At 36.7% G+C, this 288,358-nt stretch overlaps 1 protein-coding gene and 1 pseudogene across 9 annotated transcripts; one reads left to right on the top strand and one right to left on the bottom strand.

The window, feature by feature from the left end:
• Positions 1–34,136: 34,136 nt before the first annotated feature.
• On the bottom strand, positions 34,137–34,527 carry LOC125688991 (mitochondrial import inner membrane translocase subunit TIM14-like; annotated as a pseudogene).
• A 37,606-nt stretch (positions 34,528–72,133) lies between these two features.
• HS3ST5 (heparan sulfate-glucosamine 3-sulfotransferase 5) lies at positions 72,134–279,456 on the top strand. Of its 9 annotated transcripts, none has more exons than XM_048935693.1 (5): positions 72,942–73,129; positions 190,237–190,444; positions 260,898–261,026; positions 273,327–273,465; positions 277,719–279,456. In XM_048935693.1, exons 4-5 carry the CDS (start codon positions 273,359–273,361, stop codon positions 278,647–278,649), a joined length of 1,038 nt encoding a protein of 345 aa, XP_048791650.1. In that variant the 5' UTR covers positions 72,942–73,129; positions 190,237–190,444; positions 260,898–261,026; positions 273,327–273,358; the 3' UTR covers positions 278,650–279,456. The 9 variants fall into 9 exon arrangements, 8 of the variants coding, with proteins under 8 accessions (XP_048791646.1, XP_048791650.1, XP_048791643.1 ...); XM_048935687.1 differs by lacking the exons at positions 72,942–73,129; positions 260,898–261,026 and adding exons at positions 173,346–173,406; positions 176,310–177,643; XM_048935689.1 differs by lacking the exons at positions 72,942–73,129; positions 260,898–261,026 and adding an exon at positions 72,134–72,240.
• The last annotated feature ends 8,902 nt before the right edge of the window (positions 279,457–288,358 follow it).

Below are 288,358 nucleotides of genomic sequence, written 5' to 3'. Positions count from 1 at the left end.
CATAAGCTCTTGTACAAAACACATTTATGGTGGTGATTATTTACATTGAATACTTTTTTCTTTATACTCCTAATAGATCTCCAGATGAAATTTAATTACAAATCAGCCAGCTTAGTACCTGACAGAATTAAAGAGATTCACACACTCTTTGGAATAGAAGTTTAACTTTTGAATGAGAGTTTTTGCTAAGTTACATACTAGTCTAATGAAAACACATATACAAGGCTAGATGTACACAACATTGATTTATTTTAATTCCCTGTCAAGACAGCGCTCCCTTTGTAAAAAGCATCGCCCACTGAAATGGAATCTAAATAATCCTTTTTTTTTTTTTTTTAATGGTTTGGTCAACTTTTCTATGAATGTGACATGATGAACTGCATCAAAATCAAAATGCCAATTCTGAGCCACTTCCCTTCCCTTCCCTTCCCTTCCCTTCCCTTCCCTTCCCTTCCCTTCCCTTCCCTTCCCTTCCCTTCCCTTCCCTTCCCTTCCCTTCCCTTCCCTTCCCTTCCCTTCCCTTCCCTTCCCTTCCCTTCCCTTCCCTTCCCTTCCCTTCCCTTCCCTTCCCTAATTCTCATCTCTTCTCTTGAATTCTCTTAAATTCTCAGTTCGAAACTGCAAGTCCTTTTTTACTGTGTGATATTCTCTTACCCTACTTAACTGACTCATCAGTGATTAGAGCTTAGATAACTCTCAGGGTTTGAGTCAAATTCTCTCGACTTACTTCTGAGGGCACCTTTATGTGATCTTAAGTGAGAGAGCCAGCCAGCTTGCTCTAAGAAAAAACCTACTGCTAGAAATTTCTGCTCAGATGAGACATTCTAACAATGTGTTTATGTTCCTTTCCTGTTGTTATGACAGGCACAGTTGGTTAGCTGAGCCCCGTTAAATCTTTCATACATAAATATGGAATTTGTAGGTGCTCCCTTGTCAGCATTCTCACTCCTGTATCAGGCAAGACCTGTGCAACCTGATCCTCAGTCTTCACATACACATATTGTGTCTGGCTCACTATGCCACCTAGCCTTCAAACACAGTATATATCTCCTTGAATAACGATCATTCATGATCTTTGCCTTTTCATCTACCAAGTATTTCAGTGCTTGGTGTTTGCTTTAAGTTGTTTCCGCTAAAGTTGGAAAAATTCATCTCTTTTCCTCAACACATAAGCGCTGACAATATCTGTTAGTTGTGGAGAGACAAGATAGATAAGCATGGCAGTTATTTTTTACCAAAGGAAAAATAAATGGGCACCAAAATGAGAGAAATTAGTTTCTGGGGGTTTTGCATGATGTTTATTTATTTATTTTTCATTACTGTTATTATTTTCCTTTTTTTTCCTTTTTTTCTTTCACACAAAAATCATGGCACAGGAAATGGCAATTTGCACTACATCAGGAACATAAATACTATTTCTCCAAGATGTGTGTATTAAAGGTACAATAAAAACTACTGTAACAGTTTGTGAGTACAATAGAATCAAGTTGTGATCTCTCTGATGCAGTCAGTGTTCTGTTTTGAACTGACTGTCATTATTTAAGGAAACCAAAAGCAAAAAATCTATACCGTTTTCCCAAAGATTTTCTTCTCCATTAAAAATTTCAGTGTTAAGTGATGAAAAAATATCCAAAAGGGTACATGTTCTAAGAAGCACTGATATTTTAGGTATTCTAAATTAACTCTAGATTAATACAACTTAGACATTAAAAATAAATGCAGTGAACCAGGAGGACTTTTTATCTATCTATCTTATACAAAGAGAGATCTACATAGAATCTGGGGATACATCTAATAATCTAGAGCTATATTTTGGCATTGTTTGCAGTAAGTATGCTAGATCTATGAAAGTCATTCCAAAAGTAATACCTCCCGTTTATTTCCGGGGAAACTACGATACAAAAGCACAATAGCACTATTTGATAGAGGAAATTCTCCACTAAAAAACACTGTTTTTCAATGTATGTTACATATTTTCTGCTGTTCAGTTATCTTCAGGGTTCATCATGTGCCTATGTTTTTATGTTAAAGGACAAGGGGATTATAACAAGCTTGTGCTAGAGGAATTTAACTCCATGTACAGTTTTAGAGAGTCTAATATGATTTGTTTGAGACAATAATCAACTCTTGACAATCATTATCTCCCTCCTTCATATCTAAGTAGAACTATTGTCCTCATGATGACTTCTTATAAAGGCATGCAGATGGGCCACTGAAATTCTCAAATTTTCTCTGAAGGTATCTCCATCTCTGTATAATTTTATTATTATCACTTGCTCAGGATTTCCTGGAATAAATTATTTGGGTTTCAATTGATTGTAGCAACTGAAACTTGAAGCTATTAGCAAGCCTTTGGCAAATAGCTACAAATTAGTATTTATTACAGACACAGATGCATGAGAGGTGCAATTAATTTTGTCTTTGTTGAATTTCAACATTAGTGAAGTGTTCATTAATTTTAGAATTTGAGAGGATTCTAGGAAACTATTAAACAAATGGGTAATTTTTGGAACTATTTTATGTCACATACGACAGTCTAGACAATAGATGTCATGCCATATGAAATAAGATCCATTTCTGCTTCATTTGGTGTACACTGTATTCCATATAATTTCTTATTAGTCTATGACAAATTGTATTCTTTTGTATTCCAGTAGGCCTCCTTCAGATACTGGAGGCCACTACAATGTCCCTGTGAAGCCTTCTATTCTTCAGGCTGAATGGCCCCATTTGTTTAAGCCTGTTCTCATGGGGGAGGTGCTCCAGCCCTCTGATTGTCTTCATGTCCCTCCTGTGGACCTGCTCCAACAATTCAAGTCCTTCCTGTGTTGGGGGCCCCAGATTCTGAAATACAGGAGTATAGGCTGTCATTAACCTAATTCTGCATTTGTTCAGATGTTAAAACATCTCTTTTCAAACATGTTACTGCCTTCACATCTTTTTCCCTTTAGCGTTGGCCCAATTATAGCACTCTTATATTTAGATTAAATGAGCATTCTTTTTTGTTTTATTTTCATTGCCCACTCCTTCACATGTAATTCTCCATGTAACTTTACTTTTCCCACAACTTTGAACAAGTTTTGAGATTTAATTAGGGATTTTAAAAGTGACATCTGCCATTTAAAAGAAAATCAATATAGAATGAAAAATCTGATTTTCCTTTTTTCCCACGTTAAAAATGGCAAATAGATACATAGGTCACTCTGAAAGTGAGACATTTCTCATTTTTTTCCACTCAAACTACAATGGATACAAGGAACACAATAACACTGTCTCATAGAGCAAATTCTCAGCTACAAAACTCTATTTTTCGACATAGTCACCACCACTAGCTATGTGTTTTCAACAGTGATGAACAAGAGCCTGCATTTCACACATGTAAATATCCTTTCCAGCAGAGGTGACCCACTGTTGCCGTTGCCACTGCTGAAACACACCACACAATGCCTCACTGTGCTCACATTCACTCTTTGGTCTCCATAAGTGTTCAGGAAACACTGCTGGATGTCAATGGCTGACATTTTTTCTACATGCAGAATTTCAGTGACACACCTTTGCTTCATCTGCACTTCCATGTCAGATACCATTGTGTCAGACTGCCCCTCTGCTGCCATCTGTCATACGGCAACAAAATGCAGTGAAGTACTGGTGGGAAGGTTCAGCTTCTACTGTCGTACCACCAACAATCTGCCTCTGAATTCACAGGCCAGCAAAATAAGAAAGGAGATATGACTTTCAGAGTCATATTTTAACATATGAAATGTTTAAACACTACCCTGCAATAGGAATCGAATTCTACAGTGTATATCTAGTCTAATACTTGTAGCAGAAATGTGTCATTTGCTATATTAAAATAAAAGCTATCACGGTGCATCTCTTCTTATTACAGTATTATGTAGCATTACCTACTGTTAAATCTGGAGTCTGAAACCCATCTTGCCAACTACACTGTTTTCTTTTCCAGTCTAAATGAAATTGTTGTAGACTCAGGTATAGACACTGCTTAGTATATAAAAATTTTCTAAGATGTTTTAGAATTGCAAGTCTCCTAAAAGGACTTCAATATTCCTCTTAAATTGGCTTCTGTCCTTTCCACTTGACTATTTCTAGTAGTTGTTGACTTTGTCTTTTGTTCCTTATAAAAGACATCAGTTTGAGGTTATTTCCATGTAAGGTTTCTGAAATAATAATCTATTGCAAAGTCAGGAGAGACCTATCATGGAGTTACTTCTGTTTTGCCTCAAAATATAACTTCAGCATTTTGGGAACTTTCACCTATGAACAAAATTTCTGTGTTACAGTCTCACAAAGCCAAAGCATATATGGAACCATCTGTGATCAATTTTTTTCTAGATTATCTGAGTACTTCATTGATTGCTTTTAGTAAGAGAGAGGAAAAATGTCTAGAAAAACAACTAGACTCTGTACTTAAAAGAGAGCTGTACTGCTCAGATCTCCTTTACATCCAGATAAGTTCCAGTGAGCTCACTCAAGGAGAAAATGAGGACTAGTTCCTGGTCATACCTAATGCTGTTGGTCCTGAAGGATGATGAGTCCTGAAGGAAGGAATGAAAATTGTTTTGCTTGAGGAAATACAATATTGAATTACACTGTGAAAAATACAAGAAATTGCCTTCAACACTTGCTACAGTTAAATATGATGCTTATCTGTACGTTTTAACAGCTGTATTACAGTTCAAGAGGGAATTTAGGTAGCCTTTTAAGCTAGAAAGGACACTGTAGTTTTGTTATTGCTATTGTGTTCTCATACAAAGTAAAATGTCAACCAATTGGACTTCAGTTTCACACCAATTTGTTGCCTGCAGGAAAATATATGATAATTCAGTATCTGAACTGGTGTAAGTCCATGTATTTCTGCTTGAGTTCTGTTGATTCACAATGGCTGAAAATTTAGGTCAAGCATTTTATTGACTTTCCATTAAAGAGAAAAAATCAACAATTCAATAAATTTTAGGACAGGCCATTAGAAAATAAGAAGGAACAGTAGTCTTCATATTCTAATTTGGAACAAATCAACCTGTGTATGCAATTAAAACTGTGTAGTTACTGTTAGAATCTATGAGTGTATGTAATGTCTCTTCACCACATACATATGAAGTGCTGGATTGCTACCCTGGTTAGGTCAGTGGACTTGACAAGCAATAGTCTCAATGGCTGCTGTGACAAATGAGTGCATAGTTTACAGTTGAAGTACTTGTTTGTGGAGAAGGGAAGAGGTCAAAAGAAGCAGAGAACATTAATTTTTGATCCTTTACTTCACCTTTACATCGTCATGCTCATGATGTATCACTCATCCCTTATTACCAACCTTCTCCCTTTGTAGATGTAAAAATCCTTCACTCTCATCCAAGATTTTTCCCTGAAGACAATACGAAAGAGTAGAATAATATTTTGTTGCCTCTTTTTACCTCTTTTTTGTCTCTTCTTTTCTTTTTTAAAATTTTTCTTCTTTTTCCCTTCTTATATCTATTTAATTTATTCTTGCTTTTGCTTTTTCCTTTTTGATTCCTACACCCCAGAGGAGATTTTGAGTGGAAAAATTGAGATTACAAAATGACTGTGGATGGACATCTTTCCACAGAAGGCAAGGAAATTTAAAAAAAAAAAAAAAAAAAAAAAAAAAAAAAAAAAGAATAAAAAGATTTTCTTTGGAGGGATAAAGTTTCTTTTTTCATTAGATTACTTCTAACAGGGGAACTCTGCCGAAGTAATACTGAAACAAACTTTCAAACTATTACCCATACAGATATGTATCAGTGAAATACTTCAGCCAGTCATTTATAGTTACAACCACAATTTTAAATTACATGGCCAGTATTAAACTGGCAGATTTGCTCGCTGTTTCTGAAGGGATTACTGAATATGTTTTGTTGTGTGATATATGTTGGACATTTGATTAATTTTCCATGTAAAAGTCAACTTCCACAGAATCACAGAGTTGTAGATGTTGGCAGCTGGCAGGGATCTCTGTGTCCATCTGGTCCAATCCCTACTCAAGCAGGGACACCAAAGCAGAATGCCCAGGACAGCGTCCAGATGGCTTTTGAAGATCTCCAAGGAGAAGACTCCACAGCTTTTCTGGGCAACCTGTGCCAGTGTTCCAAGTGTTTCACCACTCACACAGTAAAGAAGTGCTCCCTGATGTTTACATGGAACCTAATGTGTTCTAACTTGTGCCCATTTTCTCTTGTCCTGGCACTGGGCACCTCTGAAATAAGCCTGCCTCTGTCTTCTATGCACCCTCCATTCAGGTTTTTACATATCCTATGTTCATTCTAACCATGTTAATTACTTCTTCTCTACTTCCAGTATTAAAAAAAAAAAAAAAAGAAGAAGAAGAAGAAGAAAAAAAGATGAGAGATTAAAAATCATTTACCAATATTTAGAATATTGGAATATAATAATAGAATAATAGAATATTTAGAATATTTAGAAAATTTATTGGTATATATATAGTTCATGAATATCTGCATCTGTGTCATCTGAAGAGGACAATTTTGCTCAGTAAAATTTCTTACGCTGATTCTTGGAAGAGAAATGGCTATAAAAGTGTGACATAATTTGTATCCTTCGAGATTTACCTTACCAATGATTTTCTCAGTGCATTACAGGAATAGTTACAGGTGTAATACAATACAGCTATGGTCTGTGTTAAAAGGTAGAAATTTCAGCTACTCTACTCTATACCACAAACCATCTTGCAGCTAAGGATCTCCCCTGAATCTGCCTCAAACCAAAGCAAGACATATAAATTTTGTGTACCATAACACACTTCCCCCTTCTTCTGAGATTTGTCAAAAATAATTTTTTTCACCTCCTGGAGTGGAACACTGCAGCTGTTTAGCAGTGTAATAAACCATTTCAGAGAAGAAATTAAGATTATCACATTATTTAGATGAAAGGAAAGCTTTTGTAAGCCAAAAGTAAACTCAGCAGAGTTAAGATAATTTTGCTAATGCTGTATGTTTGTGAAAGGCTTTATTGCATGTTTAATGGTGGCTATTGGTTTTATGTGACTGCCCTGCAATATGCAAGACAAATTTCTCCCAGCAGAATGATAGGTAAGCTTTGAATTTCCCATGGTTACTCCTGTTTTTGCACAAATGTTACTCTGTTAAATCAATGGAAATCTAAATGTTAAAACTTATGAATAAGGGAAGCGTTAATCCAAAAAAATATCTGAACATTTACTAAAGGAAAACATATTGTCTAAGATACTGCCTGCCAAATCTTTCCTTAGATCAGATCCTCAGCTAAAGTAAAACATCTCACTAGCTTTTCCACAGGAAATCATCGACTCACCATCTTTACCACGCTTATTTTTTAAGAGTTGTTAAGGTGATCACAAACTCGAGTGTACAAGCTTCAGACCCTTCACAAATCCCATTCAGACAAATTATGTATTCCTCATATCTGACATCACTTCCATAAATATCATTTTACTAGTATTTATTATAATAGAATTATGGAATCATATAATGTCTTGGGTTGGAATCATCTACCTGGACTGATGCAAAGCATTTGACACTGTCCCACATGACATCCCAGTTGTTACTGGAGAAAAAGGGATTTGATGGATGGACCACTTGCTAGATAAGGAATTGACTGGATCATCACAATAAGAGAGTTGTGTTCAATGTCTCTGTGTCCAAGTGGAGACTAGTGATGAGTGGCATTCCTCAAGGATCAGTGTTTGGACCAGTATTAACATCTTTGTAGGCAACATGGAATGTGAGATCAAGTGCATCCTTAGCAAGCTTGCAGACAACACCAAGCTGACTTGGTGTCAACTGACCTTGAACACTTCATGGGATGAATCATCCATAGCCTTTGCAAATAGCCTGTGCCAGTGCCTCACCACCCACTCAGTGAAAAATTTTCCCCTAACATCTAACCTAAATCTTATCTCTTTTAATTTAAAGCCATTCCCCTTTGTTCTATCACTATCAGACCATGTAAAAAGTCAGTCTCCCCCCTATTAATAAACTTGCTTTAAAAACTAGAAGGACAGAATACAGTCTCCCCAAAGCCTCCTCTTTTCCAGGTTGAACAAGCATAGCTGACTCCACTTGTCTTTGTAGGAGAAATCACTGGCCCTGTTGTAATTTAGATAATAATTTGCAGAAAATTTACCTCAGAAATTCTGTAAGTTAGTTCTATGTGTGATTATTATATACAGTAGGCAGTCAGTCAAAGTAAGTGCACACATAAAAGTATTAAGGTTGTATGTGAATTCTGTAAAGAGGGTATTTATATTTCTGTGCATGAACTGACACAGCATTTTTTCACAAAATATAATGCACTACAAAAACATTTTAGAGGTAGTAACACTTCCATGATAGTATGGACAGTAAAGCTATTTTAGGCAGTTTCCTTACAACAATTTTTCCCAGTTGTTTGGGGTTTGCTGTTTCATGAAAACCTCTGAACTTATAACATGGGCTGTGTATTCTGGTAAGAATGAGAATAATTCAAAGATGATTAGGAAATAATGTACTACTCTGACAGAGACTAAATACATTCACATAGAGTTTGCATTCTCTGATGCAACAAGATAAATTACAGGGGTCTATTGCTGCCTTAATACTTTTTCATGATAAAATAAACAAAGTGCCACTGAAAATAAATAGATAGGTAGGTCCAGTTCTTACTTCAGACTGCACCCTATCCTTATTGAATTTGTTTTTCTACATTGACTATATCAGTGCAGTTCAGTGCATGTATTTTACATTTGGGATAGGAAGGTGTGTGAAAACATTTTGCTTACTGTAAATCTAGAGGAAAGTTTTAAATCTAATCTAATTTGAAACCATTTTTCTGTATATTTTTTAGGTAGAAAAAGCCTCTGTTATGTATGTTACCGTATATGTTAATATCCCTATTTTCCTATGTGTTTGGCTAGTCAGTATACTAAAGTTATAAATTTATTATTTTAGTACAATTTTTTTCTCCCATGGATCCCTCTTACATCACCTTTTCCCCCACAACACTTATAACAAATTCATAATATCAACAAATCCATTTCATTTTTGCTAGACTTTTACACCAGAACTTTAGTGCAAATAAATGAGGAAAGGAGAAGAAACAAGGTGAGTTCGAAAGATGAGTCTAAAGGTGAGAAAAATAGCTATGAACCAAGAAGAGGAGTGGCAAAAGAATAGGAGAATGAAAATGAAATGCCACTTGAAGTTGAGTGCAATTGCAGGCAGATCCAGTTGTGTCAGAGAAGCAAGGGTGTTACAGGTGCAGTCTCACTGAGAGACTGCTGTGACTTCCAGGTCCATTGCAGGAAAAAGAGATATAGGCTGGTAACCACTTTCAGTGACTTTGTTGTTTATGACTCACCTCAGAAAGGATGAGCAGCATCTGAAGGTAACCACAAAATGAACATCTAAAGTCATAGCAGTCTGGCTTATGCCATTTATCCTCTTTGTTACTGTCTGCCATGGGAATAGATTAATGTTAGATTATTTTCTACTCTTTTTGCAGCCTCTTGCTATGATAATAAAGTATGAGAGTTTGAATGTCTAGCATGTCCTTGGAGTACAGGAGCTTTTGACATTTTCCATTTTAGTACCTAGCTCTGCCATCCCCAGAAACGAGTATGGTTGTAAATGTTGATGAGTAGAATGAGTTGCCAACAAAAATTAATAATATTCTAAAGGTCAAGGTAATTTACCATTACCAGCCTTGCTATGCAATAGTCTAACCACTAAGCATCATCACAAATTATGTGTTATAAGCAAGAGAAGGACACAAGATTATTTTTCAAAACAGATAGTGGTAATAAGAACAAAAAATTGAAAAATAAGCTACGTTGCTTACAATATAATTATAGATAATAGCAACAGTCTAGAACAGTCTCTTTCTTTTTCCTTTTCCTTTCTGTTTCCCTTTCCATTTTCTTTTCTTTCCCTTTTCCTTTCCTTTTCCCATTTCCTTTTCCATTTGTCATATAATTCTACAAAATATCTTCCATTTACTTTTCATCTGAAATGTGTTTCAGGAGAACATGATTAAGATCCTTGGAAAGCAACATCATTCAAAGACTTAAGACAAATATGAAGAATAATAAACCAATATGTCTTCATGGAGCTTCACTGTAACATTGTGTGGGGTGTTTCCCCCTTATCTTTTATATGCTACGCATCAAAATGGAAAATCAGCTGTAAAATTATTCTAAAGAGAAATGGAAATATGACACTTGTCAATCTATCCCAAAGTGGCTGCAAGTTTATTTTTTCATAAAATGTAGTTGTGATATTGCCTTAATTTGACTCAAATACGAACTGTAATTCTAACAACAAAAATCTACTGTTGTTTAAAGTTTGCACAAAAATGTATTTACGTCTTTTGTTTTGATCTCATCACACTGCAGAACGCTGATAGCTAACCCTGGACGTACTATTAAACCTAATCTATTAGCACATTGGTTGCACTCCTGTCACTGCACTGAGCTTTTCAGAGAAAATAGTCCCAGAATTGTTTTGGACAGTTTTAGTTACAAGAGAAAATATTTAATGTAGTACATAGAATCATAGAATCCTTAAAGTTGGAAGGGACCTTTAAAGGTCATCTATCAGCTGCCCTGGAATGAACAGGGACGTGCACAGCTAAATCACGTTGCCCAGGGCCTGATTCCTGAAGGTAGTTCTTGTGAGCTCTTGAGTTCCAGAAAAATCTTAGATGAATACATGAGATGAATCATGCAGAAGGCTTCAGTACTGGCTTAAGAGATTCAGGAATTTGAGTAGCAACAAAATTCAAGGTAGCTTAAGTATCACTTCTTTCTCTCTACCAATTAACAAGTGTTAAGCTAGATTCTGTGACATATATGTCCTAATTTGGCCCAGTATAGAATGAATATTTTTTGTTTATGACCAGATCGGAATTGGATAGAATAAGGAAGTGGTTGTGTTTTTCTTTTCTGAAAAAGGGTTGGATCATAATGTAGAATTTTAATGTATTAATTCCTCTTATTTTCTTTTCCCCCATTCACATTCTCAAGCAACATAGAAGAAAACCAAAATACATACTTTTCTGATATTTTCCTATAGCTCTAATGTTCAAATGTGGTTGCTATTTCAAAAGTCAGTACATGTCATTTCCTGCTTGAGATGCAGAGAAGATCAGGGAGATAAACATTTATTAACAGATTTTTCTTTTCTTTTATTTGTAATCCTGATAGGTTCTTCTTTTTTTTTGACAGGTTGTTAATGGCTTTTTGGGTGCTTAAAAAAATATCCAACTCTTAATATCATCCATACTTACTGAAGGTTGTCATAATCTGCAGTTTTTCTGTCTGGAATGTGCTGTGATTATCATAATAGCACTGTGATATTTAAGAATATTATCCTTGCCAACTTGTGGATGAAACTTGCTAAAAATGATTTCTTTGTTTTGCTGACATGAAAAAGAAAGAGAAGAAATAGAGTGATGGAGTCTGGTGAGGGAGGACCAGATTAGGTAACTTACTTATCATTTTAAGATTATCTGCTTTATTACTGCAACGTGTGTCCTGGAAGAATCATAGAATCCTGGAATAGTCTGGTTTGGAAGAGACCTCAAAGTTGATCTAGTTTGAGCCCCTACTGTCACGGGCAGGATTGCCAACCACTAAGTCTTAAATTTAAGTGCATCTTCCTGTCCATAAAGACAACAGAACATAATATTTTTTGTATTCTACATCTCCTTACAAACGAAGTTACTGGTGATAGCTGTAATTTCATCTAATTAGTTGCCTGAAAGTTCCTATTTTAATCAAAGACAGTTATTACTTACTATCAGTGACTGAGAGCCTAGAGGAATGAGAAAGAAGGACCTCTGTAGTGCAATTATTCCTGTTCTCTAGGGAACAATTCAGGCCACAAAGCACAAACATCACTCTTAAAATGGAATGAATAGCTCTCCAGAGATCCCCCTCTTTCTCTTCATTGACAGTAAAGGAAGCAGTAGACACCTGCACTGCTTCTGCGTTGATAAGAGAGGTGCTGATGCCTAGGCAGATTTATGTAAAGTAAATTCAATTTGGAATTTCTTATAGCATTTATACCATCAAGAAAAGTCTATTAGTCTATTACTTTAATTTACAGTTATAGAAGAAATTTTCTCTCAAGTACTACACATAAAGGTGAGAACATTTGATGCAGAATGTAATTTTTGTATAAAATACACAAATATATACAGTGTTAACAACTACTAATACAAGAATAACATGACTTAAAGTACAATATACACTGATCATGTGTAAGATGAGAGTTAAATTCATGAGAGTTAAATTGTTTTACTACTGTTTGCCTGAGATTTCTTTGACTTACAAGGAGATATTTAGCTACCTAGATGCAGAAGTTATGAAAAAGAACAACAGAGATCATCAACCATATAGAATAGCTTACAAAGTAGAAGAGAACAAAGCAAGTAGCAATCTCCAACCTGAGGGCCAAATATAAAGGAAAATGAGATAATGACAGACATGGAAAAGTGGGAAGACTGCAATTAGACGTTGTTTCCTGTGATGAAAGGAGGAGTAGAATGAAATCCCTGGGCAAAAATCTTGAAATAGAAAGAGAGAAAACATCTTAACTACATCTTATTTGAAACTGTAATCCTCTTTGGTGTAGACCTGTCTCCACAATGGAATGTTGTGGGTGACAGAATCTTGCATAAATTCAGAAAATATTTAGACTTATAAAAATGTGTCAAAGTAGTCTGTTCTACAAGAAGTCCCTGAATAGCTAGTCAAAAGCTTTCATGGAATTTCAAGCAATATCCTACCTTATGTTTGTCTTTTGGTATGTATTTTCCTAAGAAGTTCTACAGAGAAAAGTTTCTCAGCTAATTAAACCATTACTTGGCTTGATTCAGAATACTAGTTCAGATATCCACAGGGCATTCTAGAATCTCAAATGTAATTATGTTGAGCATTGTTATAGTTACAGACTTAATCTATTTTGTTTATTTATCAAGTCTGAGGAATAATTTTAAAGATAGGTGATGTTCTATTATTGACTATGGCCCACAGTGAAGTAATGCCATTATTTTCTCTCTTTTTTTTTTTATTTTGTAAAATCCTTCTCAGAAAATTTTACAGTTTCTTTGAAATCACACAACCAAGACAACATAAACTAGAAGACAGTACCTCCTTTTTTCTGTTTTGCTAAGTGTTTGTTCCTTATTGTTTTCTTTTTAATAAATAGTGCCCAGTTCAGATGTCTGCCAACATGCTGGTAAAAACTTATTTTCGACAACTAAGTTACTATTACGATGGAAGCATGAAAACTTTGATAGACTTAGTGCTTGACTATGGTCCCATAGCAAAAATAAAAAAGACAACTCACTTCTCATTTCTCAGTATACGTATTCTCTACAGCAGAAGAAAAATACTAGGAGATAATACTGCAGTGGATGGAATATATAAAAGTCTTGTCTAGGACTTTCATAACTCTCATTGAAACCAAGTTTCCTTCAAATTAGGTATCAGTAAGTCAATACTAAGCATTTTTATGTTTCATGATGCATTGAATCCCCAGCAATAGTGACAGACCAAAGCTAATTATCATTCAAAATTTTCTTTGGGTATATGACCAATTGCTTTTATGCTACTTATTATGTTTGGGGCATCCTTCCTACTACTGTAACTGCACAGAAAAAATAATTTTCATTAAAGCAGTTCAGAACAGTTTGGTTGTTATTCTCTTGTAATTGAATGTGGTCATCATTCCTAAAACCTCCTGGCAGTTCCATAACCTCACATTTTATGTGGATGTAATCCTGAATTTTTCAAGGAAATAGCTTGACTGTAAAAAATTTATACAGAAAGAAAGAAAGAAAGAAAACTGCAGTCTCTTCCATTTTGATCCTGTTGGACTTCAGGGATTTCAACAGCTCTCAGTTTTTCATGTGGAAAAGCAATATTTTTCCTTCTCAACTACAATTTTAACTACTGGCAATTGCTGTAATATCACAGATAACACTGCAAAGCATATTAGCAATTTCAAATGTAAATATCTTCTTTATTGACATCTGCAGTTTTTTCTGAAGTAATCACTCCAGACTCTCTTTAAAGCTGCAGAAGAGTAGTCATGTCAGAGCTTGATTCACAGGCATCCAAGTAATTCAGATGTTTTGACTTTATTCTCCCTTTTTTTTTTTTTTTTTTTTTTTTTTTTTTCCAGAGAGTATCAGTTGGATTTTTTTTATTATTTATTTATTTTTTTTTTTGTGGTTACTTAAATTAAGGTGACATAAATCTTATAATAGTAATTACTTGAAACGCAACAGCTAAATGAAAATAAACAAACATCCTCATCTCAGTTGCTATTTGTACTTACAGGTATTTTTTTATTTGCAACAGTGCAACTATGAGTGCAACTTCAGTTTGAGTACAAGTTATTAGATATGTAATGCACAACAAATCTTTTGTTTGCAGTACTAAAAAATCTCCTTTTTTCTAACCTGGATATTTCCCAAATCTTGGGAAATCTTTACTCAGACTACATCCATTTCTGAAATAATGTCTTGTTTGTGTAATTTGCAGCTAACATGGTAGTCATTGATGAGAGATGTTTTTAATGGATGAAAAGTTGATTTTCATCCATTTTGCCTTGTACAAATCTGCCCAGTCCTTCCAAAAATATTGAAATGTGGGAAGAAATCAGTGTATCTCATATATTTTACTTATTTAGGTAACTATACTCAGGATCACATTGATTGCTTCTGTAGACTGAAAACTAACCTCACAGGTATTTGTGAACTTTTGTCTTCCTCTTTTTTAACATGGTTATAATCAGAACAAATTAGTTTTGTTTCTCAGATTGCTAAAATCCTCCCAACACTTTCTTCAGCACCAGTGCTGAATAAATCATTGTAATGTTCCCCTGAAGTGAATTGAAAATTAATTTACACAGCTAAGATGATCCTCCTAATAACAGGGTACATGGAACAGGGAAATTGGAAATCATTACCCAGCAAACATTATCTGCATTATTTTTGTAGCTGTTTTAGATTGCATTGTAATAAAAATTAGGAGACTGGCTGTGAAGAAGTTTAAGAGGGTCCCCTGAAGAGCTTCTGCTTTAAAATTGATTCTTTAAGAAAGCATTAAAAAGCTATTGGAATTGATTGCCTGCTAATATAAAGGAAATACTCTTTGCCACCATTTGTGTTAAAAAAGAGCATCTTCATTCATGCATGTTATTAAAACTACTGGCCTGAAAGCCCCTGTAGAAAGATAAAGGATATGGATGGGATATTAAAACAGCAATCTTTACTTTATGTGGGATTTAAAGTTAATATGTCTCTTTTATTAATTTAGCAAAAGCCATTAGTCAGCTTGTCAAATATGGGATTTACAATTAAAATGCTGTAGAATAAAGGTGTCTTAAGAAAACAGTGAATGAATAATTCTTCAATAATCTTCCAAGCATGAGGTATACACCTACAAAGCATAAATCCTGAACTTGCAGTTTTCTTTTTTGAATGGTTTGCTATGCAGTAAAATTCTGAGCTCACGACATCTCTGATTAGCTCCAACAACTTCCAATGATATGGGGTCATACTGAATTAGTTCTTAATCAGAAACCAGATGGGATCCACTATACTGCCTTGTTTACAAAGACTGAATTGAATGGCTTTTGAAAGATGTTACATTATGTAACAGGTTTGTAACATTTAGAAATTACATAAAATAGAATTTCCTTCCCTGATTCTGAAATGTTAAAAACTTTTCATGGCTTTCTGGTTTCTAACACATTTGAACAAATCTTCCTTTTCTCTCAATTTGGTGTATCATGAAACGTTAAAAGGCACAGAACATTGAAGAGAAAATAGTTAATACTGGTCCATTAGAAATGCATGAGCCTTAATGCAATAATTTACATAGGTGCATTCTCCAATTTTCCTTTTTTCTGAAGTGAAATACTGTGCATGAGGGAACACCATTGTGGGAACTTTGCCCAACACAACAATCAAGGTAAAAACTTTTTAGATGAAATTGCAAGGAAATGCAAGTTGTTGAAACTTTGTTTTAATTACAGATTCAGAGAGAAAAGGGACTGAAACAGTAGTGTGACAGGTTACATTACAAGCCAGTATGGAAACTAAAGAAATAGCCATGTCAGGACAGTAAAAATCCAGACACAACAGAAGGGCACTTAGTTGATAATAGAAGCCGATGTTATTTATTTTAGATTTTAAATGTCAAACATCAGGAAAAGAGTTTCAGAAAATGAAAAAAATGTTGGCAGAAAACAGGAGTTAATTGGCTTAAATGAAAGAGAAAGATATGAATAATTAATAAGGATCAAAAGGACAGTAAATCTTTTTCCAACATTTTATACTTTTATGACTGGGAAAAAGACTTTTCTGAAACTCAGTATATGAACCTACTCTAATTTTGGGCTGAACTGAGCTGAAGAAGAAAATGGAAGGCTGCAAACAATTAAAAGACTGAAGTTTCTCTACTGCAAGAAAACATTCCCGGGAATTCCTGGTTCAACCTGTATGCATATAAGTTCTGGAGCCCAAGTAATAATATGTAATGCAAATCTACAAGCACTGTAACATATGCCACAGCATTCAATAGATCATTTAGTTTTAAGGTAAACACTAAGAACTGTCCCCAGAAAATACTCAAATATTGGTCTTTGGCTTTGGTGATCTGTCTAGAAACTCCTCAGATCTTTGCATGAGATAGTAGATTCTGAATTGTTTAATTTATTTAGTAAAGAATCATTGAAGTGATGAGTTCAATATGGTAATTTTACATGTCACAATGAATTGACTTTGATGAAATGAAAAACTATTATCAAAACAGACAAAAAAATCATAAGCTTTGTGAATAATTTTAATTTTTTCACACCAAGATTTCCTAGCAGAAACCACAGCTATACCAATAAATGCTCCACCACTTCCAATAATTATAACATATTTTTGTCTATGTAAATTTTTAAGGAAAACATATAATTTAAAAACTCTTTCTGTTAGGAAAAATAAATGTTTTTAAAAAACAGAAGTACATCAAATCTTGGAAGAAAGCACTTGAAACATGAAAAAAATATATTTATGAGGTAGAAACTTTGTTTCCCGTGTACTGGAATTTTATTAGCAAAAACAAAGTATATGAATGAGATCAAAAAGGAATACATGCAGCTCTGAACATACTTAGAATAACACTTCTAAGCAATCTCCTTTCAAGTATTTATTGTAACTGTTGTGGCTGTCAGTGACTGAAGGATTTAACTGCCAGTACCTACTTTAATAGCCTGACTTTCACTGATAAGCAAACACACATTACCTGCAGGCTTCCCCTTGAGATGTATCTACCATCCAGTAGATTGAAGGAGGACAAAGATCACAAAGAAAAGCACTAGAATTCTTCTGAGAGCAAAGAAAGAGGAAAAGTCAGTTAGAAATTTCTTGTATGGACATTAATGAATGAGAGATTTAATACATATTCTTTCCTTAAAACAAACAAACAAAAAACCTTTGCATTTTGTGTTTTAGCATGCTTTATATATTTGATAATTCCAGAGTTCTACCTTATCTACGTGTGCTGACTATAGCTGAGTTCACAAAATCCTCATACGTGCAAACAACTACGTGAACATCTTGTCACATTGTAAGCTGGGATGTAGATTTATAGCATTTTTGCTTTATGTCTGAGTGCTTGTTCTCACTCTGCAGTAAAAATGAGACATCTTAGCCCTGATTGAAGAAGAAAACTAGCTATATTTGCCATGGCATAAGAACTGCCAGTTATTACAGAGCAGTCAGAATCATAAATTCAGGCTATAACTTACACCTCATTAACCTGTTCAAAGACTGTGAGTCCTGCACGGTGAGCACTGTACAAACACACAGGGATAAATATTCCCCCTCAGAAAGAATAAAGAAAACAAAGAATGATTTTAGAAACAATGACCTGAGTGGTAGAAATTAGATGGCTTGCTTTGAGGACATAATTAAAACCTGAAGTTAAAGATCTGGGACTTGAATACTTGTCCTTGAAACTGCAGGCATAAGACCACCAGATGTACAAAACTTCTTCTACAAGCAGAATATGTGTTTATAATTTACTTGTGTTCTTTCTCTGTGGACACTGCTATGATTCACTAAAGTCACGTCCCTACCTAAACTTGAATAAAGAAATCTTGGATAAGAACAGTTTCAGCATGATCACTGAGGCATCACTGCAGCAGGCATGAGGGATCTTATCTAATTTCAGGCACGTATTGGACATTCAACAATTTTGCACTGTAATTATAAAGTAAATCACTACCCACTTGTAATTAAAATCATAATATAGCACTGCCTCTTGCCAGTTCTTGAAGCCTATTTCTGCTCATTTTTTCCCTTCAGTTACCACAGTGTTTGACAGCTGTGGTCATGTATACAATACACCTGCCAGCTCCAAAGGTCCAGATGCCAAGCTTATATTTCCCCTATTGGCACTCATTTATGAATTTAGCTTTTATCTGATTTTGCCTAGAGAAAATATTCAAAATGACAATGGCAAGAGATTGGAAATGCTTAGCAGAAATAATTAATTTTCTGTTTGAAATTTATTTTCAGTGGCCACAGGTATCATAATTAAAAGGGCAATTGAATTACGGGACTGAAGGAATCTTTGCCCACTTATAATTCATTAACAAAGTTTTCAATTTTGTTGAACATTTAAATAAATGTTCCAACTGAGTTTTTGCATACATTCCTTGGCAAGTAGAAAGACCCCTGATTCTACCTGCAGTGGTGGTTAATAGAAAGGAGAGAGTTAAAAGGTAGTAAGGTTTGATTTTCTTGAGCACTCAATTCCATCTAAACTTGTCAGCAATTACTCTCATGACATCTGCACTGTATAATTTTCCCCCAATTTGCTGCAAAGTGAATTGTGGATCCAAGAGGTTAAAATTCTTGTGTATGGATACATACTAAGCCTGCACCATAGCCAGTAATAAATAAAAACTTCCTCACTCACAACCTGTGTTTTACCACAGGACCATTCATCACTTGGTAAACAACAGACTTGTAACTCAACCATGGTGGAAATAAGGCAGTAAAGTGTTGGTTTTTTTCCTCATCTCACACCATGAGCAAGGAAGCTCTTGAGCCAAAGAAATGGCAATGTTTGATAAGAAAGGGATGTAAATGTTAAATGCTTTGGAAATTTTTCAGCTCTAGTACTGTTCATTTACATATCATATAAAATTATATATACTGAATGGTTAAGGAATTGAAGAATTCATAAATTCTGAAGTTAGAGTCAATTTTAATTAGGTTGGCAGTCAAAACCATTGCCTGAATTATTGTAAAACTGAATAATTAGGTCCAATAATATTATATTATATATATTATTATATATAATAATTATATAATTATATATATTATATAGTGCCCTTTCTCTTTCTTTTTTCTGTTCTACCTATACCTGCTACTTTCTTTCAAAAAAATCATAAGTTTTGGTTTAATTTATTCCCTTAATCAAATTATATAAGATGCCATCTGTAAACTATGATTTGCATCCCTCTTATCAGGATAGAAAGGCCATACATAATATCTTACATAAATGGGAATGTTTTAAAAAATATCCCATCTAAAACAACATCAAGTTGTAAATTTACACAGTATTTACACAGCATGTTCCAGATTTTCCAACATGCAAGAAAATCAAACCTTGTCTTAGTCCTTCTTTTATTTAGAAAGTAAACATTTTTGTGGAAAACTGATTCTGACAAATGTATTTCACAATTTCTTTTTATCTCCCCATTAATTGCTTGTACTGAATCATAATGAAAACTAAGTGAAGCCTAATTCTGTACTGCATTGCAGAGATTTTTGGGTTAAATATAATAGCAGAACATGGGAAAGTCAGCAGGAAAGAGTGTGTTAAGAGCAGGTACTACTGGTTGTAAGTATACAAAGAGAATTTACTGATTTTATGCTAAGAAAGGTAATGGGGTTTTGAACATTCCAGTGAGCCTTTTAAAAGTGAAACATTACTATAAGAAAAAATTTTACATTAAAACCTGAAAACTGCTGATAGCAATAGTTCACAAACTGAGAATCTAGCCTGGACATATATTCCAGATATACTGTTTCACTTATTTGAAATTTAAGGCATGGAAAAAATACAAACTCAAAAAGTAGAGCTGAGAGGAAGTATTATTTGAGCAAATACTGGCCTACTCATTGTATCTTGATAACAAGAAAGTTTTCAGAATGGGATGAAAGGCTTTCATATAAAAATAAATCTAATGGCAGGGGGAAAGAATTAAAGGCATAAAATGTCATTAAATGCAGCAGAACCTTGCAGAATATATGATGATAAATTATTCGGGTAATTTTCTTTGAAAATATAAGGGATTCCATAGAATAATAGAGTCATAGAATGCTTTGAGTTGGAAGGGACCCTTAAGATCATCTGGTTTCACTGCTAGAGGCAGGGACACTTTCCACTAGACCAGGTTGCTCAAAGCCCCATCCAACCTAGCCTTGAATACTACCAGGGAGAGGACATTCTCAGCTTATGTGGGCAACTTGTTCCAATGTCTCACCACATTCACTGTAAAGAATTTCTTCCTAATATCCAGTCTAAATCTACCCTTTTCCAGTTTAATGCCATTTCCCCTCGTTCTGTCACTATGTGCTCTTATAAAAATTCCCTCCCCAGCTTTCCTGTACAGTCCCTTTAAGGAAGGCTGCTATAAGGCCCCCTTGAAGCCTTCTCTTCTCCAGGCTCAAGAGCCCCAGCTCTCTCAGCCTGTCCTCTTGAGGGAAGTGCTCCAGCCCTCTGATCATCTTCATGGCCCTCCTCCAGACCTGCTCCAACAGCTTGATGTCTTTCTTGTGCTGGGGGGCTCCAGAACTGGACTCAGTACTCCAGGTGGGGTCTTACAAGTGTAGAGGGGCAGAATCACCTCTCTTAACCTGCTGGTCATGCTTCTCTTGGTGCAACCCAGGATATGGTTGGCCTTCTTGCTGCAAGCACACCTTGCTGGCTCATGTTGGATCTTTCATCAACTGACACTCCCAAATCCTTCTCCTCAGGACTGCTCTCAAGCCATTATCTACCCAACCTGTATCTGTGTTTGTGATTGCCCAGGCCTGGATGCAGGACCTTGCACTTGGCCTTCTTGAACTTGATGAGGTTGGCATGGGCCCGCTTCAAAAGCCTATCTAGGTCCCTCTGGGTGGCATCCCTTCCCTCTAGCATGTCAACTGCACCACTCAGCTTGGTGTCATCTGTAAACTTGCTGAGGGTGCACTCAATCCCTCTGCCCATGTCACCTACAAGGATGTTAAATAACACTGGTCCCAGGACCCATCTCTGAGGAACACCACTCGTTAAACCGTTCTCCACTTGGACATTGTACAACACTCTCTGGGTACAACCATCCAGACAATTCCTTATCCAGAGAGTGGCCCATCCATCAAATAAATTTTTCTCCCATTTGGCAACCAGGATGTCATGTGTGACAATGTCAAATGCTTTGCAAATGTCCAGGAAGACAACATCAGTTACTATTCCTTTATCCATTGCCATTGTAACTTCAACATAAAAGGCCATCAAATTTGTCAGGCATAACTTGCCTTTTGTGAAAGCAGTGTTGATTACCACCAATCACCTCATCTTTATTTTTCATATGTTTTGGTAGGATCTTCAGGGTGATCTGCTCCATTATCTTGACAAGCACAGAGATGAGACTGACAGGCCTGTAGCTCCCTGGATCTTCTTTTTTTCCTTTCCTGAAAACGGCAGTTAAGTTTCCCCTTTTCCAATCAGCGGAAACTTCACCAGACTGCCATGACTTTTCAAATATAACGGATATCAGGTTAGCAATTTCATCTGCCAGTTACCTCAGAACCTGGATCTCATCCTGTCCAATGGACTTAAGCATCTTCAGCACCACTTTTAGAGAGCTGTAGGTTTAAGACCTATCAGCAAAGAATAGGTAAAGAAAAAGCTTCTTGAGGTGATCAGAGGATAATGAGTTCTAGAAGAGGAGTAAAACTGAATTTGTTTAGTGTAATCTAATAAAAACAGAGGGTAAAACAGTATTGAATTATGGTCCATAAATACACAGATAAGGAAACACCAGGGCAAGAAAGGATCTATGTAAACTAAAGGACTGCCCTGACAGAGTAACAAACATTTAGAAACTGGTCACAGTTTTTTCTAGTGTAAAAATTGGAAGGATGTTCATAGTCATTACAAGAAAGATATCCTTTAATATCTTTCAGGTAGGCTACTCACCTCCCACAGTCAAAAAGCTTCTGAAAGCAATCATGAAGAATGACCATTTGCAGCAGATGAGACCCAGGAGCTTCCAATCTAGGTTAAGTGCCCATTCCTATCTTACCAAGTAAAGAAAACCAGCTGCAGCTGGATTTTGTGACATGTTGTGACATGTTATGCCATAAAACATGGGAAGACAATTCCCTATATTTGCAGGTTAATGGGTCAAACTGTGTACGGGATGGATTAATTAGAAATCAAATGCTTTGTAAAACAAAAGCAACTAACTCCAAGTGATTTAATGAAACTACCTCCTAATGAAAAAACATTACATGGAAGGGCAAATCCTATTGTCAAATCTTTGGAAAAATAAAATCAGGTTGCATGACGCTCCTGTTTCCTTTAATATTTACTGGGGTGTTGTGCCGGGAAAGGACACTTCCAAAACATCCTATTTTTCATTTATTTATACTCATATATACGCCAAAGCAAGGCAGAAAAAAAAAGCTAAAAATCTTACTCTAATGAAGTTTGGTGTTTGATTACCAGTTTAAACAATGTGAACTAAAAATGCCTTTAGGCACTATGCCTAGGGCATCTGGCTTTTATACAACAAATTATCAGCACTACCACTGACCTTGGCAGCTCTGCAGGGGACATACTGTATTTTCATTTAGCTGAGATGATTTTTAAAAATCTCTTCACTATGAGCATCCATGTCAGGAAGCTCAGCTGATCTCCATCATTGTGTCAAAGAGTCTCATCTGAACTTCATCATGCTTTCAACAAAGCACGTTTGTAAAGGTGTGAAATCAGCTGGCAGGTGTATTTAAAAGCACTCTCTTCCAAAACTGTCATGGGCTTACATGTTTTGGTAGCCCCTTGGGTTGAAAACACACAATAGTGAAACCTTGTTTTAATATGTGCTCAAGTGTTGTCCAGATAAGAAAATGTAAACATTAAGGTTCAAACTTTCCCTAAGCTCTTCTGCAGTTGTGGGGGATAGCTACTACACACAAGAATCTTTCTAGCTACTTTCATATACTGTGTAAAAATTTTCTACTATTTCAAATAATTTAAAAAGTAGGTTGCAGCCATCAGACTTTTTGTTACTGGATGGTAATAAAAAGCCATCTCACACGAAGAGTTCAGGGGAGCACATGTTGCACCCAGAAGGAAACTGAGAATCTGCTCACTCTCTTTGTTCGCCATCCCACTCCATAATCAGAAACTAAATCTCCAAAAATTTCCAGTAAACTCTGGACCATCTATTCAAGTACAGAAATCTTTAAAACTGTTTTTTATGAAGTTATGCTATTAATAGCTACCACAATATTCCATGTCCCAATTTTTTTCTCCTGTGAAGTTTCATTTATAAGAAGACTCCAGATAATGCAAAAATGAAAAAAAAATTAATAAAAGGCAAACATGACAATGTGTATTTCTGACAATCTCTTTTATGTTTTTATTTCACAGAATCACAGAATCACAGAATCACAGAATCACCTGGGTTGGAAGGGACCCCAAGGATCATGTAGTTCCAACCCCCCTGCCTAGCAGGGCCACCAACATACATATTCAGATCAGGTTGCCCAGGACCCCGTCCAACCTGGCCTTAAACACGTCCAAGGACGGGGCATCCACAACCTCCCTGGGCAGCCCGTTCCAGGGCCTAACCACTCTCCTAGTAAAGAACTTCCCCCTAACATCTAACCTAAATCTTCCCTCCTTCAACTTAAAACCATTTCCCCTAGTCCTGCTGTTGTCAGCCCTTTTGAAGAGTTTACTCCCCTCCTGGGTGTAGGTTCCCTTCAGGTATTGATAGGCTGCAATGAGGTCACCCCGCAGCCTTCTCTTCTCCAGGCTGAACAAGCCCAACTCCCTCAGCCTGTCCTCATAGGGGAGGTGCTCCAGCCCCCTGATCATCTTAGTCGCCCTCCTCTGGACCCTTTCCAAAATCTCAATGTCTTTCTTGTACTGAGGGCTCCACACCTGGACACAGTACTCCAGGTGGGGCCTCACAAGAGCCGAGTAGAGAGGGACAATCACCTCCCTGTCCCTGCTGGCCACCCCTCTCCTGATGGAGCCCAGGATCCCATTTGCCTTTCGAGCTGCCAGAGCGCACTGCTGGCTCATATTCAGTCTCTCGTCCATCAGGACCCCCAGGTCCTTCTCTGCCGAGCTGCTCTCAAGGACCGCTCCTCCCAGCCTGTACAGGTGCCTGGGGTTCTTCCGGCCCAAATGCAAAACCCTGCACTTTGCCGTGTTGAACCTCATCAGGTTCACCCGAGCCCAGCCCTCCAGCCTGTCGAGGTCCCTCTGAATGGCATCCCTTCCTTCCACCGTATCAACCGCACCACTCAGCTTGGTGTCGTCAGCAAACTTGCTGAGGGTGCACTCAATTCCCTCATCGATGTCATTAATAAAGATGTTAAAGAGCACTGGTCCCAAGACAGACCCTTGGGGGACACCGCTTGTTACCGGCCTCCACCTGGACATAGAGCCATTGACCACCACCCTCTGTCTGCGGCCTTTCAACCAATTGCTTATCCATCGGGTCGTCCACCCATCAAATCCACTTCCCTCCAATTTGGAGATGAGGATGTGGTGGGGGACCATGTCAAAGGCCTTGCTCAGGTCCAGGTAAATGACATCGGTCGCCTTCCCTTCGTCCACCAATGCCGTCACTCCATCATAGAAGGCCACAAGATTAGTTAGGCATGACCTTCCTTTGGTGAAGCCGTGCTGGCTGTCTCGGATCACATGCTCATTCTTTATGTGACCGAGCATGTTGTCCAGGAGGATCTGTTCCATGATCTTCCCAGGCACGGAGGTGAGACTCACCGGCCTGTAGTTCCCCGGGTCCTCCCTGCTCCCCTTCTTGTATATGGGAGTGACGTGACCCTTCCTCCAGTCGTCCGGGACCTCACCTGACAGCCACGACTTCTCAAATATGATGGAGAGCGGCTCGGCAACCACCTCGGCCAGCTCCTTCAGGACCCTGGGATGCACGCCATCCGGCCCCATAGACTTGTATTCATTCAGTCTAAGGAGGCACTCTCGGACTTGCTCTGCCCTTACAGTGGGGAGGGATTTACCTCCTTGGTCCCCACATAGAGGTTTGGGGATGCAGGGTTCAGGGACGTGAAAAAGACTAGAATCCTGGCCACCAGTGAAGACCGAGGTGAAGAACTCATTCAGCACCTCGGCTTTCTCTTCATCTGTTGAAGCCAGTTCTCCTTTTAAATTTACCAAAGTAGGTACGCCCGTTTTGGCCTGTCTCTTCTGGGCAATGTACCTGTAGAAGGTTTTCTTATTGTTTTTCACGTCCCTTGCCAAGTTCAGTTCTGCCTGCGCCTTGGCTTCCCTGATCCCACGTCTGCAAGTCCGGACGGCATTCCTGTACTCTTCCCAGGTGACACAGCCTTGTTTCCAGAGCTTGTACACCCCTTTCTTCGCCCTCAGTTCTCTCAGCAGGTCCTTGCTGAGCCATGCCGGTTTCCTACCTCGCCTGCCCACTTTCTTATTCAGCGGAATGGAGACCTCTTGTGCTTCCAGGAGGGCATCTTTGAAGAGCCGCCAGCTCTCCTCAACATCCATGTCTTTGAGGGCAGCGCGCCAGGGGATCTTGGCCAGCAATCCATTGAGTAGCTTGAAGTCTGCTCTTCTGAAGTTCAGTGTCCTGGTCCTGCTCTTTGCCAGGCCCACATTGCTTGAGATCACAAACTCAACCAGGGCGTGGTCGCTGGAGCCCAGGCAGCCTCCAACCTTGACGCCTTTGATGATCTCCTCAGCGTTGGTGAGCAGCAGGTCCAGCAACGCTTCACCTCTGGTCGGTCTGTCCAATACCTGAACCAGAAAGCTATCATCAATGGATTCCAAGAGCCTTCTGGAGCTCTTGCAGCTCGCCGTGTGGTTTTCCCAGCAGATGTCCGGATGGTTGAAGTCCCCCACCAGGACAAGAGCCCGTGAGCCAGACATCTCACGCATCTGGAGCAAGAAAGCCTCGTCGACAGCCTCCCCTTGATCAGGTGGTCTGTAGTATACCCCTAACACCAGCTGACCTATATTTGTCCCATCTCTAATCCTAACCCACAGGCTCTCAACCTGTTCCTGACTGCTTCTCGTAGGGAGCTCCTCACAGTTTATCCAATCTCCATTTCCATCACAGTATTCATTAAAACTGAAATTTAGTGTATGCTTAGAATCCAAATTCTTTTTGTTTTTTTTTTCTTCCATGAAATATAAGAACACAGACAATGAATACTGTGTGAAATAAGAATTAATCTGATTTTAGCCAATATATAATTTCATACATGTAGATGATTGTGTGTATGAATGTGGCATTTACCATTTTAAATATAGATCTGGTAAATGTACATACTGAGTGTCTGAAGAGCTTTATTTCATGAACCTACAGAACTGAAGAATCTTTTCTTTCATTAAGGAAAGAGCATGTTAAGTCAGATATGTTTGTCTGAAATGTGTTGTAAAAATTAATTTAAGAGAGTATATACTTGAAGATGTAAAATATAACAGTTTGCTGAAAATTGAATACCAAATTAAGATTTCTTTTCCTAATTGTTCACAGATTTTATTTTTTTTTCAGAAGCAGAAATAACTAAAATCAACACAGCAGAACTTTGTCCTTGTGGTAAAAAAGAAAAAACAAACTAACCCTTTCACCAAGTCTCAGCAAAGCTATTAAGAAAATAATCAGAGGATGTTGGGCTTGCATTTATAACATCATTTTCAGGAGCCAAAAGCATTGATCAAAATATTCTCTAAACCTAATTAACTAACTGTAATCGATAACAGTTTCAGTATTTCACTCACTTAAGCAGGTTTTGTTCATTTGACATGTTTAATTTTGGCTGCCAAGCACAGAATGAACTTTCTAGTCATTTAATTACCTGAAATTATGAGTATCTTCCTGATAGAGAATGCCATGGTCACAATTAGATAGTCAGGGCAGAACTCTTGGCTGTTTTTTCCAGTCTTTATTTTGCTGACAGGGCACAAAGCTGACCTACTTGCTTCAGCTCCCAGTCCTCGGCCTTTCTTGAAAAGTGTGTTTGAGTGAAGAGACGTATAGATGGCATAGAAAATATGAAATAGCTTATGTAGAGTTTGATCAGATTCCTGGCTATGAGTAGCATGTTCAAGATCAAAATTTAGGGTATCCTAAATATACTATTATATTTTTGGGCAGATTTCCTTGACTGAAGAACCGTGAAAGCATAGGGAAATAGCTGAGAGACACCCTCTGCCTAGACATTTTTTCAGGTACTGTGAAAAGATGAATTCTCTGCTGATGTCAATGTAAGCACCCAAAAAAAAAAAAAAAAAAATTGCAATGTATCAAAAAACATGAGAAAAATGAATGCCATTTGTTTTCTGGAACTTTTTACTATTTAATGGCAAGAATCAGAGCTATTGGAAGCAAAAGTGTAATACAGCTCTTTCTTGTGAGCAATATTTCTACTAAATTAAGAGGTCAAATGGTCTTCTATTTCTTTTCTTAAAACAGCTCTCTTATGCTTTTTGACATGAAAGAATTAGAGACTGTGGGGGCAGGGTGACTTGTCAAATATAACAATGGCAATTAGCATGGATATTACCTTTTAAGGAGTATTATGTTCCTGCATAAGAAATTAAACATAGTTTGCTGTGTTGGCATTATTTCTGTGTTGCAACAACTCCTTCAGGTCACATAGCAATGCAGTACCTCATATAAAATGCAAGAAGAAACAAGTAGGCATTGTTCACATCTATCTTGTTGTTTCATATATGATCTTAGTTTTTGGAAGTAAATGTATACAGTTTCATTTCTCTCTCCAACATGTGAAATTTGGAGAGATGCCAATTTATTTTTCATACATATTTTTGAGTGTATTTGTGCTGAACGCTGGTTTTCATATTTTTGCAAGCTCAGAATGCTTGTCTCATGCAACTTGGGATACAATTAATCACACAGGAGTGGGACTGTACATTTAATACTTTACCTGTTTTGAGAAAATCAAACTCTCCAGAGGCTGTTCTGTTTTCAATTTAGGAATGTTTATAAGGAATATTCCATATTCCATATGATACCTATCTTCAGCTCTCATTGTTTTCAGAACACACAAGAAAAACCTTTAGACCAGAAAAAGTGAATGAATTATTTTGCTGAAATCTCCTAATGATTAACTAATATTTTAATTGAGTATGAAGGAATTAAATTCAGATACATTATATATACTCATAGCGAGGACATAAAAGAAACACTAAAGAATATTAGGAAAAAAAATTAGGCAGTGAAACATTAGGATTACTTTTTCTACTGTAGAAAATCCAGGCATTAGATATTGCTCAGAGGAAGTCCTGTAGCAAATCAGGGGTAAAATATCCTTCATTGTTCTGCTGTGTCAGGTACTCTGCACAGGATTCATCTGACCTAAAGTAGATTTTTACATCTAAGTCTGATTTCCTTTATAGTCTCCATAAAGAAACAAGCATCTATACGCTGAGATTGCTCTTATCTTGCTCACACAGGAACAATGTATGCAAGTCTGTTGGAATCTATTGAAGGAAAACAAGGCTGAAGGTGATTGTTTCCTGGATTACATCACTACTGGTGATGAGATGTGCTGACAACACTACAATCTGGAAGCAAAATGGCAGTCCATGTAGTGTCAACAGGTTAATTCCCCATTGAATAAAAAGTTCAAGATGCAGCCCTCAGCAAATAAAGTATTGTGCATGGTCTTTTGAGGTAGGAAAGTGATGATCCTTCTGGATTTCCTGAAACACAGACAAACCATCAACTCTGACCAGTACACCACAACACTGGCTGAAGTTCTAATTTCCAGAGTCAGTCCAGAGAAAAAGACAACCTTTCTCTTGCATCACCATAACTCCAGGCCCCATACCAGTTTGAAAACCATGGAGTACATTGCTAATCTTGGCTGCACTGTCCCACACTATTCACTCTATAGTCTGGATTTGATGGTTTCTGGCTTCCATCACTTCAGGACAACAAAAGATAGACTGTGTGGCTGTATCAACAATTTTTTCCCAGTGGTGATGTTGTCATAGCAGGTGTGAAACGGTTGGTCACCTCCAGTGTTGCAGACTTTAATGACACAGCATGAAGGCTCTTGTTCATTGCTGGTGAAAATGTACAGCTAATGCTGGTGAATGTTGAAAAAGAGTGTTCTGAAGCTGAAAAGTTGCTCTATCAAATAGTGATAATATTCTGTCTGTATCAGTTGTTGTTTCCATGGAAATAAAAAGGAGGCATTACTTTCAGAGCAACCTATGTAGAATAAGGAAAATGACATGCATGTTAAGAGCATAAGAAATAACAGATTAAAACTGAATAAAAAGTATAAACTAATGTCTAAAAAATGAATGAAGATGTGCTTCAGCTATGTTCATAATAAATATCAAAAACTGTAAATAAATTTAATGATAGTTGCAAACCACAGTCCAGCTTTGTACTCTGGTCAGAAATCATCATAAGCTGAACCATACAGTGCTCCCAACTATTTTTCTAAAGACATTAAGTAACTTTCTATATTCTTCTTATAACTCCATAGTCAAGTCAATCACCCTTGGCCTTTTATATTTTATTTATTATTTTTTTACACGCTTCACTCACATCTCAGAAACTGATATTCTCTCAATCCTGAACCAACCTAACTCAATTCTCTTACTAAAATGTAAGTGATTCCTGATAGCACTAATGCAGTACTCTGTCTTCTCTCCTGTTTTCAGTTTCACCTGTTCTGTGGACACAGAGGAAAGTGAGAAGAAAGAGCACAGCTGTTCTTTGCAACACAGGATGTGTAATAGCTTAGCCTCCTAAAGGAGAGTCACTCCTTCAATCTGTTTCAATCTCTATTCCTTTATTCAAATTAAAAATTAAAAAAAAAGGAAGAAAAAGAAAGAAAGTAAAAGAAAGAAAAAGAAAAAAAAGAAAGACAGTGAAGAAATATAAGAGCACAAGTAGAAAAATGCTAAATTCCTCAAGAGAAAACACATTCTTTCATAAATGCCATCCAGTAATTACTCTGGGAGGTGGCTTTCTTCATAAAAGTTGCTGGGAAGAAAAATATGTATCAACAGTTGCTAGTAGTTTATATGACTAGAAAAAACAGTTGAAGTGAATCAAAACCTAGCATGAGTGTTGGAGCAAGTATATTCTGGAAAGTATCCCAGGTTGGTAAAGTCCAGGAGAAAACAGAACAGAAGGTCCTCCAGGCCAGTATGCTGTCTCCATCTTTGACTCAATCCAGAAAATAAGAGAAAAGTAAGAACCGATAAACATTGTCTCACTTTAAAATTTCCCTAGCCTTCAGCATTTTTCATCTGGACGTATTTCCTGAACAAGAGAGTGTCCTTCAATGATCCTCAATGGATGTTTCTTCTAACGATTTGTTTAGTCTCCCTTGAACCACTCATCCACATTGTCCTTTGCTGAGCAATTCCATGGGTCTGCTATCTGAAAACTGAGTAATTCTACATGTACCCTTACAGGATAGTATCAGACAGAATAGTAAGACCAGACAAAACTAAGATAGATCTATATTTAATTATTATTGTATATACCTAGAACAGCTACTGAGGATACTCACAAACTTGTTGCATCTTCAGATATAATTATCTGTTTATAAATTATTTATACTACAACAGAATTAGGTTACTCGAAATTTCCTGCTTCTCTCCAAATGGCATCTTCACATTAAAACTCTTGGCCATTCTGCAAAGTTAGTCTGCTAAAGAGTCTATAGAGTCTGTACAGGAGCGACTCATAGCACATTAGAGTAAATGTCATTTGTTGATTAATTTAGAAAGCTATCATTTGCATGACCCTTCTTGGTTCGCTTCTGCTTTGTTTGTTTTGTAGTTACCAGAACACCATAGTTGGAGGTTTCATTTTTGCAGAGTCATTTCAGAAAATTACTTCTCCGATCATGTATGCAGACCCCTGAATTGAGAGATTTCCCTCTTTGAAGAGAAATCACTTGTATTCTAACGAGTTGTAAACTGCATGAAGGAATCTACCAAATCTGAGATCTGAACTTGACCCTTTTAGGTTGGCTTTGTATTTTGCTGTGATCCTTTTTCATTTTGAATTCTTTTACTTGTAAGAGAGTATATGGCCTATAAATCACTCTTCAGAAACGTACACAGACGTACAAGAGAGCAGTGAGTTTTAAAAGGAAACATTTTCAGATGGATTTTACAGGAGTTAGGAGACAGAATGACAAATCACTGCAAAATCTTTTTTTCAAAAAGAATATCTTTTTAAAGATTTTTTTGAAGAGTAAAGACAGAATGCTCTGATTTCCTAAAACAAGTTGTAAATTATTATCAGCTTCTGCCTTAATGAATATTATTTTCCTCTAGTGAGGATTTTTAAGTCTCAGATGAGTTTTCAAGGACTAACTATATAGATAGTGTGAGGAAGAACACAGACAATGTCTCTGCATCATAATTATAGCAACCCTTTTCTTTCCAGTATCAACCAAGCTATAGTCAGAGTGAGTATTGGGAGATAAATGTGGGAGCTGTAAGCTTGACGTCTAATATCTGCTACTGAAGATTTGGAATTTGATTTAGTGCCTCTATTGGATGGTTTGAAAAAATAGGTCTTCCATCTTCTTTTAATAAATTCATTTTCAGACCTGCAATTTACCTTTTTGGCAGTTTTACGATTCAAAACAATAGGCCTTTTTTAGTTGTGTAATTTTTTTGACTGTCTTCTTTTTCTTTCTCATTTATAAATGGAAAGTAGTTTTCAGTAATTTGTAGAATAGGTAAACAGGAGCCATTCATAGCTCCCTACTTGGAAAATTTTCAACATGATTGCAGTAAATACTGGGGGATTATTTTATATTTTTTTATAGTAACACACTGATTCTTACACATTACAAGGCCATATTATGTTAAATCCATATACATTTGCTATTCTATAAATTCTGAAAAGCAACAAGTTCTGAAGTGATGCATTACAATTAGCTCTCAGAAGAAGGAACATTTTCTGCAAGAGGGATAGAATCCCAGAATAGTGCGACTTCCCCTGCAATTTAAAAATAAAAAGACATCAACGTGGGAGAGGGAGCAGGAGAAGTTTAAAAGAACAGGGCTTGGCACTGAAGGCTAGTGATCCTAATGATTCTGAGACTTGATAAATTCAGGACGCCAGCAGCTGAACAGATTTTTACAAGGGCACAAATAATTGCAACGATGGTTGTATGTCTCAGCACACATTGAAGGAGGTGGTAGCTGCTATGGGCAAAGACAATAACATTACATATTGACCGTCTCTTGGGGAACTTTTTGAACTTGTACTTAGAGGCCACAGGCATTCGAGTGTTTCTGAGTCATTAATTTAGTTGCCTTCATAGTTATTGCTCCCATCATGTAACTATGAGTTGACCATGTGAACTATGTGAAGAAACAAGTAAATGCACAGTGCAAACATTTATCTGACATTAATAACAGGTAGATTATTTAGGCAATCAAGACTTTACAAACAGAAGTTGTTCTAATGTTCTGCCTCTCCTGGCTTAAGAACTTGTCAACAAGGGAGGCAACAAGAAGAGGCATCACTCTTATGCATACATATACTGCATTCTGCCTGACAGTGTTCTTGAGAAACACGTTCACTGTTATTGTATTTTCTTAAAGAAATGCACAGTCCACTTCAGAAAACTAACTCTTGGGTCAAAAACTACTCTCTATTGCATCATCCATTAGCTAAACAGAATGTCTTGGGTACGTTTCAACTAGTTTTGACATAAATTTTAATTACCTTTAAATAAACTGTAAAGGAGAAATAAAACATTCTTGATCCAACATAGATAAAGACAACATCATGGAACCCTGTCTGTCAACTACAACAAAAAAGATCTATTGATATTTATTCAGTGGTATTGTGTCCCCTTAAAATTGAAATAACATTATAGTAAATTAGTTCTTTTATATCTACAGGAAATAGGAGATCTCCCTGGATCCTGATTCCATTTCTTTGCTTACAAGCAGCTGTTGTGAATGTTTCTTGCTCAGAAACAGCCAACAGCCTCATAATTCCCTCATGTCTTGTTAGCACATAAACCCAGACAGGATCCGAGGGTATGACTGTTCCATGTCCACAAACTTGTGCTTGCTTTAGAATCATAGAATCATAGAAGCATCAAGATTGGAAAAGATCTCTATTATCATCTAGCCCAACTGTCCACCTACCACCAGTATTTCCCTACTAAACCATGTCCCTTAGTACAACTTCTAAACGTTTCTTGAACACTACTTTTTTTTTTTTTGTTGTTAATAACTACAGGTTTGTAATTTATTGCTATAAAATTCTTAATAGTAAGAATCAAAAGCTATTAGAAAATCTAAGACATTCATATCCATCGGTAGCAGTTAAGAAGGTCAACAAATCTTGTTTTTCACAAGGTTGGTCAACTGTGTGTTCAGTGTCTTATACTTTCTTTAACCAGAAATGAACACTTGTCTATTTCTTCATGTTAAGTAATTTCTGTTTATTTTCTAACCCCTCCTCAGACTCTTTCATTATGCTAACTGTGGCACAAGAGAGAACAGCAGCATAAAATTTAAATGTAACTAATTTGACAAAAATTAGGAACATCTGGTAACATGCAGGAAGATTTACTACTCTTTGACACTGAAAATTCTGACTGGCAGCTCTTACCACTTACTAAAGAACAGATCTGAAGAGCCTTTAAGCTTCACTTCCTCGCACTTTTCCCCAGATGTGACTAAGTACCAAGCATAGAGAGAAGTATTTCTACTTATTCACTTTTCAAGCCTCATTTGTGTCAAGTCAGTGATGGACATAAATACTTACTTTAAGCTGTTTATAAAAAACAATCATTTATACAAGCAAAAATTCTGATTTTATCTCCAATTCATTTTTCAGCATAATCTTCAGTAAATGTTTAGCTTTGTTGATTTTGGTTGCTACTTACGGAGAACCTCCTTTATCTGGATGATTCAGAACCATAATCCATCCTTCTAAGCTTCTCTAATTTTACTTCTAGTGGCTGTAGGGCTCACTCCTACTATTAGGGCTACTTCTTGTTTTGTCATTTTGTGTTCAAATCCACCTCTGTAACAGCTACTAAAGCCCAGTTTGGGCAGGATCTGCAGCACTTGTTTCACTTGCTTCAATGGTCCACTTTGCTTCAAGGCTCTCAGTGCATAATGACTTGCGAACCCAACCACTGTAGTCAGGTCAGCCTGACTGCAATCATGGTCCCAGCCATGCACACTGACAATTGCTAGGCAGAGAGGTCAGAGGCTACAGCACACTGTATCACTTTAGTATCCCTTGTCATTAGTAGTATGAATAGGACAGTTTGGAATTACATCTGAACAACATTTGTAATTGGTATTTATACGAGTGTTTTTATAGGGAAAACATTTTCTGTACAACAGATCAGTAATAGAAAAAAATATTGTGGTACTGTCATGGTTTTACGATTTTTGGTCATCAGTATTCCACACCATAACATCATGTAATGCACTGGGGGTGGGGTTTGATATCTGCCGAATGTTCGTCCGTCGGAGAAGAACTACATTTCCCCAGGAGACTTTGCGGTCAGCAAGGGGATATAACTCCAAGCAAGGTCACCTGATCCTTCTTCTTCGCCTGCTCTTCACTGTCTGCGCTTCGCTATCTGCGCTTCGCCGCCTGCGCTTCGCCGTCTGTACTTCAGTCACTCAACTGGACTGCACTTCTCACCCCTGCATTGTGGTGAGGTCTATACAATTCAAACAGACTCTCTCTCTCTCTCTCTCTCATTGTATTTTACTAATACTATATTTAGTAAAATCATTTGTTCCACCTCAGATCAGTGCTGTTGTTTTCAAGTATTTTGGGGTCCCCTGCTTCCCCTTTCCCAGAGGTGCGGATCCGCAGATCCCTCCGCCCTGCTGGTCACGGAACTGGGCCGGACCAGCCCATAAACCGTTGACAGGTACTTATTCAGGTTGCTCAGAGATCCATGTACAGAATGTGTTAGCTATAAAACAGATTTTTTTTTTATTTAGATCCTTCTAGATGTTAATAGGAATCCTGGAATGATGTGCTTATCATTTATCTAAAAAAAATTAAATTGCAACTTTATTCATGTGTCAAGATATCTTAGCTTTCTTAAGATTTGCAGAACAATTTATTACATTATTAAAAAGGCAGCACAATTGTTTTTGTATGTAGAAATCTGTTAATCAACTGAATTAGAGAGTCAGGGTTATACTCTGGTTCTTTTGATTCTTACAGTCAGCATCCCTTTCAGTAAACGAATGCCTCATAAGGCAGCTTTTCTCTTCCTAAATATTTACATATTTGTCTAAGTCCAGTAAGAATGGAAGACACATAGAGCCTTATAAACAAACAAAAACAAAACAAAACAAAAAAAACTAACCACCCTATATTACAAATTATATAATTAGATAAGTTAATGATCTAATCTTCACTCAGCACTCATACATATCTGTGATTAACATTACTGTGAAATACAAACTACTGAAGAATAGAACCCTTCACTCAGAAGAGAGACATGCTCTTCCATTTGAATGTGTCTTTTTTTATAACCGTTAAGTTTATCTCACTACAAATATTTTCTGATTTACTGCACAGTTGAAAGAATTTTGGCATGAAACAGTGTCAGGAAAATAAAATCTTGTTATACTTTTCCCCATAGAAATTGAACTACATGTTAAAATAACCATTTTATATTAATTGCAAGGTACATGTCAATAAATTCTGCATTGCCCAAGTGGACCATCTCACAGATGGCAAGGGGGCTATACAGATGTAAGAGGGAGCAGAGACCAATTTGTGCTACTTAATGTAACAGTGCACATGAATATTTTTGGTGAGACGAAAAGGAAGAGGGAATTTGAACTATTGCATCCCCTTGTTTTCTTAAATATTATTATCACTAACAATCCACATAGTTGATATTCTGCAGTAACAATAACAGAAATGAAAATATCTATATACAGATATGAATTCCAGTAAAGAAACTCTCAGATAATTACAGAATCTTACCTCTGTTCCAGTTTTTCACATTGCAGAGTGGAGGAAACCTATCTTAGCAAGTCATTTACTGAAACTGTTTCAAAACCTACTTCATTAACTCTTGTTCTTCAAATCAGTTGACAAGGAAAGTATTCAAGGTTTTGCCTTCTCAGCTCTTTCAATTGACAAAATATTAAACCATCCTCAAAAATATGCTATTATGCAGGGCTGCTTTCAAAGCAGTTTGCACAAGAAATACTGGACTGACAATTAAATTCAATCACTCTGTTTTGCTAAGACATCCTGAACAAAAATATATCTTTTTTTCCTAGTAGAATACAGATGTATTTCTTACTTACTGCATATGCTTGAAGGCCATCAGGTCACTTCTACTTATATATTCTGAAGGTGGAACATTGATTGGATCTCAGACACAGTAATTCACTTGAGCATATACAGTTCTGTATCTCTTATACTCTTGTGTGAAATCTGTTATCTCAACAATAAAATATAGATGTGTTTAGTCCTGATAGCATGTGATCGTTCTGAAAAGTTTGCTGAGAAATGGAAGTAATTAAATAATCGGTGTGTAATGTAAGAAGGCTTATGTTCTTAGTTATCTTCACAGAAAAAAATATATTGAGGTCAACTGAGTCTCTGAGTTGGCTTTACAGGCTTTTACAGCTAAAAGGAATAATTAAATCTTCCATTCCAAACTCATTCATATTAAGTTTCATCTAATTAGTGAGTTCACTAACTTGGTTTTTGCTAAAGCATACCTTACAAAAAGGCATCCAACCTTCATTTTAGAACCTTAAATGGCCACTTCCATACATGTCATTCTGCAGGTTAAAATCAGTGACAAATTAACATTTACGAACTTGTGCTTTTCCATCATTTGAATTAGCTTAATTTCAACTTCTAGAAGTTGGCTGTTGTCCTTCCTATTATTGAGAAATGTTAGACTTTTACCACCCTTCTCAGAAACTCACTCATTGAAATCAAATAATTTCTGTTTCCTTTTAACAAACCACAGATAAGTGTGACTTAATAAAGATTTGTCTAGTTCTAGATAATTAGAAGTTACCTCGAATGAGATAATTAATTTCTCTAGTTTAAAATCTTCTGTCTGTAGCAAAAGGAATATCTTCTCATTCTTGTTCTTCTATAGTTTACAGCAAATACGTTTAAACAAGAATACAAGAGTGGTTTCCAGCTAACATTTTTTTGCAAACGTAGAGCTACCTAAAAATTTCCTAAACACAAGTAATTTCTTTGTTTATTATCTTAAAATTGGTTTTGACCTTTTATTATAGCATTGTGTATTGTCTGGTTTGATAAATGAAGGGAGAATAGTGAATGTTGTCTACCTTGACTTCAACAAGGCACTGTCTCCCATAACATCTTTGTAGGTAAAGTTAGAAAGTGTGGGATAGACAGGTGGACAGTGAGATAGATTGAGAACTGTCTGAACAGCAGAGCTCAGAGAGTTGTGATCAGTTGTACAGAGTCTAGTTGGAGGCCTAAAGTTAGTGGTGATTCCCAGGAGTTGGTACTGGCTCTGATGTTGTTTATCAACTTCATCAATTACCTGGATAAAATGACAGAATGCCCTCAACCCTCAACAAGTTTGCTGATGATAGAAAGCTGAGAGAAGTGGTGTACACACCAGAAGGCTGTGCTGCCATTCAGCGAGACCCTGACAGTCTGAAGAGTTGGGTAGAGAGGAACATGATGAGGTTCAACAAGGGCAAGTGTAGAGTAGTACATTTGAGGAGGAATAACTGCATGTATCAGTATGGGTTAGAGGCTGTACTGCTGGAAAGGAGCTCTGCAGAGAATGACCAGGGTTTCCTGGTGGACGATAGGTTGGACATGAGCCAGTAGTATGCCCCTGTGGCCAAGACAGCCAATGGGAACTTGGGCTATGTTAAAAAGTATGTGGCCAGAGATGATCCTTGCTATCTATTCTGTCCTGGCCAGGCCACATTTGGAGTACTGTGTACAGTTCTGAGCTCCCTAGTTCAAGAAAGGCAGGAAATTACTGGAGAGCATCGTGTGGAGGACCATAAAGACAATTAGTGACCTGGAGCATCTCCCACGTGAAGAAAATCTGAGAAACCTGGGGCTGCTCAGCCTGGAGAAAACTAAAAGAGGATCTTAACAACACATGTATGTTTAAAGGTCAGGTGCCATGAAGGCAGGGCCAGGTTCTTTGTGATAATGCCTATCAAAAGAACAAGGTGCAACAGGCACAAACTAGAAGATGACAAGTTCCATCTGAACATGAGAAAAAAAATTTTTACTTTCAGGATGACAAAGCATTGGAACATGTTATGCAAAGATGTTGTGGAGGCTCTTTCTCTGGAGGTATTCAAAACCCACCTGGATACTGTACCTGTAACCTACTGTAGGGAACTTGCTTTGTGCAGGGTTTTAGACCACATGCTCTCCAGAGGTCTCTTCCAACCCCAGCAATCCTGTGACCATCCTGGAAAGTTTCTTGTGTGCCATAATCACTTTGTCATTGATTTCTAGAATTGCAGTCCTCCATTCCGTAATAACAATCATGTTAACAATTCCTCAGTTTTAGATGTATAATCCAGATCTCTGCAAATATATTTCTGATTTATACTACTGCTATTCCCTTCACACATCTGCTACTGATCTTCAGCTACCCTTAACCTACATTGAATAATGAATTTCTGTACAGGATGCTGACTCTGCACTATTACCTAATTCTAGTTCCTTTAATCTCTTCCCAGTTATATAGATACTAAGGGCTAGAAACAGGCACTGCTGAGTTTCAAGCTAGTACTTTTGAGTGAAAGGAGTAGGAAGTGCAGCAATAGAAGATATACTGCATCATTCTCAAATGTGACTGTGCCAACAGAAGCAGCTGGGAAGAGTATGGGGTTCTAATTACAGATTGCATCAATCTCTGTGAACAGAAGCAAATCTTCTTCCTAGGTTTCAGGCTTACATCTTGTTTGGAGAGGCATAATGAGTTAGGATTGAATGTTCAGTTACAAAAGGATGGCATTATAGGTTGTAAGCAGATGTTGCATGTTAGAGTTCTAATGATATATATTTCAGTACACCAAAACTTTGAACTTCTAAATTAAGTTTTTATTAACCTAATTGTAAGCATAAGGATTCCTGGTTTTATTTTAGGATGTAGAATCAGTGATTAGAAGGGTGTTCTCTTGCATGTTAAATGAGACTATAAAGCAGCTAGAATAATCTTGAAAGAAATATAGAGTGGAATATTCCACACAAGAACAAAACAGTGAATATTGAAAATGAATAGAAACTGTGAAATTACAGTAGTATAAGTCAGAATTTATCAGATAATATTAGCAGCATGATACATCATATTACCACATAATTTCTCCCATCAAAATAAGAAGACCCAAATATCCCAAATTAAGATAACATTTTTCTGAGTGTCTTCATACCATGTCCTCACCATCATATGACCTGGAGATGGCAAACAGATCAGGGAGGTGATAGTTGCAGATGCTATCAACAGCCCAGAGAAGATGAGACGGTGAGTCTGGTCCAAGGTTGCACCAACACAGAAAATTCAACCAACATGCAATGAGGACAAGGCAAAGAAACACAGCTCAGCAGCAACTGCAGGCAGAGGTGAAATGAGGTGCCCAGGCCCAAGGGCAGGGTGTGTATGAGGGGCAATAAGGCATGTGGGTAACGACAGGGTATTGACAGAGATATATTCTTTTTTCCCCTCTTTTTTCCCCTATTCCTGTGTTCTTCTAGTACTTCAAGTTTTTGTTGATTTATTCATTTGAATAAGAGCAACATGTAATAGCTGTTGATAAGTAAATGTAACACTGGGTGAAATTAGTTCAGTGACAGTGGCTTTTGTGTTTGAGAGCATCTTATGCATAATTAGCCAGAAAATATGAAGAATAATTCCCTTAGTGGTATCCCATGATCTATTTGTGGAAGCAGATGAATACATCTAGTCACCCATTGCTGCAAAAATGACTGAACTCTTGAGCCACTTAATCTCCAGGGTACACAAAAAGTCCAGTGTTCTCTGAGGACTCCTAACCCCTTGCTTACTATTTGTATGCACACACCTGCTTGCAGCAGCATGGCTCCAGCCCTGCAAGCAATTCCCAAGCACAGTGTGTTATTTTCATTGCTATGGCATGGAGAGCTTGAATTTAACACTGAGATTACTTTTATTTAAACACTGCACAACTCAAGCAGCAAGAGGTTGTCTTTGACTGCAGACTAGAGCCTCAGGCTTTGAAAATAGAAGCCAAACTTTGTTCTCTACAGCTGCAACCCACATTCTTACTGAAAAATAGCAACTGTTCCATACAGAGCCTGTGCAGAAGTTGTGCAGCTTCACAAGGATAGATTTTTATTGGGAACAGTCCCAGCATAGTGAAAATCTTACAATTATCGAAGCACTAAATAAACACAGTGACACAGAGCAAGGACAATTAGCTAAATTTAGAATACATATTCAAATCCCTTCACCTTATATTGCTGATTATATCTATTTTTGGAGTATAGCTGCCAACAGAGAAAGACATTTCCACATGTAAATTAGAACACTGGTGGTCTGAAGGTGCTATTTTTTCTACTGTCCATACATAAATCTAAGTGACTTCCCTGATTTAAGAGTTCTCTGCCTGGTGATTTGCATCTGAGCCTGGAATAGTAACTGGCAGAAATATCTCTTCTGCAAATCTTTTTCTTTTCCACCAATATGTCCTTTAGCTTTGTATAAGAGGATCCATTTTTATCAAATGAATGAGACTACAACTATTCTTTCCCTTATGTAGGCTGCTCAGGATTTGTCTTCTGACCCACACAAGATTCTATATGCCTGGAAGCAGCACCGGGAGAAGAGATGCCTGGTGGTATAGGGACAGTTTTGTTACACTAGCCCTTCCATGGATCTGAAAGTTATGAAAAATATGAATGCAATTAGATTTATTCTGTGATTTTTGTTGCCAAGAGATTATAAAAATAAATAATATTGCCAGATATAATTATTTGTTATTATCATTGTTGTTCTAGATATCTAGATATGTTGTTTATCCAACAAGGACGACTCTTGGTTTTCTCCTTGTTGTGGACTAACTCCAGTAAGCAGCTAAGCACTACACATTTATTCACTCACTCTCCATGCTCAGTGCAAAGGGAAAAGAAAAAAAAAGAGTATAAGCAAGAAAAGTTAATCAAGATTTAAAAAGTAATGTCTAATATAAGAAGGAGAAATGAAAGAAGAAACAGAATAATCTTTAAAACTAAGCTATGCAAAGGCAGTATGTCACCACTCCAGCAGGTGGATGGATGCCCAGCCAGTTTCCAAGGAAAAGAATATCCTCCACAAACCCCCTCCTCTGCCTTTTCATTGCATGACATTATGTTATATCTCTGTGGTTACTCTGGGACATCAGCTTAGTCACGTCCTCTCACAACTTCTTGCATTCTCCCAACTTGCTAGCTAGTAAGGCAGAGTGAGAAACAGAGAAGTCTTTGACATCTTTGTGTTATCAGCAGAGTTTTGGTGACAGACCTCCACCTCAGAAAGAGGCAGTGCACTCTCCTAATCACTTTTTTCCTAGTTTCATAGCTTTATCAACATTCCTTTGGCATCTCTTCTGGGTCCACTCTTGAAGAGCCCTTTTCCTCTGCCATCTATACATTTATTCTTATGCTTTTATCTTCTCTCAGAAGCAAGGACATGCCCCTTTTCTTATTCTCCACAGTACAGAACATATTCTCTGTTTGGTTTTGCATGCTTTGTTTTGTTTTGTTTTTGTCTTTTTTTCAGATTAATAGCTAAATTGTATTTCTCTCTCTGGGTGTCCTTCAGGATTTTGTTGGCACAGAGAAAGCAAAAGTATTATTACACTGCTTTTTCTTAATGTTACTTGTGTAGCATTCTAATTTCAGACCAGTGCCTTTTTAAACCAGTTAATCCAGATCCCCTCAAGTCAAGGAGGCTCGCTGTTCTCCTAAAGTGCTGATTCTATCACAGAGTCAATATTATAATTGCACTGTTGGTTTGCTCAGTCAACATCTTCATGACAAATCCTATTCTTCCAACTCAACCATTTCAAATCATAATTGTGCCATAAGCTGGCCTAAAAGTACTGACCCATTTACATTGTTTTGTTCATGTCTGAAAAGGAAAACAATAAATAAAGAAAGAAGGACTTTTTAGAGAGCTCTTGCTATTCTGAATCCAAGTAAAAGCCTGTCATGGTAAGACAAAAGCTATTACCTGCCCTGACTCCCTTTCCCATTCCAAGGCAATATTGCTGCACTTAACAAGTGCTGTACTGATACTTTATCTTTAATTTAGTCTTCCCTAGAATTTGTCAGCTTAAGCCAGAGACTTAACACTATTTTTATGCAGCTTTTTTTTGTACTTAACAGCAGACAATTCATTCTGCTGCAGAGCAGTAAACAAGCTCACTGCAAGATGCCAATTGGGAATCACAATGGGAAATAACTGATCTCCTGTGTGATATTAGCTAAAATGGTGTGTCCTACAGCCAACCTTGAGATCTGGTACATTATTTTGTGAGATAGAAACTCACACTTAATACAAACTACAGCAAGACCCACGAATTATCAGATAATACAGAGAGTTAAAATAAAAAATAATAATAATAAAAAAAAGCTTATTGAGAGGTGATTAAAGCTAGCGATCATGTACATCTTTCAAGATGTGCCTGTGTACTTATAGTTCATGTGTGCATGTACACCTTTAAGAATGAAGTTAAAGGCAACTTTAAATTTGACTTCGGCTATTTTGTTGCAACTGATACTGGCACAGTACTGAGGTATTGCTGATAAATTTAAAGATACAAAAAAAACTTTACCTATATGGACAGGTGGCTATGAGTTGCTGTAGTCCATGCCAACATAAAAGAATTATAAATGTAAAATGACTGGCAAAGTGGATTTGGATTTCTAACTATTTTGACTTAGGAAAATAGTACTTAAACAGTGCTAGTGAAGCTGGTGAGAGATCTTACTAAGACATTTCTATTGCAAATTAGTATGATGGAAAGAAAGAAAATTGAGAAGGGTCCATGTATTCATAACAATGAAATACTTTCTACCTCTCCAAAAAAAAACGAGATTATAAAAAAGTCAGACCACAGTTTAACCAGGGCGCCTGTTTTGTTTGGGAATGAAAGAGTGTAAGGAGAATTCACATGAAACTTAACTGCTAACGTAGTAAGGATGATACATCATCTTTGAGCTATTTTGGGGTTATTTAGGCCATGGATAAGGTGAAAAAAAAAATGTGACAAAGGGAAAATGGTATAAAAAGAGAAGATGACTCAGGATGACTGTTTTCATGTGAACAGGCTAGTTGCAGCTACATTATTCACAATCCAATGATTGTTCTTTTGCACATAGGCAAGAAAAAGTGTTATTCTCAGCTTCTTCATCTGAAAGCAATTATGAATGCTGCTGCACAAAGCATGGCTATATTGAGATTGAAAGGATACTGTAAGAAAAATCAAGGAATTCCAATTGGTCAAACAAGAACTTGTGGCAATAGTCATCCCACTGTCCTATTTCATACAATCAGGTTGCTGTAATTGGAGTCAGATCAGCATACACAAGTCAGCATTATTCCATTTTCTCTTGCCACCCGCTGGCTGAGAATATCTCTTTTACTATCCAAGTTGCTCTGCCACCTGTCAGTGTTATCCTGATAAGTACCTTGCTTTTTCCAGTTAAAATGTATATTAAGTCATGCATATGAAAAGCATTTCTATTTCTTGTACATGATCAGAGAAGACATTATATCCTGGGGATATGAAAAAGCCCCTTTGAATATGTCCAGCTGTTCCCCCTCTCAGGTGATGCTTAAAGTTGCACAGTATGGGCTTCAGGTATTGCTGCTATTAAATGCTTTTCTTCGACCAGGAAATTTTTATCAGAGGAAGCCATTATCTTCTTTGCCCCCTGGAAAACACCATAAATCTGAAGATTTTTCACTGCTTCTTGCTACATTTAAGTTATCCATGCTTCCTTTTGTGTATTTGGCTACATATATAGATTACATTTTTCCTTCTGAAAATGGAAAATTAACAATTGCAATGATTTTCATTACTTGCTTAATTACTCTGAAAGATGCAGTGTTCTTTTTAAACAGCACATAAACAAAATGTGCTTCTTGAGAACTGTTAACTTATGTTCCCCAAATATACTTTTTTTCAAGGGGGAAATGGTAACTGAAGTGAATATTTTCCTATGGCAAATTCATGTTCAGTATTGTATCATAGAGCAGACCAGAAACTTGACTCTGTAATCCCCTTGCCTTAGAGGCTACTTGCTGTATCGTTTTCAGTAGGATGGAAACATCAGTACAAAGGCAGTATTATTTCCACATCCCTAGAGAAGGAAATGGACTCAGCATAATCAGGAAGGTCAGAATGGAGTGGAGAGACTTTCTTGTCATTTGGGGTGATGCTGAAGCCATGGAGAACCAGAACACGCTGCTGCAAATGACTTTGTATCTCGGATCTCTAGAGTGTTTCCAGGAGAGCTTAAATTGCAGAATAAGTAGTGAAAGGCTTATATTTTGCTTGCTTAGTGGTAGACATAATTCTGCCTTCATTTAACATGGATTAAATGCATAACCACAATGATATTTCTGGCAAAATGCAATATTGTCAAGCAGTACATGTAGACTAATGGGAGTAAAGCAGAAGAGTTTGCTTCAAGGCTCATCTCTTGGAAAGGTCAGAATCCAAACTTTTTACATAAGAGTACATTATCATATAGATAAGAAACATGCAAGGAGCATTGATTTAGGTATATTGCAGAGGGAGTCAAAACTTTTATCCTGGATCTCTTGGATCATTTTATGCTATTATCTTCATGGCAAGACCTCAGCCAGACACAAACTACCAGCTGTTCAAACTGCTGTCTGAGTAAAACTACATAGACTACTAGGCTAGATCCTATTACTAAAACAAATATACAAACAAAAAAAAGTCAATCACAGAACATTCTTATTTTTTCATTTGTAGCATGTTTGTAAAGGAACAACATTGGAAACTTCTTCATTTTCATTACCTCAGTTCATCTACTGGGAAGAGTGAATCCATAAGCATCTCCTTCATTTACTATACTTTTAACAAGTGTGCTTCAGAAGAATCAGCCTAAAGATTTTACATTCCTACTTTCTTTGAATGTTAACAGTGAAGTCTGAAACAACTTGGCTCACACTATAAATTTGTTTATAGCCAATCCAGGGCCCAGAAGGGATGCTGAAACAGGAAATTCTTGGCCAAAAATGCAAACATTTACATGGTTCAAGTCAAGCAATATAGCAAAGTAAGGTCAAAAGATATAAACCATGCTATTGACCTTCTTGTGGTTTCTCTGTGTAAAAACCACAATGTAGTATATCTAACATGTTTTGTGAATACTGTACAGCCTTCCAATATCAATATCATTTTCTTTTTCTGTCAAATAAATATAGAATCAGCATGTAAAAGCCATATCCACCTTACATTTTAACTTATTCGTGGTTACCTACAGTTACATAAGTTACAAGCCTGGTAACACTGTGCTAGGTTGGATTTTGTTTGGTTGGCTTTTTTGTTTTTCCTCATTGAATTCTAGACACGTTACATTAAAGACCTGACTAAGTTCAGTCTGTTACCCAAATACTCAGTACTTCATCACTGTTATCTGATTCAAAGAATTACCTAACTTGCATTGCCTTAGCACTGGGCTCCCTCAGGTGCTAAAACCTGCAATTTTTCTGGTCTATTGGGTGTGTATACAAAATACTTTGTACTTGTTTCTCCTCATTATCAGTCTGGCTGATTTCTCTTGAACTAATCAATAGAATGACACTTAAAGATAGTGGCAAGACCACATTTGTTGAATTTGGCAGCAAGAGGTGTTATTCCTTAGTAGGGGCCTGCTTTGCAGAGGGGTGAACTCAATGATCTCTAGAGGTCTCATGAAGGAAAAAATAGATATATTGATAAGAACAACAGAAGTCCTGGTACACTTAGAATCATCAAATGTGGTTCATTGGAATCACAAAATATTGGATGAGCAAATATTTTGCCGTTACAAAAACCCAGGATGATTGATACAGGGCACATGAAATAGTATGTTTGCCTTCTGCTTTAATGGTGCCTTGTTTGTTGCACTGCGTAGGTTTGGACACCTCTCACTTTTCACCTCTCACCATTTTCTAAGTGTGGGTAACTATAGCTATCCTACTTCACAAAGGTGGTATTAGGAATAATTTAACTGATGCCTGTGTAGTACTTTAAGAAACTTGGGTGGGTAGATCAATGCTAAATTAGAGCAGGCAATTATATTCCGCCTGAGGGAGAGAAATCAATATCCATATGGCAAGGCAGGAGAAATTCTTTCAGAGGCCCAATTTAAATTGCCCTTATACCACTCTCACATCCCTGTATTTTGTGTACTTCCATTGGAATGACTTCTGGATAGCACCAGGAAGATGAAAGCACAGTCAGATCCAATAAGTTCATGTCTGAGGAACAATGACAAAAATGCTCTCTGTGGGGCTGAAAGAGAAAGCAAAGAGCAAAATTCATTATAGTTGGAGCTGTTCTAAACAGTGAAGAACATTTTGATTTCTCCATTGTTACATAAGCTGTGAATCTTAACTTTTAATTTTTAGAGAAATGATTTTTACTACCTTCCTAGAAGAAAACTGAAGAAGGTGGCACTAAAGTTTTTTGCATTTTATGGCAAAAACTTTTAATTTTCTTTCCTTTAAAATAACGACTGAAACTTTTGCTTATTATCTCCATAAAATTCATTCTTAAATGGAGAAATCTGTGACCCGAACCATCAAAATCAATTATTTGATTTTATCTTTAAAAAAACCACCATTTCTAAATATTACATTTTTTTCTTAAACATGTAATTCATTTAACAAGTTTCAAATTACTAGGTCAATCATAGATCAACACTAAAACATGAAATCTTTCATGTATTATATATTCTAGAATATTTTTCTCAGTGCAACACAGGGAAAAAATCCTTTCAAATTTGGTGGAAAAGCACACTTTGCAAAGAGAAAATGCTTTACAAATAAACTTAAATTAAGGTTGTTTTCATTCACAGGACCAAGAACTTAATTTGCTTTTGTGATCTCTATACCACTCCAAAGAGTACAGAAAGCTGTTGTATCTGTAAGACGTGGATTGTTGTGGCGAGTGGTGAGTTACAGTATCTGCAGTGATCTGCAGTGACAGTTATTAGAACAATTCCTTTGGTACAAAGGAAGGGGCTAGCTCTGAAGTTTGAGATTGCTTCCATTTCTCAGATTCCGTGCCACAGTTAACAAGTAACTCATATATGGGCCTGGAGATTATACTGCATTAATGCTGACAGATGTCTTCCTGCAGATGAATATGCACAGGTATAATGGTATGTTGCACTTTGTGTTCCTGGAAAACAGGAGAAAGCCTTTCAAGTCAAGTTTGGATTAGATATGATCATGGGACTTTCTTATTCGTTCTTACAAAAAAAGTAAAATAAAATTAAATTAAATTAAAAAATCTGTCTTTTGTTAATTTGGTGCATAGCACATTGAATTTCCATAAGCTAAAAGACCACCTCCTTTTATGAAAAATGTTCTTCCAATGTAGAGTAGATCTACATAAAATGTTTCTCTCTGTGTTACTGATGATACTGTTGCTGGTTATTGGGAATTGCAATTAAAATTGAAATTAAAGTTTTTGTTTATTTTGCAGTAAAAATCTTAAATATTTATGAAGGGCCTTAACTCTAACTTGTCTTGAGGAAATATAGAGAAATTAATAATTTATGTGGTTGTTTTGCAGAAAATTAAAGCTTGGGAACAAGTGTTTAAAAATTAAATCATCCACAGTCTATGATAGCAGATGTTATTTTGTTAAAATCTTGAAAAAGATGAAGTACAATGAGGTGTTATCTTCTTGGTCCAACTATAATCTTAACAATTCATTGCAATTGAGCAGATTCTAAAGCCTGAGGCTAACTAATGCCAGAATAACGAAGAAGAACTTCAATTATGTAGTCTACTTTTTTATATTTGTTTTTATTTTGTTTTATTGCCTGCAGTGAGAAAGACTTTCTATCTGTAGATTGCATAATGATTTGTGAGACATTACATTTCCACAAAAATCACTGTATATTTCAGTAGTAATCCTACAGCGGAATCCCCTGCAGTTAAAATGTGCATACATTTATCTGTGCATTTTTCAAAAGCAAAATAATAATAATAACAATAATAACATGATTTCAGATGGAAGAGAAATTTTGAAACTACATAGCTTAATAACTTAGGAATTCTTGCTCTTTTTTTCTTTTCCCCCCATCATCTATCTATATTTATTTAATTATTTATCTACCAGTGACAGTTGTGTCCAACTCTCACTTAATCTAGGTATCAGAGTTATCCAATTTCTGGTTAACATCATTAAGCCAGTAGGCTAGGCAAGATAACTTTCTAATGAGGTCTATAATGGGTTTCCTTCTAGCCCATAATGAGCTGGCAGAATTCCAAATTCTGCTTTTGTATACATAAATGTTTTTCATTATTAAATCCATATTGAGGAGTCAACAAATTATCTTGCTGGAACTAAGGTCAGGCATGCAAGTAATCTGCTGTAATTATCTTTTGGAGACAAAACTCTACTTACAACTGTAGTATCTATGGCCTGATGGTTAGTCCTTCTAGATCTCTTTCCAGCACAAGTTTCTATTAAAAATAGGGTTTCTATGGGGAACCCTTAAAAAAAAAAAAAAAAAGTAAAAAAGAAAAAGTGCTAGAATTTGGGCAGAGATCCATTTTATCAGTACAAAGTATGTAGATCTGTGGGTGCAGAACTTTATACCAGAATCTAGAGGCTATATGCGAATTTCTCCTCTCATTTTTTACCTCCTTCGCTCTTCTTTCAGCTGCATGTGTAAAACATGGAAATTTTGGCAGTTTTAAGGCATCAGAATATTTTTCTGAAATCACCACCAAAAATATAATAAAGATTCTGTACTCTTCAAATGAAAGATATATACAGTAGCATGAATGAGAGAATTTCGTGCTTAGGTTCCGTCTAATAAGAACACAAAGGACTTCATCACTTTTAAAAATGTAAGTTAAGCAGAGACATCTTCTATTTAAATAAAAAGTTTTTCTAGGAAAAAATACAGTCATAAGGGGGTGCCCTTTTAAGATACCATGTGAGAATTCTGCATTGTGATTCCCAAGATGCCAATATAGGCAGAAGGGATAAAAACTTGTTCATTGCTTGACAGTATGACTCAGCTCAGCCATTTGGCATTTTCTGTTCAGAGGAAGCCAAGTATTAGCAATTCGTCTACACTGATGTTAAATCGTAGTTGGTATAGAAATATGAGATTGTAATTGCAAAGTAATAATAAATGATAAACTTTAGCAAAAACTACATTCATAACAGTTCATAGACTCAGTCTGTTCAGTTTTCTTTCCAAATATTTAACTTCAATCAGCACTGGAAAATCAATCATCTTATTATTTTTTTTCCCCTCTTCCAAATGTAAGGTGTTGTTTTTGAGACTGACTGCTCTTAGTGACTTCTAACAAAGTTTTGCCTAACACATGTATCTTAATAAAATGGCAGTATTCTGAATAAACTGGAGTAATTTAATGTAGAAAGACTTTTCTAAATATTAAGAGACAGCATGTGCTGATTGATTTAGTAAAATTAGAAGATTACATCTCCTGGCTTTCTCTAGATGTGCATTTCCATATATGTAAGCATTTCTTTCATCAACATTCTTTTTACTGAGAAAATTAATCTCACATTTCCACTTCTGGAGTTATTTTCATCATTTATTCTGTCTGTGCTATTTAACATAGACAAAACATAAACATAATGCCTGAATTTTAAAGATCCATTATGAGATGCCAACCATTTTGTTCTCACTTTCCAGACATAAAATGCAATTTATGAGTGTGATATAATTCTAGAGGTTTCATGCAAGATGAAGGGATGTCTGTGACAGCTACTAAGTCTGCAGAGACAAAATACTAGTGATATTCAGATTTTGAAACACCTGGTTTGATTTGCTACAAGATATGGTTGAAAATCAAAGTTATAGCACACAAAAACCTAAAATCATCTGAATTTTGTTCTTGTTTACTAGTAGTTGAGAGAATAAAGAAGAGTAATGCCTTTTGAAATTGGTCAGGGGACAGAAGAGAGAACCTGGCATGCCTCAAAATATTCTCTGGTTAGAGACTCACTGGTTAGAGACCAGACCATATACCTTGAAGTTCAAAGCTCAAGATGCCCACAAGGCTGTAGGTATCCAGTGTGTCCAGTGTGTCCAGTGTGTCCAGTTCTGGAGCCCCCAAGAGAAGAAGGACATGCAGTTGTTGGCACAGCTCTAGAGGAAAGCCTCGATGATCAGAGGGCTGAAAGACTGCCCCTACGAGGACAGGCTGATAGAGCTGGGGCTCTTCAGCTTGGAGAAGAGTAAGCTCTGACGAAACATTGCTACAACTTTCCAGTACTTGAAGGGGACCTATAGAAAAGCAGGAGAGGGACTTTTCATGAGGGTAGGTAGCAACAGGATGAGGAGAAATGACTTTACACTGCAAGAGGGTAGATTTAGACGAAATACTAGAAAGAACTTCTTTATTGTGAGGGTTGTGAGAGACTGAAACAGGTTGTTCAGTGAAGTTGTGAATGCCCTCTCCCTGAAAGCACTCAAGGTCAGTCTGGATGAGGCTTGGAACAACCTGGTCTAGTGGGAGGTGTCTCTGCCTATAGCAAGGGGGTTGGAACTAGATTATCTAGAGTCCCTTCCAATCCAAACCATTTTACTCCCTATCTCAGGGGCTGCCAACGTATGAAAGATGTGGAACTGGTTTGAGTAAGCTTAGAGGAGGCCATGAGAATGCTCAGAGGGGTGGCGAACCTCTCCTGTGGAGAAAGGCTGAGAGTTGGGGTTGTTCAGCCTGGAGAAGGGAAGACTCTGGGGAGACTTGATAGCAGCCTCCCAGTACTTAAAGAGGACCAATATGAAGGATGGTGAAGAATTCTTTATCAGGGAGTATAATGACAGGACAAAAGATAACAGTTTTAACCTAAAATTGTGTAGACTTAGAGTACATATGCAGAAGAAATTCTTCCCTATAAAAATGGGAGGCACTGGAAAATGCTGCCCAGAGAAGTTGTGGATGCCCCAACCCTCAGAGTACTCACAGCTAGGCTTTAGGGGTCTGTGAGACATCTAGACTTGTGTAAGATATCTCTGCCCATGCCTGGAGGGTTGAAAGTAGACAATCTTTAAGGTCTCTTCCAAAACAAACTTTACTTTGAACAGATCAAAATATTCAAAAATCAGAATCTCTTTCCTGATAATATTTATATGAAAACAGAAATATTTTAGTTGCAATGAATCATCATCTCATAATAAGGAAACTACTTTTGGATCAGTGTCATTAACTGCTACATGAAGTTTAATACATTTGCTTCATTACAGAATAGTTGCACCTCTGTAAAATAGATTGCATTTAAAATTGTTTATATGCCTGATGCTCTGTTGACTTCAATAAAACAAAAACTCATTTAATTCAATTGAATTTCTGGCCCAAATAATCTAAGTAAAACTGTCAAGCATTAAATGAAAATAGCTTGTGATTTCTAAAAAATCCTTCTTTTTATCTAGAAACTGGAAGTGAGATACTGAATGTTTTGAGAAATTGATAGCATATTTGACACTTCTTCCAATTTCCAAATGATCTTGAATATACAGACAGCTGGTTTGCATAATATCTACAAGTATTTCAGATTAGATGCAAGCTACTCCTTTCATCAGGTCTAACCAATCTGAATGTGCTTTCCCCTTTATAATTTTAGAAGCCATGTCTCATTACACAGCTAATGTTCTATTACTCTGTCTAATGTAACATGACTTGGCTGGTAACATCTGAGGAAGAAGACAATTTTTCATATTAGAAACCCACTCTTCCTTTCTCTTAACTGTTACTGCATTCCATTTTGAAAGGACCAAACTGTAATCTTATCCAAATGATCTATATGGGAGAGCTAGCTAATGTAGCAGCTATCTTACTACCAAAAGGAAGAAAAGCAAGCTTGAACAACTTGGCATGTCACCGAAGGGAAAAAAAAAAAGAAAAAAAGCATGACATACGATGTTTGATTCTTTGAAATTGCTTTGAAAGCCTGTTATGGCTAAACACAAGATTTTTATATTTATATAATTTACTACCCACACATACAATATATAATCAGTTTGTACTTTTTTAATTAAGAAAATCCTCATATAGATATTAAAGAAATATCTTAGTTCTGCACAAGTGACAGGTATATAGTCCTTAGACAAATGCAATTCCTGTTAACTTTGTCAAATGATCTGTTTCAATAAAGATTTTCAGCTATAACAAAGAATTAATTTGTTGCCCTATCTGTCTGGAGCATGAGAAGGTCTATGTTCTGATCTGAATGATGACCATAGCAGAACCTACAAGTGAGTTAGTTTGATTTTACCTGTTGTTTTTTAGCACTGCTAAGACTGATATTACTTCAATCTCAAAACTAATATTCCTTCTATCTTAAGACTGGGGACCACAGATTCCTTTTTCATGATGCTGGCTGACGATATCAGAGGCAAATGGTGGTGGTATGGCAGTTAAGACTGAATTTTCCTACCAGTATTCCATTATATTTTGTTGCCATGCAACAGGTGGACAGCAGAAGGACAATCAGGCAAAATAGCATCTGACATGGAATTGAGTGTGAAGCAAAGGGGTGTCATTGAATTCCTTCACACAGAAAAAGATTGCACCCACTGACACTCATCAACGCTCACTGATTGCTTATGGAGACCCAACAGTGGATGTGATCACAGTGTCGCAGTGGGTGGTGCATTTCAGCAGTGGTGACAATGACGGTGGGTCACCTGCACCAGTGCTGATTTATACGAGCGCAGCATGGAGGCACCTGTTCTTGCTGATGAAAATGCATAGCTAATGGTGACTATGCTGAAAAAGAATGTATTGTAGTCGAGAATTCACTCTATGAAACAGTGCTATTGTGCTCTTTGTATCAGTTATATTTTTCATGGAAATAAATATGAGATACTACTCTCAGAGCAACATACATTTAACTGGTGACTTCAATAAAGCATTGTCATGAATTTCAGAGAATTTTCCATCCACACTTACATATTTAAGTATATGCAGTCTGGCATAAAATGTTATTACAAAAATATATTTTCAGTTTAGAAGAATCATATAATGAAATACATGAGTGAGTTCTACTTTCCCCTCCCCCCCATTCTCACCTTCATCCCACTGGGATAAGAAGTAACTGAGCAAAAGGCTTTGTGATGCTGAGTTGTCAACCTGTAACAGCAAAAGTCTTACGAAACCAGCTCTCTCCAAATTTGGGGCAATCATATGTTTGTCCAGATGTTGGTAAATCTAGCACCAGTAGCACCAAGTTATTGTTGGAAACAATAACAATCAATTAAGATTGTTTAACAAAGTCCTACTGCATAAAATAATTGGCCCTCACCAAAACAAATTTCTCCTCTATTCTGAATAAAGCACTATTTTCTTTCTCTACTTTTCTGTACCGGACACTCAGTGTCTTTGGAGACAAACTCAGTGCCATGCAGGAAGACGTAGTAAGTATTAGTTGGGTGACAATATATTTTTTAAATTAAACTCAGTGTAGCTCACCTGTTGAGGGAAGTGACTGTCCCACTCTGCTCTGCTCTGATGCAGTCATATCTCATGAACTGGGTGCAGATTTGGGCAACACAATGTAAGACGGATATAAAACTATTAGATAGCATCTAAAGGAGGACTATGAAGATGGTGACGGGTCAAGAGGTAGGAAGAGAGGCTGAAGTCCCTTGGTTTGTTCAGCTCAGAGCAGAGGAGGCTGTGGCGAGGCTTCATGGCTCCTCACAAGGAGCGGAGGGGCAGCACTGAGCTCTGCTCTCTGGTGACAGTGCCAGGGCCTGAGGGAACGGCATGGAACTACATTAGGGTGGAGTCAGGTCGGGAATTAGGAAGAGAGTGTTCTCAGAAGGTGGTTGTGCACTGGCACAGGCTTCCCAGGGCAATGTGCATGGCTTCAGGGTGCCAGAGTTCAGGAAACACTAGGACAGCAATCTAAAACACAAGGTTTGATCTTTGACTAGAGCCATGTGTTAGATTTGATGATCCTCCTAGGTAATTTCCAACTATTATTTTAATATTCTACTATTTTATGTCGTATAAGTCGGTTGGTTTTTGATGCATCAAAGCATCACACTCATGAAGGAGGGTCATAACAGTTGTTTCTTTTGAAATCTACTGAATGCTGTAAGAGGAAAAATAACAAAATTAATCCACTTCATGACTGTCTACACACTTAATATCTTTGACAGTTTATAACAGCCTTTTCTTAATTTAAATATACATGTACTATACACAGCATCTATAAACCCTGCAACAGTAAATCATTAGAAATATTTCAATTATTTTTAATCAAATTTCTAAGAAGTGTTACAATACTGATCATTCTAAATACGCAGCACTGTAATAAACAAAAGATTGCATACTTTCATAAACTGCAAAGTTAAATATGCTTTGCTTTAGCAAAGTTTTTATTAGTTTATATTCCACTGAGGTAATAAAAACAGTAAGTGGTTTAAGCTGAAAATAAATCTCTGTTGTGTATTTTTTTAAGTTGAAGCCAATATAAAGAATAGTGACTGACTGGATTTTAACTAAGTTTTCTTGCAAATTTTTAACTCAATAAAAATAGATAATTATTCTATCCATGTTTTTCCTACTTAAAGGATAAGATAAATGGTAAGAGAAAGATGAGACAGAAGTCTGCAATTTTTGTTAGTAACACAATAAAGCAAAGCAAAGCAAGGAAAAAAAAAAAGATTAGAGCGCTATATTTTAAATATCTAATCAAGGAATGAATAAAAATTTCTTTACAAGGCCACTAAAGCTTGCTCAATTCTTTTCATATTTCTGAAAACTGTTGACTACAAATCAACAAACATATTTTGGCACTTTAGCTGTTTTTTTTTTTTCCTGACTGAAAGATTTTTTAGTTCCCAAAGCTTTCTGTATATATATTTTTTATTTAGCTCTCCAATTTTTAAAAATCAAGTGTGAAAATTGTTTGAATGTCAGATCCCAGTCACTTGAATGTTTTATGTTCACTTTATCTCAGTCTCACTCAATCCACACTCAGAACATAGTATTTACTGTGCAGTACTGTGAAAGCAGCCAATAAATCTGTAGACAGATCTTTAAGACATTCATTTCTGGGGCAAGAAACTCGTTGCAAAGGCCTCTCATAAACAAGGATGGTAAAAAATGAAGTGTTTCAGATGAAAGCTTTCAGGTATTTTTGCTTACCAGCAAGAACCCATGAAGAAAAAAAAAATGAGGAAAAGGGAAAGGAAAAGAGAAAGGGAAAGAGAAATGGGAAGGAAAAAGAAAACAGGAAAGGGGAAAAGTAAAAGGTTGGAAGAGTCAAAATGTCTTTTAGCTTAACTGTTTCCCAAAGCTCAATTAACTATGTCTACAAAGTTTCTTAGTATCATTTATCTACACTGCATTCCAAAAATTCCAAAGAAAACATTTCTCTAATATCCACAAAAAAGCTACGTCTATACTGGACTTGTGCAGAGCATTTGACACTGTCCTGGGCAACATCCTGCTCACCAAACGGGAGAAAAAATGCACTTCATTGATGGACCACTCACTGGACTAGGAATTGGCTGGGTAGTCACTCTCAAGAGAGTTGTGGTCAATGGCTCAGTGTCGAAAAGGAGACCAGTGACAAGTGATGTTTCTCAGGGATCAGTTCAGGGACCAGTGCTTTGTAGGCAATGTGGACAGTGGGACTGAGTGCACCTTCAGTGAGCTTGCAAATGACACCAAGCTGAGTGGTGCAGATGACATGCTAGGGGGAAGGGATGCCACCCAGAGGGACCTGGTTGGACTTGCAAATTGGGCCCATGCTGACCTCATCAAGTTCAAGAAGGCCAAGTGCAAGGTCCTGCATCCAGGTCTGGGCAATCCCAATCACAGATACAGGTTGGGCAGATAATGGCTTGAAAGCAGCCCTGAGAAGGATTTGGGAGTGTCAGTTGATGAAAGATCCAACATGAGTCAGCAAGGTGTGCTTGCAGCAAGAAGGCCAACCATATCCTGGGTTGCACCAAGAGAAGCATGACCAGCAGGTTAAGAGAGGTGATTCTGCCCCTCTACTCTTGTAAGACCCCACCTGGAGTACTGAGTCCAGTTCTGGAGCCCCCTGCACAAGAAAGACATAAAGCTGTTGGAGCAGGTCTGAAGGAGGACTACAAGGATGGAGAACCTCTTGTATGAGTACAGGCTGGGAGAAAGCTGTAAGGGAGGGACTTTATATACGGGCATGTAGTGACAAGACAAGGGGAAATGGTGTTATACTGGAAGAGGGTAAATTTAGATTAGACATTATGAAGAACTTCTTTACTGTGAGGGTGGTGAGACACTGGAACAGGTTGCCCGCATTTCCAAGTTGACAATATCCCCTCCCTGGAAGCATTTCAGGCTCGGCTGGATAGGGTTTTGAGCAACCTGGTCTAGTGAGAGGTGTCCCTGCCTACTCCCTGGGGTTTGGAGCTAGATGATCTTAGGGGTCACTTCAAACTCATTTCATTCTATGATTTTATGACTTAACCATGAGAATTACACTTTTGATTTCAGGAACTGTAAGACTTACAATAGGATAACGCCTTGCAAGATAGGAAAAGAAAATTTGTCTTTTGTAAAATTGTGCTTAGGAGACTGAAAGCAATAGCCCAAACTGCTATGTGCTGGAAACTGTATTTTCCTCTGATAGGCAGTTGTTTACTCTTCTGAAATGACCGTTGTTCATTCCTCTAGTAACATTTTTTCAAAAATAGTTCATATTTTCAATAGTCATATTTTTTCATAAGTCCTAGATTTACTTTCTTCCTAGTTGCCCGTACCTGCATATGTATGTATGTATGTGTATATATTTATATAGACATATACATGCTTTTATATGTCTACATGGTTACACAAAACCATATTTACACATTCCAATCCAATGCATATTTTAAATGCAGGAAAGAATATACCCTTGCTATGCTGTCTGTGTGCCAGCTGAATTGATATCTTTTTTTCTTTCTAGCCAGAACTATTACAATGAAATTGTCTCCACTTGTGAACTCATATTATAAAGAAACCTGAAGCTCTGACAACTGAAGGCATTATGATATACTCCTCTCACACTGTTAAAGTACACATGGAGAGCAGGGTTCTCTATAGAGCGTAAGTGAAGATTTATAGACCTGATGAAAGAACTCTTCCCTGCTGCCTTCTTAAAATAATTATGACTTTCCATGAATCTCTTTCTAAATCAAGTGCAGAATGACAAAAGCATAAGGAAACAAGCTGCGAAAATACCATTTGCAATAATCTGCAGTAGACTTATTCCAGTGTCATATTACATTCTCCCCTGAATTCTGAATATTATTATTTCAAGAAGACATCTATGTCTAAATATGAAAAACAAGTATTTATTATGTCTGCCACTGTGTTTCAAAAATTTACTTTCTGCCATGATTTTTGTATTCCTTACACCTTACTATTATATTACTAAACACTGAAGGAGTGAACAGGTATGAAGTAGGAGAGACACGAAAATGTATTCTGTGACATAAAGTGTATATAATAGATCATCCCTTTTAACAATCATGAAGAAATGTTTACAGAACAAAGTTAGCACTCCTGAAATGAAAGAAGCTGATAATTGTAAGAGACTGTTGCTGATCACTGTTCAGGCCGCAAGAGATAACTCTCTGATTTGTCCAATTTCTCAGTAGTGGTTCATATGCTTACCAATACCCATGTTTAAGTAGTTGCTGGGTATTCAAGGCTGTCAACAGCTTTCTGGAATTTCTACCTAAGCCTAATATATATTACTTTAGTGGTATATGCCACTGAGTGAAAACTTTTCATTATTTATTTTATTTACACAAAATAAAGCCATTTGTGATTAGTTGTTAGCTTGTTGAAAAACAGTGGGGATAAACCCACCCTTTTGTTATGCAGATCTAAGTGCAAAATTTATCTTAGGTGTTCTCCAAAGGCATTTCCCAGCTGAACAGTGCCTTGGTGAGCTGTAAAACAAACCCGGCTGCTATGATGCTTCAGTTCAGCCATTCAGCTCCTGAACCTGTTAACAAGTGATCCTCTAAGCCTCACAAACCTCTGGGCATCACACTCCTGATAATGAAATGATTATTTCACTTAGTGAAGGCTAGTGAGATGTCATCAAGAGCTTCTTTTATGAGTAAACTTTATTCAGTAACCCTTAGTTGACTACTTATCCTCCTAAGTGTTGTCTCCTGGCTGCTGAAGGTAGGTTGGATCATCCCATTCTCTGTTTTTGTAACTCTGACTTCTCTGACCTTCAGACACTAGCATGTCTTCAAAGGCTCTCTGTGGCTTTTTGGCATGAACTTGATCCTTGAATTAGAGAAAGAGTCCTAAATCCATTCAGATAGACTCCCGCCATTAAGCAGTAGTACAAATACTTAATGTACTTAGATCCAGAAAACAAACAAACAATCAAACAAACAGAGAAACAACAACAACAAAATACGCTGAATGTAGGCACTGATGACTTCTAAGAAAACTACTTCTTAAATCCTACAAAGAACTATAAAGGGCCAGCACTTGAAATAGAGCCTTGTAGAAGGCTGTTGTGATCTAACTCAGCAGGCAGCTGAGCACCACACAGCTGCTTGCTCAGTGCACCTTGAGAGGGATGAGGGAGAGAACTGGAAACAAAATAGAACTCCTGCATTGAGATAAAAACTATCTGCTATGAAAGGAAAGCAGAAACAGAAATGCGATTGTAATTATATGTATACACATATCCACATATCCACAATGCAATGTCTCATCCACTCTGACTGACATCCAACCTATCCAGCAGCCAGACCCTGGCCAACTGTCCCACAGCTTTGTAGATTTCTGCATGATGTCATTGATATGGAATAACCCAGGCAGATATGCACTTTAAATAAAGGACTCTGAACAACATAATAAAAAAACAATAATTATTGGGAAAAAAATAATGACTGTAGTCCCACTATATTTGGGCTTTTGTGTTTTTTTTCTCTCTTTTTTTTTTCTTTAAGCAGAATATTCCACACTGATAAACATCTATGCCATCTGATATAGATGGATAGAAAGCTTTCCAACAGCTTGGCTCATAAAGATAAGGCTCATTTATTATTTAAAATAAATCATTTCCAATGTTTGTGCATTTGGAAATCCTGTTCCCAAGTAGTTAAAATTAACTGCACTCCTGTATATACAAGGAATAAAAGTTTTTAACTTGATTTACAGTAGAAAATGCCAGAGTAGCAGACTTCAGATACAATGACCTGCAACTAAATACTGACAACACACCAGAGAAAAGGAATGCATTCCTTGAAAGACTTGAGATGTGGGCCGTGAAGTCCATGAAGTTCATCAAGTCCAAGTGCAACATTCTGTACCTGGATCAGAGCAATCAAAATAGGTACAATCTGAGTGGAGAATGGGTTGTGAGCTGCTGCAGGCCTGTGGAAAAGGACTTGGGAGTGTTGGTTGATGAGAAGCTTGACATGACCTGGCAGTATATCCTTGCAGCCCCAAATGCCAACCATATCCTGTCTCCAAAAGACACATGACTAAGAGTTGAAGGAAATGATTCTCTCCCTTTCCTCTGTTGGAGCAAGATTAAATATCAGGGAGATATTCTTCAATATTAGCCTGATGAGACACTGGAACAGGTTACGCAGAGAAACTGTGAATGCCCCCATCTCTTTAAGCATTCAAGGCCAGGCTGGATAAGACTTTCAGAAACCTGATCTAGTGGAAGGTGTCTCTCCCTGCCCATGGCAGCAGAGTTGGTACAACGTCATTTTTTAGATCCCTTCCAGTTCAAACCATTCTATAATTCTAAGAATGGAAATAGTGTGGAAGTTGTGCTCATATATTTTTTCTTTTTTTTGTGTGTGTCATTGCAGTGCAGCTTTTTTCTTTCTTCATGAGGAAACAAAAGGTAACAAACAGCTAATTGCAATATTAAAGAGTAAAAAAATTTGGGTAAAAATAATAAGTAAGCAATGGTCCTTACCTTCTGGCAAAATTTCTTTCTTCGAAGTAACTTACAAAAGTGAATCTTAGATTCAATTTATCAATCTACTAGGGCTTGGTTTTTTGTGGCTTTTTTTTTTTTTTTTTTTTTGATACTACATACATTTAAAAGTTCTGAGTGCTAGTTTTGTTTCATTATATATGCTAATTTCTTCTTCCTTTTTGATTGATCTATACTATAAAAATTGTGTAATGATCAAGAAAACAAAACTGAAAAATTCTTAATTTTACCACACTGTGTTTTTTTTGCATGCATTTTCAAATCTGTTTCTATTGGGCTTGTGGAGAAAATATAGGTGTTAAACAGTTGTGGCTGCATACACTATTAAAAAAAAAGCTTTTTTTGGCCGTAATTTATTAGCATGTAACCGTTTTTACTGTTCTTACCGAGTCAGTAATGCACGTGACCATCACTTTCTTTTAGACAGATTTGATTGTAAATTCTGAAGTTTTATTGTTTATCAAAATGAACAAGGTCAAATTCACGTCCATTTTACTTTCACTGAATAAAGTGTAGATTTGAATTATGTATGAAAATATTATACTATTTATTTACTAATATGTCTGTATTTTATATGTATATACAGAAAACAATAAATAACCTATATAAATTATAAGAAGAATATATACGACGATATATCTACTGTAAGCAGAGCGTATATCATGATACACTATTGTTATATTGTTGTTAGGTATGGATATTTCAGTGTACTAATTTTTTATTCGTAATGGCAGCAACAAGTTTAATCCTACATGACAGAACAAAAGAGAAGGTCAGTGCAATATTTTCCACCTACCATTACCTTTAAAATACGTACACATATATATGTACACTTATATGTATGTTTTTTACTTTTCTTTCAATGAGCATATGCTCATTCTTAAAGTGTAGACCTCTAATTCCCCTTCAACATTTTACTCATCAACTTTCAACATCAACTCATTTTACAAATATGCAGTTTGACTGTTGTTTTCTTTTGTGGTTTATATTACATTCACAATACAAGATGTGTAATATTTGTGTAATTAAATATGTTACTCCTGACAGTCAAACAGAAAACATTCACATTTTAATGAGAAGAGTTTTGTGGATAAAATAACAAAAAAGACCTATTTGTCATCCTTCATTATGTCAATTCACTATAATAAATTAACAGGGATGGAATATTCTCCATATTTCTACTGTGCCTCCTATTGCTCTTTCACTGACATGAAAGTATGTTTAGAGACCAGTCTTTTCAGGAAAATAATACTTAACAGCACTTTGTAGTCTGAAGTCTGAACTACATTCTTGTAAATTCTGTTTGGCATTGGCTTAATATCTTATTTTTCTCTGAAAAGAATAAGCAAGATTTATACTTAAAATGCTTATCTGGGATTAATATAAGAACAGTTGTTTGTGAAAAATGTGTATATCAAGCTATAAAAGGTCTGAGGTATGGAAAAAATTAAAAAGCCAATTTCAACACTTGGTAACACTGGTATTCCATGGTGCTGTGTACATAACAAATTACACAGCTTATATGAATATTTTAATAATCTTTTTCAAACTCTATGTGATATACATATGATCAGACACAAAATAAATACAGATGTGTGAATTATATTGGCAGAAAACATAGTGAAAAGAAGATAACATATCTCTACATTCTATGGAAAAAAAAAAGTTCTGAGATGAATAATTATTTGGAAAAAGATTTTGTAGGAATGTTGTGTAGTCACTGCTTGCCATAGCAGTTTTGCCTACAAGGCTTAGAGAATATTCACAAATTATTGTATATTGTAGATGATTCTCTAATAACCTACTTATATGACATATTTATTCCTTATATCACAGCTGCTACAGAGCTCTTAAAAACACACACACACACACACACACAAAAAAAAAAAAAAAAAAAAAAAAAACAGAAAAAAGTGTAAACTGAGCTTGCTGTTAAACAGCTGCAGAAATTTATATTTTTTCCTGAGTCTTCTCCACTGTGACAAAAGATCTGGCCTGGCCATTTTTTTGAAAAGTTAAACGTATTGCTTATGACTTATTTCATCCAGTTAATCTCTATTTCACAGAAATCAGTAAGAGTCACCCATAATATTTGGTGGAAGAATTTGACTTCAAATAAGTCATTAAAAATTTCAGCTCAAAAGATAATTTTTTTTCTGACAGCTACTCTTATTGAGATAAAGAACTAGATAGGATGAACTTGATTTCGTAAAATCCTCACATCTCACAGACTATATTTATCTGTTCTAGCGTCAAAATTATAACTTGTGTTTTGCTTGAATATGTAAGCAGCCACAAATATTTTTTTTAATGCAACTGTGAAAACATTCCATTATAATAAGAACAATGAGAAAACTTTTTTCCTTGAGAACTCTCATGAGATTTTTCCTTATTCAGATTGTTCTTTGACAACTATTTTTATACTAAACAGTGTCATAGATTTTTCTATCTGGGCATCAGACAGATATATTTGATGTAGTAGTAATTGGCAAACTACTGGTAAATCTGGGGGCAAAATGGTAGAATTAATTGAGAAATTCCAAAATAGGCGAATATATTTTTATAAATATCAACATACAAGTTTTTCAGAAAGCAGTATCAAGATAGAAGGTGATTCCTAGTAAAGGTCCTCAAAATATGATCTAGATCATATTAAAATAAATATTAAAAATTTATAAATAAATTAATATGATCTAGATCATATTAAAATATGATCTTGATCATCTTGTCTATGGTTACTGATCTGACACTTCTTAAGATGTATAGTTATAAAGTTTGCTGGTTCTGTGAAGTGGAAGTTAGAAGGGAAGAGATTAGAAAAGAATATCAGAATATAGAGATTAATAGAAATAAAGCTAGATTTAAGTACAAGGTTATGCAGTGGAGCTAATAAGAAAAGATCCTCCAATATGCTGGAGGTATATAACCTGGAAATGTTTTGTAGGAATGGGATATGATAGTCTCTGAATGAATGAGCTGCAACTACGATACAGAATAAAAGTGACAAATGCAAACTGAAAGTGTATTGCAAAAAATAATCCATGGGAGATGGACAAGCACTAGCATAATTATGCTTGGATCTGGTTAACCCTTGCCTACAACAACAATATGGAGTTTTCTGGTCAGGAAAGGTAACCTTGTCTGAGAACAAGTGCAGAGAGGGCTATAGAAGAAATCAAGAGCAGAGGCTCAATTTTCAAGATGAGCGTAAAACAGTTTTCTTGGTGGAAATATGTGTAGAAGAGCAGAGTAGAGCAAAAGGTGATTGGAGTCCATAAATTCTTCAGTGGATAGATGAAATAAAGAAAAGCCTCACTAAGCATCAATGCTGAAACAGAAGAATACACTAGAAAGACATAAAGATATTTGGGTGGAAATAAAAAAAGTCTGTTAGCCATCACACAAGTAAATTTTATTGCAGTTTTACAGTTAGATTACGTAGAAGTAAAGTTGCTAAAAGAGATCCTGGTAGATCTAATCCAATTATGAATATGATTGTTTGAAATGAGCCTGAGCCAGAAGAGAAATGGAATGCATTACACTATTTCCTTTCCCTCTCACACGTAGATTCCAGGGGCATCATGTTTCTAAATTACTCTAGAAGAGTAATATGTAGTTCTGAAATAAATAAATGCATTGAAATTCAGTGATGTGTCTCTCTTAAAAGAAAGTTGAGCAATATCAAATATTAAATTCTCCTAACTGAACTTGAAAGATAAAAATTAACTTGTACACTGTCTGCAAAATACAGTGAAGCAACCAGAAGGATGATGTGCAGCACCATGCAGGTGCCACTTAGTTCTTTCTGTTTCTGCCATCTACGTGTATCATAAAATACAAACTTAACTATGTATGTGATGCCAAATGTTTGAATTTGTTAAAAAAATGTCTGTTAAATATGGAGATAAATGTAAACAATTCAAACCATCACATTAACAAGCAGCTCTTGAAATACATTATTCAATATGTACTTGTAGTTATTTTCTTTCTTTTTTTTTTCTTTTTCATAAGCTTAAAGCATGAGTTAAAGAAATTCAGTTACTTCTATTATCCAGAACTTGTTATGGATTGACAATTCAAGGAGGGAAATACATCAGCAAAACTAATGTACTTAGAGTGCATAACAAATTTTCTGATTTCCATAGAGGAGAACAGAGAGTTTATCTCTACAATATCTCTCCATTATGATCAGGGTTTGTACATTCAAATACACATGTGGATCAGACAAAGTGTAGAGAAGCAGTTTAGAGAAGCACTGGCAGCACGGTTGTAGCGGAACTGGTAAAATTAGCATAAAGGAGAGTGATGGTGGTTACAGAAATGATGAAGAAAAAGAGTGCGAAGTGACTCCTTAGCATGTCTGATCTTAACCAGGCTGTTATGGGAGTATTACAGATTAGTCAGTCTTGGCCAAGCAGAGGTACTCTGATCATCAATATGTTAACCAAAAAGAGAATAGTACAGCAGAAATATTCAATTGGGGATTCTTAGAAAGGTTCCACCAATTTTTTATCCTCTGTTGTTGATTTTATCAGAGCATATATCTTATATATAAATCAGTCATTGTTAATCTTCAGGTTTTTGATGTTCAGGTTCAGTGGAAAATGAATTTGAAAATATCGTGTCCTGCTGAAATTCTCTGAAGGCATATTTTAGCAAAGAAATTTTTTTGTAAGGTCACTAAAGGAATAATTGTCCCAATTCACTGTTTCTTCGGTGTTTTCAACCAGAAAACTAGAAAGGTTATTTTGGCATCCATATTGTTAGAAAAGTTGGAGAAAGAAGCAAAGGTTGCAGGCCCATAGCAATTTGAAGCAATTTCAATCTCCCCTAGATCTGCTTGGATCTTTTCTCCTCCTGTAAGTACAATATTTTAAATGTTCAAAATAATACGATGTCAGCAAAAGTGAAATGAGCTGTCAAGTTCAAATCTGGAAAATTTCCAGGTGCTTCTAGACAGTAGCTCCAGTTTAGCTCCAAAATAAATGTTCAACAAATTTTGAGTAGCAGATTATTCTGGGAGGTAGGTTTTACTGATGGTGGAAAAACTAATACTTAGTTATAATCTAAGTTTAAAGTATAAGTCATTTCCAATGTAGCTAAGACACAAATTATGAAGGTGCATTTTGATGAGAACCTTTCCTCACCAGTGCAGATAGCTCATCTCTAAGGATAAACTGAGTTGTATTGTAAACAATGTTGTCATTAATTTTATCTTTGCTTTTATTTTCATGGTGAATTTCAGTGAATGTTTCATTGCTAAGCTGTTTGAATAATGATATGAAAGTTAGGATACTGTGCCCTTGTATTTCTCAATGCTGGAAAACTCACAAAAAAATTAATTATTCATGTATTTCCTGCAAATTATGAGTATTATCTTTCTGAGTGTAATATTTAAAAGTGTGGATCTTTTTTGTTGAAGTGCTCACCTCTCCTCACCTCTCACAATAATCTTTTAGTGAGTAAAATGACAAATTCTAGGTATTTTACGCTCAAAATCTACAGATTCTACTGCTCTAACTTGCTACGTCTCAGTTCCCATCTCTGCAACTGGAATAACAGCAATGTTGTTGTAACAAGATAATATTATTTTGTGAGGCATATAGAGGGCATATTGTCTGGCATCAGAAAAATTCCTCAAAAGATGCAACTAATACCTTTTTCTTAGCACTGCTTGAACAATTTGATTGAAAGTATCTCATTTGCCCAAAAGGCAATTGAAAATAAAAGAAAATATTGCACCGCTGCTTAGTGGAGCAGGACTCATCTTTTGCGGTCATAGATTTCCAAAGTTGATGGGGAGAAAAAATAGTACATAATCACATGACTAAAGATTCTGTTACATTGTATATCTACAAGTAGGGAATTGAGAAAATGTATAGTGCTAGAAAAGACAACTTCAATTTTAATGCTGCCTAATACATGACAGCCAAAATTTAGTGTCATAAAGGATCCCTTTCTTTTCTTTCTTTTCTTTCTCTCGGTTTTCTATTTTTTTCCTTTTTTCCATTCTTCATCACTTATCTGTTCTTTGAGGAAGAACAAAAAAAGTTCCAAAAAATTGCCTGATTCCAACAAATTAATTCCCTGTAGTAAGAAAGCTACACCTACAGGTTATATTTCTGCCATTAGATATGTCAGGATTGACAACAGTAAAAGATGCTTGTCCCTTGTGTAGAGCAGAACCAGAGGAGAGTAAGGAATGTATTTTTCCAACAAGTTTCAAAGAAATTTGTTGATAAAAGAGAAATGCACAGCTTTTGATGGTTGATGGTGATGGTTGGTACATTTCCAAGTTTTGTATGACAGTGTGCTCTAGTATTATGGACTCTCTTGTTTCTTTTACTGCCTTCATGTCTTATTCCAGTTCTTTCACTCTGTTTTCCCCATTCTGGGAACTTCATTCTCATCTTCTTCACAGGCTTGTTTTCATGTGACTCTTTTCAATTAGTCAACCATGGACCTCATTGTTAAGATTTCTTCTTTTTCCATGTCCCATATCCAAATTTACAAAATCCGCACACAATTTTCCCATCTGACAGCCACATAGCCATATTTGTTATCTCTTCTCATGCTACCTTCATGTACTGAGATTGTTCCATGAAATAAAAATAACAAATAAGTAAATCAAAACAGAACAAACAAAATATATGTGGAATCTATTGTAATATAGCTGAGTTATTCCTTTCTGCATCTTAGGATATGTTTATATTTGCATCTATTTTGTCTGTGCTTATTTGAATGGAAAATGGGTCAGTAGAACAAACACATTAGTTTAGACTAAACAGAGCAGTAAAAGCATCATAAACTTGTGAAAATGATAACTAGCATGGGTGGCCAATGACCAAGTAACTCCGGATGCATTAATCCATTGATCTTCTATTAAAATTGATGTTCAGTCTTTGTATATCAGATTTTTCCTCCTAAAAGATGTCATGTATGAACATCTGAAGTCTGAACTTGATTCTAAGCATACTATTTTGGGATGTTTTTTCCCCAACATGAAAGTCAATTTTTAATATGCTAGTCACACTTTACTATGGTTTTAAATAATCTGGCTCTCAACCTACTATGGTTTAGCATGTTTTCCTGTATATTTATAAAGAGTTGTCATAACTCTCAGGTATTGCAGATAAGCTGGCAAAGCAGAGCTTCAACAAAATAAAGAAGGAAGTGGTATAAATTCTGAAATGTGTCAAGATTAGATTACCTTTGTTGCTTTGTATATCTAAGATTTGAATTGATTTTTTCTGGTATAAAAACAATGGGGGAAGGGAATTCTGATATAATGGTTTGCAGAAACCAGAAATGCCAATAATATGCAGACAGCTCAAAAAATACAGTATTTACTGACTCAATGAAGCATATTTTTTAGTGGATTATGATGGCAAGTTCCAACCTGACAGAAGAATACTGGTTAGGTTTCTGAAAAATTGTATTTATTCTTGTAATATATTAAATTGTATAATCCCCTAAGATACTCAAGCATACTACTTTTTATAAAGTTTTTAATGGGCACAATTCTTCTTTTTTTTTTTCATCAAATAAAGTCATAAATTTTCAGCAACTTCCTGTATATTAATAAAAGATTGATTCATGAGATACAACAAATGTAACAGAATACCAGTTTTAAATACTGGGATATCACTACCTAAAACATACCTTTGTGATAGATCAGATATTTAACAAGTAAAACCTGTCTATATTCTAATTACCAGAATTATTATTAGAAATTGAATATAAAACTGAAAATGCAGGCAGCATGTATTCCTATTACCATTTGCTATATTATTTTTTAACAATTTAAAGAATATATCTACATATGAGAAAACAGCGTGAATTTTGATGATCAAATATTGAATTGCAATTTAATTTTATGTTTTGTTAGAACACCAGTATTTCAGCTTCAACCTTGGCTCTTTTCTGTTGTATATAGGAGCCATCACATACCAGTCAGTATAATTTTCTCCATATTTTTTCACTTGGAAAACAATCTTTTGGAGTGTCAAAATCTCACTTGTTTTAAAGGGGTCAATGAGATCAAAGATGTTGCAGTCATACAGCATCTCCAAGAAAAGCAAAGATTTTAAGTTTTACCAGCCTTATCTATGATAATTGGGGCTGAAACTGGTACAGATGGAGAGAGAGCTTTTACAACAGCATATAGCGATAGAACAAAGGGTAATTGCTTTAAAATAAGACAGGTAAATTTAATTAGATATAAGGAAGAAATACTTCATGAAGAGGGTGGTGAGGCATTGGTACAGGCTGACGAGAGGAGCTGCGGATGCCCCATCTGTGGAGATATCCAAGGTCAGGTTGGATTTTGAGTAACCTGATCTCATGAGAGGTCTGGGCCCATGGTGGTGAGGATGGGTCCCTTCCAACCCAATGATTCTCTGTGTGATTCTCTTATTCTCAGATTCTATGATCTACTGCTGCTGTTTTTGCATTTTCCCAGACAGTGTCAAGTTCTTTCTTTTATTATGTGCTAAAGTTTTTATTGCCATTTTTGTAACAAGTGGTGTGTAGTCCTTCAAGTTATGGTAGTGAAAATAAACACAATGCCTCTAGTAGGAAAAAAAAAATACGAAGAAGGAGAGAAGTAGAAAAGCCTTTAGAATAAAAAATGAATACATGAAAATTATAATAAATAACAGAGAGCTCAATTGTTATTGAGTTAAAGTAATGGCTCCTTAAAATAATGGCTACCAAAGACCATTATGAATCTGAATCAGCTAGTCCCACACAACATATACAATCTGATGCCCTTTACATCTCCTATATCACAATGGGCCACTCAAGGAAAAAAGACACTTTCAGACTCAGTGAAAAAACCACAGTGAAAAGCAAACAGCTAAACTATCTCTCACTCTGATTTTTAATAGACTATCTTCAGGAGTGATAACATTTCATTAATTTTTGATCTATTAATGACTACACTTGCTCCAACAGATTGAAATATAGCCTAAATTTAACACTTTTTTTACAGCATAGATTTACATCTCTCTCCCGTCCCAAACATCTGCTCTTGAAGCCAGGGATTCTGCTGCAGTCAAAACATTCTGCTGGTGTATCAGTCATTTCTTGATTTTGTTGCTGATATTAATGAAAATGGGATCAAGACTTCTCATATTAAATCATGCAGTAGGCAGCCAAGAGTCTCTGACCCTTTTCTTTCTTCAGGCTAAGGCAGCTGACCACGTCTGAGGCATTGATCTGTGTGTCAAACAAGCAAACAAACAAACAAAACAAAACAAATACACAAACAAAAACAACACTCAAATACCCTAAAATCCCTAAAATCTTCCTGCTCAGGAAACACTTAGATCCTCTAAGCAAGTGAATTCCCCAGATTAGAAATTTTAGAATTTCCCAGTTTCAGGCCTGTTTTGGGAGGACTTTTTCTATGCCATAGGTAGCGATTTAGAAATAATGTATAGAGGTTTCTGAGAGGATGTAGGTGCTACCTTACAATCCTCACCCACTAATGAGCAATGGGAAGTGTTTTACAGAACAACCCATCCGCAAAAAAAAAGCACGTACATCTTTCTTGCTGTCACCTTCTCCAAATGATGTGGTATTTTATTTCCAGACCTAGTTTCCCCTGTAATACACCAGCTTCTTCTATTCATTGTCTTCACCCTAGCCTTATTCTCCAGCACCTTTCCCATCTTTCAGTGCCAGATCCTCATGGGATCAGACTCCTTTTTGCATATATTATCTTCCATTCCCAGACTAGACAGCTCCATTAATTAAGGACAGATTTAACTTCTCTAAATGCACACTTTCCGAAACAAATATTTTTGCACATGGCAATTACAACCACAGCTTAATGTCAGAATGCCTTTAAAAGAAGGAAGGAAGGAAGGAAGGAAGGAAGGAAGGAAGGAAGGAAGGAAGGAAGGAAGGAAGGAAGGAAGGAAGGAAGGAAGGAAGGAAGGAAGGAAGGAAGGAAGGAAGGAAGGAAGGAAGGAAGGAAGGAAGGAAGGAAGGAAGGAAGGAAGGAAGGAAGGAAGGAAGGAAGGAAGGAAGGAAGGAACTTCAATTTTCTTTCCCACAAATGTAGCTGTGTTAACCAAGTTTCTTGTGTAAAGAATGAAGTGCAAGGTATAACTTTCATACTGTTTCTGTATCAGTGATTCTATGACTTCTCCACTTTTTTTTATATCTCTCAGCAGGTAGTTGAGAGCTCTGTTTTTAGCTCTGCTTCTTTTATATACTTATTTTCTATACATTTTTTTTAACCTGATTCTGAAGTTCATTATTTTATAATGGTATATGTACACATAATATGTACATGTGTACACACCTTTATGTATAAATATATAACCCCAGAAAATGTATTTGGACAAAAAAAGCATACATATCTATATACTTTTATGTATTTCAGATATATAGAATAAGGAAAACAAGAGCCCTATACATCCAATTTTTCATATTCTAGTTGTGATTTGCTGGGCTTTACTTGGTCTCCTTCCATAAAAGAACTGGAACCAAAATTTTAAATCACTCAGTCTAAAGAAGTACGTAATTAAATGAAGAAAAAATTCAGAAGACTTCCTACAAAGTATGACATCTTCGTCATATACACAAAGTATCTCCCTTTGTGTATATTACCTTGAGTGTGGGCGGATGTTTTTAATCCAGAAAACAAGCATGGAGTAGCAGAAAAACAGCGTATTTCATTCTTACATATTTCGCTATTGAAAGGCCCTTCTTTAATTGCAGCAGGAGTTTACTGTGAAAACCAAATGACTTGCCTTTAGGATACAAGAATCTGATCGGGTTGTATTGTTGCTGCCAACAATGAGCTAAGGAGGTTAATGGATCACAGGTCTGGCAGGCAGCCACACTACCTCTGGCTCAATACATTAAGCTGCATGATCTGGGCTGAGGTTTGGCAATAGTTGTGCTTTTTTTGTTTTGTTTTGTTTTGTTTGTTTGTTTGTTTAAATCAGGGCGTGAGTAAATAAAAGTTAGATTTTCTCCAGTCTTTTCCCGAAAACACCATCACTTCTCACAGCTGGGAGAGCGAGGGAAGGCAGCAGCGGCCTCCCGCGCTCGGAGGGGCCCTGAGCAGCCGGACACGGGCAAGGAGGGCGCTGCGCTCCGCGGTTTGCTGCGCTCCGCGGCAGCGCAGACTGCAGCCTGCAGGGGACAGAGGCTGCGCGGCCTCGACGGGCATCCCAAGCTATAGGTCGAGTGTCCGCACCCCACCAGATTTCGCTTGCCAACTCAGAAACCACCACCCGGATTCACCTCTCCAGCAGGGCATGGAGCAGGCGGTGTGGGAGATTGGGGAACATTTTGTCCCCCAGCAAACATTGTTTGTTTGTTATTTGAGACAGAGAGAGACTGAGGGAGAGAAACGAAAGGCACATCAAAAGTATATAGCTCCCCCTCTCCCATCTTGCATGCTTCTTGGGCGCGCTGAAGGAAGCGGCAAGCAGCAGCGGCAGCGCTACGATGCAAATCACAAAGCGAGCAACTTTCACTGCCGCTGTGGCTATTTTTGATTTTTATCCTGAGAACGGGCTTTTTTTGGTGCGTGATGCCTTCTCCCCAACCCCTTCCATACGACTGTTTGAAATCTGCCCTCCCTCCCTTCTCCCCGGCTCTCCGCCTTCCCCCCAAGAAGCGATAACGCCGCACCATCCTCGCTCCGTTCCCAGCAGCTCACCGCGCTCCGCCAGGAGGTGAGCCGAGCAGGGGAAGGAACGTTTGCAGGCGTGAGCAGGGAGCACCGCACAGCTGCCCAGCTGAGGCGGGCCCTTGCCGCCGCTTACTCGTATCGCCGCAGTTGCGGAATGGGGAACGGGGCCCGCGGCAGCTCCCACCCGCAAGCCGCGGCGCAGCGGCGGCAGCGTCCCCAGCGTCCCCGGCCGCTGCCTGCAGAGCGCGGAGGGCCCTGCCCTGCACCTGCCTCAGAGGGCTGTGAGGGAGGAGGAAAAGAGGGAGGGAGGGAAGGAGGGAGGGAGGAATGGAAAGAGGGAGGGAGGCTCCTCCGCGCGCGGGGAGAGGCTCCGGCGCTCAGCTGGGCGCTACCGGCAGCTGCTGCCGTGCTGCACCGCGGGCGGTGGCGGCTCCCGGAACCGCAGCTTTGGAGCTCGGAGCTCAGCCAGGAAGTAGAGCAGAGTTTCGCTGCTCGCTCTTTTCTTTCTGGTTTTTCTTTTTTTTTTCTTGGTGACTGACCTTTTTTATTATCATTCTTTTTAATCCCTTCCCCGGCTCCTCCCGACTGCGGTGCGTGTGCCACCCGAGGAGGATGCGCGCTTCCCCCAGCCCCTTACCCGGCAGCTCCCTCCGCGGCGGCGGGGCGCGGGGGGCCGCGGGGGGCCGCGGGGCTGGGGGCGCCCTGGGCCGCACCTGTCCGCGCCGCGCTGCGCCCCCCGCGCTCCGCCGCCTCTCCCCGCCGCCCCTCGGTGCCTGAGCGTCCGGTACAGCACCGCACCGCACACGCGCCCGGAGGCACTCACGCACTGACTCGCAGCACTCTGCCCAGGCTGCCGAGCAGCGCCGCCAACAGCCCCCTCCCTCCTTCCCACCTCCTCCCTCGCTCCCGCCCGCTGCTCCGGAGGATGCCCGGTAAGTTGCGGCGAAGACCAGCACCTCCGCCGGTGCGTGATCTCACGGGTTAGGGACCGCTTTATAATGCTGCTGCCCGCCGGTGGAGGGCGGGTGGGGGGGAAACAGGGGGTGGCGAGGGGAGGGGAGATGACAGCGATCCGAGGCGGGAGGCGGCGGGGCCGGCCGGGTGTTCCTCAGAAGGACTTCGAGCTGCGCGGCCGGGGCTTGGATGTGGGTGCCGAGGGACGGGGTCCGGGCACCCCAGAGGGCACTTGGGGGGGGGGGGGGGCTCCTCTCCTTCGTTGCCGGGTGCAGCCTGCGGCACAGCGGTGAGTACGGGGCTCCGCGCCTCGCAGGGTCCCCCGGGGATGGGCAGGAGGCGGAGGGTGCGCGCCCATGCTGGGGCTCCTCGGGGGCGGCTCCGCTCTGCGCTGCGCCGCTGCACACAAGGGACGGTTCTCTGCTCTTCCCCCTCGGGTTTAGGAGTGCCCCGGGGACTGCCGGGGTTCGGAGAGGCAGATCGGAGAGGGGGCTTTACCGGGCGCTCACCTGAGTAGTGGAGCGGCCAGGTGCCCGCTTCCCGTCCTGGATGCGCCCTCCCGTGCGCTTCCCTGGGCTCCGGAGGCAGAATGCTCGTCCCTAAGGGAAGGGTCGATGCTTGCAAAATATTTGCTGTCGGATTAGCGCGTGGCTGTGCTAACTCCTTGCAGGCTGGGGCTCAACTCCTCTGCCGAGTGCTGGAGGCACCGGGGCGCGGGGCTTTGTGTTCTCCTGCGCTGCCGGGAGTGAGTTGTGGGAAACACGGAAAAGCTGGTTAGTGCCAGAGGTTTTACAGTGGAATTGCCAAACCGTGTAAATGTTTCTCATACTTTCAACTATGACAATTATATATTTTTTTCTCACTGTGTATTGCAACCTGGATATGATATTTGTCCCATTCAAGTCAATAGTAAAACTCCCTTTGACTTCAGAGGAAGAGGTTTTTGCCAATGCAGAATACATTTCAAAGGTAAAGGGACTGGGCAGAAAGATGTGAGACAGCAAAGTGAGAGAGATGTAATAAAGAAACTTCATTTCAGAAAGACAGGCTTTTAACCAAGGAAATTTAGCTTCAATCTGTCAAAAACATTTAGGATTTTCATTCCTACTTTGCAGTGAACAGGTATCAGACTGATTTCTCGACATGTTTGTCACAAAGGTGGACCAAAGTCCATTGTTTTACCCACATACATTACAGAATATTACCTGATTCATATTTTACACCTTTCTGGCGTTATGCAATTTTTTTTTTACTAAGAAGTTGGAAGTGAGAGAGACTGGACCCAAAGCCCTGCTGGGGCTGTTGAATGGACTCCTATTGACTTTAAAGGCCCACAAATCAGGCCCAGAAAGATTTGACAGGGGAGTAGTGGGAGAGATGTAGTGCAGTTTGTAAGGCAAGGTGTTGCATAAGCATTTAACTCATGAATAGCCAGAAAAGAGAAAAATCTAAATGTACATGAATTTCTATTCAGTTTTCAAGAACTCTTTCACAACACAGATACAAATAATAGAAAGAAATAATACTTCTGATCAATAATTAAAATGCCCATATTCATATTGACTACAAAGAACATTTTATGAGAAAAAGTCTACTAGGAAATGGAAGTTCTAGCTCACAGAACACCCTGTGTTCACTGCAGCATTTAGATTGGGAGCAGTCAGAGGTATAACACCAAATAAAAATATTGATATTCAAATGGCAAAGCTGTCATTATTCCTGTAACCTGAGTAGCCACTTCCAGTTGGTTGGAATGTCTTTCAAAAGAAGTTTCAAAAGACACATTTTTCATTTTTTTTTATCAAATCTGAGCGATGAAAGTACCCCAAAAATGTTGCATGTCTCCAACTGTCAAGGTTCAGAATCATGCCCATACCTCATGAAGACTGCGACTAGTACGTTATGAAAAACAAGTGTTTGATAAGGAAAAAAAATCCCTTTCTTAGTCGAGGTCCAATGATATTTCTCTTCTAAGCACAGGTGTGTGTTAATAGGCAAAGATAGAAAGAAGTCTGAGGTGCTGCATCTCTCCTTCAGTTTTGTTAGCTGGATATCTGGAAGAATTTTCATTGAATTGAAGCTAACATGCCAAAATGTGAACAGATTAAGATGTTCATTTTTACAAAGGAAATAAAGAACAACAAAAACACCTCTAAAATGGACAAGTGCTTCATGGTTATTTCTTTCTCTTTCTGGAATTATGTAGCAAGGAAGAAACTTCTTTTCTAAATGCCATGCTATTGATTCCTTCCTGATTTCTCTGAATTCAAATGCGTCTTTTATCACATATGAAGGTGAAGTGTACATGTTTTACAGAACATTATGTGGAGAAAAATTTTACTTTATTTTTTTAACCTCCTGTCTCTATCTGCTATTTACTAACACACTGTAATGTCACAATCTATTTTTTTTTCTGATAATAATTCAAATTCAAATCAAATGTGAAGAATATGATTATTTCCATAGTGAGAGTTTTGGACTGTTTGTTTAAGACCCAAAGCTATGCTTAATCTCGTTTACATATTTGGATAAGGAGAGGTCAGTAGTTCACAAAATGAGGATAAATATTTGAATAAATCTTCAGTTTTGTCTTGAGACCCATTGGTGTGAAGTTCCACATTCTTTTCATTTTGATTTTTCAGTTCTTCCTCTTCATATGTGCATGTGGGAACACAGCCCAGTGTTCTCGTGGGCATCGTTTCCAAAATTGCACATTGGGCTTTTTAGTCTTACCTGTAATTGAACAGCACACAAAATTTGAGTGTATATAATAGGGTTAAAACAAATCAGAGAACCTCCTGGAGATAATTCTGGTCTCCGTTACTCATCTTTATAAACATCATTCTGTTTTGAGAAATAAGTGCTGTTTATGTTAATTCAGGTATTTCTCTTTTTAGGCTGCTGCAAATTCGCTGTCCCTTCCCTGACTCTGACACATGTTTATGGCATTGTACTACCACTTTATTACATGAATGTTCACAAGTGTCTACAGCTCTCATGGAAACAATCTTAGTGAGATTACTGAAAGCTGCTCTTGTGATTATTACGCCCTTGAAAAACTTTTCAAAATAAATTTCACTGTTTCTTAGTGCTAGAAGACATTCTCCAGACAGTTTATTTAGGACTATACTCTTCTACAATTAAGAACAAAAGCCTCCTCTGTAGCACAAATCAATCAAAATATTGGTTTTAGGTTATACATTGTACATATGGAACCTGGCATGTAAAGCAGATGGTATGTAAAATTATGCACAGCATGTCTGGAAAGCCATACAATATCTAAATGCGGTGCAGCAGAACAAGGAAATAGTGTCACACGTAACTTAAAATAACAGATACTGGCCTATGTCTAGTCTCAACTGCACTTCATTTGTGTGTGTGTGTGTGCGTGTGCGTGCCCACTTGTTTGATGTTCTCTTACTTCATTCAGGACCTTTACTCCATAATATGATCTTCCCGAGAAAAACATTCAGGCTGAAATGATATGCTTCTGGCTAAATGAATAAAGATGAAAACAGAAGGAAAACTAATTTGGTTTGGTTTTGGTTCAGAACAATACTGCATGCAAATTTAAGAAGTCATCAAAAACAGAAGGAAAATAACAAAAATAGCCAAACAGTGTTTGCTACCGGGGTGGTGTTCTTCTGTATTTATGCATCTGATTTGCCCAATCCAGTAACAGTATGTAATAGTACTTCTGGCTTGTTGCAGAAACACCACATCTTCCCCCTTTCAAGTATTATAAGACTGTTTACAGGTTTCTTCCTGAGCACCGTGTGTACTGTGCATTTGTAAACATAATAAAATGAAATTATCATTGTGAAAGGATTTATATCAAGAAAGCAGTGAAATAAATATTAGTCTTGAAGCATGTGCTGACCTCAGAGGGACCGAATCACACATGGAAAGAGTTTTGTTGGACACAGATACTTTCCTGATCAATGACCATGAAAAGTAATAGTTCTTCAAAGCTTATAGAAGTATTTAAGTGCGTGCCTATAAAATATAGTGAGTTGTGCAGCTGTCTTTTTTAGCTTGCAGGGGAAAAGCTTGACAAATATCTCCTTTTTTAAAATTTTGTTTTGCATTTGGTATGGGTGCTACAAGCCACTAAATGTTTTAAAATAGATGTACAGCAATACTCTTTGACGATGTTTCTAATCCAAATGATCTTCTATAAACTGGATGTGAAGCATGAAGTTCATAGTGAAAGACTGCCATGAAGTGAACTCTAAATATAATAACCCAGTATTACATCAGAGCTACTTTACTAGCCAATTTTATAAGATCTACCCATTTTTCAAGAAGGCGTGTTGAAAGAATGCCCCACATTTAAGCTGTTCATTTTTAAAAACATTTTAAAAAAACATTTTAAAAAACATTGAAAAAAACATGTTTAATGTTTTTAAGCCACCCATGTTGGCATAGAATGTCTCATACTACAAACAACAACAACAACAACAATAACAACAACCAAACCCTGCAAATCCTGCTACTTTTCATGCTCTGGCACCTTTAGTTCTTGTGCATCTTGCTTGTAGCAATGTTGCATGAGAAAATACAGCTCTCTGTCTGGAAGATTAAAGTAACACTTTTGCACTGATATATCACAGAACAGTGTCTATCATCTGATTTTACTTTTGCAGATGAAAAAACATTTATCCATTTAAATCATTCTTCTTGTATTAGAATGGCTTGAAATATCTTGACTGCACACAGTTGCTCAAGTCTCCAATGGACTATCACAAATAAAACCATTAGATGGTATTGTAGCAGACAGAGATTCAGTCTACCAGGAGATGACAGGAACCTAGAATAAAGCACAAATTGCTCAAAAATGTCTGTGGATATCAAAAGTGATTGATGGAAGGGCATCGTGTGCCAATTTATAATCAATATATAAATGCAATTTTTTGTTAATTGTACAAAGAAAATATTAATATTAGTGGATTAATCATATATAAAATCAAGTGTAAACTGAGCCAACGAATATGGGATTTGTCCTTTGCAGTAGTTACTTTATCTTGCTCAGCAGCACGTTAACTTTCTACACGAGCTGACTTTCAACTTACATCAAAACCTCCCTTTGCAACTTGGCATTGCTACTATGATGACAGCATTTGAAAACTGGCATCCCATGGGAAGCGAGTCATTTTACATCAGTGGAAACAGATTTACTCTGCAACCTGGATTATGTGCGGACAGGTTTGATTTCCTTAGCAGATATTATTACAGAATGTATGGTTTTTGCCAGAAATGCAGATAAAACTGAGTTTGGTAAAGATCTAGTTGAACATAGAAACAAAGTTGGAATTAGTGGAGACATTGCAAATTGAAGTTAAAAAAAACATAAGCATGTGGGATTTATGTTTATTTGTCTCTGTTTATTTAGTTTTGTTTTTGTTTTTGTATTTGTTTTTGTTTTTAAAAATGGAAAAATATATTCTTTCATGAAAAATCCATTAGGTAGAAGTAAAAGATAAACAAAATATCAAACCAAGGTTAAAAATATGATTACAAAAGTAAAGCTACATAGCATGTTCCTTCCACTGGAAAAGTAACTAACAAAGGTAGGATGGGAGTTTCAAAAGAAGACAAAAGCCAGAAAATAACCTTTTCTCATTTTGGAAATCCAGGTGGCCCCAGCAGATTTTACATGGCTCTTCATACACCTTTGTCTGAGTACAAACATTCATACTTTCCTCTTTTTTCCTTTTAAAATCAAAATAGATATAATTCTCTGCTTTGTTACAGTCTGGTTTCACCATCTTTAGCAGGGATTTGCTGATTGTTCTTCCTTTCTGACCATGAAGGTAAGAAGGAAGATGTGACAGCACAATAAATAGCTGAGAGTGGTTAAACTGTTTCCTGAAGGTAAAACAGCAGGGTCCAATGGTTCTCCTGCAGAATGTTTTAAACCCTTGGCTATAAATAATATCTGGCACTGCCAAAAAAAAAAAAAAAAAGTAACTGAATCCTGAAAAAGGAGAAAACAAAATGAATCAATGAATCTTCGGTGTCAGAACTCAGTGTTGCACTAAACCCTAAACACCATAAAATGGAAAGATTGTTTGCCAGCTATGGCCTAGTGTCATGTAAAATCATGGTCAATTTCTTCTTGTTAAGACTTTAAAAAATGACTGTAATCCTATGCTCAAGAACAAGTAAGTATTATCACTGCACATAGAGCAGAGGAGTATTGAAACCAGTATTCTATTTAGTACAGGAAATAGAGATACCAATTTTAATATCAATTTATAATTCTGAGAAAAGAATTGACCAATTGAACGGAGCTCACTTTGGCATGATGTAAATGGTAAGATTTGAGGAAAATTATTTACCATAATTTGCTGCTGCATATTTTCACCCTTGCAAATGCTGTATAAAGTCTTCATGCAGAGGTGGCAGCAAATCTGCAGAGGTGGCAGCAAATCTCTACTATTTGATAGCAGATTAATCAGATTAATCTCCAATGTAAATGAAATAGATGTATATGTTCAATAACAGGTCTATTGTTCTAGAACCAAACAAAATGCCTTTGTTTGTATTGTGGTGGAACATTATATTCCTGAATGATGTAAGATCTACATCCACCTCACTGTGCTCACATCTACTCTTTGATCCCCATAAACATTCAGCATCACTGAATGTCAATGAGTGCCATTTTTTTCTGCATGGAGGAATTCATTGACACAGCTTTGCTCCATATGCACCTCCATGTCAAATGCCGTTTTGTCAGACTGCATCTCTACTGCCATCTGTCACATGGCAACAACATGTAATGAAGTATTGTGGGAAGGTTCCTTGAGATATAGTCAACCTATTAGGGCTTTGGAAGGTGAACTGTATTGCAAAAAATGAAATGCAACTGAGATCTGCCTAAGCTCTTGCAGCCACTGCTTCCTTCCCATGGTTGCTTCCCAGCAGCTCCTTCATGACTGCTAGGGAGATACCTCCCAGGTAAAAATGAATTAGCAACAATTTCCTTTCTTATGTATCAGACCTATGGTGCTGTAACTGCATTGGCTCATCTCCCAGAAAAGCTATTTACAGTGCAGATGCTTGGAGAAACATTTTCAAACACCTCTGCTTTGTACAACTTAACAGCAGGAAACAACAAAGGGTAAATGTGATGACACAAGTCTTGCTTACCAGCATTATTGTTATACATAAATTATTTTAAGATAAACAAATTTTAAAAGATTTTTCTCTTGTTCAGATTTCTTAGCTTTCTTCTTTGACAACAAAGCTTTCTAGGTACTTTTGTGTTTTGTTTGTTTCAGAACCAAAGAAGTCTATGTATAACCTCAAGACATGTCTATCATTTTCCCCTTTTCTTCTGCTTTTCTTAGTGGAGAGATAGGAAAGAATTTCAGTGAGAAATAATTTTAAAAAAGAATATAAAATTTTAAAGCTTCCAAACAATTTCTTCTTTTACATATAGTAAAAATGTCTTCTTAGTCTTGCTTTATTCTATAATTGCTTTGAAACTAATTTTTTAGTATTCAATTAAAAAATATTCCACTTCAGATTAGTTTTTCTTTTTTTGCAAAAATCTTGAAAATATTTTAGCTGTCAAAATTTCTTTATAATCTTTTTTCAAGCATAAATTCCTTGAAATCAAAGCTGTCTGTAGAAAATGTGAGTTTTTGTATGTTTTCTGTGTGCTGCAACAATAAATTAATAGAAAGGTGTTTTTTTTTTCCAGCTGTACACTTATTTTTTATAAAAATAAGAAAAAAAAAACTTGAAAAAATATCCACATACAAACGAAATAATAACAGACTCTTGATTTGTTCCTAATCAAAACCTTTTTTCTGCTTCTTTTTATAACTTCTGAGAAGAATTTCCAAGACTCTAAATAGTTTTTCTGGTGAGCAGAATATTTCTTATCCAGATGTAGAGAATAGTGTTGAGTAGACCATATTTTTTTGTCTAATGGATCATGTGGAAGAGCTTAAAAAATAACCAGATGCTTTCTTAGATCAGTGCTAGGTCATGTATTGAGGAAGACTTGATGTGATAACTGAAAGAATGAAGCAAGAAATTGTGTGGTTAGGCTGCTGTTGTTTTTTTAATTATTTGTTTGTCTTGATTTTATTTATTTATTTATTTCCATAAATTAAAAAAAGGCATGAGGGGGAAATAAGTTGTGACTTTTTAGGAACTTTAAGAGGCGAATGTCCTCTGACCAGACTGTATTTATGCTTGAGATGTAGATGTTAAAATATGTTTAGTGGCCAGTTGGAAAGAAATTCAATTTTCCTTGCCTACTGCTTCAAGAGTTTCAGTTTAATATATGTTGCTTATGTGAGTTGACATCTTATCAGTTAGTCCTGCTCATGAACAAGACAGTTTGCCTCTGGACTGGGATGTATATCAGCACCAGTGTGCTGGATCAATATGGAATGCACAGCATGGAGACACAGCACAATCCCCAGCACAGTGGTAAGCAGAAGCTGGCCACTCATTTCTGTTTATCCCTCAGGGATACAAGAGAGCAGACTGGTCGGGGTTTGTCTCTTTTACTCCAGTAATAATGAGTCCTTAATTGGCAAAGTTAGCCTCTGTACACTGCTTATTAGAAGTGCAATTTTTGGTGGTGATGGTTTTTTTTTCCTATTGCATTTGAATTTCTGCTCTTTGCCTATGTTTTTATGAGCTAACTGAATAATGAAAAACATCACTCTAGCCTTGATGCCAGCTGAGGATGGCCACTTCCATATGGTTAGCTCTCATAGCCTTCAGAGCACAGGCTACAGTTAACCTGCCCCTAGGGAGCCATCCTGGGGCTGTACTCATGCCCTGGCCATGACCTGGAAGCCCTTGAAAAGTGGCTGGTCAAGCAGGCAAGATCAAATGAGTGCCAGGGACTGCTCTGAAAATTTTATATTTTTGAAAAAGGTAGTTTCAGGGCATGGACTTATGCCCTAGCAGTATTTAATTCTCTTGCATAGTTGTACCCTTGATAGTCTTTAGGTCAGTACTATGGCTCCATTTACATGCACACTGTTTATTCACTTTTCTTTTTTGGAATGAGCTCTAGTGGTTTAAATAATACTACATCACAGCATGAAGTTCTCATAAATTGCATTAAACAAGCGTAGCATTTGTTTGCAAACAGATATCAACTATGGTATACACAAAAGGTCTCTGAAAGTACCAGAAAATTTAAATGCTCTAAAAAGATTTAAGAAGTGATAACTAGTTTTCTACATGGTTTCTGTTTACATTTATGTTTTTTCATTAAGGGCTGAGGTCAGTTTATACAGAAATCACTGCTAAAGGAAAGCTATTGTCCATTTACAGCACACTTGTTTTCAAGTTTGTAATGCATAGAAAATCTGTTTTAGATAATTAGAAGTACAAGCAAAGTTTTCTCAAAGATTCGTTTCTAACTTTTACCAGAGACAGAAGCAGAACACAAATATCCTAGCTTTGTAGAATATTCAGTATTCTTTGTGACAGAAAAAATTGCAACAGATATTTCAGTGTAGAGTTTCAGAAATCTGATTCTTTCAAGCTTTAAAATACAAACTCCCTCAGTTAACAGTGAAAATTAGGCTTACATGAAGCACTTGGATAAACCTGTAATAAGAAAATGCATGACAGTGAATTAATTGAATAACAAAAATAATGCTTTAGTTAATTTTGGAGGAAAAACATGTGGACTTACACTAGTTCCTATCACAGGTTTTAATTTCTTGGTATTTAATATCATTTTTGAATGTTTTGAAGCACCTATAGGTAATCTCAACTTCTTCATATTTTATTGTTGAGCTTTGGCAAAGTTTTATGACTGTTTCACAGATGCAGGATTGCACAACCTCAAAAATAGTGAAATCTATCAGGTTTTAGGTAAATCAGAATGTTATACATGGAGCCCAGGAGACATTCTGCTTCTCACTGTTAATCTTTCAGTACCATCTTTGTGGTACATGTATTACATATATAAATTACAGTGCTCTTGGGGAAAAGTTCCCTAATAGAGGCCTCCAACCACTATGATCCCAGGTGTGTACTAATACAGAATCTCAGGGTCAAGGTCATGAGATCCCAGTGCCTTCTCTGTTAGGGCTCCTGGAATTGCATTGATTTAATACCTTTGGTTATTTGGACTTGGGAAAAGGAATGAACTTAAAACATTTAGTCATTTCTTTCTCTAAGTAATGCTTTTAGTACTTTGTCTCTCTGGAGAGTTTCGAGGAGTCTTTACTCACCTCTATGTTGGCACATATATAAAGAATCTGATGACATCAGCCTACAGAAATCTGGATCTGAATTTAACAGACAATAGTAAAATATCAACTGTAGTTTTCAATAGAAGCTATTTGGCTTGACACAAAAAGAAGTGACGATTTTTGTGAGAAAATTTTAAACTTAATGAAGCATATTAAGATTTTAATCTGAGCCTTGGTTTAGAAGCCAGCATGATATATAAATCACTTACTTTTGCTTCCTACTGTAATCAGTGACTTCCCTAAAATCTTTTCTACTTGAAAAATCATGTGTAATACAATTCCACATACATATTTAAAAATTAAAGCATAGTGATAAGATACTGTAAGATTCCTTGCAAAGGTCTAAGAAAGATACTGCATGATTATGTATGAGGTACCTGTAGTTAATGAGTTTTAGTTTATTTTTAAATTCATATTTTACACACACTCCAAAACATAAATGCATTTCATCAGTAAGTGTGGGATCTAATGATTGAGAAAAAAAATGAGTGTATTCTAAAAAGATTAACTTGTTTATCAGTGATACTTTAAAATGAATAGTCAAATAAATAGCTGCCTGCAGCTTTGTCGATGTGTATCTGAGGCCTGTCTCTGTCTAGTAATTCATGTTCTAAAGAGAATCACACCCCTGAGATCTTGCCATAAGGCCCCTGGTATCCTGGTTTTTCTCTTTTCTCCCATCAAGTGGGATCTATGAGGGAGGATCATCATCTCCCAGCTGATGACTGCAGGTCATGCAATGCAGGGTAAGAGGATCTCATAATCTCAAACTAGGGGCAGACCCAGACTTTACCACATTTAGATTTTTTCTAGGTATATGTTTCAAAGATGGGGCAGGCCTTTTTATCCAGCTCACTGTTTGTAAAGAGCTGCTAAATTATATCGTAGCACTGCAAATCTCTCTGCAAACTGAACTGATCTTAAAACATTGTCAGTTGTGGCATTAGTGTGTGTATTAAATGTTTCAGTCTACATTATGAAGGTATTTTGGACAGATGTTGGGTTTAGACATCCAGGGAGAAAGATCATGACACACGTGTTGGCAATGTGGTACTGATGCCAACATCTTACCACAAGCTATCAGGCAGTGCATGTTCCTTCTGAAAAAGCAGCTGTCACTTTGGCCAAAACAGTTCCTTCCTCTCAGCTGCTCTCTGTGTGCAGTAGGCCTGGCTTTGACCCTTGCAAACTAACCTTGAAGCTACTGTAAATGTAATGGAGACCTGCCTCTTAGCCTCGTTCTGCAATTATTTGGCATCCTCTCACAAAATGATCCTAACCCAGCTGTGTCAGCGGCCACCTCAGAAGTGATTTTGTCTGCTTGTAACTCAAAATGTAACTCTGCCACACATGCACTTAGTGCAGTATTTTTCTTAAAAGGCACTTTAATCGGCTGGCATTTAAGTCTGTAGGCCTCTGGGGTCAGGTTGAAAAATTACACTAAAGCTGGACTTACTCTGATATTCTGGGCAGCCTTCTGAATTTTAAATAACTATCCTCAGAAGGCCACGCTTTTCAAAAATTATCTTTAAGTCTGCACACAGAATTTTGAGCTCTGTTCAGTTAATAGCACATTGATATGCAGGCTAAAATTTATAAAATTGTAGGGTCAGAATCTCTGAATTTGTAGATAAGAGCAGCTATTTCAGTTTTCATTATCTAAGTATCTGGCCTGTAGACTGCTAACTATTTGACTCCTATTTTACCATAATTCTAATATTTGAATCTGAGTTAACTGTTTCACGTTTTTGGTTTTGTTGCCTTCTCAAAAGCAGAATTATTCTGAATTACATGAGGAAAATGATCCTGTTATAATGCGAAATGAGGAAAAGTGAAAGATATAACTCCATTTTTTCCATTTTTTCTGATTTCTGTAAGTATTTTAAATACAGTTTCTCCAGTGCTTTTTCATTCTCCTGTGCTCTACTTTGTCCTGTTACTGATTCTTATCATATAGTGATCCTCACACAATCCAGTTTGTGCTTTGCAGACGCTTCTTTTGCTATCACCTCTTCTACTGAAGAACTATCATTGAACTATTGCTGCCCATTCCCTTCAACCCATTGATCTCAAACTCTGGTCCTCTCCCTCCTCCTCCTGTCTGAACCTTCCCTTGCCCTCAGACTCTTTCCAAACCACAGATTGCAGTGGGCATCTAGCCATGGAATGGGACCAGCTTTGGGGCACAAAATAAACCCTACTGCAGGGACTGCAACCCGTTAGCCATCTGTTCTGCCAGATCGTTAGGGATAAAGGCTACCCAGAGGCAGTTTTTAGCAAGGCCTTGAGCAACTGTACCTTTCTGGTTTCTCTGAAATCTCTCTTGTTGATAGCCTTAGATGCATGATAGACCGAATCTTCTCTAAGCTGACATCACATTTCGAAAAGCTGAAAACACTTCCCAGCTCATAGCACATCTTACTCAGTTTGACTGGAGTGGTTTTCCTCTGGGAGGGGGTTTTTCGAGCCAGAGGGAGAGGAAGGATGAGCTCAATATATTCCTTGTTCTACCAGCTGCCACAAAATGTATTTATCTTCCCTCCAAGGAACCATGAGTCCAGATCCATTCATGCTGCACACTCTGATGAGACAGAGTGACAACTTCCATCATAGGTGATGAGGCTGTAGTTTCAGTCTCTCTTTCTTTATCACATTTAATGAAGAATGCCAAAACAGATGTGTTTCACTGTTGTGATTTCAAGAGTAGAATAAAGGAAAAGCTTAGGATGGCTGCTGCAATGAAATCCAGTAGCATGCTGTGTACCTGGACTGTAAGGAAAAGAGATTCTCTGGCTTCTCAAATAAAATCACAGGTTTTGTTGGAGTGCTCCCTCAAGCTCTGGGGTGAAGGTCCAATAACTGTTCATCTACTCTGCATTGGAAAAATGTCTTAGAAATTTTGAAATGTGTCCAGCCCTTTACCAGTTAGCAAAGTGTTTCTAGAATGCTTCTTTGGTTCCTTCTAAGGTTGTGTGTCTTATTTTTAGATTGACAGCAAACTGTGCCAGGCAGTGACATCTGCAAGCTATTCTTTTTTGTGACTGAATGGTAGCTTTTATGCTAGATGTGTGATGCATAATACACTAGTTCTGCTCTTTGACTAGAATGAGGGCAAGACTTGATTCAGAGGGTTTTTTTAATCTTTGTCCTGGTCAAAAATCATTGACTCCTTAGGAACTGGGTTTTTTTGATTTGTATATGAGATAGATAACAGCCCTGATTCTTTGCAGGGTCATTTGGTGAAAGTGGGCTCCAAATATTAAAAATATGAATGTAATAATAAAATTTATAAATCAACAAAACAGAACAGGGAAAAAGAAGGTTGTACAACTATAAATAATCCCTTATTTAAAAATGTGTATGCAAAATGTGATGTTAATACCTAGAAGCATGCAGTTGAAGATGCAACGTTTTATCTAGAAAACTCCATGTCTTTTGGTATTTAGACAGCCTTTTTGAGTTATGGTCCTCTGTGATACCCTATAAGGATAGAGTTCTCCTGTCAGAATATTCTTATGGATTAGATGTCCATTTCCTCATTTGAGGATATCTTTGCTGAAGGAATGTCATTTCATTGCCTTTCTCTCCATCTTGGGAATTACACGTACAGCTTTCGTGAACTGCAAATGTGAAAGTTATCCAACAGATTCAGATGTTGAATAATGAAATAATGTGTTACTTCCTTTCATCATGTTAAGTGATCTATCTCAATTCTTCACTTAGATGAAGAATGACCTATGTTTCTTATCCTTTCCTCCCTCCCAGAGTTTGACATTAAATTCAATGTCATAGGAAGAAAAGAATATTATAGCAATGCAAAAATAATCTGCTTTATCATATCTCATTCTCAGAAGCATCCTATTTTCATCTTTTTCAAAATTAGATGATGGATTAATAAATTGGAGTTTGTTCCAATAATAACAAAAAATATGACTACTTAACATACTCATGCCCTCCCTGTAATTGAAATTTGCAAATATTCATCAGATTCTACCACTGTTCTGCCAATAACTATTATCAACTTAGTTTATTTATGCTGAAGTCTTGGGAATTTTTCAGAAAGGTTTTGCATTTTTTCTCTAAAAATATCATTAAAATTTGAACACACATTGACTGCCTTTTTTTAATTAACTGCACTTCTCTCAAAATTTATATGACATGTCATGTCACTGGGTATAAAGTATAGAGCTCTTGCACAAGTGCGCAGACAGGGAGAATATATGTTGACATGAGTGCTTCTTACGAAGAGTTACAACTATCTGGAGTCTCACATCTGCTTCTTTAGATGAATAGAAGAGAATCACAGGTAATCCCGATCTATTTCATGTGTAGCTTGCTCCTGTGTGAATATATGTCTGTCCTAAGCAGAGGTCAAAAACCACCCAGTTCTGTCTCTGGAACACACAGTCCAAAGATCCTGCCTGTTTCTTACGCTGCAGCTTTTCAATAGAAAGTGCATCCACTGTTAATAAAGTCCTTACCTGCACAAACAGAACTGACGGAAAAAAACATTGCCTCCTTTACAGAGAACCTTGCATAACCTAAACTAAATATTCTATTAGAACAAATGGAAAGCCTAGATAGAACAGAGCCATTCAGCGGCACCTGCCATATAATACAAATTTGGAGGTGGCTCTCACCAACTCAGTTGTGTTTGAGGAGTCTAAGCTTGATTTTGAATATTTTGTCATATTCTGAAAATGTTCCTTAGCTGAAATTTCCAAGTTAGACCTATTGCTCTACATATCTGGAAAGTTCATGGAAAAGTGTTTCTTTTTTCACTTACAAGGAAAGTTCAAGTCACAAAAATCATTAAAAACAAACAAACAAAAAAAAAAAAAAAAACACAGAAGACTTGGATATTTTTAATGCCTGCAAATAATGATATTTCTAGGGCTGAAAAGCTGAAAAGAACAAATCCAAAGCTAGTTCCCAAATAAAATTTTTATACAATAGATTTAGTTATTCTGTAGGCATTTGGCTGAGATAGAGCTTTTCACAAAGTATGTACTGCAAGATTTTTTCTAAACCTATTTATAAATGTAGTTCTGTTTAGTAGTTTTGTACCATACGTTTTTGAAATATACAGAACATGCAAAGGACTGAGAGGGATCTCTTGTCCTCTATATTCAGCATGAAGGATGCCTAATGCGCATTTTCAGCTTTTCTTTGAAGAATGCTATCCTATGGATAGCCTACAGAAAATGGGGTAGTCCATATCTGAAACAGGCAGCTAAGTGACAGAGTCAGCATATTTTAAAATGAGAAATCTTTTCTTTTTCATTTTTTACCTTCCTCTAACATTTTCCTTCAGAACAATGTTGCCTGATAACCTTTGAAAAATCCTACTGAAAGTCCATTCAGTGTGAGAAAATTACAGCTGTCTCCATGAAAAAAAAGTAAACTTAGTTAAAATAACTTTTATTTCAAGTATTGTCTCCTGATTTTCTGTACCCTATCTTTTGGGAAGGCCAGGCTAGATGATTATATTATTTCCTACTGATCTTAGAATCTGTGTCAGCACATTTTATTTTTTATTTAAACCTGGCAATTGCTTTTCTCCAGTGCTTCTCTCTCTTTCCTTTTGGAAAAACAAATGACAAATAAAAGTAAAAAAAAAGGTTGTTTTTTGTTTTTGTTTTTGTTTTTAAAAAAGGAGTTAACATTGCGTCTTTTTTTTTTTTTTTTCCAGAGACAGTGAGTGGCACTTGGACTTTACTACTCTACATAGTCTAATTTCAGGTCTGAATAGTCATTCCAAAGTTCTTTGTGTCTGCATTGGGCCTGAATCTGCCTTTGTAATGTGTGAGAATTCTGCTTCCATTTCTAGAAGCCTGTACCCTATGTTGCATTGCTTCCTACAACAATCCTACTACGGAAATAAGGCATTCCAGATTTTTTTTCCCAACTAATTACAAAAGAACTTCTGTGTTATAGGAGACTTTCTGAAGAAATACGGAATAAAGATAATTCAAATAAGCAGAGATTCAGAAGATAATCAGTATTCCATTGCTCAAATAATCTTCTAAGATATAGGAATTCATAAATCTTGGCATGAATTCCAGAATAATTTTTACTTGCTTTCAGATCTAGGATATTCCTCTAGCATATTCACTGAATTTTCAGAAGCTAGGTTATATGACTAAATAGTATTTGAGTTATTCCTAAAACATTATTATTTTGATTTTTTTTTTATTTCAGATAAAGACAAAAGGAATAAATTCATAAAATACTTTAAAAATGGTCGCAGAATCCATTTGAGTTGATTTTCCCTTCTTCTTTTTTTTGTATTATTGTTTTGATTTTAATGTAAATATTCCACAGTTCATATATTATATATCATACAGTTCTACTATCTACTATATATTATACAGTTATATATGTATACAGATAGATAGATATAGATATATACTATATATTATACAATTCTACAGATCAAGGAAAAAGGTGAGATTCTTTCCAGATAGCACCTGCACAATGTGCAAGTCACTGTGAGTTTATAAAAAAAAGTTTCTCTTTGTTTTTAGTTTATCATATATTCAGAAAATATTTACATCTCTGTTTTTCATAGAGAATAGGCCTTGCCAACCATCAGCATTCTTACATGACATTAAATTCTCAGCCATATTTCTTGGTGTCTTTACATACACAAATTAATTAATACTCAGGGAAATATTACATTTCAATATGGAGTGAGTTTTGGGAAGCTGTTCAACTATTGCTACTTTAATATTTTATGCTAATTTTAAAGAAATGTTCTCTGTAAGTGCTTCCAGCGTATAAATTGGAATAAAATCTTTAGACTTTTCTATTATTATTAAATCCCATTGCCTTGCAGATTTCTACAGAATGTACACTTTAACAAATTAGGTTTTTATCTAGCTGAGTTATTCAAATTTTTTTCATCCCTTTTATATATATGTACGTTTTCTTTTTCCAAAATGTGCTATTGAAATTATTTATAGGGAGACATAAGATACCTAATGGCTCTGAAAGTGTTCAAATACACTCCATAAATAAAAAGCCACTATTTCTAACTAGTAGGAGGTAAATGGCTGTGCTAGGACTGATCACTGTGGGGAGAATAGGAGATAAGATACAACCTCAATAATGAGGCTGATAATGTTGCAGCTGATAGAGTTTACACCCCAAATACACCCAAAAGTGTGTCTGCTGGTACCATCGTGCTGAGCCAGTTGTTACTTTTATTAATGATGAACAAGACCAAACATACTTAGGGGTACTTAGTGGTAAGGCTGGCCTGTGTTCACCGACACTGAGGATGAAAACAGAAAAATTCTATCCATCTGCAGACAGACATTTTTCAACAGCACTCCTTAAACAAAACTTTTCTAACTCCTTGCTGCTCCTGAAGGAGGACAATCAGCACAATCATTGTCTGATTAGGAAGACCCACAGTGGACACCTTTCACTGTCACTTATGTGGGAACATATGTGCTTGAATAAAAGAATGGAAATGCTCTGAGGATGGCAGAAGGAGCTAGCAGAAGAGCATCAACTCATAGGCACATGCAGTGAGCCTTTTGGTTCAAAATTAGCACGTGTGCCCACGTGGCCCAGTACTACTGAGTGGCTAACTAATTTTCCAGGAACTGTTTGAGGCTAGATTAAAAGAAAAGTGTAAGAACAGGGATCATACTTGCAATCTCCTAGCGTTAGCTGTAGGTTTTTCATCACTACCTCAGAAGAAACTGTAGCAAAGAGGGAAGTAGCATTGATGTATAACCAGCAGGAAACCCAGTTGAAAACTGGTACCTCCACATACCGGTAATTATACCTTCCTTTGAAAACATGACTCCCTCTGCATGTTCCACCCAGTGCCTGTGATCTGAGACAAATCTCATGTTGTCTGGGACCATGGGAACAGAACATGCTCTCTGTGGTAGTGGCTCTCCCATATGTGAACTGGTGTGATGCTAGCTGTGCTCCCAGCATGACTGCAGTGCAGACTTCCCTTTGAGATTCCCAAGTAGGACAGTCTTCAGCAATTGCCTCAGGAGCTAATTAGCTCCATCCATTCTTTCATATGCGGTTCAGTCACTAGATGATGAAAAGTCTTATTTACATATTTTCTGCCTGTGGTCTGTTTTTCTATCAGCCTACGATTTCTGAAAATATAATATAGTGCCAAGCTTTCCCAAAGTGATGCAGTGTTTAAACTGGTACTACTTAAAGGACTGCATTTTATACTACTATGACCAAAAGTGGGTCACCTCCAAATTTTTTATTTTTTTAACTGTGTTAAGTTGTCACCTTGCTTTTTCTTGAGTCTTCCAGAAGGAAATGAGGGTAGCCTAGTGCACTGGAAGAAGAAATAAAAGCATATCAGCATGATGGAAGTGACTTTTTATTTCTACTGACATTGAATATGAAGAGGAGCTCTTCTATATTACTTTGTTCTTTGTTTTTATTTTTTAAAAAGAAGAGGGGGATGAAGATTAAAGGATTTGGAAAGTTAATATGTGTCTCATTCTCTTGATGACATTTATACTATGCTTCTACGAAATTTTCTGAGGTCTTAAATTCAGAAGATGGCCATGACAGTCAAGAGGTCATCTGAGTATTTCCTTGCTTTGCAAAACTTTTGACTTCAATTCCATTTGCATATTTATAACTCTTTTACAATTGCACACACGCAAATTATATTCCTGCTAAATGCTGGCAGTGTATAGATTTGCATAGTATGTTGGCACTTGAATTTGCAAAGGTGAAAGTAAAAAGAAGTAGGAAAATACAGGAAACTGCTTTTGTGAGGTTGAAAGCGTTCTATAATGATCCAAAAGCAAACAGTTACCTCAATGGCAGTGTTTCTCATAGTCATTTACATACTATGGAATTCCCACATGACAGCGAAATGCCATTTCCCTCAGAAGTTTAAATTTCCATGCATTTGAAAAAAATAAAAATAGAAAAGCTAAAAATATCCTCTTTCATTTACTGATCGTCCTCACTTGGTAGAATAACTACCTCAGTGTCTTGCCTCCTGTGCTATGTCAGCAAACAGTGCTTATAGTTATGTCACTGGGAAGGAATTAAATCCTGACTTGTCCCTACAGATGGATGCTGTTTCTCTTCAGCATTTTGTACTTTTCCTGCACAGCTCATAGTGTCATATGCCATTGCCCCTGTCTGTCTGAAAAGTGACTGTTACAGTTTTGTTGTTGACTTATTCAGCCTTTCTGGTATACAAAGTGCATACTTTCTGCATTTGAACTAGGGGATCTGATAATTTTTCTGGCTGAGAAGCTGGAAGTGAAAATATTATCTGTGCCAGAATTTGAGGGCAGATCTAAATGCAGATGCATGTCGCTTATCTCTGTGACCACCAGCAGCACAATGTTTGCAACTAACTAAACAGCATAAACTCATCTGTTGTGGGTCTAGAGCTGGTCAGGGTAGGACATTTCTGTACAGCTCTTAGCTATGTCTTCTGGACTGGAATGGCCTTGTTGTCATGTCTACTCTAGACAGTAATAGAAATATCTGGTTGTGAAGTTCTTCCTGGTTATCACATGCCTTCAAACCAACAGTATAATGGGACACAAGTGGTTTTGCACCACAACATGGAAGCAAGTTTGACTGCACCATGTGTGAAACCTGTGAATGGGGGACATTCTATGCCTCAGTGCCACTGAGAATGTACAAACTGAGACAGATTAGGGACACAATTAGCCTGAGAATTCCTTCTGTCTTCCAAGTTAATGGTTGAGATTGTCCCACATGAATGACTAATTTCTCAGCAACTAATTTTTATCTTTTAAAATGTCTATTGTAGAGCACAGTTCCTCATGAAACCCATTAGTTGATTTTAAATATCTAAACAGATTTTTTATTAAATTCATTTTTCTATAGATTCTCTTAGACATAGGCATAAACATTTCTCTACTAATATACACTATTAAGTTTTTAATTCATGTATAACTTTCCATAATCATGAAAATATACATTCTAATTAACAGTGTACAAATTAAATTATTCTGTTAATCCGTGACATACCATTAAATCTGATATTTTCACTATGATAAACTATAATTAGATGAAATATAATTACATAAAAATACTGTCCGGAACACTTAGTATGAAGGAGAAAAATATATGGCTGCTTATGCATGCACCATTATCATAAATTTATTACAAAAGAATATAAACTTGTGATTCTAGGCTGGTTTAGCAATCTTGCTCAGAACAAGGCAGGAGTAATCTAAAAGGAGTTCTCTATCAGTTTTATCTGCTTTATACATAATGAAGCTGTCAAATTGAATCATTACTATACTAATTTTGGCTCAATAATTCTTTTTGTATTTTGTTATCTAATCAATTTTTTTTTAAATGATGGGGAATGTATATAATTGTCAGTTGCACTAACAGCTTGTCTGTATAAAAGATTTCAAAAATAACCACTGCTTTCAGTTGTGAAGTTTGAAAAATCTTCTTCAGTTATCCAAACCAGAAAAAAATAAGATGAGAGATCATGATGTCGAATTAGTAACTTGTCTTTTAACCAAGCTACAAACAAGAAAGCAACCATATAACAAAGGGCAAATACTTTGTTTTCAGCCTCTTATGTAGACGCATTATGATTGAGACTTCAATTACATGAGCACATAGTACTTTTTCAGAAGGAATTTTGACTCATTTGGCAAAATCATTAGAACAAAATATAAATAATAACATTTAAATATACCTTTGTTTTTTTATTGTTTTCTGAGTACACTCATGCTTCCTTTACTTCATGCTGTCAGAGCCTTATTTTGAAGGCAGAAATTCCGATTAGCTCTTTCCAATGTCCACTGTTATAACTTGCTAAAAATTATTCATTTAGTTATTAATTCTCGTAGACCTTAGAAGAGGAAACAGGTTATCATTACACTATTTTCACCATTCAGAAACTCAACTGGATGCCAACTTACTGTTCAGCTTGAAATTCTGCAATATAGCTATAAAGAACTCAAAGGGAAAAAGACAAGAGGCGAAGACAACTAAATTCTTCTCTCTCTTTAAAAAAAAAAAAAAAAAAAGCTCCTGAAAGGGCAGTCTAGGTGTTCAAGTATTCAGTTCTAGAACATGAGTCATTCTAGCAAATTTCACATGTTTAAAATCAGTGTCAGAGAGAGAGCTCTGCATTTTGGAATATGGATTTCTGGCAGTCTGCTTATGTTGCTACACTGCAACAGTACCTCTAACCAATGAAACAGTAAATAACTCTGAAAACTCACGAGTAGATGAGGATATAATTTGGTAATATACTGGAATATTAAGATAGTAGTCTATTTTTTAAAATATGGGTCAACTCATTTTTGAAATTACATGTTGCACTGAACTCCATAGAAGTCCTTGCCAAGAACTGTAATAATATCTCTCAGAGATGTAGATAACTATCTAAATTCTATATTGATGATCTACTACCTTTTCAAAATATTTTATTTTAAATCACAAGCTTTTTTCTTCATATTGAAAGGTGTATTTCATTAATATACTAAATGCATATAATACAAATTTTCATTTATTATTTTTCATAATTACTTCTACATATATTTTATCAGAAATTCATACTATACACAACTTTTCCACCATCAGTAGTTGACTGGAAAGAAGGCCTTTATTTTATGAATTGCATTATTGATTTTCAGTTATTATTCAATTTTGATGCAATTAGAGAACTGAAAAAATCCAAGATCTTTTGATCAATTTTTTTCTAGTTGTATATCTTTGTAGATTTTTTGTGTGTGTCTTTTTTGTTGTTATTCTTGTTGCTTTCTTTGATTATTTGTTTGCTGTCTTATAAGGAACTAATGAAGCAAGGCTCTAGTGCGTGATTTCATTCTGTTTTTATTTGACATTATTATTCAAGGTCCTCAGCCTCTCATATCACAGGAAAAATATGCTATGGTACTTTATTATGAGGGCAAGCATGTTTCATATTGATTAATTTATAGTCTGCATAGAGTTCCTCCAAAATTTTAAATGAGATTCTTTACTTAGACTACTAGAAAATATACTATGGATGTACACTGCCATCCAGAAAGGACTGCACTTCTTACTGCAGTTTAATTTTTTAAAGCCTTTTCAACATTGAGCAACAGTAATTGTAGAAATACTAGTATGTCACAAGAAATTAAGGTTGATCGTTCAGAATAACATTTGCCTGTTGCAGGATATCAGACATTTCATGGTAAATTCAACTTTATGTAAAAGATCAAGATCTAAACGAGATGAGTGGAAGATATGGTACACTGATATGGCAATGTTACCATAGAAAGACAAACTATAATGTATTTTGTGACCTTACTGACCGCTACGAGGACAGGAGCAATCAGAGACTTTGAGCACAGATGTGCCCAAGTATGTTAAGTGGTGCTCTTGACTCAGAGGGACACAGAGTGTTGTGGTCTCTCCTTTCTATTGAAGAGCACAGCTGGCCTGCGCAGATCAGAGCATCTGCTGCTTCCACTGAAATTCTGCTGCTGCAAGCCCTTTACCACAAAGGCTCTGTGTTCTGCTGGATTTCCACACCTGCCACTTGGATATTATAACTGAGAATTACCCCAGAGCAACATAGAAACTGCATGATGCAATCTAAAACATCACATTCTCAGTTTAAAAATCCAACAAGATGGTTTTATGAGTATAGCTGTTAAAAATAGTTATACAGATATGTTTTTTCTTGTGTTACAGAAAACAACAAAGGGTACGTATGTCCCCAGTGAATTTATTCTCTGTCTCTTATCTTATGAAATATAAATACTCAGCAATCAAATGTAAACGATGATTAAGGTCGGTATCCTTATTTTCAAAGTTAATGGGTCTTTTTTCCAGTACCTAATGAGGTGCTGGAACAGGCTGCCCAGAGAGGTTGTGGATGCCCTGTCCTTGGAGGTGTTCAAGGCCAGGTTGGATGGGGCCCTGGGCAGCCTGGTTTAGCACTGGACGTGGAGGTTGGTGACCTTGCCTGTGGCAGGGGAGTTGGAGATTCATGATCCTTGAGGTCCCTTCCAACCCTGGCCATTCTGTGATTCTGTGATTTTTCTGTGATATGAGTAGTTAGAAGGAATTTGTGGAATGATCTGGGAGTCAAGAACAGATGGATTCAGTTGGGTTTGGTTCTGGTGATTTGGTTTTGACAGAAGGTGCTTCTGATATGTACTCAGGACTGTAAAATACCAGCCATGCTCACCTGTGAATATACTGCATATCTGTGAATTATATAGTTATGCGAATCACATAACTAGAGAGCCTATGGAAATAGAGGCTGAACTCTTGACTTCTTCCATGTTCTGTGAGGGTTTTGCCAGGAGCTTTCAGCTGGTCTCTGCAGGAGATCTGTTTTGTACATCCTGCCATGTTACCATGCTATAGTTAGCCAGGCTGCTGTAGTCTTCCTGGTCAAACAGAAGCCAGAAGGATCAATTATCATGAAGAGATCTGAAAAATGTTCCTGCAGACTAAGGCTGCCAACCCATTGGTGCCTGAACATTCAGAATTACTAACACACACATTTTATGTGAGTCAGCCTCTAAGTGCTGAGTGTTGGTGTGAAATCAGCATTGCATAATCCTGGGGAATCTCAGTGCCGCATCTGCTTTAGCATAGACAGGGAAAGTTTAGTCCTCATTTGTTGCTTCTTCTTCATAGAGGGCTCTGAAGAGGTAGTGATTTGACACCAGCTTTTCACTGAGAAAAAGGGTTTGAAGGAAGTCTTGTTATAAGAGGAAGTGGCTAAGATAAGAAGGATAGGAGGCCATTACATGGTGGAGCAGCTAAGTCACTACTGGAAAATTGCTTTGCTCTTTGGAGACTGAAAGCAAGAAGGTAATGTCATGAAGAAATATAACATTGCAACTTCTGGGCTGGACAGGGTTTTTTACCCCTCTAGGAGGGCAAAAATGGCTGGATGAAAAATGAATCATGCCTCATCATGCCTCAGCCTGCTCCAGTCCTATCTACAGCAAAGCAGAATTATCTGTGGGCTGGGGGGTTGTAGGGGAAAGAGAGATCCCTGCCCCTGTGTGCTTGTCTGAAAGTTTTTATGGTGTCATGCTTTCTGCTGACATATCAACTTTCTTCTTTTTTTTTTTTAAACTATCAAGAATTTAAGAAACTCAAATGTTATATGTCATTACTACTCATAACCTTTAGGTGCTAACTGAAAGCTCCCAAAGCAGTCCTCAGACTCAGAATAGCCAAAAAAAAAAATGCTTGCTACTGTACATTGTCCTTCAGAAGGATCATCCATTCACTGCCAGTGTAACAGAACTTTATCTTACTCTAACCTCACACTTAGGATAGCAACATAGGGAACAATATATTCCTTCAATGTAAACTTAAGAACTGTATGCCATCAACCTCTGAAGATGTAGCTGAGTCTGCTAAAAATTCCAGCCTCAGAGCATCAATAATTACTGCAAAGGGTTCGGTCCAGAGCTGTTGAGGTTATGCACAACTGTCTTGCAGAACACTGTGTAGCATCTCACTGGAGAGCTCACAGTTTGGCAGTTTGGTGGCCACAAGAGACCTCTCATTCAGGTCACAGAGTCTGCATGACTGACACGAGAAGTAATCTGTCAGAGCATGACTACCACTGGAAGCCAACTCTGGCAGAGTCTCTGATGGGTCTCAAGCCAGCTGTACAATTTGGGGAGGCCTGTCACAATGTATAATTTTCAAAAGGATCACTTCCAGATCTAACCCACCCTCTATTTTTGGAGACAATGTAATTATTTGGATCATATGTTACCACTGTATATCAGAAATTGACTGAGAAAGTTAGATTTTTCCTATATATCCATATATACAAACAATATATATATATATGAATATTATATATATATATATATAGTGTTTGAATCTATTTGGGTTTTTGACCATTTCTTCTTCCCTTTCTGGTACATCATGTCTGATTAGAGAGATTATAGTAAGTGAATAACTGTAAAAGACCAGATAGTCTTTTTCAGACTGGAACAAAAAAGGATAGGCAGTCAATATTTTTCAGGTGGCAAAAGTATTTGCTGATATCACTGTAATGCCAAGTCATGGAAAATAATCCTTTTTAAACTTGACAGTAACAGAAATATCTGTACATAAGCACTGAAGAACATCTCTCTTTTGAACTTCATTTACTAGCTTCAGTCTTGTGCCATCAAAAAAATTGTCCCAGTTCCTAAAATCCCTATAGGTATATAACTGTTCATTAGGAAAAAAGAAGAACTTATTCATTAAAAATGAGGTAAATGATCTTAAACTGGAAAAGCATCAGATTTTCATACCTCAAGTCCCTACGTTAAATGTCTTTGTTATCATGAAGAAAACAAAAAGAATGTTAATGTCTTAAGAAGAGTAAAACAAAATTTGACTGCAGCTTTGAAAGTTGCATGAAAGTAATTCACTTTTATTTTATTTGTTTTTTTTTTTTTTTTTGAATGATGCCAATTCTAAGACTTTCGCAGGCTGCTTTAATAAAAACTGTGTTCATTGTATCACATTATGTATTCAGTAACAGTAGTGTAATGTAGTGTATTAGAATGAATAACTGAAAGCTGGAAGAGACATTTATGCAGCTCACAGATGTGTTCTGAAAGTACTTAATCTGAAACAAACACAATTGTATATGCTCTTATTATGTACCTTTTCAGATTTAGCTTTGACAGAGTATCCTAGGGATCATTCTAAGATATTGGACCAAATTGAGTACATCGCCTCATTTCATCCACATTTCACGTAGGTATGCCTTATTTTTTTTTAAGAAAATTTTTCCCAGTGAATGCAGAAACTGTCATGAGGTACTCCATGCTACCACTTCTTTTAGGTTGCATCCTGAATGGCAATTTATTTTTTCCCTCTGAGTTTGCTTAATGATGTTATTCACAGAGAGATAATTTGTTGCAGTGTGAGGCTACTTGCTACTAAAGAACTCAGCAGGGGCTGGAAGCTGCTGCCTCTCTCAGGTCACTCTGCTGTGAAGCAACAGATTGTAAGCCTGTAGAAACGCATTTACACCCACCCTCTCCCTTAAGAAATACCACCCCTCTGTTCCCTTCGTCATATTTTCTTTTTCAGTAATGGGCAGCATCTCATAAAATCCCTAGAGAAATAATAAAAATACTTCCATGCAGTGATGTCTCCACCCAAACATGGATTTGGTAAGTGGATGCATAAATGCAATTCCTGAATGCATAAAGTCATTCTTTGACACGTGAATCTATATCCATCAACAGGTACAATAAATGTTAAGAAAGAGGACATTTTAGTGACCAAAGTGAAAGCCTAAAAGTTAAAAGTGATTATTTCTGTTATCAAACTAAGAAAGTTTCATCTTGTCCATAAAATCTAAAATAAAAATAAACAAGCAAACAAACAAACAAACAAATAAACAAACAAATAAATAAATAAATAGTTTTCAGCATCTTTCCTGTTGGGTGTCTTTCATATCTAGAGGTAGTGACTGTGCAAATATGTGGCTCTGTAATGATAATTTCTGACATCACAATTACTTGTAGTGGCATGGTCATACACCTCTCTTTTGCCTACCTATATTTTCACTTAAATTCTCAAATTCCTCTGATTATTAACCAGAAAATTATTAAAGGATTAGATGAATGTTTCCTCCACCATTGTAGAATAAACTGAACTTGACTCAGTGGTTCATTTTATAAAATGGATGCTATAAAATGGATGTTCATTTAATATTACCTAATGATTTTAGAGAAAACACAAGCACAATACTGCATTAGGAAGAGCTACAGTAAGGTGTGAAATGCAAAACTGAAGAGTCCAGTTAGGAGAAACAAAAACAACTCTCAATCTCTTCTGCTTTGTGCAGTCAAATGGAATTGAACAAATCTGTGTAATCCTCCACCTTTTTCACTTTCTTTAATTAGCACCTCATGTATTTACTGAAGTCCTCAGCAACAAACTATTGCTAAAGTGTAAAGAACTGCAACTGGTTTAGCAACTGGTTATAAAATTTTGCTTTTTAAAATTACGTCAGTGACACTGCACCATTATATTTCTTTAAAAATGCTTATTTGGTAGAAAATGACCTAGACTTTCATGGAAGGAGAGGTACCAGAGGATTAGAGGCTTGCCAATGTGACTCCCATCTACAAGAAGGGCCATAAGGAAGATCCAGGGAACTACAGGCCTGTCAGCCTAACTTTGGTACCAGGGGAAGTTACGGAGAAATCATCTTGGGTGAGAACTCAGGGTAAGTGAGTGGCATCCAGGGGATCAGGCCCAACCAGCATGGGTTCACGAAAGTCAGAGGAGACCTCATTGCACTCTACAACTTCCTCAAGGGAGGCTGTGATGAGGAGGGGTTTGGCCTCTTCTCCCAGGAAACAAACAGGACCTGAGGAAATGGCCACAAGTTGTAGGTTAGACATAAGGAAAAATATTTTCTCTCAGAGAGTGGTCAGGTACTGGAGTGGTCTGTGCAGGGAGGTGGTGGAGTCACCATCCCTGGCAGTGTTCAAGAGGCATCTGGATGAGGAGCTATGAGATATGATTTGGTAGCATGTGGTAGTGGGAAGATGGTTGGACTAGATAATCTTGTCAGTCCTTTCCAACCTTGTGTAGATTGCAGTCCTAATCTAAAGAGAGTGGGATTGCACAGCATTATTTAGGGTTTTATTTTGTCTACAGAATCTTTATTACTGGTGATGATGAGTGAAAAGGAAAGAGCACAGCTTGATTTTCAGCAGCCAGGGTTTTTGTTTGATTGATACATAGGAACAAAACCAAAACAAACAATGCCTTTGTGAACTAGTAACAGATGAGCTGGACGTCCCTTAAAAATAATAAATAAGAGCATCTATTCAGAAAATGATTTTCAGAATGTATCATCAGTTAAACACCAAGTGATGCAGAGTTTGTGTTAGTGATTATAAAATACTTAAATGGGTAGATTAGATTAAACAATGCTTAATGCACCTGCCATTACCCTTTCTTTACTGGACTTAGTGGTAAGACCTGAATAGATAATTAGATACACAATGAGTAACTTTTGATGATCATTTTTTCTAAAAAGAGATTAATTCATTTTCCTGTGGAAGTTGCCAACTCTTACACCAAAGCTGAAGCTGAACTCTACTGAGTTTGAATTACCATATTTTTCTTAATGTGCTTAATTGGACCAACAACTAAGAAATGCCCCTGTCTGCTCAGAGGACACTGCAATCGATTAATAATAGGTGGGATTTTGTTGGACTTTAATAATCTTCTTCAGACAAACAAAAGACTCCTGAGTACAAATTGCCCCATTGCTTGCATAGTCACCAGACTTCTGAAAAAAAAATATATATATATATTGCCTAACTGCATTGTGCTCATTAAAGTTGGCAAAGATGTACATGATAAAATGAATTCTTGAATCCCTCTAACAACTTACAATAAGTATATCCTCTGGAAGCTCTGAGCCAAGACGGAAAACAAACTTCTCCAACTCTACTAATTTGTAAAGTATTTCCACCAGCAACTCCTGTCCCTAAGCAGTAGGAATTCTGTTTACTGACCACCCTTCTCTTTTCTTGCAGTCCACTCATCATCTCTCCCCATAGATCCTGTTTGCATTTTGCTTTTCACTAATTTGAATACCAGGTCTCTACTTTCTATAGTTTGATGTGATTCACTATGCTCTGTTCCCCGTTTTCCTCCTAATTCCTTTTTCCCTGTATTTATATTCACTTCCACTCTTTAACCAGCGCATCTGTGCTGTCCCCTTTCCTCATGCTGAGGTTCATCTTTACACTTCTCACACACCTAGAGCTTTGGTCCCCAATGCCAACCATGCTGGGTCTCTTGTTGTTTCTGTTTTCTGGAATGTACTATTTCTACATGTGTTCAAATGTTCTCTTTTCTGTGGATCTGGCAGGTCGTTTCCACCCTCCTTTGCAATTTTATTTTCTCCTCATTCAGAGTGTCAGTCTGTGAAAATCTATTGGGAAGATGGATAGAGCCGAGGCAGGAGCATTGTTTTGCTGCAAAATGTTAATTTATATTATCAATATTGTTCTTTGATCTGCACATAACTATAAAGGTGTTTGTAGCTTTTTAGGTAAGTAGAAGGCAAGAGTTAAATGTGTGATATATTTTTTTCTTCTTTTAATTTCCTCTTCCCCTGAAAAATTGATGTACTTCTGCCATTTTAATACTATCCAGAATTTAGAATGTTGATTGCATGAGATATACTAAACTGTTATGAAATGTCTCAATGAATCAAAGGCCTTATAAGCATGGTCAGTCAGTGCACAAAGGTAAAACTTGCTGTTCTGAATTCCTTCTGAAATACTGAGTTCATGGGTGGGCAGTAGCAAGTATTTTGAATTTAAAAAAAAAAAAAAAAAAGGAAAAAAATTTCTCAGTTCTCATAGGTAATTATGGTTATCCACTGAAGTTTACTTCTCATAGGTTTTGAGGTGTGGAAGCTGTGCATATCTGGAGCATGGTTTGACTTTGACACTATTGCTACTGCAGAAATGCACCACCCATTTCTTAACACACAAACGTGCACTGTTTGATCTCCATAAACATTCAATAAGCATCAATGAATGTCAATGGGTGCTGTTATTCCAAGTGAGACTGCCTCTCTGCTGCCACCTGTCACATGGCAACAACCTGTAATAGAATTTTGGCAGGTAGGTTCAATCTCTACTGCCATACCACTAACATTTGTGCCTGACATCTAGAGCCAACATAATAACATAGGAGGCATTTCTTTCAGAGAAACTCTCATAGTAGATTTGAGATTTATCTCACCTAGCTTTCAACATCTATAGTGTCACAGTCAGGTAGCCTTTTTAGGCATTTTTTATGTATGATTCATGTGACCTGTTTCTAATGTCTACTTTAGGAATAGATGAAACATGGCAAACAAGTAACTATTTCTCTCCATTAATTACAGAGAAAGCCTAGAGGAACTAGATCAAATATACACTTAACTGTGTTTGTATTTATTCAAATCAAGAATCTCAATTTAGTGATTCAAATTAATTTGCACTTCCTTGCAAAGCAGGCATACAAGTCATATTTATCATCTAATCCTTAACTTGAGAATAAATTTTTTTCTCATACGATATTGATCATTGCAGTTTGTATATTTCCCCACAAATAATCAGTATCTTCTGAGGTAGCATAATGTTGTGGAAAGATTGAGGAAAAGAATGACAGGATAGGACAGATGAAGAATTATGGTAAGAATTGCTTGAAATTGAAGTTGAAATATTATAAACAAAATTTAATACAACAAAGCTGAAATAATTTCCAGTGACTCTTACTGAAACAAGCAATCCTCCAAATATAACAAAAAAAAATAGAAAAACTCTCTGACAACTTATTTTCTTTAACCAGGTTTGCCCTTAAAACAATTTGCTGACATCGCTGGGCTGAGAAAGGGTGAGATATTTTCACCATCATGACTGACATAAATATGATAGCAGCTCTCTGGATGTATAAATGCTTGTAAAATAGAGAAAAGAAAAAAGGAAAAAAAAAAAAAAGTCATTTTGCAAATATAGCGTATTCTTTTCCAGGAATGAAACACCTATCTCCATTGTGAAGATTTACCAGCGTAACAGTAGCATACAGCTTTATCAGCAAACCCCTGTAAATCTATTGAAGATCTTTCTGGCCTTTAGAGGAATCTTACCTTATATTCTTGATTTTTATGAACCTCATAAACTACCCTCAATGAACAACCTTTTTCTTAAGTGACCATTTGAGAAATATCACCATGTTATCTACAGAGCAAGTTCATTTTACCTTTTTTTTGAAGACTTTTTTTCTATACAGCCAATTTACACTAGTCTCTTGGGTGGTCACTTATCAGATATGTATATTCATTCAGAAAGATGTACTGAATAAGTGCCAAACTTTTCTGATTTCCTTTTCTCATTCATGCTGAACAGTATGAACCCACTTTTTGGCATATTGTGTTTTGTCATTGCATGTGACCTGAAAGTATCCAGGTCATGTGTCCGGGTATCTATACAGAGCTTTTGTCTTTCTCCCATCCACTAAAAAGGAATAGATAATTGAATATCAGGCAAACGCAATGGTTAATTCTTGAGGATATTTAGTTCAAGAGTATGGTAGATTTGCGTATTTGAGAAATTTATTTTATACTTCCTGGGCAATACATGGCTTTGTAAGCTTTGGTAAAGTTTTCAGAAGTTCTTCATGGCATATAGAGAGGAAGATACATGGTACTATGTACCCCGGACAAGGGGTGGCTCAGTATCCCTCACAGCACACTTCTTACACTAAGCATATCTGCTTTTAATACAGTCACAGTGCAATGGGATGGTTTGGCATTATTTTCTTGTCAGCTTAGGGATAATACAACAATATAAGTATGGATGGGGTTTAAAATGGCAAGTGTATTGCTGTAAGTCCACCAATTTGTAAAATCTCTCATTTTTATAATTTTGCCAAACTAAACCATTCTTACTCCATTATGAGAGCATTCATATGAGGGGTTATCCCAGTGATAAACATATTGTAAATAAGAAGGATGATGCTTCAAAGCATAGACAGGTCCTTAGAGATGACCATTTTATAGCTTAACAAGTCTTTCCTGCTTTTCTGAATATGGCAAAACCCTGCTCTGCTTAGGGGGATCCTGATTTTTACCCCTACTCAGTTTATCCCTCTACTTAAATATGGTTATGCTGGGATTTTCACACATTACTTTGTCCTGATGACTACCTTTCATCTGTCTGTACAACAAATAGCTCTGCTGTGCTAGATCTATAGAAATTATAGAAGCTGTAACCAGAGCAAGAGCCATGGTTCTGTGAGATAGAAGAGTGATACTCTTCCAGCTGACCTGAGATTTCTGTAGAATCTATGTTTCAGTCTGTAGCAAAAATGCTAAGTCATGGCTTGAGAACAATGATTGAGCACCCGATGGGTCAACAGGGCCAACCCAGGTGTGCTCAGATGCATTGCATGGAAGGGGTGGAGGTGTGCTCAGCTGCACTGGAAGGGGTGTGGCTAGGATTCATCCCTTCCTGGACCTCATTTAAGGGTTGGCAGTGGAAGTAGGGGTTTCTTGCTACAGATCACTGTGTGCATGAGGCCTTTTGACTGTAAGTATATATTTTTCTTTGTTTCTGTGCTGTTGCTTTTGAGCAAGTTCCTCCTTGCTGTAGCCTGGGACTTAGCTACTCTGCTGTCATTGCTGTGATTTCCATTGCATTAAGTGTTATATAGTAATATTGCCAAATTGCTTTGGGGGTTTCTAACATGTAACCAAGATAACATAACATAGCTTATCCTGGAGATTCCTAAAACCTTGCTGCTCCCTATGGTTTCACCTTATGGTTCTTCTGAGTCTACTCTTCCACATGTAGTAGCATACCAGAAGGAATTTATTAGGCTCTTATCTTAGTTTAGAAGAAACTGTCAAATGCTATGTCAGATAGTTACTGTAACTATTGCTACTGCAAACCAGGATCTAAAGAGGTTGGAACAAGCTTGTGTGTGTATAGATTTCTTTCAGTAATAAAAGTGGAAGAGACTAGAGATTTGCCATGCTTCTTACACTGATTCAACTGAGAGGTTTAATCATCCCTGATGTTGCTATATTGTAGAACAGCAATGTGAAGAGGTATCTGTTGTGTTGCTGTTAGCTAGAAAAGCTAAGGAACTAACCAAAACAAGTTATTGCAAACAGTGTTTATCTGGTACTTGAGGCTCTTTGATTACCCAGGACACCAGTGAGAACAAATTACAAGGTACAGTTTTCTGATTTTTCTTTTTGCTTCTTTCTTAGTAAGAATGGGGTGAATAACAGATGGCAAGAGGTAAAATTCAGATAGCAGCTCAGGATTTTTCCTTAAAGTATACATACAAACTTTAGACCACAGAGAAATAAAAGAACAGCCACATTCTTCTTGCAGCAGTGGATACTTCAGTGTTTGCTGCTCCATGCTTTTCAATGAGAGAAATCTCTAGCCAGCTTCCAAAGCAGAGTGATGTAGGCTATTGAAAAAGCTTGCACTGCTAGTCCAATTTAAGCTGATTTCACCAGCAGTGGATGAGGAAGCAGTTATATGAATCTAGCTCTGCAACAGGAGCAGAATCTTTGGCCAAAGATAGATAAAAAGGAAGAGAGTGTCCAAGTAACTCCACAGGTGACTTCTTATCCAGTGCACTTCATGGCTGAACTTCTGTTTCCTTTGTCTAGCACTCTGTAAATGTGACACATCCAAAATACATGTGTGGAGAATCCATCCTACTTATGATTTAGGGAATTGCTTTAAAAAGGCTAGTCTTAGCAAACGAGTAAGTTGGTCTATGGTCATTGGAAGTGGGAGAGCAGTCATCTGGTATGAATTACTGCCTTAGTTAATCACTTAGCTAGGATTTCTGGGGAATCAGATACCCATTCATATTGTTCTGTTTCTGAGAGAGAAGATTATAGAAGGTGCTGAATTATCTTATCAGCACCAATCAGACACTGCTTACACTGGGTTTAAGACTATACTCGTGCTGTCCTTGTTTCTGTTATAGTAATTGCTCTTCTATTTGATGGCAATCAAATGTCCACAGTGACATTAAAGTGTTTGCTATGAGATTACTCAGAAATAGCTCAGTTCTTTTTTGAAAAGACCCTTATATATCACAAAATGAGTGCCTCATTCACCTTCTGCTGAAATAATTGGTGAAATCAGCAGTGTATTTCTCTTCTATTTCATCCTTTTTATACCCCAGTGAAGTTGTAGGGGGAAGAAAGGCCAATTTGCTTTCAACTTCTAGATTTATTTCATACTTAGGCAGCAATTTAAGTTACCCAGAATACTATGTAATTACATTGGAACTATACTTTTCAGTCACTACCCCCACTACAAATTATATGAAATGCAAACTAGAGCTATCAGGGCAAGCCCAACAGTGAGTGGGGAAATCTACAAGTACTTTAGCTGTGTATCCATGGAATACATCCTAGCCATACAGATTGGGTAAAATAGTGCTGTTAAGATAATTTCCTTCCTATTATAGTATATCTGTGACTGTACAGAACATCTTTCTGCCTGAGGCAGCATGACTTCAAAATCTCTTTATGTAATTTTCATCCTTTGGACTGGATTCTGGTGTCACTGGCCAGGAAGCTTTCCTGTTCAGCTTTTCTTGCAGGTCCAGTGGCTTCAGACTTTGCTTACTCCGTTAGAATGGCGAGAGAAGAAAACATTACATCCCCACATTGTGCTTGATCAAAAAATAAATCCTCTGTGGAAAATATGAGATTATATAGAATTGCTTTTTTTGGGCAAGTTTTATTTGTGTTTTGAGAATTATTTGACCCAAGGTGATTATACATAGTTTCCTTTTACATTTCTGGACTTGAATTGGATGAGGAAGGTGGCTTAACTGTTGTATAAGGACAAGATATGTTCAACCAGAAGCTGAATTCAATAATCCTCGTGATTCCCTTCCAGCTCATGGTATTCTATGAATCTACGATTCTGTGATTCAGATCAATTCCACGGGCAAATTATTTAACTAGCTTTTTACAGCACATCACTCATCTAAAATATGGGTATTTGATAGCCTGAAACCCCATAAGAAGCATTTCTTTACTTCAGAAATACATTAGTACCATTGTTCAGACTTGTAAGTTTGTTTCAGGTTTCAGAAATTTAAAGGCAAGCAATATTTACTTATTCTAATATTTATTTAGGATTTAATTAGATAGTATTTGTTCCTTATGTAAAATTCCTCCTTTATCTTCTCTTACTGATTCAGACAAAGTTTTCCATTTTTGGATAGGATACTAGTTATTCACTGCTTGAGGTTTGCACTCAGTTTTGACAGTGCAAAACAATGAATAAAATTAACTTAATTGATTTTGATTGTAGTAAGCATTTATCTGTATGATAAGACTATCACAGACCAGGCATAATTTGCAGTACCTGTTCCCAAGGTAGCAGTTGTTGAAGCACTAAGGTGTTGATAGAACCATTTTATGCTTTTTGGCCTTCGTAAGGAAAAATAGTGCTTTGCCTACTTTGTTATTCCCACATCTAGCTAGTGAGTTTTTAGGAGATCCAAGAATGTCTTAAATCTCCAAAGGCAGTCAGGAGTCTAGCTTTTTCCAGTTCCAACTGGAAATGTACAGTTGAGGAAACAAACTCCTGCCTTGCTGTTTCTTTTTAAGGCAATAGAGAACTGTCAGACAATCCAGATTTTATCTGTACTATCTAAGTTATTTTCTTTAATGAGGATATTCTTGCAGATTCCTATAGATTCTTTGTTCTTATGATCATGTTTACCTGCAATATTTTACAACTTCTGTGAAATGTCTAATAGAGCTGTCAAGAAACTAAGTTTATTTCATCAGCCTCTCTATTTTAACATTTCTAAAACTCTAATTAAAATTTTAAGCACTTGCTCATATTAAGTGAATCCTGACTACTTGAAGGTATGCAAACTTGAAAACACCTCAAGTTGGCAACAAATTGAAGTAGTTTACCTCTTAGCAGTGAGTCAGCAGTGTATGTATTGATTCCAAGCAGCATAAGCTTTGGAGCCATATGATGACCCAGTTTTAAAATGTATATTGTTGATTAGAATGGTCATTGCAATTCTGTGGCAGAATGAACAATACTGGACCATATCCAGACCCTTAAAACTGTTAATAGCTGTCCTCCTCCAACAGATGGCCACTGTGTTCATTTTATGGGGGAGTTTGATTCCATGCAGCTGACTGCATTGCTTCTAGAGGTGCTACAGTTGGAAGAGCCATTTCCACAAGCAGATGACATGATGGTGTAATTTATACAAATAGTTATCACTAAGCAGCCAAACCACTGTAATGAAAGAATTAGTTTCTAGAAACTTGAAGAAAGAGTTGAAGTCCAGGAGCAAGGGGGAGGGAGTTATCAGTTGCTCTTTCACTGATGGCCTAATTTCTTTTGTATTATAATATATTGGTAATTGTTAATAGAAAAACATACACACATACATATTTCCATTTATCTTAATGATACTAGTGTTGGATTGCAGTGTGAATGAATAGCTGGTGTGTTTCAAAGCCTTGGCAGCTCTCAGTGACCTTCAGAAGAAATGAAATGCTCTGTTGGCTAGAGAAACAATTGAGCTGAAATCAGTCAGGCGCAGTAAACTCGGAGATAGTCTTTCCAAATTAAAAGCTGTTAGTAGCAGTTAAAAACAAGGAAAAAAACAATAATATATGATCTTGCTGCAAGTTGATTTTATGTGCACATTAGAACAGGGGAGGGGGGAGGGGAAGGAAAGTTCATATCAAAATAAATTCCCATTAACTTGGAAAACTGAAATATTTGAGCATTAGCATCTAAAGGTAACTTAGACTGTAGAAACCATAACCTGTTGAAAAGCACTGAGGTAAATTTAAACTACTGACTTTTTAGCACATTAGGAAATGAAATAAATCATTGGCTACAAGTAGCAAAACTGCTACAATCAAAGTGCTTTCCAAGTACTTCCGGGTATAGAATTTTTCAGTCAAGAGCACTACTCATCTGGAATAACCTTTTAATTTTTCAATTATTCCTGAACACTGTGGATCCAATCCTGCACTGTTGCATATCAAAAATTCCTGTTAATGTCAATGGGTATTTCAGAGGGTAAGGAAGAAAATGTCAGGCTTTAAATAGGCCAGCAATGTCATCATATATTAGTGGTTATTTACAAACTGATGAAGAGCCCAGATTAATTGATAACTTCCTCATATTTCAACTGGGATGCACATGTTGATTAGTGTTAAGATGTACAAAAACTTTATTTCCTCATCACGTGAACCAGACGCTTTGAGGTGGCCAGTACACGTATGGGAGCCAAATACTGCTGCAAGATTCAGCCTATATTTTGAAATTCTGCTGGCTTAATCATTCCAAAATGTATCTGAAAAAATCTTACCTTTAGTGAATTCAAATGGCTAGCAGGGACTCAACGCAGTTATACAAGGGAGGTGTCCTTTTGAATAGCTTAAAGTTTCAGAAATAGATATTGTAGCTCTGTTTGTTTTGCCTTGCTGACAGAGGAAATACTGTTTTCATCTGTTTCATACTGTTTTTTTTTTTTTTCCTAGCAGCACAGCTGCAGCAAGAATTTAATACAAGGCAGACAATGCTTTGGTTCTCTTTCTGCCCACTACAGGTTATTTTTTTTCTATGTGTGATACAAGTTCTTCTGCAGTTTTAAAAGAAAAGAGTATAGATCAAGTGAATTGGGGGAAGGAATTTCATCTTCTATCCTTGTGTATTTTTCCGGCTATAATATCATTTTTATAAGTTTGTCTTTGTGGAAGAAATAATATAACCCATACAGCATCATTCATCTGTAAACATCAAATCACATTCCAAGGGTGACAAAGGGTCCCCCTTAAAATTGGGACAGCATGTACACCATAAAATGGATTTTTCCAGAAATTCTTGGGAACTTTTGTTCTCTTCTGATCTTTTGAGATCAGATTTGAGAAGAGAGCTGTCTCACTGTAGCATGAGATAAAGCTGATTTTAACAGTGCTAGGCTTGGTTGCATTCTTGCTGTTAAAGGAACTGGAAAAACACTATGGAAGGGAACATAACCACTGCTAGCTGAAGCTCCCTTGCTTTACCAGATCAGCATAATTTCATAACCATAGCAATCCAACCCTGGCCTTCTGCTTGGATGAAGCAGTGGATGATCTCTTCTTCATCCAGCTCTTTTACAGATTTTTAGATGGTAGATGATCACTTTTAAACAATCCTGGCAAACCCAGAAGGCTGGAATTGGCAGCTTCCCTTCAATTCTGAGGTTACAGTAACATTTGAAGTGAAAATTAGAGGTCACACTCCATAAACACAGGTTGTTTAAAAAAAAAATAGGTAACTAGGAAATAAAGTTCAGGGAGTTGAAATAACTCTTCTAATTGCCTGTAACTAAGCTTAATGACACTAAGGATAATAGTAACAACTGCTTGTGTCCCAAAATCTTTTCTGGCTGTCCAGTTGCGCTTAAAATTAAGGTGCCATCCCAAGCTGGGCCTATTGCCTTCCAGCATGGCCTTCTTAAATTTGCACTAAGATGACATTCAAAGAAGGATTTCTATTCTACAGCATTAATTGGGGGGGGGGGGGGGGGAAGGGGTGAGGGAGGGAGGAAGAGGGGGGGAGGGGGAGGGAGGGGGAGGGGAGTAAAAGAAAATAGGGGAATGGGAGAAGCATTTGTTTCTTAGTACTTTTAAATGATTACTAACCTCTTACCGGCAACTCCTTTTACTTTACAAAATTACAATGTGTTTGGTCTTGCTTTGGAGTTCGACTTACAGGATGCTCACAGGAAACTTGACTATAAAACTATTATGCATTTGCACTCTCAACATACTGCTAGAGTTCAGAGTTCTATCCAACTTACTTGGCTCTCTGCATAATTCCTTGTTTGGCAAAGATAATGAGATAGTGTGTTCTAGTTATACAGAGTGTTCTGAGAGTTCAGTGAAGGACCAAATGGGAGTATTTGGAAGGCTGCTGTGATAGTAATTGACCTTGCACACAGCAATGAAAGTCGTAAATAAGTTGCAAGAGGTACACAGAAAATAAAACAGAAAAATGTAGGAGACTTAAAATAGGAAGTGCAATAGAAAGTAAAAAAAAACTTAGCATCTTTTGCATTGAAAACAATTGCACTGCATTTCCTTCCTTTGAAGCTAATTTTCACAGGGATCAAAGAAGAGATTTTCCTAACCTTACCTTCTATTGTTGCTTTCTGTCTGTTGCATTCTTATCTCTTTTTTTTTTTTTTTTCCACCTTCCTACTCTTCAGTTATCAGGGATATTTTTGAGGCTGTGCATAACATGATACTCTCATCTCTGCCTGTCATACTTGATAGCCTCTATTAAATTTTAGATTTCCGAGTATTGCTTTGGGTAGACAAATAATTACAGAGAAAGCAAGTGTTTTATCTGTAAATGTTCAGAGCGAAAGAAGTGGTTGTCTGCCAAGGGTCGTGTGTCAAATTTACTGGAGAAAATATTCACAGGTGTAATGACTTCACAAACAGTAAGCTTAGTAGTTAATATATTTTCTGTTGCATCGTCAAATCACTACTAAGTTCACAGGATTTGCAATAGAGAAAAGAGGTAACACTGACCATGTTATTTAATTCCTCTTAGGCATATAGGCAAATATTCTGCTCTGGAGGACAGGGTACTGACTAAAAGAGGGCTACATATACATATGTCAATACAAAGTAAAACTTCACTAACTATTCAAAAGAATATTTGTCTAAATGCGCGTGTTAAGTATTCACAATTTTTTTTCCTCACACTCAGAATGCTGAAACTAGTGGTAGAAGATGACAAAAGCTTTATGGAAAAACAACATGTAAATAAGAACTCAATGCCTTCTGCATGTCAGGCTTAAAATATCCATTTAAGTCTCAATTTTTATCAAGTCCTAAACACAGACCTGCTAGAATCAATTCTGTCAATTAGTGCAGAGAAGTTCAGGTACATAAACTGCTTTAGTTTGAAAATCTGAATATGGATGAAAATTGCTGAATTTTATTATGAGAAAGAGAATGCATTTTCTGCTTTGTTGGAATATGTTACCTAAGTGTTTCATGGAGTTCTAACTTGTGGTCAAAAGCTGAAATTTAGCCCAGGCCTTTAACATCCTTGAAAAGTAGACGATTTTGTAATGTTGAGTATACTATAATCTTCAGTAACTTTCTACGGAAATCACCACTATCATTAATGCTGACACTGTCTTTTTTCTTGCACATGTACAGTAAGTGAAGTACTGAGTACATGAGACATACAGCTCATGCTCCAACAGGACTTCTAATTCATGTACTATGCATTTAAAAAATACTTGCTTTATGAATTTATTTATTGATGTAATTGCCTTATCTTTATAATGATGTTTATTAATTTAGGGTGAAATCCTCCCATGTGTGCATTGCAAGTGTCTTTTTGGAATCCCAGCAGAAGCTGTTGCACATTTTATTATTTAAAACTGTTCTACTTCTTGAAGCTCTCTGCTGTCCTTTATGAATTAATGTCCTGTTTACTGCAGTCATTTCTTTTCCTGGAGGAAAAAAGGGCCATGTGCTCTTTCTGATCTGGAAATGAGAACTCTCTTGTAGGGTAATTAAGAAGCTCAATTAAAATCAAATTTCTTAGCTTTGATGTGTTGCAAACTATAAGTTATTTACTTTGGAAAGTAATGTGTGATGGTGCTCATTCAGCACTGAAGAAAAAAATGCTGTTAAGACACAAGCCAGGGAATTAGGATGAAACTCTTGGTAGAATTTAGCCTAAAAAAACTGAAGGAGCAGAAAAGCTACACTTCCTTTATCAATGTTAGACAAAGAGTAGGAATCCAAGCAAAACACAGCCATATCAATCGAGACCAGCCCTTCAATTTAGAGAGAGAACAAGATGACATTGTCTTCTCTTCTGTCATCCAGAAACTTTCCTGAAAGCTTCCTGAGTCTTAGAGTCACTCCTGTCTATTGCTTATTCTCCCACTAAGCCTTCTTTTCCATATTGATGTTCCTTCCAAGCACTTTTTGCAGCTCAGATGTGACTCTTTCAGCTCTGGCTCATGATAGTACAGAACTAATTTTATTTATTTTTCATTTCCAGTTACTTAATTTCTGTTTCTGTTTTATACTGTTTATACTGTTTTATGCAGTAGTTAAAAGCTTAAATTTTCCTGAATCCAAAATGAGCAGTGGGCAGCATCTGAAAGCATTCTAAATACAAAAAGAAAATTGAATTCAACATTTAACAGCACTAATTAATTTTTTTTCAGCGCCTTTGTTGTTTATTTTAATATCAATATTTTATTAGGCATTGAGGAGGAAAAAAAATGCAGTTCTAAGTAAAATGCAAATTCACTTTTGTTGCTTTAAATAAAAATGCAAATTCCTTCTTCCCACTTATCTGCTCAAAAAGAGAACACTGCTATAAGAAAGGAAAAAAATTTCTACCACCTGCACTTTTTCTAGCCATGGCTGCACACTGAATTTGAATAGATATAAAAAGATGAATTAAATTGACCTTTCTAAACAGGTGAAAATCTGCCTGTGGACACCGTTTTTATTTTAATAGTATATCTTATAGGTCATCTGGGACCAGGTTTATGAATGAGATCGCCTTGCACTGACACAAAGTCATGGACATATGGACACAGGGACAGAGGTCAAGGCATAAACCAAATTGCAGTAACTTTATGCGAAGGAAGAATTCTTATTATCCCTCCTTTGGAACAGTATGGATATCTACCACTTGAAAAACCTGCTTCATGACTCTAAGGAGCTTAAACATCTTTAGAATGAGAATATCTTTTGTCAAAAAATGAAGTATTCACATGCTTGAAGGTGAAAGGCTATGTTTGTCTTGCAGCTACTGAGGCAATTTTAGTTTAACTTAAAATCATAGAATCATAGAATGGCCTGGGTTGAAAAGGACCATAATGATCACTTAGTTTGGCTATGTGCACGGTCACCAGTTGCTAGACCAGGCTTCCCAGAGCCATACCCAGCCTGGCCTTGAATGCTTGCAGGGATGGGGCATCCGTAATCTCCTTGGACAATCTGTTGTAGTCCATCACCATCCTCAGGGGGAGAAACTTCCTCTTAGTATCTAACCTAAACTTCCCATGTCTTAGTTTAAAACACGAAGACACCGATCTAGGCTTCTATTATATAGAACACTGCTAAATTGTATTGATTCTTGCAACATGAAACTTGCATTACACCAACATACTCTACTTATAGAAAATACTTAGATATACTGTTTTTTTTTTTTGTCTATGCAAGTGTCTATCACAGTATAACTATCAGCAAGTGACCAGGTAATAATATATTAAAGGCATCAAAGATGCCATGATAACTGCACATTATTCATGCTTCATTTCTTCATGATAAAAGTGAAGTATTTGATTCAGGTTATCCTTCAATAAGGAAGGTAATCTTCTTGACATGTACAGAGGATGCTACAGAGTAAGATTATATGTAAGATACCAAAGCAGCTGATTAACAGAACTACATTTTCATTAAAGCTTTATGCTATATTGAAATCCAATATAAGTGAAATACTGCGATTTCCTCCAGCAGGGAGGACGTCAAGATTAGCACACTAGTACACAATGAAAAGTCTACTACTGAGATCTATGATTTAAACACTTGCCTAGTGTAAGTAAACATATATTAGATCAATCCTGTATGGAAAGGGGATAAGTTACTTCAGTTTCAGGACAAATTTACATTAGGCGTTTTACTAGTGAGCTATATAAGCCAGAAGGCTGATGCATGCTCTGATTATGCAACTATAGCAGTAAAAGCACATGAAAAATCAATTAAGCCAAGAATATCAAGGTTCTGCTAGCCGCAGTCTACATTCAAAGATATTACAGTCCTGATCAGTCTAGATTTAGTACCCCTAAGTGAAACAGTGTGAAGGCAGAAACACTAGTTCAAAACTCAGGAGAAAAATATTTTGATGGTATTTGTTATTCTGTAAAAAGAACTGGCTTAATCTTTACCTGCAAAGAAAGTTATTTCATCCAAACAGTCTATTACTGTACTACAAAGGAGTGGCTGGTGTAATTCTATCAGTGCAGCCTTTATCACCAAGGCTGTTAAGTGCAGCCAGGCTCTCAAGATAACTTGTTGTAGTAGGAGCAAAGGTGTTCTGGAGTAAAGTATACTGTCTGGAGTACAGTTTCTCTAATTTAAGATGTCTTCTCAAGAGGAGTGTTTTGATTGTATTTCAGAACAAAGTAGTTCTATAGTAGTCCTAAACTTAGAAAAAAATATATATATATTGTTTAAGTGGTCTTATTAGGACTTATACCAACTGTATGCTTAAAATATAACTAAAAGTTCAAGCACTAATTACAGCACTTATGCAAAATTCTATTTGAAAAGTCTCTGTAGAACAAATATTTTTTTCCATGCAAATTGTGACTGAGTTTTGTTATAGTCACACTACACTCCTCTGTTCTGTTCTAGTTGGTCTACCCATCTGTGTAACATAGTCTGTTTGTAACCTGGTATTTACTGGAATAAGATCTTATCTTGATGAGACATGAGAAAGGACTTGGAGCTTCTGATTTCTGCTGTGTTTTCTTTTCTGGAGGTCATACTCATGAATATCATTTTAAGAAATCCAAATTGCTGTCAAAACTCTGTACAAGGCAGATTTTGCATGTGTACATGTGTGTGTATGTACGTGGATGGGGAAGATACAGAGAAAATCATGAAAGGAGGAACTTTAGTTTATTCTTTGCAAGGAGTAATTTCATTTAACTGCTGCAGAGTATGTTCAAACCAAACTTATCAGATACATGTTTTAAATTTAGAGTTTTGGCAAGAACTTTCACTTCTCTTCATTTCTTCCTCATTTCTACCCAGTATTTATCATGTGCAGTTTTCATGCATATTTCTTCTCAGGACTCCTGACCTTCACTTATTTTTCCTGGACTAAGAGTGTCAGAGTAAGCAAACAAAATTATTAGTGTGAGTGGCTTTTAATCAGTTTTCTTGGAAGATCAGCTACCTTCTATCAATTCTCAAGTTTATTCAGTTCTAAGTAGAAATATCTTCCCTCTTAAGTGGTATAAACAACCAGGGCCTTGTATTTGTTCTGTGTCTTTGAAAACTGTCATTAATACAATTTCCAGATCTTTAAATTTCTAATTTTACCTGAAATGTATTAATAATTGACTGTATAACACCGAGTTACTTGGGGAAGCCTACACTCCTGTAAACATACTGGCATTTATAGTGATGCTTACATTAAAAAAAAAAAAAAAAAAACACAACTGCATGCCATCAGAAGTTCAGCTGGGGATTTTTGAGAAATAAGTATTACCCAGTTGTAGTAGTCATCTTGTTCTTTCAGTGCAGATGCTTTAAAATACTGCGCTTGACAACTACTATTTCTTGAATCTTTGGTCAGTAATAATGGATTACTGTATTTCACATGATGCTGGTAAGATTACATCAAGTGAAAATTTAACACTTTGAAAAGCACAAACTATTTGTACTTTAATATTCTTGAGTACTATTCATAGTTTTCAATTATTAAAAAACAAAAACAAAAGCATTCACTTGACTCTTGTGTTGAGTAAGTAGCATCTTCTCCAGTAAGTAAGTGTGGAGAATGTGAAAAAATGAGTGCATTGTCAACAGTGGATACAATATTCAAGTAATTTTAGCCACTATTATGATTAAAATATTGCTGTGGAAGGTCTTAGTTTTTTGGTGGTGGTTTTTTTTTTTTTTTTTTTTATTTTTATTTTGCTCTTGACTCCTTTGTTTGTGCTTCTTATAGAAAATACACATTGGATAATGAATCTCAACATCTCACCCAGTGGGAATTTGCATGCTAAACTGGAGCAATCTTGCTAAAAGAGAAGCCTAAATGTGCAGACCAGAAGCTTTAATTATGTCTGTTCTACTGATTCGTTGGTAGTGACTTCAAGGCTCTAGTTTTAAAACAAAAATATTATATGCCTAATCGTTTCAAACTTAGCAATAATTAGAATAATATTAATAGCTTAAGTACTTTCCCTGAGATTCATTATGGCATCATTCATGGTTTTCCTCTCTGAAGTTACTTGTTCTGTGCACAAATACATGGTTCAGTTAACGTTTTTACTAATTCTGTTTTACTAATTCTGTACATGTTTTACCTTATTCTGCATGAAATGGAATATTTCCCTAGTGAAAAGTTGGCCAATGTATGTTTGAAATGATTTTACAATTTTTCTTGAGGTTTTAGAAACAGTTAGCATGCTATTTACAGCCTATTATGGATGAGGAAATGGAATAAAGAACACTTTTCTATGATAAGTCTTGTTCACATACCTATCCTAACACTTCTCATGGAATTGAGAAGGAAAGTTTACCCAACGGAAGTCAGTACATATTTTCACGTGCATATTGGATGTGAGGTATGAGTCCTGTCTCAGAATTAGCCAGGCATATCATGCTTTTTTCCACTTAATCTCAGCTATTGCTAGGATTCTAAATAACTGTGATACCTTAGTTTCTTGCATTTCCCATAACAGATTTATCACTTACAGATCAAAACAATTTAATCAAGTCAAAACATTAGAGTATAGATTGACAAATGGATGGCATTTAATGAGCTGTGATATTCCAGACATAAGACTAGTTGATCAAATGCTCTTTCTGGTTTCAAATTGTTTGAAATCAATGGCACGTGAGGAAGCAGTGGTGGTAAAGTTGAACATACTTTCCATAAAACACCACAGAATTTTCATGATCTTTTCAGAATCTTTCTATTCAAGAAGAAAATACAGGCTTCTTAAGAACTTATGTGAGAATTAAATGGTATGACTTTTTAATTCAAGTTACATAGAATTTAAATGCAGTGTATTTTATGTGAGCACAGTTACAGGTGAAATATAACCCTTAATCTCCTCAGAATGTGTTAAACAGTTCAGAGAGCTTAATGGTATATTTTTCCCTCAGCTATTTTGGCTCAACCAAATGCTGAACATGGTTTTTGATCATACAAGTCAATTTTACACTAATGACAGTGTGGAGAGACAAATGCCCTTTAATTATAGGGCATTGTGACATTAATCTTGTGAAAAGCCAAGATGCTACTAATAGCAAGAATTTTGGCAGGCTACATTTGCATGGGGGAAAAACAAACCTGAACATACTGCCTATAATATCAGCCTTTGGAGTCCTTTTAAGCCAATGTCTTCCAGTTATGACTGAAAGTGAATGTGTGAAAATATAGTGGCAATAAAACCTGTTCAAAACAGTGACAGGCTTTTCGTGAATTGCAAAACAGAAGATACTGCATATAGACTGGAGGACTAGAGAACTAGAGGTTTAGCAAGTCTTACATGCATATTACAGTCATTTTTATGGTATGTTTAATTGAAACAAAATGCTTTCTCTGATTTATAGAGAGACCTAACTATTTAGAGATGCAAAATGTTTAAACAACTTGTGAATATCAAATTGTTTCTGAGACAGTAGGTAGTTATAACCTACCTCCCTACTCTACTGCAAAGTTTATATTTTTCAGTCAATTCAAGTAGGGCCCAGGGAAATAAACTGGATATTTAACAGGTTAAAGATAGTGCTTCCTTGTAAGTACTGTTTCTCAACTGTATGAAGAAGAAAAATTAACCAGCAGATGAGCTGGTCAAACTCAATGTTCTCGTAGTTTGAGCCTTAGCAAGCTTCATTGTTTCTTTCTGTAACAACAGAACCTGAACAACAGGTCTCCCTGGAGCCTTCTCTTCTCCAAGATAAGCAAGCCCAGTTCCCTCAACCTTTCCTCCTCATAGGAGAGGTACTCCAGCCCTTTGATCATCTTAGTGGCCCTTTTCAGAACCTACTCCAAGAGCTCCACGTCCTTCCTGTACTGGGGGCCTTAGGCCTGGGTGTAGTACTTTAGAGGGGCTTCACAAGGGCTGGGTAGAGGGGGACAATCACCTCCCTCTCCCTGCTGGCCACCTTTTTTTTTTTTTAATGCAGCCCAGAACAGAGTTGGCCTTCTGGGCTGCAAGCGCTATCAACATCAGCACTGATGTAAGTATACATAAATATGTTCAAAATGTTCTAGATTCTTTTGGTCTTAAGATGAAGTGTGGGTAACTTTATGGCATTCGCATCCTCTTGCTGAAATGAATCTTCATGGAGATACAGGACCAATAAAATGGTACTCTAGAGAATATTTTTGCTAATTCAGATAATTCTATAAAATATTGATTTAATTTGAAAACACAGAAGTAATCAAATACTGGAAATATTTCAGTATGCTTTATGACTGCTAGTAAACAAGGTTATAACACCCCAATTTCCAAGCTCAGGTAAGCTATACATGTTCTGACAGGCTTATGTCTAACCTAGTCTTCAAAACTTTGAGTGAAGAAGTCTTCACAGCCCCCTAAGCTGTCTGTTCTGCTGCCTGTCTATACTTTTCACACGTCTAAACTGTTGCCTGAATTAAGCCTACAGTTTCCTCATGCTCCTATTCTGTCAGTAGCATATCACATGTAAGATGTACCCCTACTCTCCACAAGTTGCCATGCATTTCTGACTTCCTCTGAGACATGATAGTTACTTACACAAGTTCAGCAGTTCTTTGCCTTGACTATAAATCAGATTGGTAAATGCTTTTTCAGTTAAAGGCAAGATTTTCCCCCCTAGCCCTCGCCAGGAATTTATTTCATAAGTCCAACTGGGTGCACAGCCACATAGAGCATCATAACTGAGGGGAATGGAATCTCCAGGGGAGTGTTGAAACTGGTGTCTAAAAACAGGGAAAGTGAATAGGATTGTCTGTTATAAATGGCATGGTTAATGTCAAACCACAGTACGCAGGATCTTCATTACTATTCAGCCTGCCACTTGCTTCTCAGTTCCCAGTGAATTCCTGATCAGAAGCTAAATTACAGACCTTTCAAACAGAAAGTATTTAGAAAGTCATAATGTGATGCAGGCAGGTGATGGAGCTGAATTACTGTAACTGCATAGCTATCATTGAGGTGGTGGTTCCCAAACCCTCTGACTGTTCTGTTCCTCCATCCTGCCTCATTGTCAGCTTCTCCTTTTCTTATCATCTCTTCTGTACAGACTCTGGTGCACCTCCAGCAGTCTCATTCAGCTCACTAATCTGGCAGAAAATCACTTGCACTTCTTGCAGGACTAATGAGCTGCGCTAATTCAGAAAACCATCAGAGGAGCAGAAGCCAGTGAGTCAGCAGTGGGATTTGAAAGCTATACTCTAGCTGCATGTAGCTGCCCTATCAGCTTGAACATCCTTATACCAGCAGCAATGCCAAGATATGATTGATTCCCTGTAATAAGTAAGCCTCTGTCAGTGGTGCTATTGTACCTGTAGGGACTTTACCAACAAAACCTGAAGAACTGCAAAGCTATGATTGCTGGGGTTGTTATAGAGTTCAGTCACATCTCATTCTCGTTTTTGTGACTAGACCCATTGACTTCAAATAACTCAACATAGCTAGTAAGTACTCACATAGGAAAAAAGAAAAAGTTAAATTAATAAAATGAATTAATTAATATAATTAATAAAATGTTAGCTTTAAGGAAAATGAAGCGCAAAACTCAGACAAAAAAGAAAATAAAAAGGAATGAAAGAGGAAATATAAAGCATGAACAGCACTGTTCAAAGCAAAATATTGAGCAAAACCTGTCTCATTTCTCTCTGAAGAAAAGAGTTTGAGCTCAAGACTCTCCTTAGGACATAGGTCAATATCACCTGATGATTCATTTTGGATCTAGGTAGGTGTCCTCATCCTCTTATAGCAATTCACCTGTGAGGAAAGTACAAGTCACTGGGGGAAGAACAGGCACCAAGAAGCTATGACCCAGAGCATCTGCCTTAAGAATGCCTCAACAAGATACTATTAGACTCTGATGCTGGAGCTTTTATGCTGTCTACTGAATTGTAAACAGAAATAGTACTGTAGAGACCAGTTGAAATCCTTCTCCCTCAGCTCCCATCTTCTTTTCTTCAATTTTTATCTTATTTTTTAATTCCTTTTGTATGTGTTTTTTTTTTTTTTTTAAGTATATTTCTACATTCCTGAATATCTAGAAGCATAATCTTTGTCCTAGTGCTTATATTGAGTTAATTTAGTCAATGTTCAGCAAATGTAAATGTCAGAAGATGTGTAACTTCCTATCAGGTATGGCCTTGCATGATTGATTAGTGAAGTGATATTTTTTTCTTATTGTTTGGCTTCAAGGTGCTGATAATCTCAACAGCTGAAGGTTATGAATATTATTTATATAGCTGATACTTTGCATTTGTCCCTAATTCTGTTTTGCTTGGGCAAAGTAGATTGTACATATGAAAAGTAACGCTTAGCTATTGTCACTGACTTACTATTTCTGTTCTTTGAAGTTTTTGCAAAAAGTAGCTTGTATGTTGAGCTAGAAGTAATACCAGAGTTGCTGCCTTCTCTAAGACTGATCATTCCATCAAGATTTGGCAATATCTAGCTTGTTGAAATCTTGAGGCTATCAATGTTTTTGCTGAACTGACAGAAAACTGACACTGTTTTTCTATTGCAATATTATGTTGTGTAATAAGAAAATAAAAAGGGAAATAGTAAATAAGCAGCTTCAAGTCCAGATATAAGTTCTCATAGTTTATAAGGAACCAAAAAAAAGTTTCTGTAATATATGAGTAATTCATTTAGTATCCGTCAGTTTATAGCTTTCTGAATCAAACTTCAGTCCTGCTTAGGATTGTCATACAACTCTGACTGAATTCAAAGATTGAATTTTATCATTAAAATGGCCTACTTATAGAGCAATTAATTGTTCCATTGGTTTAATTACATTTAAATGAGCTATATATGAAGGTTCCTACTAGAAATAACTTTGTTTTCATTAATAATGGCTGTGTATATTTTCGAGGTTTACTCTTTGATACAAGTGTATATCACTGTTACTTCTTCAACTGCTTTTGAAGAGATGCTTCTTTCACAGGTTCAGGGTATCGACAAGAACTCTTTCTTCCTGGTTGTTCCTACAGGGCTGCTAAAAGAAAGTACAGAAGTAAACTGTAATCATTCTAATTACTTAGAAAAGTGAATTCCTACTAAAACTACAGACATAGAACACTGGCATTTTCAACTAAAATCTAGTGTAGTATCTTGGGTAATACATACCATATGAACATATGATCATTTTTAAAATACTGAGCTGATATACAGCCTTTGATAAGCAGGTTTCCTGAAGGCTGTCTATCAGTACATAAAAGGTTGGTTAAAACATTTTTCTTTACTTTGATGTCTTATCTGATTAGATTCTTCTAAAATAATGCGGCTCCTGTTTTATGTAAAGTTCAAGGCAAAAAGTGTAATTTTTAGAAAATATTTAGTCATTCACTCATCCTAAAATGATGTTTTCAGAATTGTATCTGGAAAAAAACCTTGAATACTCTGTAAATCTAATCAAGTGATAATTATCTTGAGACTACAAATAGAACAATAGCCTAACATATTTGTCATTTTAAGCCTGCAGAATGATATATAGTGTTCATTGTTTTTTGGTACAGTGAACACTTTTTAAAGCTGATCTGTGTAGTGTTTAAAGCATCTGTCCAGGCTGCTTTGTGAATATAAATTAATTTGAATCTGAAAATGTAATAGCTACTACAGTGCAGGATTGGTATATAACTTATCTCATCACGTTGATTTTGTGCCCATGTATGAAAAAGAGAAGAGAGGTTAAAGGGAAGGACCTTTCATAATTACCTACTGGATTTTCTTAACAAATAAGAGAACTGAAAATTTGCTCTGCTGCAGAGATTTTCAAGGACTCTATCATTTATCTTTTTAATGGAAGTTGATTCTTGTTCCTTCAAAGTAAAAACCAAGTTCAGTTCTGAATAGAAAAAAATAAAACCAGATGTAGATAAAAGTTGAAAGGTTGAAAAGGGGTTGAAAGCTGGAGAAAATATTTGTAGATTCATTTGTAGCCCATTTTAACCTTGTATTCAGTGTAACACACCCTTGTTGCTGCTTAGACAGAAATTAATTCTACTAACCTGATGAAGTTTCCTGCCATACTCCTATACTTGTTGAGGGAAGAACGCCTTTGGGACAGTAAGTGTTTATCTTTAAGACAGTCTTGCTCTCTTTTTTCTGTATTCAAATTGTACAGATCATCTTTTGAAATAATTATCCTTGCAGTGCGCATGAGAAAGTTGTTCAAGCAGGCAGAACACAGACAGCTGCTCACTTTGCTCAAGCAGCACAGACCAAGGAGAGAGGGGACAAATTCCTGTGTCGCTGTGACAGAGGACAGAGCTGCTTTTGGTCTGGGTGACTTCAAGCACATGCCTGAATTGTTCCTCCCCAGCTGCAGTACTCTGCACTTCTCCCTACTGAATTTCATGAGATTCTTTTCAGCCCATTTCTCCAGTCTGTCAAGGTCCTTCTGGATGGCTGTATACTTTTGAGTCTCCAACTCCCTGTAGTTCATGTCATAGTGCGTGCACTCTACTCCATCATCCAGAAAAAGTTACCTAATCCAAAGACTCACAGTAACTTCAAATTTAATTTTCAGTTCTGGCTTATCCTAAAATTTTAGTTGATAGAACTGTCTCACAGGTGACAATTTTGCATCTCTCCTTAAAAATAAGATTTTACAATTTATCTATACCTTTTCAAAAAATGTCATCTTTAGGACACCAATTGTAGCTACTACCTTTTTAGGTTGTGGATAAAACACACAAGTCACCACAAATCTCTACTTTTTTTTTCTGAGAATTCTCATCATAACTTACAGTGACTATCTTGAACCTGTCAGATTGAAAATATAAAAAAAAGTAGGTCACTCTGGAAGTAATGCCTCTTATTTCCATGGAAACCACAATGGATACAAACAGCACAATAACAGTAATAGAGCAAATCCTCAGCTACAAAACACTGTTTTTCAACAGTCACCATCATTAGCTGTACATTTTCACCAGTAATGAACAGGAGCCTTGTAAGAATCTGCACAAGAGGTGACCCGCAGTTGCCACTGCTGAAACACACCATTCACCAACTCATTATGCTCACATCCACTGTCTCATATCCATATGTCAATGGCTGCAGTTTTTTCCACATGGAAAAATTCAATGGCGTACCTTTGCTTCTTCTGCACTTCCATGTCACATGCCATTTTGTCAGAGTTCCCCTCTGCTGCCATCTGTCACAAGACAGCAAAATGTAATGGAATGTTGGTATCAGTCATTCAGCATTCAGCAGTATTCAGTATCTACTGCTGTACAGCTGACATCTGCTGCTGATCTTGTTGGCCAACATGATAAAATAGGAGGTATTATTTTCAGAACAACTTCATAGTACTTCAGTACTAAGTACTTCAATACTAAGTAGCACTGTTTTATCATCTTAATGATATAACTACTCAGTTGAATTTGGATCTTCTGATTAAATAAATTGTAGTGAGGGTGCTACTAGGAGGAAATTAGTTTGCGTGATTTGCGATTTAATTCCTTGAGAAGAGGGTTGGTTATGGAAAAGAAGACAAAAACATTTAAAAGGTAGTGAAAAGAATTTTAAAATTAAAGGACTGAGAGGTCTGAGGATCAAAAACACAAAGGTAAATGGTAGCCACGTGCAAAAAAAGAAGCACAAAGAATTAATGAGGAAAAATGCTCCTGGTAGGAACCTGAAGGATGTTAATGGGTCAGCCCACTGAGAAATTGAGATGCGTTATTTTTATGCTCCCTAATTTAATGTTAAAAAAACAACAACAACTAAAAAAATCAGAAAAAGAAAAAGAATGGAGTTGAACAAACAAAATTAAAACTGCCACCATTTTATGATCAAATTCTAAATGTAAAAATAAATCTACTGATTTACAAATGCCAGGCTGATATGAGAAAGACAGGAAGAGTTCAGTAAAAATTTATAAAGGCTCTTCTAATCAGCTCATAAACTACAGAAAATGTCATCTCAGCAAGAGGGAAATTGTGGCAAAGTTTGTGACATGATCTCCTGTGATGGTATAAACAAATGAGACTTTTTTCCTATAAAGACATTATAAATTTTTATGAAACACATCTAGCTATTTCAATTTGAATTTTTTTTGAAAATGTGAAATAAATACTTTACAAGCACATTATTAAAAAAGGAATTCATTCCAGATTTATAACTGAAATATACAGGTGAAAATGGTATAGCTAGATTAAAATAATTTATTCAGCTAAATATTTTTATATATATATATTATATTATATATTATATATATATATATTATATATATATAATATTATAAAAATATTTATTCAGATTGTAGAAGTTATTCAATTTAAACTGAGGATTTTTTTTTATTTTTTATTTTTTTATTTTTTTTAAACCATGCATCCATCCATGGCCTCTCACAACTATGTAGCCGAATTTGATTGTCTTCCAAAGTACCCTGCACTGATCATTTGGAAATCTCTATTCTTTACAACCTAGCTGTTCCCATCAGTCAAGCTAAACAAGTTTTGCAGTTAATTTATCAGAATTAAATTTTCTATTGTTTGTGTGTACTTCCTCTATGGGATATGCTGACATGCTTGATGTAACTGAAGTGAAAGACAAAATAATAACTTGGTTACAGAAGAATATTTCTTGTATAAGTTGAAAGATAACTCTTCTTGGAATGATTCATTAGAGGTACATTTTCCTCTCTTCTCATCTTCCTTCCTCTCTTTTTTCCTCTTGTATTTAAGTCTGTGGTCCTTGGGGAAAAAGGAGGAAAAAAAAAAAAAAAAAAACCACAAAACAAGCAATTAAAAAAAATAGTGCATGCTTTTTTTTATGTCTTTGTCACTTGGGTACTCTTGGACAAACAAAATTTACTCCAATGCTACTCACTCATTATACTCTTAGTAAATACTGAGATGAATTACAGTATATGTGAAAGGCAGACTGTTCCACGTTGTACATACATCAGCAGGAACAACAGGAAAAAAACTGGGACAGAAAAGTAAGATAAAACTAATGAAAATGTTTTACTTCCTTGTTCATCTTACTGCAAGATATTTAATTTGGTATACGTAAATGAGACTTTAATTACATTACCTGTAGCCTAAAACAGTGAGCATTTATTTTAATTTCTTAGAGGGTAAACTATATTTTCCTGTCTGCTTAGTCTGTTATCTAATTTTTTGCAAATATTGATAGAAAGAATGTTGTCTTCTTTCTTCCTCAGTGTTCATCTCCTCTAACATGAATATACATAAAAGAATGTTAATCTTTTAATCTGGTTTTCTAAATCTAGTATAGTCAAGATCTAGTCTACAACTGAGATTTCAGTTTTCTAAGAAAAAAAATAAGTAATAATTTTTTGACAATTTAGTTTCTGTAAAGTAGCAAAAATTATACAAAACAAGGGTTATTTTTCAACTGTAAGTATTCCAGTTTTATAGTAAAAAAAAAAAAAAAGATTTGTGCCTATTTTACTTCATTTTTGAATAAGAAACAAGTAGTTAGTATCAAGAAATCAGTAATTCTGTATCAAATCACATATTTCCTCCAGTGAAGGAGAATTGAGCCAGTGGAGCATTGCAGAGGATGTTTCTACATTCTTGGTTTCTACAGAGACTCTGAACTGCAATTGGTGATAACAGGTGATCACAATACAGAACAAAGATATGAATCATAGAATCGTAGAATGGCTTAGGTTGGAAGGGTCCTCAAGGATCATCAAGCTCCAACCCCCCTGTCACAAACAGGGCTGCCAACCTCCACATTTAATACTAGATCAGGCTGCCCAGGGCCCCATCCAACCAGACCTTGAACACCTCCAGGGATGGGGCACCCTCTTTGGGCAGCCTGTTCCAGCATGTCATATGAAGCTGTCATGACATTTAAACCACACACTTGAAATAGGGAAGAGTAGAGGCCTCATATTCTACAGCAATTTAAGAAATATTATAATTCTGTGTGTTGTTTGATTCAGGCACTCCAAATGTGACCAAAATGTTGCTATGAATTTAGTAGATGACTAGAAGTAGGCCTTTATCCAACAGAATTATAGAACAATACTTGCAACTTCCAGCACGTGGATAAGACCTTAGAAGCAACTGAACAGTTCATCAAATTCCACAAACCACTGTATTGCTAGTTCAATCCAGTTGAGACTAGTAATCATATTCCTCTCATTCTTAAATAGTCTTACTGTTCTTACAGTTACAGATCTTTCTTTACCCTGATGTATTTAGTGTTGAGATTGTAAGAGGAAAGAGAATTGTTTTCTTAGGAAGGTCATTGTTATAGTTATCTAGAAGTATTGTATAAACTATTATCTTGGAAAATATTGGCTTTATGCCTGCGATATCTGATAGTCTTTTGATCTTTTTTTCTTCTTTTTTCTTAATCATTGAAAAAGCGGAAATCAAATGTGTTTTCAAGTCTTCCATTTTGGTACAGTTGCATAGTTGTTAAAATTTCCTTAGAAAACAAGCCACTTGTCTTCCACAAGGCACAGGAGGTCTTTTGCCCTCTTGATATTTAAACAAAATGCAATGAGATTATTCAGCTACATTAGGAGAAAAATAACCTCCCAAGTTTTCTGCATTAAATAATCAGCAGATTCCAGCTAAATCTGGCTGCTACATTCTGCATAAATTCTGTAAAATCCTACATTCCAAACACATTATTTTCTAGTGTGTTTGTTTTCTAGATAGATGGAATCTGTATGTGCTGGAATATTTGTTGAAAGTGCAAAAAATTTCACAGCTCTAAATGCTTCGAAGACAGAGAAAATTGCCAAAGACAAGAACCCTAGTTTAAGGGATTAGACAACAAATTAAGTGAAATAATACTTGTGTTGGCCTATTTCTCCGTTTGTAACAGGAGAAAGAATGATTTTTATTTCACTTAAAACCACACTTGAAGTAGCTTGGAAAAAAGTAAAAAGAACAGTTCTGTATTTTTGGATTTGAGCTAGCCTATGATTAGAGCATATGTTTTAAAAAATTCCAAAGCTACAAAAATTAATTAGAAAATGAAAAAAACCCAAAAAGCCCTTCATCCTCCGCTAAGGAATCTGGTTGTCCACACATTTTACAAATGGTAAAAGATCCCAAACGTTGTTAAGTCTAGAATAACACAGATAATATGTTCAGTCTAGTATTGTTCTCATCAGCTCCTGTCTTCATAACTCACTCTTCTGATATCAAAGAGAACACTACACATGTAGTGTTAAACAGCAATACTAATGATTTGAAGTTAAAGAGAAGACCATCCCCATGTGCTTTGACCAAAACTCAGTGCATCTCAAAATTATCACAGGAAGCCATGCCCTACTCTAGAGATAACATATTATTATTACATCTGAGACAATCTTCAACAGTGTTTCAGAGTTAGGAAACTATACAGTGAATCAAATTTGTTTGTACTCTCCCTCGGATCAATGACAAATCAACAGTTGCTTGTTTCCATTGATAAACAGTCTGTCTGCTTCTGCAAAAATAGTTTGAATTCTTGTGATTCCATTCAGGCAAGAGAGTTGGGTGGATGATTGGGTTTACAGATTGTAAACCAGGTGTTTTTTTGTCAGCTAAACTGAAGGGATAATGTCAGTGCTTAACTTCTATGCTTGCATAAATCAGAAGTCACATAGTGGAGGGAAAAAAAGAAAAAAGGGAAGGGAAGGAAAAATTTACAATGTAGGTTGATCTATTCAAAATTATCTACATAATATAGAAACATGCTTTGGAGATCAGAAAGTTTCTAAGATTGTATTGCTTTATGGAAACAACTGCAGTATCTGAATTCTGTGTGATTTTTCTACAACATGATTTTATGTAAGAAGCTGCTAAGTCACCTGTCCAGGTAAAGACTAAGGTATTAAAAATTTCCACTGATGTTAATAATGAAATTCATTGATATCTCTTGTTTCTTCTTTGGGGAGTGAAACAATGGGAACTTCCAGAAATGCAGTTGTATTCTTCCAATTCTCAAGAACTAGCTTCAGTTTTATTAATTCATAGAAGTGTAAAAAGTTGCCTCTTGGAGTCAGAGTGCTTTCCTTTCCTTGCTTTTTCACATCCTCTGAACACCTGCCTGCTGAGAGCTGTCAGAAGGGGTCCATGATTCTACAGCAACAGTGACCTTTCTTCACAGGGAACCAAAAGTGAACATAGTAACACTGTATGCTCCAAGAAAACAATTTTGTAGATCTAATTCAGTGGGCTTGGATGTGTTTAATAAAAGAAAACATAAAAAGTACATTTCTTAAATATTGTATTTCTTTTTACGAGTAATTCTTTGCAAAGTTTGGAGTTTGACTTCTTGGCTTTTTTTTTTTTTTTTTTTTTTTTTTTTTTTTTTTTTTTTTAAACCCAAGTATCGTCTTTTAAAGGGGTATTACAAAGCCCATTGAACTGTATGACTGGATATTCAGAATAAGTTCAATGAGCTTTCAGTCAGGTTATGAAAATCACACTGCTGATTTTACTAGGCAAATGTTACCATGATTTAACTTTTGTATATTTGTTCTTTAAATAGAAATTCTTAAGGAAATCTGAGATCCCTTTGTCTGGCTCCAATTTATAGGAGGGAGATGAGGTTCTTTTAACATCTGTATACCCGGCGTGAGATTAAGAAACAACGGTTCATTTGTTGTTCCATCCAGTTTATTACCAAACCTAATCAGGGAGATGGGGAAGGAGGGCGATAGAAAAGATGGAAAAGAAGCAGGAGTTGCGTAGAGCGGGGAGAGTCACCAGCAGGATCCAGCAGCGGTCTTGTTGCACGGCGTTTGAAGGTCCCAGGCAGACGCAGTGGGGGGCGAGGGGCGGCAGCGTAGCCGGGCTTGGACAGCAAGCAGGTAGACGAGGAAGTCGAGGAGCCAATCCTTGAAGCTGCAGCAGCGCTCAGGCAGCAGGCACGGGAGAGTTCGACAGCATGCATCGGAATGCATCAGATCAGAGGAATCTGATCGTCAGGAATCCCTCTTCTTCTTCATGAGGAATCTGTTGCCAGAAACCTATCCTCATGGTTTTCAGCTCCTCTTTTATCCTTCTTGTTCTCCTGCCTACTTGACAAGGATGGGCCTTGAGCAAGAGTCATTGAGTACCCCCTGAGATGGCCATCATCCTGAGATAGGTCCACACAAAGGAGCACTTCACAGCTATTTAGCTGCAGCTCATCTCGCTCTCGTTGCCCCTGGCCTTGCCCATCTGCATCCCCCAGACAAAGGGTCTCACAACCTTTGCCCAGGACTTGCCTGGACTTGTTCATCTGTGTCCTTCAGACAAAGGATTTCACAATCCTTGCTCGGGACTTGAACAAGTCCATCTGTGTCCCCAGCAAGCTATGAGACAAAGACGTTAACAGAATAATATCTTACACCCTTTAACAAAGTATTTTCTGAGATTCAAGACTCAAAAAACCAGTTGTCTTGAAAATACTGTTCAAGAATTTGCTCTTTATTCAAAGCTGTTTCTAAAACCTGAATCACACTAAAGAAATTGTATTTAATTTACGTTCAGCAGAAATGTGGAAGTCTGTGAAACAGTTCCAAAGAATACACAAAAGCCAACAGAGAAAAATATTGGTTATTGATAGTATATCTGCATAGAGCTGCATGTTGAAGAGTGTATACACTTCACTAATACACAAGATAGAGAACTGATAGAGTTGCATGAGACAAGATTCTGAGGATATCTCTAAAAAAAAAAAAAAGAACATTATATACCTCTAAATGTCTACATGCTCATAAAAGCAAATATTTTCAAGTTGCTTAATATGTATTTTTGACTAAATGCACCACCTGAGCAGAAATGTAGTTTTAAAAATTTTGTATCTGTGTCAAAATAGTGCTTTCCCCATGATATTCAGGAAACTTTCTTCAGCTTCCAAATGATCACACGCATACATGATTTCACACAGGCTATATTTTGTCAGCTTTGTCTCAAGATGATTGAGGCTCCGATAACTGAACCAGAGTTCCTGTCTGAAAGTCCCTATCCAAAGGATATATTTTTATCTCACAATACAAAGGTGGAGGAGTTCACTGTTACATATTTGCTATGAGAACACTTGAGAGAAATAAAAAATCTGAAAAACTGTACCCATTTTAAATCTGCATGACTTTATGAAGACATACAGATATGGTGTAATCTGCAAATCCAACTTTTTTGTTTCAGGTATTGATATCAGCTGCCATCCAAGTTCCAATGTTGGTGCCTTGTATAATGAATACATCCTCTATTTTCTATCCTACAGAGAAATCTCATGCCCCATAAAATGAATAAAAAAGCAATTTGTTGTAGAATTAATAATCTGTTTATCTTAAAGTTTAACCACCTCTGTTAAGGCATAGCTACATCTTAAAGGTCTTTGAACACAAATCCTTTTCTTCTGCATATCTTAGAAGGGTCCTAAAAGAAGGCAAAGGAGATCTTAGAGATATCTTCAACTGGCACATGAGAGAATACAGAGAAGACTGCCTCTTCTCAAAGTTTAAAACAAAAGGACACAATCTATAATGAGTGGTATTCTGGTTATGTATTGGGAAAAACATTTTTTATTCTCTCAAAGTAAAGGTGTTCCATCATCACAGGTTTCTCAGGAAAGGTATGATATATCTCTTTGGAGATATTCACAACTTGATTGTATATGACCCTCAGTAACCAGATCTAACTTCAAATCCTAGATCTATCTTTAAAGGTGTCTTTACTTTGAACAGGGAATTGAACCAGACAACTTCCACAGTTCCTTCATTCCTGAGGTATTTTGTATTTCTGTGATATAAAGTTACATCCTTCTCAGTTGAATATCATTTATAATCTAACTCTGCCAGAAGCCCCAAATGCCTCTTCTCTGTAAACTTACAAAATATCTCTGTTTCCTACCTCAATATCTCACAACAATCAAAAGTTTTACATCTTAAAAAAAAAAAATCCCCCAAATGCTTTCTTTACTACCTACAGATTTATTAAAATATATATTAAAAAATTGAAATTTTCAGGCATCTTTTCCTGTCTATGAAAATGCCTACAAGCTATAATCAGTTTGTTTCCCAGTAAGATCCCAGATTCCAGACAAGTCATCTATCCAGGCCACCTTTGACCTAATTATCTGCTTTAATGTCCTGAGTACATCTTTTTCTAAAGTGCATTTGGTGGGGTATGGATTTGCTACCTTCACACACAAAAGAGGAAAAAATCAATGTGAACAAAACTTATTGACCTCCTAATAGCTGATAATAAAAAAAAGTCAAAGTAGTGACTGTGCATTCATAATTACTGTCCAAAACATGGTCAGTGCACAGTGGAAGAGCAGTGGTGGAGGATGGAAAGTTGTTTTTATGAATTTTTGTGGCAAATAATTTACTACTATGTATTATGAAAGCACCTTTGAAGAGCTATGAAAAATTACAATAGCTACAAACCTGTCCTATCTAAGACTTAATTTTCTGTATTTTAGTCAGATTTTGAATCAAAGAACTTAACAGTATTCTTTTGAGATTAATCGAAGGTCAGTGAAAATGTTCCCAGAAAAGACAAGGAGCTTTTGATCAGAGCTATTACATTCAAGTTACTTGCATTACAGTTCTTACCTCAATTATGTTGAAATAACTATTTGGGGGGAAAAAAATCAAAAAACCAAAAAACCCCAATATTTAGTAGCTCTGGGGTATACATAGGAATGATTTTAATAGATAATAATGAAATAAATGAATGTCAAGATAAATTCAAAGGAAGTTTTAATTGCCACATTTTTTCAGTGTTGTTATCAGCAAAAAAAAAGATATATTTATGCCTGAGAGGTAGTTCAGCATCTTGAACTGTCTTACAGAGGCAAAAAATAAAGTTATGTCAGAAAAGCCATCATGTTCCAGATATGGATAATGAAAGAAATGCAATATTAAAAGCCTATATTTTTCTTCTGTTACAGGGAGTTGTCCTAAAAACCTTTCTATCATCTCATTTATTTCTTTTTTTAATGTATGAGTCAAATTTGCATGTCTCCCTAGGTAGCCATTAGGGAAGGAAAAATGGAGTAGAGGGAATATTTCGGTTTTCTTTTTTCAATATCAATCACCCTTCTGATCATAATATTTTTAAATGATAAATGATAAAACTACCATATGCAAGCTGAATATGATGTCACAAAGAAGCTTTCTCAGGCAGTTTTATTTTTCACTATATTATAAGCATTTGACATTAATTTCACGCAAAATTTTTGGGTCACGAACGAAATAGAATTGACATTTGTGCACAGCTGGCACTGTAGTATAACTTAGTAGTATAACTACTAAGAAAATGATAGATATGTAAAACAACATAAAAGGAAAATGGACATTTATTTAGAAAATATTTTTTTCTGCATCATTATTCATATTATTAGAAAAAAAAAGTATAAGTTAAGGCACATTTTTAAATTTCCAAAAAAGCTTTTCAACTCCCTTCACTGTTAGAAGAACCTTCACATGGGAGCACCACCAGCTTAGATATTAGAGTGTCTTTGAAGTTGTTTGCTGTTTTGTTGTTGTTTTTTCTTTTCCCCTAAAATATGACCTCTTTAAATATAATGAAAAAGAACATTTGAAACTTTTTAATTTCAGTGAGGCTACCTCAAGCACTAATGTTTGCAGCGTTGAGGTGACAGTTTACTAGCCTCTGATGCAGGATTGTGAAATAAGTCTCTTGGCTGTTAGACCTTTTGTTGCTAGTACAAATTCTCTATAATAGATAATGGATATTGTAGAATCATAGAAGTGTTTGATTTGGAAGGGCCTTAAAGGTCATCTGCTCCAACTCTGCTGAACAAGGCCACCTATGGCTAGATTAGGTTATTTAGGGCCCCATCCATCCTGACCTTGAATATCTCCAAAGATGGAGCTTCCACCACCTCTCAGGACAACTTATTCCAATGCCTCATCACACTGATTATAAAAAAAAAAAGGACTTCTTCATTATATCCAATCTAATCCTGCCTTCATTTAGTTTGAAACCATTTCCCCTTGTTCTGTCACAACAGACCCTGCTAAAGAGTCTGTCCCCTTCTTTCCTATAACCCCCCTCTCTAGATATTGAAAGGCCACTATCAAGTCTCCCTGGAGCCTTCTCTTCTCCAGGCTGAACAGCCCCAGCTCTCTCAGCCTGTCCCCATAGGAGAGGTGTTCCATCCTTTGGATCATTTTTGTGGCCCTCCTCTGGACACACTCCAACAGGTCTACGTCTCTTCTGTACTGAGGACTCCACATCTGGACACTGTACTCCAGGTGAGGCCTCACCAGCACACAGTAGAGGGGAAGGATCACCTCCCTCAATCTGTGGACCATGCTTCTTTTGATGCATCAATCACATTTATTACCACAAATATGAGTTCAGAGTATCTGGAACAAATAAGCAAGTAACAAATTTTTTATTATTTTGTTTTGAAAATATACTTAAAACTTTTAAGATAACTTACAAATTCTTCACATATTTCAGCTGTATTTTCTTTATGGGAAGCCTTGAGGTGAAGGTTTATCCAGTCTGCTGTTCAGTACTCTCTATGGAAGACCAGGTTCAGTTTAGCTGGCTTACTCTTTTTGATATATGAATTCAAATAAGTTGCAAGTAAGAGGTACGTTTTTAATTATTTCCTTTTTCAACAAATGAGGACAGATCATTTAATTTTGAAGAGACTTATATTCAGTTTTCTGTTCTAGATAGACAATGAATATTAGAAGATGACGCTGATTAACTGGTATTACTGTGTATAATATTTTAGGTTGAAATGCAAACTGATAAGATAAAACCCTGGTTCTCCAGCTGTGACAAAGTCTGCCTAATGCAGAGCATAGTGGCCACCAGAGTTACCGATTTGATTTGTACACATTGATCCAGGGAAAGATTTGAGTCTGTCTATTGAATCTAATGCCAGCTGTCTGCAGAACCCCTGGGAAAAATATGCCAGATGGAGGTTGCCAGAACAGTATAACCATGTCCCTTCACTGCCAATATGTTCTTTTATGCCAGTGGGACTTGAGGAAAGCACTTGAGCTAACCCTGTCACAGGGGAACTCCTCAGCTGGGTCTTTCCTCTTTCTTTATCAAGAAGGTGTAATAGAAAGAAAGGAATATTCATATGTATATATGAAGTCAGTCAATACATCACTGCATGTTCCTGCAATGTATAGACATAATGTTTAGATTATCAAAACTGTGGTACAGTGGAATTGCAAATACTGCAAAACTGCAAACAAATTTCTCCTTTGTTCTAATTTTGGCATTTTCCTTAGCATTTTATCATAGTTTCAATCTTTTTTTCTCTATATAGTATGTTTCGCAAAAAATAAGAATCTCAGTAGCATATCCTATGATTTGATTGAGAGATCTGTCAACAAAGCCAGACCTAGGTCAGTGGTTAAAATGCTTCACATGGGCTTAATTGTCTTCTGCCTTTCTAAGATCTTGGCTTTCCTTTCTTCTTGAAGGAGTTTTATGTGTTTGCATCTTTTGGAAAACATGGATGTTATTTCTTGATGTCCCTGGCATGGGTCCATGGGAAAATGTAATCTAATAGCAAGTTATCTTGTTGTGTATTTTCCTGTTTGTTATCAGAGGCAAAATGAGAGTCTGATATTCACCTGTGTAAAAGCGTTTTTATTTTGTCATCTTTCCTTCATTACATACAGTGAAAGAGAAGGATAGATGCAGTTCTTTACTGCTGTCAAAATAGACGTGTTATGCTATCTTGACTGAAAAGCAGTAATTTAAACTAAAAAAAAATAAAAGCTTATTAATAGTTGTCTGGCCTGCAGCTGCATCATAGATGGGATAGTTCTGTGCATTTCATATTTGTTGTCTGCAGTCAAGCATGTTGTTTTCTTACTTTTTAATTACATATTCTTATAATTCCTTTGTACAATGTTATCCATCTTTTTGCATTGTCTGGGCCCCTTCATTATCCCAGAAGATCGTGAGCTGGCTTTCACAGTTGTGTGCTTAAAGCAGTAAGAGGCTTTTTCATCAGTTCTAGAGGAAGTGAGAAAAGCAAACAAATAATTTTCAAGTGAGCCAACACACACATTTACATTTTACACCATATTACTGAAAGAAGGGGAGAAATATTTTGCTAAGAAACATAGAATGGCCTAGGTTGAAAAGGATCAAACTGATCATCTATTTTCAACCCCCCTGATATGTGCACGGGTGCCAGCTACTAGACCAGACTGCCTGGAGCCACATCCAGACTAGATAGAAGAGTAGAAGCTTTTATGAGGAGAATGTTCTCACTGCTCCATTCACACTGGTGACAAAACAGCTAGAACATTGGTACACGGGCAAAGCTGCCTGGAGATTCACAGTTGCCTACTGACCTCCAAGTAATAAGGAATGGCCATACATGGCATTTTCATATATTTACCCGCTTCCATGCATTTTCATACACATATGAAGGACTGTGCTGAAGTTCTGAAGCCTCACAATAAGCCCTGCTGCTGTTCCAAGGCAAGATGCTGCATAACATACTTGGTCCCCGCTGCAGGATGCTTATAGCTGATTAGTCATTATTGCAAAGGTATTTAGATTGCCCTAGTGTTTCCTGCCTATCACAATGATCTTTCCTACATTGTTGTAAAGGAAAATAAGTCATTTCATTGTCAAACAGTAAAAGATATTCTGGTTACTTCAGATTTTGTATACTACTGGGTTTTTGTTTCCTCCCTGCGCTCCCCCTCCATGAGTGGTGAGCTACTGGTGAGCTATCTGGATTGTCTGGTGCTCTGCAGGCTAATTCCCGTTGCTTCACTTTTCATTTTGAAAAATATGCAAACTTCCATCTGTTTCTTGAATACAATCCTTTTGAGAGCTATATATATATGAGCTGTTTGTGCTGAAGAAGCAAGTTTCTTAGGACTGTCATTTCATGTGAATGCATTTTGACATCACTTTTCTGAATCTGCATAGTAGTACTGCCTGAATATTGTGTTTTAGGTGCCATTAAAAGTGATCATTAAACTTCTATAATGTTCATAATGCAATTGGACAGCAATGTTAAGCACAAGTGAGGGCAGAACTGATCAGCAGTAAAATCTCAGGTTTCTGTTTTTAGCCAGGATGTATGCGCCTGTCCTCTACAGCAGATGTTCCTGCCTTTGAGGAATTGTAATGCCGAGCTATTTTAAAGACAAATTATTCTACATGAACAAGTAAATTCGTAATTAATTCTACTTTCAACTTTTCAAGGTATTTTTTTATTTATTTTTTTTTTTTTTTGCATCTGAGGGAAAACGTAGCTGCCTAAAATATCATCTCTGAGAGTTTATATAATCCTCGTTCCATCAGATGGGGTTTCAGAGGCAATGGATAATGTATTCTGACCAGAGGTGGCTTTGATTCATACCTATCACTGCAAGGTTAGGATGTGAATCAGATAACTAAAGGCTGTCATTATATAACTTAAGAAATGCATGTCAGACACATCCTGTTGAAACACATTGCCTAAAACTTTTTCATTTTTCTGAGATAGGTAATGGAGACTTTTCTCTCTGCTGTGTTTATTTAGAAACTCTGATCTCGCCACATCTCAGAACTGTCTGCAAAATTCACTACAATTTCAGGGTACCATCTCTATGGTAAAAGAGGCCATCCTGCTGAGCAGAAATAAGTGATGTTGGCAGCTCTCTGTATGCACTCAGAGATTTTCTGGGGGAATATTTTTATAGAGTCTTGTGGTGTGGATACTGTGGTGACTTGTGATAGCATTTGCTATCACAAATAGCAGTTCACAATTCTGGTCTCCTAGAAGGAAAACAGAGGAAACTGTGGAACAGCAAATGTTATCAACTCTGGGGTAACTTACTGTATGTCCTTACTCTAAATTGGAAGATAGTGGATCAAATGAAATTCTGTAGATTTTAGACAGCCTTATTTGTCAGCAATTAACACAGGTATTAGTATAAACACATTTAGATCAAATTTACTATATAGTAAAAAAAAAGAAAAAGCCACCTGTGAAAGTGTGGACAGTGTTATCTGTTCAGCAAACACAACTGAGATGCACCAGTCCCAGATGTGTTCAAACATCTGTATAGCTCTGTGCAGTGATGTTATTGTTTCAGGATCACCAGAGTAACACATGGAGACACAGGGCAAATTAACTTAGGTGTCCTAATTTAGGATACCTCTGGTCCAGAAGTGTAGGTCTTAGTTCAAGCTACTGAGTGAAGTAGTACAGCATTTTATAGCTGTTCTTTGGAGTGAGGTACACTTTGCCTTCTTCTTTACCTCTTGGATAGCTGGATTTTTGTTTGTTTGCATTGTGTTGTTATTAATATGCTGGGATCATGATTTTTTTCTGTTTAAGAGTTGTTGGTGTCTACATTATAGTATTTGGAATAATGATTACATATGCATGTAAATAAAATATTTTAAAAAAAAATTACTAGAACAGAAAACACATTTAATCTGAAGAATGTAGTCTTGTGGATAAAAACAAAGCTTTTAATTGGACTAAGTAAGTTTTGGGTCATGAAACATTCTTTTTCACCACATAACCATAATCTATTGGTGGTACAAAGTGTTTTAGAGGTGATTCTCCCCATCTATTCTGCTTTGGTGAGGCCACATCTGGAGTACTGTATCTAGATCTGAGTTCCTCAGTTCAAGAAATATAGGAAACTATTGGAGAGAATCTAGCGGAGGACCACAAAGATGAGCAGGAACCTGGAGCATCTCCGTAAGGAGGAAAGATTAAGAGACTCAGGGCTGTTCAGCCAGGACAAGAAGGAGGGAGATCTTATCAATGCTTACAAATATCTAATGGGTGAGTTTTAAGTGGATGAGGACAGATTCTTTTTGATGGCTCGCAGCAAGAGGATGAGGGGCAGTGGGCACAAACTGGAACGCAGGAAGTTCTATCTGAACATGAGAAAAACTTCTTTACTCTGAGAGTGACAGAGCACTGAAACAAACTGCCAAAGAGGCTATGGAGTCTCCTTCTCTGGAGGCATTCCAGACTTGCAATGTAGGCATCATGCTTTAGCAGGAGGTTGGACTAAACAATCTCCGGAGGTCTGTTCCAATCCTTGTGCTTTTGTGAGGAGTAAAAAAAAAAAAAAAAAGAAAAATCATTGATGCTGGCAGCATGAACAATTGTTCTGCATGTCCTCATAGTTTTATATTTCTTTTTTTATTGCTCCAGTGTGTATATTTACATTTTGTTTATTCTCGTTAATTTACATTTAGGAATACAAATGCAGCTTGAGACAATATAGTAACATTTTCTGATCAAAGGGTTGCTAAAGGATAAAAGCTCCTATGGTTAATATTTTATCCTTTTACAATCTTCCAAAACTTCTCTACTCTGCAAAGTGGAGTGTTGGGGAGAAATGTTGGACTTTATAGTTCTAATCCTCTTTTATGTTAGTCAAGGGTTCTTTTTCAAATAGACACATCACTATTTTCCATAAACACTAAAAGAATATTTGTCTTAATAATAAAATAAGAATTTTAAGAATTGATTTCAGGTCTGAAGTTTGGGAACAGAAATTAATTAGGTGAATAAGGTGAAGATGAGTGATGGTGGAATAAAGAAACAAAAGTGTTTTTGGAAATCACTATGTGTGTCATTTGGCTAAAGCAGAAAGTGATAACAAACCATATTTTATAAAAAATAGATGAAAAAGAACAAACTCTTAAATGCTGTGTTCACATAAGCCTGAATGAATAACTCAGTATCTAAGAGTATTTTTCATTTCAGAAACTGTTGTCCCAAACACAGGCTAATTCCTGTAGGCAGTCATTCACCCAAATGGAATTTGTACATTCAATGAATGGCTGTAAATCCATGGTGGGAAAAAAAACCTGAAAGAATGTGGATGTACTAAATTCTTTCTTTTTTCTTCCTCTCTAAACCAAAAAAAAAGTTTTGCTTTGATTTCCTTTATTAATTTTCTGTTGAATTAAGTTCACTGTCAAAGTTCTTGTTCAGATTTCTCAAAACAGTATTTGGTCAAGTTGACAGCTCTTACAAAAGCTTTTCCTTGAGTCCAAATCATCTTTTCATTGCCGTTGAAGTGCCTCGGAACAAAGAGAACACGGAACAAAATTGAATATGGTGCATCTTATAACTATTAATGAGCCTTCTTTCTAAATCCGTAGCATATAAACTGTCAAAAATGGTGAAATATTATACAAAATCTCAGCCTATTTAATATTGCCTAACATTGCCAGATCCCATCCGTTTCCTGACATTCATTCATGTCTTGACATTTTTAATGTTGTTGAACATGATATAGGAATTTCCTAAGCTTTAACCTACTTTTTCTATTCTTGTAACTAATACAAGTGGAAGCACATTTTTTGTGTCCTTTTAATTTTTTTTTACAGAAATGTTATATTGCAGCATTTTAAATTCTATTTTACTACTTATTCAGTAATTATTTTGAAAAATGTGTAACTATGGTTCTACCTAAATAGAATCTAAATTGGCTTGTGCAAAAGGCAAACTAAATCCTAATTCTACAAAGTCTTTGAGAATGTCCTTAGTTTTAAATGCATAAGTCCTACTTAAGTCCTATTCAGTCCTGTTCTCTTCCCTGTTTAATACAGGAATTTACCTCAAGTTAATAAAAGCATTAAGTATGTGTTCAACCTTTACTGTTCTAAAATCTTGTTGTAAAAATAAAGCAAAACAAGACAACAACACTTGAAGGATTTGTTTGTTTGTTTGTTTGAATTTTTATTTTATTTTGTTTTATTTGCCTTCTGGTTTTATATACTCTCATAATATTTTCAAGTTTAATACAGATACTCAGATTAACAATTATATAATACAGATTAACTCAGATTAACAGATGCTTAGTAATTGTAACTTAGCATTTAAACAAACATAATTTCTGGAAACCAGTTCTTTAAAAAGCTCACCAGGAGACACTCAAAAAGCTACAGATGCTCTCAACATTGAGTTATCTTTAACAAACAATGCTGAATTATGGTTTATATTTTATAGCAAAACGAGTAAGCAAGTGTTTTAAACCACCTCTAGCAGACTATCTCTACCAAGCTAGCATTTTCCTCAGGCTTCTCTTCAGCTGTATGTGAATCAGCTCTGGTTCAAAACTGCATAACTATGTCTGAGTTGCTAATTTGTTTCGTGGTGTCTCAGTTACTGTCTCCCAGACTTGGGAGGCTGGTGGGTCTGCCTCTCTCTCAAATGCCATAACTGAAATTTTTCATGTTTTGCACAATTAATCTCAGAATTTTGGTTATACTTGTTTCTTTTTCATTCTTTTAAAGATGTTCTGATTCTCATCCAAGTCTGTAGTCTACGTTGAAGTTCGTGTTTTTGCAGCAGTGACTGCTTTGAATTGGCTTCATTTTCATTAGAAAAGGAGTAACAAGTCACTGTACTCAGAAGTGTTGCTAACTGTTAATGTTTTATAAATGCATGGTCATTACATGTTGTGGTATGTTACTTCAAAAATAGTTATTTTCATATGATTCCCATGGTAATTATATTATGCATCATAAATCTGCATTTAAAATGATTAAAGGCTAGGATGATGTTATGTATGGTGAATCTTCTTGGTAATTTCAGTAATGAAAATACACAAGGAAACTGAATTAAGCATTTTGCATATCACACACTTTTTTTCCAAATTTCTAAATAGTAGCTTAGTTTTTCGATATTGTTTCTTCAGATTTATTTCCCTTTCATGATGTAGTTAATTAGTTTCAATAGTGATCAAAATCTTGATAGTGATCAAAATCTTGATCTGGAAATGCTAGGCTAGAGGATTTACAAGGGCAGCTCCAAAAGTCATGCCTCTTATTTTGTTATGTTGGCCCATGACATCAGAGGTGAATATTGGTTATATGGCAGTAGAGGTTGGACCTTCCCACCAATACTCCATTACATTCTGTGGCCACGTGACAAATGGCAGCAAAGGGGCAGTCTGAAACAACAGCATCTAATGTGTAAGTGCCAATGAAGCAAAGATGTGTCATTGAATTCCTTCATGCAGAAAAAATGTCAGTCACTGACATTCATTCAGTGCTTGCTGAATTTTCATGGTGACTAAAGAGTGGATGTGAGCATAGTGACGCAGTGGGGAGTGCATTTCAGCAGTGGCAGGAGCTCCGCTGGTACAGACTGTTCTGAAGGCTTTTGTTCATTACTGGTTAAAATGCAGAGCTAATGGTGGTGCCTAAGCTGAAAAACAGTGTTTTGTAGCTGAGAATTTGTTTTATCAAATACTGTTATTGTGCTCTTCATATCTGTTGTAACATCCATAGAAATACATAGGGGACATTATTTTGGGGGCAATCTACATACTTCTCACAGTTCCGATTCTTCTGTGATTATTACTTACAAAACCTATTCCTAATACTATTCCTACAAATACTATTACTAATATCTTCTGGAGGTAAGCAGTTTCTTTCTCTTACTTCCATGCTCACTGTTGTTACTTTTGAGGAAATTCTTATTTGGTGCTGCCTGGGATCTTGCTGCTCTGCTGTCATTGGTGCCCTTTCCATCATGTTAAACATATTAATGTTTCTATAAACCTAAAAGTTCTTGTCAAATTGTGGCTTACTTTCAAATGAAGCAGAAGATGTGGGAAGTGCTGGAAAAAGTGAACATAAGAGATTAAGCTATTCTACTAGCACAGGTTATAGCCCTATTGCTACTCTTTGTTAACTTGTGAACTCAGCTGTGCACATCAGCTAAGCACTGGAAAGTCAGATGTTAGCAAAGACCTGCCAGCTCTCAATCTCAGTACTGACTCAAGGTGGGATATGTTTTACTTAACTCCAACAGTCAGAAAATTAGGTGGCTAAAAAATATCTATCATCTACTGTGGCACAAAGGAGACAGATTCATAAGTGTATAGCTGGCATCATATACTGACAGTTAAAATAGCTTTTTTGGGGAAAAATAAAAACAGAAGGGAGAGACAGGGAAAGGGAAAGGGAATATTATCCCCAGTGAGTATCAGGTTAGAGAAGTGATAAGGTCAACATCTGAGTATTTGATGGCCACAGGCTCTACTCACATCAGAAGCAGGTGGTTCCCACTACATGTACAAGCATCTCTGATAACAAACTATGTTAAAATCCTGCTCAAGCTACCAGCTGTTTTTCAGTATGGAATCAGAATCATCTAGATTGTAAAGCTTTCAAGATCACAAAGTCTAACCATCATTTTGTCCTAGCAAGTCCAGTCACTAAACTATATTCCTTAGTGCTAGGTCCAGTTTTAAGGATTTGACCGCTTCCCTGGGCAGCTTCTTCCAATGTCTAACCACTCTTTCTGTGAAAAAATGCTTGTGAAAATATCCCATCTAAATTGCTCTTGAGACTTGTCATGTGGGAAAAGAGAACACCTTCCTTGCTGCAACTTCCCTTTGGGTAGTTCTGGAGACGGATAAAACATCCTCTCAGCCTCTTCAGCCTAAACAATCTCAATTCCCTCAGCCTCTCCTCACAAATCCTGTTTTCTAGCCCATTCACCAGCTTTCTTCCTCCATGTGAATTCTTGATGTCCTTCTTGTAGTGAGGGGCCTAAAACCGAACATAGTACTTGGGGCACAGTTTCACCAGTCCCTTCCCTACTCCTGCTGGCCACACTATTTCCAGTGCAGGCCAGAATGCCATTGCCCTCCTTGGCCTCCTGGGTGCCCTGGTGGCTCTGTTCAGCCAGCTGTCAAACAGCAAACTCAGGGTTTTTTTCTGCCAGTCAAATTTCCAGCCACTTTTCCCCAGGCCTACCCTGAAACTGTTATGACCCAGGAGAAAGACCTTGTTGAATGGCAGGACGCTGCTAGGGCTGATGGAAGCACCCTTTGAAGGATAGGTGCTACTTGCTGCTTAAGCTGTGTGCATGCATATTACTTTGTCCAGTATGTAACGAAAGGGTAGGGATACAATGAAAGACAGTCATTTCCCAAAAGAAGTCACCACTGACAATACTGGGGCTTGCAAATGCAAGAAAGAAAGGAATAATAATGGAATAAAAAGAAGTCATTGGAAAAAAATGCTGTCATGGGACTTAAAAGAGAGAGTAGAGATCTGAGTAAAAGGCTAGCTGCAGAACTGCCAAGAACTGCTCTCAGTTTTAGAAATTGCAAAGGTGCTATGCAGTACTAAGTCAGGAAGGGCAAACCACATGTTGCTGCCTTTCTCCTCCATCTGTAGAGAAATTTCCATTACCCACCTGAAGTTTGTTGCTGAGCTTTATTTTCTGGAATCTGAATACTACTCCACATGTAACTATCTGACAGAATGATACTTATAATGTGGGGTGATATTGTACATGTCACTCCAAATGTAATACTTTCTATTTATTTCCATGAAAACTACAACAGATATGAAGAGTACAATAACGCTATTTGATAGAGCAGATTCTCAGCTGTGAACCATTGTCTTTCAACATAGGTACCAGCATTAACTCTGCATTTTTGCCTGCATACTGAACTCAGAACAATCTGTACCAGTGGAGGTGATTCACTGTCACCCACTGCATCACTGTGCTCACATCCACTGTTTGATTTCCATCAGTGTTCAAAAATGTAATGTAATATTAGTGGGAGTTTTGTATTCTGTCTTCTTGAGTACACATAGGCCAAGCTACTGATAATATATTTTTGGTCGGTATTCAGCTTATCAGCTTTAGTTGGATGTTTTTATTGATTATTAAAATTACATATTTTGTACACATGCAGCAGTTGTAGCACTTCAAGTCTGCCAGGAAGCCAAAAAAGTCTCTGTGCAATAACTGAAAATTATGCTTAAATATTTCAGCAGCTCATGTTGTTATGTCATCAGTTATATCTTGCTTATCCAGGCTTATTCCCATAGGGCTTAATGAACTGCTTATAGTGGTGGTATTTCAGTCCCATTAACAGCAGGAGAGGTAAAAACAATTTTAGTGGAAGAAAACCTTCCATCACTGATATAGTTACGCAGGCATGGTATGTCATGTATAACAGAGCTAAGAAACCATTGTAGGATGATTTATTGACTACAGCATGGGTTTTTATTCTCTTCCATGTCTTCCACCACCTGCTGTACCTAGTTTTTAAGTTGGATTCATCCTTTGACAGAGCATCACTCATGCAGATCACTGTCCTGTTAAGGTTATTCTGATGTATTCCCTTTATGTGATTCTCTCTCTGAAGATCAGGCCCTTCACCCAAGTCTACAAGTTTGAAGAACTGCCTGCTGCTCCAGCTACAATCTCTAGTTCAAGAGTGAAAGGAATAGCAGGAATAAAACTAGTCCCCAGGCTTTTTTTTAATGTAGAGTATCTCCAGTACAGTGAACTGGCTGATCTGATCACAGTTCTTGTGCTGCTCATCTCTACTTCAAGTTGCTGCTCTCATCTTTTGGTTGATGTAATGTAAATCTGGAGTTCATACTACCACATTATGCTTCTACAAACACATGAATGCCAATACACACTGTCACATCCATGAATAAAACTCTGAAAGTAAGTCTGTCCTCGTCAGTAATTCATATAGATAATCAGCTTCTACTCTTTAGGAGTATGGATATTCATTATTTCTATCAGTAGTAAGATGTGCTTGTTGACCAGCAGTCAAATCAGCTAGGCTGATTTGAGATGCGTAGATTGTGTCTGAAGCAGCCATGTAGTGAGACTTTTTGAAATATCTTTTGTCAAACTCTTATCAATTTTGCAAGCATAAAGATTCAACAGAGTAATGTTTTCTGACAGCTTAACTAAGTTTGAAAGCATCAAGCAACGGCACTTAGATAATAACACTGTCAGGGACGTTTTCACTGCACTAGATGCCAATTAAATTACTGATTTCATAATTATAAATTAGCATGTTACAGTGGATAATTAATGTTGTCACACTCAAGCTGAAATACTTTATATAAGCATAAATCTTTACTCTGTTGATTTGCTTATTCAGGAACTAGAAAATATTGCATATTGTCTTCAAATATTTGAATATTTTTTTTAGGATTCCTTCTCCTGACTGCAGCTGTAGCACCACTCTCTGCTATTGAATGGCTCAATTTATTGAGTGTGCACTGTATTCAGAAGGAATGTAATAATCTTTAGGGAGAGTAGTGTTCATATAAAACTAAGACACAATTTGAGGGGGGGGAGCCAAACACTTGCAAAATAGTTGCTGGACTTATCATGTTATCAATAAGAGAATTTGTTGGAAGGAAATGTGGTTGACAAGAAGTTGGTTTAAATTTAACTGCTAATGTGAAGTTGCTCTAACTTATAAAAGAGATGGTGGAAAAGAATACCTAAAATAAAGACTTATTGTCTTAGAATGTTAAAGCATAATAGATCAATTAGTTGAGAAGATTGAGAATCAGTTGCAGCCAAGCTGCTGAGTTTTCTATTGATAAGTTACACTAATAAATGTATGCACATCCTGACTGGCTGTAGATCACAGGGCAGACTATAGACTAAAGCACTATTGTCCAACTTTGAGCAGAGGAGAAAGGATGTGAGAATATATTTTAGCTTTTTTTTTTCTCTCAGAAACAATAAGTTAATGGTAGCTAACCACAGAGCAGCACTGTGATTGTACTTGTAACCATGGATAAGTTCTATTGATTTGGGCTAGGAAGTGAGAGGCCAAATCTCAAGGCCATTCCTGTCTCCAGGGTGTTTAAAATCACAGCTGCTCCCACCAGGACAACGCTGTCCAACTAATGGACTTTCTGTGAAAGGGAGCGTATTCCCACTTTCACTTGACACTGTGGCAATCCAAAACTAGGAACATGGAAGTGATGATCCTAGAAGAACAATTAAAAGTGGCAATTTCTGGTTTACAATTTAAGACACTCAGTTTATACTAGCCATATATGGGGATCCTGCCTCTGCTCTCTCAACTTTTTATTTCTCTTTCATTCAACATTATTGTATTAAAATATACCATAGTTGCTTTCAGCATGGTCATTAAAAAGAATGAATTTTACATCGGTTCATTGAAAGTTGCATTTTTTGTTAAGGGATAAAAATGAAATAAAAAACTTCTCTAGCCACCATCTGTCTTCACCATATATATATTCTAATGTAGTAATCCTGCAGTTCGGTGATCAATAATTCCTTAACATTTCTTTACTTTACCAGATATTGTATTTAATTTTCCTTTTATTTTTTTAACCAACTTATGGAATTCTATTAATAAAGTAGAACCACACTCCTGAACATTCTAAAAAGTTTTCTGAGCTGTCCAGACATTAGTTTTAAAACCAAGGGACTGCCCAGTATATGTGCCAGTGAAGGGTATCTGCTGACACAATCGTTCATATTTACACCTGATAAAATCAAAATTCATAACTTACTGTGTTACTGATCTAAAAATAGTAGATTTTATCAGTTTAGGAATTCATGATAAGTATATTAAATTAAACTAATTTGATTTTCATTGTTTTAACTCTCTAATGATGTATTTTCAGTACAAAGTAGGGAAAATAATCTCGTGAAATTTTTGTATTTTCTTTGTCAAATATAGAGGAATGGTAATTGAAATGCTTATGTGGGTTAACAGGAACTATATGATCGTTCTCAGTTTCCTACATGCATGTAGAACTGCCCTTTTTAGCATTAATAGAGTCTTGAAACATTCATTTTAAAATATCAGTCCTGCTTCTTTTATGTTATTAATACTTCTGTAGTCCACAACTTTTGCAAATAAGAAGTGAATGTTTTAGTTACTGAGACAAAAAGAAAAATTATCTTTATAAATATGTATATATACCAGAAGTTAATCAGTTCACTGTTCTGGAATTAGCTGACTTGTTTGCCTTGGTGTGTCGCCAATTAGCAGGAACCCAGGGATACTGTCAGCTGACAGCTGGAAAGAGATCCCCAGCTCTGCAGCATACGGTTCACTGTGTTATACAAAACCCTGAGCTGATGGTATTAATGCTTTAACATTACCTATTAGAATTTTCATCAGCAACCCATCTGCTACTTTTTAATGAGAAAATACAGTGATAGAACCCTGCAAGCAGCGGTTTTCCTCAAAATCTTTCTTATTTTCTTATCTGAAATACATTTTTTTTTTGTTTAGTGTATGTAAAAGAAATTGGTGAAGAGAAAAACAAAGCTAGAAAAATCACAACAGATAAAATAGGCAGAGTCAGGAGGAAAGAAGGAAGGCCTTTTGTTGTCCAAGCAGTTCTATGATTCAAAGTGGTATCTGAATAATCTTTAGGAGATTTTTATGTTAAAAGGATTTGCTCATGAGAACTCAGCCATAAGAGAAAAATATGTACTTTAATAATTATTTATTATTTAATGGGGCTATACTTTTGAATTCTCAAAGTAGATTCAAATATTCAATAAACAATTGTATGTTTGACTTTTTTTCTAATCTAGACAAGCACAATTTATTTATTCACAAGTTTTCTTTTAATATTTAGAATAAGGCACAGTTATTTTCCCAGTGTAGTTATGCTTGGAAGGATGGTTAGTAAACAAAATCACCTAATAGAATCAGCAAGTTAAGCTCCAGAAGAATGATCTGTGCTGAAAAAATGTTATTCATTTTCCACCCTTAAATTTATTCTTCTCAGGAGAAGATATTTTCTAGAGAGCATATCCTTCTATGTACTTACAATGAGAGAGTGTAATTTTTCCTTATATTTCTTACATAATCTGTTAAAGCAACTCTGTGCATGCTTCCACTGTCACTGCTACCATTTGGAAAACACAGCAAAGCAGAACTAAAACACAGGATGTGGATGGAGTCATAAATAACAGCTCTGTGAGAATTGTACATAAACAATTCAAGATTAGTATTGATCTATTTTTGCATTATTTACAGTTGCCCTTGAGTCCACGTGCACAGTTTTAATGGAGTTTAGCCATGTCAGGATTCAAGCTAAATACCACATTAGAAGGCCCCCAAGGAGAAAAGCTTTCTGAGTATGGTAATAATGGACAACACGTATCTGTTGAGTGCTAAATACAGTTGTGTAGCCTCCTGTGTTGGATGCTACATGGATTAATGCAAGACTGCAAGTTAATAAATACTGGTTGAGAAAGTAGAAGTCATGTACGTAGTTAATGGCCTAAAATTAAAAATGCAAAATTTGTTCCTTTGTCCAGAGATGTTTCATCACTGATTTTAAACACTTGGAGACTGTTGCAGAAAAGAAGCCTTTTTTTTTTTTTTCCCTGGGAAGTTTATAAACAAAACTGTGATGAGAGTTAGTGACCTTGCATGTTTCAGAAGCTTAAAAAGGCTCCTGCTGGCAGCGTGCTGTTGGAGGGCAAATAACAATCCTGCTGTTATCATCAGGGATTGCAATCACTGTCACAGAGCTTCTCGTATGCTCAGCATTATCTGTCAAGAAAGAGATTTCTTGGTGAGTTGGAATGTTTTGGAATACATACATCTGCATTTGCATTTTGGCAGTTTGAGCTGATCTGCTAGCAGAACAGCTGTGTCAGCAGTTTCCCCGAAAAAGCTGCACAAAAAGTCAGTTATGCAGCATTAGGATAGAAGTGTATGATTTCTGCAAGGAAAAAAAATGACCAGATAGGTCTGAAACAAGTATTCTACTGCAGCAGCAGTTTAAGGTGTAATTTTGCATTTTGTCAAGATTGGTCTCAGCTAGTCTTCTTGATGTGATAACTGGAGATGTGCTAGCAGCTCATTGTATCACTGTTTTCCAGGTATGCTTTTCTTTTCAGTACGTGAGATCTAAAGAAGAAAGCCCCATCTTTTTAGCCTTATCCATCATACCTTTACAAATCATTTCATCCTTCCTTCCTCCAATTGGTGGATTTTCATGCATTGGATAATTTTTACATTGTTTTACATTTCAGAAATAGAGAGTAATATAGGGAGAGAGGAGACTAAGAAGTCCAAAGTTTCAAGATTTTTTTCCCCGATTTCATTTTTAACACAAAGTTGATGGCTCTGAGTGAATGTGTAGTTTAAATATTTTTGAGACTGAAAGCTCTACTTCATATTTAGACATTCATAATGGTTCTTTGCTTAAAGATTCAGATCACCTTTCAAAATAAATTTAGGCATCCAAAGGTAGGTGTCCAGATGAATAAGATCTAAACTTTCATTGTCAACATCTGAATGTAATCATTGGATTCTAGAATACTACCAGCAGTTTTTCACAACACCCAAAAACATCAGCATTCATGTAAAAATGTCCCCCCTCTATTCACTTGATGTATTTCTGTTGCTGATTGTATGGGAACTGCTGAGTCACGGCCTGAACCTCTGATTGATCACCTGAGGTGAGCCATGAGTCAGCCAGAGGAGCACAGGTGAAGGCAATTCACCTGTGCTGCCGGAAGGGGTGGAGCCTGGCTGCACCCCTCCTAGACCTATTTAAGAGCTGGCTACCAGTGGGGAAGGATCTCTTCTGGAGATCACCTCTAGTGTTGTTTTGTGGGTGAGCCCAGCATAAGGGTAAGCCTTCTTTTTATTCTCTTTTATTATCATAGTCTACTTTGCCTAACTGTCTTGTTTATTTTGTGATTATAACAGCCAAATATTATTTGATTATACACTGATTAATGATTTCCTTCAGGATTTCACCTGGTATTAAAGCCTCTAGAGATCAGACAGAATACAGGGTTGGTTTGTTTTTGTCAGGTCCAATAGAAGTTACTACTGAAACTTAGACACCTTTAAACAGCATTTATCAGGTTTCTACTTAAGGGAAGATTGTAGTGAGATAAACTGCTACAGGTGAATAAATTCTATTAAACAGAAGTACTCAAGAAGTTTTTATTCCAAATTATGCTAGTTTACTACTGAAATTAATTTTCTCTTGTACTAAAAAAGTAGTTAACTATGCAGAATGAGTAATTGCATTTAATGAGGTTAGAGTGCTTGGTAATCAGCAAATCTTCAGAGCATAGCTTTCAAAGTTCGATGTCATGTCACTCAGTACTCGAGTAGACAGAGCACTGGGACAAAAGTGAGAGGGATGTCTGAAAAGGATCAAAGTAAGGGAATGAAAAAAGAGGCGTTGAATCTTGTTGTATCTCGGTTCCAATGTGACCTTTATCAAGCCAGTCTAAGTCCCCCTATGTAGCATTCCTTCTATTTTTTTTGCTCTGCACCACTTAGCTTAGTGTCATTCTCAAATTTGTTGAGAGTATACTCTTTCCCACCATTTTCATCATTGATAAAGATGTTGAAGGTCACCGATCCCAAGACTGACCCCTGAGCAACAGCACTTGTCACCACACTATACGTGGATCATAAACCTCTGATTGCAATCATTCAACAAATTCTTTATTTCAGCCTTCAAATCCATAGCTCTCCAATACAGAAATAAGAATGTGGTGTGGGACCATGTCAAAGGCCTTGCATGAATCTAGGTAGATGGCATCAGGTGATCTTTCATTATCCACTGATGCTATTATTCCATCATAGAAGGCCACTTGATTATTCAGGCACGATCTCCCCTTGATATATCATTCCCTTATTCTATGATCCATTCCTCTGAAACATCTGTTAAGCTTGTATAACTTGTAGCTGGGATCCATCTGTCATAATAGTCCTGCAGGGTGAGAGGGATGGAGTTTATTGAACCACTGCATGGTGAAGCCAGCTGTAGATCCACCATCACTATGCTTGAGAAAGTCCATTTGTCATTACCCAAGGCAGGAAAGAGCCAAACTGTAGGAAAGAGCCAGCATATTTTCTTATGTGCATTACAGGGACTTTATCCCCTTCTACAATATGTGAAAGCTTTGTCTGGTACAATTGGTGGATCCCTCATTGTTGACTACAGTTATTTCCCATTCAGCAGTACCTAAAGCCAGCTGAATGACCTTCACTTGTGCAGATTGGCTCAATTCACCTTCTCCTCCATAAGTTTCTTCAACTTTTCTTGTAGAGCTTCATCTAGCAGCCTTCTGTCTCTAATGCTTTCCCAAAATACAACATGAACCAACACTGAACAAGGCAAATTGCTTCACATTTTCTAGTAGCTTATTATATAGTAGGGCCTATTGAACATTTATCACCCCCTCCTCTGGTGATGTTCTTAGACTTCAGACAAGTCTATGATCACTTTGAAGATGCCTGGGTGGCTGGGGTTTCTTATTCAAGACTGCTACGTTATCAGTGAAAGCTACTTACTCCATGTAGTGTCGATTACATGATGTGTAGAGGGGACCTTCCCTCTGAACTCTGCATGAGCAGTTTCAGTACCAAAAGGAGTTACGCATCAATGTCAGCCATTTCCAAAGTAGTTTGGACTGATATGTGGAATCTAGCTGGACATGATGGAAAGATGATTTTCATAGATACTGGGGTCTAGTGCATCTTTAGACAGGAAGACCAAGGGAAGACTCATAACAGCTAATGCAATAAAGTCAATTTCAGTTCAGAATTATGCTGGAGCTAACAACTTTCCAGCATATGCAGATACCGCTTGCATTTTATGATTTGTTTTTCCCACCCCAGTGTGCTTTTCCAGGTGCTTTTTAGTTTGGTTACACTTAATTGAATTCATTTCCCATTCTGCCTCTGTATTCTTTTCCTCGTAGACTCATTGTAATTTATTGCCTATATTACTATGCTTTGCACATATCTGTGCCAAGTGCAGGAACATCTTTGTATGGATTTTGGCCAAAGACTATACTCACATAGTTAAAACTCTGATGCTAAGCATTTCTTTCATGAGAGAGAAGTACTGAGGATCTAGTCTTGCTTTCTGTACTGTTCTCCTTATTTAGTCTTTGTTTTGCATAAAAAGACTATTACACAAATTCTGAAAATGGATATCACTGACTGTAGCATTCTGGGAGCATACACAGTTACTAGTTAGTAGTTAATTTTTAGAGAGCAATTTTGGTACAAACTTATAGCTAAATAGAAAAAAATATAAATTGTTACCCTGAGTTTTTTTCTTTTCCTCTAGGAAAAGGTTGGAGGTGTAAACACCCCTAAACTACACTTCTAGATATTCACAGGCTGGCATTTCATGCTGTGTTTATTGTTTAATAAACTTTCAATAACACTTGCCAATTATTACATAAGACATTAGAGACCTTAAATATGTGTCATCGATGTCATCACTCACATTGTTTAGTAAAAAAGTCCTTTGATCTCTAAGGTTAAAGAATGACAAAGCAGTTCAATTCAGGGAGATGCTCTGTTTACAAGGGGTACTTCAAATTATTGACTATTATCACAGATTTTAAGTTTTTGTGTTATTGATAGTCCAAGCTACACTGAAATTTTTTTAAGAGTTCATCTTATTATGTTTTCAGATTGTACTGGAAAATGAAAATGTTATCTTCTGTCTTTAAAATCATCAGGTAATATATTCCTTTCTATGAATTTTTCTTAAGGTGATCCCAGGACAAGAGGAAGAAGTAGCTGTCTGCTAACTGATTTCAGAAGTCAGTTTAACTGCTTGCTTTATAAAGCTAAACTTGATCATGCAGGAACTCCCAGTACATCCATGAATAAGAAATAAATTTTAACTTATACATTATTTACTGTGGTAAAGCTTCTGCAATTTTCATAAGAAAAGAGATTCCAGTTTATTAAAACAAGAAAAATTCAGTAGTGAATATTTTTCATTTGTGTTTCCTCATTTGCTTTTGTATTGTATGCAAGCATCAGAGAAGTCAGATCTGCATTTTTCTATCATGTTTGTATCACCTGTTCTCAGAACTCAGGCTTCCCTTTGGACAATGTAAAAAATTCAAATAAAAAATCTAAGGTTCCTGGATGCAATTAGTACAAAACTGCACCTTCTGGATCAGACTCCTGCTCCATGGACTGTATGTGTGTGCTGACATGCAGATGTTGTACACCACTGAACCTCTTTGAAACCTCGTTTCCTTTTTAATAATATGAATAAAACAGTAATGCATTTCTTGCAGCCTGAGTGGTGGACAAAGCAGATATTCTATTGGTACATAGCAGACTTCAGCTGATTTATCTGCTCAAAATGTATCAATCATAAGCATGGTACGCTATTTTTCTAGATCCTACCCATTCCACACAAGTGTAAGCTTTCTTCCTGATGGGAGAAGCTAAAATAACTTTAATATTGTTTCCTTAGTTTTTATTTGCCTTCAGAAGATATGAAAGTTGTTCAGAGTGCATAACAAAGTGGTAGAAGAAATGAGAGCAATCTTATGGAAGAGATCACAAAAAAAGAAAAAATAGTAAGAATTAAATGAATTCTAATCTTCAAATCCTATCAGTAGAGCAACAATATTGAGGGAAATGCTAGACATTCTTTTGGATGTAATATTTCCTCAAAGATTTTTAGCAACTTCATAGGAAAAAAACCCAACTATTGTTCTTTTACAAATACAATACAAATACAATAGGACCATAAACATAAGAATGATATTACTCTGGTAGAAGAAAAGAGTTAACAAAAGTAAAATAGTTTTAAGAAAAAGAAAACGATCATGATTCACTACAAAACTTCTTAAAATCTCCTATTACTTGTTAGAGGCATTTTCTTATGATTCATCCTCTTGATAATTGATATCAAAAACATTTGTACAAATGCTCTGTACTTCTTTGTTCAACTAACAATATGCAAACCCCTTCTTATACCACTCAGGATGTTCAAAATTTGAACTCTGAAGTTTCTATGTGATGCATTTTATGAAACAACAATGCTTTAGGATTATCTCCTTGTGTTCCAGGCACCACTAGCGTAAGTAATAACATTTTAGTAGGTTTAATTTTAGAGCAGTGTTGTTGTTATCTGTTGCTGAAAATTGCAATTACACTTCTTCTGTGTTTATATCCTGAGTATGTCACAAAATGACTATAATTATGTAAAAAAAATCTCAAAACATGAATTTTTTACAATAACTTTATATGTCTGATTTTCATGGGAAAGTGAAGGATAAGAATTTCCTCTGGCCTTAAAATCAAGCTGTTTGTGATATATATTTAATGTCAATTTCTGTAGGTTGCAACCACTGCAACAAGCCCTGCAGTGCCTACATAACAATCTTAGTGGTGATTTAGGCACCTAAAAGGAGGAAAAACAAAACAAAAAAATCTTTGGAATATGGTGTTCCTATTAAAAAAAAAAAAAAAGTTATTGAATTTTAAGCTAAATCCTCTGAAACTCTAAAATATGGCTGGATTTATTTGTTTGGCCTTACAACCAGTATCTCATTCAAATCTCATCCCCAGCTGGATTTTGATCACTGTCAAATTCAAACAAGAATATTCTTTGTATTATTGATCAACAAAGAAAATAGTGTAAAATTTTCATGCATTATTTATTGTTACCTTGACAAGCACATTAGTTTTCTTGCATCAATTACTTTCCTAGGTTGCTCTCTTGGACAAAAAACTTGTGTACATGTGACAATGGGGGAAACATTTTTTTAACATGAAAACTACCCTCTGGTTTGACTGTTATAGGTTCTAGTTCAGTCAAGGAGCAAGGATATGACCAAGGAGAGAAACATTTAAAGAAAGCATTTTATTACATACAGACATAACCATGATTACTAGCTATGATAGATTTCTAGCTTCTAAACAAACTCAGTACCTTTGATGAGAAGTGGGCATTTGTGCACTGGGTGCCTTTACTCGCTTCAGTGAGGAGAATGTGTCCTACTTAAAATTTCTGCAAACATAAGGAGCTTCCCTGTGAGTAGCTTTTCTGAATTGGGTGGCAGTGTCAAGTATGTCATTCGAGTGCTGTGTTTTGGAAAAGGAACACAAAAGGAAATTACAACAGTAAGAGAAAATAAGAACTTTAAAAGGGTTCTTTTTATGGAACTCCTGTATGAAGCCTCTTTATCTTTTTGTCTTATCAGCTTAGTTTTTTTCTGTAAGCATAGAGTTCTAAGTTTACCTCAGGAAAACTACAGAAAAGCTTCTTTTCTAGTGTCAAGATAATATTCTAAATGTAAAATCAAGAGGATAATTGTAGGAATGCTACCCCAAAAATGAACCTGGGTCATTCATCATACTTCTTATGAAAAGTTATATACTGTGCTACCTATAGAAAAACAGAAAAATATAGTATTTTGATAGAAGCAAAAGAAATGTCACTCAAACAGCAGACTATATTATGAATTACTTTAATTATTCCAATTAAATTTATTTCCCTGAAAGTTAATTCTGAAAAAAAATTTTGTGCACTGATTCAAAAGGTCTACAAAACTCCTACAGAGAGAAATGGAGGGGCACACACTGGTCTTATCTATTTGGTAACAGGCAAGACCTGAGGGGATGGCATGGAGCTGCATCTGAAGAGGGTCAGGCAGGCTTTAGGAAAAGATTCTTCAAGAGGGTGATTGGGCACGGGGAACAGGCCCCCCAGGGCAATGGTCATGGCACTAACATACTAGAGTTCATGAAGTGTTTGGACAGTGCTTTCATATATTGAGTTTGAATTTTGGGTGGTCCTGTGTGGAGCCGGGAGTTGAATGCAATCATAGAATAGAATCATAGATTTGTTTGAGTTGGATCTTTACAGATCATCCAGTCTGACACCCCTGCAATGAACAAGGACATCTATAGCTAGATTCTTGTGGGAGAATCTATCACCTCTCTGGGCAACCTGTTCCAGTGCTTTACTGCCTTTAACATAAAAAACCTTCTTCCTTTGATCTGTTTTTCTTATAGTTTGAAACCATTTTGTCTTGTCCTACCCCAAGAGGCTCTGCTGAAGAATCTATCCCCTTCTTTCTTATAGCTGCATCTTTAAATATTGAAATGTCACTATTAAGTCTCCCTGGAGCCTTCTCTTCTCCAGGCTGAGTGGTCCCAGATATCTCAGCCTGGCTTCATAGGGAAGATATTCCATCCCTCAAATCACTTTTGTGTCCCTTATGTGAATGCATTCCACCAGGTCTGTGTCTCTCCTGTACTGAGGACTCTACATCTGCGTGTAGTACTTGAGGTGAGATCTCACCAGTGCCGAGTAGCGGGGCAGGATCACCTTCCTTGACCTGCTGTATCTTTTGATGAAGCTCAGGATATGATTGGCTTTCTGGGCTGTGAGGGCACACTGCTGGCTTGTGTCCAGGTTACCATCTATCTCCAAGTCCTTATCTGCAGGGCTGAAAAAAAAAAAAAGGCCTTGGAGAGGACTGTGTCAAAGGCCTTGCTGAAATTTGCATAGATGAAATCAAGGCTCATTCCTCATTAATGAAGTTGCACCATCATAATGAGCCCTTTCCAGCTCAAAATATACTATGTTTCTGTGATTCTACCATCCTAAGTAAACAATTTGCTTTACTCTTTATTTCAAAATGCTAATAACAGGAGAAAATCATTTTATTTGTAACTGTATTTGTAAATTGTGTCCTAGTTACTGACACAAGTTTTCTTTACAACAATTGTGATTTATTTCTCTTTTCTGCAGAACACTTTCTGTGTTGCTCTCTCTTCATCACTATGACATTGAATGTTTCAATCTATAGTACAAAGAGGAACAATTGCAAATTTCTGGTGTCCACCTTGTACTTATCCTGCCTGGCTCAAACTATAGGCGCTGAGTGTGCTTACATGCTAATTCAATACTACTTCTCCCCTGGAGAGAAGCTAAATACAATTTGAAAGTGGAAGAAAAGAAACATTTATTTGGTAAATGAAAGCAGAATTTTTTTAGGTCAGACCCTTATTAGTGGAAATCAATGTATCGTCATTGACCTCTATAAAGCTATGGCAAATTACATCAGCTCAGAGTATATATGTAGTGATGATATTTGCATTTGCTGAGGCTTTGAACAAGAGCTGCTATGCTTTCATATGGCACAGATTTTTTTGCACAAGGAGTTCTTAAGGCATTCTGTTTGTAGGGTTTGGAGTTTGCTGTTTTTCAGACTTCCAGTAATTCTATACACTATTACTTGTTCTGCTGGGGTTTCCTAATTAGCAGTGCTGAGCAGGAATTAGTTTGAATATAGTATGAACTCTTGCACAAAAGAAATGTCCCTTTTGTACATTTGAAAATGAATCTGTTTGAACAGAAATGTGTATATGGAATTTAATTAAATGACCACATCTGTTACACCTTAGTTCTTGAATGTGAATGTTTATCTATTCAAATACTCATTTGAGAGATACAATTCATCTGCATATATATTTGCAAATAATCTTACTCTTCTGTCTTTCCAGCAAAGCTGGTATGAAATCTTCAAAATTTTGACCCCCAAAGTGCAAGAAAATACTATTTCTAAATTATTTTCCTTTTTTTCCCTAGTTTAAATCTTATTTGACAGCAAATTCATTAACTGACCACACAAATGACCACAGGGTTTGTAACTGGCGAGCAAGATGAGCTTCAGAAAAGCATGAGTGGAAGTTATCTGCCTGTTGTGACAACAGTAAGCCCAAGGGCACAACCTTCTGTTCTGGAGAAATAAGATTTAGGTCCTTTGAACCACCTTTCTCTATCAGAAATAATGAAAAAAAAAAAAAAAAAACTGCTTTGGACATAGACATTTACAAACAATGGCTGAAAAATAGTTTTCTGTATACTCTTGAAAATGCTTCTTCTAATAAATAAAACAGTCCTTCAAAATATTATAAACTTGGTAGACTAAACTTGCTTTTCATTTGTCAGTCAAGCCATACCTGTATAAGACTATAACTAATCAAGCTTGCTCTTGAAGTCCATTGTCATTGCTTCACCATTATATCAAGTGTTACTAAGTGTCATATGTAGCTGTTCAGAGATGGGATCAGGGACTTGGCTGTGAATATGTGAATGGTTGATCAGTATTTAATTCAACTCTGCCAGTTACCTTTTCCCTTATGTTTCAGGAAAGCTAGAGGTGGAAATGGAAGATTTGCTGAAGTTCAGTAATGTCACTGTAGCATGAGCAAAAGAGATTAAAAGAACAAGAGCTGGCATTAACATTTTGATAGACTCAACAGCTGTTTCCATTTGCTGACACTGAGCTCTCTCTGACATTCTGTCATCTATTGTGGTCTCTGCTACTTGACGCAGAGTGAGAGTCAGCCATTGATAAGTTCTTTGGGACACACAGTGTCAGATCAAAACAACCTGCTTGTGTGTAATGAAAAATTAACTTTAGGGAGAATTGTAAAATAAACAAAAACATGAGATCTCTCTTCATAAATACTTGCTTTAAAATGGTGATGTTTTTATGATGGGTATTTGTTTCATAATTTTTTTCACTGTTGCCAGTGCCCTTGAATTAATCATAAGCTCTATGATATTTTGTGGTCTTATTAAAAGCTGTAAAGCCCAGAGTCAGGTGAGCACATAGAAACATCAACTTTCATTAGTAAAAAAATTAAAATTGCCCTCTTGTTTTAAGAAAAATAGGTTAAAAATAGTGTATTCTGTGTGTCCTCAAGACTCATGGCTACATAGCTCATAGTACATATGCAGATCTAATTTAGATCCATGAGGAAACAGCAGAGTCTCTGCACAACTTCTTGTATGCCATCTGGAAATATTCATATTAATGTAAGTGGAAAGTCTTCTTCAGGGAAAGATCACATAGGGTTGCATTTCAGTTTTCATTATTCCATCATGTAACTCAGTTTCATAGATAAATCAAGAGATGTTATGGCTGAAAACTAGATCTGAAAGAGCAGACTTACTGACCAAGTTTTGAGGCCAAAACTCTGAGGCATCCAGAGAATCTCCACCAGACTTCTGCACAACATTAAAGCATTATCACAAGTGATATTGAGTATTTTTATGGTTTTTGCTAATTTCAAGTTCTTATGTTGTTCCTACCACCGCAGTGTGGTAATAAATTTATATTACAAAACTGACATGCATGAGAAGTAATGTGGTTGCTCACTACACTAACTGGCTTCTTAAAAAAAAAAAAAAACACTAAACAAACAAAAAACCAAAAATGGAGTGTTTTAAATAGTCTTGATCTAGGTATGCTTAAAACAAATAGAGAGGAAAGTGTTCATATAAGAGGAAAAAGTCACCCTTGTTCAAGTATTTATCTTCTTTCTCAGTGAAGCAGATTGTCATCCACTTCCCCATCTCTGACAATCTTCATTTATCATTTCCTTCATTTTCATATTTTTTCTCAGCTTTCCAATCAGTTTCAACTCAAAAAACATCACAAGTGAAAAATAGCAACTGATGGCAGCCTGTTCTAGATCAGTTGTTCTTCACCAGAGTAAAAACACGTGCATGGAAATAACATGGGAATACATTGTTGGGGAGCTTATGTAGATCCTGTTGTCAGCCTTTCTTAGTTTTTAATGACAACAAATCGCCCTTTCTTGGAGAAAGAGTTGTTTTGTTTTTTTTTCGAATTAGTCACTGAAGTTCTTGAACTGTCTACTTCTTAAACAGCACTGGGTAAAGAAAATCATATATACATGTAAAAATGAAACAGTTAACTCATTATTTTCCTGCATTGATACCATTTTCATTCCTCCAGTAACCACAGAGAACGGGAGACCATCCAAGAGCAGAAAGTTTTTTTGTTTGTTAATTTTTGTTTGATTGGTGTGTTTTTCCTTTTGGGAGTGGGGGTAGGATGGGGTTGGGTTGTCGTCTTAAGTATAACTATGGGAAATAACTATTGTATCCCAATAGGCATGATGCTGGTCTCTTTTGTGCTGAAGTAAATCAAGAATAATTTTACCAATGTGAGTACAGCCACATCGTGAAAATTCTAGTGGGAGTATAGAATATGGCACAGTATCTCTGTAAAGAATAATGAAAGATTGCAGTGGGAATTGCAGTTCCTTTGTATCTCTGCAGGAAATCAGTTGAATTTGGCATTTTAAATGGTTGAATAAAAGAAATTTCTAATTTTAATTAATCAGAGCTGAGTTAATTAATCTAATATGTGACAGGAGAACACTGAAATTTCAACCATGTCATCTGATATTGGACTGAATATCTCTGGTCTGGAAGGGAAAGAGACTCAGGGCTGTTCAGCCAGGACAAGAAGGAGGGAGATCTTATCAATGCTTACAAATATCTAATGGGTGAGTTTTAAGTGGATGAGGACAGATTCTTTTTGATGGCTCGCAGCAAGAGGATGAGGGGCAGTGGGCACAAACTGGAACGCAGGAAGTTCTATCTGAACATGAGAAAAACTTCTTTACTCTGAGAGTGACAGAGCACTGAAACAAACTGCCAAAGAGGCTATGGAGTCTCCTTCTCTGGAGGCATTCCAGACTTGCAATGTAGGCATCATGCTTTAGCAGGAGGTTGGACTAAACAATCTCCGGAGGTCTGTTCCAATCCTTGTGCTTTTGTGAGGAGTAAAAAAAAAAAAAAAAAGAAAAATCATTGATGCTGGCAGCATGAACAATTGTTCTGCATGTCCTCATAGTTTTATATTTCTTTTTTTATTGCTCCAGTGTGTATATTTACATTTTGTTTATTCTCGTTAATTTACATTTAGGAATACAAATGCAGCTTGAGACAATATAGTAACATTTTCTGATCAAAGGGTTGCTAAAGGATAAAAGCTCCTATGGTTAATATTTTATCCTTTTACAATCTTCCAAAACTTCTCTACTCTGCAAAGTGGAGTGTTGGGGAGAAATGTTGGACTTTATAGTTCTAATCCTCTTTTATGTTAGTCAAGGGTTCTTTTTCAAATAGACACATCACTATTTTCCATAAACACTAAAAGAATATTTGTCTTAATAATAAAATAAGAATTTTAAGAATTGATTTCAGGTCTGAAGTTTGGGAACAGAAATTAATTAGGTGAATAAGGTGAAGATGAGTGATGGTGGAATAAAGAAACAAAAGTGTTTTTGGAAATCACTATGTGTGTCATTTGGCTAAAGCAGAAAGTGATAACAAACCATATTTTATAAAAAATAGATGAAAAAGAACAAACTCTTAAATGCTGTGTTCACATAAGCCTGAATGAATAACTCAGTATCTAAGAGTATTTTTCATTTCAGAAACTGTTGTCCCAAACACAGGCTAATTCCTGTAGGCAGTCATTCACCCAAATGGAATTTGTACATTCAATGAATGGCTGTAAATCCATGGTGGGAAAAAAAACCTGAAAGAATGTGGATGTACTAAATTCTTTCTTTTTTCTTCCTCTCTAAACCAAAAAAAAAGTTTTGCTTTGATTTCCTTTATTAATTTTCTGTTGAATTAAGTTCACTGTCAAAGTTCTTGTTCAGATTTCTCAAAACAGTATTTGGTCAAGTTGACAGCTCTTACAAAAGCTTTTCCTTGAGTCCAAATCATCTTTTCATTGCCGTTGAAGTGCCTCGGAACAAAGAGAACACGGAACAAAATTGAATATGGTGCATCTTATAACTATTAATGAGCCTTCTTTCTAAATCCGTAGCATATAAACTGTCAAAAATGGTGAAATATTATACAAAATCTCAGCCTATTTAATATTGCCTAACATTGCCAGATCCCATCCGTTTCCTGACATTCATTCATGTCTTGACATTTTTAATGTTGTTGAACATGATATAGGAATTTCCTAAGCTTTAACCTACTTTTTCTATTCTTGTAACTAATACAAGTGGAAGCACATTTTTTGTGTCCTTTTAATTTTTTTTTACAGAAATGTTATATTGCAGCATTTTAAATTCTATTTTACTACTTATTCAGTAATTATTTTGAAAAATGTGTAACTATGGTTCTACCTAAATAGAATCTAAATTGGCTTGTGCAAAAGGCAAACTAAATCCTAATTCTACAAAGTCTTTGAGAATGTCCTTAGTTTTAAATGCATAAGTCCTACTTAAGTCCTATTCAGTCCTGTTCTCTTCCCTGTTTAATACAGGAATTTACCTCAAGTTAATAAAAGCATTAAGTATGTGTTCAACCTTTACTGTTCTAAAATCTTGTTGTAAAAATAAAGCAAAACAAGACAACAACACTTGAAGGATTTGTTTGTTTGTTTGTTTGAATTTTTATTTTATTTTGTTTTATTTGCCTTCTGGTTTTATATACTCTCATAATATTTTCAAGTTTAATACAGATACTCAGATTAACAATTATATAATACAGATTAACTCAGATTAACAGATGCTTAGTAATTGTAACTTAGCATTTAAACAAACATAATTTCTGGAAACCAGTTCTTTAAAAAGCTCACCAGGAGACACTCAAAAAGCTACAGATGCTCTCAACATTGAGTTATCTTTAACAAACAATGCTGAATTATGGTTTATATTTTATAGCAAAACGAGTAAGCAAGTGTTTTAAACCACCTCTAGCAGACTATCTCTACCAAGCTAGCATTTTCCTCAGGCTTCTCTTCAGCTGTATGTGAATCAGCTCTGGTTCAAAACTGCATAACTATGTCTGAGTTGCTAATTTGTTTCGTGGTGTCTCAGTTACTGTCTCCCAGACTTGGGAGGCTGGTGGGTCTGCCTCTCTCTCAAATGCCATAACTGAAATTTTTCATGTTTTGCACAATTAATCTCAGAATTTTGGTTATACTTGTTTCTTTTTCATTCTTTTAAAGATGTTCTGATTCTCATCCAAGTCTGTAGTCTACGTTGAAGTTCGTGTTTTTGCAGCAGTGACTGCTTTGAATTGGCTTCATTTTCATTAGAAAAGGAGTAACAAGTCACTGTACTCAGAAGTGTTGCTAACTGTTAATGTTTTATAAATGCATGGTCATTACATGTTGTGGTATGTTACTTCAAAAATAGTTATTTTCATATGATTCCCATGGTAATTATATTATGCATCATAAATCTGCATTTAAAATGATTAAAGGCTAGGATGATGTTATGTATGGTGAATCTTCTTGGTAATTTCAGTAATGAAAATACACAAGGAAACTGAATTAAGCATTTTGCATATCACACACTTTTTTTCCAAATTTCTAAATAGTAGCTTAGTTTTTCGATATTGTTTCTTCAGATTTATTTCCCTTTCATGATGTAGTTAATTAGTTTCAATAGTGATCAAAATCTTGATAGTGATCAAAATCTTGATCTGGAAATGCTAGGCTAGAGGATTTACAAGGGCAGCTCCAAAAGTCATGCCTCTTATTTTGTTATGTTGGCCCATGACATCAGAGGTGAATATTGGTTATATGGCAGTAGAGGTTGGACCTTCCCACCAATACTCCATTACATTCTGTGGCCACGTGACAAATGGCAGCAAAGGGGCAGTCTGAAACAACAGCATCTAATGTGTAAGTGCCAATGAAGCAAAGATGTGTCATTGAATTCCTTCATGCAGAAAAAATGTCAGTCACTGACATTCATTCAGTGCTTGCTGAATTTTCATGGTGACTAAAGAGTGGATGTGAGCATAGTGACGCAGTGGGGAGTGCATTTCAGCAGTGGCAGGAGCTCCGCTGGTACAGACTGTTCTGAAGGCTTTTGTTCATTACTGGTTAAAATGCAGAGCTAATGGTGGTGCCTAAGCTGAAAAACAGTGTTTTGTAGCTGAGAATTTGTTTTATCAAATACTGTTATTGTGCTCTTCATATCTGTTGTAACATCCATAGAAATACATAGGGGACATTATTTTGGGGGCAATCTACATACTTCTCACAGTTCCGATTCTTCTGTGATTATTACTTACAAAACCTATTCCTAATACTATTCCTACAAATACTATTACTAATATCTTCTGGAGGTAAGCAGTTTCTTTCTCTTACTTCCATGCTCACTGTTGTTACTTTTGAGGAAATTCTTATTTGGTGCTGCCTGGGATCTTGCTGCTCTGCTGTCATTGGTGCCCTTTCCATCATGTTAAACATATTAATGTTTCTATAAACCTAAAAGTTCTTGTCAAATTGTGGCTTACTTTCAAATGAAGCAGAAGATGTGGGAAGTGCTGGAAAAAGTGAACATAAGAGATTAAGCTATTCTACTAGCACAGGTTATAGCCCTATTGCTACTCTTTGTTAACTTGTGAACTCAGCTGTGCACATCAGCTAAGCACTGGAAAGTCAGATGTTAGCAAAGACCTGCCAGCTCTCAATCTCAGTACTGACTCAAGGTGGGATATGTTTTACTTAACTCCAACAGTCAGAAAATTAGGTGGCTAAAAAATATCTATCATCTACTGTGGCACAAAGGAGACAGATTCATAAGTGTATAGCTGGCATCATATACTGACAGTTAAAATAGCTTTTTTGGGGAAAAATAAAAACAGAAGGGAGAGACAGGGAAAGGGAAAGGGAATATTATCCCCAGTGAGTATCAGGTTAGAGAAGTGATAAGGTCAACATCTGAGTATTTGATGGCCACAGGCTCTACTCACATCAGAAGCAGGTGGTTCCCACTACATGTACAAGCATCTCTGATAACAAACTATGTTAAAATCCTGCTCAAGCTACCAGCTGTTTTTCAGTATGGAATCAGAATCATCTAGATTGTAAAGCTTTCAAGATCACAAAGTCTAACCATCATTTTGTCCTAGCAAGTCCAGTCACTAAACTATATTCCTTAGTGCTAGGTCCAGTTTTAAGGATTTGACCGCTTCCCTGGGCAGCTTCTTCCAATGTCTAACCACTCTTTCTGTGAAAAAATGCTTGTGAAAATATCCCATCTAAATTGCTCTTGAGACTTGTCATGTGGGAAAAGAGAACACCTTCCTTGCTGCAACTTCCCTTTGGGTAGTTCTGGAGACGGATAAAACATCCTCTCAGCCTCTTCAGCCTAAACAATCTCAATTCCCTCAGCCTCTCCTCACAAATCCTGTTTTCTAGCCCATTCACCAGCTTTCTTCCTCCATGTGAATTCTTGATGTCCTTCTTGTAGTGAGGGGCCTAAAACCGAACATAGTACTTGGGGCACAGTTTCACCAGTCCCTTCCCTACTCCTGCTGGCCACACTATTTCCAGTGCAGGCCAGAATGCCATTGCCCTCCTTGGCCTCCTGGGTGCCCTGGTGGCTCTGTTCAGCCAGCTGTCAAACAGCAAACTCAGGGTTTTTTTCTGCCAGTCAAATTTCCAGCCACTTTTCCCCAGGCCTACCCTGAAACTGTTATGACCCAGGAGAAAGACCTTGTTGAATGGCAGGACGCTGCTAGGGCTGATGGAAGCACCCTTTGAAGGATAGGTGCTACTTGCTGCTTAAGCTGTGTGCATGCATATTACTTTGTCCAGTATGTAACGAAAGGGTAGGGATACAATGAAAGACAGTCATTTCCCAAAAGAAGTCACCACTGACAATACTGGGGCTTGCAAATGCAAGAAAGAAAGGAATAATAATGGAATAAAAAGAAGTCATTGGAAAAAAATGCTGTCATGGGACTTAAAAGAGAGAGTAGAGATCTGAGTAAAAGGCTAGCTGCAGAACTGCCAAGAACTGCTCTCAGTTTTAGAAATTGCAAAGGTGCTATGCAGTACTAAGTCAGGAAGGGCAAACCACATGTTGCTGCCTTTCTCCTCCATCTGTAGAGAAATTTCCATTACCCACCTGAAGTTTGTTGCTGAGCTTTATTTTCTGGAATCTGAATACTACTCCACATGTAACTATCTGACAGAATGATACTTATAATGTGGGGTGATATTGTACATGTCACTCCAAATGTAATACTTTCTATTTATTTCCATGAAAACTACAACAGATATGAAGAGTACAATAACGCTATTTGATAGAGCAGATTCTCAGCTGTGAACCATTGTCTTTCAACATAGGTACCAGCATTAACTCTGCATTTTTGCCTGCATACTGAACTCAGAACAATCTGTACCAGTGGAGGTGATTCACTGTCACCCACTGCATCACTGTGCTCACATCCACTGTTTGATTTCCATCAGTGTTCAAAAATGTAATGTAATATTAGTGGGAGTTTTGTATTCTGTCTTCTTGAGTACACATAGGCCAAGCTACTGATAATATATTTTTGGTCGGTATTCAGCTTATCAGCTTTAGTTGGATGTTTTTATTGATTATTAAAATTACATATTTTGTACACATGCAGCAGTTGTAGCACTTCAAGTCTGCCAGGAAGCCAAAAAAGTCTCTGTGCAATAACTGAAAATTATGCTTAAATATTTCAGCAGCTCATGTTGTTATGTCATCAGTTATATCTTGCTTATCCAGGCTTATTCCCATAGGGCTTAATGAACTGCTTATAGTGGTGGTATTTCAGTCCCATTAACAGCAGGAGAGGTAAAAACAATTTTAGTGGAAGAAAACCTTCCATCACTGATATAGTTACGCAGGCATGGTATGTCATGTATAACAGAGCTAAGAAACCATTGTAGGATGATTTATTGACTACAGCATGGGTTTTTATTCTCTTCCATGTCTTCCACCACCTGCTGTACCTAGTTTTTAAGTTGGATTCATCCTTTGACAGAGCATCACTCATGCAGATCACTGTCCTGTTAAGGTTATTCTGATGTATTCCCTTTATGTGATTCTCTCTCTGAAGATCAGGCCCTTCACCCAAGTCTACAAGTTTGAAGAACTGCCTGCTGCTCCAGCTACAATCTCTAGTTCAAGAGTGAAAGGAATAGCAGGAATAAAACTAGTCCCCAGGCTTTTTTTTAATGTAGAGTATCTCCAGTACAGTGAACTGGCTGATCTGATCACAGTTCTTGTGCTGCTCATCTCTACTTCAAGTTGCTGCTCTCATCTTTTGGTTGATGTAATGTAAATCTGGAGTTCATACTACCACATTATGCTTCTACAAACACATGAATGCCAATACACACTGTCACATCCATGAATAAAACTCTGAAAGTAAGTCTGTCCTCGTCAGTAATTCATATAGATAATCAGCTTCTACTCTTTAGGAGTATGGATATTCATTATTTCTATCAGTAGTAAGATGTGCTTGTTGACCAGCAGTCAAATCAGCTAGGCTGATTTGAGATGCGTAGATTGTGTCTGAAGCAGCCATGTAGTGAGACTTTTTGAAATATCTTTTGTCAAACTCTTATCAATTTTGCAAGCATAAAGATTCAACAGAGTAATGTTTTCTGACAGCTTAACTAAGTTTGAAAGCATCAAGCAACGGCACTTAGATAATAACACTGTCAGGGACGTTTTCACTGCACTAGATGCCAATTAAATTACTGATTTCATAATTATAAATTAGCATGTTACAGTGGATAATTAATGTTGTCACACTCAAGCTGAAATACTTTATATAAGCATAAATCTTTACTCTGTTGATTTGCTTATTCAGGAACTAGAAAATATTGCATATTGTCTTCAAATATTTGAATATTTTTTTTAGGATTCCTTCTCCTGACTGCAGCTGTAGCACCACTCTCTGCTATTGAATGGCTCAATTTATTGAGTGTGCACTGTATTCAGAAGGAATGTAATAATCTTTAGGGAGAGTAGTGTTCATATAAAACTAAGACACAATTTGAGGGGGGGGAGCCAAACACTTGCAAAATAGTTGCTGGACTTATCATGTTATCAATAAGAGAATTTGTTGGAAGGAAATGTGGTTGACAAGAAGTTGGTTTAAATTTAACTGCTAATGTGAAGTTGCTCTAACTTATAAAAGAGATGGTGGAAAAGAATACCTAAAATAAAGACTTATTGTCTTAGAATGTTAAAGCATAATAGATCAATTAGTTGAGAAGATTGAGAATCAGTTGCAGCCAAGCTGCTGAGTTTTCTATTGATAAGTTACACTAATAAATGTATGCACATCCTGACTGGCTGTAGATCACAGGGCAGACTATAGACTAAAGCACTATTGTCCAACTTTGAGCAGAGGAGAAAGGATGTGAGAATATATTTTAGCTTTTTTTTTTCTCTCAGAAACAATAAGTTAATGGTAGCTAACCACAGAGCAGCACTGTGATTGTACTTGTAACCATGGATAAGTTCTATTGATTTGGGCTAGGAAGTGAGAGGCCAAATCTCAAGGCCATTCCTGTCTCCAGGGTGTTTAAAATCACAGCTGCTCCCACCAGGACAACGCTGTCCAACTAATGGACTTTCTGTGAAAGGGAGCGTATTCCCACTTTCACTTGACACTGTGGCAATCCAAAACTAGGAACATGGAAGTGATGATCCTAGAAGAACAATTAAAAGTGGCAATTTCTGGTTTACAATTTAAGACACTCAGTTTATACTAGCCATATATGGGGATCCTGCCTCTGCTCTCTCAACTTTTTATTTCTCTTTCATTCAACATTATTGTATTAAAATATACCATAGTTGCTTTCAGCATGGTCATTAAAAAGAATGAATTTTACATCGGTTCATTGAAAGTTGCATTTTTTGTTAAGGGATAAAAATGAAATAAAAAACTTCTCTAGCCACCATCTGTCTTCACCATATATATATTCTAATGTAGTAATCCTGCAGTTCGGTGATCAATAATTCCTTAACATTTCTTTACTTTACCAGATATTGTATTTAATTTTCCTTTTATTTTTTTAACCAACTTATGGAATTCTATTAATAAAGTAGAACCACACTCCTGAACATTCTAAAAAGTTTTCTGAGCTGTCCAGACATTAGTTTTAAAACCAAGGGACTGCCCAGTATATGTGCCAGTGAAGGGTATCTGCTGACACAATCGTTCATATTTACACCTGATAAAATCAAAATTCATAACTTACTGTGTTACTGATCTAAAAATAGTAGATTTTATCAGTTTAGGAATTCATGATAAGTATATTAAATTAAACTAATTTGATTTTCATTGTTTTAACTCTCTAATGATGTATTTTCAGTACAAAGTAGGGAAAATAATCTCGTGAAATTTTTGTATTTTCTTTGTCAAATATAGAGGAATGGTAATTGAAATGCTTATGTGGGTTAACAGGAACTATATGATCGTTCTCAGTTTCCTACATGCATGTAGAACTGCCCTTTTTAGCATTAATAGAGTCTTGAAACATTCATTTTAAAATATCAGTCCTGCTTCTTTTATGTTATTAATACTTCTGTAGTCCACAACTTTTGCAAATAAGAAGTGAATGTTTTAGTTACTGAGACAAAAAGAAAAATTATCTTTATAAATATGTATATATACCAGAAGTTAATCAGTTCACTGTTCTGGAATTAGCTGACTTGTTTGCCTTGGTGTGTCGCCAATTAGCAGGAACCCAGGGATACTGTCAGCTGACAGCTGGAAAGAGATCCCCAGCTCTGCAGCATACGGTTCACTGTGTTATACAAAACCCTGAGCTGATGGTATTAATGCTTTAACATTACCTATTAGAATTTTCATCAGCAACCCATCTGCTACTTTTTAATGAGAAAATACAGTGATAGAACCCTGCAAGCAGCGGTTTTCCTCAAAATCTTTCTTATTTTCTTATCTGAAATACATTTTTTTTTTGTTTAGTGTATGTAAAAGAAATTGGTGAAGAGAAAAACAAAGCTAGAAAAATCACAACAGATAAAATAGGCAGAGTCAGGAGGAAAGAAGGAAGGCCTTTTGTTGTCCAAGCAGTTCTATGATTCAAAGTGGTATCTGAATAATCTTTAGGAGATTTTTATGTTAAAAGGATTTGCTCATGAGAACTCAGCCATAAGAGAAAAATATGTACTTTAATAATTATTTATTATTTAATGGGGCTATACTTTTGAATTCTCAAAGTAGATTCAAATATTCAATAAACAATTGTATGTTTGACTTTTTTTCTAATCTAGACAAGCACAATTTATTTATTCACAAGTTTTCTTTTAATATTTAGAATAAGGCACAGTTATTTTCCCAGTGTAGTTATGCTTGGAAGGATGGTTAGTAAACAAAATCACCTAATAGAATCAGCAAGTTAAGCTCCAGAAGAATGATCTGTGCTGAAAAAATGTTATTCATTTTCCACCCTTAAATTTATTCTTCTCAGGAGAAGATATTTTCTAGAGAGCATATCCTTCTATGTACTTACAATGAGAGAGTGTAATTTTTCCTTATATTTCTTACATAATCTGTTAAAGCAACTCTGTGCATGCTTCCACTGTCACTGCTACCATTTGGAAAACACAGCAAAGCAGAACTAAAACACAGGATGTGGATGGAGTCATAAATAACAGCTCTGTGAGAATTGTACATAAACAATTCAAGATTAGTATTGATCTATTTTTGCATTATTTACAGTTGCCCTTGAGTCCACGTGCACAGTTTTAATGGAGTTTAGCCATGTCAGGATTCAAGCTAAATACCACATTAGAAGGCCCCCAAGGAGAAAAGCTTTCTGAGTATGGTAATAATGGACAACACGTATCTGTTGAGTGCTAAATACAGTTGTGTAGCCTCCTGTGTTGGATGCTACATGGATTAATGCAAGACTGCAAGTTAATAAATACTGGTTGAGAAAGTAGAAGTCATGTACGTAGTTAATGGCCTAAAATTAAAAATGCAAAATTTGTTCCTTTGTCCAGAGATGTTTCATCACTGATTTTAAACACTTGGAGACTGTTGCAGAAAAGAAGCCTTTTTTTTTTTTTTCCCTGGGAAGTTTATAAACAAAACTGTGATGAGAGTTAGTGACCTTGCATGTTTCAGAAGCTTAAAAAGGCTCCTGCTGGCAGCGTGCTGTTGGAGGGCAAATAACAATCCTGCTGTTATCATCAGGGATTGCAATCACTGTCACAGAGCTTCTCGTATGCTCAGCATTATCTGTCAAGAAAGAGATTTCTTGGTGAGTTGGAATGTTTTGGAATACATACATCTGCATTTGCATTTTGGCAGTTTGAGCTGATCTGCTAGCAGAACAGCTGTGTCAGCAGTTTCCCCGAAAAAGCTGCACAAAAAGTCAGTTATGCAGCATTAGGATAGAAGTGTATGATTTCTGCAAGGAAAAAAAATGACCAGATAGGTCTGAAACAAGTATTCTACTGCAGCAGCAGTTTAAGGTGTAATTTTGCATTTTGTCAAGATTGGTCTCAGCTAGTCTTCTTGATGTGATAACTGGAGATGTGCTAGCAGCTCATTGTATCACTGTTTTCCAGGTATGCTTTTCTTTTCAGTACGTGAGATCTAAAGAAGAAAGCCCCATCTTTTTAGCCTTATCCATCATACCTTTACAAATCATTTCATCCTTCCTTCCTCCAATTGGTGGATTTTCATGCATTGGATAATTTTTACATTGTTTTACATTTCAGAAATAGAGAGTAATATAGGGAGAGAGGAGACTAAGAAGTCCAAAGTTTCAAGATTTTTTTCCCCGATTTCATTTTTAACACAAAGTTGATGGCTCTGAGTGAATGTGTAGTTTAAATATTTTTGAGACTGAAAGCTCTACTTCATATTTAGACATTCATAATGGTTCTTTGCTTAAAGATTCAGATCACCTTTCAAAATAAATTTAGGCATCCAAAGGTAGGTGTCCAGATGAATAAGATCTAAACTTTCATTGTCAACATCTGAATGTAATCATTGGATTCTAGAATACTACCAGCAGTTTTTCACAACACCCAAAAACATCAGCATTCATGTAAAAATGTCCCCCCTCTATTCACTTGATGTATTTCTGTTGCTGATTGTATGGGAACTGCTGAGTCACGGCCTGAACCTCTGATTGATCACCTGAGGTGAGCCATGAGTCAGCCAGAGGAGCACAGGTGAAGGCAATTCACCTGTGCTGCCGGAAGGGGTGGAGCCTGGCTGCACCCCTCCTAGACCTATTTAAGAGCTGGCTACCAGTGGGGAAGGATCTCTTCTGGAGATCACCTCTAGTGTTGTTTTGTGGGTGAGCCCAGCATAAGGGTAAGCCTTCTTTTTATTCTCTTTTATTATCATAGTCTACTTTGCCTAACTGTCTTGTTTATTTTGTGATTATAACAGCCAAATATTATTTGATTATACACTGATTAATGATTTCCTTCAGGATTTCACCTGGTATTAAAGCCTCTAGAGATCAGACAGAATACAGGGTTGGTTTGTTTTTGTCAGGTCCAATAGAAGTTACTACTGAAACTTAGACACCTTTAAACAGCATTTATCAGGTTTCTACTTAAGGGAAGATTGTAGTGAGATAAACTGCTACAGGTGAATAAATTCTATTAAACAGAAGTACTCAAGAAGTTTTTATTCCAAATTATGCTAGTTTACTACTGAAATTAATTTTCTCTTGTACTAAAAAAGTAGTTAACTATGCAGAATGAGTAATTGCATTTAATGAGGTTAGAGTGCTTGGTAATCAGCAAATCTTCAGAGCATAGCTTTCAAAGTTCGATGTCATGTCACTCAGTACTCGAGTAGACAGAGCACTGGGACAAAAGTGAGAGGGATGTCTGAAAAGGATCAAAGTAAGGGAATGAAAAAAGAGGCGTTGAATCTTGTTGTATCTCGGTTCCAATGTGACCTTTATCAAGCCAGTCTAAGTCCCCCTATGTAGCATTCCTTCTATTTTTTTTGCTCTGCACCACTTAGCTTAGTGTCATTCTCAAATTTGTTGAGAGTATACTCTTTCCCACCATTTTCATCATTGATAAAGATGTTGAAGGTCACCGATCCCAAGACTGACCCCTGAGCAACAGCACTTGTCACCACACTATACGTGGATCATAAACCTCTGATTGCAATCATTCAACAAATTCTTTATTTCAGCCTTCAAATCCATAGCTCTCCAATACAGAAATAAGAATGTGGTGTGGGACCATGTCAAAGGCCTTGCATGAATCTAGGTAGATGGCATCAGGTGATCTTTCATTATCCACTGATGCTATTATTCCATCATAGAAGGCCACTTGATTATTCAGGCACGATCTCCCCTTGATATATCATTCCCTTATTCTATGATCCATTCCTCTGAAACATCTGTTAAGCTTGTATAACTTGTAGCTGGGATCCATCTGTCATAATAGTCCTGCAGGGTGAGAGGGATGGAGTTTATTGAACCACTGCATGGTGAAGCCAGCTGTAGATCCACCATCACTATGCTTGAGAAAGTCCATTTGTCATTACCCAAGGCAGGAAAGAGCCAAACTGTAGGAAAGAGCCAGCATATTTTCTTATGTGCATTACAGGGACTTTATCCCCTTCTACAATATGTGAAAGCTTTGTCTGGTACAATTGGTGGATCCCTCATTGTTGACTACAGTTATTTCCCATTCAGCAGTACCTAAAGCCAGCTGAATGACCTTCACTTGTGCAGATTGGCTCAATTCACCTTCTCCTCCATAAGTTTCTTCAACTTTTCTTGTAGAGCTTCATCTAGCAGCCTTCTGTCTCTAATGCTTTCCCAAAATACAACATGAACCAACACTGAACAAGGCAAATTGCTTCACATTTTCTAGTAGCTTATTATATAGTAGGGCCTATTGAACATTTATCACCCCCTCCTCTGGTGATGTTCTTAGACTTCAGACAAGTCTATGATCACTTTGAAGATGCCTGGGTGGCTGGGGTTTCTTATTCAAGACTGCTACGTTATCAGTGAAAGCTACTTACTCCATGTAGTGTCGATTACATGATGTGTAGAGGGGACCTTCCCTCTGAACTCTGCATGAGCAGTTTCAGTACCAAAAGGAGTTACGCATCAATGTCAGCCATTTCCAAAGTAGTTTGGACTGATATGTGGAATCTAGCTGGACATGATGGAAAGATGATTTTCATAGATACTGGGGTCTAGTGCATCTTTAGACAGGAAGACCAAGGGAAGACTCATAACAGCTAATGCAATAAAGTCAATTTCAGTTCAGAATTATGCTGGAGCTAACAACTTTCCAGCATATGCAGATACCGCTTGCATTTTATGATTTGTTTTTCCCACCCCAGTGTGCTTTTCCAGGTGCTTTTTAGTTTGGTTACACTTAATTGAATTCATTTCCCATTCTGCCTCTGTATTCTTTTCCTCGTAGACTCATTGTAATTTATTGCCTATATTACTATGCTTTGCACATATCTGTGCCAAGTGCAGGAACATCTTTGTATGGATTTTGGCCAAAGACTATACTCACATAGTTAAAACTCTGATGCTAAGCATTTCTTTCATGAGAGAGAAGTACTGAGGATCTAGTCTTGCTTTCTGTACTGTTCTCCTTATTTAGTCTTTGTTTTGCATAAAAAGACTATTACACAAATTCTGAAAATGGATATCACTGACTGTAGCATTCTGGGAGCATACACAGTTACTAGTTAGTAGTTAATTTTTAGAGAGCAATTTTGGTACAAACTTATAGCTAAATAGAAAAAAATATAAATTGTTACCCTGAGTTTTTTTCTTTTCCTCTAGGAAAAGGTTGGAGGTGTAAACACCCCTAAACTACACTTCTAGATATTCACAGGCTGGCATTTCATGCTGTGTTTATTGTTTAATAAACTTTCAATAACACTTGCCAATTATTACATAAGACATTAGAGACCTTAAATATGTGTCATCGATGTCATCACTCACATTGTTTAGTAAAAAAGTCCTTTGATCTCTAAGGTTAAAGAATGACAAAGCAGTTCAATTCAGGGAGATGCTCTGTTTACAAGGGGTACTTCAAATTATTGACTATTATCACAGATTTTAAGTTTTTGTGTTATTGATAGTCCAAGCTACACTGAAATTTTTTTAAGAGTTCATCTTATTATGTTTTCAGATTGTACTGGAAAATGAAAATGTTATCTTCTGTCTTTAAAATCATCAGGTAATATATTCCTTTCTATGAATTTTTCTTAAGGTGATCCCAGGACAAGAGGAAGAAGTAGCTGTCTGCTAACTGATTTCAGAAGTCAGTTTAACTGCTTGCTTTATAAAGCTAAACTTGATCATGCAGGAACTCCCAGTACATCCATGAATAAGAAATAAATTTTAACTTATACATTATTTACTGTGGTAAAGCTTCTGCAATTTTCATAAGAAAAGAGATTCCAGTTTATTAAAACAAGAAAAATTCAGTAGTGAATATTTTTCATTTGTGTTTCCTCATTTGCTTTTGTATTGTATGCAAGCATCAGAGAAGTCAGATCTGCATTTTTCTATCATGTTTGTATCACCTGTTCTCAGAACTCAGGCTTCCCTTTGGACAATGTAAAAAATTCAAATAAAAAATCTAAGGTTCCTGGATGCAATTAGTACAAAACTGCACCTTCTGGATCAGACTCCTGCTCCATGGACTGTATGTGTGTGCTGACATGCAGATGTTGTACACCACTGAACCTCTTTGAAACCTCGTTTCCTTTTTAATAATATGAATAAAACAGTAATGCATTTCTTGCAGCCTGAGTGGTGGACAAAGCAGATATTCTATTGGTACATAGCAGACTTCAGCTGATTTATCTGCTCAAAATGTATCAATCATAAGCATGGTACGCTATTTTTCTAGATCCTACCCATTCCACACAAGTGTAAGCTTTCTTCCTGATGGGAGAAGCTAAAATAACTTTAATATTGTTTCCTTAGTTTTTATTTGCCTTCAGAAGATATGAAAGTTGTTCAGAGTGCATAACAAAGTGGTAGAAGAAATGAGAGCAATCTTATGGAAGAGATCACAAAAAAAGAAAAAATAGTAAGAATTAAATGAATTCTAATCTTCAAATCCTATCAGTAGAGCAACAATATTGAGGGAAATGCTAGACATTCTTTTGGATGTAATATTTCCTCAAAGATTTTTAGCAACTTCATAGGAAAAAAACCCAACTATTGTTCTTTTACAAATACAATACAAATACAATAGGACCATAAACATAAGAATGATATTACTCTGGTAGAAGAAAAGAGTTAACAAAAGTAAAATAGTTTTAAGAAAAAGAAAACGATCATGATTCACTACAAAACTTCTTAAAATCTCCTATTACTTGTTAGAGGCATTTTCTTATGATTCATCCTCTTGATAATTGATATCAAAAACATTTGTACAAATGCTCTGTACTTCTTTGTTCAACTAACAATATGCAAACCCCTTCTTATACCACTCAGGATGTTCAAAATTTGAACTCTGAAGTTTCTATGTGATGCATTTTATGAAACAACAATGCTTTAGGATTATCTCCTTGTGTTCCAGGCACCACTAGCGTAAGTAATAACATTTTAGTAGGTTTAATTTTAGAGCAGTGTTGTTGTTATCTGTTGCTGAAAATTGCAATTACACTTCTTCTGTGTTTATATCCTGAGTATGTCACAAAATGACTATAATTATGTAAAAAAAATCTCAAAACATGAATTTTTTACAATAACTTTATATGTCTGATTTTCATGGGAAAGTGAAGGATAAGAATTTCCTCTGGCCTTAAAATCAAGCTGTTTGTGATATATATTTAATGTCAATTTCTGTAGGTTGCAACCACTGCAACAAGCCCTGCAGTGCCTACATAACAATCTTAGTGGTGATTTAGGCACCTAAAAGGAGGAAAAACAAAACAAAAAAATCTTTGGAATATGGTGTTCCTATTAAAAAAAAAAAAAAAGTTATTGAATTTTAAGCTAAATCCTCTGAAACTCTAAAATATGGCTGGATTTATTTGTTTGGCCTTACAACCAGTATCTCATTCAAATCTCATCCCCAGCTGGATTTTGATCACTGTCAAATTCAAACAAGAATATTCTTTGTATTATTGATCAACAAAGAAAATAGTGTAAAATTTTCATGCATTATTTATTGTTACCTTGACAAGCACATTAGTTTTCTTGCATCAATTACTTTCCTAGGTTGCTCTCTTGGACAAAAAACTTGTGTACATGTGACAATGGGGGAAACATTTTTTTAACATGAAAACTACCCTCTGGTTTGACTGTTATAGGTTCTAGTTCAGTCAAGGAGCAAGGATATGACCAAGGAGAGAAACATTTAAAGAAAGCATTTTATTACATACAGACATAACCATGATTACTAGCTATGATAGATTTCTAGCTTCTAAACAAACTCAGTACCTTTGATGAGAAGTGGGCATTTGTGCACTGGGTGCCTTTACTCGCTTCAGTGAGGAGAATGTGTCCTACTTAAAATTTCTGCAAACATAAGGAGCTTCCCTGTGAGTAGCTTTTCTGAATTGGGTGGCAGTGTCAAGTATGTCATTCGAGTGCTGTGTTTTGGAAAAGGAACACAAAAGGAAATTACAACAGTAAGAGAAAATAAGAACTTTAAAAGGGTTCTTTTTATGGAACTCCTGTATGAAGCCTCTTTATCTTTTTGTCTTATCAGCTTAGTTTTTTTCTGTAAGCATAGAGTTCTAAGTTTACCTCAGGAAAACTACAGAAAAGCTTCTTTTCTAGTGTCAAGATAATATTCTAAATGTAAAATCAAGAGGATAATTGTAGGAATGCTACCCCAAAAATGAACCTGGGTCATTCATCATACTTCTTATGAAAAGTTATATACTGTGCTACCTATAGAAAAACAGAAAAATATAGTATTTTGATAGAAGCAAAAGAAATGTCACTCAAACAGCAGACTATATTATGAATTACTTTAATTATTCCAATTAAATTTATTTCCCTGAAAGTTAATTCTGAAAAAAAATTTTGTGCACTGATTCAAAAGGTCTACAAAACTCCTACAGAGAGAAATGGAGGGGCACACACTGGTCTTATCTATTTGGTAACAGGCAAGACCTGAGGGGATGGCATGGAGCTGCATCTGAAGAGGGTCAGGCAGGCTTTAGGAAAAGATTCTTCAAGAGGGTGATTGGGCACGGGGAACAGGCCCCCCAGGGCAATGGTCATGGCACTAACATACTAGAGTTCATGAAGTGTTTGGACAGTGCTTTCATATATTGAGTTTGAATTTTGGGTGGTCCTGTGTGGAGCCGGGAGTTGAATGCAATCATAGAATAGAATCATAGATTTGTTTGAGTTGGATCTTTACAGATCATCCAGTCTGACACCCCTGCAATGAACAAGGACATCTATAGCTAGATTCTTGTGGGAGAATCTATCACCTCTCTGGGCAACCTGTTCCAGTGCTTTACTGCCTTTAACATAAAAAACCTTCTTCCTTTGATCTGTTTTTCTTATAGTTTGAAACCATTTTGTCTTGTCCTACCCCAAGAGGCTCTGCTGAAGAATCTATCCCCTTCTTTCTTATAGCTGCATCTTTAAATATTGAAATGTCACTATTAAGTCTCCCTGGAGCCTTCTCTTCTCCAGGCTGAGTGGTCCCAGATATCTCAGCCTGGCTTCATAGGGAAGATATTCCATCCCTCAAATCACTTTTGTGTCCCTTATGTGAATGCATTCCACCAGGTCTGTGTCTCTCCTGTACTGAGGACTCTACATCTGCGTGTAGTACTTGAGGTGAGATCTCACCAGTGCCGAGTAGCGGGGCAGGATCACCTTCCTTGACCTGCTGTATCTTTTGATGAAGCTCAGGATATGATTGGCTTTCTGGGCTGTGAGGGCACACTGCTGGCTTGTGTCCAGGTTACCATCTATCTCCAAGTCCTTATCTGCAGGGCTGAAAAAAAAAAAAAGGCCTTGGAGAGGACTGTGTCAAAGGCCTTGCTGAAATTTGCATAGATGAAATCAAGGCTCATTCCTCATTAATGAAGTTGCACCATCATAATGAGCCCTTTCCAGCTCAAAATATACTATGTTTCTGTGATTCTACCATCCTAAGTAAACAATTTGCTTTACTCTTTATTTCAAAATGCTAATAACAGGAGAAAATCATTTTATTTGTAACTGTATTTGTAAATTGTGTCCTAGTTACTGACACAAGTTTTCTTTACAACAATTGTGATTTATTTCTCTTTTCTGCAGAACACTTTCTGTGTTGCTCTCTCTTCATCACTATGACATTGAATGTTTCAATCTATAGTACAAAGAGGAACAATTGCAAATTTCTGGTGTCCACCTTGTACTTATCCTGCCTGGCTCAAACTATAGGCGCTGAGTGTGCTTACATGCTAATTCAATACTACTTCTCCCCTGGAGAGAAGCTAAATACAATTTGAAAGTGGAAGAAAAGAAACATTTATTTGGTAAATGAAAGCAGAATTTTTTTAGGTCAGACCCTTATTAGTGGAAATCAATGTATCGTCATTGACCTCTATAAAGCTATGGCAAATTACATCAGCTCAGAGTATATATGTAGTGATGATATTTGCATTTGCTGAGGCTTTGAACAAGAGCTGCTATGCTTTCATATGGCACAGATTTTTTTGCACAAGGAGTTCTTAAGGCATTCTGTTTGTAGGGTTTGGAGTTTGCTGTTTTTCAGACTTCCAGTAATTCTATACACTATTACTTGTTCTGCTGGGGTTTCCTAATTAGCAGTGCTGAGCAGGAATTAGTTTGAATATAGTATGAACTCTTGCACAAAAGAAATGTCCCTTTTGTACATTTGAAAATGAATCTGTTTGAACAGAAATGTGTATATGGAATTTAATTAAATGACCACATCTGTTACACCTTAGTTCTTGAATGTGAATGTTTATCTATTCAAATACTCATTTGAGAGATACAATTCATCTGCATATATATTTGCAAATAATCTTACTCTTCTGTCTTTCCAGCAAAGCTGGTATGAAATCTTCAAAATTTTGACCCCCAAAGTGCAAGAAAATACTATTTCTAAATTATTTTCCTTTTTTTCCCTAGTTTAAATCTTATTTGACAGCAAATTCATTAACTGACCACACAAATGACCACAGGGTTTGTAACTGGCGAGCAAGATGAGCTTCAGAAAAGCATGAGTGGAAGTTATCTGCCTGTTGTGACAACAGTAAGCCCAAGGGCACAACCTTCTGTTCTGGAGAAATAAGATTTAGGTCCTTTGAACCACCTTTCTCTATCAGAAATAATGAAAAAAAAAAAAAAAAAACTGCTTTGGACATAGACATTTACAAACAATGGCTGAAAAATAGTTTTCTGTATACTCTTGAAAATGCTTCTTCTAATAAATAAAACAGTCCTTCAAAATATTATAAACTTGGTAGACTAAACTTGCTTTTCATTTGTCAGTCAAGCCATACCTGTATAAGACTATAACTAATCAAGCTTGCTCTTGAAGTCCATTGTCATTGCTTCACCATTATATCAAGTGTTACTAAGTGTCATATGTAGCTGTTCAGAGATGGGATCAGGGACTTGGCTGTGAATATGTGAATGGTTGATCAGTATTTAATTCAACTCTGCCAGTTACCTTTTCCCTTATGTTTCAGGAAAGCTAGAGGTGGAAATGGAAGATTTGCTGAAGTTCAGTAATGTCACTGTAGCATGAGCAAAAGAGATTAAAAGAACAAGAGCTGGCATTAACATTTTGATAGACTCAACAGCTGTTTCCATTTGCTGACACTGAGCTCTCTCTGACATTCTGTCATCTATTGTGGTCTCTGCTACTTGACGCAGAGTGAGAGTCAGCCATTGATAAGTTCTTTGGGACACACAGTGTCAGATCAAAACAACCTGCTTGTGTGTAATGAAAAATTAACTTTAGGGAGAATTGTAAAATAAACAAAAACATGAGATCTCTCTTCATAAATACTTGCTTTAAAATGGTGATGTTTTTATGATGGGTATTTGTTTCATAATTTTTTTCACTGTTGCCAGTGCCCTTGAATTAATCATAAGCTCTATGATATTTTGTGGTCTTATTAAAAGCTGTAAAGCCCAGAGTCAGGTGAGCACATAGAAACATCAACTTTCATTAGTAAAAAAATTAAAATTGCCCTCTTGTTTTAAGAAAAATAGGTTAAAAATAGTGTATTCTGTGTGTCCTCAAGACTCATGGCTACATAGCTCATAGTACATATGCAGATCTAATTTAGATCCATGAGGAAACAGCAGAGTCTCTGCACAACTTCTTGTATGCCATCTGGAAATATTCATATTAATGTAAGTGGAAAGTCTTCTTCAGGGAAAGATCACATAGGGTTGCATTTCAGTTTTCATTATTCCATCATGTAACTCAGTTTCATAGATAAATCAAGAGATGTTATGGCTGAAAACTAGATCTGAAAGAGCAGACTTACTGACCAAGTTTTGAGGCCAAAACTCTGAGGCATCCAGAGAATCTCCACCAGACTTCTGCACAACATTAAAGCATTATCACAAGTGATATTGAGTATTTTTATGGTTTTTGCTAATTTCAAGTTCTTATGTTGTTCCTACCACCGCAGTGTGGTAATAAATTTATATTACAAAACTGACATGCATGAGAAGTAATGTGGTTGCTCACTACACTAACTGGCTTCTTAAAAAAAAAAAAAAACACTAAACAAACAAAAAACCAAAAATGGAGTGTTTTAAATAGTCTTGATCTAGGTATGCTTAAAACAAATAGAGAGGAAAGTGTTCATATAAGAGGAAAAAGTCACCCTTGTTCAAGTATTTATCTTCTTTCTCAGTGAAGCAGATTGTCATCCACTTCCCCATCTCTGACAATCTTCATTTATCATTTCCTTCATTTTCATATTTTTTCTCAGCTTTCCAATCAGTTTCAACTCAAAAAACATCACAAGTGAAAAATAGCAACTGATGGCAGCCTGTTCTAGATCAGTTGTTCTTCACCAGAGTAAAAACACGTGCATGGAAATAACATGGGAATACATTGTTGGGGAGCTTATGTAGATCCTGTTGTCAGCCTTTCTTAGTTTTTAATGACAACAAATCGCCCTTTCTTGGAGAAAGAGTTGTTTTGTTTTTTTTTCGAATTAGTCACTGAAGTTCTTGAACTGTCTACTTCTTAAACAGCACTGGGTAAAGAAAATCATATATACATGTAAAAATGAAACAGTTAACTCATTATTTTCCTGCATTGATACCATTTTCATTCCTCCAGTAACCACAGAGAACGGGAGACCATCCAAGAGCAGAAAGTTTTTTTGTTTGTTAATTTTTGTTTGATTGGTGTGTTTTTCCTTTTGGGAGTGGGGGTAGGATGGGGTTGGGTTGTCGTCTTAAGTATAACTATGGGAAATAACTATTGTATCCCAATAGGCATGATGCTGGTCTCTTTTGTGCTGAAGTAAATCAAGAATAATTTTACCAATGTGAGTACAGCCACATCGTGAAAATTCTAGTGGGAGTATAGAATATGGCACAGTATCTCTGTAAAGAATAATGAAAGATTGCAGTGGGAATTGCAGTTCCTTTGTATCTCTGCAGGAAATCAGTTGAATTTGGCATTTTAAATGGTTGAATAAAAGAAATTTCTAATTTTAATTAATCAGAGCTGAGTTAATTAATCTAATATGTGACAGGAGAACACTGAAATTTCAACCATGTCATCTGATATTGGACTGAATATCTCTGGTCTGGAAGGGAAAGAAAGACACTTTTCAAGTCTACTGTTAATATGATAATGGTTGGCAGCATTTGGGCATAGATGGGAACTGACATAAAAGCAAATTGAAAGTGGGAAAAGGTTTTAGGTTGAGGGAGGGAAGATTTAGGTTGGATGTCAGGGGGAAGTTCTTTACAGAGTGGTGAGGTGCTGGAACAGGCTGCCCAGAGAGGTTGTGGATGCCCCGTCCCTGGAGGTGTTCAAGGCCAGGTTGGATGGGGCCCTGGGCAGCCTGGTCTGGTATTAAATGGGGAGGTTGGTGGCCCTGCATGTGGCAGGGGGGTTGGAGATTCATGATCCTTGAGGTCCCTTCCAACCTGGCCTTTCTGTGATTCTGTGATAAAGACTGCAGCACTGTCTCAAACACAGCTGTTATGTGGTACAGGGCAGTTATGTCTTTCTTTGTTTATTAAGGAAATTGGGAAACAGCAAGATAACTTTGTTAGTACAGGCAACTTTTCAGCATTCTTCATGGCTGACAGTGTCTTCACTCATAGTGCAAAGTCAACTTCCAAAAAGGTGGCCGTTTCAATTGTTTCTTCAACTGGCCAATTAACAGTGGGCGGCTTTAATGGATTGTGTGTATACACAGTGCAAATGAACCCACAAAGCTATTTTATGCAGTCGTCCTTCAGCATGCCCATGGAAAACTCTTGGCTCTCCATCAGCTGTGGATTTGGCACAGTGCTAGCTGCAGCGATGGAGAGAGGAGGGGTCTGCAGGCAAGATACTGAGATCAAAAGACGCTGCCTTTGGGCAAGGGAGATTAAATCAGATCCCAGGAGGCTCAGTACAGGATTAGATTGTTTTCACTGTTAGCCTGCAAACATGCTAATGTTATTCCCAACCTGATATGTTCAGGAGATGGGAAGCTGTGGATGGAAGAAGCAGCTCATTCAGTCAAATAAATTAATATTTTCCAGTTCTAATATATTTACTGCATATGTATAGCAGCTTGTATATTTAGGATCATTATAGGGCTTGTCATAACAATTTAGCTCTTTTTATGATTTGCTTGTGCTTGGCAAATTTTATCCCAAACTGAGGAAAAAAAGACAAAAAGAAAAAAAAAAATGTGAAAAGGCCCTGAAAATATAAGGCACAGTGATATTTGCACTGAGAATGTACTTACTGTTTTCTAAAATTTGTACATCTTTTTAAGTCAGCTCAATTCTGCAAGCAGTATAATTAAGTTCTAACAATTAACTTGCACTTCTTCTGAATAGCTGAGGGCATCGAGTCTCTTTGGGTCATGTGTATACAGTCTGGTTTGAGATTTGCAGTGTGTTCACTCAGAAAGATAATAAACTCTGCAGTGGTATTTACTGTAGGAGAAACAAGCAGTCCTGCTCAGTAAAGTCACCTATCCAACTTTCCAAAGAAAGCAGTGGTCAAGATTGTCCTGCTGAGATTTGAATGATTCCAGGGATGAAGATTCTGTAACCTGTTCAAGCAACCTGCTGAATCTGACCACTTTTATGGTGATTTTTTATTGAGGAAGAATGCCTGTGTTGAATATTGTGACAAGTGCTACATATTTTCCTACCTTTTAGAATAGTCTGGTTACATCTTCTCCACACCCTTCCCTCATATGACTGACATCTACAGTAAGATCTTCCCTTAGTTTTCCCTTATTACAGCTGAATAAACACTGGGTTCTCATCTTCTCTTTCTATGTCATATGCTCCAGTAATGGGACTTCTAATGCTTTTTTCTGGCCTCTTTAAAGAATCAAAACAAAAAAACCATACAACTGAAATATTTGGAAGTTCAGCTTAAGACAATAGAACACAGACTGATCTGCATAGACAACTACCTAACAGTAAAATAAGGAAGAATTAGCCTGTGACCTTGAGCTCATGGATCAAAAAACAGGGTACCCAACATAACAATGAAGAACTCCTTGCCATGGGTGTTTTTTTGCTCTATCCTACCTCCAGGTTCAATCAGATAGATCTGGTATGTGGCAATATCTAGTAAGCAGGGCTGAAGAGGTGGAGCAACTTTAGCTCCTTTTCATTCAGGTTTTGAGAAGTTTCAGTAGCTCTTATGATAATATCTGCAAACTTTGCTTTCTTCATCTTGCTCAGAAAGAATTAGTATTATGAATACAAGTATCTGAATGCTTAGAAATGTATAAATTATGAGAAATATTTTCAAAACAAATACTTCAATTTTTAATAATAACCTAAACTACAGTCATTAAATCTTTGGAGTGGCTTGTCTGTTTGTAGTGTGCTGATGAGTATGTGTGAGTCCCACTGGCCCTCTTCATTTTCTCATTGTCAAACAAAGCTGCCAAGGGTCGATATCTGTTGCAGACTTCCCTTTCCAGCAAGTGTGGTGTAGCATTGCTGCCAGGGCTATGATGTGATAGATGTCATAGATCCATCTAATTCTTGTATCTTTTTACACTGTCTCTCATCTTAGTGTGATAGAAAACTATCTCTCTGCACACAGACATGGATGCACTGGCTGCTCCTTTATTTGACTCACATAGAAAGTACTCTCAACAAATCCATGATACTCTTGTTTCTGCCATGGAATCTCTCCCAAGAGGAAATTTTCTATTTATTTCCTTCTTGAACTAGTGATTTCTTCATAAAACTAACTCATTTCTGTAGACCATATGCCAGTTCTTCAACTGCTCTAGCTAGCTGTACAGTTGGGCTGCTGTGCTGAGTTTACCTTAGCAGAGTAGCTGCACTTGTCCCAAGTAACAATCTGTACTGAAAACCAATTGCATAGCTAGTGTGCAAGATGTCACGCTTTGAACTGTACTTAGGTATACTTAAGTAGGTTTGTCTGTTACGCATACCACTTTTGCAAGGTATTTTGAGACAAACAGCCCATATGTGTTTTATTCTTTTTTTTTCTTCTTAAACCAACATTATTATAATACCATTTCTTAGTTTAGACTAATGCCTCGATATATTTACTGCTTATTTTACCTTAAAATATATATACAGTTTACTTTTAAGTTTTTTTTTACTTGTGATGCAGGAAATAGCTCAGCCTAGAGCATACCTAAGTGCAAAAACCTACACAGTGCAAATTCCTCCTCTTGAACAGTTCTTAATGAGACAATATCCTTTGCTTTGAATTCAACAAGCTTTTGGAATGCTTTGAAATCTAGTGAATGTTTGCTCTCTTAATAGAAAGGAATGATATATCTGTACCAATCAGTTACTCTCTTCAGGCTCAGTTCATCTCCTATCCTGTGTTTCAATTCAGTGAATGGAGGAAAGTGAATGGTAGGTGTTTCATTAGGGCATATGGAAGAGTGTGAGGAACACAGCTGACTGGATTATGCTTGAACAATTATGTAGAACAGGAGGTGTCAAGCCTGACAAGGTCTAGTCCCTATCTTCTGTAGGGAGTGATGCTTAGGAGATCTATGGCAAAGACCACACCCAAGTTTCTTTAGGGGTGAAACAACGGGGTTCTTTCAAAAGGTGAGGTAGTGGGAACAGTCAGAGAACTAAGACCCAGTAGCAATTCATAAATAAAATCAATAAATGAGGCCTTAAGAACATAAATCAATTTGATCCCTAAAACATTTTCCTAATGAAGAAGCCTCTGGATATATCTGAATGTATCTAGCTTATAAGACAACCAGCTATAAGACTTTAGTATTGGATCAGTTACACTACTTGTTAATTATGTCGGTGTTTGCTGAAGTGAATCCTACTGCCATGGGGGAAAAACCAGAAATTGGGAGTACATGTCCCTTTCACCTAATGTTAGAGAAGTCTTTGTATTATGAGTATGAATCTGAAAGGATACACAGCCAAATTATCTAGTCTTAGGTACAATGGGTAAATGCACATTGAAAATCACTAGAAAGTCACTAAAAGAAGATAAGTAGCACTCTCAATAACAAAAAGGGTTCACTGAAAATAATAAATAAAAGAATGAGTAATAATATTCCACAGCTTAATTTGATTTTTGCCTTCAGATATCTTCATTTAAATTGTTTACACTAAATAAATTGATGACATTCATGATTATGTGTAATTACATATATTGATATTTGCATGTATTCCACAGGTTGAAATGTGCCCTTTATTGGTAGATGTGTCATTCCCAAAATTTATTGTTTATAATCAATATGAGATTTCGTCACATAACAGAAAAGAGATACTATTACTAAATCTGAAAACAATCTATTCTTGGCAGAATATGTGTATTCATTTAAAATGAACAGTATCCATCTTATAAATAAGTCTACATACTGTCAACACATTATTGACTAGTCTCCTTGAGTCTAATGGAAAAACAGTCCATTCTGCAGTTACAGATTAACTATAAAATAGTCAGACTTTCAGCAACATGATTCTTAGGCTGATTGACCGATGCCTTGGAAAATTGTAAGGTGCTTTCTTCATATATCATACTTACAGGAAAGAAGGGAAATGTATATATGAAGATTTCCTCTAAAAGTATTTTAAAATCTCCCTCCATTATCTCAAAATTCTCAGGGATAAGGAAGATTGTCAAAGCACAACCCTTAAAATGTATTTTATATTCCCTGTGATCAATTTATCTGAAAATTCTTCAATTTAGAGCATGACTTACTTGTGATAATACAAGAGCTCTTGAGATCTCCCTTTGAAATGTTTTATCCCATTTCTTTCCCTCATTGTTTGTGTCACACATACATGCAATGACAAATGTTGTTTGCATCTAATGCTACAACTCATACCTGAATGTATCAAAGACGTGCTTCTGATTTCCAAACATCTGAGAAAGGAATACATTTCTATTTTTCATATGATTGTTAAGCTTATTTCCTGGGAGAACTTGTATATTTTGCTTACAGGTCCTTTTTTTTTTTTTTTTTTTTTTTTTTTTGGTCAGTATTTTTCAGTGGTGGTTTTGTTTTTTGTTTAGTTTGTTTATTAGTTTGTTTTCTTTTTGTTTTCTGGAGACAACCTATCAGTTGTCAAAGACATTGTTCATGAAATTGGTAAGATTTCACAGAGCAGTAATTGAGATGCATTTTACTAGTTATTTTTGTTGAACTCCAGGAAACAGCTATCAAAAGAGAGCGTTGGGGAACTGTTCAGTCTAATGCAGGAGCTGAAAGAACTGTATCATTATAATAAACTGGTACTTTTTGGCCATTGATTTATTTATACTTAAAAACGTCTCAATCAGAAACCATTTATCAGATAAATTATTAATGAAGAAATGTTTTCTGACACAAAAACTAAAGCACTGCAAGCCATTTTTCATACAGTCGACTGTGGTCAGAAGTAATATGCTCTAAAGCCGAGTAAATAGTTTAGATAATGCTAATGGAAATTTTAAAAGATGAAAAAGGGGGCTGTGTTTTTTCCTAAGCTTACATTGGATTCTACAGGTTCTACACTGTACATTTCTACAAATATACATTGCATATTTCTGCATTCTTCAGTTGGGGCACCAAACATGCAAATAAAAAAATACATATTTTCAAGTATTCAAAAGCATCTATACTTGTTAGACTCCAACCATATTGAAAGGAACTCAGATGACTCAGGCTTCCTAATATTTATGTAGAAAAGTTTTCATTTAATTAACCTTCTCTACTTGGAAGTGTTTCATTCCTGGTTAATAAAATAGTTACATAGTTTATGTCTTGGAAATTTACATTGACATCTAGGATTTTGAGAGCTTAACTGTATTAAAAAATACAGATGTATTTGTTCCTAAAATTGGGAATTGGAGGATGACAAGGAAGAAGATTGCAATTAAATATCATATTCACATTTGCATTTGTGTCATATTTCTTCAATATGGAGGTATAGTTAGACTATAAATATCTACAGTTTATATAGAAAAAAGGAAAAAGTCAAGAATAGTCAAATAATTCTCACTGAACAGTGCTAACAGTTTCCCCAGATGGGTCAGACATTGTTCTCAGTGTAAAAGCAATTTTTCCAGTGATTTACAAAATGGCTATAAAACAAATTTCTGGTCAGTGTCAAGAGTAAAAGGCAACAGAGTACTAGTATGAAGTATAGTACCTTACCTCTTGTGAGTAAATTTCTAGCATTTATTTTTCTTATAGCTTGCTTAAAAATATGTGTAATTTACAATTTTCTGTCTTTGGGAATTTTTTTTTTTGGGGGTGGGGGGGAGAGGGGTGGGTGAATGTCTTGCTCTTATGAAACACATTTGCTGTGATTTTTCTTCCCATTCCCTTTCCTCCCTAACCTATGGTCTAGATTCTCATCCGCCAATGTTTACGTGATATTGAGACAGTACTTTCAAAACTTTGAGGTGGCAAGATCTACTTGTGGGGCACTGCCGCACAAAATTTCTTTTGAGTCTGGAAGACTGCTGTATTTTTTTAATTTTTTTTCAAATGTATGAGAAGAAATCTTCTCTTTTTGTACAGGCTCAGCGAGTTGTACACCATTTCAGCAGACATGTCTGATCTTTCCACCTGCATAACTGGAGATGCTTCATGCCTTCGCTGGTCTTTTCAGTAACCACTAAAGACTTCTTGAGACTAAACACTGGAACAGATGAGTTAAATTCCTCTTGAATATTCTTCATTGGAAGTGGATGTATTGGACTTTCTGAATGTGCATAAGGACACAAAGGTTAGTATACTCCTTAAAAGTTTTGGGACTGATTCACTTAACTAGTACTTGTGCAGCCTGTATTTCAATTTGTTGCTTATACAAAGCTACAGATTAAAAAAATGGTGGTTGACATCACATATATGCCTGAGACTGTGCTTTACCACTGAATAAATTTAGGTAGAGAGCTCGTCCAACAGACTTCTGCATGACTTGGTGGCAGACAAGAGCAAGCTCTATCCATGCTCCAGGCTTTATTACCGTAAATAATTTCTGCAGTATTTCTTCTAAGTTTGGATTTAGTTCATGGCAATCACTTTTGTCTGATTTATCACTGACAAAAGATGAGGAGGAGAGATTCTTCTGTTTGCCTATGCTCACAAGACAGCCCTTCTTCAGACTTTTGTCCAAATTTGTGCTTAGTTGACATTAGCTCTAAATGTCGTATGGGAGTCATAGGCATGTTGAAGATGTAGAATACAATAAAACTCTTCCTTATATCAGCTATCAACTTCCTGGAAGTTGAGATTCTTATAAAATGCATTGTCTATTTGATGATTTCAGTAAAAGTATCACATATTCTATGGTATGATTCTATCACCTCTCTGCTACCGCAAGAAATCACCCTCAAATAGAACAATTTAATAACATGATTTTGTACGACTGAAAATACTGAAGAAACTATTGTGCAAACAGATATGTTCTCAGAAGGATGGTGTAGTGTATGTGCGTGTGATGTGTATCAAGTGATGTCTCAGACACATAACTGACAAGGAATGTAGCAAGATCATAAAGATACATCAGGACTTTTAGCACCATAACATTATGGGGAGAAAAAAAAAAGGCAATGTTTATAATGATGTGGGTAATGCTATGTACTGTAGAAAAATGAACAATCACTTAACCTTGAGTTTATCTATGACTGCCATCTGTTTTCCATCTTTCTCAGAATATTCTTCAAGATTTGCACTACATGGGAATCAGGGGGTAAAAGCCTTTTCAGTTTTCTCTCTTAACAGCTTCTTATTTGAGTTGATGTTTTTTTAAATAGTTTTACAAATATAATTTTTTCCTACAAATCATTTTCACAACCAATTAAAATGTTTTCAGGAATTCCACTGGCTAAAACAGGTGGCACTCAAACATTATGCAATTAGAACTACATAGATTAAATATTGCTCTCTCATTTTTGTGGAGGAGTTTTAGTGATATCATCTGAATAATAGCTTTCTAATCAATCTCTTTATGTCTGCCACTCTAGCTAGCACTTCCGTGTGCATTTTAAATGCTTGCCCTCTCTATAGAGTAAATAAAAGACAAAAATACCTTTCATCAAAAGGAATTGTTTACCCATTAGCACCGTCTACTCCTGATTGAATAGGGAAAAAAATGTAATATTGTGGTTTTGTTTAATCTATTGAAGTTACTGAGAATTTTTGTAATGGAGTTCAGTAGGACCAAAACATGGTTATAAAAATACAGACCACAATAAAAAACAGCTTAGCAGAGTTCTAAGATTTTCCAAATATTCCCATATGAAGAAGAGCTATGTCAGTTTTGTAAGGTGCCTTCACTGTAGTATCTAAGAATTTTGCACTTTCTCTGAGGGATTTGAGCAATATGCATTTCTTTGACTATTAAATATATCAAATGTACAAAATTAGATGTTCTGTGAGCTCAGTGCAATTGTTGACATAACCATGCAATATTAGGATAGGAAATGTTGAAATATTGTAGGCATTTTACTTACAACATTGTTGCTAAAGTGCACAATAATTAATATGAGTGTTTAAATTTGGATGGCAAATTATGCAAAAACATTGTTTACTCTTCAGTTTCACTGATTGTGTAGTTCATGCTACTACAAATATTACAAAAATTATGTGGTAGGCTGGAGAGAGAACTTTCTTTAATAGGCAAAGTATATGTCCATTTGAACAGTGTAAATCAAAATATAAGAGCTAAATTCTCTAACTGGCTGCAAATCCAATAGTGTTTCACCTGTCTAAATTTTCCATTATACATTCTGTTACTAACTAACTTTTTCCTTCTGCAAGAATGCAAGAGCAACTGGGGTTATCTACAGAGATCTTGGTGTAAATGAACAAACAACAATTATGCTGAAATGAGTACCAAGGTTGTTAAGTTAAAAGAAAACTTTGTGCGCTAACAAACACACACACATATACTAAGGCTTATGAGGTGGGACCATTTTTCATAACCCCAGATTTAAAACATACCCTTAATGCAAGTCTTGAGGCTACAACAACTTCCTGGATGCTGGGAGTAGAGTCCATTTACACAGGGAAGGTAAATTTTGCACTTTTATGTCTTGGGAGATCAACCTAATAAGTGGTATAAAGATGTCTGCTATTAGCTATATTTTGTGAAGTGAAAAAACAGAAGTGATATATCCACTACTTCAGAAGCGGGTCAGAATTCTGAATGTTAATCCAAAGAAACATGACTAAATTCAATGTAAGATGCTCAGAGTTCCAGAAAAGGGGTGGTATTTTCTGGAAGCCATGTCTCAGCCCTTGTCATCACTTTTGCCTTGCTTGTTGACTTTCCTGAGAGCTGCCTTTCACACAAGAGTAATCACATTTTCCTCTAGTCCATTATGTTCCATCGGAAAAACTAAACCTTTATCTACCTATCTGTGTCAGAAAAGCAGGGCTTGGAGATGATGCTGAGCCCTGTTCAGTGCTGATCCATCCCATCCATTCATATGTTCCCTAGTACAGTTTTATTCCACAGTACCATGCTGCCCAATGCTTGGGTAGAGTTCAGGGAGCAGTATAAAGTAGAGACATCTTCCAGAAAACAGCTAAGAATAGAACCACTTTGTTTTGGGGTGGAGAGAAAGAGTTGCCAGCATATAAATGCAAATGTGTACATACGCATATTTTAGCCTACTAGTGCATAGAGTGTTATATCCACTAGCTGATTTTGATGAAATGTATATTCAAATTTTCCTTGTACAAAATAAGAAAGTTGTAAACAAATTTACTTCAGTTGTGAAATGATAACATGGAAATATGATAACATTTCCCAGTCAATTAAATAATTAAAATTAAAGTATCAAACCATGAATTCTAGAGAAATTCTATCAAGAATTTCAGTATCAAATAGCTTTTACTGGTGGAAATGAAGGGTATATTGTTTCCTTTTCTCAGTAATTTTAGTCACATATGATTCAAAAATTATTTGATTTAAGAAAATGTGGGCATTTTTACTCACTTCAAAAAAAAGTATTTTAAACAGCAGGATGTAATTTCAGACTATTTGCAGTCAAGAGGCCTCTGCTGAGCAAAATACTCATTCAATTTAGGAATGCATATTATAATAATTTTCCTATCTCCCTCACAGCAGGGTTCTTGCCATCGTTCTGCAAACTCATAGGTTGCAGTACTGAATTACTAGCTAACTTCAGTTCCAGGTAACACACGCTTCAAGCATATTCTCATTAGCTCAACTTAGTTATAATGCAAAGCTGCTTAATTTCACCAAGTGAAATGAGATACACTTAAATTGCCTCATCTAATATAATACTCCTTCTTAATACATGCAAATTGGTTTATGATGGCGAAGCTTGTAGAGCATGAAAATCGTCAGGGAAAGTAAATTTTCTGACTCTGACTGTCAAAAAGAAGTTCTGTTTTGTATCATTTCTTTTTTAAAGAGGTTAAGAATAAGAGAGGAGAGAAAGGAATAAGAAAAAATGAGTCTGTAAAAATGTAAATTTAGTACATTAACCTTCTTAATACATCAGTTCTACTAAACAAGAAAATTATCAAGTAAAGCTGTTCTGTCAGTAAGTCTTCTGTATCATAAAATTAAATGATAAATAAATAATGCCCCAAATACATTGCAGTATGGAACAGTATTCCTTAATCTGTTTGTTTTGTATTGTGCAGCATGTGGTCAAGAAGGCCAACAACATCCTGGCTTCTATCAGGAATGGTGTGGTGATCAGGACTAGGAAAATAATCCTTCCCCTATACTTGCCACTGGTAAGGCCTCACCTCAAGTACTGTGCTCAGTTTTGGGCACCTCAGTACAGAAAGAACATTGAGGTGCTGGAGCAGGTCCAAAGAAGGGCAACAAGGCTTGTAAAGAGCTTGGAGAATATGTCCTATGAAAAACGACTTAAGGAACTGGGGCTGTTCAGCATGGGGAAGAGAGTGAGGAGACGTTATTGCTCTCTTCCAGTATCTGAGAGGTGATCACAGCGAGAGCGAGTTTGGTCTTTTCTTGCTGGTGACAGGTGACAGGATGAGGGGAAATGGCTTCAAGTTGTATCGGGTTAAGTTTACGTTGGGTATCAGCATAAATTTCTTTACAGAAAGTTGTTAAGCACTGGAATAGGCTCCCCAGGGAGGTGGTTGAGTCACCATCCTGAATGTGTTTAAAGACTGTTTGGATGTGGTGCTCAGGGACGTGATTTAGCAAAGGGCTTTTTTGAGTTAGGGTAGTATGGTTAGGTTGTGGTTGAACTTGACAATCTTTAAGGTCTTTTCCAACCTGAGCAATTCTATGATTCTATGATTCTACTGCTAGTATTATTAATTCAGACTCCTGTATTTGTATTAATATGTAAGGAAACTTTAATTTCAGAGTTTAATAAAGAAGAGTTTAATTTATCTTTCTTCTTCTTTTAAATGGCAAGTGAATATGTCCTGGTCTTATATACCTTGCAGACACAAAAACTCATTCCACTAATACCCAAAAATATCAGTGGTAAAACTGTTTTTGGGTTTTGGTAAAACCCCCCAAAAAACAGTGGTAAAAATATTCTGCACCTGTCCTGACCACAGGATCATTAATTCTTTTTCTACATCCCTTTCCAATGCTTTCTGAAGAGTATTTAGACAGGATTTAAGCTGCTGCAAGCCCTACAGATGACACCCAAGTGTATATCTCATTTTCCACAGATGAAACCAGAGTTATCACAAAGATGTTGCACTGCCTGGGGGAAAGTGGCTCCTGAAGAAGAGCATGTGGCTCAGACTCAATTTGAGTGCGATCCAGGCAACACTGATTGAAAGACAGAAATGATCCAGAAAGCCATTTTAGCAAGGTTCCTAGTTATATGCCTTTGAGCATTTGTTCATTGTGTTCTCATCATTTCGGATCTCTTGATATCCATAATTATTTTTCCATATTCCAGAAATGGACAGCCTCCAGAAGAAACAGTATAAAACCCTCTAAGCAAAGACGGCTCCTGGGAGAGTCATAATGTATCTCTATATGCAGTGAGCTTTAAGGGTCTGCAAACACTATGGAGTCTTTTTAACAACATTTTTTTCTTTCTGCAGTTCTATATATCTGCTAACATTAAGCCTTTTATATTTTGTAGGAAGATGGTGAAAGGTAATTTAATTACTAGGAGGTCATATGAACATCCCTAACCTCTGAAGTGTCCAAATCACAGCAGTAATTGTATATCAAAAGGAGTAACTGGCCAGTAGAGGTGTAAACATGCATGAAATCTGCTAGTAAAGTATCTCCCACACAAGGCTACAGCTGAATACTAGTAATATGATGATTTTGACCTCAAATTTCCCTGATTCCAGGATGCATCAAGTATCTGGACATGTTCCCAAACATCAGTGAAAAGTTATGAACATCTTTACAGAGGAGAAATAACTGAAAAGCTGTTAATATTCACTGACAACTTGCACCTTTTCCCAGGCAGAACAACAAGTCATTAGCTTTTTACTTTTCATGCTTGATTTTGGGTAAAGACATACCAGAAAAGTTCTGACTCAAATTGAATATGTCTTTGGGAAAAACTCTGGTCATCCTGTTTGTTCCCTATATGTTTTGCATATATGAACAGCAGCTAGTACTTGGGCCTTACAACGAAATATTTTCCTAGAACATTTTCCTTCTGGTAATCTTTTCTTGCAGTCTCTTCACTGGCTTGACAGCTGTACAGCTTATCACAGCTTCACTCACTTTATAAAAACAATTTTACATATTCTCCATTAAAAGCTATGTAGAAAGATCGGTGCACAGTTGTGAGGCATTTGTAGGAACATGTAGTTATTGGCAGAAATAAAATAAAAGGTGTAAAACTGCACACACCAATTCAATTCATATTTGTATAACCATACAAGTAACAAGCCATACTTGTTACTACCACGAAAAAAGCATTTGTTTTTTCTAAATTGCATTTATATTACTAGATGTGTACTTAACAAATAGAGCTTGTTAGAGGAGGCATGGAAATAATGCAGAATTTCTTCCATTTCAGTATGAGAACCATAAGGGATAATCATAAATTCTGACTGCAGTCAGATCAGCTAGAGGGGAACAGGGACAGCTTCTGAAATCTGGCAATTTCTTTTCATCAACCTTTTGTGTAACCCAGGTCCTCTGTTTAATAAAGGGCCAGTGCACCAACTTGTGCACCAACAGTGCACCAATCTACCTGTCTCCTCTCAGCCTCAGGGAATCTCAGAAGAGTGCAGGTAAGCCTCTGGCAAAAAAACAAACAAACAAAAAAACCAGCCAGGAGTCTTCAAAAGACAGTGGCTGAGGTGTGAATGTTTTGCTCTCTACATATATGAGAGCTGCCTTGATCTTCTAGGAGATTTAAGAAAACATTAGTTTTCGGCCCCTCAGAATGAGAAAGTCATCAAAGCCCTGGAGTGCATTCAGAGAAGGGCAACAAAGCTGGTAAGGGATCTGGATCTGGAGCACAAGTCTTATGAGGAGCACTGGAGGGAACTGGGATTGTTTAGTCTGGAGAAGAGAAGGTTCAGGGGAGACCTTATCACTCTCTACAACTCCTTTAAAGGAGGCTGTGGCAAGGTGGGTGTTGGCCTCTACTCCCACGTAACTAGCAATAAGATGAGAGGGAATAGTTTTAAGTTGCACAAGGTGACGTTTGGGTTGAATATAAACAAAAAATTATTCCCTGATAGAGTCATCAGGCACAGGAATGGGCTGCCCAGGGAGGTGGTGGAGTCACTGTCCCTTGAGCTGTTCTAGAAATGTTTAGCTGTTGTACTAAAGGACGTGGTTATGTGGGGATATATTGGTGGTAGGTGGATGGTTGGGCTGGATGATCTTGGAGGTCTTGGTGATTCTATGATTCCCTTACAGTACTGGTTTCTATGGGGAATTTTTATTTAATGATCTGCTTCATTGTTTTCCTTCATTTCTAAAAAAAGCCCTGGTCCCCTTTCAACTAACTCAGCTATAAAATCTGCATGTTATAGAATATCTAAAGCTACTGTGCCCTTTCTTGCTGTTCTGGGAGGAAGTGGCACTTTCTAACATTTATCAGTATGCTGATATCTTGCTTGAGATCAAGAAAACTGCAATCTTAATGAGCCTGAAAAACCTGCTGTGACAGCTGTTGTATAGTGCCTCAAATACTATTTTTAGTGTGTTAAATACTATTTCAAGTAAACAAAAACTATGCTCACATTGTTTACAAATATTTCATTGTAAGTTTATTTTAAGTTAGTAAACTGAAAATATATTCTTCTTACTGTTTTTGATTGTTCTATCTGACATGTACTCTGTGGCACAAATATAAGTATCTATTTTTTTCACCTCATAGATTAATATGCATGGAAATGAAAGAGCAATAAGGCTTTTTTTCTATACAGCAATTTCTTCTACAGCTGTATGTACTGTGTGATTCTATCACATGGTAATATACACATACTGCTATGTGAATATCTGTTTAGGCTTCTTCAAAAATGTCAGCTGTGCCCTCTTATAGTTTACTATAAAAAAATTGGTGTTTAATTTATTATTTTTTTAGCAGCTGGTATATGTAGTCTTCTAAAATTGTGTAAATACAATGAAAACGATATTATGAAGTCATTTTACTGTCCAATGTCTTGTAACACATTTATCCTAGAATGAAAATAATGCCCTTGAGAACTAAAGACAATGTCTTTAGATATGTTTATAGGTTATTGATATGATCCTAGAGGAACGGATATGTCTAAAGTAAGTTCAAGAATTTAGATACAGAAACCTATCACTGAAATTATGGAGAGAAAATGGGGGGATGAAGAAGGGGAAAAAAAAAGAACCCACATTACCTAATGTCCATTTATTAATAAAGAATTCACTTGCATCTTTGTTTGCAAGAAAAATTTTCACTTCAAATCCTGTGATGATGCATCATAGAATGCTGAACGTTAATGTGATTCTTGTTTTGTACCTACAGTTCATATGTCACAATCCAAGTACCTTCCAAAATTTTTGTTGGACATTAACCAAATCCTGAAGGTTTCTTAATAGTCTGGTGCTGCTCACTTGAGAACATAGCCAAGTTTTGCCTAGTTTGAGTTATCTAGGTGACTTTGGGTCAGTTCTTCATTCAGACATTCAAGCCAAATGTCCTGGATGAGTTACCCAGTAAACAGGCTTTTCTGAAGCGGGACAACTGATATCAAAAATACATGAGTAAATCTAGTTGAGACTTTCCAGGTTTGTCCATACAGTCTTGCATGTATAGATGTGACAGGACAGTGAAAAATTTTAAAAACAATTTCTGATTCCCTCTGCCCATATTGCTTTTTTCATTTTTGCATTGTTGTTGTTCTTTAATAACTCCTTTTTAATTTTAAGTTTGTCACTAGACAAGTAAATATAACAATAAAAAGCAACTGGTTCTGGATTCTACAAGCTACATGCCCCTCAATTTCAGAAGTGCCCAACACCCAGTCTATTTTCCAACACAGCAGAGTTTGTGAAGCAAGAGAATTACAAATAGAGAATGTATTCATTAAAACATTCCACTGCTTAATTTTTCACCAACTGACTTCCATGTATTTGTATTCTTATGTTATGATGGATGGCAATAGTGTTCATTGTTACATGGAAAAAAAATATGAAAATAAATTGACCACAAACTTTCTCTACCTCTGCTCACTGTTCCATAGCATAGACATTTATTTAGTATTTTGGATGCCTGAATAACTTAAATCTTTCAATGTTTTTTTTTTTTTTAAAAAAAAAAAAAAAAGTAAAGCTTTTCTACTTTTGCACTTTTTTGTATAATTCAAAATTTACATCTTCTCAATTTGATGTTTCTCAGTCTGAAAAAATGACATAGATTTGAATTCTGTTAAAAAAAAAAAAAAAAACAAACAGGGAGAGAGAGAGACTTTTATGTTGCTGGAAAGATGAGTTTGCACCACCTAAATGGTTGCAGCATCACATGTATCAGAGATTTTATGTCATTTTCAGAAGATATTGTATCTTCATGTGATTCTCTAATTCACAGTAAGTCTTGGAGCCTGGCAGCTCAGTCAGGTATAAAATAGAAACTCATTTTTCTAAGCATTCTAAATATGCTGGAATGTGCTTCTCCAGAAAGTATTTGGCATAAAATATTTTTATTTTAAATCAATATTCTTTCCAAGATAGTTGAGTTACTTAAAACAGTGAACTAACAATGAGTAATGTGGAATTTCTGTACGTAAAAAAATGGAGTGGAGAATTGAAGACCGGCATTTGTATTTTTTTGTCCCTGTTTCTAAATCTCATGAATCCTTTATTCAGAATATGACCATAACTCCAGTAGAAGCTAAAAATAAAATAAGTAAACATTTTCTTTTTCCTTTCTCTCTCTCTCTATTTTTTTTTTCTCTCCTGACAAACTGCGTAAATCTCACAGGCCCAAACTTGTGCAATTTGTGCAATCTGTTACTTGGCCTCATTGGAGGGACTAAGGAGTTGTTCTGCCTAGAAGCATAATCTTGTAGCAGAAGCCTCTAAATTGAGAACTTGCTCATTTTAAGCTGATTCTGTAATCAGCAGCCCAGATCTGAATCACATTCTGGAAACATCATCTCTTGATTGAGTACAGTGGGAGTTTAGGGTGACTCCATGTCCCAGCTTAGGCATTTAACTGAGAAGGGTGTCATGACGGATGACAGAGAATGAATCCAGACCCTCAAGTTGCCACAATTCTGGTCTGGTTTCCAACATGAAATCCTATTGTAACTGAAGCTGATGGGAGTTGTGGCACTGACCCTAGGTTGCTAGAAGCTCTGCTCAGACCTTGATTCAAAATTTGCCGGCATGTTTAACCTTGGAAAGAGAGGACAGATGGAAATATTGACACAGCCTTGAATGCTCTAATTCAAATGTGTCTGCAGTAAAATGTATCAGTCTTGTAGCTTTGACACAGGAATGGCACGATGCATAAGTCAATGAATACAAGAGGTCTTTTCCTTTGAAACTCCAGGCAGCAGCAATCTCTCAGCAAAGCTGAAGAAAATATAAATGTCTCTTTGTCACTGTCATGAATGCTTGTTTACCAACTCTTCAAGTGCACAGAGTGCAAATAAAAATTGTCAGGTAAGATTATAAATGAAAGTCCATGCATATATGCTGCAGTGTTCTTATTTGCGCAGTGTTGTGATTGGCTTTGCCAAACACACTGAAGAAATGGCACAATTGCATTTTAGTAAGTTACTTGGCTGCATGAATGCTGTTATTTAATTTTAGGTGTTGCCTATGTATCCAGCTTTATTTGTTAACCTAGCAGAACATTATTTATTAATGAGTTCTTCATGCTTTATTAAGCCTAATGTCAAAACACCTCTGTGGGACTCTAGGCATGTTCTTGCTTTGTATTAAAGCATTCTAAAGAAAAAGAAAATTATACAGCAAAGCTGCAGATAAAACCCAGAAGATACCAGTTCAATTAGTCTTGATCCTGGCAGATAATTTTTCTGAATATTTGTGTGCTAGCTTAAATTAAAGCATTCTTCAGTCTCAAATGTACATATGTAATTAAGGCGCCTCAGAAACATAACAAGTCTACAATGATCTCCAAGACTGAATGAAGTGCTGAGATGGCAAAAGTGGGAATGTTCACCATGGTAATATTTTCTGTGTTTTTTTCTATGGACTGATGTTTCATCTCAGAGGAGGCTTCTTCATGGGAACATCAAAATGAGTGAAAGTAGCAATAAGGTGAATTATTTGTGATTTTCTGTAATTTGGCAGAACTATTATTGTTCATAAAACTAGTATTAAGTTCAACAAACCTTTCCAGCTTGCAACTAACTGAATATTTTGTTTTGTAGCACTGATATAAAATTAAAATCCAGTGGTTCTGCATATCTTAATCCACAACAATGTTCTAGGACATACACCACCATTCCTCATATGAGAATTAGTATTTATCACCAGTTAAGGAACGCCAGGTTTTACTACGGAAACATAAATAGAATGGAATAAACATGTTTTTATGTTATTGGAGATTGCCAGAAAAACAACATGTTTATCACATTTTTATTTGAAAAGGATACATATCTTTACACCTGTAAGAAGCTGTTAGACAAAGTTGTTAGTGTGCTCTCATCCTATCCTTGAACAGCAACATTTTAAACATGTACTTTCTGTAAAGACTTAGGTGATTCATCTTAACAATTTCCAGCCAGCATCAATTGATTTATCACAAGGAGAAAATGATAACTCTATGAAAAAAAAAAAAAAAAAAAAAAAAAGAGGACAGTGCATTTTATGAATGCACAAAAGACGATATTTAACATCTCAAGAGACAGATACAATAATTAAGCTATTGCAATCTATAAGTTTTTTACAGCTGAGGTGTGATCTTGCTTTACAGAAGTTTGTTATGGGTTTTAGTGGAGGGCAGAAATAAAGCATAGAACCTTACTTTTGCTAGTAACTCGTCATACCAGGCTACATGTATATTTAGTAACAAAATCAACGAAAGATATAAGGCAAAAGGACTGTCTCAATTTTAGATTCCAGCAACAGAAATCTATAGAGAAAAATTCCTGGAGGGAACTGCACATAGATAATTTGGACACTGCATAATTGCTTCTGCTTATCAGGAATTTTTATTTCCTATTTTCTGTTTGTAGTTGCTACTAGATATGAATATTTTATGTAAGCTTGTTTTGAGCTTTTCCTTTTTCTTTCATCTTGTGACTTTCATCATCTTTCCCAACATCTGAGAAATCAATGTAAGGCAATGGGATGGTAGAGGAATGTTGTTACTATGCTGTTACCATATCACAACAAACATAAATAATTGGGAGGGCAGATCCTTAACCGTTGTCTGTGAGTGGAGATCCCCAGATGCTAGTGAATCTGGCTGTTAATGCTGAGGTCTCTTGTCATAAAGATTTGAGCAACATCAGCTGAAGATTTCCAAGTCCTCCTGCTGGAGGGTTTTGTCCTGTTTACAGCCAAATAGTCACTGGAACCTGGTTTGCCTCTTTCCAAGTGAGTGCCTAATCATCAGAGAAAGAGCCCTGCTTGTCAGGTGTGGTTTTTTTTTGTCTGGCATTAACTACAGAGCTATGAAATAAGCCTGGGATCATAGAGGAAATTACTGTTCTTTCTCTTCTAGTTGTCTTTTGCAATAAATAAGTAATGGTGCTACAAATGTTAGCTTGCAAATCTCAGTGGGACGGGAGATCCCTTTGGTAGCTCAAAAAATTCCAGAATTGCAGAGAGGCAGAATCAAAATTCAAGCCACTTACTCTCCATGGGTTCTTTCTATTTAGTTTAGTCGGAAGCACAGTTTTGTGTTTTTGTTTTGTTTTATTTTATTTATTGTATATTGCTTTGTGCTTTGTTTTCTTTTTATCTGTGAGAATACGTTAGATTTTCTTCTTCCCAGCTTTCATCTTGTGTTGCCTGTGTGTTCTCTGTAGAGCACAGATAGTCAAGGGATACTTAAGGGCACCATTACCATACTGGGCCCAGGCCCAGGTTCTAGATCTGTCTCAAGAGTGCTTGAACTGTTACAGAGTCCCAGGGAGACAGGTACCTCAACTTTCTGAAAGTCACAGGTTATTGCAGACTGGTCACCAGTCCCACTGCATTCAGAGATATTGAAGGTAGCATTGTTTTAATGGATACTGTTTGTGAGTTTTATACTGCTAGAATCATAGAGTGGTTTGGATTGGAAGGGACTCTTAAGATAATCTAGTTCCAACCCCCCTGCTATAGGCAGGACACTTACCTTTAGACCAGGTTGCTCACAGCCCCATCCTGCCTGGACTTTAATGCTTCCAGGGAGGGGGCATCCACACCCTCACTGGGCAGACTGTTCTCATTACCCTCACAGAATTTCTTCCTAATATCTAGTCTAAATCTACCCTCTTCCAGTTTAAAACCATTTCCCCTTGTCCTCTCTCTACATGCCTTTATAACTGTTGATTCTCTATGCTCACTCTTAAACTAGTAAGTTAGATCTCAAGGAACCCATTATATATTCAACAATTTATTTTAGTATAAAATAGATGTTGATAAAGTTGAATTTGGCTCAGAACCAGATAAATATAATTTGTCACTAAGATTTAACTGGAGTCCAGAAACTCAGTGATAACTGGTCTTAGACCAAAGGGAATCTCTTGAGAGCTTCTTAGTTCCCAGTAGACTACAAGAGAAGCAAGCAAGTCTGCCTTGTGCAGTATTCTCAGGAGGACACAATTAAAAATTATCCTGTTCAGGAACTACTTTTTATGCTTTTGTTTTTAATAAAGCCCTTTGAGACCAGCAGCAGTGTATAATGTTCATCCTGCTTTTAGTCTATTTACAGCCTTTCTGTTGCTCATTGACATGCTTTCTTTTTAAATGTTTGTTGTCTAATGAGCAAACTTCTATTTAAGTGGAAAGTTGTCTGCTTCTCTATGTATCTTCTGTATAAAGACAGCATAGAGAATTGTTATCTCATTTCTGTGATTTCCAGAAATACAAATTTGCCTGATTAATGTGCTTTTGTTATAGGCACATTCCTGGGAACATGATTTCTGCAAAAAAAGCAAGTTGCCTATTTACAACTAAGCATGGTTCAGACTGTGGTTGCAGCAAACCTAACTGGCCTTGGCCAATAGCTGATTTTGGTAGACTGTTGCTGATGTGAGAATTGGCACAATGCTGCATCTTTGTACCGTGCTTATGAGAGAATAAAAGTGATCCATTCCTTCCTGTGGTGGTCTTCAGGGTGAGCTTGCTGTGAAATGAACAGTTTGTTGTGTCTGAGAAAAGGATTCAGGGTTTCAGACCAACTCTGCGAGCTTCCAGAGCAGAGGCTGCAAAAAGCTCTGCATTTTGATCTGTGTGATTTTTCTGGAAATTTTTCTGGAAGATGATTTTTCTGGAAATCATAGAAAGAGCAAATATGCTCAAAGAAATTGATTTCTGTTCAGTGTCGTCATATGGCAGCTTCACTTAGTTTTTTCCCGTTATTGAATAGATGTGCAGCCACCATCCTATATCACACAGTAAAATGGGACCTATTACATGTGCAGTAATGGGAAGAGAAAAATTCAACTAAAGCTTTAATTGTTGGACTTCTGGGCTGTCTTTTGTTTGTTTTGTTGTTGTTTTTTTTTTTATGTTTGGGGGGGAAAGCATGTTTGGAAAGACCTTCTATACCCTCAATTACAGCTGCTACAGGCTATTTACGCTGTTGTAGCAATTCTGATAAACCCACAGAAGAGAATTGCCTTTTCTATTGATGACACATTTGCTAACATTTCTGCAGCAGTGCAGTAATGTCTTTGTTGTGTATTGCTGTATCTTAATAGTCAATTAAAATTCCCATTGAATTGACAAAATGGGCTCGGGAAATTCTGAAGACTATTTGCCTAAATGTACTCATGAGACTGTTCTGATAATCACTGCCACTGCACTACTCAAAATTACTCAAAAGTCTAACCTTATTACAGTAGAAAAGTAGTGAGGCAAGAGAAAATATATTTTAAAAATGGAATCTTGTTGTTGAATTGAATGTCATCATTCTACTGTGTTTGTATCCTTTTTTTTTCTTTCTTCTCCAGCACCACAACCATGTCTCTTCTTCCTCTTCTCCATTTTCCCAATTTCATTCTTTATTTTCTTTCACTTATTTTTTTAGTTTTCCTCATATTCTTTCATGTTATCTAATACTAACAAACGGTGCAGTGTCTTTGTGATGAGAATGGAAAGGTGATAAATAGGCCTGCAGCAAGATTTCAGGGGCTTCACACAGAGTTTTGGTAATTTTTTTCTTTTTATAATAAATGTGTTTACAGCCTGCAGGTTAAAATGAATGAAAGCAACAAAGAATACATGAGATAAACTCTGCACAAGTGAGTACACCACCAACAGAGAACAAGATTCCAAAATGCATAAGTCATTCCAACTCCTCCATAACTCACTTCTGCCACACCTACAACACTATCTTCAGTCTCATGATATTTTTTTTTTTTCTTAATGCCTCAGCTGATGAAATCATTTAGTGCATGAAGACCTTTGCATCCATTCAGCAAGTTTCTCAGTTGTTCCACTTGCAGTAGAGGATTTTTTTCCAGACGCCATCAGTAGATATTCTTTCAGTACTTTTATGATGACTTCCTCAGGACCTCCCCTGAACAAAAGGGTAACAAACTTATGTAGTGTGCTGCCAGATGTGTTGCAGGATCGTGCTCATAATATTAAGCAACTCTTGCAATTTCTCCACAGAGGAAGCAAAGTTCCAGTTTTTGCAGTCAAACTCTACAAGCAAGGCAAATGACAAAACTCTGGAAAAGCTATAAATGGGTGGTTCACAATCCAAGGCAGAGACAAATCCGTAGGGTTACTGTGTGGGAAAATGATAATAATTTAGGCTTTCAAAAAGACAAGGGCAGATTCAGCTGCAAACAAATTTTCTGTCGTTCTCATTCTCTTGCCTTCAGCCTTTTGCTTCTCCAGTGGAGTGTGTAAATAAAAGTGAATTGGCACTTTCAGATGTACTTCTTCAACACCTACATATGTGTTATTATTGTGGATTTTTCAAGTTCCAAGGAACAAAAGGTCTGTGATTGAATTATATGAAAGCATAAATAGAATGGATATCTGCTTGCAGGGCATTTCTCCTCCTATTATTCACTATAGATTGTGAAGAATCATTCTTAAACGACATGAATTTTGGGAGAGCACACAAACAAACTATTACAGGGAATAAATTCCAGGAGCTGATAGGCTTGGGGGGGGGAATGAAAAGGATGGTTTATAAATCACAGGAATAGTAGAGCCAATGGGAAAACTTCTACCAAATGAAACAAGGATTTGCTGAGGGCAAATGCCTGATACAGCAGTGGAAGGACGACAAACAAGAACTAAACCCAGTATTTTTAAGTACTGTATTTGTAGCTCAGTCATTTGTTTCCCTTGTGGAATTGTTGCTTCCTTTTCAGCAGTAGGGCCTCCCGAAAGTAGTGCATGCTTTTAGGATGAGGAGAAAAGGTTCATGACAATAAGGCCACTTGAGGAAGTAGTGTATGTGCTCCTCAGCTGTGGTGGCCCAAAGAGAATGCTGTGCATTCCAATGCAGTGCATAACATTCCCATCCAAAGGGGGAACAACTATGGTATCCTTCCCAAGTCCAAGCTCTCTACCAAGAAAAGGCAGGGTACATGGAAAAATGTCAGTTTTTTTTTCTGAAACGTGTCTAATATAGGAACCCAGGGATTAGTGCAGCCAAATGAAGCTCTATTTTTTTCCTCTTGCGAGTCTGCATTATAGCTCATTCTTTAGTTCACCATTATATACTACTTGCTTCTGATCTCAGTTCTGTTCACTGAACAGCTTCCACAGCTGAGTTGCATTCATGGGTGGTTGTTAAGGAGGAGCCTGATGACTTTGTGCAGAAAGAGACTCAGACCCTCAATGAGGGCTTTAAAACAGCGCAGCTGAGTAAGTAGCTGCAGTAAGGGAGAGTAAAACTTCTCAAAGTTCTTCAAGGTTATCCATGAGAAGGCATACATCTCTGCCTTTGGCTTCTCCCTTCTTCTGATAGAAGCTTCCTGATGATAGACAGCAGGTGATAAAAAGGTATGTTTTCATCGCTGACCACTGTGTTTAACAGTTCTCTTCTTGTGTCTTCCTAAGAGGCTAATGCTAAGGATGTGATTGACAGGAGCAATAAAAAAGAAAACCTATATGTGGTTGAAGTAAAAAGGTGGCCTTCTCTGAGGGTGCTGGTGGACTGAAGCTGAGGTTAATCCTACCAAACTGTCGAGCTGATACTTTTGATAGTATGTCTTAAAAACTCTACATGTTCCCTGTCTTGTGGGAAGTATATTAGTGGGAATATATTAGTATATTCCTTACACTGTTTGTAAGGAACTTAATTAGGGAAATTCTTAATTTAAGAAAACTGACATTCTTATTAGAAGTATAAAGTGAAATGCATCCCATCTGTTGTGTACCATTGTGCAACTTCAGCTTTTTTTCTCATACTTGTAAAATTCCTAACTGTGACAAAAAAAAAAAAGAGAGACTTTTTTAAAGTTGCCCTTTGTAGCGTGTGGCAAATGGTGCTTGGATATCGTTTTCACACTTGTGTGGTGCGAGTGAAAGGATATAGAGAGATTTGTCTATCTTTTCTTTGTTTTTCCTTGTACATTTTTTTAAATCTTTTTGTTCTAGTGGAGAAAGCTTCCTTGCAACATTATACTCTTTCCCTATGTTCCCTGTTTTTTTCATTGTTTATTATTATTTTGTCAACACTAAGTAGTGTTGATCAGGAAATTGATACAGTTACTAAAAAGTTATATTTCATATGTTGATTTCAGTCAATAATTCATTTTCTTAACACTAGTTAAAATATAAAAATTAAGTTAAAATGTAAAAATGTAGTAAAATACATGATTGATTTATTTTCTGGAAAGTTGCTTTACATCATCGTTAGATGTTACAATTGCTCATATTCCTATGGTCTGATCATAATATAAGAAAGGAAACAAATCCCTTGTCTCAGTTATTTTCCTGTGTGCTTCTTTATAATGACTCTGCTTTTCAGATAAGGAAACAGCAGTTTGAAATATCCCACACTGATGGTGCCAAAAGAAAACTGGAAAATCTCCAGAACTCTCTCATTCCAAAAACTTTGAATTTCTTTGAGAACATACGAATATACATATCTTGCTTATTTGAGCAACAATTTTTTTTCTCACTTTACTGTACTTTCTTCTTGTAGTACATATTGGTTCAGAAAGAGATGAGAGTTTACCCATATTCTGAGAAAAGTTAGTTGTTTAAACTGGGATAGTGAACAGAAAACAGTAATAATTCTGAAAAAAACAAAGGTTTGGTTTTTACACATGTTGCAGCTCCTTTTTTTTTAACAGAGGGAGAAAACCAAGTTAGGAAGCAAGCTTTTATACGCAGTTACATGTAGAGAAATGGCTGTACTCCTCTTTAGTTTTTGTATTTTGCTTCTGATGGTGCAAAACATGCCAGAGACATACCTCAATGTTTAGGCAGGAAACACCAGGCTCATGGATCCCTCCGCCATGCTAACACCTGCCAGCAGCTTCAGCTCAACTTCTATGATGATTATAAACAAAAAGACTGTGGTGACCCAGACGGAGGGCCTGCCCAGAAATGTGGCAGTTCAAGTCTCTGGCTGCAGGGAGTGCCTGAGCCTGCTGCTACCGTGGGAGGATGGGAGGAATGCCACCTGCGTGAGGTGTGAGCGGGTGGACAAGCTCCTCAACCTGGTGGTGGAGTTTAGGGAGGAGGTAGAGAGACTCAGAGCCATTAGAGAGTGTGAGAAGGAGATAGACTGGTGGTGTGACTCTCTGCAAGAGACCCAGACAGGCTGGAGAGCTGGGCAATAAGAAACAAGATGAGGTTTAACAAAAGTGTAGAGTCTTGCATCTAGGGAGGAATAATTGCATGGACCGGTATAGGCTGGGGGATGACCTGCTGGAGAGGAGCTCTGCAGAGAGGGATCTGGGTGTCCTGGTGGACGACAGGTTGGCCATGAACCAGCAGTGTGCCCTTGTGGCCAAAAAGGCCAATGGCATCCTGGAGTGAATTAAAAAGAGTATGGCCAGCAGGTCAAGGGAGGTGATCCTCCCCCTTTACTCTGTCCTGGTAAGGCCTCATTTGGAGTACTGTGTCCAGTTCTGAGCTCCCCAGTACAAAAAAGACAGGGATCTCTTGGAAAGAGTCCAGCGGAGGGCCACAAAGATGGTGAATGGCCTGGAGCGTCTCCCCTATGAAAAAATGCTAAGTGAACTGGGTCTATTTAGCCCTGAGAAAAGAAGACTGAGAGGGGACCTGATCCAGGTCTATAAATATCTAAGGTGTGGGGGGGAGAGCGGTGAGGCCAGAAGGCCAGACTCTTTTCAGCAGTGTAGAGGCAGGACAAGGGGAAACGGCCAGAAACTGAAGCATAGGATATTCAATACAAATGTGCACAAGAACTTCTTTATGGTGAGGGTGACGGAGCACTGGAACAGGCTGCACAGGAAGGTTGTGGAGTCTCCTTCTCTGGAGATATTCTGGACACCTACTTGTGCGACCTGCTGTAGGGAACCTGCTTTGGCAGGGGGTTGGACTTGATGATCTCTGGAGGTCCCTTCCAACCCCTACAATTCTGATTCTGTGAAAATTACAGGAAGACTTAAAATGAAAAGAGCCTGAAGGCGATATGAAAATGTCACGTTCCATTGGGTTTGTGGATGGATGGACATATGGATGGATGGATGAACAAAAGCTTTCTCTTATTTCTCCACTGTTGTCCAATAAGTCAGTCAAAATAAATTAAAAAGTCAAAGTTATGGCCCGTAATGAACTGCAGGGAGGAAGTATATTAGGAATGCTTTCTCTTTTCAAACCTGGATTAATTTGATCTGAATGCAAATTTAACAACATTGTTGCTCAGTGAGGAGGTCTGCTCAGGAATAAAAGGAAGTGTGTGTTAGTGTGGCCAGCAGGAGCAGGGAGGTGATCATCCCCCTGTACTCAGCACTGGTGAGGCCGCACCTCGAGTACTGTGTTCAGTTTTGGGCCCCTCACTACAAGAAAGACATTGAGGTCCTGGAGCGTGTCCAGAGAAGGGCAATGAAACTGATGAGGGGTCTGGAGCACAAGTCTTATGAGGAGCAGCTGAAGGAGCTGGGATTGTTCAGTCTGGAGAAGAGGAGGCTCAGGGGAGACCTCATTGCACTCTACAACTTCCTGAAGGGAGGTTGTGGTGCAAAAGGGTCTGGCCTCTTCTCCCAGGCAAATAGTAGGACCCGAGGAAATGGCAAGAAGTTATACCAGAGGTGGTTTAGGTTGGATATTAGGAGAAACTTTTTCTCTCAGAGGGTGGTCAGGCAGTGGAATGGCTGCCCAGGGAGGTGGTGGAGTCGCCATCCCTGGCAGTGTTCAAGAGGCGCCTGGATGAGGAGCTATGAGAGATGGTTTAGTAGCTTGTGGCACTGATAGGAATGGGAGGGTGGTTGGACTAGATGATCTTGCAGGTCGTTTCCAACCTTGTGATTCTGTGATTCTGTGAAATAAGCACAGAAAATCTTTGGGCAAGTGTTAGTCTGAAACTCAGTTTCATTGTGAACCATATTAATAAGGACCTGGTCTTATACACATTGTAATAATAACCAAAAAAGCAATTTATGCAAAATGAGGAGAATCCTCATCTCATAATATCTAGAGAATATTCAGTTTTATAGATGATTAATTAAAAAAAAAAAAAGACTTGCATAAGTTACTTAAAAGCCTTTTAATAAGCAATTACAGGGGAAGTTTTAAGAAAACTAAAAAGGGTATGACACCACAGAAAGCAACGAAGAATTGTGGGAGTACTGTATGAAATAAAGTGGAATTCATTCCTGTAATTATTACAAACACACCATTTCTACAGTAATTAAAGTTCTATCAAGTTTCTTTTTGGGCATAACATATATCATGAAAGTTTGAGATTCTTTATTTTTTTATCCTTTCTGTTTTAAATTTTATTGAAAGAAGGATAAATTTATATGTATTAAAAAAACCCAACCTAATACATCTGTTTCTGAAGCACTCTTCAGGTTCTGAGTTTGTTTTGTTTTCACTGTCTTTTTGCTTCAGAACATTTTCAGAATGATTTAATTAAGGCATTGCAAGCATAGCCAGTCTGAAAAAAAACTGCCTGCTGTTACCTTTATGTATGTTAATCAGTGAGTTGAAAGACAAAAGTTTACATTTTGAAAAGCAGTCAGTAATTCACAGTGTGAGTATTCCATTTGATATGCATAGAAAGAAACAACTGAGTATTAAATCAGCATTTAATATCAGGTTTTTTAAAGTGTGTAAACTTACAATCTGACATAATTAATCAATTTTGGTAAATTATGTCATAAATATTTACATTTGTTTTAATGAAATAAACAGTCATGTTTGCTGTTATTATACAAAATATTAATTGAGGTTAAGACTTTCAAAAGAGCCAAAGGATGATAACACTCTGGACTAAATCAGCTTAGTCATTCCAGCTAGAAACAATAAAGGACTTAGTGACTTAGAGACTGAGATCCTGTGCACTCTCCTGAGTTTGATGTCTCCTAAAGCTTTGCTCAAGCAACTACTGCTTCACACACTACCATCCATGAAGCAGAATGCTATCTCTGTGTGTTATTACACGTATCGGATCACAAACCAAATTTCCAACAGAATTATGTGCCCAGCACTGAAATTCCTAACTGAAAGAAGTCCTTGCCTATGCAAGTAGGCTCAGCCAGAACAGGTTTCCATCATCCAGAAAATGCATGGGTTGATAACCAGGCGTGGTGTTTTAAGCTGGGCTTGCCTCAGGGAACACCATGATGGATGCAGTGCTGGCTTCTCCCTCACCAAGGCACACTTGTTACACAGCACCATGCCTCTTGGCATAGCTGCCTCCCACTATGGCTCTGGGAGAAGGATGTGACATGTGATATGGGGGGGAGAGGAAAAGGTTATGAGAAATGATTTAGGCAGAAATCTGCTGCCCTCATCTTCACCATGGCACACAAAAGCAGATTCAACTTCTGCAGAGGCAGCCACTAGGGGATCATTTGCTGTATTTTGACCCTAACAAAACAACATATATTTTAACAAATCCCTCATATTTACACTTGTTTAACAAGATGTAGTATAATTAAATAGTTCCAGAGTATATGTGATATTTCACTCAAATGTTATTGTCTAGAGAGAAACTGGTGATTGAATAATGTTAGAAATGTTCCTTCAACACATGGTTACTAGTGACATAAATTGTAGTAGCTTTTTAAAAGCCTACTTGTGTTTTAAAGGCAATTTTTACATTGTAAAATATTTATTCCACGCTGGTTTGAAAACAAGTGCAAACTATATCTGCAACTAAGTAGTTTATACTTTCCTTTAATTTATTCCAACTCTGTCATTATATTGTCCTTGAAACTATTTTTTGTCACTGTCAAACATGATAGCCTCAGGATAGAAAAGAAAGTGTGATAATACATCTCCATGAACATTTCTGCTGAAGTATTTTAAAAAGTTTCCAAATGCAGCCATTTAGATTTAAGCAGGGGATGAAAGAACAATGAAGCTAGGCGATTAAAGGAACAAAAGTAATTATTTTAAATGTTATCATTTTAACATTCCAATATTAGTCTTGAGCACCGTTATAATTGCACCAAATGATTTATGGAAGTAACGGAAAAAAATATTTTACAGTACTTCTCCTATTCCTCTATGAAGAATAATGTCTTCTCTATCAGTTTCTTTTTTCTTAATTATGATTCCCAAAATGTGTTACAGTGACATTTTTCCAAATTTGGTCTTAATAAGAGGCTTAACATTAATGGGTTAGTGCCTTAAAACTTCCATGAGATTATCAAACCGGTTTTTAAAAACATTGAATATATTAATTCTCAGAAACCAATGTGAGTTCAATGTGTGCTATTTTTCCATTTCAGGATAACCTAAATAGAACAAGAATATCCAAAATGTAAGGATTTTATTGTTGGAATAATGTGTAAGTAGGAGTGAGGGGAAGAGATTAGACATTCTTTCCCCTCTGCCTCTTCAGTATATGTTGTATAATATATCGACTGCTTATTTCTTGTATGCTATCATTTTAAGAGAATAATTTTAAATGATTTTTTTCCTTTGCTTGATTACTAGTACAACTAGTAAACTGGATCAGCCATCATTTATGCTTTGAATTTTTGCAGACTGGGAGGCTGAGAGCCAGAGTTCGGAGATGAAGTCATGTTTTAAGTTTCTAGAAACATGAGCTGCATCTCCTTTCATTGCTTTGAGTACTGCAGTGTTTTCTTTACATAGGATTACTCTTGCGTGTTTGTTTGCCTATTTTATTTTCCTCTTGCTTAGCACCGATAACATCATCAGTTCCTACCTCCTTCAATCAGTTCATAAAACAGATCTAAAGGAAAGGTGTTTCAGTGACAGAATGCAGTAAAGATTATACAGATATTTTACTGCTTTAAGTCTCTTACAGATGTTGGCTGAACTGAGTCCTTCCTGTATCCCATTATTTTGATATCATTTCCAGTGAGCCAGAAACGAGCATATAGCAAGTGGTTTATATCAGATTGGAATATTTGTGTAATGGCTAAGAGAATGCCCTTGCTCTCATTTCAGCTGCTCCTAGGATAAGGCAGTTTTGACTAAGATAAAGGAGCCTTTTTATTTTATCAGGATGTATTTTCCTCTGCACAGTGCTTCTGTTAAATTATCACTTCAGCCTCTTTGTGATTTCCTTAGAAGAGAATACCAGGCAGGATTCCACCTTTTCCTGAAGAATGTTGGTTGGGTGTGTATGAAACATGGAATATGCATTCAACTTGCATGCAGCTATACTGACTCAGCTGCTTACTCCTGCTGATACACAAATAGAAGGGATATTGTACAAGTGTGTTTGAATACACATACCTTGACAATGAAAAAAGTTCTAATGCTGCTGTACAGTATTCAAATACTGCTGATTTACTTGCCTTACAAACAGACAAACCAACACCTACATCTAACTTCATGATGATTAAAGGGGCTGCAAATGCAGTTCTCTATTATGTCAGCATGCTTTCTTTCAACTTTTTTGTTTTTTTCACAGTGATAGGATTTTATAAATCACTGGCACCAAGTGTTGCATATTCCATATACCAAAATACTGTTTACCCACACAGATACATGTGTGTATGGCACTGGAGTAAAATGTTTTTCATGAAAGAACATGTAAATATCAAACTTTATTTCTCAAACTTGTTTTCTAGTAATACACACAAAAAAATAGTTATGCTGGCATTCTTCTAAAATTTGCTTTAAAGAGAAAAAATATCTTTGCCTGAATTTCTTAGAAAGTGTCTGTTACATTTGGGTAGCCAAGGAGCCAGTGTCCAGATAGGGCGACCCTGCCTTGTAGGAGCATCTGAGCAAATACTGGGAGTCTTCATCTCACTCAGGTAAACACTGGAGAGGGCGAGTGATTTGCCTGTAACAGGTTTAGAAAGGGTCAGCAAATGGCATGTATGAGTCCATTGCGGTGGGTTTTTTGAGGGGAGGGCTTTGAAAAAAAACTTTCTTGAGTACCTCAGATGACGTGCTAAGCACAGCTTCTGAATGTTAGTCTAAATAAGGGGATTTCTGAAGATGCTATTCCAGGAGAATAAAAATCTCCAAGCTGATGAATGCTTTTAGGAAAGCAGTTATCTGCATCATTAAAAAATATGCATCTGCAGTACTGAGAATGTTCAGTTCCTATAACAGAAACAGATTAAAGATGTTATTTATATCCACTTCTTCTTGATCTTCACACTTGACTTCTTTGTTGGAGTTTTATAAAAATGCATTAAAAACATCAGCATTGCAAAAAAAAGGGATTAAAACAACTCGTCTTCTGGAAAATGTTTGTTTCATTGATGTTTCAGCTTGCACAGAAGTAGTAATAGAAACTGCATCTCTGATCACTGGAAAATGGATTCTTGTCAAAGGCACTAACTGTCCTAATAGTGTGATGCTATGTCTTGCTCTGTCTCACTGCCAGGCTCAGCTGTAGAAACAGCATAATTATATGAGTAGCAACAATTCCCTTATCTATTATGAACACTTGCAACTGTTAACTGCATTTCAATGGGCTGAAGATGAAGCAGAGAATTGAAATTTAAGCTGAGTTTGTTGGGTCTTTTAATCCAAAGGAGGTTGATTTTTTTTTTTTGTATTTTTTTGTATTTTTTTTCTTTTTTAAACACTTTTCAAAACCTGTTAGAACAGTCCAGGAGCTGCTGCTGCCCAGGGTACACTGCCTGCCCTCCTTTGTGCACAGCTGAGTCCTATCACTATCTTGCTGAATTTCAGTTTTACCTGGCTACTTGTGCAATTATTATTGCCATAACCTTGGGACTATGTCGTTTGAGTTAAAACTAATTTGTTTGAGGAAAAACTAATTTTTTCACATAAACTCCGCAGTGTACTCTCCATTCCTGTACCTCATTGCCCCACAAATATATTTCCAAAGTATGGTCATCACTAAAGAATCAGTCCAGAGATCTATGTGTTTTTCTTAAAAATAGTTAGCCAATTCATGGCCCCAAAATCCTGATCCAAAGTTTATTAATGGCAGTGAATTCTGGGTGCCATATCAGACACCCAGAATAAATATTTCCTAATCCATCTAAACTATGACAATAGCTACATCAATATTGAAACTACAGTAGTGAAGTAATTGTAATGATATTAAGAATTAGTGAGTTTTGTTATGAGAATACCTAGTTACATGAATATAAGTAGCACTTATTTCCAAAGCATGTCACAGAATCACTGAAACAACAAAAAATGCTGTTAATAAAATACATCTGAGTTAGAGTAGGAGGAGCTGGAGTAAATCCAGCTAAGAGTGATGATTCAAAATTCATTGTATATTGAACAACATAATTACAGTGATTATGGTTTTTGTCATCATAGAGTTGATGAATATTTTCCAGAAATGGAAATTTCCATTCTACAGCCCTCGTAGCTGTCTAATACTGCTGTATATCTCAGAACACTGTAATAGTGTGAAATATAAACAGATTACTGTAGAGAATCATCAGCCAAAAACAACAAAAAAGACAGATTATATCTAGGCATTCTGATGATCAAAGACTTAATATGCTTTATATTCTGTTTTATAAATAATGAATATGAAGTGGTTGTGACAGTAACATCAAGGCTTACATATTTTTGTAATAATTATATTTAAATTATATGTAAGCATATTTAAAACAGCTATATTTATTAAATACAGAGCCCAAAGAATCAGACATAAAGAAAGAGCTAGAAGGGGATTTATCATCTATAGGTCACTTGTATCTTATTTGTAATTATTCCTGTTAACAAGAAAACATAAAAACATAAAAGTGCCATCTACAAAAGATAACTATTTATTCTGATGTATTGCAGAGCTTCAAAAGGATACATACAGGCACAAAGACTTATTTTCCCTATTTTGTATCAAACATTCTGTTTTAAATATTTTGATGGTCCTATTTGAATAGTATACTGTCTTCTACAAACTAAAGAGACTCTACTAGCAGCAATAATACCAACTATTCACAATGAAATTACATAGAATTCCTTATTATTTCACAAGGCAAAGTATCCTTACCTATACAAACTCTATACAGAAACAATATCTACATTTGAACACCTAGCTGGCTCATATTATTTTTGCCTGGACTTCTAAGAAAATTTAGATAAATTTTTAATGCCCTGCCAAAGAAATTCAGGAGAAGGTTCAATAAAGTTAATCATCCTTGCCACACTAATGAGAAATTAATACTCAAATCATCTACATTTTATACACTTTATATTCAGCACTGTCATTTAAACTCTAAAAAAGCAAAAATTATGGGAGCTCTCAGGTTAATAATATTGATTTAATGCCTTCAGCTCAATGACAATGTCAATTACTTTACCTTTTTTTAGATAATGTGGGAAGTATCCACTCTCTTAGTATATGACAGAAAGTTCCTCCTTCCCAAATTTAAAAATACAATTTCTCTGACTTTTTTTTTTCATTGCAGCTGATTCAAATTTTATCTCAAATCGTTTATAGGATTTCCTAAGGGAAAACTAAGAAACAACTTTGATGTGTAAACTTTGGACTATGTAAGGAAATCGATTTAAGCTTTAATTAAAATACGTTGTCATTTGCCTTCCGTTTTAATAGTACAAGCATTGTTCCTTTCCTAGTTTTTTTCCCTTTTAGGATAATATACCTTACCTACTTAACACTCACCATTGCAATGCCTGCATTTTTTCATTAAAATTCAACATGTAAAAAGCCATCTCAAGTCTTATATTTGCTATTCTGTCTTTGAGTCCTTGCAGGGATAATAAAGAAACTCAGGATTCCTCTTAGAGCTTGCACTATATAATTTTATTTTGTCATTTGATACTTCCTTACAATTTCATGTCTGTGCTACACTAAACAAAATTATCTTGAGATGTAGATCACATATTTGCCAGCCTTCTTTATCAGAATAGAAGGCAGTTTTTGATCTAAAGGCAGGGCACAGTCATCATGAACAGCACACTTCACATGCCTGTATCTAAGGCTTACGTTATACATTTGTTCACAAACATATGAGTGAGCACAGCACAGAAGACATAGCAAATACTGTGAGACTTCTCCGCTGCTGCATTGGAGTTTCTTATTGCTGCTTTCTCAGTACCTTCTAATCTGGTCTGTGAGGCAGGTTAAGTGCCTTCTAACATTTAGAAAGTGCCCTTTATGAGTGTTATCAGAAAACCATCTGCAAATTAGCAGCCTATTTACATGTTGGCAGACCTGCTAATTTTCAGGTGTTTGTTGCAACAGAGCAAAAAGGTGTTGATTAACCCTGGCACGTTTCCTTGGGGCCAAGTCAGTTCTGAAGATTTTCATATACCCACTCTGAGAGCGTGGTCTTAAACAAGTTCTCTGAGCTGTAGGTGTTTCAATTTGATTATGCATTTATTAATATGATACTTGTAATAGTAATACTCATCCTGAACCAAAGGAGATTTCAGTAGATAATTTTTCCTCAAACTCACATTGAATCTAAGTCTTCTAAATAAAAAACAGAAGAAAAAGTCCCTATTAGATGACAGGGTTTTGATGATATTTTTCCAGGGCAGGAAGTGGCTGGTGGTACAGCCAGGGAAATTTCGTGCTGCTCTGATAACAACATGGGGATTTCTTGCACTGTCCCTCTTTGTACTCTCATCATTGTTCCTAGCAACTGTTAAAGTGAACTTCTCTTGAGCACCAGGAATGCTGTGAGATGTCTGCACTGTGGCCCAAACTTTTTGCTCTAGGTTGCTGTATGACACTTCTGGTTTTAAAATGTACTTTTCAATGAAAGCCACTGGCACACAACACCCAGTCAATCTTCAGTGTATTAGTAAATAGTAGTTGAAATGAGAGACCATACAGGACAGACCCTGAGGTAACCTATAAACATTTAAAAGGTGTTATGCTCAGAAAGTGGGCCTTTCTTTGAGGGAAAGGGCTGTGCTGCCACATTACCAATTTGGGCATGTTGGGTATTTCTGATGGCAAGAGATTAAAAAATGCAGCTGGTCCTTGCTGACAGCTTTACGTAAATACAGGGAAAATAAGGAACAGGCTTTGTTTTTCTGCTGTCACCTGCTTTCTTTTACTTAGATGTGTAAATTGCTTTTAAAACTTCACAGATGTTGGCTCCCTGAGACACAGTACCTTCCATTGTCTTGTTCATCAGCACAAGGTAGAATAGATAGAATCAAAATTAAATTTATAATGTCCCATGAATTGTCCCAAAGAAGAGATCTTTTTCTAGAGGACTTTTGCTAAAATTTGTTCCAAAAAAGATACCACTGAAACAAGAGTGAATAATGCCATATGTAATATAGCTAAGTAGAACATTAACAAGCAACATCTTTTAATGGACAACTTAGCTATTACAACTTATGTCCTTAAAATCTCAGCCTGTTAGAAGAAAACAAGCATCGCTGCAGTTGCTTTCAGTCTTCCAGTGACTTTTCAGCTCCTCTGAAAGACGAACAGCTGCTGCGTACATTCAAGTATGCATATGGTTGTTTGAAATTGATGTCTTCCAAAAGAGATTATCCTTGGGAAATAAATAAATGCAATAAAAGCTCGATTAATTTGTGTTTTCATATCGAATGCTTTTAATCAACATTACTAAATAAATAAATAAATAAATAATCTCCTTGTTTTAAAAAAAATTATCCTGAGAGATTTTGTACAACGGGAGACACAAGAGGAGAAATCTATCAGCTCTTCTACGAGAGATTAAGGGTTGAGACTTAATTCTAGACTCCTACAGATTTAGTAGTTTACTTGTTGCATTGAAGACAGCAGTATCATAGAATCACATAATGCTTGGGTTGGAAGGGACCTTGAGAATCCAGTTCCAACTCCACTGAAACACGGAGAGCTGCCAACTGTTAGATCAATTACTAGATCAGATAGTACAGGGCCCCATCCAATGTGTCCTTGAACATCTCCAGGAATGGGGCATCCACAACGTCTCTGCCTGTTCCAGCACTCCATCACTTTCTCAGTAAAAATCTTCCCCTTGACATCTAATCTCAATCTCTCCTCCTTTAGTTTAAAATGATTCCTCCATGTCTTATCACTATCTACTCTTGTAAAAAGTTGATTTTCCTCCTGTTTATAATCTCCCTTTAAATACTGGAAGATCGTGATGAGGTCTTTCCACTGCCTTCTCTTTTCCAGGCTGAACAACATGTCATATTGCAGTATATGTTCTATTTTAACCACTGTAGGTAGAGGACTGACCCACCTGCTTAGATATAAAACTTTCCATAGATGATAACTGGAATGATAACTCAGAGAGTTGCCCATGATTACGAATAACCTACACTGAAATCAGGTAGTGAAGTATAACTAATAAAATAGTTGATTGTATCATCCATATATGAAGGGTACAATTAAACAAAAAAAGAGCAAGATTCTTTAATCTGGTTAAGGAAGATTTCATGTACCTGTTTTCTTTCCATTTTGACAAGGATGACATTTTTTTAAAGGAATTGCTTCAATAATAATTCATTTAATTGTAATTAAACAAGCTATTATCCCGTAAATCTTAATGGGAAGTGTCCTCAAGGACTAGAGTCTCTGGTACTCAGTGGTAAGCACTCTTCACCAGGGATCCAGCAACAAGTATTTGCCTTAAAAATTGTTATGAGAAGGCTTCATACTTCTCAGGCTCTCCATTATAGAGAATAACTTTTGGAGTCTAATACAGGCCAGAGAGTTTTGTTCATTTGTAGTATTCTAACTTCTGCTACCCTTTCTCATATAGCAGTGCAGACTTGAAAAACTCAAGCAGATGATGCTGTAAGCAACACTGACAGCTTAGGCTCATTTCAGTTTTTTCATCCAGACCAAGCCAGACTAGTAAAGGAAGGGATTAATATTATAATATCCAATTCTAGTTATTTAAGTAACATATCTTCCAACTCTAAAATTAAGTCAGATACAAGTGCTTATTTCTCATGAACGACTGAGACCTTGCCATGTTGACAGAGAAAGACTTTATCTTGGCAGACAAGCAATCTTTTTATCTAGCAGCACATGTAAGTTACTGTCTCCTTATGTTTGCTATTGCAGTCTTAAATTTCTACTGGTACAAAGCTATTCTTGGTGACTGTTGCTACCATCACTGATATTTTTCTTTCTGATTGACTCCAAAGGCTTCTCAGCTCTTTCCTCCATCTTATAAATACTTAAGACTCGAGTACTCCTTGCAAAATTTTTTCAAGTCTTGATGTCCCTGAGAAGCAGTAATATGCAAATAACCTTCTTCCTCTCATGCATAAAGAGTCTCATGACTATACTTAAACAAATTCATGTGGAATTGCTACTTCCTAATTTTCATCATAGTATGCTAATGGATTTACATTTGTTTGACTTCTTTCTCTGGAGCACAGTACATGGATTAGCAACATGTTCTTATACAATTCTCCAGTCACCTGATTGTAAGGATAGAATTTGTTCACTTTCTTCAGAAATGTTTCTTGGGGTGAATCTACATTATGTCAGAACAAGTGTGACTATATCCTCTCTTATCAGTTGTTAACTGTAGCTATCAATTGAAAAATATATTCTATTCCTTTTTTCATCTGAGCTGGTTGCTCAGCTACTATATCCCAAATACTGAAATACTGGGCAGCTGTTAACTACAGGCTAGATGTTGTAAGCTGTTCTTTGCGGGTAGGCTTCTGTATTGCATGGAGACCCATTAACATTTGTTTAATGATAGAATAACAAGACAGTGCTGCATTCTCTGCTTTAGTGTTCCATGAAATCATCTGTAAATAACTGCTAATACTTTTTAAGTTGTAAAATCTTTTAGCTAACTGAGTAATACACAAGATATTTAAATTGCAGCAACTGCCATTGAACCTACTAGATCTACAGATAATACCTTATCCAGAAAGCTGCCATTATCTATGAAATACATATTTATGTCCTTTTATTGTGCTATTTTGCTTATTATGTTCTAGTAGAAGCAGAAAACAGAAATCCATCTCTGACATTATCTATGAATTTATGACCTAGGCATCCTCAGAAATGATTTACACTCATGATGTTTTTTATACTTACATATTGCCATTTTCTTTGAGTAAAGTCTTGTACAAAAGTAACCAGTGTATCTCAATTTAGCTTCTTCACAGAAAATGTAGACGAGTCTTTTGGAAAATAAGTATGGTTTTGCTAATGAGAAGATGCATGTATTGCACATCATTTTCCACGGAACAATGTGGCTACTCAATCAGAATTTAGTGTAATGGGAACTTTTTCCTCTACAGGCACATCCATTCTGAATGTTCTTGGCTAGTCAGTGTCTCTTTTCATTGCTTTTATTTGCACAATTCTGCCTAGTCCTCATCTGCATTTCTCACATCCTACCCAACATCTTGTATGACATTATTGTGCTCCTTGCAACAGAACAACCCTTATTTCAGGGTTGCTTCTTTCTCCCTTCTGCGTGTTGTCATCATCTGGGCTGAGATCTCTGTTGCTTATTTTTTTTAGTGACCACCTGAAACAACTCTGAGAACTTATTGTTTCATTGTCAGTCACTTCTTTATGTACACGTTACACCTATGCTCTCCACTTTCAGGTTAATAACAACACATTTATCAGACTTACAGGAAGCTTTGATTTCTCCCAAATATTGTGCTATCCAATATCATTTTTTTCATAATATTAAGTGCATTGACCTCCTTGTCTGTCTGAAAGCTGATCTATTTCTACTAGCTAAATAAGTTGGCTTAAAAACAGTGATCTTACACTCCCTAAAACATTCCTCTGATCTTTAACCAGCAATTTAGTCATGCCAGAGTTTTTTTGGATGAATCTTGTAAATGTAAAGCTTTGAGAAGGTATGCAGGTTACCTAAATAAGTCCTGCATCTTCACGTTGTTGCAGGTTGTTTGTCTTCCTCACTGTGAGATTAACATTTTCCTTCTTATTTTTAGGAATATTTTTGCAGAGAGAAGGGTCTTAAAAATTACCATTATATTTCAGTGTCTTTCTGTAGTCAGAGAAATGAGTGCTGGGGCAGCTGAATGCCAGTAGAAGTAGTCATTTTTTGTGGTTTTACGATTTCATCTCTTCTTTGGCAGTAGAATTTGTCTTTCTGGTACTTTTTCATTCTCTTAATCCATCATTTTATTTATTTATTTATTTAAACTAGTAATTTTCTTATTTTTTCAGTGGAATATATTCAGTGGTGCAAAAAGAAAAAAATATATTTTCTTCATTATATAGATTATATATATGTTTATTATTATTTTATAGCAAGCTCCTCTCCCTTATAAGGAACATAACATTTCAAAAATTTCAATGCAAAAATATGCTAAGTGTATTTTATTTGGAGGGGGTTCTTATATATTTATTTTTTTCACAGATGAAAAAAGGCGAAGTGCTGTTTCATGCAATATGCTCTGTGAAGCTGAACTGTTGTCATAGCTGGTATCTCATTTTAACTTTGCAGGTCTTGATGAGAAAGGGTCTGAGTTCAGTCAGTTATTGAGTGTATGCTCCAGTGACTTCCAGATTGATGCTTCTGTCATACAAGAATGTGACAATAGCTGCAATGGGTTTCCTGATTCACTTAATTAGATTTTTCCCTGTATAATTAGCACATCTTTAGTCTGAACTTCAAACTATGTCACTTTTTTTTTTTTTTTTTTTTTTTTTTTAAATTAGTGAAAGTGTTAGAGAGGATTTTATTCATCTAATTCTTTGTAAAAGTGTGTGCTAAGACCCACTAGGAATATCATAGAGGGAAATTGTTAAGAGGTCAATATGTGATGTGGAAACAAGCTGTTTGACCTAGTTTGGGCTGTGGCTCAGACATCTGAGCTAACTGAAGAGTGGCTGTGAGGAGAATTTCTCTTTGTTTTGTAGAATTGAGGTTGAAGCTAGTGGGAAAGAGTGGGGTGACTTTGCAATGAAATAGCTATTCAGTTTTAGAGGTCATCACGTACATAAAAGCACAAAAAAACCCTGGCTCACCATACTAGGAGGGAAAGAGGAAAGCAGCACTGCAGAGCGAAGAAAGGTACATGCGCAGTATGAAACTTTGCAAGTCATTTTATTCATATGTGTAATCACAGGAATTCAAAAGCTTCAGCTTTGTCGTGTAATGTTTCTGTTCCTTCATGAAGTTTTGCAGAATAAACCCTTTTGTTCTGACACGTAATTGCTGAACTATGGTAAAACTATCAAAATTTAGTTTTAAAAAAGCTCTGATTTCATACTTGCTAATAGAAAACATCATGACAGGGTTGTTCTTGGCATTGTTTGGCTGAGGTGGTGCAGTTAAGCTGGAGTTCACATTTTAAATCTCCTAACCTGTATGTTGATTTATTTTCAACATAAAATCTTTTGTGTCTTTAAGGCTAAATAGTATAATATATGCAAAGAGAAATATGCCTTTTGAGAGATTTCTGAAAAATGTCAGCACTTCGTATTACCTGAGTCTTTATTCTATGCATTGTAGCAGCTCCTTAAAGATTTCCAATAGGCTGCTGCATGCCAATACCTCATAATGGAATTCTTTAAAAGCTCATTAGCATGAGGGTACATTTCAGTGTAGTGGGAAAGGGGCAGGAGGGGTTACAATAGGATTTTGACATTCCCCAATATGATCTGATGACTGAAACATCCTCTGCACTCTCTCCAGCACCACAATCCCATGGATCCTCTTGTATCCCTGCAGTGGCTGCAGTCTGCATTATGATGCTCAACCTTCTTGTGGTGGCTCGCTTTCCCTTCCTTTGGGAAGGAGACATACTTCTAAGAACAGTTATTCTTCTGCTGTTTTGGCTATGGACTTGCAGGCAGCATTTATGACAGTGGACAATCAGTCCATTGTCCTTCCAGTGGGAAGTGACAGGAAAGTGACATTTGCATAAGTGTCAATGCCACAGAGCAGGCTAGGACAACTATATATATTTTTTAATTTGACTTACATTTTTTACCATAACAATATAACTTCCATAGTGAAGAAAAGTGAATAGCAGTAAAGATCTTTCTGCCATTTCAAGACTTCAGGTTTCAAGTTGTTCATAATGATTTCCCATTTCTCACAGAACAAATTTTTAGCACATATTTATGCTCCTGCGGACAACTCTTGCAGATGCCCCTGACTGAACCTTCCTTAATCTAAAACTATGATTTCAAAGCAGAAGCACTGGAACTAGCAATGTTTATGTAAAAACAGATGGCCTTGATATTCATATGGAGAAAAAAAAACAAGGGAAAGACAAAAGGTAAAATAAGTTAGCAGAATTTGGATGCCTTAGTTTTCTTTAAGAAGTTGGTTTCTATATATGGTCTGAAACATGTTAATATCTTTAATTCCAATGTTATCAATATAGTATCATCACCTATTGCAGTGTAACAGAAAAAAGCCTACATTAGCCCTACTTCCTGAAAACTAGAAATTCCAATTTCTCTATCCGGGTATTTAGCTCCCAATAACATCTTCAGAATTTGAGAGCAATTTATGTTGTCTACCAAGTTGATTTTACAGAATCCAGCACAACTAGTGCCTGCTTATGGGAATTCTGAAGCCTACTGTGGATGTCCATGAAGGCCACGTTTTATGGCTGACCTTGAAGGAGAGTTCAGTTTGGTAATTTATGGCAAACACCATCCAGGAAGACCCATTTGCAAGATTCACTGTCACTTAGTGCTAAACGATTGCTCCCAACTCTGAAGACAATCTGAGTCTCTGACAGGGCAATCCCATAAAAAATATTGCCTGGCTGCCCAGGTGTCTTTTCCAATTATCTGGAGTAGAAATTAATACTTTTAAAAGCTGCTAGTTTTTGAAAGGTTATTACAATTTATTCCAGTAGTTTCTTTTACACATTATGATGAATTGGTTTATTACGCTGTTATTTTCCATGTCAGCTTTTTTAGAAGATTGAATCATAATGTTGAAGCATTAGAGTGAATGGCAAACATATTATTTTACAGCTGAGTAATATATTTCCTCTAAAAAATTGCACTGTGTTTTTAATAACAGGTAATTTTATTATTATGTTGCTTAATGTTGTTGCTCCACATATTTATTTCTCTGAAGTGAGGATGGAAGGACTTTCTTTTAAGATGCCAATGATATGTTGGTCAGAACAAAGAACATATGAAAGTACAATAGCCCAAACTTCAAACTGTGCTTGGAAACATAGCAATTCATGGCTTCTCAGTATCAGTATAATATATGGAGCAGCTCCAGGGAGAAGAAATAGTTAGATTCATATTAAAGGGCTTCTAAATTTAGAAGCAAGGCTTTTTAATAATGCGTTTTTTCATTGATCTTTTTTTCTTTCTGTGATAATCTCTATTTTTGGGTGCTATTTTTGTTTCCCAAATCTTCTCCAACTGATTTATAAAAGAATAGGAATTAGCATTTTAATGGGAATAGCTGAATTTCACCATTTCTCTCCGATTAGTATATTCCTGTTTATGTAGAGCTCAGCAAAACTCAAATGCGGAATAAATTCAGTATTTCTTTTTTTTTTTTTTTTTACCTGAATCAAGCAGAGAGCAAGAAGACAGAGCAACTCTGAGATTCCCATCCTATTTGACACTGTATCCACATGCAGAATAGTATATTTTTCCAGCATGAATTCCAAAATTTTGGCTCTTAATCATCAGTTCTGCAGGGAGCTTGGTACTTTGAACTCCCATTGACTTCTTTCACAGCACAATAAAGTTCTCATCCTGAGGTGCACAGCAATGCCCCATGTATTTTTTAATTGAAACAATTATCTCAGAACGGATTAGTATGAAGCACTGTTTAAAAAAAAAACACAATTTCCTCTAGGAAAATGGTGTCAGTTTCTAATGTTGCAGGTTACTGCTAATAAGTATCCAACACTATTTTTCAAGCAAGCGCAAGTATAGATAAAGATTTGTAATTCAGCACAAATGTTTAGTGTATAAGACACCTGCAGCTCGAATAGCATTATAATGGCATTGAAAATAATCTTTCCTAAATACTAGATAGTGCCATTCACTGTTGGAAACCATACTTCTGTGGGCACGCAGGGTAACCTACCATACACTCAGCACCTCACAGATATTGCTGAATTGTATCTTCCATTTCATTAAGCTGATTTGCATGTCAGCATGGAGGTTAAGGTCAGGACGAATTTATCTTTAGGAGGGTGTACAGAAATAATTTCAGTTTATAGTATGCAATGCTTGAATTCCTCCTACATATCTTTGCAACAGGTTTTGAGTAATGCCATAGTTCATAAAAGACAGATTTTTTTTATGGATGAGAACACATTATATTGCAGGAGAATGGTATGGTTCCTGGCTTAGCTAGGAGAAGCTCATGGTGAGACCATGGAATTGGAACTGCCTCTGAGCCCCACAAGGAGTCTTACACACCAGCCTTACCTAGACCCCTCTGCAGGACACCCCAGGGTTCCTCCACGTGATTCAGATATGAGCGCTGTGAACGTTCACATGTTGCTGAACACAGCTGAATTGTGTGTACATCACAAAGTTCCTATTTTTTTGCTAGATCACATAGCAGTAAATCTGTGGCTATGCTGACCTATCTAATCATTCTTAAAAATAAATGCTTCATGACTGTATTCATCATTTTCCATTAAAATGCTGGTGAAGATGGGTTAGGAAAGACAATTTTTTCCAGTTCTATAAACATTTTTTTCCCAATTTGTTGTATCAATCTCAATAAAAAAGGCCACATACCTGAATTCAAATGCATGGGAAAGAGATTTCTGGATATTTCTGATAAAAACACCGGGACTGTAAATAACTACATTTACACAGCAGCCTCCCATTTTTCTGAATATCAAGATTTATTTCTCCTCAAGATAAATATTGACCTTGGCTTTAAATTGGCCAGAATTAATCTTTCTAGTCAATAAATCTTGGTTTTCCTTTCCACAGAAGTCAATACCTATTTAGTATATCAGATTATTGAATAGAATTAATAAATATAGCTCTACATGAAGATTTTCATAAATGGTGAATAGTCCAAATTTAGGAGTTTTCAAAAAGACTCACAGTGTGTGTATTATATAGTCTATTTCAGTTTAATGTTAAGAAACTTATGAACTGTGCATTAAATGAACTACTGTACTGCTAAGAGAGGTACAGTAAGGTCTATTAAGTACTTATTTAAAGACTTGACAACAGTGAACAACAATAAATTATTAGAGTAGCCTCTAATCTTGTTTTCTTTCTCCATAATTCTTTTTGTCTTGTTTGACATTTATCTTGTGTTTTAAAAAACTTACAAAGAGGAAAACAAATGTTGTGCACCAATCCACTTTGCCAATTGAGTACTTACCTACTGATCCACAGGAACAGCAGAGAACGTGTCTTCAGAGCTCGCAAAGCCCACTGTGGGTACAAAGTAGGATGAGCTTCTGATCTTGCAGAAATTAAAAAAAAAAAGATTTGAGATATGTTTGTTTAAAAAGATGCACTTGTTCAAACACAAAGTTATTTATAAATCATAGGGATAATACATCAACATTTAAGTAAAATTCCAGAGCCAATATACAAGAGGCTGTGTGTTACCCTTCACCCAGAGAGGCATCTAGATGCCAAAAGTTCGCCAAGAAGTACTTACAGGTTCAGAAGAGTTTAACAAAAGGAAAATTTCAGAATTAAAGAGGCAGACAATATTTCTGCTTATGAGAATTTCCAAGCTTTAGGAAATCCCTGGAGTGACTCTAGCCTTCAGGTTTTAAATTTAAAGAGATTATTTCAAGGGAAATTTAACTCACCTTTTAAACCAAACAAAAATTTTGTTTTAGTTTGTAATTGTTTACAGAATGCAAGACATAGTTTAGCTTCTGCAGTAGTTTTTCAAAATGTTGTGTCTAAAATGTTTTTAAGCAATATTTTCTTTCAAAATGAAACTGTCTATCACAGAATCTCTTTTTTCTTTATTTCTTTTTTAAAAAGAAAAATAGGTAAAGAAAAGCTACATGTGTACTTTGTGTTTTAATTTTGCTATTCACTCTTTTGGAGGATATACTGTTCATTGCAGGGAAGTTGGACTAGAAGACCTTTAAAGGTCCCTTCCCAGTTTAAGGATTTTATGATTTTATAAGTATGTATGATGCTGTGTCTATATATGTATATAGATAAATAAAGATACTATAAGGTAAGATAGTATAAGATACTAGAATGCACTGGCCCATTCTGCGGAATGGATGAAGATATTCAAAACATGTAATTAGTGATCACCAAATTGGTAAAAAAAAATATGGCACGTACTCCTTTTAAATAACATATTAACACCTCTTGGAACTTCAGATGGAAGTATTAACACTTTTGTCATATGCATATCACCTCCAGGCATATTGAGACTTCTATGCATAGTAAGTCATTTTTTTCTCTAGCAGCAGACAGAAAATAACCACTGTAAAAAATCACATTTTCCAACACATCCTTCTACCTCTTTAGTTCTAAAGAGAGGATGTTATGTGTATTTTTTTACAATACAATTCATATTGTTAAAAAAATAAAAAATAAATAAATTAATCAATGTAAAACTAAAAGTAATATTTTTATTTTTATTAAGCGGAGAAAAGTGCAAAGACTATTCTCTTTTACCTATAAGCTCTCATGCTCCCAGCCTTCCTTTTAACAGGATATCGTTTTTAAAAAATTCTGTCTCCTTTGTACGTAGACAAAGGTGTATCCAGTATGCAGAAGCCCAGTAATATCTCCCCAGCAAGCTGTTCTACTAAGTAGTGGAAAACTGTAGTACATTTAATATATTACTCTCTGACAGTATTGGATTTGTTCTGTCTTCACTGTGATATTTGATTGAGGTGATACATATTCACACCTCCCCAGTGTGTATAGACACAAAAGGGAAATCTACTGCTCTTATTTCCCATTCAATTTCCTACATTTGTCTGTCAATAAATATCCTTGTGAAGCTTAATGTTCTTGCCATATTAATTTGTTCACCTATATTAGTTATATTTAATATTTGACTTACCATGAAACATGAAACAAATCTAATTATTTCCACCTTTGTTTCTAGCCAGGTTATTAGCAATTCATTATTAGGATGAACTAGCTCTCATATGCAGTATTTAGCTATCCGAAAGCAAGGATTTCATTGCTAGTTCTGCTCATAGTTTGTCAAATGAAATCTGGTAAGCTCTTGTCTGTGTCCCTCTTCAACAAAGAAAAACACTTAACATGAACTAATTCAGATGCATCTCTGAACTCTGAGAAAATAGACTTCTATGCATTTTTAATATTTGGGTGGAATCACCCCCCCATTACAGTAATTGAGTGGGGTTTACTTCACTTGACATTGGCAGAAGAACTAAGGATTGTGTCTGAGTTAGGTAATCATTAAAATTATGTCTCTGCAGAGCATGATAACCTTCCACAAGTAACAGCCGCTATCTATCTTAAAATAGGCAGAAAGAAATTGATATTGGGAATTACCTGCTCTTCTCCATTGACTGTGCAGGCAGACTCCAGAGATGTTTAAATTTGAAAGCTAGGAAATGAATCAAGTAGGTAGATACATGTTCCTATTGTTCTTTTGAGGTGCACTGGAGAATCCCAACTGTTTCCTAGTTGCTGCTTTGGAAAAGTGTTTGAGTCCTTTGTAGGTCTTGCATATCTGCTAGCCTTGTCCACATATCTTGACTTACCACAGAGAACATCAGTTGTTATTTAATACCTATGTCTAGGCACTTTAATTTCTCTTCAGATTTTTGCTCTTTCATGTAAATAAATAATTTTCGCCAGTCAATCATACCTATATCCCAGTTAATATTTATGGATATTAAGCTTGCCTTATGTAATAAGCTCAATCACAGTAGTAGATTGTATGTTTCTATGTAGATTCTATGTTTAACTCTCTTAAAATAATTATTCTAGTCTTGTTTTGTTTTTTTTTTTCTTAAGAACATATTCTGTTAGCAAACTTATGACTTGTTCCCTAAAATATTTCTTTACTGAAGGAAAATAAAATAGTACTGATCTACTTTTGTACTTAGTAGCAACTCTCTACTTCATAAGGATAAATTATTTGGGAAAAGTATTCCGTAGTTTGGATATATCTATTAACAACTTAATTTCTTAAAACTGTAGACTGGCCTCCAAGTGACAGTTAGGCAACCAATCAGCTACCACTTGAGAGACAAAAAGCAGTCAGCTGACCAAATATTTAATTTCAACAACAGATCAATCATAAAGCTGTACATTTTGGATATGGTTTTCAAGTGAATAGGGGGAGATTTCTTTGCAGCTACATTATAGACACCCTTAACTTGGAAGACTTTCTCATTTTTTTTACATTCAATAAAAAATCTAGTAAATTTGGTATTCATATCTTGAAAAGCATTATACTGTTAAGTTCCATTTCTCAGATGGCTTAATTCAGCTCCCATTAAAGTCAATGAAATTACTTTGTTGGCTTAAATGAAAGTTACGTACTACACGTAGGACAGCTGTATAGGATCAGCTTCAGAGTGTATGCACTCCAGTAAACCATTTCTGACAAGAGTAAATAAATTGCGTTTTCAAGAGAAGTTTAAGAAACAGGACAAATAGAGAATGATACTTAAAACATGTTCCTTTGCTACTTCCAGTACTTTGCATTTCAGAGTCTTTGAGAGCTATATGTTATTACCGTTTCACTGTGCTTAATAGTGTTTGATGGATCTTTCATTGAAAGTCTTCAATATACATTTGAATCCACTTACAGTCTTGACATTCATATTGAGTTTCTCAACTGAATTATGCCTTATTTGAAAAAGTATTTCCTTTTGTTTATTTTAAATATCCTAATGATAATCTCATTTCGTTCTTCCTTATTTCTAAATGCTGAACAATAATATCAGTCTCTTGTTTAGTGCCTCCACACAATTTTTAATTTTATAGACGAAAATCATATTTTTCAGCTGACAATATTCTTTTTCAACATGAAGAGTTCTAGTTTATTTAGTTGCTGCTCATAGGGAGGTCATTGCCCAACCTAATTGCTCTTTGAAGAATTTGTAAGTGTTGACTTATATTCTGTACCTATTCTTTGTAATTGTAAGTATGTAATTGCAAGTAACTAAGTATGGTCAAAGAGATAGTTATTGTTCATTAGTGATTAAAACTGTTAATCAGAAAAACCAAAATTTTGCTGGAGTCCTTGAGCTGAATTTTCAGTGCCCCGCTTCTCACATTTTTGTGCAAATGTATCCTCTGAGAAGGGTCTCTGTATGAATCCCAACTCCTCAACCCTTCCTTTCCTTGTGACATCCTCAACTCTCCCTTTTCATAGAATCATAGAATCATAGAATCATAGGATCATAGAATGGTTTGGGTTGAAATGTACGTTTAAGATCATCTAGCTCCCTCTGCTATAGGCAGGGACACCTTTCTCAAGACCATATTTCTCAAAGCCCCATCCAGCCTGGCCTTGAATACTTCCAGGAAAGGGGCATTCACAACCTCAGTAGGCAACATGTTCCCGTGTCTCACTACCATCATAGTAAAGAATTTCTTTCTAAAATCTAGTCTAAATCTACCCTCTTCCAGTTTAAAACCATTTCTCTTTGTCTTGTTGATATCTTCCCTTATTAAAAGTCCCTCCCCACCTTTCCTGTAGGCCCTTTCACTGGAAGGCTACTATAAGATCTCCCTCGGCCTTCTCCAGGCTGGAGAGCCCCAGCTCTCTCAGACTGTCCTCGTAGGGGAGGTGCTACAGCACCATCATTATCAAGTCCCTCCTGTGGACCTGATCCAAGAACTCCAAGACTTTCTTGTGCTGGGGGCCTCAGAACTGGACACAGTACTCCAAGGTGGGGTCTCACAAGAGTAGAGGGGCAGAATCACCTCTCTTGACCTGCTGGTCGCTCTTCTCTTGATGCAACCCAGGGTACGGTTGGCCTTCTGGGCTGTAAGCACACACTGCTGGCTCATGTTGAATCTTTCATAGAATCACAGAATCATGGAATTGCAAAGCTGGAAATGACCAAGATCATCTAGTCCAACCGTCCTCCCACTACCACTATCACAAGTCTCTAAACCATATCTTGTAGCTCCTCATCCAGACACCTCTTGAACACTGCCAGGGACGGCACCTCCACCACCTCCACGGAAAGCCATCATCAACTGACACTCCCAAATCCTTCTTCTCAGGACTGCTCTCAAGCCATTTTCCACCCAACCTGAATCTGTGCTTGAGATTGCCCCCACCCAGATGCAGGACCTTGCACTTGGCCTTGTTGAACTTGATGAGATTGGCATGGGCCCATCTCTCATGCCTGCCCAGGTCCCTTTAGATAGCATCCCTTCCCTCTAGCGTGTCAGCTTGGTGTCATCCGCAAACTTGCTGAGGGTGCACTTGATTCCACTGCCCATGTTGCATTCAAAGATGTTTAATAACACTGGTCTCAGTACAGATCCCTGAGGAACACCACTCATTACCAGTCTCTGCTTGGACATTGAGCTGTTGACCAGAACTTTTTCTGAAACTTCAGTTCCTTCCTGTTTCCTAGTAACATATTTGAAGAAAATCCTCTCCTGCATCAGATCTACAAGTGCTCATATGTGTTAATATACAGAAGCATTAGTTTCAGTTTAAAACTTGGTTTATACAAGAATATTTTTCTAAAAGATATAAACATAAGTATAACAACTTTTCTGCATCTATGGAAGTACTCAAAGATCTCCTAATATAGACCCCATTGAAACTGGCACAGTAATAAAAATGCATAAAGGAAAATGGCATACATCAGTACAAAGAATAGTAGTCAGAGGGTAAGGTGAGGGTGATTCTTGTTACCGAAGGTTTTTTCTATTGTATATAAACAACTGTGGAGCTGAATCTCCTGAGCTAAACAGCTGTGAAATAAACTGTAGACAAACTCAAATTAGGTGCTTTCCAAAATATTTTAATGTATTGGATAAGCTTTAGATACTAAATTCCAAAGGGATTTAAATAGAAAAGGAGAAATCTAGACTAGCAGAAGGAGAGCTAGCACACAGTATGCACCATTCAGTTAAAAAACACAGATGTATTAGGTGCATCCTCACAGGGAGCTGTGACAAGAAGCCCCTTTAAGTTAAAGTACTATCTAATAAGCTCTAATCTAAAGCCATGTGGACCTTTTGGATGCTCTCTTCCATCACTGCTGTGATTAACATCATCTGTTCTTTCTGGCAAGCAAATAAATAGATAACTAAAATATGCTCAGATGCTCTTGCCTGAAATGTGACAAATATGCCTTGCCAGCAGATGAGAAAACATCTCTTTCCCAAGGATGGTCTAAACTCCAAAATTTGTTGTATTTGTATTATTATTATTATTATTATTATTATTATTATTATTTGTATTTTATGTATACATGTGAAAGTTGAGAGGGTGAAAACTCTTGAACATAAAATGTTATATATGTATATGAATATATCTCCCATGCAAGAATTCATACCAAATATACCAGGGTATATGAGTAACTCAGTGTGATTAATGAAATTTTTTACCTTTTTATTTTTTTGCCTGAAGAAAATGTGATTTACTTCATGTGATGCTTATATTTACCATATTTCTCTGGCAGGCTGTTAGACTTCATATCAACTCTTGAACCCAAAAGAAGTTAGAAGCTACTGCCTATGAAAATAAGCAATCAGATAGAGAAGTCCTTCTCAGAATGAAAGACGCTGAAATCTGAACTCACTTTATTTAGATAACAGAGATCCCGTACTTCAGAAGTAGGACCTTCATGGCAGTTTACATTACTGAGATACATTTAAAGAGAGAAAAAAAAAAAAAAGACACATTATGGCCCAAAAAATTATTATCAAACATCAGCAAGTCCTGCTCTTATGTTTCACATACATAGAATGTTTCACCTGCCATAGGCTTCTATGCCATTTTCATACTTAGCTCTTGCCCTGGCTTCTGGCCTCAATCGGAATCATTGCTTCCACCAAAATCCAAAATGATTACCTCTTTAGTCAGAACTCTAGATTTATGGCTTTTCTTGTGGTCACATCTCACTTAGTATTTCTTTCTTACCCAAATAAGTTAAGCCCTCAACTTAAGGTCTTCGGCTTCCAGTTAAAACAATCCTCTCATTTCCTATGCACTTGAAATACCTTTGAGTAGCTTGTATGCGATGTGACATCTTTATGATCCCCTCTTTAGCTTCTTTAATTTCAAATAATTTATACTTTCCCTACCTCCCCAATCTACTACTGACCTAAGTAGAGGTTTCAAGATGCTGTAAATTCTGATTTCTTGTTGGTGGTTCTGATTTTATTTGGCACTGTGTATTCTGTCACACAACAGGACTTACCCTTTGGAGAGTGACTTCTAGAGCACATTTTTTGTTGCAAAGGAAATAGTCAATCATGTTAACAGTTCTAGAAACCTGATTAAGTATCCATGGGTAATTTCTATAGAAAACAGATATACATCTTGAAAATTCTGTCAGTACACGTTAAGCAAGAACATCTTTAGGGTTGTAGGATCACCAACTAATTCAAAAATAATGAAGAGTGAAGGACAATAGTTTCTTCTAATTTTAGGTATGCATTGTTATACATATATTGGTACAATGGAGCATATCAACATCATAATTATGATTCTTGTTAATTAACAAGAAACACTCTGTTTTCAAAGATGCTTCTACAAATCCCTTCACAGCAATCCTTTCAGACATCCTTTCAGATGATCCTCACTCTTTTAGAATGCTTTTCTTTGAAAGTAAATACTCAGCTAATTTCCTTTCTCAAAGAACCTACACTGATGAAGATGACTTTGCTCAATGACATAAGGGATTAAAAAAAAGGAGTTTGCTTCATACTAAGAGAAAGGACATTATGCTACATCACAAAGTAAAGAAAATACTCCAGAGAAGGTAAATATGAGAGAAGGAATTCCCTCTACAATGACAGAAGAATGTATGTTTCCCTTATTCAATCAGAAGAAAAGATATTTTTCTTCAACAGTTTTTAAAAAGAGAATTTCAAAACTTCCATGTGTTTTCCCTGTTTTTTAAACCTTTATAACAGGAAATCAGTTCATGGTTTGGAGGTTGTTGTGGTATACATGTCTGTTTTTTTCGCCAGGATGTCTGAAGTCATGCTGAAGCCAAGTGAATGGTTTACACACATGGTTTGCTTCAAAAAGCAATTAATTATTCCCACTTCAATAAACTTGATAAATTGCATAGGTTTAGAATGAGTACACATTTTTCTAGTAAAAGTAGCAATTCTTTAATGTTCCTTTGAATGTAATCAGGAAGAGTCAAAAATGAGACAATGATGTCTTAGTGCCTACCACTCTGAAGGTGCAAGTCTTGCTGTATAAGTTTGATAGAAGACCAGGTGATACAACTCCCGTATTCATCTTGTAGTCATACACTACACCTTGTAAATGGCAATGCAATAATTGTCATTTTATGAGCATCTCTATCTCTGTGCATACTTCATTCATACTCACTTTCTTACTGTTCTTCCTGGCTTCTATAACTGTGTCCTTTCTCTGCTTTCTCCATCACTGGTTTTCTTCTTGTTCTCTGCAACAGCTGAATTATTGACTGTTAATTTTCCATGCCCGATATTCAGCTGGGGAGAAGAAGAAGACACCACACATGTAAAACTCAAGTACACTTGAGTCTACAAATAACTACAAACAGCACAGTCTAGTGCTAAGAGATATCAAGAAATTTTTACTAAATTACCTCTATTAATCTTTCTCTTCTCAGGGGAGCAGGGAAGATCACTAAAGAGAAGGACTGTGTTCAGGAGGACAAAAGACCAAGCAAAATTAATTGATTTCATTGCCAAAGCAGTGTCAGGATTTCACTCAAAGTAATTTCAGGCTTGTGATTCTGAATTGCTTTTATTTGCGCTGAGTTCAAATTGAGCTAATGATTCTGTCCCTTGCACAAGCAAGTATTAGCAAATAAGATGTTCAGGAGGAGGTAGGAAGTATAAGAGAAATCCCCTTAGGCAAGATGTCTAACTCCTTGGAGCAGAGAAAGGTCCCCTGGGATTGATGCTCATAAAACAAGCTGTCTTGGAGAACTGGAAATGCCTTTGTAAGTGCAAGCTTCAGTGTCAGACCGACAGTGAGGCTGGGGAAATCTTTAGGTTCGCATGTTCTCCAGTAGCTGAAATTTTTTTATGCTTAGTACTTCAAATCCCCAAATGGTCTGCCTTATCACTCAGCTGTAAAAGGCAATTAGAAAGAAAGTTCCATACATTATTTAAAGCCTTGTAGATTTGTTATTTCCTTAAGGCCTTTCTCATTTCAAGATGTATTTCTATTAGCTGGAATTTTCTCAGTGTAGCTGTCTTGAAGATTTAGCTTAGAAATAGCAAGCATTTCATACAAATAGTAAAAGTGCCAGAACTTGATAGAGGAAAATCAGAGGATTCTTAAAAACAATATGGAGAACTGATGCTGTAAAGCACAAAGACATTTTGATTTTCAGTGACTTTACAAGTGTATGTCCACGGTTTGAGGTACCAAGGTGTATTATCTTTAAAGGAGTGTCTTGTCAAGCAAGAGTTAATTTTCAAAACTTCCTCAGAACGTTAAGGCCAAAGACATTTATATTTTCACAACCCACATCTTTTTGCACAAAATATAATAAGCAACATCCAATTTAAACAGCAGATTTCCATAAGCATAATTGCTTTTTCCATATAAAAACCTTGTGCACCTTGAAACACAGGAACACGGGGGGGCTCTCGCGCGTTCCCACAGCACCAAACAGTGTAGAAGGGCAGTGCCCATGCCAAATGGCACCTTGTCTGAAACAGTGTAAATAGTTGCAGCTAAAGTTTGTTCTGTCCTGTTGTATTTCTCATCTAAGAGCTTGATCTGGTATGTAGGTGTTTTTTTCATTGAAAGTTTCATGATGAAGTCCTCATAGGATCTAAACTTGCCCTATATGAAAGAGCGTCTTTTACTCCAAATAACAGTGACTGTAGAGGCATTTAGAAATATTACTTTCTTATGAATTTTAAAGCTAAGGTTAAACAACATACCAAAAGACTTTACCTCTATGTAAGGCAAGTGAAAGGCAATACCCGTCAGACCACTGCTGGTTACAGGTGTTAACATGCCATCTAGTTCCTTGGAAAACAAGAGGTAAGATCAGAGCCACTGTGGTCTCCTCACAGTCTCTTGAAAGGCACAATGAGTCAAGGACTCCCTGCAGATGTGGGGAGGAATCATTCATGGAAAGGAGAGCATTCAGCATGAGTTTCTGCAGCTGCTCACCAGCTTACTGGTCTCTTCCTTCCCTCAAAAGAGTTTTACTTGCTCCATATATAGAAGAAATGCAGATGACTGTTAAGAGGGGGTGGAAGACACTGTGAAATAGTTGCTTTAGAAAGATGGATATGTTAAGTCACTTGAAATAATGTGCTTGAGTCATCTCATACTTTAAATCAGTTGGAGTCTTAGAAAAAAGGAGAGATTTCATGCAGCAAGGTGAAATGGAATTAGTGACGATCAGTGTGATGACATTGAGGAGAAAGTCTAGATCATTTTACTTACTTTAGGAAAACCATTATGGGAAATCTTTATTCAGGATTAAAGGAATTGTAACCACACTTTCATTATCAAATTAGTGTCATACAATGGAAAGAGGTTGTAAACTGGGGCATATCTCTCAGTCGTGTGCCTGCATTCTGCTCTCCCTGTCAAGGATAACTTGAATGAAACAAACAGCGCTATTTTGTGGATGCCCTCCAGACCTCTACCACCATGGTATTGGTGGTCACACCAGACCATGATAGTATACCAGAGATGGTACTTTCAGTTATGCCTATGCATTCACAGAGGAGAGAATGGAATCTTTTGCCACTCAGTCCTGGAATACTATTCTCGACCTTGCCTTGGTGAGGACATTGCTGTAGGCATGGGTAGTAGAATTCTTATGGTCTTGTGAACACTAAATTCCTAAATTCCTCCAAGCACTGCTATGGAAATGAAAATGATCTTGGCAAGGGGCAAATAGGGCCACCCACTCCCTCCATAGACCAACTGAAAATCAAGAACACAAGTATTTTTGGCACAGCTGCTGACTTTCTGAAAAAGGACAGTTGATTTTTATAATTTCTAGCTTTCAGAAGTTTTATGCCTAAAGGACTGAGTTTGTTTTTTTGTTGAAAACTACACAGTGTTTTCAGCTGTTACCTGGTGGGACCTAAACCTAAAATGACCTTAAAAGAAATCTTTTTCCAATTTTATCTGCATGTACCTGAGCTTTTATTTGGCTTAGACATTCTGAGATACTTTTGCAGGAATGTCACTACTGGGAAACTTCATGTGCTAAATTCTAAGCAGATATAGGGGCACACAGCAGAGTCCTAGCTCTTACTTCTTCTTAGTTTTCTGCGAGGAAACTTGAGTTGAACAAAATTGCTTCACCAGCATATAGGCAGAATCAGGTCCTTACAGCTTGTTAGATTTTTTCACCTGAAAAGATTTTCAGTAAAAAATAGGGACATTATTGGTGAAAATGTTAGTGACTATAATCTACATTATGAACTGCCATTGAAATGATTGCTTATTAGTGTTTGCTGGTGTCTATCTAGTTAGCTAGAGAAAATAAAGTTACTTCCAGATTTTTTCTACATATTTATCATTCTCATGATGGAAAATATTGGGGGGTGGGGGAGGCGCTCAATGGTAACAAGGAGTAAAGAAACTTTTTTAAAGCTGCTTGTTTAGAAAAAAAAGCCTATATCTTTCTGTTCCAAATTTTAATAGTTCTAATTCTTATGTATCCATGAAATGAAAAGAGGAATTGTTCCACCAACTCGTTGCCCAAAGCAGAAAAGCTTACCCATATGTCTTTCTTCCTCTCAGCTTTTAGACATTTTTCATCACATTTTGCCCATTTACATTCATTCTCTACTCGTTTTGTAGCTCAGTGCCATTTGCAGCACACCTGCAAGCGCTCTTTTTCACTGGTGTCCTCTGGCTGCCACTGCACCGCGATGACCGCTGATGCAGCATGCTGGCAGGAGTCTGCCCAGAGCCCTCGCCAAGTTTTACCCCTCTCCCCTCTGGTATAAAAATGAGTGCAAAATAAACTCAGTAGAAAATTGCATTCAGGCTTACAGTGTGGAGTTTTTATGGACCAATCAAACACAATGCCCTGCATTTCAGTTTTCTTTCAGTCACAGGTAAAACACTGTCACATTTTCAGTTTACTATATGTATATGTATATGTATATATATATATATATATGTATGTATGTATGTATGTATGTATGTATATATAAAGACCTAGATACAGTTAATGAAAGTCATAGGAGCAATTCAACTGTGTTGTTAGGCTCAGAGCATGAAAGATCATATATCACTGTAACCTACCTAACCTTCCCTGTATTAAATGACAAACTGCTGGAAATAGCCTTTGGGTCAGGTCTCACATTCACTAAAATACTCGTCCTTCAGCTGAGGACTCTGCTGAACTCATATATCATTCCGCATCTTAAATCACAGAGACTTACATAAATGCTAAATACTAATTAAGATTTAAAAAATTAGCAAAAGATAAAGTCCATGGAGGAGGTTATATCAAGGCCTAATCATGTTTAGAATTTATCTTTTTAGGTGACCTTAGGAAGATATAAGACTGCAATTTTTTAGAGTTTATGACGATGCTACCATACTTTATTTTTCAACTCAGATCACCTTTACTGCCCGTTCTGACTACAGTTCATGCTCATCCAGAAACGAATTTAGAGTTGTACACTTCAAGAAACTGCTTGTGGTAATGTGGCTGAGTTGATGGGGGCTTAGCATGTGCAGAGAAGCTTTGCAAGTTTTAAGTAGTTTGATTAATGGATCTCAACAAGCAGTTCTTCACGGGTTTTATTTCACACACACAGGGCATCATTTCTGGGGAAAATGCTGGTTTGCGAAACACTTTAAAGCACTGATATAAAAATGCATTTTGGAATAAAGCTGGAGCTATCAGTGGTGCCTTCTGTGTTTAGGTGCACAAAGAAGCTGGTATTTATTACTCAAGCACTGCTCCACACATGCTAAATGCCTTCTGAGCAGTGCTTCTGCCCTGAGGAACAAATATGCTGAAGAGAGACAAAGTCAGCAGGCAGTGAAAAAGGGAATATGAGAGAGAATTTATGCATCAAATCAGTCAATTCCCTGCAAGTGGCATGGTAGAAGTACTGTTTTTGTACGTGGCAGAAGGCAGGAGTGTAGCAGATCTGCTCAGGGAGTTGAACAGTAAATATGGAGCTTTTTAGGTGATAGAGAAGCTGACAAATAGACTACTTTGATGTGAATGGAGTTGCATCAGGGTTTTCAAGACTGAATAATATGGTTTTGTGTGGGGCACATGGTATAAGTAATGGAAAAGAGAGGGAGAGCACAGTACTGAGTCATGTTTTGAGATAAGATGTGAGTTTCTAGCAAGAGAGGCAGGCCCTAGTTTGAGCACCACTTCAGAGGGGGCAAAAGCAAGAGAGAGGTGACGAGGAAGGGGAAAAGGAAATATAGTGCAGTGTGTCAGAAGGAGCTGCAAACACAAAAGAGCACTTTTCTGCATTTCAAAATGTACCATTAGAATGGTGAATATATTTAAAAATAACAACGTTAACAAGTTTGCTTCTGCACTCTCCTCACTCCTAGAAATCAAACACAGAGGGTGGCATGGCAGTATCTCAATTAAATGCCTGCCCTATTCCCTTCTGTACCTAGGCTGCTGGAAGCTCCTTGTTATTGCCAGCCTTGGAAGCTAATTCAGCGTCTCTTGATGCTGAGATGCAATCCCGTCTTGCCCACTGAGCTAATGCCTGTGCAGTCCTGTCATAGGCTGCAGTGGTTTGGTTGTCTCCAGGATACTATTGCCAGCCAGTGGCACATAAGGAAAGTCCAAACTGCTTTGAATTGCATCCCAGACATGACCAACGCAGGAGAACTGTGCATAAAACTTCTAAGAGAGTGGAGTGGAAGGCCCTATTTGCCCCTTGCCAAGGGGCCATTTTCATTTCCATAGCAGAGCTCCCATAAACTGCAGGGCAATATCATACCAGGCAAGGAAGGGAAAGAGTAATAGATAATTTTTGCTTCTATTGTTTAAAAAGTCATAACGAATGTGCAGTTTTAAATATCCCACTTGAAATGAACTCAGGCAGAAATGTGATTTCTGTGTGTTTGATATGTCTTCTGATTAGCCTTTGTTGGAATTATCTGTACTGAGGAATAATTATCTATACACATTTCCTTGTATTAGCACTGTAACATAATCACATCTCTATAGCTTTCTGTCTGACTTTTTTAATTGGTTCTCTAATAGCGTCAGTGTAAAAACAGTAACCTGAAGTGATTAGTCATTCATTATTTTCCCTGTCTCAGAGTCAAAGAAAAGAGATGAGCTAATCAAATCCATACCACTACCCTGTTTTTTCCAGGAGTACCTAAAAGTGACAGAACTTGCTTTTACAGAACAGTTCTTTCCCCAAATGTCTGCACAAAATTTAATGTGGAACTCCATTATATCTTCCTTGGAACTACTGTGGGTTTATTTACATCAGAGGGAGAATTCGTGTAAATTTTTCTAATTCAAAGTGTAATTCACCTAAAAGGAGAAATGTATTCCTTTTTTGTATTACTGACAGGAATTGTTTTTCACTAGATTAACAAATGTTAAAAGGGAGAATACGATAGTAGTCAAACAATATAAATGAAAACAACACAGAACACTTTTATAATGTACAGTTAACTACCCAGAGTGAAAGAAAGCAGTAGTGTCTCATGAAGTTAAAAGCGTTACGGCTAAACAGATTGCTGTGAAAAAGGATACAGTATGTAACTTTTATCATAGGATCATAGAATATTTGGAGTTAGAAGGGACACATCACTGGCTCCACATGGGATGATATATTTCATGTTGTGAACTTCATGTGCAATTTGTTGAATGTGTATAACGTGCAATCATATGCTGTGCAAAAAAAAAAAAAGGCATTTTGAGTATATTATATACAATTATGATAGTATTTTTATTATAACTAATATGTGTGTCATTTAGAGGTATTATATGAAACATTATTTTAAGATATAGGTAAATTCTGTTAATACTATTGAAACTAATATTATCAAAAGTGCGATGTCATTATTTTAATTTTGATGTCACCATTTAATTATTGCAATTGGTATTATTTAAAGTATGATGTCATTATTTAATTTACTAGTGCAGATGTAGCCAGTGCACTAGGTACAGGAGGTCTCTTTAAGTCAATCATTTTAGAGAAAGTCCCTAACCTGAATAGTTTGAATGTAATTAGATGAGATGAAGAAAGGAAATATTGTAGGACATGGTGCTGAGGAACAAATATGCTTAGTCACTTCTCCAATCAGCTGGTAATCATTAGGCAAAGTGGAAACAGGACTTGAATGTCTTGAGCCTTAATGAAGTATCTTAAATGCAATGTCCATCCTTCCCTGCTAATGCCCATCATATTCTGCTATTCCTTTTTTTTAAATCTTATTGTACATGGTGTTGTAGTTTCTTTTTGAGACAGAGTATATAGTGCATAAAAGATAATATTGGTGCCAGAGGATAAAACATCCATTAACAAGTTGATGATGTCAGATGTTATTACCAATTTATTTATCTAAAACTGCAGATCTGACATCAAAAGACTAAAAAGGAACTTACATTTGCCTGAATTATCTCCAAAAGACATAACCACTAAGCCACAGACATCAAGCTGAAACTGTTGCTCAGCATCTCCATGGCCCCAGAGCTCTACAGATTTTTCTTTCATGGGAGCCCTGCCAATGGGCAGCTCCATCTCCCACACCTCATTGTCCTCTGGGATGCTGGGTACTGAAAAGATACCCTCTGATGCCAGAACTGAGGAACAGGATTCTCCTTTACCCAAACCCTCCAAGCCTTTCAGTCACAGCCCATTGAAGAGCTGCCTTCTGACACAGAATTTACTTGGATTCAGAGAGGTAAATCACACCCCCAGAAAATCATAACGTTGCTAAAAGCTATTGAAAAAACAATGGCTCTAAGCCTTGCAGTTTTTCTCTTTTGGAGAACACTTCCATAACGTTTACAAACTGTTCTCCATGGCTGTTAGAACATGTGAATAGGCTGCTGATAATTTGAGTGGGATTCTTCTATTTCTCCTGTTTAATCACATGCATCTAGGAAATGAGGCTTCAGAGAAAAAAAAAAAAAAAAAAAAAGTTAAATTCATTAAATATTATCAAATGTACCATAATAAGTTTTAAATGCACAGGAGAAAGAAAAAACAGTCCTTACTGAGGACACAAGAAACATTATCCTTGTAAGAGCAGCAGGTGTGGTTCAAATGGAAATGTCACCTTTAATTCAGCTTCAAGAATATCTCATTCTTACTGCAGAATTTGTAGAAGACATTACTTCCCAGCTACGTCTTATCCAAATGCCATTAATCTGTTTTATCCAAATGGTTAAAATGCTAACAGATCTTAACAGGGTTTCTATGTCCTGTTATTAAAACACCCTCCTTTTCTCCCTTGTCTGAACACCTTTTTTTCATTCCAGCTGGCAACATTTGGCATTTTTTAAAGCTACAGACTACCACATGCAAATTACTCACTGTGATTTAGGTGTCCAATTAGTGTAAGCACATCGTGTCAGGAAGTACAAGGGAAAATAATTACAAAGGGACAGCAGAAAACAGGTGGACAGTAAGTGGGAACCTGAAGACTGGAAAGAGAAGCAGAATATCTGTATTAGAAATCAACACTCTACTACATTATTTTCTGATAAGATATACATATTTCTTAAGACATACCAATTTAAATGACATAAGAGATAAAGAAAAAAATATCACATGTTGAAACTTTGAAGAGCACTTCAGCAGAGCTATTCACTTTAAATATAGGAGACCTTTTATTGTGTACCCAAGTACAGCTACCAGCAAAAAATGTTGTTGACTACCAAATTAAGTGATATCACTGCAGTGGATCTTGTAATGACGTAAGGATGAAGTGTTTTTAGAATTCAATAGATACAGATATGATTTTTCAAGGCAGGTATTTTTAAATATATACAGATCTTTATAGAGAACCATAGAATCATTAAGGTTGGAAAAGACCTCTAAGATCATCTAGTCCAACTGTCCACCTACCACCAATATTGCTCATTAAACTGTGTCCCTTAGTACTACATCTACATGCATATATACATACGTAAATGTAGTCCTTTGAGACTTTCCTACTTTTCACAGAGGAAAAACTCTAGGAATTTGCACCATTACAATCTCATCATCTCATCACCCTAATCTCATCCTTTCACCACAAACAAGTTTTTCACAATTTTTTGCTAGAAAACAGCTGTCTTCTGAAAACTACAATCTGTGGACTACATTCTGCACTCATACATGTGATTTTTTCTATTCCAGTTGCCTTGAAGGTGGGCTGCAAAGAAAGCACTGCAGGAGTAGTTGCTGAGTTGTTAACTGTAGTGGGACTGGTAGGCATCAGTAATCACTCAGAGAGACAGGACCTTAATAACATATGGAGAAGGCTGTAACAAACTGGATATCTGAATTATCTATAGTACATTTCCAAAATCTGCTTCCAGCTTCAATTTCAAGGGATGGGAGAAACAGAAATGGAAAACACTATTGTTAAGAAACAGCATGGTAATTCTGTTCGGAGTTGTTTTCCTTGCAGGAAGCAAAAAGACGCAGTATCCTTGTGCACCAAGGGATCAGCTAGGTATTAAAGCATAGCCTCCAGGGTGTTGCCAGTGGAGCTCCGTCTACTGGCCTCAAGTGCACATGCTCTGCTCTCGATAAATTTGTAGAGAGCAGTGATACTGCTGTAACAGCGCCAGCAACACGGTGAATCTGCAGCTCTTGTGGTCCTGTGTGGCAGTGCAAGCTGCCTTCATTTAGCAGCTTCTGCAGCGTTTTACCCTCACAACCCCACGTACCCTACTCTGTTCTCACACACCTGCTAGTTTGCTAAATTCATGATAATTAGATCATTCTGCATGGTTTAATACCAGTATGAAAGGGATGGTGCCTCATTTAAGTATCCCTACTATATCTTGTTATGTTAATACAACTCTATGAATAGCTAATCCTAATACTAAATAAATAAATAAATAAATAAATAAATTCCTTCTTCAGAAAAAAAGAAAAAAAAAAGGGGGGAGGGAAGGGGGAGTAAATCTCTGTCCAGAGCTATCCAAAGCTAGATTGGGCACTTCATTAAGATTTAAGAGAAAGCCTATGTGTGAAAAATATAAGGAAGGGAACATGCCATTTCAGTCTTATCCTTTCAGAGTTCAATAATTGAGCTCAAAGTAATTCCCTGACTTTCACAACCTTATTTCCTATAAAAGCATATTTGAAGATCCTCAACATGTTTGTTTCTAGATTTGGTAAACAGAAGATAATTTTTATTTCGTGGAACAGTGATACTGCTAAAGCATAGCTGTATTTCTTCCAAAAGATCTGTTTCATGTATGTTTATGTTTATCGGATGCATACAAATACTGGATGCCTATTCCCCAAGACACTATCTGTGTAAAAGTTAGTGGTAGGTAATAAAATATGAATCTTTCACTAAATCAGTGCCAAAAGATGATAGTACTGTACTTGATAGTTGTAGTATAATTCTTTCAGGCAAGGTCAAAATGTGGATGGAAAGTCCAGTTCCTTTTCTCTGTCTCATCTGCCTCAGCCTGCATATTATCTGATTTCATTAAAGATCCAAGATCTCAGTGGAGGACTTGAACTGACTGCTGGAAGTTTTTACTCATTGGGAGATAGTCAGCATCATATGATCATGGGAATGCTTATCTCCATTATAAGGGCCTTCCTATCTCAGAATAGTCTTTTTCTTCCCTACTCGTCCCCTGGGACTTGTTTACACCTAGTATTCACACTCCAAGACCAGCTTTTATTGGGAGAAAAAAGAAAGCTTTTGTCTGAGGAAAAAAATTTTTTTTGCAGCATCCCAGCCCAACAAGGAAGCCTTGGGGACAAATCTAAAATCAAAAGGAGCAGGCAAGAACCAGTAGGAGCAGCAGAGTATGGAGCAGAGCAGTTCTGCACACACAAGTACCATGGGCTGCACCAATAGCACTAAGAGTGCCAGGTTACAAGCTCAAATACTGTTCTGTGGCTGTTCACTAGTTGCTCTTCTGCTCTTTGGCACCTGCTTGGGGCATATGCCAACTAGTCCTCTCTAAGCTATTCAGGCTGTTCCCAACAAGGAAAATGTACAAGTTCACCCTTATTTAAAGGAACTCATATTTATCTATATGAGTGCAAATTTCTTCCAAGGCCACAGATTATGATCTCAAATGTAATGATGGATATGACAATGGTAAGGATTCTTCGTGATTTTAACATCTTTTGGTACCACATATAAAATATAGTTAGGTCTGCTAGAATGTACAATACCTGCCCATAGCCTGAAGAAGTTGTGTATCCAACCACGTGTGGTTTTGTGGGCAACTTTTATGGAAATTTGTGGAAAAAATGCTCACATAGGAAAAGTAAGCATACACACTTTATACTGTACAGCCCAACTCTCTAACCTGGTGTCTCTAGGAGGATATTTAAAATGCTTTTGTTGATTATAAAGATGTAATATTCTGCTCGCAAATTCATAGAACTGCTTGTGGTAGGAACTGCTGTCCTAATCTCTCACTCCTGAGAAGCATAAGGGAAAGAAAGGCATGGTTATTAGTGCCTGGACTCTGTAGAGTTGTTATTACATTTTTGTCACTACTCTACAGAGAGCTGTTTTTAATTGCTCTGAACCAATCCAGAATTCAGTTAACTGTGTGTCTTTTAAAGACACTTAATGCATAAAAGTAGGTTAAAATATTACCTTAATACATTTCCCTTATGCATGGGTAGGCATGTCTGCTATCTTTATTTTGTTTTGTAACTTTTATTTGGGCTAAAGTGATTTAGTTATCTTAGCAAGGACAGAAAATGAAACATCCGTCTATACCTTTGCATTTACTTATCTGTTTCCGTGCCTACTGATAACACTCATGTAGACCAGCCTCCTGTCATGATTCCAGCGTTATTAAAATAGATAGATAGCCATTTGTTGGATTTTTGAAGGCAAATCTCTCCTGTCTGCCTTTCTATGCACAAGGAAGCAACATCTCAAAGGAAGATCATATTGCTGAAAGGTCAGAAAGGGATGTGTTGCTGATGAGCAGCCCTGCTGCTGGGCTGCTGTGAGCACACAGACCTTGATGAGCAGCAAAACATGGCAGATTCTTTCCTGCTACAGAAGTCTGTATGTCACACATGGCAGGTCACTAGCTGGTACATGGGGCCAACAGAAAAGGGGAGGGGTTGTGCCTGTACTGCGAACAGGTGATGTGCCAACCTGTGCAGAGAGGAGCTGTGGTAGACACTTGACTCTCAGGACGATACAACAGTCCAAGATTGCCTACAACTCAAATCCTCCACGAAGCCTTCTCTCTCTTCATCTTTCCAGTGCGTAACTGTCTATCCTAACTACCACCCAAGACTTCACACAAAATGAACCTATTTCTAATGCTGATAAGAAGTAATTAGTCAAATGCAAATTTTTCAATATCAAGAATTTTTTAACAGTAGTAAATAAAGGAAAAAGAATATGCTTTTCAAATTTTTCCTCTGTCTGTGTATTTACTGTCTTTGGACTATGAGGTCTGACGATTGGATTTGTTGCATTTTTAAGCTTTAGACAAAACTAAATCAGCATCATCAACAAGACTTTCCTTTGCATGCCCTCAGAGGACAGACCTCAGGTCTGGAAGTGGTTTGATTCCATCTACATTCACCTCTGTACTGGGATAAGACTAGTTGAAATAGGATGATTTTCTCCAGTTGAATTTCAGTGTTAATGAAGACAACGCCTGATCTGATTAATAACCAGCGTGCTGCAAGCTGCAACTGACTCAGGAATAAATGATTAGCCAGTGGAATGTGCTGTCAAAAGAAATGATGGAGAACATGAACTGATTAAGTACTTTTTATGTAAGAATTTTAAAACATGCAAACATGAAAGTGTCATGTACTGAGCATAACTCAATCACTAATTGAGAGGATTAGGAACTAACTTTCCTATCAGGAATATTCTTCTAATATTGCCATAAGTTGTTTCTTGTTCATTTTACACCAGAAGAGAGAAGGACTAGAAATAAGCAACTCAGCAGGCTTTGGGCTCCCTTGGAAACTCCTAGGAATACCTTGATGCAGACTCCCTCACTATTATGGGAAATAGTAGTCCTGGAAACAAGGGTCTGACTGCCTACTTGGAGGTAGCACAGCAAGTGCTGAGGCAGGTTCATCCTTGTGAAGGGGCAGCAGCAGCAGAATGTACTTTAGGCAGATTTTACAGTCTTTAATCTTTCATTTTGGGAACTGTGATTTGAAAGGGCAGCCTACATTGAGTGCTGTACTGGAAATTGACCTAAGTGCTGCCTTGAGCCTGACAGCAGAGTATTTTTTGTGCAGTGGTTTCTATTGAATGGCAACTCATTCCAAGAGTTATGCCACAAAAAAATCACCTGTTTTTAAGAACAATTATAAGGCATAAAAAGTGTAATATTTGAAACCTCAAAATAAATCCTGGAATCATAACCTCAAGAAAGAATTGTCTTTTGCAGATTGTGTGCCAGGATTTTTCTGAATGATTATCACAGATGGTGAAAGATTCCCATGGCCTTATCCTCATGTTCTTATTCATTCCAAATGGAGTCCTCTGTGAAATTACCAGTCTGAATGCATATGTTTGAACTCTGATTGTCCACTTAAACGTATGTTGCATTTCAAAGATGTGGTCTCCAAGAGAGAGTGCTAGGCACGGTTTCAAGAGACTTGGAACAATTTATCTTCACCCCAAGGCCACTAAAATTCTGCCTAGCGTTATCTGTACTACACTATACCTCTGAACTAGGACAGAGTTGAAATAATCCATTACACTGAGCTTAATTCAATATTGCTGTGAACTTTAAGACAACACTGGTTTCTCCCTGTCCTCCATACCCAAGTATCCAGCTTTGTGTGCCCATTACCTCTCTCCACTTTACCCTGTGATATTGCAGCTGCAGTTAATGGTACCTGCTCACTGATCCAGTGGGAAATGATGTGTGGCTCTACAATCTCCTGGCCATTGATCTGATGAGCAAAATCAAAAATGCTTCAGCTCCCTCTTCTTTCCACTTACTTCTCTGTAAATTGGGGAAATCATAGCGGTGAGGCTGCAGCAATTATCTTCTGCCCCAGGGAAAGATCTACATTGCTATTCTATTTCTCAGTAATAAGGGAAGGCCCATTTAACTGACAAATGTAAAATTACTCAGGTGATCTTGTATTTTAGATTTTCTCCTACCAACAGATATAATACTCATTTCTTATTTTGTATGATAGGTATTCAGGAAGAATTTTTAAATTACAAGGTGTATAAAAGAAATCAGAAGAGCTGCGAGTGTTATAATAATGGGTATGAAATTTTATATCTGTTGTGAATTCAGAATAAAGATGATTCTCACATTTTTTGTCTAAGTAGGTAGAACGGGGGGAATTTCAGAAAGGGGTGTGTGTGTGCTGAGCAGACCCATTGCAACCTTCACTGTGTGCCCACATTTTGCTACCCGATAGGGTAGAGCTGGCTGCTGAGCAGTGCTTGGCTCACACTCTCCCACTGCTTTTGCTCTGTGCTGTATTGTGCGTTGTCTGCACTTGTAGCTGTTGTATGACAGCCAATCCCTCCAAAAAGGGGTATTTTACCTCAGCCTCTGTTGGTGGAGCAGTGCAAAACAGCTGGAGTGTGCTTATGGACTTGACATTTAATGGACTTTTTGGTGAGTAGTGGTACAAGTCGTATGTGTTTGGTACTAGTACATGGTGTACAAGTTGTGTTGAAACAGATCCGCTCCACAGGAAATATGACTTTATGCTTTTTAATTAAGCAATTAATTTGAGTTCTTCCTACTATTTTGTAAATGTCAAGGGACAAAGTTGAGAAAAAGTGCATGTTGCATTTAAATTAGGAATTGAGGTCTAAAGTACTGTGCAAAACCGATGACATGCAAAATCGATTTCCATATTAAAATCTGGATATATTTTAATTTTACCATTATTTTTACTTGTTTTTCTTCCCTGATTTGATACAATAAGTTTTTAAGCCCCCCCCCCCCCCCCCCCAAAAAAAAAAAAAAGAATACAGATTTACAGAATACGTCTTTGTTAATTTCTCTCTGTGAGTGTCCTTGAAAGTCCTTCTTTATTCTTATTTTGAGTCTGTTCTTTTCCACTGGAAAACACATGTTGTCCCGTAACTCGAAACTCCTTAGAGACAAATGTCAAGAAAACTTGGACTGTCAAATAAAAATTGATTTCCACGGTCTGAGACTGACAGCTGCTTCACATAATTTGGGCCAGTCAATGGAAATTTTGAAAAATTCATAACCAGCAAAATCTGTTTCAAGTGAAATATGCTCAGTGTGTTTCATCCAAATGATACTCAGTTTATCACTTCAATCAGCTTCAGTTCACTCACAGGAAAAACAGAAGCAAAACAGTTTTACTTAACAAGGTGATCTGTAACTTGTTCAGCATATGAGCATTTATAAATTTGCCATACTTTATGTGTCTATGTATGTAGATAATTAGACAGAAAAAGAAAAATCTGGAGACAGAGAGTTAACTTGTTCTAGGATTTACTTTCACACCACTGAGGAATTCTCTTTACTTAAGGAGAATCCCCAAGAAAGCAATGCAATCTGTATTCTTTACACAAGCTGGAATTCTCTGGTCATGCATGTCTAAAATATGCCATAAAAAAAAAGGTCACGAATGCCCATTTTGTGGCATGATGTATTTTCCTACAGAATCTGCTTCTAGCAAAGAACACTACAAAATTACTGCATTTAATAAATCTATCCTCTGGGCTCTTGTTTTCAATGTTGCTTGCACTTCCTTAACAGCAAGGATTCTGTGGAGGCTTGATGTGCTAGAAATATCCCAAACTGGTGTGCTGAGACTTCAGGGGCAAAAAAAACAACACTGTTAATGTGTTTATCACTAGTCATGTGTACTCATGTAGATATCTATCTTCAAAATTCTATCTATAATAAAGGCATGTTTTTTGAAGGTTCACATTTAATAGGAAGTGGCTATTAAAATATCCTAGGCAAACTGGCATTTGTTAAGCATCTGGGTATTATTATTAGCATGACATATGCCTGGCATTTGAGTAGCAGTCATCTGTCTAGCTGAAACAGAAGGTATCTTCTTCATGAGTCAGTAAAGTTCTCTGTTGAAATCTGAAGACACTTCAACTGAAACTAAATAGTTTTTGAACTACTTGGTTCCTTTATCTCTCAAGTAAACATGAGCTTGAAGGAAAAGCTGCAGCTGATTGAGGAGTATGATTCCACAAGAAAACTGAGGTGATGCAGATGCCTTCGTCATGTAAATACCAAACATGCAATAGCGTATCTGCGGTGTGATAGAGTGCTCAGAGCTTCTGAGGCAGCAGCTCCACAGGCTGTATACTGTGTGTTTTGAAAATAAATCTTTCTTCCTCCTATTGACTTCCTACCCTCTGATGCATTAAAGTTGGCTGCTTAAGACGCTTTCACTAAGTACAAAGTCAATTGACTGTAAGTGGTGATGAAGAAAGTGTTGTGTGATTAATATTACAGTTCAAGCTCTTCTGATCATTCACAGAAAGAGCAGTCAAATAAACTCAACTTCATTTCAAAGAATCACACTGTGTTAATGGTGGAGAGTCTGCCCAGAGCCCAAAGGGAAAAACAAGCCACTTGAGGCAAATCTCTCTTCTTTTACAAAGAACAAACTAGTTGAGCAGTGTTAAAAGCTGCATATTGATTTGTGACCAGACTGAAAGCCATGCAGGGATGTAAATGAAAATGTGTCAAGAGTCAATATTGATTTTCTTTTTCTCTGTTTCTTCTTCTCTGTTTCTTCTTCTTCTCTGTTGTTTTTTTTCCCCTTCTTTTTATTTCCTGAAGAGCACCACCCCTCAGAAATACTGTTAGCTATACTGTTAGACTTGACAGTGAGTAACGTAGGACTGTTTTCCGCAAGACTACACATGTCCAGACATCATTTTTTTTTTATTTTACTGAGGTACTATGGACACCATGCTGAGAGCAGCTATGTTGACAAAATTTCTTTTCTGCAAAAACAGCTAGGTGAAGAAAAATAAATGGCAAAGAGAAGAAATCAAATGTTAGAGAAGACAAATTTGCCAGGCTGAGCTTGCAGTCCAATACTTGCAAAGTAAACTCATTAAAAAAGAAAAAGAAAAAAAAGAAAAAAAATCTTTGGTTGCAATAAAAGCATATACTGTTATAAATTACACTCAACAAGAGCCAAGGACAAGAACAGGACAGAAAGGGAATCCTGCAGTCCCCAAGGAGACATGTACTTATCTGGAGTAGACATGACACAAATTTTTCTTTGGAAAGATGAACGCTACAACAAGAGGCCCTACAAGGACCTCTCTGTTGGATGAAGGCTAGCTGAAGAGAAAGGGGTGATCCCTGAGTGGTAGTCCAAATACAATATTTGTTGAGCTTGCATTACCTTCCTTCCTTCCTTCCTTCCTTCCTTCCTTCCTTCCTTCCTTCCTTCCTTCCTTCCTTCCTTCCTTCCTTCCTTCCTTCCTTCCTTCCTTTCCTCCTTTTTTTTAATAGAAGAAACAGGGTTAATATATTCTTGTACAAACGATGTAATTCATGACTAAGCAGGAAAGGACAGTGATACAGTGATGCTCAGATTGTACATGCATCCTCCTTGGTTGCTTTCAATTGGTGTTATGATCATTACTATTATTATTATGAAAACTCAGACAGAAGGATATAAAAGAAGATTTTTAAAAAAAAAGTTCTGTACAAAATGTGCAGAGATAATCTCTTGATGAAATTCTACAATAAAAGAAATTTACAAAGTACTAAGTGAATTGGATCTATTTTAAAAATGTATGGATGGGGAAAATCTGACATTAAATAATAAATAATAATAAATGATTTTATTTTGTTAACACAGTGCTTTTTCACACTTTCCAGTGCTATTTCACACTTCTTTTTTTCTAAGAACAATATTAAAAAAAAAAATGTGATTTCATTCAATTTTGGAAAGATTTGTAAATATCTGTTTCTTCTATTCTTCTTAAGAATTAAGTAAGAGGCATAGATTGTACAGCAGTAATACAGCTGTAAGTGAATTCTGAGCTTTCAGAGACACTGCTTGAATTTTGGAGTAACTCAACAGGGCAGTAACCTGATGAAATGATGCTGTAGTGAACACCCAACACCAGAAGCTGCTCCAGTGCAGCAAGTGAGGGAAGACCTCTTTTTCTGGAAGCCCTCCTGCTGCACCCAAGCAGTCAGCTGAAATATGAGGGCTCACACACTTCATCAACCAGGCAGGGGAAAAAACTCAGCTACATGTTTAAATCAGAGCAGTGACCGGTTTAAATGACAAGTAGTCTTGGAAGCAAAGAGCAAAAACCTACTCTTCACTTTTCCTGCTGAGTGCCCTAATTGCTGCTCTGTGATCAGGTTCTGTCCTGCTCTGTGGCCCAAGAAATCCTTAATTATTTAATGTAAAATAAAACAGCTTTCTTAGAAGCAGTGCTGTTCTCTGTCCATCTCTATCTCTGGGCATTCACATATGCTTGTGCATACATAAAAACAGCAGTCCATAGTTGGAGAAGCTGTAATTCTCCTGGGAGGTGAGATATGTGAGTTTGAATCCTCTTAGGCTGGAGGGTAAGGTAGGATTAATTTTGTTTTATTAGTAGTCTTATACTACAAGAGAGTTTTAATGGGGACCTTGAAGGAGGATGGTGGAGTGACCTTGGGAGCACTGTATGCCTGGCAGCATTTTGTTGAATACTAAATTGTTGAAGGGGAGAAAGGATGATAAGTAGGGGAAAAGAGAATCATCAAGTAGTCTCAAAACTTTATTTGTAAAAATAACCATATAAGTGACATGTTAGATGCATGCTTTGATTTGTAAGTTGCTTATCTTTTTTTACAAACACAGTGATTTGAAGGAAATATAATGGTATATCCCATTTCTTAGCAAATGACACAGAGTAGACTTAGCTTTTCTGTTCTTATTCTAAAATGAATCTATTTGAAATGTCTTCAAGAAAAAAAATAAAAGAAGAAAAAGAAAAAGAAAAAAAAAAAAAAAAGAAAATGAAAAATCTTGAGAACTGTCCCAGAGATGCACTTTCTCTGAGAAATCTTTATGAAAACCAGCATTAGCAGTTGTGCCATTTAATTTTCTTTTCTTGTTTGTGTGTTATTTGGGAATGAATTCAGTATGTAAAAGAAGAGGCTTTACCTGAGCTTCAGAAAAAATGTTACTCATTTTTTTCTCATCTAACAATTTAACCTTCATTTAATTCTTGCTTTATTTCAAGCACATGCTGCTGTGCTGCCGAATCCAACACAGGATCTTTAGTCTCTCTCTCCTGGATGAGGGAAGAGTTTACTTTCCCTCTGCTTTGGGGCTGTGACTGAATGACAAGAGGGAAAGCAGAGTTTTGCATTTATTGTTGAAGAAAAAGAGGCAGACAATGGGAAAGAAGAATGAAGTGAAGAGGAAAAAAGACTACAAATTCAAAAGTCTTTCACCAGTCCAGCCTACCTCCTTTCTCTCATGTACTCACCCCATGAAATTATTCTGTCTTTAATCATGTCTTTTGCCCTCTTTCTTTGTTCAGTGACAAAACTATGTGATCTATGTCCTGAAAGGTATTAATTTCTATTTCCTCTCCTGCTCAGCTCAAATGATGAAGAGGAAATGTTTAAAAATAAATGCTTATGAAATGTTTTCTTCACTGTGAGCTCAGTACTTTTTGCAAATGTTCATGACAAAAGAATCTAATGCATCTGATTACCTAGAAAGACAAATAATGCAGATACACTGAGAAAGCAGTTGAAATTTGATTTCTCCTTTATTGCAGTGGTTAGGAACAGATTCTAACACATTTTACAATGCTCTCCATGATTGCTGTAGGCTTGTAAACAAACAAACAAAAAATCTCTTATCAGTGAAATATCTGGATTCTTACTATTAAGTAAAACAATATTGTTTATGCCTTCTAATCAAGGATATTGTTTACAGCAGATAACTGCTAAGACTTCTTTCCATTATTGACTACATGATTTACTTCCTTTTGCAACTGCATTTAGATGTGCTAAAACCTCTCTTGACTGGTTATCGTCTATCACAGTGCTTTGTTGCCGTGCATAATTTAACATCAGCAATTATACCAAAACAGCCAGATACAGAGCAGAGTCCAAGCCACCAGTCACCTGCAACAAATGTCTATGGCACTTTTCATATTATTTTGTTTTCTGCTCTGCATTAGAGAGCATAGTTGCTCAGGGAATAGTGTATTATCGAACATGGGAATAAAGACTTCATCAACCTAATGAAACAATTAACTCAACAATTCTGTAGCTCTTGATCTGCAGAATTTTGCTTCAAGATTAGAATGATAAGGTGAAGACTAACACCTCTGGGTCAGTGATGCTGATGAGACATGATTTATTAATCCTCAAAGAAAACCTTAATTGGACACTGGAGCACTCTTTCCTTCATTGTTAAATACTGCCAATTCCCTGGATAATTAGGGTAGATGGTGAGTGTGATAGAGGCTTATCATAATTAGATGCTCCAAAAACTAAGGTAATGACATTTTCCCCAGGGAATACCATGTGTTATTTTCTCCATATAAATCAGAGCTGATGTTTGCGGTCAACCGAAAAACATCCCCTACATATGTCCATAGACGACCCAAGTACAGCTTACAGAAGAGAACAGGACAACGGCATTCATTTGATTTGAGGAACTGTCTTAGATCCTAACCTTTAGAGTACAGTGGATTTTCTCTGCAAGCAGGTTAATGAGCAGGTTGATTTATTTTTTTAGTTATTGTTACCTATTCTTCCCATGAAGATTCTTCCCACTGATTTATTGAAAAAAGCACTCCTCTAAGGAGTTTGGTAGGTTTTGGAACCAAATTTCAGAAATATTTTTCTTTTGCAGGCAGGTTAATAAGTGCTTTCATTATAATGCAGCATGCGTTATAATGGGAGATGGGAGAAAAGGCTACAGCCATATAATTCTAGCTACTGTAGTCCATGCTGAATGGAGCTGGGGATTCAGGACTTCAGGATTCATTAAGACTTGATGTAGCTCAGAGCTGCTGAAAGAAGTTTACCTTTGCATCAGAGTGTTGAAGTAATCATTTGGAAAGAGCCTCCTTTGCTATATTTGTTTACTGTGTCACAGGAGGCGTGTCCTCAGTCAACTGGGATAATCATTGTCAGAGTTTTATGTAGTTACAAAGTGAACTAATAAGCCTGATTGTTGAATTATGTCAATCGTGTCTAAACATCGACAAGAAAACTGCTGCATGCAGTCAGAAAGATTGCGAAAAGCTTAGATGCTCAGTGCAGTGTGAACAGTGCAGTCTGAACTAGTGATTTAAGACTACCATCCAAAGGAATGTGACTATTCAGTGTGTGGCTCTGAAGTCGATTGCTGTCTCTATTAAATCACCTGGTTAGACTTTTGACATTTAGGGCACTGACCGAGGAGAATTTGTATAATTAAGCATTGCATCTTGCTCCCTCTACTCCATCATGTTAACCACCACATAATCACACTGGTATATTAATTGTCTTCTTGTTGCCTCTGTTGTGGTCCTCAGGATTTATTGCAGCTTCACACCCAGACTGCCTTCCCAAGGCTCCAGTCAGAGAAGAGATGAGAATCAAGAAGTACTGTCAGAATATTTTTTGCTAAAGACCAAAATAAAATAAAATAAAATAAAATAAAAATCACATATACTATAACCCAGTCTTGTTCAAGATTGGAGTAAACTTTTGGCCCAGTGTTCCTGATATCAGCTTTCTGAGTGACAAATCCTTTTGACACTTGTCATCTTTGCACCAGACATCACCCTACAGAGGAGAGACTTATTTGTGGATGGCAGCTGCTGAGTGCTTGTGTGATTTCACCCCTGCTCAGGGTGATACATAAGGGACAAACAAAGTGAAAAGTTTAAAAAAATGCTACAAAGCTTTCAGAATACTTAAACAGACTGAAAATTGTACAAGAAGGCAAGATTAAAAAAAAAAAAGTCCGATATTAATCTGCAGAAAGAACAAAAGATCTAATGAATTAATCAATAGGTCTTTTACAGTGGCAAATATAATTCAGTTAAGGAAAACAGTGCAAGAAGAATGTAATGAGTTTTCTACATCTTTTACAAAGGGATTGAGAAGTGCAGTTATTGACTGATAGGAATTCTCTTCAGAGAGGAACAGCATGCTCTGGAGCTGTGCTGAAATGACAGTACTTGTCCTTCAGAATCACAGTTTTAGACTCACAACAGAAATATGTCACCTTGTTGGGAAAACTGGAACATACATATCAGAGCCAGTTTTTGCCTTTCTTCATATTTTGAAGGAAATAGCAAGGAAAAGATACATATTTGTGCCCTGCCAATTTTAACTGCCATTCAGGAAAATAAGGAAACAGTGGGAGAAAAAAAGTAGTTTTTATTATAAACAGGGAGAACTGATCAGGGCACCAGGTATTAAGTAGAAAGACCTCTCTGCTATTGTAGGTAAAAGCATAAGTAACTCTTTTCTTTAGGTCAGTCCATAAGGTTTAATGTTGGTTCTGCCCGAGACAGAAGTTAGATTGTTCAGACACAATGAGATGTAATTTGTTTTTTAATGTGTTAATACAGTATGTCTTTAACCAGTTTTTAGATTCTGATGCTGAAACCCCATCATTTTGATGATCATTCTTAAATGAGTGACAGACAATATTTATTTGTTTTTCCAGGGATTCACTTATAGAGCTACAGAATTTCCTGCTTCACTGTTGCAAATCCTGTTGCATCAATTTCCAGTGATCCATGCTCATTCTTATTTGGGATTCCTCCCTTCATCTTGTATAATACAGACCATATGCTGAGTTTTTTCTTAAATAATATCCCCCTGTAATACAGTCACGAGCTACAAAGAGCACAGGCATTTGGAAACTCAGACTTTTTACTAAGGTCTTCCCTGTAGCATCAACAGTTAACTCATTACTTGTATTATTACAATTTTCCAAGAGCTTAAGTGCCACAGTCTAAAATAAAGCTCAGTGTACATTGTCCCTCCTTCTAATGCAACTGTTATTCAGCAGTTTCCCAAAGCTTGAGTAAGAGGAAAACCAGCAGCACTAAATTAAACTATTAGTTCAACACACAGAAAGGATAGGGTCGAACAGCCTTAACAACTGTAACATTCCCCATCCGACTAGAATGCTGATGTTATTAACTTAAAGCTGAACCAGCCATCTGGGCTTTTTAGCATCCATATATGTTGTGTTAGAGTCTGATCCTCAGAAAGGAGGAACCAGGGAAAACTTAATCTGACGTTCTGAAGAAAAGCAATGATATTTCCTTTTCTCAGTATGCAGCAGCCTTTGCAGAGCAGGAATTTGTGAGACTCATGGGGTCTGTATGTGCTAGCAGGCACAAAGGCTCATTTTAACTTCATCTGGCCCTTTGGGAAAAAGTAAACACACAGAGAGTATCTTTCATTCTGCAAAACGTCATGATAAACTTCCAGAGGAGCATAAGCTTGACAGAACTCTCTGTAAAATTCTAATTAAAAGAGATCTTCCTTTAAAAAATGATTACATTTAAAGAAAATGAAAGAAAACAACTACCAATTTTCCCCTCCCCCCACCTTCCCCCCCGTTACCCCCCCCCCCCCAAAACAAAACAAAAATAAACAGTTCTGTTTCAGTCTCAGTCTCTTTGGAAAGACAGACATCACTAAGCTGTTATCTAGTGAAAAAAGATACGCAACTTGATTGAATTTAAAATGACATCAATTATAAATCACACAAGTATTTTGATTGAGACTTAATTCAATTTTGAATGGTTTTGCATCCATGCTGACTATTAATTATCAGCAACAGTAGTATTGTTCTTCTACAGGAATGTCAGAGAGCTCTCTTCCTATAAGGCAGATGGTTGGTACAGCTCAATGCACTGTAAGTCACAGCAGAGGTCTCTGATCATTACTTCCATGAGCCGGCTGGGGAAGGCTCTGGTGGAAAGACGGTAACCCTGAGCAGAGGAAGAAGTCATCAGTGGAATGAGAGATTTTTTTTCAAGCTGCAACCTGAAAGACAACTACAGACAGGAGGTGCTGTTCCATTAGCACAGTGATGATGCCATCAAGGTTTGGGACACAGTTGGGAAAGATAAAGGGATGACATCAGTGCATCAACAAGAACCTGCTCTAGAATCCTAAGTATTAAACTGGTTCTAAACAATCTGGTCCACATTTTTATCTGTAGCATTAGATGCATTTCTGAACAGATCTTCCTTGGCCAAACGCAAACTCAATTGCATTATCTACTGTTTGTTCAAGGGATAAGCCTAGCAGCCGCTGTTGTTGTGTAACATTTATATCTTTACAGAGGCTGCAATATCAAAGGATGCTCAAAGCACTAGGGCCAGCCCCATCAGTAAACTCAGAAGTAGCAGGCTGCACAGTGCTGTGCAGAGCAGTCCCTCTATGACAGGAGATAATTGGATGGCTGTCTTTCTTTTATTGTATTTTTTTTTTTTTACGATGCGGATTAGATACAAGATACTAGTCTGAAGAAGTGCTTCCCATTAATATTCAGCTGGTAGACTTCATTTCAAAGCAAGTATTTGTTATTTTCATAGATGGAATGAAGCTGTTAGTGTTCTAGGAGATAAAAGGCAGATTTCTTTTTTCTTTCTTTCTTAGTGCATCAAAGTTACAAACATGTTCATAGTTCCATGTCTGGTTTCTCCAGCATACACTGATAAAGCTGTGCTGGTTTAAGACAACAAGAGTGAATGTGGATTGCTTGTTTCTTTTTAATCATCCCTGCCCTCCACACTGCAGTGTGAATTAAGCCTGAAGTGGAGCTGCCTGGAGGAGTGGGTATGTTGGACAGGAGCTCAGCAACCTTTTCCTGGCAGAGGATTCCTATCAACAGGAAGCTGTGGAGAAGGAGTGAGCAGGGGCAGCAGGGGCCTCACAGCAGGGAAACACTGTTTGCTTCTGTTTGCAGGGGAAAAGCTTTGTTCCTGGAGTCCCTACAGATGTGAGCCTCAGATATGGAGTGGTTCCTCTGGCATGGTGTAGTTTGTGAAATCTACTGAGGATGATATGACATCTCTTCTGTGGGTATATTTACCTGGTAAGGTCTTTGAACCTGTACACTTCAGGGCCAAAAAAATAATAAAATGAAATAAAATGAAATTATCAAATAATGCAAAGAGAAAGGAAAGTAAAAAGGTTAAATAACAAATTTTGCAATAGAAGGCCTACATTTGTGGTTTTCCAGCAGAATGGAAACTATATTGTATCAATGTGACTGAGCCTTCTCTTGCACCAAAAAGGTGAGGATAAAGTCTTCCTCCAGGCTGAACTGTGATACAGCATCAGTCCACCAGCACATTACTTGAGGTGCAAAACTACCCATATATATGTTATAGTCAACATATATGATTTCCATTTATGTTGAAATCTGCCTTGTAGCTTGCTACCTCAAAATGGCATTCAGCAGAGCAGGCTGAGGGTTGGAAAGAAGGGACATGAGCATGTTATGAGTGTAAAACAAGAGGATGCCAAGTAGAACAAATGTTTAAGAAGAAATTGCATGTCCTGGTGGGGAAAAAAACTAGAGCCACATTTACCTTCTATTGCAGCTGAGATGCTGAGATGAACTACTTCAAAATTAAACTTTTGGAATTTGAAGTATATAAAAGAGTTTCCTTCTCTGAACTTAACCAGCATAGCACATAATTCACAAAGCCTTTCATGGTAAACTTATGATATGGAGAAATGTATATCGGTCACTCCAAAAGTAATGCCTCCTATTTATGTCCATGGAAACTACTGCAGATGCAAAGAACACCATTTGATAGAGTAAATTTTCAGCTACAAAACGCTGTTTTTCAGCGTTTTACCACCATTATCTATGCATTTTTGACAGTGATGAACTGCCCACATGATCTGCCCATAAAAATGATCTGTGTCGATGGAAGATGACATACTGCTGTTGTTACCGCTGAAAAACACTACCTACCACTTCACCACTTCACATCCACTGTTTCGTGTCCATAAACATACAGCAAATGCCAGTGATTGTCTTTGCATGCCATTTTTTCAACATGGAGGAATTCAATTCCCCACCTTTGCTTCATCTGTACTTCCATGTCAGATGTCTGTTTGAGAGGTATAAACCTGTTGGAGTGCATCCAGAGAAGGGATACAGAAATGATCCATGGAATGGAACACCTTACCTATGAGGACAGACTCTCAGATCTCTCAGAGAGATCTGGGGCTGTTCAGCCTGGAGAAGAGAAGGCTCCAAGATGACCTGACAGCAGCCTTTCAGTATCTAAAGGGGATCTACAGAAAAGGGGACAAACTCTTTAGTAGAGTCTGTGGCAATAGAAGAAGGGGAAATGGCTTCAAGCTCGGGGAGGATAGATTTAAGTTAGATATAAGGAACAAATTTTTTACAGTGAGGATGGTGAAGAACTGGAAAGATTGCCTACTGATGTGGTTGATGCCTCGTCCCTGGAGACTTTCAAGATGAGGCTGGATAAGGCCCTGAACAACCTGATCTAGCTGTGGTGTCCCTGTTCATTGCAGGGCAGCTGGACTGGATGGTCTTCAGATGTCTCTTCCAACTCTTAGGATTCTACAGTTCTATGATTCTAAGATTCTATGCCATTTTGTCAGTCTGCCCCTCTACTGCCATCTGTCACAGGGCAGCAAAACATAATAGAATACTGGTGGGAAGGTTCAACCTCTAACACCTTTGAGACTGTGGGCCAACAGTAAAAACAGTAAAACAGGAAGCATTATTTTTGGAGAAGATCTTCTGGGGAATTAAAATGAAAATAATAGAAAAATTTCCCATATAAATTTCAGTTACATATGGTGAAATGGCAGCAAGAAGAATATTCAGAGTTCAAGGCCAAAGTGGAATTCTTTTTCTCATTCCAGTTTATCACATATCATTATACTAAATGAGAGGGCTGAAGAAAGTAAGAATTGACTGATTTCTTTTTTAAGTCTAGCAATTGCAAATGCAAAATGAATGTAATTCTGTAGACATGGTGCCAGAGGACAATGCAAGCTAACGAAATAATGGTAGGCCTGCTAAATAATTTATGCATGATATCAAAAGCTGAATGAGATAAAGAAATGGAGAACCCATTTGAAAATTTGGATATTGCTCAAAGCTCTTCCTCCAGTGAATCCCAAGAGTCTGAGCATGGAGCACTAATAAACTCTGTGACCGTGTATAATTCATAAACTTCCACTCTTTTTTTTTTTCAGGCTTGCAGATTATAGTTAACAAAGGAACAAAGAGTGGAAAAACCCTGTTAGCAACTGAGAGGAGGATATAATCCAGCTGATTCCTCCATGTAGCCTATTCATAAAGGGCATCTGTTTTCATTCCAAACTGCACATATATCTGCTATTAAATACAGCACATTGAAAACAGAAAAAAAAAAACCTGCTCACATTATCATGTTTATATTTGTGTTTTTATGATAGCTATTACAATGTGAGTTTATAACACTACAGAAGCCATTTTGAAAATATTTTTATTAACGGTATTCTGCTGCAACTCACAGTTAATGTTCAAACTGGATTTTTTATGTATCTATTCAATGGCAACAAGGCAGACTAAGAGCAAACCAGAGGATTCTGTCTGAAGGCAATGGGATGTTTCTAAATGCTACACTTCAATGCTTCCTCCTCAGCCATATTGGAAAGATATAAATCATGAAAACCTAAAAATTACCTTCAAATAAGATTTGCTTTGAAATTACTTTAACAATCACATTACCAGGCCTGTGAAAACACATTTTGAAAATATGAGGTGTCAAGGGAGTTGTTTTTAACTATTTGAATGTTAGCACTTCGTTGTTTGAGTTCATGCACAGCCTGACTCAGTTACACATACAGAATTTTTAGAGTCTGCTGTGGATCTCATGGGTTTGGTGATTTCCCTTTCAATGAAATAGTTGGTTTTTTTCCAAGATTGTCTTGGAGATTCAATTTATTTTTTTTTTTCAGTCTGCCTGGAAACAAGAGGGCAGTGTCCTGTGGTTTTCTGCGAGAAGCCCTCTGCTTCCTACTTGGTGTACACAAGCACAGAACACTTCTCAGCTATGTAACAGGTTTCAACCTGATGAATGTCTGCAATGGCACCTGCAGCACTTGCTGCCTTGCATTTCAAGCAAACAGTCTGACTGCAGCAATAATTAAAGTCATGAGGAATTTCCAAACAGCTACCCACAATCACCAAAGGCACACAGAGAAACTGCCTAGTGCTGGGAGGGCACATTTGCAGATTTGTTGGCCTTGGTAGGTGGAAGAGCACGAGGATGGTTGCTATCAACAGGCTACAGAAACAGCTCCAGGACAGTAGCACTTCAGTGATGCACTGCCCTGATGTAGAGCTTGTCATAGGGTGAAGAATTAAATCCTTCCCACCTTCCATGTCTGCCCAAGAGCCTATCAAGTGTTCTTTGAATATTGCTTACTTCATTAATTTCCTCCTACCATCAACTGATGAATAAATTATTCATCAGTAAATTTATAAATTATTCTATCTTCTCTATTGATGATTGAATAATACTGGCCAAATAAGTTATTAACTCTTCTTTTTCCCCACCATTAGACAAATTATTTTTGAATATACTTTTTTCATCGTTAGACCAACTCTTCCGTCTCTTGACGCATTTAAAATGTCTACACAAATTGTAAGTAGAATCCATATTTTCACAGGGAAACAGAATTAGTTTGTCTTTCTCATATACTTGTTGCTTTTGAATACAAGTTTACATGTGGATGTGTTTTTTTACACCTCAAAGCCAATTAAACAAAATATTGAGATATTTTACAGTTAATTCTCAGCCAACCAATATTTTTTTTAGTTGTACAGACTATTTAACAACTTTCTACATCTGTATGAAATAGTCAGTGCAGAGTCTGCAACCAGCCCATGATCTCAAAATAATATAGGTTCTGCAAATAAGTGTCAAGGTCAAATAGAGCTAAACCAGACAGATATCTTGAACAATGGCCACTAAAGATGTAGTATAGGCAAGATGTGGATCAGGCCAATGTTCATTTCAAGTTCCTGGATAAGTCATCACAGCTTTAAATCTTGCTAAATCCATTGCTTCTCTCTTTTCTTTCACTGATTCACAGCTAACTTATGTGGCATGCAAATGATGGCCCTTCGTTGTAGTATCCTCTCTAGTATATCTTACCATGCAACTAAAATTTGTCAGCATCTAAAAATGTAGATAGTCCATATGATGTCTAACACTATGCTGGCCGGGATAAAAAAAATGAAATTAAAATAAATAAGTAAATACCTCTCTAAGAAAGTGATGCTAAGTCAAAAGCACTCATGGAGAAAGGATTAGATTCTCTCTGTTCCATGGAGTGAATAGTTAGATAAAGTCTAACAGGCCAATTCAACTGCTTTAATGTGAAATCAGGATAAGAGAAGGACCATGAAAATACTCTAAAGTGTTCAAGTTACTCTGTAAGAAACGGACAGAGAAGGTGTTTCCTGCAAGCAAAGGAGCAGCCTGTCTATAACTTTTCAAGTGACTGTTGATGAAGATCAGAAATGTATACCTCTTTCTGCCAACATCTTTCTTGCCTCAGAGACCCACCAATAAAGGATGCACAAAGAGGTTTTGGTTGACTTTCTAGATACATTTATATGAATATATTTAAATCCATGGAGCTGGTATATTTGCCAAGCTGGATACATGTACACCAGCCCAAGACAGCAGTTACTTCTGCAGCCCACAATGCCCAACAGGAGGAAGATGAATGATCTGTGTGTGGGAAGCAGGACTGCTCAGTGAGCAGAGAGCTTGTTTATAAGGAGCTCTCCAGCACCAAGCAGCTCTGTTACACCTGGTTGCACAGATATGAGCTGTCTCTCCTTTTCCCCTTTCTTCTCCTCCCAGATGGAGGCTGTAAGCTGTCATTCGGGCAGTGTAGCAGTGTATTATTGGCCTTTAAAACACATGCACAGTAGAAAATCACAGCTCTTTCATTTTCTGAGAAAACTGTTAATAGGTCTCCCTTTCTCACAGAGGTGTTATAACAAGTCCCTGGTTAAACTGGCATTGATATTTTCACTTGGATTTCCTCATTAAAATAAGTGGCACTTCTTAGAAAAGTGTTATACTAAAGACTTAGAGGGGAAGAAGCACTTTGATTTTACATTTTGAAAATTAACCTAGTGGCCTTTGGGTTCAATTATTCAAAACTCTGTTTCCCTAACAGAAATTCCATGGAATGCCAAGACATAGACATATACAGAAATGTATGGAGAGGAAAAGGAAAGGCAATAAAAGTGTGATCACAGAGGTGTAGCCAGAGACACAAGGCTGTAGGAATGCTATCAGCAGCACTGTTCAGAAGTGAAAGAACAGGCCCACAAGGAAAGAAAATTAAGTTCAGTTGTCCTGTGGTATTTTGCAGTAACATCTCACTGCACCTGGATATTTGCATCACTTGTAGAAAAAAACTTTCCTCACTGCTGATTTCTTCAATTTAGCAGCCAGAGCAAGACACTGATGTGCAGGCAATAGTTATTACCCACTGCACATAGCATGGGGATTGGCAGTGCTGTAGCTAGGCCAGTGCATCTATCCATGGAACTCAAGGACAAAAATTTGGCTGCAAAGAAATGCATAAATCATCTTTAAAACATGTTCCTATAGACATGCATGCATGTCTGTGTGTATTACCTTATACATTGGAATTGTTTTTTTCACTGGTGAGTAAAAGCCATGGGGAAAACCTACTTAGGTATTGTTTTTTTGTTTTTTTGTTTTTTTTGTTTTTTTACTGAAAATGCAGTGTACCAGCAAAATATATTTACAGCTTGGATAAGTTTTTGCTGTTAGTTTCCCCATCGATGCTTTTCATCCTAGCAATGTTTTACATGCAATTCAGTTTTGCTTTTTTAAAGGAAAATCACAGAAAATGTTGCTGTGGGGATCTGCAGGAGACCATCTGGATTTTACTACTGTAATAGCTAAGAGGAGAGTTAACTAAGATTTACTACCAGGTTGCAGTTAATGAGAGAATCTTCAAAGAGTCTTTCACGTGTTTAATTTCAAAACTATTTGGGAAAAGGCAATTTTTCCAGTGTTGGGGAAAAAAGTGTAATAGACCACAAGAGTGACTCAAAGCAGTGGAAAAGAACTTTTCAAGATTACAAGTGTATGAAAAGTTGTAATTTTATTCCACCCTGAGTCATACTAAGCAATACCACTCTGCCTTTTTACATCCCGTTCAGTGCACCAAAACTGTTCATGACAAATGTAGTACTCTAAAGGAAAGTCAGAAGATAGCTCTGGATATCTTCCTTCTTAACTTTCTAACTGAGGACTCATAATCTTGCTTTACTCTTTCCCAGGCAGAATTAAAAAACAAACAAGCAAACAAAAAAAGCAGTGACAGCAACAAAAAACTGTTCACTGTTTTTTTTTTTTTTGACAGTGCTATTGGCTTCCTTTTGTGATTTCTTTCTCAACTTTTGCAGTCATTACTCCTTTGTCTTCCATTTCACTGTCTTTTGCTCCTCAAACCTAATTTTGAGGAGCTATTTTTTGTTTTAGTTGCCATAATGCCAGCTGGGAGAGATGAGACTGGTATTCTCTTTTGAGGAGTGTAAAATTAGTATCTATTATAAAATTTCCACAGTCAGCAATGCAATTCCACAGGTTTCCTAACTCATTGTCATCAGCTCCAACATTCCTGAGAAATGAAGCAAACAAGAAAGGTTATCATTTCAGAAGAAATAGAGGAGAGTTGCTGGGGAAACACCATTAATATGAAGAAAAGGGCTAACCCTTTCAGGTTAATTTTGTACTCCATGAAGAGCAGTGCAGGATAATATAGTCAGGAAGCTGGCAAGAAGACAGGCACATGTATTTTGAACTAATGAAATCCTATTAAGATCTATGCTCTTGGAAGCATTCCTGGAGCAATGTAGCTAAGCATGGAACATGGTAGCCTAGTCATCATTCAGCAGAATGCAACTGCCTGCCTCACCAGTTCAGATGCAATAAAGCAGTTTTCCTAAGCAGCTGTGTCTGAGACCTCAAGGGCATCAGAGCGTCTGAGATTCCTAACTACCCAGACAATCTGGCAGCAAATCTGTTTGGCAAAGGGCTGCACAAAGGCAATAGCCAGCTTTGGATTTGTTTCTTTCCTCCTATCACCACTTAGCTTGATATCCTTCATTAAGACTAAAAAATGAAAATAATAAAGAAAAAAGGTCAGACTGAGAAATAAGGGAGATTAAGAGCTCTTTGCAGGCTTCTGTACTGTTGTCATCTGGCACACTGTTTATCTAGGTATAGTAAAACTACACGTAGATGAATATTGAGATGCCTAGAGTTAAACGATAGTGTACTGAACAGACAGCTGTTACCATTCTCTATAGGGATCAAATATCCAGGTGTAACACCCAAGTCAACCATAATGGCTTGGGATACAAATTAGAAATGCTTTCCTTCAGCACTGATAGTGTGCTAACTTTTGCCAAAGGAGCGTGTGTTTTCTTATCTAATTTATGCATGTAAGTGTTGATTCTGTGGATGGTCTCTCAGAGTAAAGCAGACTTTCTAGAGAAAGCATATATTACCACTTCATTATACAGAGAACTGGCTTTGAGGGCAGCTTAAAGGCAGTTGTAAATGTCAAAACTCTTCGATAGCAGATAGGAAAAGGTATTTTTAAGTTATTGTCACAGCAGTGGCATAAGATTATAGGAAATCTTCATGTTAGAATTTATCTGCAACCACTACTGTTTTCTGTCATCTTTGCTAACATTTTCTGCTCTACTACTTAAGTCAATATGAGTTATGAGGAGAAAAGGACATGCTTAGAAGGCAGATACATTTATGTGAATCTGTGAACTTGTTCCCTGTAGTGAAAGGGTTTCCATCTTCTCTTCCTTCAGGCCTTGAAATGTGTTCTGATGTTATTTCATCCCATCTCACTCAGTAGTACTTATGCTAGAGAGAAAAAAAAAAATGAAACACTGTGATGATTACTCATCCGAATTAAATTTGTTTTTGCTATTGAAAGTGTGAATCAATAAAGAAGATTTCTGAAAAACTAAAATTGAAATTTCCTTTCTACAGGTTCAGCATTTGTCCTTCCTAGTGAAAACTGGTATATTCAAAGATTTCCATTTCCATTCTCCATTTCACATTACTTGGTCAAAAAAAAAGGAGGATAAATTCTACCAGTACTTAGGCTATTCAATGATTGTAGGAATGAAAAATACTCTCTTTAATAAAAATTCATGTTCTGCTTTATCACGATTATTGCAACTTTTTAATACTCTCCACATAGTACAGTAGTTATCTACCAATTAAACTGTATGGGAAGGTACCAGGAAAAAAATGCAGAGCATGTATATCTTATCCTTACCACTTGACACTTTTTAATGGCAAGCTAGCACAAGAGGAAGGAAGAGCTGGCTAAAGGAAGATCAGGAGTATGATGCTTTTCTTGCCATAGTATGAAAATCATGAGCTGATGAGCTAATGCACAAATTTTGAGGGATAAATTCCCTCCTTTCCCAAGCACCTTTTTTCCTTTCCCAGATGAAGTCTACATGCTTGATTTATGTGAGTTTTACTCACTGTGACAAATGCAAGAAACTGTAGTTAACATTTAAGAGAGATAACGCAAAAGCAAGAGAAATAGAAAAGTGCCAAGCGTTGACTTGTTTTCTCAATCACTATATTTGAATCTCACATAAATTCAAAAATATTTATGCAGTGCATGAAAACAAATATTTGTTGGTCAGCAGATGACCCCTGCTGGTGTGTGAAACAAAAATAATCTAAGCCAACTCATAATCTAAGCCAATTCAATTTAAAAAAAAGTCCCATTTATTATTACTTCAGTCTTCTTTGTTCATAGTTTCCTATAATTTGTACTTCACTTTGATTGCCACATTACTCCATCAACACTGTCTCTCAACAATCTGCTTATCAAAGGTTTAAATATTGCTTTCTTATACTTCTCCCCATAATCAACCGTACTTCATTCATTTAACAGTAAAACCTTCTCTTCTTTGCTATCTGTGTCCAAAAATTTCCTTCTGATCATTTTCAAACAACATTCTGGTAGTTCTTCTGTCTCCCTGTCAGTTTATTTGGGATAGGTAAGTGTAGCAACAGCTTCTGGGTTCAGTTCTTATGGAAAATTTGTTACATTATCAAATTCAAATTTCTACCAGTGGTGGTATCATTATCAATTACATTGTTTTGTTTGTTTGTTTGTTTTTCCATCTTCTCCCATTTAATTTAGCCAATGAAATAAGATTTTTATTTAGTTGCTGAAATTTTAGTTCATTTACTCAATGATGTGGTGTAGTAGCATACAGGGTAATAATTGCTTCCTTCTCACAGATGTCCATCTATTTCACTGCCACTGACTTTCTGTCTTGGTACTTACAAAAATTCTGAAAGTACTAAATTTCATTTTTTGAAATAACATGGGATCTCTGCTTCTTAAAATCGCACTTAGGCCATTAGACTTCTCCAATCTAATTGGCATCTGCTGTGATGAGACTCATTTTGCTCTCAACTAATACCTTCTTCTCAACTGTATGCCTCCATGGCAAATGGGGTGGGATGATGAAATCATATCAATACACTAAATGAAGCTTATTTATTTAAGATAACTATATTAATCTAACAAGTTAGATCAGCTGTTCATCTGCAATTCGCTAAGTAGCTTACCTTTTTTTTTCTGTACATTATATTGCATACAGTTGCACTTCTAGAAATTACAAGTTCTACATTGTGAATTATGTTGTTCTTATGCATTGTAGATTATCTTTTGGATATCCAGGAAGTGGCTTTCCTCCTGTATTTGTATATTTAATTAGATTGCTCAAAACGGGTATTTGTAATGTAAGTCCACTGGACTGTGCAGCAGTATGCTGTTGTCTTCTTTGGTAAAAGGTTCCACATTCAGCATCAGTTCTGCCTGGTGCTTCCCCAAGCCTTGTCCTGCTGATCAGAAGCTGGTGCGTCAGTTCAGTCACGGTCCATAACAGAGAGTAAAATTCCAAAACGAAAATCCTTATTTGCCTCAAATAGCTGCTAAAATCATGTCACTTTGGATTACATTTTATCTTGCCTTCCAGCTTCTTATTAAGTTTAAAAGTGCATATTCCCTATGGTAAACTTTGTGCAGCCTATAATGTGTCCCAGAATTTTCATTTCTTCCATCCTGAAGTGTTGATGTGTTAGTCTTCAGCAAAATTTTTGCCTTTGGGGCCTTCACCTTAATCACATTCTGGTTGCATTAACCCCATGGCCTAAACAGTTCTGTCCTCTCCTCTGTCTCTGTACATTTGTGGCAAGATGTAGACATTTCTGAAGCTGAAATACATTTTTTTCTAAATTTAGTTTTATGAAAACAACTAAAATCTGAGGAAGGTGTTATATTAGCTAGAACCTCAGAAGAATAATACTTCCTCCTTGGACTTTAAATTAGATGCTGGAAGTGATAACAAAAATTACATGAGCAAACAAATAATGTTGCATATGCATTTCAGTGAGTGCTCGATACCCATTATTCTGTCAAAAAATTTTCAGTATGTGGAAATACACTCAAGTACATACACAGTGCAAACATAATTGTCTATTTTTTTCTCTTCTTGCACTGAATTTTACTGCACAGCTGAATATGGATGGACTAAGACTTCATGGAGTCCACTTTCTGAAATAGTTTGTCTTTGATTTTGTCTTTAATTTGATTTCATTGTGGCCTGATGACCTTTACAGCTTCAAGGAGACCTGCAGGCAGGAATTAACAGGAGTCTGAGAGTATGCATGAGGGAGGACATGCTCCCAACACTTTAGTTTCATGTAGAGAGGTCCATATATGTTTTGTGAGAAAGGAAGTTCAGAACCAATAATTGTAACACTGACATGATTCTATTATTTAGAAAGAGCAGCACTGAAGAATTTTAACCTGAAAAACTATGAATTGTCATTATGATTTCTTTCCCACCTCCTTTTTTAATTAATTAATTAAGAGAATAAACAGCAGTTGTGCATCAGCATTTTTCTTAAACAATAAGATTCAGCTAAAAATATACTAAAAAAAAAAAGATAAAAGTTTATCACATAATTACAGCACTAGACAGGAACATAGACATATCAAATTGAATCCCACTAGTCCCATGGATTTTCTCTGTGACCTTGAACAAATCACTTAATCTCTCTCTGCCTTTGTTCTTCATTTATTTTTAAAGTATGATACTTATTCTTTCTTAATATTTACACTGCAAATTCCTTTTACTGTTTTATACAATTCTTGTTGTAATAAGGATCTTACCTAAAAATTCTTATTACAGAGCTTCATGTATCTAGTGAGAAGCATATTGTTCTGTATGTATACAGCCATGACCTGGCTGTATAAAGAGTTACTTTTGCTACTAGCACACCAGAAGTGTCACAGACTCAGCCAGACTCAAGTCTTCAGTGCTGCAAGGTAGAGGTGATGAGCTGGACTTACAAAGGCAATAGCAGGCTTAGGGATAAAAGAGAAAATAGAAATTCAGTGGGGAATAATGACAGCCACTCTAATGTGGAAAGATCATTGCTGGGAAGGAAAGACTGGTGAGCTGCAGATCTACCCTGACCCACCATCTGAACTCTTCCTCACAACTCAAAAATTCATGTCTTTTGTTTATAAAAGGTATACTCTTCTTTTTTCAGGAAGGAAACTGACTGCAGCTTCACACTGAGGTGTTTTTCTGCTGTAACAAGAAGCTGGAAAGTCCTTAGTGTAAGCACTGCTCTGCAACAGTCAAAACATCAGTGTGTTAACAGGATTGTTTTCATCAAAAATTCAAAACATATCACTCTATGAGATATTATGAAGAAAATTTACTCTCTCAAGCAAATCATATCAATTTAGTGGTCTCTGGCACATATCATAAAAGGAAATGTAAGTCCATGCTTGCTGCTGCAATTTGAAGATGAGTATGGGTACGCTCAGCTCAAGTTTGCATCAGGCCTTGAAATAAAAGCCAGCACTGGCATCAGTCAGATGTGGTGTTTAAGGAATTTTCCACAGAACAGCCTAAATTGACACACAAAGAGACCTGATAAGACGCATGACACATTTACCTTTGTACTACTGTTAAAAAAATGTCCTTGTGTCCATCCCAGCTGCACGCTTCACAGATTCGCCACCAGAAGCTTGCTGGCACAGACCAGGAAATAAACTGATTTCTGTCCAGCTCATTCACTAACAATATAATAGAAACACAGTGAGCAGGTCCCACACACTGTGGGCACAAGACCTGCAACTAATGGAAGGCCTGTTACTAAACATTACACTGCATATTGCTTACTGATGAGAGCTTTATATGTTCTTCTCTCTGCAGACTGAAGAAGTCCTGAAGATTGATGGAGGGCCATGCTATTCAAACAGCAGGTGTTGCTGAGACAGAAGCTCTTTGTGCTAGGCAGCCTTGCTATAGGAAGTCTCCTATATCTAGTTGCCAGAGTTGGGAGCTTGGATAGGTAAGTTGTTCACTAGCCACTCTCTTAATTGCAAATGAACACAGATTGCATGAGTTTTTCTTTAGAGGATCTATTTCTTTTCTCATTTTTTAGCTTCTATTCATGTATTCACGAAAGACCAACCACTCTACTACTGATTTTCATAATTGTTTCCTTCCCTCTGCAGAATAGGAAAACAAAGTTGCAGGTCATCCCTGTCAAAGTACTTCAGTCTGTCCATCTGTATTCTAAGCAGACTGACACTTATTTTCAGAGAAGAGATAAAAAAAACGTCCAGTAAAAATATCATTAGAATAGCTCATTTTTTTGTCTCTGCGCATCTGTGTGTTGACCTCTACTTTCAGCAGAACAGTTTTGATATATTTATACATCATCTTCCTAAATTTATGAGCAAGCAATTAATGTGCTACAGTGGCAGTTAAAATTAAGTATGAGTCTGCAGAGTAGCTCGTCAAGTTTTAAATACTATTTCATTTGAAAGATTGCTGCAGGGCTTGAGAATTTTTTAACTGCATTAATTAGCCAGTATTTTCTGGAGTTGAAAGTGCCAAATAAAAAGATTGTCTCTGCAAGTGATTTCCTGGGGAGCAATAGAAAATACAGGAGAGGAAATCAAAAAGTATTTGACACTTTTGGCCAGACTGATTTTTGATTGGTTATTGACAGTGTGACAGTGGTGCTACTCACAATGACCATGCTTTTTCTGCCACCTTCACAGTGGTCTAGGACTGCTCTGATAGGCACTATACAAAGACAGAGTAGAAAAGATTGTTTTGAAAGAACGAATGAAGACCTCGGGATTTCCAGAAGCTGGTAAATAGCTTTTGAGTGCTAATGTTGCTTTAATGGACTTCTTTTAAATGATGGAAAATATTAGTTGAGTTCAAAACTCTGACACTACAATATACAATATCCACTGTACTGCATCTCAGGTCGATGGCTGCCTTCTTCAACTGTATAACCCAATTTCAGAAGAAGAGGGAGATCATGTTGTCAACTGGGACTAAATGGATTGCAAATTAGGCCCCAAGATTTATAGTTTTCTTCCCCCAGTGGTCAAAGCATCTCTGATACTTTAGAGGTGAAAACTTCACTGTGACTACAGAGATTCTGGAAATGGACACAGAATTCCTTATTAGTCCCTGAAACAGCATGTTTATGAAGGGAGGCATAAAATCTAATTAACCTTATGCTATTATCTATGCTTGCACATCTTCAGAATTTACTGTTGGCCATAAAATTATCTTGCCACAATATTTGACTCATTGACCTCCTGAGGCACTGAATTCCACTGTTTTCATATATAATGTTGCCACTGGAAGTAAAACCCTGTTTCATTTTTTTCCATTATCCAATGTGTAAAATACCACACTGCCAAAAAGAAGCCCTTTATTTGGACTCATGAGAAAAAGAGAGAAAGAATGCATAGAAATCTTGAGACAGATGAGCAGACTGGAAATATTCTGCCACAGTATGACCCAAGCTACACTTGAGAGAGAGCTGGGCATTTCTCATTGCAGATGTCTCAGGAATTGAGTTCCCTTAGGAAATTAGCAATAGCTTATCTGATTCACTGAGTCATAAAGTCTGATAAGCTGAGTACCTCCCTCCAGAGGAGGCCCCTGTCCTTCAGAGCATAAATGAACAGAGCTATTTCATGTGTAGAAGCTCAACCAAAGTTCGTCCATAAAAATTCTGAGAAAATTTGTGTGAGTCTTCAAGATGTTTAACATTCTCATTGGAATTATGGGGAGCCTCCATACCCAATTTTGATGTTTTGAACTCCTGGAACCAGGCTTGTAACATTTTATTACTGTGACATCTGCTTTGGAAACAAATTAGCAGCTATTCTGGATCAGAAGAGAAATTGCTTGCAGCATCACTACTTGTTGTTAAGATTACCCAGGCATCTTTTAGCTGTTTAACTACTTGGCAGAAACATTTTTCTGAGATGAACTGCTCTACACTGGATTTTTTTCAAGAAGAAGACTCAGAAAAGCAAAAATATTAACATAGTAAATAGCTGCATCTCAGGATTCAGCTACCAAGATGTGACAGCCTGTTTAATCTTAAGATAGTCAAGATCTTTTATAGGACTTTTTATTGTTTGGAGAGGAGAAGAAAGGGGAAAGGGTAAAGGAATGCAAAGTGCTGAGGAAGGACTTTTAAGAACATCCAGTCCTTCTCTTAGGCTAGAGGATATCTTGAGTATTTGTTTACTTTTAAAGGAAACAACCCTGTTTGACAAGCTGTTGTGTTATACTGAAGGCAGTGCTATCTTTTTGAGGAAAAGAGATAAAATTAGTTGAGATACGTCTGGAACTGCTGTTGTGGAACATTTTTGCTTGAAAACAAATAGCAAATACACAGAAGGAGAGGGAAGAGAAGAACAGAGAGATGGATTGTAGCTTCTGTTTTTTATGCTTGCAACTTCTGTTTTTTATGCTTGCAACTGTCACCTCCTTACTGCAGAATGACTCTTAAGAGTCCCACCATAGCCTGACTAAGTTATACCACTGTCAAGTTAAGATACTGTTTTCAGATGTTTTGTTTGTTGTTTTGGTTGGTTTATTTGGTTCCCTTTTTTATTGCCAAGTTGGAGTAAATGTTGCAATAATACAATTTTTGTGACCAAATCAGGCTCTTATTTGGTAGGCAGCAAAAAGCAAAGAGAAAAGAGTGGAAACTTGAGAAAAGAAATGACAACAGGGACTCACTTCTCCAAACACTTTGTCATTGGTGTGTAGAACTTAAATAAAGCTCATTTAAACCCAGCAAACTCATCTGGGATGTTTCTTCAGATCTGTCTGGGCATAGTATATCACAGCATTTAGATAGTGAAGGAAACAGTTATTGGGTCAGCCAGGGGCTAACCTTTTTACTTGGTCCCAGCCATCCATTGTCATAGCATCAGTGTCAAATTAGAGACTCCAACAGGCAGTGATGGATGGAAGAGCCAAAAAGAAATAAATGATTCTGTCCTGAAAGCAGGTTTGAATAATATACAGTAAATGAATGAGGGGCCACATACTGAGGAAACAGAATAAATACTGAATACCTAAACAGCTATTAATGAGCATTGCCCATCTGGTATGCTGGCTGAGGCAGGGGTCCTGTGAAAAATAATAGCATGTGGTCATGTAATTTAAAAACAGTATCATAATATATATGCACAGCAAGCTCATATTAAAATTGCCTAGGCAACCTTTGTTCTTACATATTTTTAATTTTGGAGATCATGGCTCTGCAAATTTATTGATATTTTTTTCTGTTGGGCTTTGGAAACTCTCTCTACATACCTGTTTCATCTTCAGTGTAACACTGGCTTGTTTAATGACCAAAGCACTGTTTGGGAGTGAAAGTGAGGGCTTATTAAGGGCTCTTTTGTAGCAAAATTTAAACGCTTCTCTAACTGAATCACTTCTTCCATTCATTGACATGAAATATGAGAAGGAAGAATTGGAATAGTAGAAAATGTATGAAATAATTGAAAGGTAAATACAAAAGAATTATGCAAACATCATGCAGGAGCAATATAAAAAATTAAAGTACAAACGGTTGTTCAGTGAGAAGAAACACAAGTGATGATAAGAAAACTATAGCTGTAATGATGTAATAAATGTATTTTCGAACATTTGTCTTACTGTCCTTTCTGTGCCTCTGCTGATCATGTCTGTTTCAGAACCCTGGTCTTTCTGATTCTGCCCAGGAATTATACTGCGTATACGCTAAATAGGATGGAAAATATTGAGGGGCGATGCCTTGGAAACTATTTTTAATCCCTTTTGCTCCTCTTCACTAAAAGAGTTAAGCCTGGATCAGCAGTTACTAAAGTCAACACAATGGGTAGTAACGGGAAATAACTCAAGCTAGAATAGAGCTAGTGTTAGAAAGATAGGAGCTAGATGAACTAGATTTTCAGATCATAATGGCCAAATAAAACTCATCTTAGAATGCTTTAAAAGCTTCTGAAGCAATCTCAAAGCAATCAGTAATGTGAAAGGTGAGATAAGGTTCAAGAAGTTCAAAGAACAGTAATAAGCGTTCCTTTGAGTAGAACAGTAGAGGAAGGGGGTACTCAGCCAGAACATAGTGAAATAACAGAATAAATGAACAGTTTACACTAATTACTAATATCTGACAGAATAAAATACAAGTTGAAAGACACCATGTTGCGAAAGGTTTCTGTGAGCGTTGTGAGCTTACCTTAAGAGCTGCCCTCTGTTTACAAATATCTTTTCCACTGATTGCAGACTGCAGCCCCTCTGCCCCATCGATGGTCGATTTGGACCCCGCAGCCAGGATGAAATCCCGCTGCGAGCTCTGCAGTTCAAGCGAGGGCTACTCCACGAGTTCCGTAAGGGCAATGCCACAAAGGAGCAAATACGACTGCACAATCTGGTTCAGCAGCTTCCCAAGGCCATCATCATTGGGGTGCGGAAAGGAGGCACACGTGCACTGTTAGAGATGCTGAATCTTCACCCTGCAGTGGTCAAAGCTTCTCAAGAGATTCATTTCTTTGACAACGATGAGAACTATGCCAAGGGGATTGAGTGGTACCGGAAAAAAATGCCTTTTTCTTACCCTCATCAAATAACAATTGAGAAAAGCCCTGCATACTTTATCACTGAGGAAGTACCTGAAAGGATTTACAAAATGAACTCGTCTATCAAATTATTGATCATTGTCAGGGAACCCACCACAAGAGCTATTTCTGATTACACTCAGGTGCTGGAAGGCAAGGAAAGAAAGAACAAAACTTACTACAAATTTGAAAAGCTGGCTATTGATCCTAATACCTGTGAAGTGAACACTAAGTATAAGGCAGTAAGAACCAGCATCTACACAAAACACCTGGAGAGATGGTTAAAATATTTCCCAATTGAGCAGTTTCATATCGTAGATGGAGACCGGCTCATCACAGAACCACTGCCGGAACTCCAGCTGGTCGAGAAGTTCCTAAATCTTCCTCCAAGGATAAGTCAGTACAATTTATACTTCAATGCCACCAGAGGGTTTTATTGCTTGCGATTTAACATTGTCTTTAATAAGTGCCTGGCAGGTAGCAAGGGACGCATTCATCCAGAGGTGGACACCTCTGTCATTACCAAATTGCGCAAGTTCTTTCATCCTTTTAATCAAAAATTTTACCAGATCACTGGGAGGACATTTAACTGGCCCTGACCTAAACTTCATACAACATTTTCGGATGCATCTGAGACATGCAGTAATGTCTCTGCTAAAATATGCACTTTTCACAGATATAGTATCAAAGTAACATTTTTCATGCATACGTGTACATATGCAGTGTGTGACCAAATATACAGTGGGATCAATTTTTTCTACGGAATAATAACATTAATTTACTGTCAGCATAGTTGCATCTTTTGAGATATACTAATAAAGGACAAAGTGGTACTTAGGGAAATAAAGTCAGACACCATTAAAAGGGTCAGTGTTCCTCTTGCTTGAAGTGTTTATGTGACATACTTATTGATCTAAGCAGAATGTTAGGTTATGTCATACAAATTCATGTCAAAAGTCTGTGAAGCTGTAAGAAAGCATAATATTCAGGCTATATTTGGTATGTGTATTGCTGAAGGAATACTGACACTTTAAATACCATACTGAATTTTTACGAGAGTGGATAGTACTATTTTCTTATTATTTGAAATTAATATTTAATTAAACAACATTGGTTCGGGGTTCCTGTGGTGAGTTTGCACTATTGTTTTATTGTATGGACCATGGTGTCACTTGTAGCATGTCAATCATGTGTCAAAAAAAGTCAAATAACTTTTTCTTCTCTGATTGAGTATTGACAAAGACAAACATCGTGTACATAGTGTACAATGTTTGTAAATACTGGTTTCACACTAAGTAATTCTATTTTGTAAACTGAATATGGCTATTTAATTTATTGTGAAAATTAAATTTATTGTGGTATTTAAAAATGGAATGGATTAAAATTACCTATATGCACAACCGTTATTCACGTTTCTTTGATGTATGTAAACACAATTCCTTAGACTGGACAAATCATGGTCATGTTTGTGCAAGAGTTGCATAAGGAAACTTGCTTTCTGAACAGTTGAGATAACTGATATATGAGGTGAAGATGAGTTTATTAAAAAACTCAACCATCTGGGGATATGGTGTTATACACAGCTCAAAGAACATTACTGCTGTTCTGTTACAGCACTTTGCAATAATTAATTTCATTTCAGCAACCCATGAGGCTAAAGAACGACTCTAAAATATTACTGTAATCAAGTATACCAGAAAAGCAGAGCAGCCATTAAAACTAAAACAACAGACAGACAAAGTAGATTAGAAGAGCTACAGAGCTTTCATTGTAGGAAGCCAGAAGTCAGGGAAAACTGTTTAACTGTTTTGATACCTCTGCTTTTATCTGACAACCCATGCATCTGCTCAGAAACAACCACACCTTTGTAATTATTGGCATAAACACATACCTCAGCTCATGCTTTCATTCAGTAAGAGACAAGAAATTAGTACAGAAAGTGAGTGTTTTAATGCTTTCAAAGAGTTGATTCCCCTCCTGTTTGTAGGCTCCCTTTAGGTACTGAAAGGCTGCAATGAGGTCACTCCGCAGCCTTCTTTTCTCCAGGCTGAACAAGCCCAGCTCCCTCAGCCTGTCTTCCTAGGGGAGGTGCTTCAGTCCCCTGATCATCTTTGTAGCTCTCCTCTGGACCCTCTCCAACAGCTACCCGACTTTCTTGTACTGGGGGCTGCAGACCTGGACACATTACTCCAGATGGGGCCTCAAAAGAGCAGAGTAGAGAGGGACAATCTTGTCCCTGTCTCTGCTGGCCACCCCTTTTCTGATGGAGCCCAGGATAAACCAGGATAAAATATTTTTTAAATTAAGAAGGAAAAAAAAGAGAGAGAAAAAGAAAACCAGCCTCTAAAGATTGATAGGGATGCAAATTATGGAAGGTATCCAGAAATCTGAAGATTATGAGCTACAACAGTAGAGTAGTTAGTAATACAGATTATAATAAGATCAAGTTTTCCCTGTGGGCTGTTTAACTTGCTCAGCAATTTGGAAGCATCAGTTTTCTAAATAAGTGATTTTTGAATCTCTAGTGAGAGATTGCTACTTGTCTTGCTGTTTCTTTAATCACATGTGCTAGCACAGAGAGCAACGTGACCTTTCTTCATGCTGATTCAGAGTCTTGACAACACAACACGGTAAAGCATATGTGGAATTTTCCTCAGCAGCTACAATACTACACACTGTTTTCCTGCACAACAGCCATTTATCATGCCCATGTCCATACACGGAGTCTGAGGCATTTAACTCGCCTAATAGCACCCAAAGAGAAGACTTTATGTGTTTTAAAATTTCCACAGTCTTCAGTTGAAAAGTCAGATTCCAGATGGTTTTTGTGATACTTAGCTTAAGGTAGCCTTGTCTACAAGCTCCAGTAAGGGGCTGAGACATATTTGCAATGAAAGCGATGCGTTTGGCCAAAGGTATTTCAGACCTTAACATACACATCTGAAATGAACATTTCCCTGCATAGTCCAGAAAAAAAAAATCACAGCAACTGGTTTAAAAGGTAAAGATTACTCATGAGAGTCAGCTGAATTGATCTCTAGCTTCTCATTGGCAATCTTGGAGATACATGAAGAAATGTAGGTGATATCATCTTTGGCAGATCTGATGCAAAAAAAAAAAAAAAAAAAAAAAAAAAAAAGCACTGAGGAATATTCAGGAATAGCAGGGGAAGGAAGAGAGATCAGAGGCACTGCAATGTGTTAAGCCTTTAAGTCTTTTAAGAGTAGGATGCTGATTAACTTTCACTGAGACTTCAGTGCAATGTCCTTGAGTTTTTTTGATACTACCTAGCAATAAAAAAACTTGAGACCTGGTTCTTAATACACCAATCCAACACACCATCCAAAGCACATTTGTAGATTAATGGGGATTTTGCTGTGGTATTCATAACTGGTTTGAAAAGTTTTGACCTTATGTTATTTACTTCTTCAGGAACAATTTTTGAATAACTCACTTCAGCCTTTTTGCTTTGCTTCCAAAATCCTGGGTGAATCATTTCTATTCAGACAGATCACGGGTGCTCACTCTGGGAAGAATGCTCAGAGCTTGAATGTATGATTGCAGTGATGCACAGTTATATGAATTTGCAGCTGCTAACATATGTCATTCAAGTTCTCTAAATACATTGCACCATTTGTATTTTCTGTACTGTAAAATTGCAGGCTTCATAGCTCTGATAAATGTTTGGATTAAAACTTCTAATATTTCTGTGCATTTTTATCAGATCGTCCTAGCTGCAATTTAAACTCTATAGAACAACAATTTGCAGCATAAAAGAAAATGAAAGATAAATTTAAAATTGTATTTTCAGAAATCAGTATATAGATAGCTGAAGGACTGACATTTAGAGATCAGTGATTCATTTAACATTAACCTATTATGCTGTGTTTTCTTAAGGAAAGCAGAAAAAGCAAGATGAAAATGTATTTACCGTATTACAGTGGCATTCTTTTTTTCCTGATGACTAAGAACACAATAGAGACAAGGTTTACAGGAAGATATTCCATGAGAGTAGTCCAAGGTCTACCTTCACTGTTAATATTCTTTGGACATCAGTGTCATACAGACCACAGAAAAGGTGCAAGCCCAAAATCACAAGGTCAGTCTGATCATTGGTCAAACCCAAGCTGGGGAATTGCTATTGAGCTAACTCATGTTGGGAATCTATGCTCCCAAAATTGGGAGCCCTCTAATTAGAGAAGATAAGGACTACTGCCTGAGGGAGTCTGTTCCTTGCTGACTATCCTTTGGTGAAGAACCTTTCCCTAAATCCCACTCTGACCCTCCCCTTTCTTACTGTATTTTCAACTCCAAAGCAACTAACTGGCTACCACATTAAAGTGCTGTTAATCTTCCATTTCAGTGTCACCATTTAGAATCTGGTATGTAAGATTTACTTCACAGAGGAGAAAAAATCTTTTAAAAACCTTGGCAACATAAAGCTAATGAGTCTCAGATTGCCATAAGGACTTGATTTTGTTACTTTAGATTTATGCATGTTACTGAAAAAGAGATGTGCCCCTGCTAACTATAATCTCTATTTATGAGTAGATTTTTCTACTGTTTACAAGTTTCTCTGTGAAGATGATGTGTGTGCAATATTTCATAGCACACTTCTACCAACTGATCAGCTCTGGCTAATCTGATCTTTAAAGCCTGATTTACATTCTGACAACCTTAGGATAGACAAAATAAATCTACATTCAGAACTACCAGCTATCACTATCTTAATTTACATTTATAGAGAAAGAAATTACACTTCTTTCTGCAATAGTGCACTGATGAAAGAGTCAAGCCCTTAGAGAACATCCATGTGTTATCAATCTGGATACCAGCCTTTTTCCTAGGGCTTGAATTGACAAGTGCAAGAAAAGCACAGAGAAGACTAGAACACCATCATCCATCTGCTGCACCTTGCTCAACATATGGTATATAAGGTTACCTGCTGTTCTGAGATCCCCATTACAACAGGCAGTGGTGTGACTCGAGGAGATGATGTAGACCAAGATACCTGACTCTTTTTAGATTATAGTCCGCTTTCTTTCTTTTCAGCTTTGTCTCTATTCACTTCTGTATCAACTACATCAAAGCACACAGTGATTCACAGCTCTCACTGAAATGTAAGACTGGTGAGACAGAAAAGAAACATCAGCAGAGGTTGGTACTTTGCCACTGATTGCAGAGAAAGGCTCTGGCATGCAACATTTCATCTTGTTGATGGCTTTGTGCTTAGCTGATTCCCTCTAGCAATTTTTAAAATAATCTTCCACCACCAGCAGTGGTCAGTGCTTTAGAATGCTTCTGTGAAAATGTTCTGGTTATTGATCAAGATTCAAGCAAAATATAAAATGTCTATACTTTGAGCAGATTGCCATCCTTTGATACATTACATACACTTGTACAAATAAGCATAGCAAATCATAGGATGTGATAAGGAAACAATGCCAATTCAAATCATCTAATATTATGCCTCAGGCTGCTTAAATAAACAAAAAGAAGCATGACACACTCCTGCACATCTTACTCCTGGCCTTAATTGCAAACAACTGTTTTGTAATGTATGAGGTCTTTGCCATCCAATTCCTTGGCTGATTTTCTAATGATGAAAGACTTTCCACTTCGTTGAACTGTGAAGGCATTGTTTCTATTCCAAACCCATAGAGACAGAGAAGAATTAATTTACAATTCCCTACTATATGAAAAAAAGTGATAGGCCTTTCATGAGAGGTGGAATGAACAGCAGCGCTATTACTAACTTCATCTTCAAAAATATCACTCCAACTGTTCCAAGCTCCTCAGAGTATCTCCGCTAGTAATGAAGTTTTAAAAACAGAAAGAAAAAAATTATTTTGCAATTTTGCATGGCTGTGATGTATCATAGTGCTTTGTAAAAGAGTAGCTTGGACTTACAGGGTTGGTGAAGTGAAACCATCATTTGTCTTGAAAAAGGAAAAGTGACATGTTTGGTATGCATTGAAAGGGCCAGCCTGCATCAGTGAGATAAAGGAAATAATAGTCGTTTTTTGCTAGGACAGTCTTCTAAGAAGTAGCTACATGTAATTATCATTACCATCAGTAGCAATTAGCAATGCATATCCAGTGCCATTACCAGGGCAGTTAGTGTTACACCTTCAGGCTCATTTAAATCAGTTTGCTTTGAAGGCCCAGAGGATTAACTGAAGGAAAAACTTGCACTCAGTGCTGATTAGGGAAAATAAGTCTAACTCTATTTCCATCCTAGAATCCAAAACTGCCACCCGTATGCTTGTGGTCTGTCCTGGTGGCCTGACAATTTGTTGATAAAAAAAGTGGACAAGTACAGAAGGTCATACAGGTTCTTTTATAGTTGAGATCCAGTAAATTTTATTTTTGTCACAACGGCTTTACTTTAAACTGCTGCAAATTGCTGTTAAATATTTCACAGCTACCATGTTCACTTCTAGTTCTGAAATCTAGAATATAGCAATTCAAGCACCTTATCAAATCTTGAAACTACCTAAATAGTCTAGATTCTTAAAGTTACCTTTTTACTTATTTATTTATTATGGATTAAGATAACAATCACACAAAATGCTATGTTACCTGAGAAATAAAAAAAAAAGCAGAAGTGTGTTTTTATATTGTGTAAAAGATTAGACATAATCACAGGAATAGGATAAAATTGTGGAGATCTTTTCTTCCTCATTACTCCTAAGAATTAGCCTGCAAGGCATTTCTTGACAGTGCTGTTGTTCAGTCCAAAGAGTGTACTGAGGTTCTGAGGTTGTCTCTACTTGTGCCATGGTTAGGATAATCTGTGAATATATGAGACAAATACTCAAATTTTGCCAAGATACAGAAACTCAGGAATGTATGGCAGTCATGAATTTGGCCAAATGTAAACAGGAGTGCTGACCTAGCATTGCTATATGCCATCAGTGTTTGCTAGGCTTCCTGGTCTTATACTGCCTCCTCAGGTAAGCCTCACTGATGGGTGCCAGGAAGTTTTGGAAAGGTAGAAAGCTGCAAGAATATTTATTGTGTGGACTATATTGGTTGATAAAACGTTAGAAGGCACCACCATCTTACATGCCAAGGGTAACCCAAATACATAATTCTGGCTTAAAAATTCCACAAGGTGTTCATAAAGCTCAGACGTAAGAATGAACTGCAGTTACCCCAAACATCTTGCAATGACAGTCTTGACCTAAAAATCTTCATGTTATGAAACCAAGACCTCAGTCTGCAAGTTAGCAGTTTGAGTAGGACTGTTGAAGCAATAGCAGTCAGCACAGTGATATCAATACTATCACTATTAGACCAGGTACTCTACAATATTGTATCTCTGACTAATGAACTGTAGAGCTGGCATTATCTGTGTACACATTATGGGGAAGCCAAAGTACTCTGACCAGTTTGGTCAAGTGGTCAAGATGTAAAACTGCTCTGTTATCCACCAAGAAATCTTCAAATCCAGTAACAAATTATGAAAATAAAATAAAATAAAATAAAATAAAATAAAATAAAAAATTAGAACTCATTTTCATGTAATCAACTGAAGTTGCCATTTTATGCTCAATTAACTCCAGTTATTCTGTTGCAGCTTTTTGGAAACACATTTAGAGAATCTAGAAGGAGCTCATTTTCTCCTGCAGAAATAAAAGTCAAATCCAAGAAGAGCTCACAGGAATGACATACAAATGTCTTTAATTTAAGAATGCTGCCTGTATTTATAAAAGCATTTATTTTATTACACTTGCCAAATTGAGTTCCATTTGGGCTTTGACTCTTCTAAGTATCCCCAGATTTTCTGCTTGCATCCAGACTGGAACAACACCATTGGTGTTATGCTACTATGCCCCAAGTATGGTCAGGAAATTATTAGCAAGGTCTCTAGGAGACTGACACAGCATCCCTAGGAGCAAGCACAAATTCACTCTCTTCCTCCTTCGCCTTACCAATCCCATCACCATTCCACCCTGAATCCCATATAGAGTCTACATAGTCTCTACTAAAAATAAATGCAAATCAAAAATCAGTGACTCCCACATGAGTATTTGCAGACAAAGAGATGAAAACAGAGAAGCTCCCGAGCTCATGAGTGGCCTCACCCACGTGGCAGATTCTTGGCTTTGCTGTGAGAACCCAAAACTGCCCTGCCTTCCCATCACTTCAAAATAGGTATTTGCCTTGGCCTATCACTCATTAAATTAAATCTTGAAATGCATCTTGAAATAAAGGAGAATTAATTGAAAAGGGGCTAATACCATTTGCTAGCTTAATGTTTCAAAACAAGGAAGATGCCTGTACCTATTTTGAGCTGTTCTAATGCTATGACTCCTAACCCACATGAATTTAACTCAGGGACACTTCGTGAACAGTTTTCAGGCAAGGATTATGTTATATCACCAAGACAGGGAGCTCAGCAAGGCTGATGGATGTTAGGCTGCAAAAATCTGTTTGGTTGCAAAATCTGTGGATGAGAAATTTCGTACACTGAGATAGCCAACTTGAGTTGTCCAAATGAATCATTGCTAAAACCTTGCAGCTCACATTTTGGAATGATAAACATTTTCTGCATATCATTATATATGCCACACAAAGGGAAGGGGGAAAAAAAGGAAAAATGTGAGAAAGTACGCAGTAGGCAAAATACATCCATTATATTTTTTTGAAAGAAAAAATACATAGGAGCAAGCACATACACGATTTAACTAGGAATAGATACAAAAAAAACTTGTTGATTTAATTATCGCAAAAATTATATTAAAAAGAAAAAAGAAAAAATAATAAATCAGTTACCAAATATAAAGACAATGTGTAAGAGACAAAAATAAGTAAAACATTTTAATGCCTTTAAAAATATTTAAGAATAATGAGAGCAGCTCTTAGAAATGCACTGGAAAAAGAAAATACTACAGAAAATAAGCAGATAAATAAACAAGGATGTATTTGTCATTGAAAGGAAAAATTACAAAGAAAGATCTGGACATTAAACCTAACAAGAAAAAATAAGAGCTAAGATAAACTAAAGACACATAATTTGCAATTTCAGATTTCTTATTTTTCTCCAAGTACCTGTTTTTGCAATGTAGGTCATACAGCCCTATATAATTCCTGTCTGTGCCAGGTTTGTGCTGACAGATGACAATGACTGATTCTGCATTCTCAGGTTTGTGTGAATGAGGGCAGAGGCTCAGATCTGAGCCTCTTTTCCAGTTAAGAGCCCAAAAGCCTAGGAAAGAATTTAGTCACTAAGTCTGAATTATTTTAAGTATTTCTTAGCTAAAATACAAATGTTCAGCTTCATACTAGGTATGTTTTCTACTCTCACTCTATGAATCACATATTTCCAGAGATCCACCTGCTCAGTTAATTGCCCCAGTTTAGCTTTAAAAGCCAGGCTTCCTCCTCTGCTCCCAGAAGTCTCCCAGCACTTCCTGCTTTTCTCTAGCAGAGGGTCTGAAAGTCATCTTCCAACAAGCTTGAATTTCCTCAGCTGGTGGAATCTAAAGTTTCATTCTCCATCTAGTACTCTTAATATATGGGTTTTGTAGGGAAGGTGAGTGTGGCAGTGCTTCACACCAATCTCTTTGGCATAGCAGCTGCTTTTTCTTTCTCTGTCCATAAAGCAACTGCCAAAATTGGTTCATAATTAGGTGACTTTAGGCTGCTAAGGCAAGTAGTCTTAATCTTGAAGAAACACACACTTGGGGGGGCAAGATGAAAATCCCTATTCAACAGGACAAGCTAAGGAGAAAGCATAACTCACAGGCTGACTAAATAAAAGCCACTGAGACTTCAAATTAGGATCTTATCTTCAAACTTGCAGAAATGTGCTGTAATGCTCCAGGATAGACAGAAAATTACTTATTTTTATGATTACCTATCACAGAATTTGAGATCATTCTGGATTGCATGAACTTGAATGTTTTGTAGGTTGGAATTTAAGTTAGCAATATGAACAGTAGCTGCAATAGAGCACTGATTTGTCTGTTTCAAAGCGCCATATCAGCGCAGAGAATTGAATGGATGTCTCCTTACAAAAATGTACAAAAAAATGTAAGTAGACAAAGCTGCATCAAGATAATGATGGTCTGTGAGGACATTTCTTCTGGAAAAATCATCAAGCTGAATAAAACTTCACTGGAGCATCTTTTCAATATGATATTTTAAATGCATGACTATTTAATAATTATATATTAAAACACGAATTTCAATAGCTATTTAATATTTTACCAATATTGATGAGCATAAATTTTTTTCCTATTCCACTGACAGATAATAATAGCTGGTGAGAGAATAAGTAATCAGAAGGTCAGTTACTAC

This window comes from Lagopus muta, chromosome 2 (genome assembly GCF_023343835.1).
Source record: "Lagopus muta isolate bLagMut1 chromosome 2, bLagMut1 primary, whole genome shotgun sequence".
NCBI classification, from domain to species: domain Eukaryota; kingdom Metazoa; phylum Chordata; class Aves; order Galliformes; family Phasianidae; genus Lagopus; species Lagopus muta.
This window is presented reverse-complemented; position numbering and strand designations above follow the sequence as displayed.

Bases quoted from the DNA above. Each gene is read 5' to 3' on its own strand.
- HS3ST5 (XM_048935689.1), top strand. From the start codon at position 273,359: ATGCTATTCAAACAGCAGGTGTTGCTGAGACAGAAGCTCTTTGTGCTA. The intron at 273,466-277,718 runs GTAAGTTGTTCA...CACTGATTGCAG, and splicing joins AGAGTTGGGAGCTTGGATAG to ACTGCAGCCCCTCTGCCCCA.